Source organism: Monodelphis domestica, chromosome 2, assembly GCF_027887165.1.
Source record: "Monodelphis domestica isolate mMonDom1 chromosome 2, mMonDom1.pri, whole genome shotgun sequence".
NCBI classification, from domain to species: Eukaryota; Metazoa; Chordata; class Mammalia; order Didelphimorphia; family Didelphidae; genus Monodelphis; species Monodelphis domestica.
In genome coordinates, this window is record NC_077228.1 from 229,501,523 (window position 1) to 229,745,315 (window position 243,793).

The 243,793-nt window shown below is 37.9% G+C and overlaps 2 protein-coding genes and 1 long non-coding RNA gene across 15 annotated transcripts; 1 reads left to right on the plus strand and 2 right to left on the minus strand.

Moving 5' to 3' along the window:
• Positions 1-76,249: 76,249 nt before the first annotated feature.
• LOC130457263 (uncharacterized) lies at positions 76,250-100,758 on the minus strand. The gene is made up of 2 exons (XR_008916437.1): positions 100,640-100,758; positions 76,250-76,734 (listed from the first exon to the last, which is right to left on the minus strand). It is a non-coding gene; the product is annotated as an uncharacterized LOC130457263 (long non-coding RNA).
• Positions 100,065-182,911, plus strand: CSNK1D (casein kinase 1 delta). Of its 10 annotated transcripts, XR_008916435.1 has the most exons (12): positions 100,262-100,482; positions 110,124-110,234; positions 122,309-122,457; positions 134,180-134,408; positions 135,200-135,370; positions 136,085-136,233; positions 140,224-140,395; positions 145,260-145,399; positions 162,802-162,867; positions 163,737-163,910; positions 178,228-178,436; positions 182,713-182,911. XR_008916435.1 is itself a non-coding variant. In XM_007482812.3 (10 exons), the coding sequence occupies exons 1-9, from the start codon at positions 100,407-100,409 to the stop codon at positions 150,198-150,200; spliced, it is 1,230 nt and encodes a 409-aa protein (XP_007482874.1). In that variant the 5' UTR covers positions 100,079-100,406; the 3' UTR covers positions 150,201-150,232; positions 151,694-151,760. The 10 variants fall into 10 exon arrangements, 4 of the variants coding, with proteins under 4 accessions (XP_007482873.1, XP_007482871.1, XP_007482874.1 ...); XR_008916434.1 differs by lacking the exon at positions 182,713-182,911 and having other exon boundaries at positions 178,228-178,520; XR_008916433.1 differs by lacking the exons at positions 178,228-178,436; positions 182,713-182,911 and adding an exon at positions 167,564-170,621.
• SLC16A3 (solute carrier family 16 member 3) lies at positions 164,086-243,024 on the minus strand. 4 transcript variants are annotated; one of them, XM_007482803.3, is made up of 7 exons: positions 242,866-243,024; positions 198,112-198,151; positions 187,956-188,040; positions 172,603-172,851; positions 170,361-170,504; positions 168,551-169,315; positions 164,086-165,500 (listed from the first exon to the last, which is right to left on the minus strand). In XM_007482803.3, exons 4-7 carry the CDS (start codon positions 172,820-172,822, stop codon positions 165,217-165,219), a joined length of 1,413 nt encoding a protein of 470 aa, XP_007482865.1. In that variant the 5' UTR covers positions 172,823-172,851; positions 187,956-188,040; positions 198,112-198,151; positions 242,866-243,024; the 3' UTR covers positions 164,086-165,216. The 4 variants fall into 4 exon arrangements, with proteins under 4 accessions (XP_007482865.1, XP_007482863.1, XP_056673265.1 ...); XM_007482801.2 differs by lacking the exons at positions 198,112-198,151; positions 242,866-243,024 and adding an exon at positions 192,302-192,456; XM_056817287.1 differs by lacking the exons at positions 198,112-198,151; positions 242,866-243,024 and adding an exon at positions 189,537-190,477.
• Between the last annotated feature and the right edge of the window lie 769 nt (positions 243,025-243,793).

Genomic DNA, 243,793 nt, shown 5'->3' on the forward strand with positions numbered 1-243,793 from the left:
AACCCTGGACAAGTCACTTTTTAATCCATTGGAGAAGGAAATGACAAACTACTCCAGGGTCTGTTAAGAAAACTTCAAGGGGTAGCTAGTTAGCACAATGGATAGAGTCAGGAGGACCTGGGTTTAAATCTAGATTTATTCTTCCTAGCTGTGTGACCCTGGGCAAGTTACTTAACCCCAGTTGCCTAGCCCTTACTGTTCTTTTTAGTGTCAATTCTAAGCCACAAGGTAAGGATTTAAAGAAAGGAAAAGAAAAGAAAGAAAACCTCATGGACAATATAGTCCACAGGGTCACAAAGCAGACAAATGAACAAAAAGTCCTTCCTATGTGCCAGACATTGTGCTAAGCACTTTATAATTATTATTACCTTTGATCCTCCAAACAACCCTGGGAGATAGGGCTATTATTATTATTCCCATTTTAGAGCTGAGGAAACTGAGATAAACAGAGTTAAGAGATTAACCCAGATTTACATAGGTACTAGATGTCTAAGGTCACATCTGAACTCATATTTGCCTAATTCCAGGCAGTGCTCTAGCTACCTGTGCCAACTAGCTGTCCTGATGGAAATTCTATCCATCAAAAGGCATATGATTTATCACTTGCTTTTTGGGGTATATATTTTGGGATTGGGGTTTTATAAGATTATTCACTTACAAAAATGAACAACATGGAAATATATTTTGCGTGTTAATACACGTACAACCCAGAATGAATTGCTTGTCCACTCCATGAGGGAGGAGGGAAGAAAGGAGGGAGACAACATGAATCATATAACTTTGGAAAACTTATATGGAAATTTTCATTAAAATTAAAAATCTAAATTTTAAAAATGCAAATGGATGAGGTTAAATGAGTTGACCACTGAGGAAAATTGAGGAAATTGAGGGGATTAGGACAGCAGGTGATTAATTGTGAGAATTGCATGAACCACTCTGACTCTGTCTTATGACTCATTCTGAAGCTAGCTCAGGTCTCTTTCTATTTAATTATGAGTCTAGTCCAAATTCTGTCTTGTGAGAACAGTTTATTCAATTGAGGAAATTGGGAGAAAACCTTATTGTGTTGTTTGAACCTAGCCCTATGTGCCTGGGACACTTGACCACCTACACCCCCTGTTTAGAGACCCTTAACCAAGGACCAGGGTTATGTTAACCAAAAACACAGTCGGATTCTAACACTGATGCAAAGAATTTTCTCATAATTGTACATCTCAAGCATCCCATATGTCTTATCTGAAAACTGGACCCATACTGATCAACCAGCTATTGTTTCTATATTCCTTTGATTACTTACAGACACTTGAGAAAGAATGAGACATCTCCTGTTCTGAATTCAAGGAATTGTACCTGTTCGCTCTCCCTCTCCCAACTTGGAAAATCTCTAATATTTCCTTCAATTAGAAATCAGATTATCTAAAATTATATTGTTTCCTTTTAATAATTGGTTTGGATTAATTGTTTTTAAAGTGCAAAATTCTGTCTTCCCAAGAGTTTGGGATCCAGCCCTAAGCTGAGGAGGGGGCTTGGTCTCAATTTGTTGGGCAATTGCCACGCTTGTTTAATAGCAAATATTCCCCCTTTTGCCTCAGTTATTTCATCTTTTACCCATCACATCATGGACACACTGTGGATCAAAGGCAATACTCTTCAGTCAAGTCATTTAGACAGTTGGTCAATAAACATTTATTAAATGCCTACTGTGTGCCAGATTTGGTGCTTAGCCCCTTCCCTTGAAGAACTCACATTCGACAAACAGAAACAAGCAATTAACTGTGCTAAGCTACAGAGGGAGGCAAAACTAGTTCCTGCCCTTAAAATGCTTACAGTCTAAAAGAAAAGACAATATGTAAATCAAGATATATAAAGTAGATGGAAGAGATGAAAGGCAATGGTGGGGCAATGAGATGGGGTGCATTAGCAGCCAGGGAGAATGTGAAATGCTACCTGAAGAAGGATTACTTTGAATTGAGTCTTCAAAGAACTCATAGAACTCTTTAAAGAACCCTGAGAAAGAAAGAAGTGAAGGTGAGGGGAAAGGCATGACAACTGAAAAAGTAGGAAGAGGACAGTTGTGAAGAGTTTTAAATACCAGTTTATATTTGATCTAAGAGGTAACCTGTAGTCACTGGAGCTAATTGTAGGGTGATATGATGAGATCTCCATTTCAGGAAAATCACCATGGCAGCTAATTGGAGGATGGATAGGATTCTGGAAAGACTTGAGGCAGAGAAACCAATTATTGCAATAGTACAGGTGAGAGCTAATGAGAACTCCAGCAACTATTATGTCACTTCCCCAAAGTAGCGTTAGGATAAATGTTTAAAAATTGGCTCTGAAAAACTATGTACCCAACACACTTAAATATTAAGAAAAAAAAATCCCAGGCTTTGGGATTTGGTTTCAGGTCTTTTGATTCCAAATCCATCTTCTTTTTTCATGCACCATCTATGAAAACAGAGAGAAGATAACTGCTTGCGTTATTGAGGCTATCCTAAAATGTATTTGTATTTTGGGGACTATGTTTTTGGAGGCTTGTGAAAGAGAGGAGCCAGCATTTAGGATGAACTGAACACTCTTTAAAAAAAAAATAGGGGGCAGAGTCAAGATGGCAGCTTAGAAGCAGCAAAAGTTCAGACCTCTGAATACCCTTCCTTACCGATCACAAACTGAATGCTCCTCGGGGACTGAAAATCAAACCTAACAACAAGACAGAGCCAAGGAACCCTCCTGCTGGACTCAATCCAAAAAGTACGCCCCCTGTAAAAATGGAGATTTGAACCCCAGACTTCAATTCCCAGAAGTCCTTGATAGTTCCCAGAATTCCCTAAAATCTCACCTGAGTACTCACCTGGGCCAAGAACACAATTGGTATTTCAACTGACTCTCCGCCTACTTCGAGTCTCTCTGCTTCCGCTTCTAAGGACATGCAAGCAAGATGTGAGTGGCTGTGAATGGGCTCTGTGCCCTAAGCATGTGCTTTCTTATTTTGTATTTTCTTTAATTCTTAATTCTAATAATCTTTAATAAACCTCGAAAAATATAATACTTTTAGTAGAGAAACTAATTTAATCTTTAAACCCCCAAAAGCCGGAATTCGAGAACACTCAGGTTTAAGGGGAAGGAAGAAGGAAGTTCTGAGATAAACTAGAAGCCTTCCCAATAAGATCAGGAGTAAAACAAGGATGCCCATTATCCCCTCTATTATTTAACATTGTACTAGAAACATTAGCAGTAGCAATTAGAGAAGAAAAAAAATTGAAGGTATTAAAACTGGCAATGAGGAGACCACGCTATCACTCTTTGTGGATGATATGATGGTCTATTTAAAGAATTCTAGAGAATCAACCAAAAAGCTAGTTGAAATAATCAACAACATTAGCAAAGTTGCAGGATACAAAATAAACCCTCTTAAGTCATCAGCATTTCTATATATCTCCAACCCATTTCAACAGCAAGAATTAGAAAGAAAAATTTCAGTTAAAATCACCCTAGACAATATAAAATACTTAGGAATCTATCTGCCGAGACAAACACAGGAACTATATGAACACAACTACAAAACATTCTCCACACAATTAAAACTAGATCTAAACAATTAGAAAAACATTGATTACTCATGGGTAGGACGAGATAACATAATAAAAATGACAAGCCTGCCCAAATTAACTTACTTATTTAGTGCCATACACATTGAACTACCAAAAAACTTTTTTGCTGAATTAGAAAAACCATAACTAAGTTCATTTGGAAGAACAAAAAATCAAGGATATCCAGGGAAATCATGAAAAAAATGAAAAGGAAGGAGGACTTGCAGTCCCAGATCTCAAACTATACTATAAATCAGTGGCCATCAAAACAATTAGGTACTGGCTAAGAGACAGAAAGGAGAATCAGTAGAATAGACTTGGGGTAAATCACCTTGCTGAGGTCAGTCTATGACAAGCCCAAAGATCCCAGTTTGGAGGACCAAAACCCACTATTTGATAAAAACTGCTGGGAAAATTGGAAGACAGTATGGGAGAGATTAGGTTTGGGTCAACATCTCATACCCTACATCAAGATAAACTCAGAATGGGTGAATGACCTGAATATAAAGAAAGAAACTATAAGCAAATTAGGTGAACACAGAATAGTATACTTTTCAGATCTTTTGGGAAAGGAAAGACTTTAAAACCAAGCAAGAGCTAGAAAAAATCACAAAATGTAAAATCAATAATTTTGATTACATCAAATTAAAGTTTTTGTACAAACAAAACTAATGAATCCAAAATTAGAAGGGAAGCAACAAATTAGGAAACAATCTTCATTATAAAAATCTCTGACAACGGTCTAATTACTCAAATTTATAAAGAGCTAAACCAACTGTACAAAAAGTCACGCCATTCTCCAATTGATAAATAGGCGAGGGACATGAATAGGCAATTTTCAGTCAAAGAAATCAAAACTATTAATAAGCACATGAAAAAGTGTTCTAAATCTCTTATAATCAGAGAGATGCAAATCAAAACACCTCTGAGGTATCACCTCACACCTAGCAGATTGGCTAACATGATAGCAAAGGAAAGTAATGAATGCTGGAAGGGATGTGGCAAAGTTGGGACATTAATGCATTGCTGGTGGAGTTGAGAATTGATCCAACCATTCTGGAGGGTAATTTGGAACTATGCCCAAAGGGCAATAAAAGATTGTCTGCCCTTTGATCCAGCCATACTGCTGGGTTTGTACCCCAAAGAGTTAATAAGGAAAAAGACATGTATAAGAATATTCATAGCTGCGCTCTTTGTGGAGGCAAAAAACTGGAAAATGAGGGGATGCCCTTCAATTGGGAAATGGCTAAACAAATTGTGGTATGTGTTGGTGATGGAATACTATTGTGCTCAAAGGAATAATAAAGTGGAGGAATTCCATGTGAACTAGAATAACCTCCAGGAAGTGATGCAGAGTGAGAGGAGCAGAACCGAGGAAACATTGTACACAGAGACTGATACACTGTGGTACAATCGAATGTAATGGACTTCTCCATTTGTAGCAATGCAGTGCTCCTGAACAACTTGGAGGAATCTATGAGAAAAAACACTATCCACATTGAGGAAACACTGTGGAAGTAAAAACACCAAAGGAGATGTAGACTCTAAATGAACATCCTAATGTAAACAACAACAACATGGACTAATTAGGTCCATGTTTACATCCTAATGTAAACAACAAACAACATGGTTCTGATCAAGGACACAAGTAATACCCAATGAAATTGCATATCGGCTGCGGAAAGGGTAGGTGGTGGGGAGGGAGGGAAATAAAGTGATTACTGTAACCCAAAAAATAAATAATTAATTAAATAAATGAATGAATAAATAAAATTCTTACTCATGTCCTTTGTTTTATATGACCTATATTTCCCAATTTTTCCCTCCCTCTCTCTGTTCCAGAGAAGTATTCCTTCATAATAAGAATTTTTTAAATGAAGAAAAAAAAATCAAAAACTATCCAACAGTATGGCTAATGTAAAAATAAGTTTTGTATGCCTTCATAGGTATAATGGGGATCGTATTTCTTGACATCTCAATAGGTGAGAGAGGGGAAGAGAAGAGAGGAAGAGAAAATAAAACTTAAATTCGATTTTTAAAATTAAACCAAATTATTGAAAAAAAGTATATGAAATGTTCCATACTCTTGAACTCCAGCTTTTGAAAAGGAAAGGGGAGAGGTATCTTCTCATCTCCTCTTTGGGACCAATCTTTAGCATCATAATCTCAAAACATTGTTTTTATACTTTCATAGTTCTTTCCATTTATATTATTGTAGTTTGGCTGAGGTAAACAACAGGCCTCAAATCTGTCAGTGTCTAGGGGGATGTCTGCTCCAAGCATGTGAAGTCTTCCCCCAATAGAATGGGCAGATGAGAACAATTTGTTCCAATGGCCATGAAGGCTCCTGAAGCAGGCTCTATGGAGCATTTAGAGCTTGGTCAGACAATGAAGATGCCAAAGTCACCCAGTATATCCCAGGCCATCACCAGTCATCCTAACTTTTTTTTTTTTGCCACTGGACTTGGATTACTGGAGAAGAAAGAAAGAGGCCAACAATTTTGTTCAACTCTGCCTCACTTAAATCTAATTCATGAGCAAGTCTTCACCCTATGATATCATTGATCTTCTTCAAAATGAAAGAAGAACAATAAATGTTTATAAATATTTTGTTGTGTTACTGACCATCTTAGGATATATGTCAAGTAGCAAAATCTTTATGTTAAAGATATGGACATCTTAATCCCTGTCTTCATATGATTCCAAAATTCTTTCCAGAAAGGATGTCAATTCACCTCTCCACCAATAAAATATCAGCATGCCTATCCTATCACAATTCTTCTATCATTAATTGTTCCCATTTCTTAGTCATTTTTGAAAATTTGTTCAGTAGGAGGTTAAATTTATTTCCATTTGTATTTCTTTAAATTGTTTTTGATATTTTTTCCTATGTTTGTTAGTACAGGTATTTCTTCCACATCATGGGGATTAGGAGTAGCATCCCCATGATCTGGAAAATCTGCATAAAATGTCTTGGCCCTCCCTTCATGCCAGAGAAGTCTGAATTTTTTTTCTTTTTCTTTTATGGGGTGTTTACAGTACCCTATTGTAAAATTTGGGTTAAGTATTTGGTCATAGGCTACATGTAGGCTGATGTTAAGATATCTCTGCCTTTTTAGTCTTTTGTGTCATCCACATTCTTTTCACAAACTTTAGTTTTTTATTTATTTTAACTTTAAAAAAGAAATTGTGCATACTTATGGTATTAAATGATAACATATGTTGATATTATATAACACCATACATATTTTATGCATTTCTGAGTTCTGTAACATCTGCTGGCCTTCGCCTTGTCATCCATAGCTTCTGCTAACTCCCAAAATTTAATTTCTTATGCAGACCCACAATATAGCAAAACCATGATAGGGAAAGGAGATGTGGAAGGACTACTTGTAGGTTGCAATTCTTTTTTTTTTTAACCCTTACCTTCTGATTTAGAATTATATTATTTCCAAGGCAGAGGAGCGGTAAGGGTTAGGTAATTGACATTGTGAATTTCCCAGGGTTGTAGAGCTAGGAAGTCTCTGGGGATAGATTTGAACCCAGGACCTCCCATACACAGCCTTGGCTCTCTATTCTCTGAGCCACTTTTTGCTGCTTCTAATTTGCAATTCTTTTGAGAACTGTACATTCATATCTTCTGATGAACAACAGCCATTCTTGTTCCTGACCACAAAGAAGTGCGTGGGTAGGATTAAATGTGGTGCCCAGTCTCTGAAGGCCAGGCCTGCTGACCCTTCCTCTACCTCATGATCTCTCATTGCAGACAGTGGAAACCAGAAGCTGAGGAGCAACTCTTCTCCCTATAGAAAAGAACTGATGGGCTGTACTGATTGACAGCATACTGACCATCAATAACAGATGGACTAGAGTATAAGAGAAGAGAACTTTGTATTTACCCTCATTTATTTGTTAAAGAGGGATTCAGTTCAAAGCTCATATCTCTATAAGCTGGTAGATGATATTTTTTTCTCCCTCAGGAAAAAGCTGAGCTCAGAAGAAGAATCTGATCCAATTCCCCATTGCCCACAATGAAGGCAGCTGCAATGTACGCTTCACCAGCAAAATAGAAGAGTATAGAAAAATGGATTAGAAAACAGCCACTGACAATATGTTATTTACAAAAGATGCACTTGAAACATAAAGATTCACATAGAATTAAAATGTGAAACCAGAGCGAAAATCTATTATGCTTCAGCTGAACTTTAAAAAACAAAAGAGAGGTAGAAATCATGATTTTAGATAATGATGCAGTAAATATAGACTTCATACAAAGCAGATAAACACGGAAATTACATTATGCTTAAAAGCACCAATGTAACTAATAAACATCATTATTTAATATATACATTAATTACTAAGACGTCTAAATACTTTAAAATTATTTAAATATAAGAAGAAATATGCAAAAATTACTAAAACATCTAAATACTTAAAAGTGAATTGAAATATAGGAAGAAATAAAAATTTTAAGAATATATAAATAAAACTATAATATAGGGAGACCTCACTATCCTACTTTCATACATAATAAACATAATAAGCACATCAGTTATTAATCACAATAATAAGCATTATATTAAATAAAATGTCCTTTAAAGTAATTTGACTAATTTGAGACTAAATACAATTCTAAAATAATAGATCAAAGAACAAATAATAGAAATAATAGAAAATTAAGAAGACATACCAAAAATGTATGCAAAACAGCTCAAACAGTTCATTTAAAATTTCTATCATAAAATATTTTCACCAACAAAAAGAGAAAAAGAACAAAGTAAGACTTGAATAATAACATATCAAACTAAGCAATGTAGGAGTTAAAATTAAGATTGGACTAAATATAAGAGAATGTGGTCACCAAAATGAATATATCTCAAGTCAAAATGACTTTTTATCAGTTTTATTTACAAAATAGAGGGAAAGAATGAAAGGAGAGGAATGTCAAAGATGGTAGAGAAAGTAGTTAACCTAATAAGCTAAATATTTACTCTGATGCCTGGCTCTACCCTGGCAGGGCTCCAGAAGCCCCAGCTAGAAGACCCAGAGGTAAATTAAGCAAGGGTCTCACTCATGTGGCCTCCTTGGAGAGGGAGGCCTATCTGATGTTAATCTCTCTGAAAGTCAGGAAAGGAGGGTCAGCTTTTTCCATTCACCAATCCAAATTCCAAGGGGAGAAGATCCCAAAGCAATCTTACTAAATGTTAGAGTCCCAGGTCCATGCTGAGGAAGAAAGTCCTCCACCAGCCTCCAAAATCTCAAAAGAACTAGAAGACCACACCACAGGAAGTTACAGCCACTTTTAAAGACCCTTCTTTGCGTCACTTCCTGTTCCTTCCTCCACTTACTCCACAGGGACCAATTATAGTTTTTAAGTATGCTTAGGACTGCTCAGGAGAGAGTCAGTTGTTTCTGAGTTGTCACCTACTTTAGCAAGTGAGTTGCAGACCTCCCCTACTTAGGCCTTAAGTAGGAATGTATTCAGTTCTATTGATTAAATTTAAAAGCAGACAAGGGGAGAATTAATCCCATCTTCACAGCAACAAAACAAAAAATCTATAATTTAAATAAAGACATTAATAAAAGTGACTTTTGCTCAATCACATGTTAATAAAACCAATAAAATAAGAAATGTAGGAATACTTAAAAAATAAAAGATTTGAACTGACCAAAAAGATTATTTAAATAACTCAATATCATAAAAATAAATTGAACAATCCATAACTCAACTCCCAAAGTGAAAACTCTAGATCCAAATGGATTTGCAAGTGAATTCTATAGAATATTAGACTAATAAATTTCAATGTTAAATAAACTTTGCAAAAATAAGAAAAGATAGTATCCTTTCAATCTCTTTCTGTTATACAAGTGTATTATTTTTTTTTAAAAACAATCCTTACTTTCTGTCTTAGAATTGATAGTATCACTTCCAAGGCAGAAGAGTAGTAATAACTAGGCAATTTGTGTTAAGGGATTTGCCCAGGATTACACAGCTAGGAAGTGTCTTAGGTCAGATGAAAACCCAGAACCTCCTGGCACTCTATCCATTGAGCCACCCTGCTGTCCCCAAATGTTTTCTTGATGTTTTCACACTGTGAGAGACAAAGCAGAGAAAGAAAACTACAGAATAGTTTCCTTAATGAATACTGATACATTGATTTTTTTTGTGATATATTTAGCAAACAGACTACAACAACATATTCGAAGAATTATAGACCATGGTTAGGTTGAAGTAATAGCAGGAATATAGTCTTGGTTCGACATAAGGAAGACTATACAGTAAATCATATTAATAATATAAATAATAAAAAACATGATTTTGACAACAGATACAGAAAGGTATTTGACAAAATCTCAAGCCTGTTTCCATTCCATTTCATTCTAAAAATCATAGAAATAAATTGATCTTTCCTTAATATAGTAAATAGAATGATCTAAAAGCTAGAGGTCTTTCCAAAAAGATAAGCAGGAAAGCAAGGAAATCCATTACAACTACATTTTAATATAATCATAGAAATGCTAGCTATAGTATTGACATGAAAGAAAAATTAAAAGAATATGTATGTGGAAAGAGAAAATGATATATCATTTTTATAGCTGATATGAAGATTTACTTAGAAGACCCTTAAGAATCAAGTAAAAAAATTACTTAAAATATTAAATTTGGCAAAGTTGCAGGATATAAAAAAATTTACATCATTATCATTTCTTTATATTACCAATAAAACCCAGTAGGAAGAGCTAGAAAAGGAAATTCCACTCAAGATAACTACAAAAGGTATAGAATATTTAGGAACATATTGTCAAAAATGAAAAAAAGAGAATTCATGAAAAGTGAAGAGGAAATAAAAAGAAACCATTTTGTTCAATTATATGCTAACAAAACTGATAACTTAGAAGAAATGTAAGAATGTTTACAAAATATAAAATACTCATATTAAACAAAAAAGGCTATTTAAATAACTCATTGTCAGAAAAATAAATTGAACAAGCCATCATTCAATTCCCAAGGGAAAACTTGAGTTTCAAATGAATTTACAAGCGAATTAATTCTATAGGACAGGTTGCTTAGAGGATAGAAAGTCAGACCCAGAGATAGGATCAAATCTGTCTTCAGACACTCCCTTCCTTTGGGCAAATCATTTAATATAAAATAAAATTCTGCTTTGAACTCAACATTTAATACCAATTGTGAGATATAAAGTATGCGTTTTTGGTTTTTTGTTGTTGTTGTTTTTTGAGTCAATTCTATGCAACGTTCAAAAAAGCAACAAATTTAATTTTACATAAACAATTTACAATAAGAAAAGAAAACATCCACCACCCAGTTCTGGGACACACATATGGTATGGATTGACAAAACTATGGGACACCACTAAGTAGTCCTGAAAAAGGAACAAGTTCAGAAACAAATAACAACGGTAGGTCTCAGACCCTTGGAGCAAAACGTATATCATTTTTAGCCTTTACCCCAATCTGAAACATGGGGAGGTATATAACCAGTAAGGAGTCCTAGACCAAAGAGGAGCCTGCAGTTCTATAATTCTGAATTAGTAGTTTCCAAACTGGCTAATAGTGGCTAAGTCCAGCAGACATATGCTGTTGCTCAGGCACAAACCCAGGTCAGGAACTTTTAGATCTCAAAGCAGGGATCACCAATGATAGTTTACCCCAGATCAGACAACCTTGGAAATATTGAAAGTCTTAAGCCTGAGCTGTCCCTGAGATCCTAGAACAATACAATACTCAATATTCCAAGAAAGCAACAACAGAATTGGCCCACATCTTCCCTACATAAGTACACAGAGCAAGAAGTGGATTGAAAGAAGAAAATAAGAAAGAATTTCTCCCAAAAAATGATGGTGATAGGGACCAACTCCTCCACTCCCTCCCCCCAAGGCTATATAGAAACACAAATGTTCAAATACAAAAAAGTTAAGAGAAACTTCCTTCCCCCTCTCCAGGTAGTTTGCAGTTTGGGCACTCAGCCTCTAAAAGTTTATCACTTCTGTATACACTATTCTCCTGTTTCTGCTCACTTCATTTTGCATCAGTTCATTTAAGCCTTTCTAGGTTTTTCTGAACTCATCCTGTTTGTCATTTCTTATGGTACAATAGTGTTCCGTTACTACCATATACCACAACTTATTCAGACATTCCTCAATTGATGGACACTCCCTCAGTTTACAGTTCTTTACCACCACAAAGAGAGTTGCTAAAAGTTATTTTTCTGCAAGTAGGCTCTTTTCCCCTACTAAAATCATATTTCAAAAAATATTAAAGAAAATTGCCCAGATCTCGCTGCACTAGAGGACAAATTAGAATTAAAAGGAATCTACCAGTCACCTCTAGAAAGAAATTTTAAAATGTAAACTTCCAGAAGCATTATAGCCAAAATCCAGAGCGTCCAGGTCAAAGAAAAAATAACCAAAGCAGCCAAAAAGAAAGAATTCAAGAATTCAGGAGCTATTGTCAAGATTATACATGATCACCATAAAGAAACAGAGAGCTTGGAATACCATATTCCAGAAGGCAAAGAATAAAGGCTTACAGCCAAGAATTACCCAACAAAATTGAGTATAGTGCTAGGGGAGAAGAGGGGAGAGTGAAATGGACCTTTAAGGAAATAGAGCCTTTCTGGGAATTCCTTATTAAAAGACCAGAGCTATATAGAAACTTAGATGTTCAAATACAAAAAAGCTAAGAGAAACTTAAACTGGTAAACATGAACAAAAATAAAAATGGATTAAACATAGATGAACTGCTTGTTTTCAAAGGTGAGAGATGATACATATTCCCCTTTGAACTCTATCATCAGGTATTATAAGATTCTGATTAAAAAGAAAACCTGAGAGTAGTTCTATTACATTTTTTTAATCTTAGGAGAAGAATGGAAAGAGAGAGGAAGAATACATAGGGGTAGGTAGAAGATAAAAGAAAATTAAAGAAAATTATTTCATATAATCAGGGTATACAAGTAAACATCTTTACAAACAAGGAAAGGGTTGAGAAGAACAGCTGACATTTGATCCTCACTCTTGTCTGAAATGATCAAAGGAGGGAATAACAGATACACAGCAGATGGGTACAAAAATACATTTCACTCAACAGGGAAACAGGAGAGAAAGGGGGAAGGGGAATTAGAAGGAGAATAGTTTAAGGGATGGATTTAGTCCTAAGCAAAACAAACCATAAGGATATGTGGAAATATTCATAGCTCTTTCTGAGAAAAATGAGTCCTGGATGTGTTTAGTTATTTTCCTAAGGCTATCCAAATGAAACAGAGAAAGTATATGAACCCAATTACTCTCCTAATAAGTTAAGATCCCTTTTAGATCTAGATAATCCAAGGGATGGTACTTTTCTAAATCCAAATCTTCCCCAATGACTTCAAGAAATGTTAACAATTTAATCATGTCAATCATCCCTCAATTCCTGGTATTTCTATTTATCATATCATAAAGAACATATAGAACCCAAGATCCTTCAGTCCCAAAGATTGTTGGCTAATGAATCAATCAAACAACAATAATTTATCAATCACCTATTATATGCCAGAAACAGTTCTGGATAATGGATATAAACACAGATAAAAATCTGAAGCCAGGCCCTATCTTCAAGGAGGTTACATTCCATCCTTTAATGTCAGCAGGACTTTGTCCTTGAACTCTGCTCAGTTCAACATTTTAATTTATTTCATTTGAAGAAAAGATTTTGAACCCCACAGTTCTCAGTAATTCCTTTAGTACTTTAGTCCTCAATAGACAACTGTAAACCTCAAAATTTCTTAGACTTATAAATGTTGGGAATTTCACCATTGGGAAATTTCATACTTGAAAAATTTCCTATTGATAGTGGGTCTTGACTATTGGAATGTGAATCCCATTGGCATGGGAGGTTCCTTCTCCTTCCCTTCTTAAGATTACTTTAGGACAGAAACCCTTTGCTGAACAATGGAAAGGACTTTGACCTATGCTTAAGCATAGAACAGGAATTTCTTTGAGTCATGATTGATTTTAGAATTGATACAATGGAGATACTTGGAATCAATCTCCACCCTATTCAGTCCTAACAGGATTGAGTAAGGGCTGCAGCCTAGATCAAAATTTAATTATTTCAATCTCTACCCTACTCAGGTTAACAGGATTTAGAAAGGGCTGTAGCAAAGGATCAAAGATTTAATTATTTGAAAATATGACCTTCAACAGACATGTGCAAAGCCAGACCTCTGGGCGGTCCTGGGTTAAGCTAGAGCCTCCATTGGCACAGGGAAATTGATGGACACGTGATTGGTAGATGTGAGGACTGAGGGGAGGGAACTTGGATGGTTTCCTTAAGGATAGGGGGGTCTGAAGACTCGAGGTGGTGGTTGAGGAGTTTGCGGAGTAGTTGCGGTGTGCTCTGAGAAGCTTGCGCTGAAGGAAGCTGAAGGTGGGGGCCCCTGAGACTGTTTCTCCATTTTTGGTCACGTGAGTAATAGGGACTGATCTCCTTTCATTGCCCCAGCTATCTAAGGGCTTGGGCCTTTTGGCCCAGCCTAAACAGAAGGGGTATTTAAGCCCTATTCCCTTCTCTCCCTTTTCTCTCTCTCTATCTCTAATTCCTTTCTTCCTCCTATTGTAATTAAACTCCATAAAAGATTGACTGCAGACTTGAGTTTTCATTAAGGAATTACATAGCTGAATTCCTTGGCAACCTTAAATTAATATATATCAGTCTTTTAAAGTGATTTCCTTGTCACACAACTATGTCATTGTGGTCTCTTCTCAAAGTCCAAATTTTGAGCAGATTGACTAGTTCCAGTGAAGTTTTGTTAAAAAGGATAATCAAACATTTAAGATACTAACTTAATATTCCCCACATTTTCTGCTTAGTTCATCAGTTAGATGGAAATAAAGGGTACTAAAGTTAATGTCAACCTGATTAGTTAGAGAATATATTTCTGATAAGGGCAGCTAGGTGGTCCAATGGATAGAGTACCAGGCCTGGAGTCAGGAAGACTCATCTTCCTGAGTTCAAATTTGGTCTCATATACTTATCAGCTGTGCGACTCTAGGCAGTCACCTAACCCTGTTTACCTCAGTTTCTTCATCTTTAAAGTGAGCTAAAGAAAGAAATGGCAAATTGCTCCAGTATCTTTGCCAAGGAAACCCTAGATGTATTCATAAAGAGTCTTGACTGAACAACAATAATTTCCTATAATCTCACCCCAACTCATCTTGGTCATTTGCTGCCTCTCCTCTTCCTCCATTGACCTTAACTGGTGTGCTAAATTGTCACCTAGGTTGGGTGGAAGTTACCTGGATCACATAAATAGATCATTAAAGTTTATAAAGCACTTTATGTGTTATCATTTTATCCTCACCAAAACCCTGTGAAGTAAATGCAATTATTATCTCTGTTTTGTGGAGGAGGAAACTGGGGTTGAGAAAGGCAATTTGACTTTCCCAGAGTCACATAGCTAAGTGTAAGAAGACTGGAAAGGGAGGAAGGGACCAAGCTCTGAAGGTATCTCACCCCCATTGTACATGTAAAAGACTTGTATGTGCATGCATGCCAGACCACCTAACACGGAGGCATTCTACATCCTGCCTTTTCCTGACAATTAAGTGTGAGTAGAGAACAGGTTACATCTTCAAAATGAACCAGACTGAGTCTCTCTCAGTTCTGTTACTTCTAGAGGGTGAAGATCATAGCTTACCCACAGCCTGAGCACCATGACCTGGGATAGGAGATGTCTTCACACATCCCCTCTCCTTTACCTCCTTTCTCTCTGAAAAATAGACCAGGGTGGGGTGAGAGTCAGGGGAGTCTCTGTTCTATGTTCTTGGGCCTTCTTCTCAGTTTCAAGTGTAGGTTGTGATCTCCCACCAAACCCAAGAATTTGAGCCATGGTGACCTTAGGGCCAAGATAGAAGATGGGATGATGCACTCAGCCAGCCTGTCAAGGAAGCTATGGGATTTGGAACTTTAAACTACACTTTATAAGAATTGAGTTAAGTAAATGAATTTAAATTGGAAACACTCTTCACTCATTCAGGGCAGGATTTTATAAAGGGTCTCAGCCTATTTCAGGTAGCCAGCTATTCTCTAAGCAAATGATTTCTTTTTAAAAAAACTCCTTCCTGTTCTAATATCATTCATGTCTTTCATCAATTCATTATACCCTAATTGTGATAGGAAGTTGTTAACCTGAATGCTGATGAACTAAGTGAAAGTGTCTTATAGAGGCAGAGAAGAATTAGAATTTATTGGTATTCACATCAGCAACCATTTTTTTCTGTTTTGGGGTGGAATGGCAGAGGGGGGAAGGGAATGGTCTCTGGGCACCTGTCCTCCTAGGATCGCTGGGGGAATGAATGAAATGTCATTCCCTTTCAGTGGAGCCCCATAGCCTGAATGTTCTTAAGCAGGAAACAAATTCAATATGATCCCCATGTGCCCTCTGAGTTTCCCTGTCTAAGCTAAAGGAATCTTACTATATATAGGGATCCAAGTACATATAACAGACACGAGCATATATCCCATGTCTCTAGTTTCCCCAGGACCCTTTGTCTCTTCCCATGTACTAAGGACACGCTCTTCTAGAGGCCCCTTTGTTTCCGCCTCCTCACTCACTCATGCTCTTCCTGGGTTGCTTCCAGTCTCTTCTTTTAACTAGGAACCACCTATATTCTCTTCACCTCTTTCCTCTCCCTGACACTCTCCCCACCAGCACAAGAGGTTGATTTGTCTCCTCAGAGACACAGCTTTGGAACCAAATCATTCTCATACTGTGACCTGGAAACCTGCAGTCACTTGCAAGTCCACATGATAGAAAGTATCATGGAATCGAGAAAGAATAGACTTTGGAGTTAGTGGAACTGTCCTTGAATCCCAGCTCTGCTAATTGTGAGACCTTAGGCAAGTCACTTAGGACTCAGTTTTCTTAAGTGTAAAAATAAATAAGTTAATTCTGGAGAGCAATTTGGAACTATTCCCAAAGGGCTTTAAAACTGTGTATGCCCTTTGACCCAGTGATACCACCCCTAGGTCTGTATCCCAAGATATTTTTTTAAAGGGGGGCATCGACCTATTTGTACAAAAATAGGTATTCAGCTCATTTTGTGGTAGCAAAGAACTGGAAAATGAAGAGTTGTCCATCAAGCAGGGAAGATGAGCTGAGCAAGTTGCAGTATATGATTATAATGGGATACTATAATACTATGAGAAATAATGAGCAGAAGGATTTTGGGAAAAATCTGGAAAATCTTATATGAACTGATGAAAATACACTGAACAGAAACAGAAGAACATTATACATAGTAACAGCAATATTTTTTGATGAACAACTGCGAATGACCCAGTTATTCTCAGCAATGCAGTGAGCCAAGACAGTCGATCGTAAAGACTCGTGATGAAAAATGTCATCTGCTTCCAGAAAAAGTACTGATAGGGTCTGAATGCAGAAAAAAACATACTATGTTTCACTTTCTTTTTTTGTTTGTTTTATGGCCTTTCTATAAAAACAATTAATATGGAAATATTTTATATGATTTAATATATAAAATCTATGTCAGATAATCCAGGAGGCAGGGAGAGGGGAAAAGAGGTGGAAAGGAGGGAGAGAATTTGGAACTTGAAATTTTTTAATAAATATTCAAAACAATTATTTTTAAAAGTAACAGGGATAAATTAAATATGACCAAAAATACAAAAATGAAATAAACAGGTTAGAGGAGATGATCTCTAAGCTCTATTCCAACTCTACATCTGTAATCCTATGACATGACTCAGAACAGAGCTAGTATTGCCTTCATCCCAGTCCACCCCACTTCCCCCCCCAAAAAATCATTGACATTTATATAGTATTTTAAAGTCTATTAGATACTTTCCTCACAACAACCCTCCGAGGTAAATAATACAGATTTCTTCTAGAGTAAACCCTCCACCATAACAAAAACTAAGCAGAAGTTTCCACTTCGGAGACTGTCTGACAATGTCTATACAGCTTTATGTCCTTGTGGTCAGTTGTAAGTTCTTGAGGAGAGGGACTGGGTTTTTTCCCCCCTTTTCTGATCCTCAGCTCTGTGTCTGGCATAAAGTAAGTCCTTAATATTTTTATATTAATAAAATATTTTATATTAATGATCACCTTTATTTCTGGTTTAGTCAAGAATTTCTTCTCTATCCATAGTTGTGAACTATAGTTCTTCCTGTTCTCCTTTCATTTAATTATATGCCTTTTATATCTAGGACACATATCCATTTTAAGTTTATCATGGATATATAATGTGAGATATTGATCTAGACCTAATTTCTATAAGATTACATTTTAATTTTCCCAATAGTTGCTGTCCTTGGGTTAATTGAACACTATGCCACTATGTTCAATTGCTTCTGGTATCTTCCACAGATGTATTTTTCTGTTTCTTTTAAACCCCTATTTTCTGCCTTAGTGACAACTTTAGGACAGAAAGGCATGGGCTAGGCAGACAGGGTTAAGGTCACAGAGCTAGGAAGAGTCTGAAGTTAGATTTGAATCCATGTTCTTTAAACTCCAGACCTAGTGCTCATCCACTGCACCACCTAGTTGCCCCTAATATTTCTATTTTTTAATCTGTGCCAAATAATTTTGATAATTTTTTTTTATAGTTTAGTTTGAGATCTGGTACAACTTGGACACCATCCTGCTTTATCCATTATTTTTCCTTCCTATTCTTGAACCTTTGTTCCTCCAGGTAAATTTTGTTACTATTTTGCAATTTCTATGAAGTAACTTTTCAATAGATTGATTGGCACTGGATCTGCGAATTAATTTGTATGGTATTTTTATTACATTAGCATGACCCAATCGCAATGAATAGTCTCCAATTGTCTTTTTTTTTTTTTAATCCTAACCCTCCGTCTTAGAATCAATACTGTATATTGGTTGTAAGGCAGAAGAGTGGTAAGGGCTAGGCAATGGGGGCTAAGTGACTTGCCCAGGGTCACACAGCTGGGAAGTATCTAAGGACAAATTTGAACACAGGACCTCCCATCTCTGGACCTGGCTCTCAATCTACTGAGGCACCTAGCTGCCCCCCAAATATTTGTCTTTATTCCCACAGAGTAATTTGTAGTTATAATCTTTCAAATTTTTATTATCTTAGCTTTTTAAATTTACAGGTATTTTATATATTCTGTAGTCATTTTGGAATTTTTTTCTATTTTTTCATATTTTTTAATAATGTAGAGAAAACTGATGATTTTTAAAAAATCCTTACCCTCCATCTTGGAATCAATAGTGTGCATTGGTTCCAAGGCAGAAGAGTGGTAAGGACTAGGCAATGGGGGTTAAGTGACTTGCCCAGGGTAACATAGCTGGGAAGTGTCTAAGGCCAGATTTTAACCTAGGACCTCCCATCTCTAGGCCTGGCTCTCAATCCACTGAACTCCCAGCTGCCCCCAAAACTGATGATTTTTAGTGGGAATTTTACATCCTACTATTTTGTTGAAGTTATTAATCATTTTACTTAATTTTTAGTAGAATCTCAAGAGATCTCTAAATAGGCCATCATATTATCCTCAAAGATATTTTATTTTCTCTTTGCTTATGCTTATTTTCCCCATTTTTTTCTTGTATTATTGCTATAAAAGGCACCATGGCAAGGTGAATAGAGAACCAGGTAGTGTGAGGAAGAATCAAGTTCAAGTCTAGTCTCTAACAAATATTAGTAGATATGACACATTGTAAATTATGTAACTTCTCAGTGCTTTCAGCAACTCTTTAAGACAATAAGTTGCATAGAAGTTGCTGACCTACTTTCATAGAAAGCTTTATCATCTGGAAGTTCCTATGCCAATGAAATCATAGGTCCCATGCCTATTCTTATCTTATTGATATAATTAGCATTTCTGCATATCAAATAATGCCAGTGACACTAAGCATCCTTGTTTCACTCCTTATCTTATAGGAAAGACCTTGAGCATTTTGCCACTACAGATAAAGTTTGGTCTTAGATAGATACTATTTATCATATTAAAGAAAGGTCCATTTATTCCTATGCTTTCTAGTGGAGGTTTTAGGGTGTTTTTTTTTATTCTTAGGCCAAACTATTTTATTTATTTATTTAAGTGTTTTCCCGTGGTTACATGATTCATGTTCTTTTTTTTTATTGAAAATTTGTATTTAATTAATTAATTTAGAATATTTTTCCATAGTTACATGAATCATGTTCTCTAGCCAACAAGAAATTCCACTGGGTTTTACATATATCATTGATCAAGACCTATTTCCATATTACTGATATTTGCACTAGTGTGATCACTTAGAGTCTACATCCCCAATCATATCCCATCAACCCGTGTGATCAAGCAGTTTTTTTCTTCTGTGTTTCTACTCCTACAGTTCTTTCTCTGGATGTGAATAGCATTCTTTCTCATAAGACCTAGTGGAGGGTTTAAAAACATAAATGGATATTATATTTTGTCAAAAGCTTTTTCTCCATATACTGATATAATCATATTATTTATACTATTTTTGTCATTTATGTCTATTAGGTGTATAGTTTGCCTAATATTGAATCAACTCTACATTTCTAGTATAAAACCATTGAGTGTAATTTTTTTTTAAACTCTTACCTTCTGTCTTAGCATCAGTTCTAAGACAGAATAGCAAGAGCTAAGCAATGGGGATTAAGTTACTTGCTTAGTCACACAGCTAGGCAATGTCTGAGGTCCTCGACTCCAAGGCTCTGGAACTCTAGCCATTGTGCTACTTAGCCACCCCAAGTAATCTTTTGGATATGTAGTTAACAGTTCTTTCAAATTCTTAATTCAATATTTTGCATCAATATTCATTAGAAATATTGGCTTATAGTTTTTTCTTTGCTTTTTCTCTCATTTAGATATTGGGACCTGATTTTTTTCATACAAGAAATTTGATCAGTTGCCTTTTGCATTTTTGCAAACAATTTCTGTGATATTGGAGTGAGTTCTCTTAACGTTTGAGAGAATTCACTTGTAAATTCTGGTGGTTCCAGGACTTTTTTCTTTGGCAGTTCATTCAGTTTGTTCCAATTTTTTTCCTTACTATTGGTTCATTTAAAACCTCAATGTCTTGTTTTGTTACTCCAGATATTTTATTTTGTAAACATTCATTTTATTTGTTATCAGTTTTATTGGGATAAAGTTAAACAAAATGGTTTCAAATAAGTTCCTTTTTCATGTATTGTGAGTTCTTTTACATTTCTGAGTATGATAATCTAGTTTTAGTTTCTCTTTTGAAATCAAATTATCTATTTTTCTCCAGAAAACTAGCCCTTAGTTGTGTTTATCCATTTAATGGGGGTTTTGTTTGTTCTGAATTCTGTTTATCTTTTCTTTGTTTTTTCAAGACTTTACTGTTTATATTTAATTGGAGTTTTAATTTTTTTTGCTTTTCTAATTGTCAGACTTTTTAAAAATTTCACAGAAAACTCATTTATCTCTTCTTTCTCTTTTTTGTAGATATACAAATTTCCCCCTGAGACTTGCTTTGGCTACATCACAAAAGTTTCAGTAGGTTTTCTATTTGTTGTGATTAACTTGACCAAAAATACGTAGTATTCCTATGATTTATTGCTTAACTTGGTTTATATATTTATTTATATCTTCTCTCAAAATTTGTTTTACTGATTATAATATTTATTACATTATAGGCAATAAAGTCCAATAATTCTAACTTTCTGTACTTCTTTATCAGATTTTTGTGCTGTAGCACATGGTCAATTTTTTTTATAAAGTATCATGTACAGTTGAGAAATAAATATACTGTTTTCTATTTCCATTTATTAAGTGTTAGATATTAATCATATCAAACCTTTCTAAAATTATTTTCAGGGAGAGACAGAGTCAAGATGGAGGCATAGATTCAGCAAAAGTTCAGACCTCTGAAAACCCTTCCTTACCAATCACAAATTGAATGCTCCTAGAGGACTGAAAATCAAACCTAACAACAAGACAGAGCCAAGGAACCCTCCTACTGGACTCAATCCAAAAGTTATGTCCCCCAAAAGCCTGAATTCAAGAACACTTGGGTTTAAGGGGAAGGCAGAAGGAAGGTCCCAGGACCCCTTCCCCCCCCCCACCTAGAGCACTAAGCCTCCAGGGCAGCAGGAACCTCTGGGCAGGCAAAGGCGCTTGTCTGGAGGGTGTACCTTGTGGGCAAGGCTCTGCCAAGCTCACAGGGTGGGTAAGGAGCTGGAGAGGGAGCTCAGAGTGGTCAGCCTGGTCACAGGAGCAGAAACCCTGCATATTACTCCAGCCTTCCAGGATGTCTTGGCCTCGGAGCACATCCAGACTAACCCAGCTGAACTTAATCCCATCAAAAGTCTTCAGAGGTCAGGGAAGCCCAAGCTCGAACACCCCTACCCGACAGACTGCTGGACTTTAATCCAATCAAAAGCCTCCAGAGGACAGGGAAGCTCAAACTCCTACACCCCTCCCCCCACAGACTAAACAGAGAGATCTCCTGGCAAATCTCAAAGAGGGGAGACTGTCAGAAAACCCCAAAACCAAAAAATGAGAGGAGCAAGAGCACAGACAAATACAGGGAGTAAAGAAGGGGTAGAAATGAGCAAACAACAGGAAAAAAAATTACAATCGACAGCTTCTATACAGGCAATGAACAAAGAGCAAATGGAACAGAGGAGGAGGGATTATCAAATGATAAATTAGCAATCCCAGCGAATTGGATACAGGCTTTGGAAGAACTCAAAATATAATTCAAAACACAATTAAGAGAGGCTGAAGACAAGAGGGAAAAGAACTTAAAAACTAAGATAAGTCATCTGGAAACAGAAAATAGTGTCTTGAAAGCCAAAATCAACCAGCTTGAAAATAAGGCAAAGGAGATGAAATATGAGGCAAAGGAGATGAGACATGAGGTAAAGAGAATGAAAGATGACCTCCAAAGAAAATCAGACCAGAAGGAGAAGGATGACCAAAAAGCCAAGGATGAAATCAAGTCTTTAAGAACCAGAATACAACAACTAGTATTAATTGACCTCACAAGGCAGCAGGACACTATAAAACAAAACCAAAAGAATGAAAAAATTGAGGAAAATATGAAGCATCTCATTCACAAAACAGAAGATTTAGAAAATCATTCGAGGAGAGACAATTTAAGAATCATTGGTCTACCAGAAAACCATGACAAAAGAAAAAGCCTGGACATCATACTACAGGAAATTATCCAAGAAAACTTCCCTGATATTCTAGAACAAGAGGGAAAAGTGGAGATTAAAAGAATCCACAGATCACCACCTGTACTCAATCCCCATCTGACAACACCCACAAAAGTTATAGCCAAATTCAAGAACTATTAGACAAAAGAGAAAATATTACAAGCTGCCAAGAAGTCATTCCGATCCCATGGAACCACAAGGAGGATAACACAGGATCTGGCTGCATCTACAATGAAGGACTGAAAGGCATGGAATATGATATTCCAGAAAGCAAGGGAAGTAGGTCTACAACCAAGAATCAACTACCCAGAAAAATTGACTATATTCTTACAGGAGAAAGTATGGCCATTCAACAAAATAGAAGAATTCCAAGAATTTATAAAGAAAAGACCAGACCTGAACAGAAAATTTGATTTCCAAGCACAGAACTCAAAGAAATCATCAAAAGGGGGAAAAAAATAAAACAAAACAAACAAAAAAACTTTTTTTAAGAGACCCAATAAGCTAAAATGATATATATCCCTATAAGAAAAAGAGGTCATTGGTAACTCTAAAAAAATTGTTATTATCACCTGGGCAGCCAGAAGAATTATACTTAGAGGGAACAGTAACAAACTGTATAGGATGAAATAACAAGACATAAATAGGTATATAGATATATGTATGCATAAATACATATACATGTATATATATATATATACATATACATATATATATATACAACTAGAGCTGAAAAAAGAGGTTAATACTAAAAAGAAATGAGAAAAAGGGGGGTAAATTTATATGTCACAAAGAAGCACATGGCAGGAGGGGGGAGATCATCAATACACTGGAAGGGGAAAGAGGTTGGAAATAGGAAATACTCAACCCTTACGTGCATTGAAATTGACTCAAAGAGGGAAGAACAATCCAATCCATTGGGGCAGAGAATAGATTCACCCCCTATAGGGGAGTAGAAGGGTAACAAATGGACTGGTGGGGAGGGAAACAGTATAAGGGAAGTAGAGGGTGAGGGGGGTAGTTTTAAAAAGACTGCAAAGAAAATAAGGGGGTATAAATATGGAGGGGGTAGAAAGGGAAGTGAAATAAGGGTGGGAACTGGGGAGACTGATTAAAAACAAACATTGGTGTAGAAGAAAATAGTGAAAGAAGAAAAGAGGACTAGGACTAGAAATCAAAATGCTGGGAAATACACAGCTGGTAATCATAATTCTGAATGTGAATGGAATGAACTCGCCCATAAAATGCAAGTGAATAGCAGAGTTGATTAGAATCCAAAACCCTGCCATATGCTGTCTGAAACACACATGAGGAAGGTAGATACGCATAGGGTGAAAGTAAGAGGATGGAGCCAAATCTATTGAGCATCAACTGATAAAAAGAAGACAGGAGTCATGATCATGATATCTGACAAAGTAAAAATAAATCTAGTTAAAAGTGATAGGGAAAGTAATTACATCCTGATAAAAGTCAGTATAGACAATGAGGAAATATCAGTACTCAACATGTATGCACCAAATGGCATAGCATCCAAATTTCTAAAGGAGAAAATAGTGGAGCTCAAGGATGAAATACATAGAAAAACTATACTAGTGGGAGACCTGAACCTTCCTCTATCAGAACTAGATAAATCAAATAAAAAAGAAATAAGAAGTAAGAAAAGTGAATGAAATCTTAGAAAAATTAGAGTTAGAAGATATGTGGAAACTACAAAACACTCTCCACCCAATTAAAACTAGACTTGAGCAATTGGAAAAATATTAACTGCTCTTAGCTAGGATGAGCCAATATAAGAAAAATGAACATCCTACCCAAGCTTATCTATTTAGTGCCATACCCATTGAACTTCCAAAAAATTTTTTTACTGAATTAGAAAAAACCATAACAAAGTTCATTTGGAAGGACAAAGGATCAAGGATACCCACAGAAATAATGAAAAGAATACAAAGGAAGGTGGCCTTGCAGTCTCAGATCTCAAACTATACTATAAAACAGTGGTCATCAAAATAATTCGGTACTGGCTAAGAGACAGAAAGGAGGATCAGTGCAATAGACTTGAGGTAAGTGACCTCAGGAAGACAGTCTATGACAAACCCAAAGACCCCAGATTTTGGGACAAAAATCCACTATTTGACAAAAACTGCTGGGAAAATTGGAAGACAGTGTGGGAGAGATTAGGTTTGGATCAACACCTCACACCCTACACCAAGATGAACTCAGAATGGGTGAATGATTTGAACATAAAGAATCTATAAGTAAATTAGGTGAACACAGAATAGTATACATGTCAGACCTTTGGGAAGGGAAAGACTTTAAAACCAAGCAAGACATAGAAAGAGTCACAAAATGTAAAATAAATAATTTTGATTACATCAAATTTAAAGGTTTTTGTACAAACAAAACCAATGCAACCATCGACATAATTGACCATATCAATAAACAAACCAACAAAAATCACATGATTATCTCAATAGATGCAGAAAAAGCCTTTGATAAAATACAATAACCATTCCTATTGAAAACACTAGAAAGTATAGGAATAGAAGGATCTTTCCTAAAAATAATAAACAGTATCTATCTAAAACCATCACCAAACATCATCTGCAATGGGTATAAACTAGAAGCCTTCCCAATAAGATCAGGAGTGAAACAAGGATTCCACTTATCACCTCTATTATTTAACATTGTACTAGAAACATTAGCAATAGCAATTAGAGAAGAAAAAGAAATTGAAGGTATTAAAATTGGCAATGAGAAGACCAAGCTATCACTTTGTGCAGATGATATGATGGTCTACTTAAAGAAACCTAGGAAATCAACCAAAAAGCTAGTTGAAATAATCAACAATGTTAGCAAAGTTGCAGGATACAAAATAAACTCGCATAAGTCATCAGCATTTCTATATATTTCCAATACAGCTCAGCAGCAAAAACTAGAAAGAGAAATCCCATTCAAAATCACCCTAGACAATATAAAATACTTAGGAATCTATCTGCCAAGACAAACACAAGAACTATATGAACACAACTACAAAATACTTTCAACACAATTAAAACTACATTTAAACAATTGGAAAAACATTGATTGCTCATGGGTGGGACAAGCTAACATAATAAAAATGACAATCTTATCCAAATTAATTTATGTAAACCTCAAAATTTCTCAGACTTATGAGGGTTTCCCCCATTGGGGAATCTTCTACTTAAAAAAATTCCCTAGCAGATGGTGAGAACTCTACTTGAGTGTGGGGGCTCCTAGCTATGGGAGTGTCCCTGCTCCACCCTACTTAAGACTGCTTTAGGACAGAAAACTGCTTGCTAAACAGTGAAAGTCCTTTGATCCATGCTTATGGAAGGGACAGGAAGTTCTTTGAGTCATGACTGTTTTAGAATTGATACAATGGGATACTAAGTACCTATAAAGGTGGGGCAACTTGTAAACTACTTAAACCTAAAAGGGTGATAACTTATTCAGAGGTTTTTTCTTAATGAAATTTGTCGACACAGCAGCATTTTTTTCTGACTTACTAAAGAGATTAAAACTACTCAGCTGTGAATTCAAAATGGGCAGTCCTTTAGAAACATCTACAGTGATTGGTAGATGTAAGGACTTAGGGGAGGTGACAGAGGAAATTTTGCCCTTAAAAATAAGAGCTTGGATCTCATTCAGGAATCTCGATTTCTGACTCTAATTCTGAAGGAGAGTTCTTTGAGGAGCTCCTCTGAGGGACTCTGTCCCTCTGGGGTAGGAGCTCTGGAGGCTCTTGAGAGAGGCCCTTTGAAACAATCTCTGGCTGGAAGACTCTTTGAGGAAGGATGCTGGCCTGGTGTCACTAGTATCCTTGTTTAGTCAGACCTTGTGGTGAGTGTTAAAAAACTGACTGATTTCTCTTTTAAGACTCAGGTCTAGGCCATATTGGCTTGAGGCCCTTCATACTTATTCCTTTCTTACTCTCTCTCTCTTTCTTTGATTACTCATTGTATTGTTAATTAAAATCTCTATAAAACCCAATTGACTTGGGTATTTGAATAATTGGGAATATTTCCCTGGCGACCACCTTATATTTGATTTTAAAACCCAAGACACTGTAGTGAAACATATTTCTGTGGTCAAATTTACTCACCCTCTCTTATACCTATCACGATTTATATCTTCCACTATTTTAATCACTACAGTTTAAGACCTCAACCATTTTAAATCTCACATTTACTTATTTAAGTGCATACCCATTAAAATACCAAAAAACTTTTTTACTGAATTAGAAAAAAAAAACATAACAAAGTTCATTTGGAAGAACAAAAAATCAAGGATATCCAGGGAAATCATGAAAAAAAAATGCAAAGGAAGGAGGACTTGCAGTCCCAGATCTCAAACTATACTATAAAGCAGTAGTTATCAAAACAATTTGGTACTGGCTATGAGACAGAAAGGAGGATCAGTGGAATAGACTTGAGGTAAATAACCTCAGCAAGACAGTCTATGATAAGCACAAAGATCCCAGCTTTTGGGATAAAAATCCACTATTTGATAAAAACTGCTGGGAAAATTGGAAGACAGCATGGGAGAGATTAGGTTTGGATCAACATCTCATACCCTACACCAAGATAAACTCATAATGGGTGAATGACCTGAATATAAAGAAGGAAACTATAAGCAAATTAGGTGAATACAGAATGGTATACTTGTCAGATATATGGGAAAGGAAAGACTTTAAAACCAAGCAAGGGCTAGAAAAAAATCACAAAATGTAATATAAATAATTTTGATTACATCAAATTAAAAAGTTTTTGTACAAACAAAACTAATGCATCCAAAATTAGAAGGGAAGCAACAAATTGGGAAGCAATCTTCATTACAAAAATCTCTGACAAAGGTGTAATCTATAAAGAGCTAAACTAATTGTACAAAAAATCAAGCCATTCTCCAATTGAAAAATGGGCAAGGGGCATGAATAGGCAATTTTCAGTTAAAGAAATAAAAACTATTAAAAAGCACATGAAAAAAGTGTTCTAAATCTCTTATAATCAGAGAGGTACAAATCAAAACAACTCTGAGGTATCACCTTACACCTAGCAGATTGGCTAACATGACAGCAAAAGAAAGTAAAGAATGTACAAAAAGATTCATAGCTGTGCTCTTTGTGGTGGCAAAAAATTGGAAAATGAGGGGATGCCCTTCAATTGGGGAATGGCTGAACAAATTGTGGTATATGTTTGTGATGGAATACTATTGCGCTCAAAGGAATAATAAAGTGGAGGAATTCCATGGAGACTGAAACAACCTCCAGGAATTGATGCAGAGTAAGAGGAACAGAACCAGGAACACATTATACACAGAGGCTGATACACTGTGGTACAATCAAATGTAATGGACTTCTCCATTAGTGACAATGCAATGATCCTGAACAACTAGGAGGAATCTACGAGAAAAACCACTTTCCACATTCAAAGGAAAAACTGTGGGAGTAAAAACACCAAAGAAAAACAAGTGCTTGAATACATGGATAGAAGGGATATGGTTGGGTATGTAGACTAAATGAACATCCTAGTGCAAATATCAACAACATGGAAATAGGTTCTGATCAAGGACATAAGTAATACCCAATGAAATTGAGTGTTGGCTGTGGGAAGGGTTGATGGAGGGGAGGGAGGGAAATAATGTGATTATTGTAACCAAGGAATAATGTTATAAATTGACTAAATAAACTAATTCAAATGAAAAATAAATAATTTTTTTTAAAAAGACTGCCCTTTGATCCAGCCATAGCACTGCTGGATTTGTACCCAAAAGAGATATTCATAGCTGTGCTCTTTGTAGTGGCAAAAAACTGGAAAATGAAGGGATGCCCTTCAATTGGGGAATGGCTGAACAAATTGTGTATATGTTGGTGATGGAATACTATTGTGCTCAAAGGAATAATGAACTGGAGGAATTCCATGGGAACTGGAACAACCTTCAGGAAGTGATGCAGAGTGAAAGGAGCAGAACCAGGAGAACATTGTACACAGAGACCGATAAACTGTGGTACAATCAAATGTAATGGACTTCTCCATTAGTGGCAATGTCCCTGAACAACCCGGAGGAATCTACGAAAAAGAGCACTATCCACATTCAGAGGAAAACCTGTGGGATTAAAAACACCAAAGAAAAGCAACTGCTTGACTACAGGGATCGAGGGAATATGATTAGGAATGTAGACTCTAAATGAGAATCCTAGTACAAATACCAACAACATGGAAATGGGTTCAGATCAAGGACACATGCAATACCCAGTGGAATTGTGAGTCGGCTATGGGAGGGGTAGTGGGAGGGGAGGGAGGAAAAGAAATTTATTTTTGTATCCACAGAATAATGTTAGAAATTGACCAAATAAAAATAATATTTTTAAAAAATGTAGTTTCCCTATCATTTTCCTTTTTAAAATGTCTATTTTGGGGGGCAGCTGGGTAGCTCAGTGGATTGAGAGCTAGCCCTAGAGATGGGAGGTCCTAGGTTCAAATCTGGCCTCAGACACTTACCAGCTGTGTGACCCTGGGCAAGTCACTTAACCCCCATTGCCTAGCCCTTACCACTCACAGTATTGATTCCAAGACAGAAGGTAAGGGTTTAAAAAAAAAAAAAGAATATAAGCACTTGATAATCATTCAGTCTTTTCCAGTTGCTCACATGTATCTATATTTATTTTCTAGTTTTCTCTTGGTCTTGCATGAGTATTTCAAAGATTCTCTGACTTTTATCAGGAAATCTTGAAATTGCTCTAATATTTTAACAGCCATTTTCCTCCTGTAATATTTTACTCAGTTTTGCAAGCTATTCTTCTTAGTTGTAATTTTCTTCTTTAGTCTTTTGCAATATTATATTCCAAAAATTCCTCTCCATTAAATAGTTACAGTATAGTCTTATATGATCAGTTGTGGACTTAGTACTTTTTTTGTTTTTGTCTGCTACCTATACTTTTTTTTAATTCTAGAAACTCTCAAATCAGGCTATGATTTCTCTAGTTATTTTCATTTTTTCCCCAGAAGGACACAGTGGTTTTACTTTGTTCTCTGTTTCTTATAAATCAAAGCATTTTAAAATTTTCACTTATCATTTATCGAGATATGGCATATAGATTTTTGTTTGGTCATGATTTATAGGAAATATGATGATTCTTAAATTATATCTCTTCAATCTGTTTCCTTGGTCAATTTTGTGTTTTTTTAATAGTAGTTCCTTATATTTCCTTTTAGTTTTTTAGTTTTTTTTACTTTGTTTTAATACATATTTTCTCTTACTCTAATCTCTTTTTCAGTGAGCTTTCTACTTGAACAAGATTTTTCACCTTCTTTTCTAAGTTATTTATTATTCTTTCAATTTTGTCTTGAGTTCATTTTTATATCTTTTATCTCTTGCATCATTTCTTCATTCAATATTGGAGTCCTTGCTGCCAAGTCATTCTTTTCTCTGAGGAATTACTTGTGTTTCTTTCTTTTTTTCCTTGAGCTTCTCTTACATCATAATTAACTCACAGTATGTTTTTCTTAGATTTGGAATTTTCTTCCATTTATTCAAATCTTCCTGGGTTTTTTATTTTAATTTACCTTTTTTCTTTTTTTAATTAATTAATTAATTTAGGCAATTTAGAATATTATTCCTTCATTACAAGAATCATCTTCTTTTCCCTCCCTTCCCTCCCCCCACCTTTCCTGTAGCTGACACTCAATTCCACTGGGTATTACTTGTGTCCTTGATCAAAACCTATTTCCATGCTGTTGATGTTTGCACTAGGATATTCATTTAGAGTCTATATCCCCAATCATATCCCCTCGACCCATGTAATCAAGCTGTTGTTTTTCTTCTGTGTTTCTACTACAATTTTTCCTCTGAATGTGGATAGTGTTCCTTCCCATAGATCCCTCCAAGTTGTTTAGGATCACTGCATTACCACTAATGAAGTATTTCAAAGATTCTCTGACTTTTATCAGGCAATCTTTAAATTGCTCTAATATTTTAACAACCATTTTTGCCAAATTTGCCAAATCTAATGAGTATGAAATGGAATCTTGGCACTGTTTTAATTTGATTCCATTACATTCGATTGTACCACAGTGTCAGTCTCTGTGTACAATGTTCTCCTGGTTCTACTCCTTTCACTCTGCATCAATTCCTGGAGGTCATTCCAATTCCCATAGAATTCCTCCACTTTATTACACTTTATTATTCCTTTGAGCACAATAGTATTCTATCACCAACATATACCACAATTTGTTTAGCCATTCCCCAATCAAAGGGCATCCCCTCATTTTCCAATTTTTTGCCACCACAGAGTGCAGCTATGAATATTCTTGTACAAGTCTTTTTACTTATTGTCTCTTTGGGGTACAAACCCAGCAGTTACTATGGCTGGATCAAAGGGCAGACAGTCTTTTTTTTTTAAACCCTTACCTTCCATCTTGGAGTCAATACTGTGTATTGGCTCCAAGGCAGAAGAGTGGTATGGTCTAGACAATGAGGGTCAAGTGACTTGCCCAGGGTCACACAGCTGAGAAGTGTCTGAGGCCAGATTTGAACCTAGGACCTCCCATCTCTAGGCCTGGCTCTCAATCCACTGAGCTACCCAGCTACAAAGGGCAGACAGTCTTTTAGCACCTTTTTGGCATAGTTCCAAATTGCCCTCCAGAATGGTTGGATCAATTCACAACTCCACCAGCAATGAATTAATGTCCCCACTTTGCCACATCCCCTCCAACATTCACTACTTTCCTTCACTGTCATGTTAGCCAATCTGCTAGGTGTGAGGTGATACCTCAGAGTTGTTTTGATTTGCATCTCTCTGATTATAAGAGATTTAGAACCCTTTTCCATGTGCTTTTTAATAGTTTTTATTTCTTTAACTGAAAATTGCCTATTTATGTCCCTTGCTCATTGTATCAATTGGAGAATGGCTTGATTTTTTGTACAATTGGTTTAGCTCTTTATAAATTTAAGTAATTAGACCTTTGTCAGAGGTTTTTGTTATGAAGATTGTTTCCCAATTTATTGTTTCTCTTCTAATTTTGGTTGCATTGGCTTTGTTTGTACAAAACCTTTTTAATTTGATGTAATCAAAATTATTTATATTACATTTTGTGATTTTTTTCTAGCTCTTGCTTGGTTTTAATATCTTTCCTTTTCCAAAGATCTAACATGTATACTATTCTGTGTTCACCTAATTTACTTATAGTTTCCTTCTTTATATTCAAGTCATTCACTCATTCTGAGTTTATCTTGGTGTAGGGTATGAGATGTCAATCCAAACCTAATCTCTCCCATACTGTCTTCTAATTTTCCCAGCAGTTTTTTTTTATCAAATAGTGGATTTTTATCCCAAAAGCTGGGATCTTTGTGCTTATCATAGACTGTCTTGCTGAGGTTATTTACCTTAAGTCTATTCCACTGATTCTCCTTTCTGTCTCTTAGCCAGTACCAAATTGTTTTGATAACTACTGCTTTGAGTTTGAGATCTGGGACTGCAAGTCCTCCTTCCTTTGCATTTTTTTTTCATGATTTCCCTGGATATCCTTGATTTTTTGTTCTTCCAAATGAACTTTGTTCTGGTTTTTTTCTAATTCAGCAAAAAAGTTTTTTGGTATTTTAATGGGTATGGCATTAATTAAGTAAATTATTTGGGTAGGATTGTCATTTTTATTATGTTAGCTCATCCTACCCATGAGCAATCAATGTTTTTCCAATTGTTTAGATCTAGTTTTAATTGTGTGGAGAGTGTTTTGTAGTTGTGTTCATATAGTTCCTGTGTCTGTCTCAGCAGATAGATTCCTAAGTATTTTACATTGTAATTTACCTTTTTTAATCAATGAAAACCTACATTTTCTCCATCTTGCCTCCTCACCTTCTCCCTCTTCTATCCCAATGAGAAAGAAAGAAAAAGGAAACCCCTGTCTCAAATATATTTAATGAAAAAAATTCACATTGGTCATGTCAAAAAAAATGTTTCATTTTGCACCACGAATCCATCACCTCTCTATCAGGAGGTGGGAAACATGTTTCATCAGGAGTTTATATTGATCAGAATTGTTTGATTTCAAAGGTTTTTGTCTCAACAATAATATCATTATGAAATTTGCATTCCTGGTTCTGCTCAATTCACAGTGCATCAGTTCATAAAGCCTTCTTGTGTTTTGCTGAAACCATCCTCTTCATTATTTCTTAGTGGGACAGTATTCCATCCCATTTATATACCATAATTTGTTCAGTCATCCCCCAGTTGAAGAATACTCCCTCAGTTTCTAGTTCCTGGACACCACATAAAGAGCTACTACCGATATTTTTTAATACACATAGGTCCTTTTCCCTTTTCAAAAAAAACTCTTTGGAGTATAGATGTATTAATTGTATTTCTTAGTCAAGGGATATACACAATTTAATTAATTTAGGGATATAGTTCCAAATTACTTTTCATTATTGCTAGACCAATAATCAGTTCCACCAACCAATTAATGCATCTGTTTTAACACTTGGTTATCATCTCACATCTATTAGATTGGACAATTTAACAGTAAAGGAAAGTGACAAATATTGGAGGGGATGCAGCAAAGTTGAGATACCAATGCATTATTGATAAAGTTGTGAACTAATCCAACCATTCTGAAGGACAATTTGGAACTATCACCAAAGGACTATAAAATTGTGCATACCTATCTTGGATCCTGTAATATCACCACTGGGTCTGTATCCCAAAAAGATAATAAAAAATGTGAAAGGACCTACCTGTACAAAAATATTTAGAGTGACTCTTTCTGTTGTGGCAAAGAACTGGAAATTGAGGGGATGTCCATCAGTTAGGGAATGGCTAAACAAATTGTGGTATATGTTGGTGATGGAATACTATCACACTATCAGAAATGGTAAGCAAATGCAGAGCAAGAGGAGCAGAACCAGGAAAACATAGTACACAGAGACTGACACACTGTGGTACAAGAGAACATAATGGACTTCTCCATTAGTGTCAATACAACGTCCCTGAGCATTCTGCAGGGATCCAGTAGAAAAAAACACTATCCACAAGCAAAGTACAAATGGTGGGAGTAAAAACACCGAAGATAAGCAACTGCTTGACTACAGGGGTGGAAGGGACAGGAATGAGGAGAGACTCTAAATGAACACCCTAATACAAATACCAACAACATGGAAATGAGTTTGAAGCAAGGACACATGTGATACCCAGTGGAATCATGCATTGGCTAGGGGAGGGCGGTGGGAAGGAGGGAGGATAAGAAAAGGATCTTTGTTTCCAAGGAATATTGTTTGAAAATAGCCAAATAAAATAATTTTTAAATTAGAAAGAAAAAAAAAGAAATGGTAAGCAAGATGACTTCAGAAAAAACTGGAAAGATCTGAATGAACTGATGCAAAGTGAAATAAGCAGAATCCGGAGAACATTGTACACAGTAACAGCAATATTGTATGATGATCAGCTGTGAAAACTTGACTACCCTCATCAATGCAATGATCTGGTACAATCCTGAAAGACTTATAATGGAGAATACTATCTAACTCCAGAGAAAGAACCATTGGAACTGTCTTTCACATCAGTGTATTTATGGTTTTATTTGGGGCTTTGGTTTTATATCAGTGTGCTCTTACAACAATGACCAATATGGAAGTGTGTTTTGCATAATATGTGCATGTCCCTGTAAATCTTGAAATCTCTCAGACTTGTGAATGTTAAAAATTTCCCCATCAGGGAATTCTTAATTGGAACAAATTCCCTACTGAGAAAAACACTCCCCATTTTGATGTGAGAACTCGCCAGGATCAGAAATGGGAGGACCTCTACTCCACCCCTACTTAAGACTGCTTTGGGGGAGAAAACCCCTTGCTAAACAAAAGAAAGTACTTGGATCCATGCTTATGGTGGGGCAAGGAGTTCTTTCAGCCAGGCCTGTTTTTAGAATTGATACAATGGGATGCTAGGTACCTAAAAGGGTCAGGCAAGTTTTGTCTTAATGAGATTAGTTGACTCAGCTGTGTTTTCACTGGTTCAGACTTACTGAGATTTGTCGACTTAGCAGGAATTCAGATGGGCAGTCCTTTGGAAAGTGTCTACAGTGATTGGTAGATGTAGGGACTTAAGGGAGGTGACATGGGAGAAAAGCCCCTATATAAGAAAAAGCAGAATATCTTGAAGATATCCTTTTGGAGAAATCCTTTTGGAGGATCTCTGATGAGGATGGCTTGGGAAGAATCTCTTGAGAGAGGCTCTGGAGAAGGGAAGCTCTTGGAGGACAATCTCTAAGGAGGTCTCCCTGGAGCTCCTCTAAGGGGACTCTGTCCCTCTGGAGGCTCTGGAGAGAGGCCCTTTGGAACAGTCTTTGGCTGGAAGGCTCTCTGGTAAAGTCAGCTGAGATGGAGCTGGCCTGGTGTCACTAGAATCCTTGTTTAGGCAGACCTTGTGGTGAGTGTTAAAAGACTGACTGACTGATTCTCTCTCTTAAGACTCAGGTCTAGGCCATATTGGCTTGAGGCCCTTCATAATTATTCCTTTCCTACTCTTTCTCTCTTTCTCTAATTCCTCATTATATTATTAATTAAACATCTCTATAAAACCCAGTTGACTTGGGTATTTGAATAATTGGGAATATGTCCCTGGCAACCACCTTATATTTGATTTAAAACCAAGACACTGTAGTGAAACATATTTTCTGCGGTCAAATTTACTCACCCTCTCTTATATCTATCACAATTTATATCTTCCACTATTTTAATCACTACAGTTTAAGACCTCAACCATTTTAAATCTCACAAAACCCCCATCAAACTGGTTACCATTTCCAAGATGGGGAATGAAGAGAAAAAGGGAAGGAAACAGTTTGTATCTTATAATTTTAGAAAACCTATGTTGAAAATTATTATTACATGTAATTGGGGAAATAAAATATCTTTGAATTTTTTAAATGTATCTTTTTGACAGGCCCTTCAACATTTGTCATTTTCTTGGTCAAATTTTCCAAATCTAATGAGTATGAAATGGAATCTTGGCATTGTTTTAATTTGATTTTCTTAATTATTAGTGAATTATGTTATATTGATTATTTTACTTTCTTCTTCTGGAAAGTGGTTGTTCTTCTTTGACAGTTTATAAATTCTAACTGAAATTTGCTCTTTATATCTTGGAAATGAGGCCTTTATTACAGAAACTTGCTGCAAGGATCTTTCCCACAACCACCATTTACTGGCTTCTTTTGAATGAATGAAAAGAAAAAGCAAGCAATTAGTATGTGAAATACCCTGTGCTAAGCACAGAAGATACAAGAAATATCTTTTTAGTTGTATTGGTTTTATTTGTGGAAATATTTTTAAATTTTGTGTAATTATAATTGTCTATTTTACCTCATGTGAGTTTCCTCATAAATCTCATAATCTTCATAAATCCAAATCCTCATTAAAAAAGATCTGACAGATAATTTCTTCATTGCTACTCTAATTTGTTTATGATAGTTTCTGTCTCTCTTACCCCTTATATCTTTTCCTAAGATCAGGATCAGGGGTTCTCTGGGAAGTTGATTTATAAGTAGACAAGTTAACTTTTTGCCAGGTGTTATGTTAAGCACTGGGGTTACAAAGAAAGTGAAAAAAAAATTTATTTTTATCCTCAGAAAGTTCTCAATTCAGTGGGAAAGAAGACTTGCATAACAAATATATACAAGTAAGATATATACAAAAATAAAGGCTGAAATCCCCTCAGAGGTAAGAGAGCATCAGAGCCTGTCTGCCACCAGGCTCCTCACCTTATTTCACCTCACTCCTGGTCCGAGCTTTTTGATTGAGCTTTAAAAACTAGTTTACATTAGAGGTGAGCTGGAAACAACTCTGAGAGTCTCTGGAAAGTCATTGTTAAATTCTCCTTGGAAATCCACAAACTATAAATTGGGATGTGATTAATCTTTTTGTTCTTGTTGATTGTCTAAATGTAATAAAATGACAGTGAAAATGTTTTATAAAATGCATTCTAAAGTGTGCCCTGTATATATAGATATTTTTTGAGAGTCAGTTAAACATTTTACCAGCACACTCCTGGATATTGAAAATTCTGCCAAGATCAGTTTCAGTTGAGTGATGAATTTGGAAACCAGTTAACAAGGGTTTGAGAAGTAAGTAGGTAGTGATAGTGCAAGTCATGAGCAATGATAGCTATTTCTAATAGTTTATGGAAAAGAAGAAAGCTATAGGATAGTACTTTGAGCAGATGGTTGGTCAAGTGAAGATTTGGGGGGGGGGGTTAGTATAACTGCCTCAGAGACAAGCTGATGGAACATAGGAGAGCCAAATGGCTTTGCAGAGGTGTAGAGCACTCCTAAAAACTTCAGATAGGATCAAGCTGGATTTGAAATTAACTTCCTGAGAAAATAAATCTATGCAGTCAGGTGGAAAGAGTGGGGATAAAAATGGAATAAATCAGTAGAGGTCTCAATCACTCATTACATCTAGCCTCACAATCTTGTCAGACTTCATCCCACCCCCTACCCCCACCTGGACACTCCACCAATCACTATTCCACCATAAGTGTATCCACTTATCCCAGTCCCCAGTCTTTCTGCTTTCTAGTTCTGGAATCATAATCAAATTGACTCTATAATTGTTCCTAAAAAGAGTATGTCAGTATTTGCCTTTAAGGCTCCACTCACCATCTCTGTAACTTTTCTTCCCTGGCTATCACTTTCTTTTATGTGTTGTCTCCCTTACTAAAAAGTATGGCCCTTGAGGGCAAGGATTATCTTTGATTTCATATTTGTATCCCTAGCATTCAACACAAGTGTGGCACATACTAAGTGTTTAATAAAAGCTTCTTCATTCATTTATTCATTCATTCACTCATTCATGCCCTCTTTCCCAGTAGCATAACTTGGAAGCTTTCTGCCCTCCCTCAGCCCCAAGCAGGAATTTGCTTTCCGTTTACCAGACTATCATTCATTGCTTTTTCCTCTGATCCAGTTTCCGGGAGTGGGAGCAGTGAGTAGGGAGAAAGCCATTTGTGCTCCTTTCAGCTGCTGGATAAAGCAGCTGGCATTTGGAAACAGGAATTTTACTTGCTTTAGTTTCTTTTAACTGCAATCGCTAGTAAAACACAAACACAATAGCCATTTACCATGAGTTTGTTGGTACTGAAGGACACTGCTAAGATTAAAAGAAAATTCACTCAGAGGAAGAGAATTATTTTTTTCCCAGCCCAGCTGGGATAAGGTGGAGTCAATGAGGGAGAATGTTTGCTATTTTAAGTCATTTTCCAGAATGCATATGCATACATACATCATTAGGTCATACTTTCGAGACAACTTTTTTGCATGCAATGTGAGAAAAGCTAGTGAGGGAGTAAGTTGGACAATGGCTTTCTTCCCTCTCTCCCCAACTGGGAATGTATAGAAAAAGCAGGAAGTAACAGAATTGTAAATGTTAAGTGGTTCTCCACTGTAGGGACAGTTGTGGGATAGAAAGCTTTTTCTGGTTTATACTCCCAAGAAAGAGGGGGGAAATCCAGGAAAATCATGGACTGGGTCCAAGCATCCTACTGATCATGGTCTGCTGATTTTGCCATTTTCATTCCAAGCTTCATCTGGTCACTGCCTAACTCCACTTCCAGTCACCATCTTTTTGCCTCTGCTCCTTAGATAGCTATCATCAGTATCACAGCTCCAGTTCTATCCTGTGATCTTCCCTGACAAACTTGAAGGAGTCTAGTTAAGGCATATGCCATCCTGTGGACTCCCAGAGTGATTCTTCTCTTTCCTTAGTTCACCTGGCTCTTTGTGCTTGTCTTAGGAAATTCCATGTTAAGTAAACAGAAATCAGAAATATGTGCAGCTTCTAGAGTTAGCCTGTGCCCCTCTCTAACGTTTGGAGGCTTTTCTCTAGGGCAAGACTACATAAGGTTGAAAGGTTTGGATATGTTTATAAGCAGTGGGAAAGGAGAAAGTGGATAGAGGAGAATTAGAGAAGAAATAATTGAAAGGTGAAACTCTTGGAGGATATAGAAAACAGAATCAAAGTACTAAGTAGGGAGATGGTGTTTGTAAGGAGAAGGGATACTTTTTCCTCTAAGACTGAAGCAAAGGAGGAGAGAAGGGCAAATGATGCAAAAAATACGTAAAGTATAAAATTGAAAAGAGGAAGTTCAAAAAGAAAGATCTCAATTTTTTTCAGTAAAGTATTTGACAAAGTTCTTTGCAGACAGGACTCTACCCTAAGACCAAACCCCTACTAATGTTGATAACTCACCTATCAATGATTGAAAATCTCCCTCCCACCCAATCATATCCATTCCATTCCAATGATGCTGAAGAATTATCATTATTCACACTCTGTTCTTTATCCTGTACTGACTGTTTCTTTATTTCTATCCTTTTTAACCTAACCTCCTTCCACTCTAAGGCTACTCACCCTATCCATTGTGCTCTCCATAGGTAACTGCTCCATAGGTAACAAATTTGCTTTCATCTTAAATCCTTCCTTTTTAAAAAATATAATTATTAAATTTCTATATAAGTTTTCCAAAATCATACAATCCATATTGTCACCCTCCTCTTCCCCCCACCCCTCCTGGAGCTGACAAGCAATTCAATCTGGGTTATATATCATGTATATCACACAAAACATATTTCCATATTATTCATTTTCGTAAGTGAATAATATTATAGAACCAAAACCCAAAAACACATATACAAATAAGCAAGTGATAAGTTATATGTTTTCATCTGCATTTCTATTCCAACAGTTCTTAAATCCTTTTATACTTGCTGGCTCTCAGTGAGGCCTGGCTCCATTCTGATGACATAACTTCCCTAAACATCCTTTCCAGCCCTGCTTGCATTTTCACTCATTTCCCCTGACTCATTGGATGAAGTGAAGGTGTTAGAATAGAATTTGCTTCCCAGGCCCACTTGGAAATGCTCCTCCACCACTATCACTCAGTAACCTCTTCTCCTTTAAGGTTCACTCAGTCCATATCTACCAACCAATCAAAATTCTAAAAGTTGTTACTACTATCCTTCTTTCCTCAAAAGTTCAATGCCTAGCTCATATCTTTCTCTCTAGTTCCTGCCCTCATACTAAGGAAGTTCATAATAAATATATATGCATATATATGTATATGTGTATATACATATATTGATAAATACTCCCTCAAATACCATAACTACTTAGTTTCTTAATTTACTTATTTTCCATAACCTAGTCTTCCATCCATCCTCACTGAGACTAAAAATTCTTTAATCCCTTAGTTCCTTCCTAGGCTCCCACCTTTGCACTCGCTACACTTTTCTCTCTTCCCCATCTTGACCCATGGTGAATTGGTTCAATTCCACACTATTCCTTGAATCTCTGCCTCCAGATCCCATAATCAATCTTGCCCTGACAACCGACAGCCCTAGATTACTCCAATCATTCACTACCTTCACTCCTATTCAGGTGCTGCCAAAACAAAACTGGAAAAAAAAATAATGACATTTTTGTTGGGTGGATCCATTACAAATTTATGCTACATAATCTCAACTAGGTCCTATCATATTCACTTTGGCTGCTTTTCCAAACTTTTCATGACTCCTCAAACCTCCCATAGTTCCTCCTCTCTCTACACCCTTAGCTTGTCTCATAGTATTATTGGGAAAAAAAAATTGAGACTCTTTGCCAAGAGCTCCTTCTTCTTCCTTCCTTTTGTTATAAGTATTTTGGGGAAAGGGTTTTAGGAAAGGGAGAGCACGTTAAATAAAATAAATATATTAACAAATAGGGAATGATGAGGAAGGGAAGAGGATAATGGGCCAATTTACTAATAAACCTCAGATACTTAACCCACTATAGTTATTATTTCTAAGCTTAACCTTGTCTAAACTAACCTAAATTAAATATAATTAAAGATAAATCCACACAGAAAGCCCAGATTCCTCACACAGAGTCCTTAGTGGGTCAGGCAGCAGAGATTCAGCTGTGCAGTCCTTAGAAGCTTCAGGGAATGGAGAAATCCTCTTCAATTCACTCGGTCCACCAGAATGAATGAGGAAACTTCCTCTTCACCTTTGCTTGATAAGACAGGCAGCTTGATAGATGGGTTTGTCCAGGAAGAGTCCAGACTCCAGACTCACAGTTGAAAACTATTTCTTCAGCAGGTTGGAATTCTGACACAGCCAGCTCTCAGAATCCAGGCTTCTCAATCATCTCTGCAACTTCTTTGCACTTTGTACCTTTCCTTGCTACAGTCCTCCCTTTGCACAAAGCCGAAATTGTGTTGAAAACACCATTTTAGCATTTGTGCACTAACTTACTTATATATTACTTAAACTAAAATATCTACCCAAAATAATAATCTACACTCAACTATCTTAACCTATCTAATGCTATCCTATTCTAGGGATTTAATCAAGGAAAGGAAAAAAGGGAATTAAGTATTGAAAATTACAAATTTCCAAATTTAGATCAAACATATGCAAAAGCACAAGCAAATAATATCAAAATCAAAAGATAAACACAACTTTCATGCAGAAACATTAAACTCATAAATACTACTCTTCTTAACTAATACAGAACATTCTACTACTATTGTAATGTATTAACATCAAACTTAGAGAAAATTTTTTCGAAAAATACACTAAACACAACATTGCATAAGTTTTACAAAGAAAAATTAAACCAAAACAACAAACTCACTTATGCAAAATACATGTAATAATAGATAAAATTAAACATAAATGATCTCTTTACATAAAATTTATATACATGCATATAATACATATAATATATACATGTATGTGATACATATATACTTCCTATTTACATATATTACATGTATAAATATACATACACTATAATATAATTAATTTATAATCCTGAACTATTGTATACACTATTTACATATATTTACATATATGTTTACACTTTTGTGTAATATGTGATGTTATATGTCATTTGTACTATGTAATGTATTTTGTTATGTATTTTGTAATGCGTTTTTGTAATGTAATTCAACATCTTACCTTATATTATCTATCTTAAATTTTAATCTTATCTAACTAAAGCCCTATGTTAATAAAATTTCCTATGTACCTATATTCCTATACTAATTATCTGACCATTTTTTGTTAGTAACCAACTAATTTATAGCTAATTATAACATTCTTAATACCCCAGCTATACATTGTTTCACTCATTAAAATAGTGAATCAATGTAATCTAATCCTGTTTATGTATTTGTGTCTATGTTTTGTTATGTTGTTATTTTTGTTATGTTATATTGTTTTGATAGTGTTATGTCAACGTTACTGTTGTGTTAGTGTTATATTACTGTTGTATGTAATATATTTACCACTTCTTCAAATTTTCCTTCTCTTCTCATCTCATCTTGATTGAAGAATTCTTCTCCTCCAAATCCATGGTAGTAAATGTATTTATGAATTTTTGTGTGAATATATGTTATGCTGTTATAATACATTACCCAAAATTTTAATCCATCAGTCCATTAATTTTTTGATCCTCATTACAAATTTCCTCAATATCATTGTCTAAATATTTATAAATTTTCAGTCTTTTACAATGTCCATTAATTTCCTGAATTCTCCTCTTCATCTGCATTGTCCTCTCCCACTGGAATGGTCCTCTCCTTACTGATCTTTCTGACTACAGACTCAATTTGACTGATGATTCTATCTTTCTGCAATCTCTTCTTCATTTTCTTCTTCTTCGATGATTTGCATATTTTCATTATTAATACCATGTGCTAATTTTATATGTGAACAATGATACCACGAATCTCTACCTAAAACTTTTACTGAAGATGGAGAAACTAACACAATTGTGTAAGGCGTAAAAATTAAATTAGTCTCTACTGATAAAAATATGATATTTTTATGAGGCTTATTAAGATTATTGGAAATCAAGGAAATAAGAAAATACAAAATAAGAAAAGCACATGCCTATGGCTGATTAGCCCATTCACAATTCACTTACTACATCTTGCATGTCGAGTAGAGAGATACATGTGCTTAGAAGCAGAAGAAGAGAGCTTGGGACGCAGAGAGCCCTTTAAATGCTAAATTTTGTTCTCACACTCAGGTGAGGACTCAGGTGAGATTATAGGGAATTCTGGGAAGTACCAAGGATTTCTGGGGATTGAAGTCCAGGGTTCAAATCTCCATTTTACAATTCCCCCCCTGTGATCATATTAGAAAACCAGTTTCCCCAAAAGGATCATGGAAACATAATCAACTTAAAGATTACTATAGTCTGAGGATAAGAGGAAAAGAGAACAAAACCAATGATTGCTAGGCGCATTGACAAAAAGCTAGTTGGGGGCAGTCCCCTTTGGCATAAGAGTATACATACAAATTAAATGTTCAAGATCTTTCTCATGCAGCTTGTGGTCTGTGGAGGCATCTTCATGGTGTCTCCTCCAAACAGTTCAGTTTCTGGATTCAGAGAGGTAGCATGTTTCTTAACCTAAAATTTTTCTCTCAAGGAATTTAAACTTTGCAATTTAAAATAATAATAACTATACATTCCCCCCCCTGAGGAGGGTGATTGAAAAACACAGGGATCATTTGAGGATGCATGGCTGAGTTATGAGGTATATGAATCAATTGCTAAGAGAGATCAAAAAACATTTAAAAAATCCAAATAAAAAAAGATAATTTCTGGATGAAATATAGACTATCAAAGTCTTATGTGTGAAAATTCCAAGTAAAGGAAAAATAAATCTATAACAGGTCCTTGAATCAGGGCCCAATTAAAATGATATAAGCAAGTAAGCATTTGCCTAGTCAGTAGCCAGGACTACAGAAAATTGCCACACTATGAAAAAAAGAAAAGGGACTAGATTATAGGAGCCAGTTATTTGAGATACTTGTCTGTAAGTATTTTCAAGAAGAGTGTGTAAACAAGGAAGGCGTACAACTTAACATATGTCAAGCGTCGCAACCTCGAGTCCACATTAATATTTCCTGTGTGCTCTTTTTGGCACTATTCAGGTTTAGCTTTGTGCTTCTTTGGCCCTGTGCAATGGCTCTTTTGTATATTTTATCCTGGAATCATACAGAATCATTAAGCAAAGTCCCATAATTTTTAAAAAACAATTAGTGGCATTTTTTATAGTCTCAAGCTTTTTGGGAATGCATTGACAATATAGCAAATATATTTTAAACTTATATTACTGCTAAATCAAAAAAGTTAAAGAAAATCTTAATACTGGTGACATGTGCTTCAAATATAAAAAAGAGAGAAAAATAAAATAGTATATTGCACATGCAAGAAAATATAATAATAAAAGAGTTTTAAAAATTAAAAAATATAGCTTATAATCATTGACACACTGTGTCAGCTAAGAAAATATAGAATACAAGGCTTTCTCACCAAAAATGAGATCCATTTCCTTTTCATATCTGACCATGATCCACTGTGAGTACAAGCAAATGAATTTTACATGGTAACAGGTTTGGTTTTTTTTAATATAAAGGACAGTAGTACAAATATGTAGGTATCAATATCCCCAAAATTCTCAATAGCCCAGTTAATTACAATAGCAAAAAAAAAACACTATCATTTTTACATGAGTCTGCTGTATGACATTTAGAGAAAATGGATACTTGTCACAAGTTTTTACAGACAAAGCAAATCTTTCAACCTTGGTAAAATAGTTAAACAAAGTAAAACTCATTTGGGTCTAGAACATCATCAAGAAATCTAGATATCATTACAAAAATGTGGCAGGGAGTCTAGGAAAAACCCAAACCCCTGTACTGTTGATGTTGGGTAAAGTGAGCTGAAGAGTTATAAATGAGAGATGCTCCTCTTTGGGGAGTCTTCTAGCGGTACCATGCACTGGGATTAACGTCCCAGCTCCTTTGGTATGAGACTGTGATGTCCCATCCATTCACATTTTTATAAATGTGGGAGGTGGGGTTAAATTTGTATTTCACTTCAGCTACTAAAATGGACCTTACCTCCTGTTAGGGGCTGGCAAAATGGCCAGAGATTGTTTAAAAAAAATTCTAAAACTCATATCTAAAGACCCCTTAAAATCAATTTGAGATATTTAGCTCATTAAATTTTCCAAAGGTTGTTATACAATTGTAAACAGTTCTGATGAAGTCCATCTATCCTTTAGGTGATAATTTACAAATTCGAAAATGGAAAAAAGCTGTTTTTATATGTGGGCTTATTCAGTAATATTTGTTCAATATAATTATAGGGGAAAAGCAACAGAATATAACAGTAGTTAAAACCCAGTACATTAAAATGATTCAGTGTAACAGAATAGTATTGAATACATTGATATATGAATTTAAAACCAACAAAATTAAATCTTAAACAAAACAATCAGCAAAATGCAATAGAATACAGAGATTTTTATAAACCATTGGAGTCTAAAATGCCTTAAAAAATATAACCTCCAGTCTCTTTAAAGTTTGTTGTTTTGTTTTGGGTTTTTTTTTTATCCATTTAGATGCCTATTGTCAGAAGGCAGAAGATTAGTAAGGGATAGGCAATGGGGGTCAAGTGGCTTGCTCAGAAGTGTCCAAGGCCAGATTCGAACCCAGGACCTCCCGTCTCTAGGCCTGGCTCTCAATCCACTGAGCCACTGAGCTGCTCCCCCATAGTGAGGGTGGGTTTTTGGAATCTCAAATTGGGCCAAAGAATTGCAGGGACTTGAAATTCTCTCCTGAATCTCAAGTGAGATAAATAAAAGAACCAATGCACTCAAAAGATACCCTTTGAAATAAGCCATGCTTGTAACTTCCTGTTTGGAAAAAGTCTCTTCCTTCTCCTCTTTCTCCCCCCTTGTGGTCCCCTGTTCCCACATGGAGGCTAATTGTAGCCTAAGGAAAGAACACTCCCATTTTTACCCGCTGGTGTTTGATTCAGAAGACAGAAAAAGAGCAGCTTCCAGCAGCCTAGGGCGATAAGCGATCTTGGTCGGAGGCCAGAGTTACTGGGCCAGATGAGTGAGAGAGACGCCAGGATCAGGAGCCGGAACCGGAGCCGGAGCTGGAGCCGGGGTGGGCAGGGCTGGGACCATGTGAGCTATCTTGGTCAAGAAGGTGCGGAGAGGCAATCAGGGATAGCAGGGAGAAAGAGCAGGCAACAGGAGCAGAGCTGATCAAGAGGCTTTTCTGAAAATCCTTGGAGAAACATGGATTTAAAAAATCTAGGCAGTAGTTGTTAAAAGCTGAACTTAGTCACAGTAGAGAAAAGATTTAGGAAAGTTAAGAAGATTGAGGGTATTTAGTCACAACTGACATGGTCAGCCAAACTGTAAAAATTAAATTAGTCTCTACTGATAAAAATATGATATTTTTATGAGGCTTATTAAGATTATTAGAAATCAAGGAAATAAGAAAATATAAAATAAGAAAAGCACATGCCTATGGCTGATTAGCCCATTCACAATTCATTTACTACATCTTGCATGCCAAGTAGAGAGACACGTGTGCTTAGAAGAGGAAGAAGAGAGCTTGGGAGGCAGAGAGGCCCTTTAAATACTAAATTTTGTTCTCACACTCAGGTGAGGACTCAGGTGAGATTATAGGGAATTCTGGGAAGTACCAAGGATTTCTGGGGATTGAAGTCCAGGGTTCAGATCTTCATTTTACAAAGGTCCTACCCAACTCTCTTGTGTTGCTAATGTTTTAGCAAAATTTTTCACATATACCATATCTCCTAATTTGAAATTATGGAGAGAATAATATAATTGACCAGATTGAATCAACACTCCCATATCATGTAGTTCTTTAAGACATTGTTGTAAAGTACTTAAGTATGAAAAAAGTTGATAATCTCCTCCAAAGAGAGATGTATACACTATCTTACAAGTTTTTGCCTGCAGTGGAGCATGTCCAAAAAGCATTTCATAAGATGATATATGTAAATATGCTCTTGGTCTTGTATGTAGTGTGAATTTTAAAAGTCTCCATCTTGGTATAGCACCCAAAAATTGTGCACACCCACACTACACTGGCATGTGCTAGTCAATGACAAATCAGAAATAACTAACTGCCCACCTGGGCTGTCCTAAGCCAAGCTAGAGCCAACCATTGGCACTTGTGAGACACAGGAAGTGAGGTAGGGAACAGCCTCTGGAATTCGCTCACTTCCTGTGGAGAGAGCTAGACGTGAATTGGTGTTAGGAGCTTGGACAAGGAGGATGCCCACAGACAGCTTTCCTTCAGATCACTCACATGAGTTAAGGACTGATTCTTTCCACCTTGGCCCTTTGGGCCTAAAACTCCCTCTGCCTTGGTCAGAGGTTGAGTAGCCCCTTTCCCTTTTCTCTTCTCTCCTTCTCTCCCTCTCCTTTTCCCTACTCCCAGTGTGATTAAACCTCCATAAACTCCATTCTGACTTGAGAGTTTCATTTTAGGAATTTCATAAGTAAATTCCTTGGCGGCCATTGTTCAATATTACATCAACCTTAAAAAGGTGAAATTTTCACCATTACAGTTGGGGACCACGAAGGGATAAAGAACTATATCAATCTTCTGATCTTCCTTTCTGATCTCCTTACTAATCACCTGGGAGAGGTCCCACCCCGGCTACCCCCTCCAGCTCTTGGTCCTGCTTTAGTGCTTCGAAGGTTTCTAGAACCTCAATAAATTTCCTGAATTTTCTTGCCCTTTTACCCCACTTATTACTCACTCCGTCAGCCCTTTTACCAAATACCTTGGCTTAAAGACACAGCTGCCAGAACAGGTGAGTATAAAACACCTTTTCTCTCTTCCCTTTTCTCCTTAAGTTAAATTGGGGTCAACAGGATTTTTTTTCCTTCTCCCTTTTGTCTCTCATTTCCGTCTCCTTTTACTTTAAGGAGGTGGCTCAGTGGATTGAGAGGCAGGCCAGGCTTACCTAATCAACTGATTAGCAAAGAGGAACCTCAGGAGAAGGAGCTCTTAGGAGCTCCTAGCCAGCAAAAAAAAAAAAAAAAAAAACAGCTGAATACAGCTAGGGAGCTAACTTAAAACCCATTTTCCTGTTTCCTGGCCTTTCTAGTCTTAAAAATTTAAGTGAGCTTTGCTCAAGGAAGATAGCACATGGTCCTAGCAGTTTTAGCCTGAGGGCTAAAGAAGATTGCTGGTACCCTCCCATATACACACTTTGTAAAAAAAGGAGTTTTAGCTCTACCTTTTGTTTACGGTCTATTCACTCCTAATCAGCCTTTTCATAGCTTCTACCTTCCTGCATAAGGCTTTTGTAACCCCTCCCAGAAGCTTAATAAGGAGAATTTACAACAGAATAGGCCCTTAGCCTGTATAGGGTTGTAGACTAGGGAGCCACCTACTGTAAAAAAAAAAAAGGTTACAGGCAACTTAGTAATTGACTTAAAGAAGAAAAATGTGGCTACAACCAATGTCTGCTTTGCTTTGAAATTGGCTTATAAGTTCAATGACCAAGTACATTGGATTTTTAGTAGGTGTTCCTCTAGGATGGTATTTTTCAGAAACTATAAACCTCTTCGTGACCCTTACATTCATCTTCCTTGGAATTGTAATTGTTGTACTTACAATAATATACCTAACCTCTAAGAGAGAACACTCCCTGGTTCCTTCTATTACTAAACAAATTAAGGAACTACACACTTTTATTGATCAGCAAATTAAAGAGCAAAATACTGTTACTCAACGAATTAAGGAACAAAATATTGTTCCTGATCAGCGAATTAAGGAACTACACACTTTTATTGATCAGCAACATAAAGAACAAAATACTGTTACTGATCAAAGAATTAGGGACTAAAATACTTTTATTGAACAAATTACAAAAAAAAATACTTTTATTTATCAACAATTGGTGGAATGGGATGAAGTTAGGGAGAAAAAATGGGGAGAGATAAAAACTTCCCTGGATGAAATTAGGGAGGAAAAATGGGGAGAGATAAAAACTTCCCTGGATGAAATTAGGGAGGAAAAATGGGGAGAGATAAAAACCTTCCTGCAAAACATTGAAAGGGAGTTAAAAACATCCTACAATAGGAGTGATTTAACTCTCCATCCCCCATCATTATCAGGTTACCTGACCCACTCTGCCCAAAACGATTTGGCTCAAATAGCAGCCCCTTCACACCAACCAACTCCTCCCCATCCTGACCACCCAGCCCCTCCCCCTGCCATTCTTGCCCCTCCCACCCTGATTCCTCCTTCTATTCATGCATCTTACCCTGCCTCCTCAGTCCTGGCCCCTCCCCCTGCCCTCCTCCCCCCATGCTCATGCTCTAGCCCCGCCCCCTGTTCCTGTTCCAGCCCTTCCCCTTGCCCTCCCCCCCCACTCATGCTCTGATCTCCAACCCCCATGCTCCAACAGCCAATAATCCTAACCTTTCCTCTTCTCTTACCTACCCCATTGAAAATGGAGCAAATAGCCTAGAAACAGTAACACCAGATAATTTAGACAGAAGTTTATTTCCATTGAGGGAAGTACCCACCTTTAATAAAGAAGGGAACTTGGTGTCTGTAAGACACTATACACCTTTTAAACCTGATGATTTAGAAAAATTCAAGCACAATGTTCAATCATTTGAGGCAGAATCAATGTTGGTTATAAAAAAATTAGAAAATATATTCAGAAACTTTGACCCTTCTTGGTTGGATGTGGAGAATTTGTTAGATACATTTCTGACAAAGAGAGAGAAAAATAATGTCATCTCTCTAGCTAATAAGAAAAGTGGTAGAGGAGCTCACCACTGGCCAACTGTAGATCCACACTGGAACCCCAATATTATACAGGATCACACAAAACTAGTCCTGGCCAGAGAAGCATTATTAAAAGCCATGAGAGACTGCTCTGATAGCCCTGATGCATGGGAAAAATTTGAACAATCCCAACAGGAAATTGATGAGACTCCCTCCCACTTTATGGACAGACTTATTGACATAGGAATTAAATATATGGACCTTGATTTGTCCAGAGAAAAAGACATTAAACATATACGCAGACAATTCGTTAGGAATTGTTGTTCAGCAGTAAAAGACTACTTTGAAACCAGCTGTCCCAACTGGGAGTCTATGGACCTCAACGAACTGAGGAAAGTAGCAGCATATGCCTATAAGAATTGTACAAAAAAACCTGAGACACACAATAAATCAGTGACAGACTTAGAAAAAGAAATTGAAATTTTAAAGGAACAATTGAAAAGTAAGGGAGAGACCATGCCCCCTTTGCAGGAATCCACAGATAGATCATTAACAAACCCCTTAATATGCCTCTTCTGTGGGAAGAGAGGCCATGCAATGATAGTAGGAGCAGGCTACGGGAAACAAGAAATAATAACACCTTTAGGAATAATAACTATAGGAATCACAATGCCAATCAAAATGACAGCGCTCAAAATACAGAAAATGATACTACCCCAAAAAATGCCCAACAACAATATATAAGAAATGGAGCTCGACCACGCTACACTCAGGGTGAACACCCCCAACAGCGTGGAGGGTCCCAAAAAACTGCCCAAGCATCTTTATGAAGGTGTGAAGGGGGGTTGAGGGCCTTGAAATCAAAGAATGAAACCTTTGATTTTCCAGACCCTGATATTTTAATGCCAATAATCCCTATATATTCCCCCCCAAACAGTAAGGAATCTCATGTCACTTTAAAAGTAGGAAATTCATACTATGACTGTCTTTTAGACACCGGAGCATCTAGGTCAGTTCTAGTAAGCAAACCAGATGAGAAATGTGATTCTATTGGCTCCTTAAATGTAGTAGGTGTTTCAGGAAAGCCATTAAAGGTCCCAAAACTTTCTCCTCGCATGGTACGCGTGGGACCCCTACCTGTTGAACATTCTTTTCTTTTAATGCCTGGATCCCCCACAAATTTGCTGGGGAGAGATTTACTATGCAAACTACGAGCCACAATAATGTGTGCTCCAGATGGCTCCCTCTCTTTAGAAGTGCCCGAGGAAACCTTAAATTTACTCCTTGTATTTCTCTCAGAGAGCCAGGAGGCAAAGGAGCCTCCCACCTTTGAAATACCTACAGATATACCAGAGTCTCTTTGGGCCACATCTTCTACTGATGTAGGCTTACTTAAATCAGCTGCTCCCGTGCAAATAAAAACTAAATCCAGCTCACCTCCTTGCATTCCTCAGTATCCTCTCTCCAAGGAGGCAATGGAGGGCATTACCCCAATAATAAATTCTTTAATTGACCAAGGAATAATTTTCCCTTGTAAATCTGAATACAACACGCCCATCCTCCCCATTAAAAAACCAAAAAGGGGGCCCGATGGCAAACACCTCTATAGTTTCGTACAGGATTTGAGGGCTGTGAACAATCACGTTATAAAGAGACACTCCATAGTTCCCAATATCAATACTATTATTTCTTCTATTCCTAGCACAGCTACATACTTTACAGTAGTAGACTTGTGCTCAGCCTTCTTTTCTATACCCATACATGAGAACTCGAGGCATATTTTTGCTTTCACCTGGAATGGCATACAATATTCCTGGAGTCGTCTGCCCCAGGATTATGTAGAAAGTCTGACCTTATTTGCACAAATTTTGGGACAAGATACAGATAATATAAAATTTTTAAAAAGCAAATTAATAAAATATGTAGATGACCTACTCTTGGCTTCCATGGATGCAGAAGCATGTCAGGAAGATAGTAAACACCTTCTTTTGGAATTGAACAAAAGAGGTCATAAGATCTCAAAGGATAAAGTTCAGTGGTGTCTCCCCAAAGTAGAATATTTGGGGTTCATTCTGACAGCTGGTGCCCGCTCTATTTCTCCCAAGCGAATTGAGAATATTCAAAAATTGAGTGCTCCTACCACTAAAAAACAGTTAAGAGCAATTCTGGGAGCAACAGGGTTTTGCAGACAATGGATTCCTTGCTATGGGGAAATTACTAAACCTCTTACAGCACTAACAAGGGATGCAGTCCCTGAACCCCTCAAATTAGAGCCTGAACACCTGTCAGCTCTATCAGAGCTAAAAAAGGCTATCCTATCTGCCCCTGCTCTAGGCATCCCAAATTACAATAAGCCATTTACTTTGTATGGACATGAGCGAAGAGGAGTAGCCTCAGGCGTTTTAACTCAGACTCTGGGGCTTTCTCAGCGTCCAGTTGCTTATTATTCAGCCCAGCTGGACCCAATAGCTTCAGGAGCACCACCATGCCTTAGAGGAGTGGCTGCTACTGCTTTACTAGTGACAAAAACCGTTGATCTAGTATTAGGATGCCCATTGACAATTATGTGTCCACATGAGGTAGAAGCATTATTGCTAAGACAGAGAACACAGGCATTTTCTGATCAGCTAATTACAAGGTATGAAATAACCTTGCTAAATAATGAAAAATATTACTCTGAAACACTGTACAACCCTTAATCCTGCCACCTTGCTTCCATACTTACCAACTTCAGGAGAACCATTACACAGTTGTGAAACACTAGTGTCCATGGCAGAAAAGCCTCGAGATGATCTCTTGGACACTCCCTTAAAGAACTCAGACCTGATCTTATTTACTGATGGTTCTTCTTTCATGGGGGATGGCATACGCTACAGTGGAGCTGCTGTAGTCACAAAATTTGCCACTGAGTGGTCATCTTCACTGCCCTCTAACATTAGCGCTCAAGGGGCAGAGCTCATAGCTCTGAAACATGCCTGTATAATTGCCAAGGGTAAAAAGGCAACAATTTATACGGATTCTAGATATGCTTTTGGCATTTGTCACTCAGTCGGGATGCTATGGCTCCAGAGAGGATTTTTAACCTCAGCTGGAAAATCCATAGCTAATGCTGAAATTATTAATGAAGTCCTTTCTGCTCTTCAGCTGCCTGAAGCCCTAGCTGTAGTTCATTGCTCAGCCCATACAGGTGGCACCGACCCTGTCTCTAGGGGAAATGACCGAGCAGATGCTGCTGCAAAGCTAGCAGCCATAGAAGGGCCTGAATTACTTCTAACATTAACAACTACTGATGACTCAAATTTATCACTTTCCTATAATGAGAAGGAAGTGGAAAAATGGAAACAGAAATTCAAAGCAAAACAGATCAATGGAGTCTGGGTGTCATCTGAAGGAAAACCCCTGCTCCCTAGAAGTTTCTATCACCAAATTTGCCAATCTGTTCATAATAATGGCCACTTTGGTACCCAGGTCATCGTGGACTCTGTTAAGAGAGTATGGATAGCCCCTGGTATAACTACCATAGCCTCAAAAGTGTGTTCATCCTGCCCTACCTGCCAGGCATATAACCAACATGCCTTTCGTGGCAAAGCCTTTGGTGGGCGTCCTCTGGCTTACACACCTTTTGAGCACCTGCAGATAGATTTCATAACGATGCCAAAGGCTGGACAATATAAATTTTGTTTGGTCATAGTAGACCAACTGACCAGATGGCCGGAAGCATTTCCTATAGCCCGAGCCACCGCAGCTTTTGTTGCTAAGGTGCTTTTAAAAGAAATTATTCCTCGCTTTGGCCTACCAGCACGTATTGATTCTGATAGGGTGAGTCATTTTACTGATTCTGTTCTAAACCAGATATATTCTTGCTTAGGGATAACTCCAAAATTCCATGTTCCATATCATCCCCAGAGTTCAGGCCAAGTTGAGAGGATGAACAAAGAACTTAAAACTATGGTTGGAAAATTATGCACTGAGACCCATTTAAAATGGCCTGAAATTCTCCCTTTGGCCCTATTTTATCTTAGAAGCAGGCCTAGAGGAGACCTACACATCTCACCATTTGAGATGCTTTTTGGACATCCGCCTATACAGGCTAAGCCTTTCTCCCCGGCTTATACATTGCTATTAGGGGGAGATATTACTATTGCTTCCTATATACAGGAATTACAGCACAAATTGCGTGAGCTACATGAATCCGGAGCTGCAGTACAAGCCGGAACACTAGACTTCTCACTTCATGACCTGAACCCAGGAGACAACGTGTATATAAAGAACTTCCAGCGTACAGGAGCAACCCAGCCTTCCTGGGAAGGACCATTCCAAATATTGTTAACTACTCCAACATCTATAAAGGTTGGAGAAAAGGACTCTTGGATTCACTGTTCTCATGTAAAGAGAGCATTTTCTGTTGAGACTGATTGACTGTATCCTATACATGCATTGGAGATGCATTGAGATCTCCAACCCATTGACAAGTGGAACTGTTTTATTCTGCTTTTGACACATTGAATTCCTAAATTTAAATTTTTTTCTTTTTTTCTTTTTTCTCTTTTCCTTATTTTATTATTATTATTTTTTACATTATTTTATTTTTTCCCTTTTTCTCATTTCTATGTACTTAAGGTACATATGATCAATATTAATTTTATTCTACAATATTAGTTTAAATATATATACTTGCTATTGTTATTAATACGCACCCAAACAGCTTTAGACTATGGGAACCTGCCATTTATTGATAATTGTTGTGGGACTATGATTAATGTTTGTGTCTGATTCTAGGAACGGGGAAAAAAAAAAGGAGCACAGAGATAACCTGGATAATGCCAAAAGAACTCACAGGTCTAAAAATCAAAGACCAATCCAGGTAGGATTAATGCATTTCTAAGGCAATACTAAGGACTTGAACCTAGTGTGAGACTCGGGGTTGCGACACTTGACAGACGTTAAGATGTAGGCCTTCCCTGTATCCACACTCTTCATGAAAGTACCTACAGACAAGTACCAAAGGTTGGCTACCATCCTGGCTCCCTCCATTCCTGAGAATGAAGGTAAAATCAGACGAGGGAATGACACTTCCCTAGATATAAAATAAAAATCTGGTCCTCTTTTTTTCTCTCCTATAGTATGGCAACTTCCTGTAGCCTTGGCTGCAAATGGGGAAGTAAAATATGCTGCAGTCTGTCCTACAGACTTGTGGGATTAGAAATTACTTAACTGGACCCTAATAATAATAAAAAATTTTTTTTTTATTCTTGCCTTCTCAAATTTTGTATACATAGATTTTTTTGATACTGATTTTGAATTCTTCTTTAATATAAACATATGGTATATAAAGGGTCTATATTTTTCCCTTAATTTTTTCCCTTTTTTCTTCTTTTGATTTTTTTAATTTTATTTTAATTTTGTTTTGTTTTTCTTTTGGATTAACTCACACACCCCCACAACTAAAACTTGAATCCTCAGCTGGACTCAGTGTTTTTTCAACACTTTCTTCAGGGGGGATTGTATTTAATCAAATCCAAGATTTAAATTTTGTTCGAGATAAATCTTCAGAGAAGAAGCTTGCTAACTAACTGAATCCAGAGAATGAACTGTTTGCAGAAAGATATCTAAACCTTTTCACTACAGGAAGATCCAGAATGAACCTTGGGGTGTGGTTGATTGAACATTTTTTGAATGAACACTCTTATGCCAAAGGGGACTGTCCCCTAATTGGCTTTTGTCAATGCACCCAGAAAAACATTGGTTTGCTGTCTTTCTCTCTCCTCTATTTCCCCATATTTACAACTATTATAATTTTCCTCTTAGTGGGTAAAAATTTTTGTATACACTTACAGTTAGAAATTTTGGGGGTGCAGTATGCTTATGTTTAGTGATCAGTTGGGGAGACTAGTCCCCCAATCATCATCAGAGGGGATTGTGAATTTTAAAAGTCTCCATCTTGGTATAGCACCCAAAAATTGTGCACACCCACACTACACTGGCATGTGCTAGTCAATGACAAATCAGAAATAACTAACTGCCCACCTGGGCTGTCCTAAGCCAAGCTAGAGCCAACCATTGGCACTTGTGAGACACAGGAAGTGAGGTAGGGAACAGCCTCTGGAATTTGCTCACTTCCTGTGGAGAGAGCTAGACGCGAAAGGAGGACGCCCGCAGACAGCTTTCCTTCAGATCACTCACATGAGTTAAGGACTGATTCTTTCCACCTTGGCCCTTTGGGCCTAAAACTCCCTCTGCCTTGGTCAGAGGTTGAGTAGCCCCTTTCCCTTTTCTCTTCTCTCCTTCTCTCCCTCTCCTTTTCCCTACTCCCAGTGTGATTAAACCTCCATAAACTCCATTCTGACTTGAGAGTTTCATTTTAGGAATTTCATAAGTAAATTCCTTGGCGGCCATTGTTCAATATTACATCAACCTTAAAAAGGTGAAATTTTCACCATTACAGTAGGTAAAACAAAGCTATGGGAAGAATATCTGGCTTTTTTAGATGAGTTTTAGCACAGATTTTCCCCACCATAGTTTTGAGTTCCCTATTCATACACTCCACTTGACCTGAACTTTGTGGGTGATAAGGAACATGATATTTAGGTATTATTCCTAGATTCTCATAGACTCTTTTTAGGATATCTTGGGTGAAATAAGGTCCTTTATCAGAGTCTATGGTAAGTGGTACACCAAATCTAGGAATAATTTCCTTAATCAACACTTTTACCACAAAGATAGCTGTATTTGTATGTGATGGGAACACTTCAGGTCATTTTGTTAACCATTCCACAATTACCAGACAAAACTTGTATCTTCCAGCTTTTGGCATGCTGATGTAATTAATTTCCAGACTCTCAAATGGACAATATGCTAAAGGTCTACCACTTAAACCTTTCTGTCTGAATGCCCCTTGGTTGAATTTTTGGCAAATGGAACAACTTGTACAGATTTATTTGCTACAGTACTTATTTCCAGTGCTACCCATTGTCTCTTTACAGAGTCTACAGCTTGAGTACCAAAATGACCTTTTTTGTGGATGGCTTGACACAAATAGGCATATAAATCTTTTGGTAACAGCAGTTTTCCAGTGCCTGCAACTCATATTCCATGTTCTTTTCTTGTTCCAAATTTCTCCTTCCACTTTTGAATCTCTGAGTGTACATAAGCTTTTTCTAGATCATCAGAGTCAATAGTTGACAAATTCATTACATACAATGGAGCATTCCTGCCTGCAAATTTTGCAATTATATCAGCAATATGATTTCCTTTAGAGACTGAATCTCTGCCACTAGTATGACTTCTACAATGGATCACCACTAGTTGTTTAGGTTTTTGGATAGCATTCAACAACTCAGTTATTATTTCTACATGAGCAATTGATTTTCCCAATGCAGTAATAAAACCTCATTATTTCCAGAACTTTCCTGTAGCATGACATACAGAAAATGCATTACAAGAATCTGCATAAATATTTGCACTTTTACCCTCAGCTAGAAGACATCTTTGCTTCAAAGCAACCAACTCTGCCCCTTGAGCACTAAAGTTATTAAGTAATGAGCCATACCACAGTGTCACAAATTCTGTGACTACTGCAGCACCAGTACATCTAATTCCATTGCACAAATATGAAGATCCATCAGTGAATAACACCAAGTCTGGATTTTCAATTGGAGTGTCTTTTAAATCCATCCTAGACATATACACTAGATCTACTACTTCTATACATTCATGTAATGGTTCACCATTCTTTGGCAAATCAGGAAGAAGTATAGCTGAATTCCATACACTACACCTCCTCAACTGGATATTCTCACTCCCTAGGAGAATAATTTCATACTTAGAAATTTATTGATCTGAATAAGCTTGAGTACAAAATTTCCTCATTAGTGCTTCCATTTGATATGAACAATATACAGCCAATGGACATCCCAAAACTAATTCTGCTGACTTCTGGACTAACACAACTGCAGCTGCTATACCCCTTAGACTAGGAACTGTACCAGCAGCTATTGGATCAAGCTCACAACTATAATATCCAATTGGATGATAACTTTGTCCTAAAGTCTGTGTCAGTACACCAGAAACAATACCTTTAGTTTCATTTACAAATAGTTGAAATGGTTTTGTATAGTCCAAGATACCCAAAGCAAGAGCTGATAAAATGGCTTCTTTAAGCTTACTTAAGGCTTGCAGATGTTCAGGCTTTAGTTTCAGAGATTCTGGTTCTGTATTCCTGGTTAAATCTATTAAATGTTTTGTTAACTCAGTGTACCCAGGTATCCATTGCATACAGAAACCAGTTGTTCCAAGATCAGCTCTGAGTTGCTTTTTGGTCTTAGGAGCACTCCGTTTCTGGATATCTGCTATTCTTTTCTGTGTGATACTTCTGGAACCCTCTGATAACACAAATCCAAGATATTGCACTCAAGGCAAAATCCACTATAATTTTGCCTTGGAGATTATATAAGCTCATGCTTATATAATTCTAACAAAATAATATTACTATCTCTGAGACACAGTTTAGCATTCGGGGATGCAAGGAGCATCCACAAAATTCACTACTTTACTTTCTTTGAATGTTATAGTTTTTGGATATCTAAAATTTGTGAAAATTGGCTGGGTGAGTCTGTGAAACCTTGTGGAAGATGACTCCACATCTATGAGTTTTTTCCCAGGCAAAAGCAAAGATCTTTTGAGAATCCTCATGAATTGGAATTGAGAAAAATGCTGAGCATAAATCAACCATGATGAAATATCTTGCCTGACTTGGAATAGAAGAAATTATAGCAGCTGTACTTGGTACAATTGGGTGTGTCTTTATCACATAATCATTTACAGCTCTTAAATCCTGTATGAATCTATATACCACTTTGCCATTTTTATCTAGCTTTGGCTTTTTGATTGGAAGAATAGGTGTATTATATTTTGAGAAGCAAGGTATTATGAGCCCTTGTTGGATTAAGGATTCAATTATTGGTCTTATACCCTCAAATGCTTCTTTAGTTACAGGATATTGAGGTACACAAGGAATCGGTCCTTCCTTAGTCCTCACCCTTACTGGAGTAGTTGATTTCAATAGACCTTCATCTGTGGAAGACTTTGACCATAAACCTTCAAGGATAACCTCAGGTATTGAATAGATTGAATCCAAGTCATCCTCTGTACTGAATGAATTTAAGAACAGCAATGGAAAACTTTCAGAGACTCCTCTGGTAGATGTAATGAAATATCACCAGTATCAGTACATTGCATTGTTGCTCATAATTTACATAATAAATCCCTACCTAGAAGGTTCATGGACAGCCTGGCATACAAAGAAATGCATGCTCCACAGATAAAGGACCTAAAGTAATAATTTTAGGTTGTAATTTAGCTACTCTCTTTGGTTTTCCAGGAGCTCCTATAACTTCCATTGTACCAACAGCTCTACAATTCTTAGGAAGACTTTGCAAAACTGATTTACTGGCTCCAGTATCAACCAGAAGATCATAAATCTAATCTCTAATAGTTACAGATACATATGGTTCTGTACTATTAAGTAGTTGGAATGTTTCCAACACTGGTGCAAGCACAGTAACATCAGTACAAAGCTCAGTCATTTCCTGTCCATCCAAATTTACATCTGCTTGAATTATATGATATTCCCCGCATTTCACATCTTTAACACCATCATCAGCTTTTTCACTACTCTAATTGGTCCTTATAATCTCTACCTTGGTATCACTGCTCTCATTCACAATCACATTATCATTATTCAATTTACATTCTTCATTATTTTCCATTATTTCACAATCACTAGAATTTTCCACTAATTTTGCATTACAATTTTCTTTTTCATCACAATTATTAACATTAATTACATTATCCTTTGTTTCAATCACATTATTTATAACTTCATTAACCTCATCTCCATTTTCCCTTGATTGTTCAAATACAGAAGAACTCTGGGTACACCTTGATAATGAACATGCCGCTTTGTTCTGGTCACCCTTAACAACTTGACTATATTTAGGCCTTGCTCCAGACTTAACCCAGTCCTGCATAGTGCTCAAATACGGTGCTTGAGCTTCCTGACAACAAGCATTCAGACATGTATTTCCATTATTCCTTCTTTGATAGTTATTTCAGCTATTATTGTTATTATTTTTCCAATTATTATTGTTGTAATTATTCTGTCTAATAAATCCTCCATTTCTGTTCAATTATCTGGAAAACTGACCTCTATATCTTCATTCTCTGACAAAATGGCCAACCCTATTGCATAAAAAGCACCTTTGGGGACCAGATCTTCTGCCCCTAGGTTTGTAATAGTTGTTATTAGGTTGCATGGAACTTAATGCTTCCACTGCCTTAATTTCTTTAATTTCATTGTCTCTTGCTTTTCCTTCTACTTCCTTCAATTTTCTTTTTAGATCTTCTATAACTTTACCCCTTTCCTCACATTTGTCCTCATTATCTATACATAATTATGTTGTCTTCCATTTCAGATCCTTTAATTCCATTTCCTCCCAATCTGGGCAATTATTTTTTTTAAATAATTGGATCTTAGGGATAGCATTCTTGACAAAAATTCTTTTTATATGTGCAATTGTTCCCTCTTCCAGAACATCCATGTTTAAATATGTTTCAGCAGCTTCAGTAATGCAATCAAGGAATGTAGTAGGTGTTTCATTAGCCTTTTGTTTAATACCTTCAAACTTAGACCAAGCATTTGGCCTTTTTGTGTATCTACCCATAACATCTAGTGTTGCTTATCTAGCTTCTTTCATTATATCTTATTGAGTTTTGTTGTTCATATCTGTGTCATGATAATCCTGTAGCCATGGTATTAATAAGGGATCCTGCCTTATTTCATCTATTAATTTATTCCTTTCCCTTTTGGTTAAAAGTTCCTTCATTAATAAGGCAAAATCATTATAGTATAGATCAAACAGTTCAATGGCTCTCTGCATTTATTTGATCACCTTATTTGATTTGTCCAAAAAGGCAGGAGTTCTCTTTTTTATTGACTTTAAATCTTCAGGTGTAAATCTCTTATGCATTTTTACTTGAAAGATCTCATCCCTAGAAACCACAGGGAGATCTCTCAGAGGAAATAAGATAACTATATTCATTAATTGTAAACCTTTTGTCTTTCATGTATATTTCCATTTGATCCAGTTGTTGTTTCATCATTATTAGCATTTGTTTTGGTTCTAAATCCTTAGAAACCCATACAATTGTATCCTTAAACCCATTTCCAATAATAAACAACACAACTCTACACCTATAGAAAATACACACAAACAAATACACAGTAAAGGAGCATATGACAAGATAGTTTGCACAGTGACATACATGGTTTCATCCATTGGTAATATAATAATATGTAACATACTTTAGGGAATTATGTGAAAACAGTGTAAGGGATGTGTAAAAGACACTCCCAAAACACATACAATAAATCCTTTGACATGTTTACATTTAACATGAATCTAGTATATACAATAGAATTAGTATTATTGTACTCCACTGTGATCACTTTCTGTCTACACAAAATTAAAGAGTAAAAAAAATTTCAAATTACATCTAATACTATTTTGCCGAGAGCTCCTTCTTCTTCCTTCCTCTTCAGCTATCTTCTGGATATCTTCTGGAACCTGATGCCCTGATTTAAGCCTATCTCACATGAAGAGGTGGCCCTTCTCCTTACAAAGGTGCATATCTCCATACATACAAGTTATTCCATTCTATCATATTTATCCAGTAGATTAAATCCTCTATCATCTCCACTCTCTCACTTATGTGAACCTTGAAAATTCTCAGACCCTACTTCATAAGGTTAGGATTGTAAACCTTAAAAAAATTCCCCATTGGGACCATTCCCCATTTGGGCAGTGAAAGTAACTTAGATCAGGAATGTGAGAACTCTACTTCACCATACTTAAGCATGCCTTAGGGGAAGATAAAGTTGTAAACTCCTTTCTGAACAATGAAAAGTACTTAAACCCATACTTATTGTGGGACAAAAAGTTCTTAGGCCATGCCTATTTTAGGACTAATACAAAAGGGTGATAAGTACCTATAAAGGTCAAGCAACTTGTGAATTTACAAGGAATAAAGAGGTGAGAAACTTACTCAGAGCTTTCCTGGTGTGAATTACTCAAAAATTTACAGCTTCTTAGGTGTGAACTAAGAATGGTCTGTCCTTTGAAAACCGTCTACTGTGATTGGTAGATGTAAGAATTTAGGGGAGGTGACATAGGAGAAAATTCCCTATATAAGGAGATGACAGTCTCCTAAAGAAAAACAGTCTCTTGAATACAGTCTTTAAGGAGGCTGTTGGGAGAGAGCTCTGGAAACAGGCTCTTGGGTCAGTCTCTTGAGAACAGTCAGAAGAATCTCTCTCTGGAGAAGGATGGCTGGCTGAACTGGTGTCTATATTCTTGCTTGGACAGATCTTGTGGTGAGTGATTAAGGACTGACTGATCTCCCTCTTAAGACTCAGGTCTGGGCCATATTGGCTTAAGGCCCTTTATACTTATTCCTTTCTTACTTTTTTCTCTTTCTTTAATTCCTTGTTGTATTATTAATTAAATTCTCTATAAAACCCAGTTGACTTGGGTATATTCATAATTGGGAATATTTCCCCCCCCCAAAAAAACATATTTTCTGCGGTCACAATTTACTCATCCACTCTTTTAATCACTACAGTTTACTCCAAGTATTTTACTTATTACACTTATCATCAGTCTCTTCCTGTCTCTGTCTACTATAAGCATGCCTATGTCTCCACAAAAACCCTCACTTGATCTGCCCATCCCCATTAGCTATCATTCCATATATAGTTGAACTCCTTGAGAAAGCTATGAAATCTATAATTGAGAACTTTTCCTTTCATTCTCTTCTTAGCTCTCTAGTCTGACATCTTTCAAATGAAACTACTTACTCTCTTTAGAAATGCAAATCAAAACAACTCTGAGGTATCACCTCACACCTAGCAGATTGGCTAACATGACAGCAAAGGAAAGTAATAAATGTTGGAGGGGATGTGGCAAAATTGGGACATTAATGTACTGCTGGTGGAGTTGTGAATTGATCCAACCATTCTGGATAGCAATTTGGAACTATGCCCAAAGGGCACTGAAAGACTGCCTGCCCTTTGATCCAGCCATAGTACTGCTGGGTTTATACCCCAAAGAGATAATTAGGAAAAAGACTTGTACAAAAATATTCATAGCTGCGCTCTTTGTGGTGGCAAAAAATTGGAAAATGAGGGGATGCCCTTCAATTGGGGAATGGCTGAACATACTGTGGTATATGTTGGTGATGGAATACTATATTGTGCTCAAAGGAATAATGAACTGGAGAAACTCCATGTGAACTAGAACGACTTCCAGGAATTGATGCAGAGTGAAAGGAGCAGAACCAGTAGAACATTATACAAAGGGATTGATACACTATGGTACAATAAAATGTAAAGGACTTCTCTATTAGTAGCAATGCAATGATCCAGGACAATTCAAAGGGGCTTATGAGAAAGAATGCTATCCACATTCAGAGAAAGAACTGTGGGAGTAGAAACACAGAAGAAAAACAACTGCTTGATCACATGGGACGATGGGGATATGATTGGGGATGTAGACTCTAAATGATCACCCTAATGTAAATACTAATAATATGGAAATAGGTTTTGATCAGTAACACATATAAAACCCAGTGGAATTGCACATCAGCTATGGGAGGTGGTTGGGGGAGGGGAGGGAAAGAACATGAATCTTATAACCATGGAAAAATATTCTAAATTAACTAATTAAATAAAAATTTCTCAAGATAAAAAAGAAACTACTCTCTTTAGAATTACTGATAACTTCTCACTTGCCAAATCTCATGGCCTTTTCTCCATCTTCATCTTTCTTGACCTCTTGGAAACCTTTGACATTGTCAATCATCCTCCTCCTAAACCTTCTTATCTCTAGATTTTTATGATACTGCTCTATCCTGGTTTTTTTCTTACCTGTATAATCATTCTTTCTTAGCCTCCTTTGCTGGATCTTCACCCAGGTCACTCAAAGTAACTATGAGTGTCCCCCAGGGCTCTGCTCAACTTCCTTTTCTCTTCCCCCCCCCCACTCCCGCACCATTTCACTTGTTAATATCATCAGCTCCTGTGGATTCAATTATTATCCTTAAAGTAATGATTCTCCTATATGTTTATCCAACCCTAACCTCTCTTTTGACCTCCAACTTTCAGCTCTATTGCCCTATTGGACATGTAGAAGTAGATGTCCTGTAAACATAATAAACTCGACATGTCCAAAACTAGATTCGTTATCTTTTCCACAAAAACCACCCCACTTCTTAACTTCCCTGTTACTATAGAGGATTTCACCACCTATCCATTCACCCAGATACCCAAGCTTGGTGTTAGCCTTGACTTTTCATTCTCTCTCACATCCACCATACTTCCATATGCAATATGATGCTAGTCTTGTCTTTTATAGCATCTCTTGTACATGCTCCATTTTCTCTTCTAACAATTTCAGTACTTTGGTGCAGGCCCTAATCACTTCACACCTAGATTACTCCAAAAGATAGTCTGCTGGTTTGTCTGCCACAATTTTCTTCCCACTATAATCCGTCCTGCACTCAGCTGTCAAAGTGATCTTCCTAAAGTACAGGGCAGACCATGTCAACCTCCTACTCAGTGCATTTCAGTGGTTCCCTATCACCTCCAAGATCAAATATAAAATCCTTTGGTGTTCAAAGCCCTTCATTATCTTCCTCCCTCAGCCTTTCCAATCTTCTTATGCCTTAATCAGTCTATGTACTCTGGGATCCGGTGGCACTGACTTCCTTATTGTCCTTCAAATAAGATATACCATCTCCTGATTCTGCATTTTCACTCCCTGCCTTCCCCCTGACCCTGACCATGCCTGGAATTCTCTCCTCATCTCTGCCTCTTAACTTCCCTAACTTCCTTTAAAGAAAGCAATAACCTTCTATAAGAAAACTTTCCTGATTCCCCTTTAGTGCTATTTTTCCTCTGTTGAGAATCTCCAGATCATTATATATGTGTGTGTGCATGTATAAATAATATTATGATATGTGTAATAACATATTATAGATATCAATAACAGATATATGCTACATATAACATAATTATAATATATGATCTGTATCATTATATATCATATATTAACATCAATTCAGCTCTGAACAACTTTGTGTTATTGTTGATCTTACTATGAGAAACCTTAGGGAGGAGCCAAAGTTACTGATACTCTGACCCTTTTGTATTCAGCCGTAAAGAAGCCATATCAATGGCCATGGACCTTGATTCTCCTAAACCATTTAATTCTTTCATTTTTAAAGTCTTTACCTTCTGTCTTGGAACTTGGTTCTATGGCAGAAGAGTGGTAGGGACTAGGCAATGTGGGTTAAGTGACTTGCCCAGGGACACATAGCTAGGAAGTGCTGAGGAGAGATTTGAAGCCAGGATCTTCCATCTCTATGCCTGGCTCTCTATCTACTGAGTGACCCAGCTAGCCCACCAATTAATTCTTTTTTTAAAAACCCCTTACCTTCTGTCTTGGAATCAATACTGTATATTGGTTCCAAGGGAGAAGAGTGGCAAGGAATAGGCAATGGGGGTCAAGTGACTTGCCCAGGGTCACACAACTAGGAAGTGGCTGAGGCCGGATTTGAACCTAAGACCACCTGTCTCTAGGCCTAGCTCTTAATCCACTGAGCCACCCAGCTGCCCTCCCCTACCAATTAATTCTTTAAAAAACCCAGAGACTGAAGATCCTGCATTCAAATATATATTATATACACTATCTATTATATACAATGAAATATAATATACAATAATATATAAGATAAGATATTGTTAGTTGGTACATAATTGTTTTAATGTCTCCCACAGTGGGCTTTGAGATCCTTGAGAGCCCAAACTGTTTTTTGCCGTTCTTTGTATTTTTTTGTGATTACCACATTGCTTGGTATTTAATAAATATTTGTTACTTTACAGACTGAAAGAAAGGGGACAGGGTATGTGACATAAGAAGATAAGAGAAAAATTGGAATAAATTCATATGAAAATGAGATAGAAATCAAGGAAGAGTAAATAGATTGGTGAAATATGGCCCTACTCTCTCAGGGCTAGGCTGTTAGCTTTTACTTCTCCCAGGATTCTCAGGTACCTGAAGAGGTTTGGAGGAATTTCTTTTCTCTACTATAGGATCAAGCCTCCATCAGATTAGTTATCCTCGTTTCTAGGGGATCCATGACTTCTAGTTCCATTTAATATAAGATTATCTTTCACAAAGAGTTATTTATTTAAAAGATATAACAAAAACAAATACCTTGATGATCCACTTTACACCACCTGGGGATGGAGTCAGACGGGAGGGATTAGGTTTACAATTTAGCTCAGTCCTGACATGGAATTTGTCTGAACAAGTTCACTTGAAGAAGAAGAAGTCCCAAAGAGAGGCAGAGTTAGAATTCATGGTTCCAAAGTGAGTATAGAAGCTTTCTTTTTAAAAATTATACAGCACCCCTTCTCCTCACTATGATTATGCATTTTTATATATCTCTAGTTCCAAAAAGGTCTCCAGCCTCCTATAGAGGATCAAACATTGTTCTTATTAGTACCTTATACTAAATAATACTAACCAAGTTCACATGATACAGTTCCCAAAGGTCTTCTAAATGCATGCACAGAGAACCTCAGATTCTATCTCAATGTGAAAGATGCAAGGGAGCTAATTTCTGAAGAACTGTGATGACATGTAAGATAAATACCTTGGAGAGAATATAGAACATGCATGGAAATGTTGTAACTGGTTCCAATTGGCTAACCAATTGGTTGGGAAGAGTCTTCTTTTAGCTGGACCAGAAGAGACTGTGGTGGTAGAGACCCTAAATCAGATGGTAGCCCATATGAGCAATAAGAGGTAAGAAATCAACCTAAGAAAATTCAGGATCCAGCCTGTTTAATCAAGGTTTAGGGGATACAATGGAAGAGGAAAGTCCAAAGAATTCCAGGCATAGTCCAGAATAAGCAATGGACCCTTGCTTCCTCATGTTCTAAGAAAGAAGTCCAAAGATTCATTGGACTCTAAATTTTGGAAAACCCACATTCCCCACCTGGATATCCTGGTGGTCCATATTTATTTGAGTCACCCACACAAGTCAGTGTCTTTCAAGAAGGGACCAGGACAGGCTACAACCCTGGAACATGTAAGGCAAGTTATCCAGAAGTCTCTCCCTTTGGACCCTTATGACCCTGCAAGGCCCATGTTCCTGGAAATCTCTTTCCATAAAGACCAGGCTAAGTAGAGCCTTTGGCTGGCATCAAGCGGTGCCCAAAATAAGTATCTGGAGCTTTAAACTTTTGAAAAACAGTTGTTTGCCTCTCACTGTTCTACTGAACAGATGACATGGGGTCGTACAATCATACTTTGCCCAGAGTTACCTATCATGTTGAGTGATGCAAGACTGAACCTTTAACAAGACAGAAAGAGAATAGGAGACTTCTACTGCTAAATGGAAATTATATATTTGAAATGATGCTTTAAAAAATTGTGCTTACCTGGACCCCTTTAGTGTTAGTGCTCTTCACAAACAGGTGATATCTATGCCAGAGATTGAGATTCTTTAGTCCACATCCTAGAACTCTGCTTCCTTCACTGGCTACTAGGCTCTAATCTATAAAGACCTGGATCTTGAGGACACCATTTTGCCTGGTCAACTAGTGGTTCCATTCACTAAAAGAAAACCTATTACAATTGGATTTCAACAACCTAATCTGGCAATAGGAGATACCCTGTAGAGTATGGCTACTGGTAAGTCTCTTAGTTGGCTGAATTCCTGACTATATGGCTTCCATGTAAGATAGCTTTGAGAAATGGGACAGAAAATATTTTCATCTATATTAATTCCTGGGCTGTGGCCATGGTTCTGGACATGTGATATGGGGTTTAGAGAGCAAAGCACTTGATAATCAAAAACTTTCCCCTTTGGGGTCAGGACCAGTGTAGGAATATTGCTGTCTCCCACTATATGTAGTTGTTTTAGGGGCATGCCAACACCTATCAGAAACATATGCTAAACAACCAGGTCAGAGCTATTACAAGAATAGCAGAAGTAGGGGAATGGGTTAAGATTTAATTTGGCAATTTATGTGGTGATGCTATGCTGTAATGGGAATAGGACCATAAAATCACTCTTACTAAAAGGACAAAGCAATTATTCCTAACCCAAGTGGCCTTTAACCTGTCCCCCGCAGGTAAAATTGAATTATCCCATCTCGGGGCCAGAGGCTTGCCTCTCTGATGACTAGATGCCTCATTATGCTTTTGACTGTTCACATCAGCTCTCTCAGAAGCCATGTCTATAACAAATCAATGCTACCATGGAAAAAAGAAAGGCTTCCTGGTCCGGTGGTTTCTTGGATCCATTCTCCAGGAAGATTTACCTAATAAGAATATATTGTTTTTGGACATAGTTTCTGAATGATTCTCTCTAACCTGTCTTTATTTCTTCCCCTGCGAAGTTGCCTTAGATTCAAGGTCTTTACCCCTGCAGGGGGCTCCATACACTCTAGAGAAGCAACTCAGGTTCCCCTTGTTGGGCAAACTTCTTTTCATTTGGGGTAGTTCAGGAATTCCTTCCCAAAAAGAACTTGGAGGATCAAAGAGTTTGGTATTGTTGAGAGGCATCCTTCTCTCTAATAACAGGGGAAGTGAAATTGTTTCTATATAACTGGTGAGTGTGTATTTACCTGGAAGAAAGGGAATCCTTTAATTGACATTATGGTGAATCACTGAGAGTCCTTATTTAGTCACTATGAAAGAAGGGATCAGCCTCCCCAGAGACTTCTAATGAGGACAAGACGTTGTATCATTTGCCTAAAGTAGTGCTCAAAAAGTTTCACAGTTTGTCTATGTGATGGGTAATGCCACATATTTGAGGTTCACAATGAATCTACTAAAGCAAAATGGTAACAAAGAACCAGAACAACACCTAGAACATCAGAGCCCCAGCACAGATGATGTAATCTTCAGTATAATTGCAGATTTCTCTTAATGGGAGGTGGTGTTGATTAGCAAGAACAGTTTCAGGAACATCAGGGCCTCTGCACAAACACTTATAGAAGTCAACAAGTCTTTATCCTGAATCAAGATCGTCTGTAGTAAAGTGACCTACCCTGGGAGCTAGCTGATACCAAGGCTCTCCCTGTACTGCTGTTTTCCCTGACCACCCGCCCCACCCCCTGACAAAACCTCCCACTTCTTGAGCACTAGTTTAGAGGAATAACTTTGAGACTTAGTCTGTCTGAAGGAGGAAAGAAAGGTTTAGGGCTGCTGGCTTTTGAATTCCTTCATATTTTTGTTTTGTTTTAATTTGTTTCTATCCCCCTTTTCTCTCCCTTATTACTACCCATGACAAAAAAAAAACTGTCTGGTCATTTAAATGGTGGAAAGTCCTCTAGAAAATTATTAGGACTTTGCCACCAAGGAGTGGTATGTGATAGAACCAACAGTTTCCTGATGCAGTTTCCTTCCTTGTTCCCCAACATACAATCTGATTGGACCCAGCTTTTCTAATGCAGCTTCCTGGTATGAGGGCATAAAAGGTCTTCATCTCAAACTCTATGGATGTTCAAGATTACATGAGTTGTTATACCTTCATAACTGACTGACCGAAGCATTTCCAGATAGATATAGGGTGTGCCAAATCCAGAGAAACTAAGTCACTTTGTCTGTGTTTCATGTCCTTGGTGTGTTAGGCCAAAGTAAAGCTCCTTCTTTGTTAAGTTTTCTGTGACTTTCAAGTGCCTTATTTCATCCAAACCTTGAATGTGAACTAACAGTGCACTGTTACAGCTTTACAACAATAATCATCTTAATTTTTTGTTGGAGAAAAGATTTTAAGGCAGAATTTTATCAAAAAAATTTATAGTCAATACATATTAAACTAAGCAGGATCTCTGTTGCATTTTAAGGCTATTTTGTGCCCATAAAAATGTGGTCTGCTGAAGAACAGTTTGGGAAAGTCTGCCTATTCTTTTCACACATTTTCATTAAGAATGTCTTTAATATATGCATAGACCTTTCTCAAGTACTTAGCTCAGTAAAGGTGCTTAAGAAACGTTTGTTGATTGATTGACAAAGATTTTGTAGAGATGAGAAAGTAGTCATATGGATCAGGACTCACAAACACCAGCTGGTAAAAACGGGGGTGATCTTTCATTAGGCTACAATTAGCCTCCACATGGGGGCAGGGGACCACATAGGGGTACAATGAGGAGAAGGAAGAGACTTTTCCAAACAGGAAGTTATAAGCATGGCATATTTCACAGGATATCTTTTGAGTGCACTGATTCTGTTACTTATCTCACCTGAGATTCAGAGGAGAAATTCATCTCCCTGCAACTATTTGGCCCAATTTGAGATTCCTAAAACCCGCCTTCACTATGGGGGGAAGCTCGGTGGCTCAGTGGATTGAGAGCCAGATCTAGAGATGGGAGGTACTGGGTTCTAATGCGGCCTTGGACACTTCCTGGCTGTGTGACCCTGGGCAAGTCACTTGAACCCCATTGCCTACCCTTTACCAATCTTCTGCCTTCTGCCAATAGGCATCTAAATGTATAAAAACAAACCAAAAAAAACAACAAACTTTAAAGAAACTGGAGGTTATATTTTTAAGGCATTTCAGACTCCAATGTTTTATAAAAACCTCTGTATTTTATTGCATTTTACTGATTGTTTTGGTTAAGATTTAATTTCTTTGGTTTTAAGTTCATATATCAATGTATTCAATACTGTTCTGTTACACTGTTCTTTATAAAAAAGTACTGGGTTTTAACTACTGTTATATTCTGTTGCTTTTCCCCTATAACTATACTGAACAAATATTATTGAATAAGCCTATATAAAAACAGCCATTTTTCCATTTTTGAATTTCTAAATTGTCACCTAAAGAATGGATAGACTTCATAAAAACTGATTACAATTGTATAACAAGCTTTGGAAAATTTAATTTAGCTAAATATCTCAAATTTATTTTAAGGGGTCTTTTAGACATTATTTTTAAATTATTTTTAATAATCTCTGGTCATTTTTCCTGTTTCTAACAGGAGGTAAGGTCCATTTTAGTAGCTGAAGTGAAATACAATTTTAATCTCCACCTCCCACATTTATAAAAATGTAAATGGATGGGACATCACAGTCTCATACCAAAGGAGCTGGGAAGTTAATTCCAGGGCATGGTACCCATGGATGACTCCCTAAAGAGGAGCATCTCTCATTTATAACTCTTCAGATCTTTTTTTCCATCAGAATTTTCCATCAGAACTTTACTTCCATCAGAATGATATCTAGATTCCTTGTTGATGTTCTAGACTGAAATAAGTTTTACTTTGTTTAAAAATATGTTTGCCAAAGTTGAAACATTGCTACACCTGAAAAACTTGTGACAAGTAGCCATTTTCTTTAAATGTCATACAGCAGACATGTAAAAAATGATAGTGGTTTTTGTTTGCTATTGTAATTAATTGGGCTATTGAGAATTTTGGGGATTTTGAACTACTGTTCTTTATAAAAAAAAACTGTTACCTTGGGGGCAGCTGGGTAGCTCAGTGGATTGAGAGCCAGGCCTAGAGATGGGAGGTCCTAGGTTCAAATTTGGCCTCAGACACTTCCCAGCTGTGTGACCCTGGGCAAGTCACTTGACCCTCATTGCCTAGCCCTTACCACTCTTCTGCCTTGGAGCCAATACACAATATTGACTCTAAAACAGAAGGTAAGGGTTTAAAAAAAACTGTTACCTTGTGAAATTCATTTGCTTGTACTCACAGTGGATCATGGCCGGGTATGAAGAGGAAAGGGATCTCATTTGTGGTGAAAAAGCCTTGTATTCTGTATTCCCTTAGCTGACACAGTGTATCAATGATTATAAGCTACATTTTTGAATTTTAAAACTCTTTTATTATGTTTTTCTTGCACGTGCAATATACTATTTCAGTCTTTTATTTTTTTCTCCTTTTTATATTTGAAGCACATGTCACCAGTATTAAGATTTTCTTTAACTTTTTGATTTAGCATTAATATAAGTTTAAAATATATTTGCTATAATGTCAATGCATGACCAAAAAGCTTGAGACTATAAAAAATGCCACTAATTGTTTAAAAAAAATTATGGGACTTTGCTTAATGATTCTATCTGATTCCAGGACAAGATATACAAAAGAGCCATTGCATAGGGCCAAAGAAGCACAAAGCTAAACCATAATTGTGCCAAAAGAGCACACAGGTCAAAAAAGAAGAAACCAATCCAGGTAGGATTGATGCATTTCTAAGTCAATACAAAGGACTTGAACCAAGTGTAAGATTCGAGGTTGCAACGCTTAACATACATTAAGACATAGACCTTCCTTGTATCCACACTCTTCATGAAAATACTTACAGACAAGTACCAAAATTTGGCTCCTACCTGGCTCCTATAATCTGGTCCCTATTCTGACTTTCATAATGTGGCAGCTTTCTGTAGTCCTGGCTACTGATTGGGTAAATGCTTAATTGCTTATATCATCTTAATTGGGTCCTGATTCAAGGACCTGTTATAGATTTATTTTTCCTTTACTTGGAATTTTTACATATAAGACTTTGATAGTCTATATTTCATCCAGAAATTATCTTTTTTATTTGGATTTTTTAAATGTTTTTTATTTCTTTTGGCAATTGATTCATATACCTCATAACTCAGCCATGCATCCCTAAGTGATCCTTGTGTTTTTCAATCACCCTCTTCATGGAGGGAATGTAAAATTATTATTATTTTAAATTGAAAAGTTAAAATTTCTTGAGAGAGTAATTTTAGGTTAAGAAACATGATACCTCTCCAAATCCAGAAACTGAACTATTTGGAGAAGATCAAGAATGAACTTTGGGTGTGGTTGATTGAACATTTATTTGTATGTATACTTTCATGCCAAAGGGGACTGCCCCCTAACTGGCTTTTTGTCAATGTGCCTAACAATCTTTGGTTTTGTTCTCTTTTCCTCTTATCCTCAAATTATTGTAATTTCAAAGTTGGTATGTTTACAAGACCCAGCGGAGAGACTAGTCTTCCTCAGGTCTCAGGGGGTAATGTAAAATGGAGATTTGAACCCTAGACTTCAATCCCCAGAAGTCCTTGGTATTTCCCAAAATTCCCTATAATTTCACCTGAATCTCCACCTGGGCGAGATCACAATGAGTATTTAAACTGGCTGTAATGCCGACCTCGGCCTCTCTCTCTACTCGGCCATTGCAAGATGTAGTAAGTAGGCTGTGAATGGACTAATCAGCCCTAGCCACCTAAGAAAACCTAGTGGTTTTCTTATTTTTGTATTTCTTTATTCCTTGATTTCTAATAATCTTTAATAAACCTCATAAAATATAATATTTCTATTACTAGAGACTAAGTTTAATTTTTACAACAGAGACACAGTTAGATACTCATTTGAATCTCCCAACAACCCCATGAGGTAGGTGCTATTTTGATCCCCATTTTAATGATAAGGAAACTGAAGATATTCCTCATTTTGTCACTTGCTACCTACATGACTCAACTATTTGAAATTGAGGCTTAAAAAGGTTATACAACCTAACTAGGCTCATAAAACTAGCAAGTGATTGAAACAAGTTTCAATATTCTTTCTACCAAATCACATTGTTTCTACATGGTATTATATAATAAATTTAATAGGAAGAATGCAAACTAAATGACATTTGGAAAATTGCATAGAAATTCTAATAATCTCAAAATTCTACCTGCTTCCAAAAGCCCATCTTTTATCAAGTCCAAAACTTTCCATGTGAAGTTAAAAGATAAAAAATTATGAAACAGCAGTCTCTCAGAAGGAACAAAAATTCATGTGGGGCATAGGACAATGGAGAAACCCATGGTAGAAGACAGCTACAAAAATCTAACAGGGACCAAGCACATGCACAGAACTTCCTTTCATGCTAATTCTCATGTGGAAGAGTCTAGGGAATCTGCTTCCAGTTATAATTAAATGTAATGTAAGCTCCTGGAGAGACTTCAAAGTATGCATAGACATTCTCTAACTGCTTCTGATCTACTAACCACCCAGTAAATGGCTACCTTTTCAACTTTTTAATAGTCATAAATAAGGGTACTTTCAAAAGGGGGTAGTTGCCAGAATCTTGACCATTCTTTGCTATTCTCTCTTGAAGGATTACAAGAACACAGTGTTCTTAGTTTGACTCTTTGTTGTGAGAAAAAAATTCTGTAAGGGGAAAAAAAAGGCTGTGGGCGTTATTCAGAGGCTGACATGTCACCCCATGAAGAAGGGCCTTGGTACTTTACCTTAGCATTTTTCTTTCATTTTGAGTAAAAGAGATTTATCTGGAAGCTTTGACCTGTGTGAGTTTTGAAAGGTCAGGAATCTAAGCCTCTAGGAGTCTAGAAATCCAGGAGTTGGATTTCATACTGTATTTCACAACCAACCCAGCAATAATTCCCTGAGGAAAGAGAACTGAAGGATCAAGCCTACTAGGAGCTAAAAGTGGACTCATCAGGGAGTGATGCCACAGTTGAAAGGAAACTTGGTGGGACCAATGCTCTGTAGAAACTCTGCTATTTCTGAGCCCACTCTCCTCAGAGACGGGATAAGAGAAAGTGTGCCCCTGAGATGTTGGGAGGAAATGTTGGTACTTTGTTATTGCTTTATCTTTGAAGCAAGTATTCCTTTCCAAAATTTAATTGATATTAAGTTGTTAAATGGTTAAGTACAGCTCTATTGGACTATATAGTTAATAGTAAGAATACAATTTGCAAGGGCAAGTTAATAGCAATAGAGAAAAGACATTTCGACCAGTCAAGAATATGCCTATCACCCTGAGGGGGAGATGTAACAACATAATTCTGGAATAGTAAGCTCAGAGTTACTAGGCTCACTATAAAATATTACCAATTATAACTTGTGGAAAAGAATTTAAGTAAAAGATAATAACAATAATGATAGCTTGTATTTATATGATGTTTTAGGTTTAAAAAGTGATTTACAAATATATTCTCATTAGATCTTCAAAGAGTAATCCTGTGATTATGTGCTATTATTATCCCAAATTTACAGATCATATAATTAAAGTTGAAAAAGGTTGTGTCTTACCCAAAATCACGTAACTAATACAAGGCATGATTTAAATTTAGGTCTTCCTATTCTAACATTCTGTGTTAAAAAAAAATTATTAAGGATATATTAGTACTTTCCTAGCACAATCAGGTTCCTAGAACCTGTTCAGGTTTGCCATCTAGCCAACTACTACTCACAAGATACCATTTTCTCCTTTTAACCTTCTCTCAATCAGCCAGAAGTAATCCCTCAATAATATAGCCACAGAAAATGGAATTTACTTAATAGAACGCAAGAGATACAAGAGAAACAAATCAAGCTACAAACACTCTCACCTACCAATTTCCTAATCTACACCCTCCCAAATTTCCAGGAATACAGGCAATGAATCTTCTTATCTCAGTTCCATTCACCAGTTTATCCTACCAACACTTATGCTGTTCTATTGATATGCCATAGTTACTTGGTAACTTGCTGAGTTGGAACCCTGGAAGTTCAGATTCTAAAAGATGCTGCATCTCAGGGAAGGCTTGAAGTTTTGCAACCATAGTTTCTTTGAATGAGAAAAATGACTGGGAAGATGTCTGCACTTGATACTTCCTGGCATAGAAGGAGAAAAGCCTTGTCTGAGAAGCCACAGGAGTTAGCATCCGGGCAATTTCCTGGCTCCACATCTATTTTCCTTCTTCTTTCCTTCTTCTCTCTCTTTTGCAATCTTGTTCCAAAACTTCCTGCATCCTATTTCTCTCTTAAACTAGTGTTCAGCCTTCTACTAGGCATGCTACAAATGTTGCCTCAAATCAGAGGCTGTTCACGGTTGTGAGAGATATGATTCATGAAGAGAACATATTCTCCCTAGATATGTATAATTAGAAAAGGAGGTGATCTGGTCATGTTTTAAGAGTTAATTATAACAAAGGGGCACACCAAATAATAAAATACCTATGATAAAGATTTCCATTGCATTTAAGAAGATTTTCTATGAAGAATTTTTGGAAGGATATGAACAAGAAGGATTATAATCAGTGTTAGTGTAAGGAATACCCACAATAAAAAAATGGATCCATCAAAAATCATAGATTTATTAAATATAAAGTTGTTTTTCTATAGCTGCTGCTGTTGTTGCTGATTCAGGTCTTACTCTTTGTGACTCCATTTGGAGTTTTCTTGGCAAAGATAATCATTTGCCATTTCCTTCCCCAGCTCATTTTACATATTGAGGAAGATTTGAGGCAAAAAGGATTAAGTGACTTGCCCAGCATCACATAACTAGTAAGTGTCTGAGGTTATATTTGAATTGAGGTCTTCCTGACTCTAGGTCCAGTGCTCTATACATTTTGCCACCTCGCTCCCTATAAAAATACAATTCAAGGATAAATATAAAATGCATTATCCTTTATAATTATTGACATGGATCTTGAAGGTGGATTTCTGATTTTCTCCTTATTTTGCACAAATCTCTTGATTTACTGAGCTGAATAAAGAGAACTATATGACCTGCTTTTGATGATAAAGAGAGATGGTAAAATTGAACAATAGACTGTGATTCCATTCTCTCAGAAGAGTTCCAGATACTTTACCTTAAACAGTATTTTTTAAAATTCTAAAAAGATTTTTACCAAAAATTTAATAAATATTTATGAAGAATCTACTGTATGCCAGGCACTATGTTAAGCACTGGGGCTACAAATAAAAAAGAGATTATTCCTTGCCTTCATGGAGCTTGCAATTTAATAGGGCATCCAACACACAAAAGTTGACAAGAAGTGGGAGGGGAGGATGCTGTTCTGTGGAATGGAAGCCAAACACCTGCTGATGGAGTTACCAGGAAGGTTGTAAGCCCTCTACAAAGGCAGATTTGGGAAGGAGTTTAGTGTTTCACCCTTCAGCCCTCCAATCAGAGGGGAAAGACAACTGAGGGTGAAATGAAAAAGGGTAGTGTCCCCAAACCTGAACCATTCTTCATGCTGATGATATTTCAAGTGATCAGCTTATCAGCTTGGGTGAGAAGACAAGGTGTAGTTCCATGAAGTGGGTTGTTGATAAAGAAAACCTAGCAACAACAAAACACTCCCCTGGGAAACATAATAGGAAGGCACATTCCCCACTCTAGTCTTCCCATCATTCAGGTCCTTCTCAAAGTTGTCCTCCCTCACAGAGGAAGTCTGGGAACTCCTTGGTGAAGAGTGGTGCTTTTCCTATGCAAACATGAGTTAAAAAAAAAGTAAATAAGTCTGTAGTCCACATTAACTCTTTCACATTTGGTAGTTTCCCACTCTAATTATGTTATTAGCTATTGGGTTCCAAAGGCTTAGGTGCTCTTGGAATGACCCTTCTGATTCATTGTGTCATCATTAAGAGGATAGAGAACTTTCTATTAATTAATTAGAAAGTCTATTAATCAATAAACATTTATTAAGCACCCATTGCATGCCAGACGCTGTACTGAATACTGGGAATTAAATAGGAAAAAAATAAGCCAGTCCCTACCTAATGGAACTCACAATCTAATGGGGAAAGACAATACACAAAAAGATGAAAAGTGGGTTGGGGAAGAGGAAGAAAAGGTATTTGTGGGCATCATGGAGAAGTTAGTCAGAGATGACCCAAATGAGTGCAGTCATGTGAGAAATGTGAAGCACTAAATGCCAGGCACTATGCTAAGTATTGGGATTAAAAATTTTAAATGAGAGACAGTACCTGTCCTAAAAAAGCTTACATTCTAAATGGGAGATAACTACACATAAAGGGGAATGGTGGCCAGAGAAGGGAGTTTTGGCCTGAAGGTGAGTTGATTTGGAGAACACTCAGTTGACCTGACGTTTCCAAAGGATTATGCTATGGATTTGATTGATATGTTCAGAAAACAAGGTAGAAAAGCACTGTGGAAAGGGGAATGGGAGGGAAGAGTTATTCAAGCAGCAGCAGAAAACAGCAAAATGGTTTGGATAAATGACTGAATGGGATGTAAAGATGAAGCATCTCTAGAGTCTGGAATCTATGCCAACTAGAAAAGTGGGCTAAGTTTCCTCGCAGTCAACAATCAGAATGGCTGAGCTATATCCAAGACTGGAGTTTCAAAGATTCCTAAAATAAATGAGCTAACATCAGCTGAGACCAGGGACACGGAGGTCCCATGCAGAGGCTATTAGTCCAGGTAGAAAGAATAAGGTCAGTGGCAGGAGGAATAGATAGATGTGAAGTTGGAACTAATCAATTAGATTCTAGACAGATGTCGTTTTTCAACTTTTGGAGTTAGGCAGGTACCATTTCTTATTCATCTTTGTATATCTAGCTTCCACTAAAATGCCCAACACATAGTAGGTACTTGGTAGTAATATCTTGGTTGAAGACAAATATCATCTATCTGCCTGTTATTTAGCTTTACTTTCATTAAGTTAGAAGGTGGTGCTAATTAGGCCAAAACATGAAATTTGATCCTAAGTGAGGTCCACAGTGATCTCCCAGTCAGCTACTTGCTTGTGTACCTTTGAGGTCATTAAGGAAATGGGACAAGACAGAATTTAGATGAACCAATGCAAATTAGTCACAACTACTGGAAAAACAATTCCAGTTGCATGCTCTATTGATAGTAGTTCGATAATGTCATCTTTGTATACAAAAAGCACTATATTAAATATATATTTATTAATAGTTTTATAAATACTTATAAAAATAAATAACATTTGCCTATATGTCAGGAACACAGAAACTCAAATTAAAATATGCACAAGGTAATTTTCAAATGGATAGCACTAGGACCTGGAGAAATCAAATATATATATTTCCTGTAGAAGGTGGTGCTTGAGTTGCACACTGATGAAAATTAGAGATTCTATAAGGTAAGAGATGAGGAAGCAATGTACTCTAGGCAAGAGTTGTGTAGATAGGAAAAGTAAGATGGAATGTCATATATAGGATACAGCAAGTAAGCCATGCTACCTTACTAACTTATTAGGAAATAAACCTCAGTAGGGATAAGTAAAAGCACAAATAGCTGAGTATATTTTATTACATTTTATATCATATTTATTTTATCAAATACTATCAAGTTCTCTGTGCTTCTCAAGTATTTAGGAATAATGTATTTGTAATTGATAAGAAGCATTCACTGAAGCACAACAAAATTGTTTCCTTTTGGACTAAATGCTTCAACGTTAGAGTTGGAGGGGCCAACTAATGGGGGTAATATAAGATCCCACTATGTTAGTTGTTGTTGATTGGGGAAAAGCATTTGATTCAGTAGAGCAAAATTCTGACTTAAACCTCTCTTCCAGCAAGGTATTTCCTACCCATATGTCAAAAATTGAAGATTCCTTGAAAGAAAGAAATACATTTATTCAAGGATCCCTCTCAACTTCAACACCAGAAACAACACAGAGCAGAGAGACATATGTTCATTAAAGGTGCGTGCCACTTGGAGAAAATCCAGAGTTCACTATCTGTGGATAGCAAGATCTTTAAGATGTTCCTTTTTGAGGATGACATTGTTCTGGTTTCATCAAGCCTTAGAACAATAAAGAGCTTCCTCAAAGAGTTCTGCAGCCACTTAAAAGAATTTAGCTAGAGGGGTAGCTAGACAGATAGAGTGCTTAGGCCTGGAATTTGGAGGACCTGGGTTCAAATGTGACCTCAGATGCTTCTTAGCTGTGTGACCATGGGTAAATCATTTAACCCCAGTTGCCTCCTCTGATCTCTCTTTTGATACTAATTGATACTAAGACAGAAGATAAGTATTAAAAAAAAGAAAAGAAAAAGAATTTAGCTTGATTATCCACACATTTAATATCAAATAAATAAAGAATTTCTATTGCACAGATTATGAGAAGGTCCTTAGTAGTCAGCCTATAGATCTTGTCCATCAGTATGTATATATAGAAGTTAGTAAATACAAATAGCCTAGAAATTTGTTCTAGGTACATAGGCTAATTCCAAGAGTTAGAGAGAATCAGGCCTTCATGACCATTCTCCAGCAATTAGCAATTAATGGTATCTAAATGAAGAATTATATAGCAAGTGGGCAGCTAACTGGCTCAATGGGTAGAGAGCCCGGCCTAGAGAAGGGAGGTCTTAGATTCAAATTTGGCCTCAGATGCTTCCTAGCTACATGACCCTGAGCAAATCACTTAACCCCCATTGCCCAGTCCTTACCTTTCCTTGCCTTAGAACAAATACTTAGTATTGATTTTAAGAAAGAAGGTAAGGGATTTTTAAAAAACTATTTTTTAAAAATTTTAAAGAATTATGTGGCAAATATTATCTCACATGCTATTAAAAAGTTAAAGCAAAGCCCAACCCCCAACTCACATATATTCCAGTGAGATGTGTTAAAGAATACAATGAATGAGAACCAGATGGATTTCTAATAGACAGCAAATACTAGGACTGCAAAAGCTGCCCATGATCCTCTTAGGTGCTTCCAGATAAAGGGCATGGCCCTCAACATCTATAGTGCTTCTTTTAGTCCTGTGCCTTCTTCATTTAATGCAGGTAAAAGGATCTATGAAAGAATCTTGGCATAGATTTTCTTCAGCAGCAGTGTGACTTAAGGCTCTATCATTCTTATTTGTCTAGTTAAAAAGCTCAGCTTTTTTCATTCCTTATCTGTGAGGTCTTTACTCTTCAAACATCCTTGAAGGCTTAAGAGCACTAATTAGTCAAGTAATCCATGCCTCAACTTATGGACAGTTTTTCCTGGCTGCTAATTGGCCATGGCACATGAGCCTAGTCCATGGACATTTCCACACTTATGATTGGTGGTTGAGCTAATTTGCTCTTGGCATGTATTCAAGATACTAATAATAGTCCTTAAGTGTAGGTGCCAGTTGTCTTAGGGAGAGGTCAAGGAAGGGGAAACCTACAAAGAGCTGGTTCTCATAATTAACCTAAAGATGCTATATATTCAGTGCCATTGGTAGATGCCAATTATCTCTGGAGAAACAGCTTTTTTTCCCTGTTTGAATACTAATAATAAATATCCTGAGAATGACTTTGACAGAAGTTACTGTTATCTTGGGGTAGAAGACTGGGGAAAGGAGTGTGGGACCTTTTGAAAAGAAAAAACTATTGCCTTTTGATCAGCAAATTTATGAGGTTACTTTTGATTATGCTTTCAAGAAAATAATTACATGTTTCCCAACATACAGGAAAAATGGATTATAATAAATCATATTGGGAGCAGCTAAGTGGCTCAGTGCATTGAGAGACATCGAGAGATGGGAGGTCCTGGGTTCAAATCGGACCTGGGACACTTCCTAGCTGTGTGATCCTGGGCAAGTCACTTAAACTTCATTTGGAACCAATCCACAGTATTGATTCTAAGACAGAGGGTAAGGGTTTTTAATGATAATAAATCAGATTTTATTATTTTTTAGGCTTCGTTGCCTCTTCATTCCTTGGCATTCTTGTCTTCTCTGCAGTGTGTGACCCTCACAATCACCCTCTCTGTTCTCTGAGTTTTCGTGACTCAATTCTTTTGCCTTTCTGGCTGCTCTCTCTCATTCTCCTTTGCTAGATCATCAAACTCCCTACTAAGGACATATTGCATGTCTTTCTCCTGAGCCTGCTTCTTTTTTCATTTCACAACCACTCTCTCAATGACTTTGTCAGCTCCTATGGAATTAATAATCACCTCAAAGCAAATGATTCTCAGAGTTCTATATGTGACCCCAGTTTCTCTTGAGCACCAGTCCTATATTATGAGCTGCCTACTGAATATTTCCAACTGAATGTTTCATAGAAATGTCTAACTTCACATGCTTCAAAACACAGTACAAAATGTAGTAGATAGAATGTTGGGCAGGGGACTTCTGGGTAAGGATGGTGGCAGTCTAGATGCGAGATGCTTCCACTCCTCAGATCCACCAATATGGACTACCTCAAAAGACCCAAAAAACTATTTTCATAAGAACAAAGGGACTCTACAGTAGGGCACAGCATTGAAGGTACATGAGATCCGGACATTTCAACATTATAAGGGGGTGAAAAAGTTCCCACCCAAACATGACTGATCTACCCTCCCCCACCCCACCTACAGAGCCAGAGTCAGAGTCAGCGAGTGCTAGAATCAGCAAGTGAGTGAGGGATACCTCTGGAGTGGGCAAGGGGAACCTCTGGGTCCTTGAAAGCTGTCTAAAAATGAGGACCTACCCCTTAGAGCAGCTACACCTGAAACCCCAGCGGGCTGGGGAGTGCAGACCGTGGGCACTCTCAGCAAGGAGGTGCAGAGAAGAGCAGCAGACAGCAGAAGCTGCTGAGACTTGAGAGCTTGCCTCAGGCAAAATCCTTGCTCCTTGAATCCATACACAGAGAGCCTGCCCATCTCACTCAGATCTCTGACTAAAAAGGGAAGGAAAGCCCCCCACAGTGATGGCAAATTGCACCCAGGAGTTACAACCTCCATCCACCTCCGCCAAAAAAAGGCATTGACCCTCGAAAATTTTTATGAAGGAAAACCCCAGGCTACAGAGGAAATACAGGAGGAAATTCAAACAATGCCAAAACCTTCCCAAAAAAATGAAAATTGTCCACAAGCTCTTGAAGAATTTAAATTGGAGCTTATCCAAAAGACAGAAGCCTTCTGACAAGAAAAGTGTGAAATAGTTCAAAGAGAAAATAACAGTTCGAGGGACAAGAACTCCCAAATGGAGAAACACCTGGAAGCTACGAAAAGCAGGATAGGCCAAACTGAAAAGGAAATTCAAAAGATTAAAGCAGAAAACCAAAAGATTATAACAGAAAACCAGGCTTTAAGGACCAGATTTGGGTCAGCAAGAATTAATTAAGCAAAGTCAAAAGACTGACAAAATAGAAGAAAACATAAAATATCTCACTGACAAGAAGACAGATCAAGAAAACAGATCACAATGAGACAATTTGAGAATCATTGGTCTACCTGAAAAGCCAGAAATAAGCAGAAATCTTGACATCATACTACAAGAAATCCTCCAAGAAAAATGCCCTGACATTCTTAAACAAGGGGGAAAATACACATTGAAAGAGTTCATTGAAAATACCCTAAGACAACTCCCAGGAATATGATTGCCAAATTCCAAAGCTTTCAAGTTAAGGAGAAAATTCTACAAGAAGTCAAAAAGAGACAATTCAGATACCCAGGACCACCAGTCAGGATCACACAAGACCTGGCAGCTTCCACACTAAAGGACCGCAAGGCCTGAAACATGATTTTCAGAAAGGCAAGAGAACTGGGTCTTCAACCAAGGATCACCTATCCATCAAAACTGACTATATACATCCAGGGGAAAGTATGGGCATTCAATAAAATAGAAGATTTCCAAGTATTTGTAAAGAAAAGACCAGAACTAAGGGGAAAGTTTGATATCCAAACACAAAGATCAAGAGAAACATGAAAATGTAAATAAAAAAGAGAGGGAAAGGGGGAAAATGTGTTGGTTTTTTTTTTAATTCAACCTCTCTTCTTTAAGGGCTACAATTATATCAAATTATATATATATATATTAATATATGGGGAAAATGTTATTTGTAAATCTAAAAAATTGTATTCATTATTATAGTCATTAGAAGAATCACTAATAGGAAAAGATTGGGGCATTAAGGGCTGATATGCAAAAAAAAGAAAAAGGGTTGGGGGGAATTGAAGATGGTACCAAGAGATACTTGAAGAAATAAAATAAATAGGATAATCTTTATCATACAAAGATACACATGGGAAGGGGAGGGAAAGAATACTTTTATAAGAAGGAGAGGAAGAGAGTGCTAATAGGTAATACTTAAACCTTACTCTCAGTGAAATCAATTCTGAGAGGGAAGAGCATCTAGATCCATTGGGATCTTGAATTATATCCTATCCTACAGGGTAAGTGAGAAGGGAAAACTAAGGGGGTAGGGGAGAGGGAGTACAAAAAGGAAGGGAAGGAGAACGGGGAGGGAACTTAACAGACTCTAAAAAAACAAGAAGGGAACAAAAACAGAGGGACCAGAAAGAGAAGCATATTAAGGGAGGGGATTAGGGAGATTGATTAAAAGTAAACCACTGGTTTAAAAGGATATAGCAAAAGAAGAAAGGACAGAACTAGGAGAGGATATCAAAATGCTAGGGAATTCACAAGTGACAATCATAACTTTGAAGAGGTGAATGGAATGAACTCACCCATCAAACATAAGCGAATAGGAGAGTAGATTAGAATCCAAAATGTTACCATATGTTGTCTAGAAACATACCTGAGGTGGGTAGATACTCACAAGGTCAGAATTAAAGGTTGGAGCAAGACCTATTGGGCCTCAGCTGATAGAAAGAAGGCAGGAGTTGCAATCATGATATCTGACAAAGCCAAAGTAAAAATAGACCTGATTAAAAGGGATAGGGAAGGTAAATACATCCTGATAAAAGGGAGAATAGACAATGATGAATTATCATTAATCAACATGTATGCACCAAATGGTATAGCATCCAAACTTCTAAAGGAGAAACTAGTAGAATTGAAGGAGGAAATAGATAGTAAAACTATACTAGTGGGAGACCTGAACTTACCACTATCAAATTTAGATGAATCAAATCAAAAAATATATAAGAAAGAGGTAAAAGATGTGGATGAACTCTTAGAAAAATTAGAGTTAATAGATATATGAAGAAAAATAAATAGGGACAAAAAGGAATACACCTTCTTTTCAGCAGCACATGGTACATTCACAAAGATTGACCATGTACTAAGTCATAAAAACATGGCAAACAAATGAAGAAAAGCAGAAATAATAAATGCAACCTTTTCAGATGATAATAAGGCAAAAAAAATTATCAGTAAGGGCACATGGAGAGCCAAATAAAAATTATTTGGAAATTAAATAATACGATTCTCCAAAATCAGTTAGAGAACAAATTATAGAAACAATTAATAATTTCATTGAAGAAAATGACAATGATGAGACATCCTTTCAAACTCTATGGGATGCAGCCAAAGTAGTACTCAGGGGAAAATTTATATCCTTGAGCTCATATATTAACAAATTAGGGAGGGCAGAGGTCAATGAATTGGACATGAAAATAAAAAAACTTGAAAGTGAACAAATTAAAACCCCCCAGAAGAAAACTAAATTAGAGATCCTAAAAATTAAGGGAGAAATTAATAAAATTGAAAGTGATAGAACTATTGAACTAATAAATAAGACTAGAAGCTGGTATTTTGGGGAAAAAACAAGCAAAATAGACAAAGTATGGTCAATTGAATTAAAAAAAGGAAAGAAGAAAATCAAATTAACAGTATCATAGATGAAAAAGGAGAGCTCACCTCCAATGAAGAGGAAATTAAGGCAATTGTTAAAAACTCTTTTGCCCAATTATATGGCAATAAATATGCCAATCTGGGTGATATGGATGAATATTTACAAAATATAAATTGCCTAGATTAACAGAAGAGGAAATAGAATTCTTGAACAATCCCATATCAGAAAAAGAAATTGAACAGGCCATCAAAGAACTCCCTAAGAAAAAAATCCCCAGGGTCTGATGGATTCACAAGTGAATTCTATCAAATATTCAAAGAACAACTAATCCCAATACTACACAAACTATTTGACATAATAAGCAAAGAGGGAGTTCTACCAAATTCCTTTTATGGCACAAATATGGCATTGATTCCAAAGCCAGGCAGGTCAAAAATGGAGAAAGAAAACTACAGACCAATCTCCCTAATGAACATAGATGCAAAAATCTTAAATAGGCTACTAGCAAAAAGACTCCGGCAAGTGATCAGGAGGGTTATTCACTATGATCAGGTAGGATTTATACCAGGAATGCAAGAATGGTTCAATATCAGAAAACCATCCACATAATTGATCATATGAACAACCAACAAAAATCACATGATTATCTCAATATATGCAAAAAAAGCCTTTGACAAAATACAACACTCATTCCTATTGAAAACACTAGAATATATAGGAATAGAAGAGTCTTTTCTAAAAGTAATAAACAGTATCTATCTAAAACCATCACCAAACATCATTTGCAATGGGTATAAACTAGAAGCCTTCCCAATAAAATCAGGAGTGAAGCAAGGATGCCCATTATCACCTGTATTATTTAACATTGTACTAGAAACATTAGCAATAGCAATTAGAGAAGAAAAAGAAATTGATGGTATTAAAATTGGCAATGAAGAGAGACCAAGCTATCACTCTTTGCGGATGATATGATGAGTCTACTTAAAGAATCCTAGAGAATCAACTAAAAAGATAGTGGAGATAATCAACAACTTTAGCAAAGTTGCAGGATACAAAAAACCCACGTAAGTCATCAGCATTTCTATATAGTATAGTATAGTAGTAGTATCTCGGTAACCGAGGATGACGATTGTCTTTCTGCATTTTCATCTATGGTGTATAGATGAGTGTGCACAAAGACACTTGTGCGTGAAGGAGATTTAAGTGGAAAAGTCGTTGCACAGAGACAGTCGCACTCTCTCGGCGTTGGAATCCTGGGTCCAGTGGCACGAAAAGTTGTTACACCTGGAGATTTTCTCAGCTGCATTGGATGGCTGTGTTGTCTTTTGTGCTCCAATACGCCCTAAGCACTCCACAGTGCTTTGCTGCGACGCCATCTCAGCCTTTGAACCTTCTTATTGGTTTCTTCTGCCTGTTCAGCCAAAGCAGTCTTCACATGCTGGGTGAGCAAACCAAAGCAGTCTTCACATGCTGGGTGAGCAAACCCCTGGTTCACCAGGGGTCTACGACCAGATGGCTACTCTCACAAGGTTTAATCAGCCTGTCAAAGCCGTTGCCCGGAGTGTGGCCGCTGCCGCATGCTAACAGCTACTAGGAGCCGAGCCACAAGTGAGAGCTGGGTGTCAGGTGAGGGTCAGAGGCTGGTGAGCTGCCCTAAGAGGGCACGACAAGCCTTCCATACCAGAGATACTACCCCTCCCTAAGCACCCCATACACCCCGCATTTCTATATATCTCCAACACATCTCAGCAGCAAGAATTAGAAAGAGAAATTCCATTTAAAATCACCCTAGACAATATAAAATACTTAGGAATCTATTTGCCGAGACAAACACAAGAACTATATGAACACAACTACAAAACACTTTCCACACAACTAAAACTAGATCTGAGCAATTGGAAAAACATTAAGTGCTCATGGGCAGGACGAGCTAACATAATAAAAATGACCATCCTACCCAAACTTATCTTTTATTTAGTGCCATACCCATCGAACTTCAAAAAAACTTTTTTACTGAATTAGAAAAAAACATAACAAAGTTCGTTTGGAATAACAAAAAATCAAGGATATCCAGGGAAATAATGGGGAAAAAAATGTGAAAGAAGGAAGCCTTGCAGTCCCAGATCTCAAACTATACTATAAAGTAGTGGTCATCAAAACAATTTTGTACTGGCTAAGAGACAGAAAGGAGGATCAGTTTAATAGACTTGGGGTAAGTGAATTCAGCAAGACAAGCCCAAAGATCCCAGCTTTTGGGACCAAAATCCAGTATTTGATAAAAACTGCTCAGAAAATTGGAAGACAGTGTGGGAGAGATTAGGCTTGGATCAACACCTCACACCCTACACCAAGATAAACTCAGAATGGGTGAATGACTTGAACATAAAGAAGGAAACTATAATTAAACTATATGAACACAGAATAGTATACTTGTCATACCTTTGGCAAGGGCAAGATTTTAAAACCAAGCAAGACTTAGAAAGAGTCACAAAATGTAAAATAAATAATTTTGACTACATCAAATTAAAAAGATTTTGTACAAAAACAATGTAACCAAAATCAGAAGGGAAATAACAAATTGGGAAACAATCTTCATAACAAAAACCTCTGACAAAGGTCTAATTACTCAAATTTACAAAGAGCTAAATCAATTGTACAAAAAAATCAAACCATTCTCCAATTGATAAATGGGCAAGGGACATGAATAGGCAATTTTCAGTCAAAGAAATCAAAACCATTAATAAGCACATGAAAAAGTGCTCTACATCTCTTATAATTAGAGAGATGCAAATCAAAACAACTCTGAGGTACCACCTCACACTTAGCAGATTGGCTAACATGACAACTATGGAAAGTAATGAAGGCTGGAGGGGATGTGGCAAAGTCAGGACATTAATTCATCACTGGTGGAGTTGTGAATTGATCCAACCATTCTGGAGGGCAATTTGGAACTATGCCCAAAGGGCACTAAAAGACCATCTGCCCTTTGATCCAGCCATAGCACTGCTGGGTTTGTACCCCAAAGAGATAATAAGGAAAAATACATGTACAAGAATATTCATAACTGCTCTCTTTGTGGTGGCAAATAATTGGAAAATGAGGGGATGCCCTTCAATTGGGGAATGGCTGAACAAATTGTGGTATATGTTGGTGATGGAATACTATTGTGCTCAATGGAATAATAAAGTGGAAGAATTCCATGGGAACTGGAACAATGTCCAGGAAGTGATGCAGAGCAAAAGGAGCAGAATCAGGAGAACAATGTACACAGAGACAGATATACTGTGGTACAATCAAATGTAATGGACGTCTCCATTAGTGGCAATGCAGTGTTCCCGAACAACCCAGAGGGATCTATGAGAAAGAATACTATCCACTCAGAGGAAAAACTGTGGGAGTAGAAACACCAAAGAAAAACAACTGCTTGATCACATGGGTTGATGGGGATATAACTGGGGACGTAGACTCTAAATGAACATCTTAGTGCAAACATCAACAACATGGAAATGGGTTCTGATCCAGGACCCATGTAATACCCAGTGGAATTACACATTCACTATGGCAGAGGTGGTGGGAGGGGAGGAAGAAATAGAAAGTGATTTTTGTAACCAAGGAATAATGTTTGAAATTGACCAAATTTAAAAAAAAAAAAAGAATGTTGGGCAGGAAGTCAGGAAGACATAGGTTCAAATTCTACCTCTGAAACTTACTAAGCTATACAGTCCTTAGCAAGTCATTTAACCTCTCTCAGGCTCATTTTTTTCATCTGCAAGATGAAGGCATTAGTCTTTATGGCCTCTAAGATTCCATTCAGCTCTTAGTTAATGATCCTATGATTTCCTCAAATCTATCCTTCTTCTCAACTTCCCAGTTTCTGCCAAAGACACTCACTAGTCTTCCAGTAACTCAGGTTTACAATTGATTATCTCTCAATCCACATATTCAATGAATTGCCAAGTCTTGATGATTTTACCTCCACAATACCTCTCAATTCTGGTCCCTTTTCTCCATTTACACAACCTTCATTAGTTCAGTCCCTCATTATCTCTGGCCTGGACTCTTGAAATATACTCCTAATCCATCTTCCTGCCTCTAGTTTCTCCCCTATTCAGTCTATCTTCCACACAGATGCCAAAATGATTTTCCCAAAGCTCATATCTGACTACATCATTGTTCTACTTAAAAAAAAAAAAAGCTCCAGTGGTTTCCTATTGATGTTGGGATAAAATATAAATTCTTCTGTTCGACATTTAAAACTCAACAATCTAGCTCCAATCTTGTTTTCTAAGATTATTGATACTCTCCCTTCATACATTCTATATTCTGGCCAAACTGGCCTATTATTCCTTGAATATGACTTCCCATCTCCTATTTCACTATGTGTGCACAGACTGATCTCCAATGTATTGCCTCTTCTGCTCCATCTCTTAGAATTTTAAGCTTCCTTTGGAACTCAACTCAAGTAGTCACTTCCCACATAAAGCCTTTGCTGAACTTAACTCCCCCAGGGACTAGTGCTTCCCAGGAACAGATTAATTTTGGAAAAACATAGACATGAATTTATGAAGAGAAGAACCAAGAGAATATCATATACAATAACAGAAATATTGTTTGAAGAATGAATTGTGTATGTCTACCTCTAGAAAAAGAACTGATAAATAGAAGACATAGTATGTATATGTATACATTTTTATATAGAGAGAGATAGATAGATATATTTTTGTCAAATTATATCTTCTCTAATGAAGGAAGGGGAGGAAGAGAGGAATGGAGAGAATAAATTGGGTATTTTAATGTAATGAACAAAATTTTTAAAAATTTTATTATGAATGTAATCATCAGGAAACAAATGTTTCAAAAAACAAAAACAAAAATGAGTGTGGTATAAGAAATTGCATTTCCATTTTTTTTTAAGAAATAGGTGTTTATATAGAACACGCACAGCTATAATAATATATGGGCACACACATATATGTATAGATAGACACATACATATAGATGTGCATTAGCCATGCCTGAGAATGCATATCTCAAGAGACTGGTGATGACACATAGTTTTATGGATTTTGACAACCTTGAAAAATTTAGGTTCTTGACTTGGCCTGGACTTTGGTTTATATTTACTTGGCTCTCCATTTTTACTTCTCTCCTGTTTACCCATCTGCATCCCTATCCTTCTTTATCCCTCATGGTTTAATTTCCTCATCTGTAAAATAAGGAGGTTAGATTAAATTATCTTTTAGGTCCCATTCAGCTTTAAATCCTATGGGCTAATGATTCTATGACTGTCTGAACAATATATTCTTTCTTTCCAGCTGCAACCAGTAGAGACGGTTAAATTTTTAGTGAATGTAGATCAGCACACGGGCTCTGAGTGATGGGGAAAGGGGTCTATTGCCTTTACTCACAAGTCAGTTTGGAAAGCCCTGAGATAGTCATTGACTGTAGGTACTACAATGTATGGATAAGAAAAAGCCAAGTTCATTCATTGACTTAGAGGATAATTTTGCAGTGAGCAATATATGGTTGACTAGCTATCTAGATAGTAGGAGGCATAACAATACTGAATTTTGGGCATTTTGTCTGTCCATTGACCTTCAGTGATAAGTCATGGAAAAATTAATCTTTTTTCTATAAGGTTGTGAACAATATGATCCAGATAAATGAAAAAAATATTTGGGGACCCCAATTAAAGATGACAAGAAAAAAAAAGACTATGGAATCAGAAAACTTTCAGGAAAATGGGTAGTCTTGGCCAGGAGAAAGTGAACTACCTTGTTTAGGATAACTAGCATTACCAAGGTGACACCCTGGGATGAGGGTAGGCCTGTGACATCTAATGTTTCTGCCATCTCAGAGATGAAAAAAAGTCATTGGGTCTTTGGCAAGACATATATGTTAAACAACTACACTGTTTGGAAGATTTCAGTTCATAATTGTGGCCAAAAAAATTTCATGTGAAATTCTTAAAAGAATCCCAATGTCTACCCTTGTGCTGTTAAAAATGGAAAAGAGCTGTCCATTGAAGCTCTCCATGAAAGACTCCTCACCCAATTATTTTCTTTTTACTTTGTTTGTATTTTGCATTTATTCCATGTGCAACTGTTGTTTCTTGTGATAAATTGTAAACTTCTTGAGGTCTGAGACTATTTCATTTTTGCCTTTGTATTCCTATAATCTGACACACTGCCTGACACATAACAACTATCTTAATTGATTAATTTTTGCTATTTTTTTGGTCATTTACAATGGTCATGACAGTGAAACATTGATATATAGATTTATTACTCCAAGACTGAAGAAGAGCAAATGTCCTGATTTTCAAAAAAAGGAAGAGAATGGAGCCTTAAGCCCTTAACTTTTATTTTTGGGGAAATCCAATCCCATTATTAAAGGGATGGTTAGTGAAAACCTAGAAAAGGAAACAATGATCATAATCATCTAGCATGGATTCATGAAGAATAGGTTATAAAGGCAAGTAGGGGCTTAGTTTGATGTCAGAATTGATGAGGAACTGAATTAGGATGAAAGTTACATGACTGGAAAGGTAGATAATGTGGAGATAGAACAAGACTTGGCATATGAGCAGATACAAGAAGAGTTGAAGGAAAGAAAATTCAGGGATGACACTAAGTTTGTGAATCTGGATGACTAAAAAGCATGGTCATACTTTCAATAGAAACTGGGAAGAATGGGTGAGGGATGGCATTTCAGGAAAAATATGGTGAGTTCTACTTTGTATAAACTGAGTTTCAGATATCTAAAGGAGACCCAGGTAGAATTATCCAGCAGGCATTTGGTAACATAAAATGGGTTTTCAGGAGAAAAGTAACAGGATGGTACAAGACTGAATCCAATAAAATTAAATTAAATTGGTATAAATGGAGTCTTACAGTTGAGTTCACAAAATCAGTTTCATAAGCATAAGATGAAGGTGGCCTGGCTAAAGAATAATTCATCTGAAAAAGATCTGGGTTTTTTAGTGAAGCATAAACTCAGTATGAGTCAATATTGTGATATGGTGACCAAAAAAGGTGATACAGTGTTAAGTTTCAGTAAGAAATGCAAAGCTTCAAGGAATAAAATTATAATTGCAATATACTTTGCTCTGGGCAACTATGAGGCACAATGGATAGAGTGCTAGTCTTGAAGTCAAGACTCATCTGCCTAAATTCAAATCCAGCCTCAGATACTTACTAGCTGTGAGACCCTGAGCAAGTTATTTAACCCTGTTTACTTCAGTTCCTCATCTGTAAAATGAGTTGGAGAAGGAAATTGCAAACCCATTCTGGTGCCAAAAAATCCCCAAATGGGATCAGATACAACTAAACAACAAAATACTTTACTCTGTGAAAACTACAGTTGGGATATTGTGTTCTCAGAACCTCATTTTAGGGAAGTTATTGATAAAGAAAGTGTCCAGAGGAGAGCAATCAAGAAGGTGAAAGAAGTACAGTTAGTACCATATAAGTATGGGCTGAAAGAAGAAGGGATGTTTATCCTGGAGGAGAGAGATAAAGAGGAAGAAGGGGTATTGAAGTGACAGGGGAGAGGAAGCATCAGAAATTGGTCTTTGAGTATTCAAAGATCTGTCACCTGGAAGAAAGGTAAGACTTCTTTTTGGTCAAGAATGCAGAAGTGGGGGGCGGGGTATCTGGGTGGCTCAGTAGATTGAGAGCCAGACCTAGACATGGGAGGTCCTAGGTTTAAATCTGGCCTCAGACACTTCCCAGCTATGTGACCCTGGGCAAGTCACTTAACCTCCATTGTCTAGCCCTTACCACTCTTCTGCCTTGGAGCCAATACACAGTATTGACTCCAAGATGGAAGGTAAGGGTTTAAAAAAAAAAGAATGAAGAAGTAAGAATGGGTGCCAAATTGCAAAAATTTAGACTTGCTAGAGGGAAGAAATTTTTGAAGGGAAGGAGGTTGGATTCTTCTCATTGAAAGTCATTAAGCAAAGGTTGGATGATCATTTGTCAGCAATGTTGTAGATCTAATCTTTTCCCACGTCTGGACTGGTCTAAATACTCCCTTCCAATTCTGAAATTCTATTATTCTATCATACCATGATTTTTCAGTGAGGTGTGAATGGATCAACAATTTTCTAATAGTACTTCTCAGTCCAGTTACTAGAAAGAGATCAACAAGAAGACAATTAAAGTCCCAAAGGTTTTGTACTTTTTAAAATTAGATTTTAGTTTTCAATTAATAACAATTAATTAACAACAAAAAATGTGTGACAATTATGAATAATCAAGCAAAAATATTCCTGCATTGGCCATGGCCAAATAATGTGAAACTTATTTTATAACCTGAGTCCATCACCTCCCTGTGGGAGAATGACAAAGTGGGTAACACGTTTTATCATCGGTATTCTGGAGTAGTGGCTGGTCATTGCATTGACCAGAGTTCTTAAGACTTTTAAAATTGTTTTTACAATGCAGTTGTTATATAAATTGTTCTTTTTATTTCACTCTGAATCAATTAATATAAATCTTCCTAGGTTTCATTGAAATTGTCTCATTCATCATTTCTTACAACACATTTCATACAAAGTATTCCATGTCATCCATATACCATACTTTGCTTAGCTTTTCTCTAATTGATAGATATCCCTTTTGTTTCTAGTTGTTTGCTAATACAAAAGAGCAGCTATGAATACCTTTGCACACAGGGATTCTTTTCCTCTTGCTTTGATATCTTTGGAGTATAAGCCTAGGAGGGGGTATTGCTGGGTCAAAGAATATGCACAGTTGGGTCACTTTTTAGGCATAGTTCCAAATTGTTTTCCAGATTGGTTACCCCAAATCACAATTTCCATAGTTAATGTGCCTGTTTCCCTCATAGTCCCTCCAACATTCGTCATTTTCCCTTTTTTTGTCAGCTTTCCCAATATGATGGGTATTAGGTAAAACCTGAATTGTTTTTCATTTGTATTTCTCTAATTATTAGTGATTCAAAACATTTTTTAATATGGCTATTGCTAACTTGGATTCTTCCATTGAAAACTACTTATTCATATCAAAGTCTTCATCCTTTAATTTTGTCAGTCTTACTCGTGGGTACACTTTCTACATTTGTACTGTTATTTAGTTTTTTATACTCCCAGTCAAATTTCAAAAATTTTGAGCACAGTCTAATGTAATAGAAAATGCATAGTTCTACTAACAGTCTCTCAGGGATAGTTTCCTCATTTTTAAAGTGAAAGAATTAAATAATAATAATAATAATAGCTAGAATTTATATAGTACTTGCAGTTTTATAAAATGTTTTACAAATATCGTCTTATTTTATCCCCACAACAACCCTGGGAGAGAGATACTATTATTATCTCCATTTTTTTAATAGATGGTTAAGCTGAGGTGGTCAAAGGTTAAATGACTTTTCCAGGGTCACACAACTGGCATGTGTCAGAGAATAGAAGATTTATAATTTTCCTTCCATCTTTCATTGTTGATGGCCTTATATAAAATTTTACAAAATCTCTGCACATGAAAATAGATTGAGAACCTGTATATGTAAATAACTCCAGAGTCTGCCTCACTTAGGGAAACCTGCCCTTTATTTGGGAAATAATTGAACAATAAAGCTCACTACCTATTCTTATGGAGAGGAAGGGAGGTGTCTTCTTATGGAATTACAGAGAATTTAAGTTACTGGGGTCTAGAAAAATCTAACTTGTCTTCCTTATATTCCTATGAGGATAAAGGAAGGATGTATATTTCTAGTGTTCAGAGCCTGAAATTTCAAATGCATTTGCCCAAGGGATGCTGAATGTGGCAAGTAGGAAGAGTTGAAATAATATTATTTAGTACCTGTAGGTTTTTTTTTTTCCCCAAGGCAAACAAAACAAAACAAAAGAAGGGGAGGTTTGGTAGGCTGACTTGGGAACAAATTTGCTACTTATGACATTGTTCTTAATAGGAAAACATGTTTGAAATTCCAGAGGAGAAACTTTATAACTTTCAGAACAGAACTCATTTACATACTAGAGGCTCCCTGTACTTCTTTGTACCATGTTCAGCCTGGTAGGCACAAGGATCATTGGTCTTGCAATAATGAAGACCTAACTTTGAATTCTGCTTACTGACTGTGTAAGCTGGGGAAAGCCACATTTTATGTCTGATCCTCAGTTTACTCACTTATAAAATGGAGATAATAATAGTACCTACCTCAGAGGCCTCATTATCAAGAGATGATATATAAATTTTGAATGAATCAATCAAAAAGCATTTGTTAAGTGTGTGCTATGTATCAGGCTTTGGGACAAGCTTTGGAAATACAAATGAGACAGTCCCCAACTTCAAGAAACTTGCATTCTAATAAAGGGAAGTGACTACATACAGAAGAATGAAGGCCGAGAAAAATGGTTCTGGCTGGGAAGTCACAGGAATGGGTTATAATGAGTGTAAAAAGAAGTTTTACAACTACAAAATGTAAAGTGTTGTTTTTCTGAATTTATGAATATTTATTAATAGGTTTAGTATTCTTCTGATTTCTCTGGGGAGAAGGATCCAGAATAGTAGGAAACATGAAAAGCTAGTATTTGCTTGATTTGTCCTTCTAGAAAAAAATATATTATATTTGTGTTTTTATGGATTTTAGAACCTCACTTTACTTTTTTTCTCAAACTAAATATAATTGAGTCAATTTCCTCCTTTCATCCAGATAGAAATGATGTTCAAAGTCTTTGGAAGGCCAGCTATCAGTCTAAACTTCAGTATCTCCTTTCCCTGATTCCCAAAGTATCTTACAGTTAACTATTTTGTAGTTATGTTTGTTCGGCATATAAAAATATATGTATATATATATATATGTATCCCCACTTATGTTTTTTTCCTTCATTAGAAAGCAAGTTCTTGAAGGTAGAGATTTTTTTCAATTATTATATTTGTTTTCCCAATACTTAGCATGCAGGAATATTAAAATGGAATACAGGTTTATATAAATGTACTTATTTTTCAGATTTGTAGACAGGATTCAAGAAATTATATATTAAAGTCCTTTAAAAAGTCCTAGAGTCTTGAATGTGAGTTTCTTGAGAGGAAGTACTCTTATTTTTGTTTTTGTATTGCCAGCTCTAAAGGGCAGTTAGTTGGTTCAGTGGATAGGGTACTGGGCCAGAAGTCAGGAAGAATAATTTTTCTATTTTCAAATCTGGCCTCAGACATTATTAGCTATGCTACTGAGAGCAAGTCAGTTAACCCTGTTTGCCTCAATTTCCCAATCTGTTAAATCAACTGGAGAAGGAAATAGCAAATCAAAAGTAATATCTTTGCCCAGACAACAAGAAATTTAATCAAAAATCACCAAGCATTGAGGATAATCCCTGCCTTCAAGGACTATTTTCTGTGTGCTAGACATAGTGCTTGAAAAAAATGGTCCCTGCCCTCATGGAGTTTATATTCTAATGGGGGAGACAACATATATGTGTATATTTACATACATACATATATATATATATATATACAAATTTAATAAGAAAGTATTTGAAGGGAGAGAATTCACATCTAGGGGATCAGAAAAGACCAGAAAGTGCTACTAGAGGAGGAAACCAAGAATTCCAACATTGAGAGGCAATGGAGGAAGTTGAAGGGGGAATGCATTTATTGAATTGGATTCAGCATTGAAACAGCTGATGAAATGGTACAAAGATGAGAGATGGAGTATGAGGTCTGCAATGAGGCCAGTATAGCTGGGCAGTAGAGAGTGTGTTGTGGAGTAATGGGTAAGATGACTAGAATGGACTAGATTGCAATTCACTGATTATGTGCTTTCCTTATACAGGAGGCAATCTTTCTTGACATTAATTTTCCAAGTGGGCTTATTTGAGAAGAAAAAAATGTCATGGATAATAGTTGGAAACTGCTATCAATTTTCAACTTACTGGAATATCTTAGCACTAACCAACCATAGGACAAATGTAATAGTCAAGTTAATAAGCATTTAAGTGTTTATTCTGTGCTGGGCACCATGCTAAGTGAGGGAAATGCAAACATAATCAGAAAGAAAAACAGTTCTTGCTCTCAAGAAGCTTATTTTCTAGGAAAAAAAATTTATGTGGAAGAACAAAAGGCCAAGAATCTCAAGGGAATTAATGAAAAAAAAAAAAGAAAAGAAATACAGTGGTTCAGCTATACTGGATCTCATAGTGTGTTATAAAGCAGCAACCATCAAAACAATCTGGTACTGCTTAAGAAATAGAGCAGTGAATTATTAGAATAGATTAGGCACTCAATATGTGGTGGTAAATGACCATAGTAACCTATTGTTGATGAATCCAAAGACTCAAGTTTTTGGAAGAACTCACTATTCCACAAAAACTATTGGAAAAACTGTTTAACAGTATGGCAGAAATGAGGCACAGACCAACACCTCACAATCCAAAGTAAAGTCAACATGAATACATGATTAATTTAGAGATAAAGGGTGAAACCATAAAGAAATAAACATAAAAAAACCAAACCAAACAAAAAGTTTACTTGTCAGATCTATGGATAAGGGAAGAATTATGTCCAAATAAGGCACACAGAACATCATGAGATTTAAAAATAACTTTGACAACAGCAAATTTTAAAAGGATTAGAAGGGACAGACCAGAAAAAAAATTTTATAGCAAGTGTTTCTGACAAAGGCCAAATTTCTCAAAACATATAGAGAACTGTCAAATTTATAAAAATACATTGCATTCTCCAATTGATAAGTGGTCAAAGGATATAAATAGGCAATTCTCAGATGCAGAAATTAAAACTGTCTTTAGTCATATGAAAAAAAGTACTCCAAATTACTATTAATTAGTGATTATATTAAAACAACTCTGAGGTATCACCTTTTTCATCTATCAGACTAGCTAGTATGACAAAAAAAGAAAACGATAAAAATGTTGGAGAGGGTGTGGAAAAATTAAGACATTAATACACTTGTCAGTAAAGCTGTGAAATGATACAACTATTTTGGAGAGTAATTTGGAACCATAACCAAAGGGTCATAAAACTACCTATCCTTTGACCCAGCCATACCACTTCTAGGTCTGTATCAAAAAGAGATCAAAGATGGGGAAAAGGACTTTTTTTTTTTAAACCTTTACCTTCCATATTAGAATCATTACTGTGTATTGGTTCTAAATCAGAAGAGTAGTAAGGGCTAGGCAATGGGGATTAAATGATTTACCCAGGATCACTGTATAGCTAGAAGAATCTGAGGTCAAATTTGAACCTAGAGCCTCCTGTCTCTAGGTCTGGCTCTCAATCCACTGAGCCACCCCACTGCTCCAAAAAAGAACTTACTTGTAGAAAAATATTTATAGTAGCTCTTTTTGTGGCATTAAAGAACTGGAAACTGAAGGGATATCCATCAATTGAGGAATGGCTGAAAAAGTTGCATATGATTATAATGGAATATTACTATGCCATAAGAATAACAAACAAGATGATCACAAAAAGTCTTGGAAAGTCTTATATGAAATGATACAAAATGAAGTGAGTAGACTGTTTTACACAGTAACAGCAATAAAGTATGATGATCAACTGTGAATGACTTAACTATTATCAGCCAGGCAAGAATCCAGGACAACTCTGAGACTCATAATAAAAAAGGCTATCTACTGCTAAAGACGGAACTGACAGTCTGAATGAAGATTAAAACATACTTTTCTTCATTTTATTTTCTCCACAAATTTTTCTTCAGTATATGTGATGTGTCTTCTTTCATAACATGCTGAACATGAAAACATAGTTTGTATAGTAAGACATATATAACCATGATATAGGTTATATGTCTTATTAAACAAAACATGTTTTATATGATATATGATATAATTGCCTGCCTTCTTGGAGAAAGGGAAAGGTTGAGAGGGTGAAAGAGAACATGGATTGCAAAATGTCAGAAAAACAATTACTAAAAATTTTACCAATATGTAATCTGAAAAAAAAAAGTTTACATTCTAACATGGAGCTGAAAAGGAGGAGCAGGGGAGACATGGTACCAGAGGAGATGGGGAATGGTAGAGAAAATTTGGGGAGAGTCAAAAGTACAACCTAGAAAGAAATAAGATTTGAATGGCTGGAGTATTCTTTTTAAAATGGAATTTTGGGGAGGAATCAGCCAGGCCCAGGGAGAGGCCCAAGGAAGCAGAGGTCAATTCCAGGATGAGAAGTCCAGGAGTGATATAAGCATCCATTGGACAGAAAATATGAAATTGTACAAAAATCTAGAAAAGGCAGAAATAAGACCTGGAGTATAAGTAGTGATTCAGGAGAAAGACTGGACATTAATCTGCCTCTGAATAATACCACATTTTGAATCCCTTGTGATAAGGAACTGCAGTTGTAGAGGTTGTGTCAACTCTAATCCTACTCCTTCCTCCCTTTCACCCCCTCTCTCCCTTGTTTGTTTTGTTGGGTTTGGTTTTTTTTTTTCTTTTCTGTCAGGTGTGGTTATGTTATTTTTCACCCTACAGGTCTGGCTGAGGTGAAAGAGTTCTCTCTACTGTGGATTTTAAAGATTTCTGTGCTACTTTCATCTCCCCCCTGGGACTTCAAGAGGCCCAAAGTATTTACTTTCTTTAGCCTCTTAAAAGATACTCCCTGGGTTGGGCCTCTCTCTCTATCCCAAGAAACAGACAGGTTTCCCTTTCAGCTGCTGGAAGAAACAGGACACAAAATGAACATTCTAACATTCCTTTACCCAAAAGAGAAGTTACCAACTTCCTTGCCACTAGAATTGCCCCAGACTCCATATGGAGGCAGGCCAAGGAAGTCAGTGAAGCCCACCTTCAGGAGAAGGGCCTATTTGGCCCCAGCATTGGGAGGGGAAACTGCTGCAAAATCTGTGAATCTTCCCACGCACCGTTGTTTTCCGTGTGGTGATTAGGTAGATAACAAGAATTGATTAAAAGGTGTTTGGGACTCCCACAATCCCTCTCCTCATTTCAGGGGCTTGCCTTAAAGGGTCTGAGGAACAGAAAAGAATCGATAGAAGAATTGGTTTAGAAAGAATTAGTGTAAGGTGGTGGGATCTATATGGGTTAATGCTGGGGGGTTGCGGGGGGGGGGCGGGAGTGGTGTGAATCAGGGGTACAGTGGTGCCTAATTAATAGATAATGCTCAGTATTTCCCAATGAATCACCGTGGCCTGTTCTTCAAGAGAGCAAAGCCAATTGATCAGGCCAAGCTGAGCCTGATCTCAGGCTGAAAAACCAGAGAAGCTCTCCCGCCCCACCCCTGGCTCTAGCTGCCTTAGCCCCCAACACTCCTCTCTCCCCACCCCCGCTCCGCTGGTGTCCCCAGAGCAGCGCGGGCCCCGCCCCGCCGGGTTGCTAGGGGAAGTGACGTCACAGCGCGATGGCGGCGGCTCCTTTAGGCGGCTGAAGGGGGATTTAGGCCCGGAAGATCCGAGTCCATCCGTGGTGGGGAGAGGGCGAACGGGGCCGGCGGGGGCCGGAGCAGGGGCGGCGGCGCTCGGACTGTCCCATCCGCCCCATATTGAGGCGCTGGGAGCGGCGGGGCGGCCGGAAAGCGATGGTGAAAGCGGGGCCGTGAGGGGGGCGGAGCCGGGAGCCGGACCCGCATTAGCGGCAGCAGCGGCGCCGCCTCCCCCGGAGCGCAGACCCAGGAAGCGGTCGGGAGGGGAGGGAGCGAACCAGGCCGGAGCCGAAGCCACCGCCGTCATGGAGCTGAGAGTTGGAAACAGGTACCGGCTGGGCCGAAAGATCGGCAGCGGCTCCTTTGGAGACATCTATCTCGGTGAGGATTGAAACCCTGTCCCCTCCCCCACCTCCTCCCCTTCTGCAGCTACCCCCCCCCCCACGTTTCTCTTCTTTTCCTCCCCCCCTTCCGTTTTCCTTCTTCCCCCACCCCCAGCCCCGCATTGACACCCCCTCCCCCGGCCCCGGCCTCTTACCCTCTTGTCGCTTCTGCTAGTCTTCCTGGACCTCTATAGCCCCTTATCATTCGGGGATGCTCTCCCCCTATAACCTCCTATAACCCTGTTTTCTCAAACTACTGTTGTATATCTTAGCTTCTCTTCCCTTGCCCGGACAAAACACCCCACCCCACCCCAGGACTTTTGTTGGGCCACCGCCTGAACGTTAGTCACAATTAGACACTCTTAGATGTCCATGTCTAACTCTTTGGGTAAGATCAAACTCGAGTATAGAGCACCTTGAGTTACTGACACCTGCTTGGGAAAACCTGGTTTGGGCTGGACTTTTGTTTTGGCAAAGCCATTAATAATGGCTGAGTGGTGAGAGAAGGGGCGGCTGTTCGTCTCTAAACTTAGAGATTATGGGGCATTTTCTGTATCCTGTTCTGAGATGCTGTTTATTGCTTTATCCCTTTTCCAAGAGTGACTGAGGGGTGAATTATCTGCTTATCTGGTGACTTCTTAGATAGACTGAGCCCCACGGTTGTTGCTTTAGGTTCTAACCACTTAGACTATCCATCCTGCCTCTCTTCTCAACTCCATCTCCTCGCCTGATTCTGGCCCTGCCCTTGGAGACCAGATCGAGCTTGGAGTATCAAGAACCCAAACTGATTTGGGGTAAGAGCAGTGGAGGGCTGATAGTAAGTTTTTCCTGATTGTAGGTCTGATTTTTGAGTCCCAAATTTATATATCTATTTTTGTATTTATGTATTGGAAAGATCTTAACGTCTAGGGGAAGGGTTAATTCACACTGCATCAGCGAAACTTCAGCCCTTGGGAAGAGGGGGAGGCAACTAGGTTTTGTTAGAGGTGGAAGTTACATTAAGGAGACCAGACCCCTCGTTTTTAATAGCTTAAAAAACTGAGGCCCTGGAGAGAGTAATCTACCTGACCAAGGTCATACAGCTAGCTTGTTCATGATAGAGCTTGAACTAGAACTCAGTTCTCACTCCCAAACTAGTATCTCTTTCATATATACCAGATTATTTCCTTTGGCCTTGAAGTTAAGGGATAATAGCAGTAGTAGCTCTCAAAAGTTAGAACAGTTAGAAATATATTGCTTCCTGAAATTAATATGGTTAAGCCACTGAACAAAGAAATACATTTTTGTGTCAACAGTACAGTGAATTTGAGTTCAAATAACAATTCTGTTTTATCTTCTTTGTTTTTTAGATATGGTATTAAGAGTGGTATTTATTGTACTGGATGGCTCTATTTGCTATAAGGCAATTGCCAGTAACTAAATATCTGAGAGAACTGTCTTCTTAGTTACCTGGTATGGTGTAACACAGTGCACTAAATGAAATCTTTGCATTTCCAGTGGAAGATCTGAGAGACTAGTGATCAGATTACTGTAATTGTGTCTCTGCTTTTTAGAGAGGAAAGGGCAGGGCTTTTGCTACCTCTCTACTGTGTTGTCCAAAAATAAACAAAAGCCATGTCTCTTTCAGAAGACTCTACAGCCCCATCTTACAGCTCTCACTAGGATCCCCATGTGTTCCCTAATCCATGTGTTTTGTACTCATGGGGGGAAATGTCAAAACAACGCCAATGCAGTGGAGGTGGAGAACTACACTAGTCAAAAATCCGGAAATTCCACAGTTGCAGTTCCTACAGCAACCTTGTTACAGATATGTTCTTGCTTTGGTTCCTATTTTTCCTACTAAACATAAACATTACAATAGTAGTAGCCATGATTAGAGTCATAAGTGGAGAAAGTAGAAGGCCCAGGGTGCTGTATCGTTTCTCTGTGACCTTGGGTAAGTAACTGAAAAACCTTCCCTGGTCCCAATTTCCTCAACATAAATGGCTATGGATGGATAACTTTTGCCACCAGTTAATTTTTTTTCCTGACACTTGGATAACAAATTCTTTAGTAATATTAAGAATGATCACAAATGGATTTATCTAGTACTAAAAAGATTTTACCATAAGCTGAAAGGCTTATGGTATCAGTATCATTGTTTTTAGAAACTTTAATCAACAAATTCTCTCTCTCTCTCTCTCTCTCTCTCTCTCTCTCTCTCTCTCTCTCTCTCTCTCTCTCTCTCTCTCTCTCCCTCTCCCTCTCTCCCTCTCTCTCCCTCTCTCTCCCTCTCTCTCCCTCTCTCCCTCTCTCTCTCTCTCTCTCCCTCTCCCTTTCCCTCTCCCTCTCTCTCCCTCTCCCCTCCATGCAGTGCTAATCAGTATTACTGTTAGTTAACTGGTATGGTGTAACACAGTGCACCAAATGAAACCTTTGCATTACCCAGAAAGACTAAATAACTGGTGGCAAGTTGATATAGAATTAGTCCTGAGTAAAACCAGAGACTAATACCCCCAAAATTCTCTACTCTGGAAACCATCCTTTGACCATTTAAATTTGTAATTTGATCATTCCTCTGGAAACCTCCCTCTTGGATAAATGTTCTATTTTGTTTCGGCCTAAGTATGAATGGAATCGATATCATCAATACATAACACTTGGGTCTGACTTAAAGCAGAAAGTGTGGAACTTAAAATATATATAACTTTCTCCTTCAGTTTTTCTCTAAGGAATTCTATTTTTCACAAATACCTCCTTTCTGGAATGTCACTTGTTCTGGAGGAAATTGTGTATAAATTTAAAAAGTGAAGTGATTTCTGTATTGAGTAGTTCAGGATTTTGCTTAGCTATATGTGGAAAATTATTTTGAATTTCAGTAATAGCTGTACTTTTATACTCACTGTTACAGATAAAGCCTTTTTTTCCCCCCTCTACTTTTCTGGTTTTTTCCCTCCAACCCAGGAAAAAAGAATTGAGGATCTTACAAACATTAATAGCATTACAAAGTAATGTGAAGTAGTTTATAAGATGAAGAAAAACAGAAGATGGTATTTTTTGTTCCTGGTAAGCCTAGAGAATGACACCCCCTATCCACACTATCCCTCCTTATTTAGCCTCTGTTGATCTTTGAACAAAACTTTTGCATTACTTGAAGGTGGAGCAAGTTTTGTAATCATAAAGCTGCATTATAGTCGGGTGGTAGTATTTAAATATTTATATCTAAGTAGTCAGTCAGTGCATTCTCACTTTGGAAGCAGAACGTGCTGGATAAATGCAAGCTGTTTGGCGTATTTATAGAAAAATGGATTTTGGCAACTAATTTAACCTTGGCTTTTGGGTTCTAGTCCAGCAATAGACTAGCTATTAGCCACTGTAGCCCCTTTACCCAAAAGCAGGGTCTTTTCACAACCTTCTCTTGGGGTCAGAGGCCTGATTCATTATATTAGAGGTTCATTTTCCTGTGAGAACCTGGGTTCTAAGAATCTGTTTGGATTGGGATTTATAGTGCTTATAGACAAAACCTTATCCTTGTGGGACTTGATTTAATTTTAGCAGCAATTTTTGGTGTCATGTAAGTATGTGATAGTCTCTAGCCTTTTTCAATTTAAATGTTTAGATGTCCTTTTCCTTAATATAAACTTTAGATTAATGATGTGTGTATTATTCACAGCAGTTGCTTCCCTACTCCTATATTGCTTTCTTCCAGAAAACCCCATCCCCACAACAGAGTGAAAACTCATTTAAGCAATAATTTGAAGAAAACATGGGTGGAAGGATAAATCTACCATAATGCTACCCCCAAATGGATCTAATGAGAAGCAGTACAAACCTTGAGGAATTTTGAGACTTCAGTGCTGACATACATAGTCTGTGTGATCCCTAGGCTAGTTACTTCATACAATTTTCTAAAAATCATAATTTGCAGAACAAGTTGTTAATCTGCATTAATTAGTAGGACTTTCCCCTTGGTGAGTTCCTTACATAAAAATGAAACCATTATTGAAATTATTGGTTTGCATAAAAAAAAAACTCTTAACTTGAATATGAGTAACCTTAAGCATTATCTATTGTTCTGTATTAATAAATAAATACAAAAAATATTGAAGCACTTCTCTTTGGCAAGTATTAGTGATAGAAATAGAACTAACTGGAATGGTCCCTAAATTTCTGTTCCATTGCATTAGTACAGGTAATTGAGAAGAAAATGGATTATTATTATTATTATTATTACTATTGTTATCTAGCATTTTTAAGATTTTCAAAGCTCTTTACTAATATCATCTCATTTTATCCTCTCAGTCATCTGAGAGATGCTATTCTTATTTCTATTTTACAGATGATATAATTGAGGCAGACAGGTTAAATAACTTGTCCAGGGCTATACATCTGGTGTGCCTGAGGCTGAATTTGAACTCTTGTCTTCCTGACTCCTGGGTTTGTTGCTCTTACCTATTTCACCACTGTACTGGACTAGATCAGAGCATAGTTTAATAGTCACTGTGTTCATAATTAAGATAATTTATAACAATTACAGTAGTATAGAGAAGGCTATATTGCAAATTGCCTGGGACTACCTAAGAAGGGACTATTGCAGTTATACAGGTGTTATGTATGACAATTGTTTCTTTTGGGTTGGTGGTGGGTAGGTGGTTTCTGCTTCATGTCTCTTTCAGATGTTTGGTAGTTTTGTTGAAGGAAGAATCTGGCTTCTAGTTTGCTGAGCTTCATTCTCAGAACATGATAGTGGAACTACATGAACAAGTACAATCTTGCCTTATTGATGCAGCCAACTGTGCTGGTTCAGTCATATGAAAGGACTGCAAACTACTCATTCTCTGTCCTAATAATGAAGATGAGCCAAGAAATGTGATTGAGAGGACATTAATATGCTTCTCAGACCTATGATTTGCTTTTTCCCGTACCAAGACAATATGACATCCTGAATTTTGAAGAATGTATAGTTTTCAACAGTACCTCAAGGCATGCCAGAGGGTATTTAAATTACATTTATTAGCACCAACTCAGAAGTATCATATCAAAAAGTTGTCCTCCACTATTTTAACTACATTTACCCTAGTCAGAATTCCTAGGTCTTTTGTTAATCTGGGCTAAGGAGTGTTCCTGTTGTTTTCCTGCTGGACCTAAGAGGTCTGTCCTGATGGTTCAGGTCTAAAACCAGGGTCTATTTCATTATAAAACTTCATAAAAGTACAGGCTGGAAATACTTCATAGTTGTTATACATCTTGTGGAGTAGGATCAGGCCAAAATGTAACACAACCCTTTTGTCATGACTAAGTGGTATGGGCATGGTTTTATATGTCTGGTGCCCTGTCTTGAGGCTGAAACATTTGTGGCATTTTGGTCTAGTTGCTGGGGTAGTGCGTGTTAGAAAATTGAAGCAAGAAAAACTTTCACTTCATTGGAGGCTTATTTTTCATTTTTCCTTTAAAGAATAGTCCATATCTCCTCTGGTAAGATCCATCATCTATATCTATAGCAATTTAGTAATTGCCATTATACTTGAGAATTTGTCCAAGGATCTTCTTATCAGTATTTCTGCCAGCTGTTGGCATCTTGGTTAGTATGATGTGATGTCATCACAAAAATTAGTAGAACCTTTGGTAATGTCACTAGTTAAAAGTGCTGAGTTTTTTAGGGGCAGGGTATGATCTGGTATGGTCTTGTAACTTGATGTTAGAGTTAGTAGCTATGACCAACTGTTTCTTTTAATATATTAAATATATGTAAAGGATTTTTGTTAGTGAAGATATTTTTCTCCCAACATAGATTGTGAAACTATTGTCCCATCCCTTAGTAGGTAGTCTTCTTAAGTTATTGTCAGTGAAAAATTTATCACAGATCAACTGAAGAGGCTCTCCAAATTTATCTAGGCTGGTCCTCAAGCAGCAGAACCTAAAGTTTTTGACCATCCATACTTGAAACTGTTTTAGCTTGACAGGTAAGGTCTTGTCATAATTTATACTTTGCTAGCATAACCTTCTAGAATCCAAGGTCACATCAGTGCAATAAATGACAATGCACTAGAGTGGAATATTAGGGGAAGCTAGATAATCATCAAGCATAATTAAACATCTACTATTACCATCCACTGAGGATACTTTGAGACTTTGAGAGTTGACATTTGTTTTCCTCAGTACCTCAGTGTTTTTGTCAGATTTCCCTTTCAGCACAGTAATCAATCATTTTAGCTTTCTGGATTATTTCTTTTATGTTGGCCTTCTGGTAAATAATATCCTGTTTACATTGGAATTTAAAACAATGGTTTGAGAAAAAGCTGAAGTTATTTGTCATATAAACCTGTGTTCTACATATTGTCGACATACATAGCATTTTGGGAAAGACATGAATTGATGCAGAGTGAAATAAGCAGAACCAGAAGAACATTGTACATAGTAATAGCAATATTGTGAAGTGATCAACTGTAATAGACTTAGCTACTTTCAGCAATACAATGATCCAGGAGAATTGGGGGATTTATGACAAACAAAGCTATCTACTTCCAGAAAAAGAACTGTTGAAGTTGGATTATAGATTAAAGCCTATGATTTTTCACTTTAATTTATTCTGTTTTTATTTAGGGGGGTTGGTTTTATATAATAATTCTCTTACAAAAATGAACAATATTACAAAAACAATGGAAATATGTTTTGCATAATAATACATGTATAACTCAGCTGGAATTGTTTGCCAGTTCCAGGAGAGGGGAGGAAAGGGAAGGGAGGAAAAGAGAATTTGAATCATATAACTTCAAAAATCTTATGTGGAAATTTGTTATTATATGTAATTCATAAAAAATAAAATATTTATTAAAAAGTGTATATAAGGTTAGCTATTAAAAAAATAAAAAGGTGAGGGGAAACCATAAATAGCATTTGTTGGTCCTATATAAAAAATATATTTAATGTTCATATGTTAGTGAATTGGCCCTGTTTAGAACTTAGTTTTATTTTTAAAATGTCTAGCCCTGTTAGAATATTGTTAGAATTCTACTGTAGAAGGGATTTACTAACTACAAATGTGTTTATCTGACTTTTGAGACCCAAATAATTCATTGAACTATAGCTACTGAACTTGACATGCCTGTCCCATAGGAGATAAGCTACCCAGAGGGAATAAACAGCAGAGTACATACAGCACCTGCTCTTACATCTGTTTGGCAGATAGTTCTTGTCTTACTACATCCCTTTAGTCAGTCGTGAGAGCAGGATATCCTTCCCATCTATAGGTCAAGCATTATAGAACTGGCTCTCAAGCTGTGTGTTTGACTAGTTGGGCCTGGCTCTGTTTACTCTTCAATCATGTGGTTCCTGGGACTCTGCAAAACTGCTATTGCTAAAGATGACTGTCAAATGTTTCAGCAGAAATAGTCTTAAAGAATGTTGTTTTGTGTCCATCAAATGAGCATCTTCAGGAATAACATCTGGTCATTCTTCTGTACCACTGTCCTGTTGTGGAGTTCCTTCCAGCTACTTAGTGATGTACTGACAAGTTTGTCATAGATTTTATCTCTGCTTCTTAGAAAAGTTTAAAAGACTGGACATAATATCATACAGTTACTACTAGTACTAATATTCCTTAACTGAATCTGTTTTCAGCACAGTTTTGGGAGAAACATTGAGTCCATGTATTCTACCTATTTTTACTATTTTTTCATTTCAGTTGTGTCTAGGTATATTTTACAAATTGCTTTAGTATTTAATACACCATGGTGTTATGTTGTTGTTTTTTTATGAGAATGTTCAAAATGGTCAATGTTGAATGGTAAATTAATCTTTTGAGCAAGAAATAGTCATTAATAATGATAAAATTATTGTAATTCTTAAGAGGACAGTGATTCATTTTTCATAAGTGACCAATTGTCCTGTTTTGCTAGAAGTAAACGCAACAGTTCAGGCAGACTAAGCATGACTCAGATTCTTTTAAGTGTTTCTCTGACATGACTAAGTTATAAAACATGTGAATTGTCAGAGAGGTAGCTTTTTCTGCAAACCAAATTATTGTTAGCAGGCACCTTTCCTTCTAGAATTTCAAAATACTTTGAAAATAGAAAATAATAACATCCCCACTATATCCTTTTAAAACTGATAGAAGATAGCATATTTTCTCACAGGTTTTAAATGGAGAGGGAAATTGAGTCGAGGGGAGGGGTGTTTTGTTCAAAGCCATTTGAATAATGAGGCAGTCAATAGTAGGTATTCCAGTACTGTTCTCATTTCAGGGAGGGCTGTTTTGGCATTGACTATTCTGTGGTTTTTTTAGATTTAGTGACCTTTGAGGGAAAGAAATTGAGCGTTATGTTCTACTCCCTCTTCCATTCCTATTCGCTATTCTTTAAAGCTTGGTTGAGTGTAAAACTTTGGATTATGGACTAATTTACCCTTGTTTTGTGAGTAATTGTAAATTTGGGTGTTAGTACCTTGTGGTAGAGAAAATAAGAGAGATGTGGGCATTCTCTGTTTTAAAATGGAACAGATTTCAATTTTTAAATTCCCATACCTGATGATAGTCATATTGATTAATAATAATGCGACATTGACAAAAGTGGGCAAAAGATGGTGGTCATTGTTTTGACTCTTCATGATTCCATTTGGGGTTTTCTTGGCAAAGACATTAGAATAGTTTGCCATTTTCTTCTCCAGCTCATTTTTCAGATGAAAAAACTTGAGGTAAACAGGGTTAAGTGACCTTTCCAGGGTCACATAGTAAGTAAGGCTAGGTTTGAATTCATGAAAATGAGTCTTCCTGACTCCAGGCCCCATATTCTATCCCCTTGGGCTAGCTAGCTGCCCCCTCAGACAAAAGCTGCTTTTGCCTTATCTAAGAGAACAAAGGGGACTTTCTTTTATATACAGATTATATGCTAGGGATGGCTGTACTGACAGTTGGAATTTTTTTCCCATAAAAGTTCAAGGTTTATACTAGCTTTGAATCTTTTATTCTTGCCTAGTCTTCCTTGTGACCAGCAACACATGTTTTCAGAGTTCCTGGTAGAGGCAGGATGTTGTCTTTGTTTCCAAACAGACTTGTTTGGAAATTAACCTTGTTTGGAAATTAACCTTTGATTTCATTAGCATTATGATTAGACCTACACATTTTGACATTTGGTGTGTGCTGTTAGATTCCAGGGTGATCAATTTAAGTTATTTGAGTGGCAGTGAAAACCCTCACTACTAGAAAATTATGTTTTAAAAAGGGCAGCACTGGTAAATGAAGCATGTTACAAAGACCCAAACAGTCACAATTGCCATGTAACTACTAGATAGAATACCTTGGATGGTTGAATATAAGAGCCAACTAATTGAGGCTGGCTAAAGAATAGCCAAAAATGAAAGATAGCAGTTTTTTTTTTATCTTTTATGATAAAACCACTTGGCTTAGTGTCTCATAAATACTGATCTTGAATGGGATATATTGGGAAGGAGATTTTTTACTGTATGTTGAAAACTGTCTTTTAAGCCAGATCTGAAACAGTTATCATAAAAGTAGTAGTACTTAGAAAGTAGAAAAATAATAAAAAAGACTGTAATTAAAAAATTTTTTTTTAACTTTAGTTGACCAAAAATTAGCAAGAAATGCCCTCTCCTAGTGTGTTGAAGCCAGGCAACTAATATTTATAACTTTTTTTTTTTCATTAGGTACTGACATTGCTGCAGGAGAAGAAGTTGCCATCAAGCTCGAATGTGTCAAAACCAAACACCCTCAGCTCCATATTGAGAGCAAAATCTACAAAATGATGCAGGGAGGAGGTATGACCTAAGGAAAATTTAACTTATGTCAGGGCATTTTCCCATAGGCTCTAAAGTTAAACTTTGGAATGAGGGAGAAGAATGTCTCAAAATTACATTTTTTCCCTACTCTGTATTTTTGGGGAATGATCCCAAGATATAATGTAAAGAACATTGTTTTGATAGGCAACTGCCACTAAGAAGCTATGTGATTGACCTTGTAAAAATCATTTAATCTTTCATGAGTTTGTTTCCTTATTCTAAAATGAGAGGTTTGAGAGCTCTAACATTCTCTGAAATTGCCAAGTTGCTTCAGTTTCCTTTGCACCTGTATTATTGTGAAAAACTGGCACATCAGTTCATCAGAAGTATTTATTAAGTGCCTGCTGTATGCCAAACACTGGCTTCTAGAGCAAAAATAAAATAATCCTTGCCTTTAAGGAGCTTACATTTTGTTTGTCAAGATGATATAATAAAAAAGAAAAATTTGGAGCAAAAGAAGCAATAATTGAGGGCATCAGGAAAGACCTCATAGGAAGTAGCATTTGAGCAGAGTTTTGAAGGAAACAAAGGATGCTGAGAATGAGAAAGTGTATTGAACTACATTGCAGCCATCAGAGAAGGTAGGATGTTGAATCTAGTGGGCTAGTTTGGCTATACTGAAGAGTGTATAGAAGAGAGTAATATATATACCTGGAAGATAAGTTCAAGCCAAATCATTGATGAATTTAGTTGCCAAACAGGGTAGTTTATATTTTATTCCAGATATAATAAGGAGCTGCTGGAGTTTTTGTGCAATATAATGACATTTAGACCTCTGCTTTGGGAATATCACTTTGGTAGTGATTTGGAGAATGAATTTGGGGAATAGGTGAGACTTGAGTCAAGAAGGCCAATTAAGAGGCTATTGAACTAGTTGAAATGAAAGATAATGGGAGCCTAAATTAGAATAGTGGCATGTGAATGGAGAGAAGGAATTCCTCATTGGCATTTGCAATGAAAAGAAAATATGGGATGAGAAGGGAAAAGAGGGAGCTCTTAATTTTTTTGGCAAAAGTTTGAGGTAAGGTTTTCAGAGGGTCAGAATCTAGGCTGATAAGAAAAACTTGAGAAAAGAAAGTTTAGAATAGCCTCTTTTGGTAATGTGATAGACCATCTGTTAGGCAAGAATAAAAGCTTTGCTGTAAGGACCCAGTTGAAAGTAGATAACAAATTTGTAGAAAGCTCAGTCAATATGATTGCTTCCTCTAGTGACACTCAAGCAGGAGTATATGATTAGGAACTGAGGAAGTAGATAGTGAGTGCCTTGGATCTTGTCAAGGCATGTTCAGTATTAGGACAAAGGACAAGGGATAGGGGAGTAGAGGACAGCATAGAAGACCACAGAAAATGGCTTTAAAATCAGGAAGGGAGGAAAGTCAATCCAGGACAGGAGTGTTGCCCTAATAGAATACCAAAGGGTGGTGAGACTGGAGGTCACAGGCATAGTAAACTTGAACATTAGAAACTGAAAAGTGAACATTGTTTCTCTTAGGAGAAATCCTAAAAGAGTAACCACCATTCAAATGACTTTTGTACTTTTCATTGACCATCCAGGTTTTGGGGGTGGGGAGCCAGACATTCCCATAATTCACCAAAGGTGAGATTGGATTATTCTAAACCTATAATATAGTCTATATTATAATGTAACATAGTTTTCTAATCAAATGAGAAGTTAGGATTGATGTTTCATCTTTTTGATCTTAGAAATTTTGTCTTGTAAATCCTTGAGCATTTTCAGGTTTCTATTGAAGTTTATATTTTGAATCGTAGATTTGTGTGGAATATTTTAACATAAATTTTAATCTACTTACACTATCTTTTACATAAAATGTGATAGCTGTACAATAAAAATAACAAAATAATGCTCCTGTGCCATTTGATACCCCATGTCTCTTAGCATGATTTTTTTGCTTATAAACCTTTACCTTCAATTAATTCCAGTTCATCCCATTGATTTCTTTTTAGAGAATTTTCCTTACTCTTAACTTAAGTTTGTAGGTATATTCATTTCTTCTCCCCTGTAATTTTACCCAGCTGGTCCAAAGGCAAGGGATTAAGGAATGTGAGACCCAAATTCTCTCTAGTTAGTGGTAGTTTGATAGCTTTGAGTTTCTACCTGAATTCTGAGCACATTCCTTTGTCCTTTGCTGCGGATGGAGAATTCCTTCTGAGACCTGGAGCCTATCAGAATTGCTGGTGTTGTAGCATCAAGTAATTTGGAAAAACATTCTTCTTGACCTTGACATAGGAAAATATAACCGCCCAAGAGTGGGGAACTCAGTTCCAGCATCATCATTTGTATAACATCATCTGCTAGAATTGAGAACAAAAAGCTTCTGGCTCCAAGCTTGAGATAGATTAGTATTCTTTATTATGGAACAGCAATCAAAATGACCTGAACGCTTGGTGTGTTCAGATACAAAGAGAGGGAATGGGCAGGGAGCTCTTCTGATGCCTAGGAGATGCATAGAGAGCTAAGTGACTACTGTTCTAAACATGGGATTCTTAATCTTTTTTGTGCAATAAAATGTGTTTCATCATCTGGTAAAGCACCTCTCTAAAAAATGATTTTAAGTACATAAAATACTTAGGATTACAAAGAAAACCAATTATATTAAAATAGAGTTTTATGCACATACAAATTTTTTTAAGTTCTCATATCGCCTAACAATCTTATCTTTAGACTCCAGGCTAAGAACTTCTGTCCTAAGCAGTTATTTAGCCAAAAAAGACAAAGGATAACTTGACTTTGGGGAAGCTTTAGAATTCAATTGAATTTTCTCCTTCTCTCTCTCTCTCTCTCTCTCTCTCTCTCTCTCTCTCTGCTTCTCTTTCTTTTTTCTTTCTTCTTTTTTTTCTGGCTCTTCTTTTTTCTTGACCCAGAACCACTGATTTGTTCTTTTAGTTGATAACAAAAGCATTTGGGTCCACTATAAATTTGTTATTTGGTCTCAATTGGGCTCTCCTCTCAGCAGTACATTCCTTTTACTCATCTATAATTGATTCTCCATCCCACTCCCTAGAGTTTCTCCTAAACCTTTTCTTCTTAAGTTTCTTACACTATTCCTCCCTGCTTCTAGTTGAGCATCTTACGGAGACTCTTTTCTACCATTGGCTTCCCCTTCTCTTCAAAATCCTTTTACATCCTCAGTTTTCTTCTCCCTTACACTAGTCTCAGTTTTCTTCCTTATTCCAGTATCCAATTAAAAAAAGGTGGGTTTTCTTACCAAGGCCAATCCTACTACTTATATTCTTAATCTCATCTCTTCCAGTTTCAGCAGATTACACCCCACATCATCTTCTCTCTAATCATTAATCTCTCCCTTATCCACTGGGTCCATCTGTGCTTCCTGCAAATACTCCCATTTCTCTCACCCATCCTGAAAAGCTTCACTAGGGTCTAGAATCAATCCCCTCAGGCTGTCACCATTGTACTCATCTCTCCTTTCAAGACCAAACTTCTAGAAAAAGCTGTTTAGAAACATTGTCTCCACTTTCTTTCCAAAATTATAAGTACTCTCTTGCCATCCAGTGGCCTTTTCTTAGTCCTCCATCTCAGCCTCTCTGCAGCTTTTTTCCTCTGGATTTTCATGATACCGCTCTTACTTAGTTCTCCTTCAGCCTACTTAATTGCTTTACTTTTAGTCTCCTTTGCTGACTTATCCATTTCATGCCAGTAACTAAGAGTATATCCCAAAGCTCTGCCTGAGTGCCCTTTTATTTTTTCTGTAGTCTCTCATTTGGTGACCTCATTAACTCTCATAGACTTAATTATCATCTCTATACTTATGACTCCCAAGTGTATATATATATATATCTCCCTAACCTCTCTCCAGAACTTAAACTTCTAATTGTCTAGTAGATGTATCAAACTGGATGTTCCATAAGTACCTACATGTCCAAAACAGAATTCATTATCTTCTTTAACCTCTCCTCTTCCTAATTTCCCCACATTGGTCTTGGTACTGCCATCCTTCCAGTAACTCTGGTTTACAGTCTTACACATCATCCTTTATTCTTTACCCTACATGTCTTGTCAATTGCTAGATATTATCTCTACCTCCAAAATATCTCACATTTGATCCCTTTTTATTCATATAGACACTATCCTTAGTTTAAAGACCTTATTGTTTCTCACTCTTGATAGTTTTTCCTGCCTGGAGTCTCTTCCTTTCCATTCTGTTCTTGACATAACCACTAAAGTGATTTTTCTAAATTACAAGTCTGACCATGTCACTCCCATATTCCATAAATCCTAATGCTTCCTCATTGCCTTCATTTAACTTTTAAAGCTTTTGATATTGCTTTGCTTCAGCTTTTTGTTTCCATCCTCATTATACCTTAACACCACACATAACCCTTCCCAACACACATTTTCTCCAAAATAGGCAAACAGACCTGCTCTCTTGATACTCTATCGCCTCTCTCTTTGCCTGTCCTATATTGCTAGAATGCTTTACTTGACCTCCTCCTTTAAGAACTATTTTTTCTTAAACTTTTCTCAATAACTTCTACATTAAACTTTTCCTGAATTATACACCATAAAATTTACATTTTTCATTCTGTATATACTTTTATATGTATAGTCTCCCCTAATAGGATATAAGTTGCTTGAGGCAGAGCCTTTTATTTTTGTCTTTTTCTCTCCAGTAGCTAATTGAGTAGTGCTTAACAAATGTCTTACATAGTAGGAGCTTAATAAATACTTGTTGATTAAGAGCCCATTCAAGAGTAATACCTACTGCAACATCAAGGGTGACTTAAGTTATATTACCCATAAAGATAACATAATTTTTGAAAATTATTTTCTGACTTTTTGCAATTCAGATTCTCTACTTCCCCAACTCCCTTCCCCAGGATGGTAAATGGTCTGTTATAGATTATATCAGTGCTTTCATGCAATATATGTATTTTTTCATATTCCCCATTGCCATGACAGAAGATACACATCATACATAGAATAAAAAATAAGTCATGAAGGAAACAAATTGAAAGATGGCATGCTTTTCCATGAAAGAAGATGCACACTTTGATCTTCAATCTGATTCCAACAGTTCCTTCTTTGGCTTTAGATAGCATTTTTTATCTTTTGAGGTTATCTTGGGACCTTGTTTTGCTGATAATAGTTTAGTCCTTCCCAGCTGATCAGTATATATTTCTTCTGTCACTGTATTCACACTGCTCATTTCACTTTACAGTAGTTCATTTAAGTCTTACTAGGGTTTTTTAACTCACCATGTTTGTCACTACTTATGGTGCAATACAGAACCATGTAGCCATTCCCCAAGTGATGGACACCCCCTCAGTTTCCAGTTCTTTGCCACTACAAAGAGAGCTGCTAAAAAATAGTAAAAGTGGGTCCTTTTCCCCAAGTCACATGCATTTTTAATATTACTCTACATTCTTGTTGCAATGTTGAGCTAAAACTCTTGAGTAAAAAGCATATTGCATTGAACTTGGGCTTTTATTTACCATTATAAACTATTAGAATCTGCCCATCTTTGCTACCTAAGTAATCTAGTCTATTGTGGATCCAACTGATCCAGAAATATCACTGTTGAAATGCCTTGTGAAAGAGACAACTCTGGCTCTTAGTTTTTCTCTCTTTTCATGGGAGCTAGACCAAGGAACTTAGTTATGTAGTGTGGTCCCTTTGTCTAAGTATCCCAAATGTTGATTTCTGATCTCCTTTATATATATATATTACATATCTCCTAATATATATTATATATTCTGATCTCCTATATTTATATATATAAAAAATATATACACACATTTATATACCCAATCCCCTTCAGGTCTAACCTGAGGATAGGAGGAAACTCAAAGCTGAATATTCTGTGTGGTTAGAGATGTATATATACATTTTTTTTTTTATTCAAGACCTTACTCTAAGATTTCATTATGGTAATGGTAGGGGTCAGTGTTAATCTTGTTCCCATTAACACCATGGAATCTATTGTGGTATCCATATAGCAATATTAGAATTACCAAACTGAGTCAGAACAATGGTTCCTCTATCCAGCATTTAATTTCTGATAGGATTGCTAGGAGATGTATTACATAAGAACAGGGTAGTGTGACATCATCCCTTACTTTCCTGTAATGGCCTAAAATGTAAGTTCATGAAACAGCATAAGTAAATGAAAATGAAATATTGATGGAGTACCTAGGTGGTATGTGGGTTGGAGTCCTGGCCTGGAGTCAAGAAAGACTTGAGTTTAAATCTAGTCCCACATATTTCTGTTACTTACCTCATGGTGTTCTATATTTTAAAGCACTTATTATAGTGCCTAGAACATAGTAGGCACTCAGTAAATGCTTATTCCCTTCCCTAATGGAGGGCTCTTAAATAGATACTACTAACCAAGTTTTAAATAGAACTGTGGCATATTCCCAGATCCAAAGGCATGGAGGTTTATTTCTAAGCATCTTTTAAATTTCAGTTATCTCTAAAGAATGTTCAACTGTTCCTTTTAATCCAGGATGGTTTCAACCTGGAATCTGCTAGCTTATTTTTTAAAAAATATTTTGATTACTATTTTTCAATATAATTAGCTTCTATTGAAATTCTATAGGTTTTATGCATTATTTTGAGAAGGGGTCCACATATAAACTCTTGCCAGTTTTTATCTAAGGACCTCATAATCCAAAATACAAAAATACAAAGAAGATTTAGAATCTCCTTTAGTCTAGCATATTCTCTCAATAGAAAAAGTTAATTTTTCCACTGCTTCTTTCTTAGAAACTTCAGGTGACTTGTTTTTAAAGACAAAGGCATTCATTTAATTAAATCTCTGCTTTTTCTAAGGCAGTATTGCCTTAGATAAGGATCTAGACTGATTTTTGTACAAAGTAAAATGTTGTATAAGTTTTCTTATATCCAGCTTTATGACCCTGCCACCATCTAAACAAATTGTCTTTTACTTGGTCTCAATGACTTTAGTACTCTTTCTAGCATAGCTTATATTACTGCCAGGTAAATTTTTCTAGAAACCACTTTCATTATGTCATTCCTGTTTGAAAACCTACATATATTCACCATTGAATTATGTGAATCTTTTTTGCCTATATTCCTAGACTTTCTATAACTCAGCTCCATTCTTCCTGTTCACCCTTAACTCTTGTAACTCTTGTTTCTGATGGGTCTCCTCCCTACATTATTACTTTAACCTAGAATGAACTCCAATCACGAAAGTAAAAGTTTAGATTTTTCTTTCAACACTTTTTGGCTATGTTACCATGGGCAAAATTATATAGCCTCATCATTAAATAAGAATAATAATACTTTTGGTACCTAATTCAGAGTTGTTAATGGGCAGTGCAAGTGAGATATGAATGTATTTCTACAAACTTAAGCGTGCTATATATTATCATTATGATTATACAAACACTAAGTTTATTTAGTTACATAATGGTTATATAGCCATATAATGACTTTTGTGTTTTTTGATCCTTGTAGCCATTCTTCATGAAATAGGTAAGACATTATTATCCCTAGTTTTTCAGAAGGGGGAACACGGAGATTTTATGTCTTAACAAAGGCAACATAAGTATTCAGAGGAGTACCAGAGCCAGAATTACGTTTGGATTTTCAGTCTACAGCTGTACCTTGATACTGGCCCAGCTGAAGTTTTCCTCCTTTCAGGAAGCCTTTTTGTATTTTCTCTGTCTATGTTAATTTCTTATTTGAATTTTTTAAATACTTTTATTATCTATACCATGCACCCGAGAAATAAATCATATACTATCTTGTGTTTTTTTTTCCAGTTTTCTTGTCTTAGTTTTGTCTACTCGGCCATATTAGAAGCTCCATGAGGAAAGACCATGACTTTATACTACTTTGTATCCTCCATAGAACTTAGCATAGGACATGACATTAGCTGCTTCATAAATTAGAATTGAATTGTCTGTAAATGCTTCATAGATAGAGCCAATGTATAGATATTTATAGGAGACTGATTTGGGTTCTGTATAAGGAAAAACCTTCAAGCTGGCCAACAAAAAAATCTAGCAGTACTTCATTATGATTCTTTCATTCCTTCATTAGGAAATTCAACTTAGATGAATTCTAAGGCTCCTTTCCTATCTGATTCTATATTTTTATCTGCCCACAGGATATTTCCATTTTTATGCCCTATCATCACCTATCCACAATTAATCAAAAACTGAACAAAGCCTTTCCTATTCCCTTCTCGCTGGCTGACTTTTGTAACCACTTTCCTTCTCCCCCAGATTTGAAACCTTGATGTCATCTTTTGCTCTTCCCTTACTTTTATCTTTATTTTTCTTCCTTTAAATATCTATCATTTGGCCTGTCCTTTAAATTTACACTGATCACCATCCAATGCTAAGTCCTTGTCTCTTGAGATGTGTGGACTATTGAGAGACTTATCTCCAATTTTTTCTCTGCTTTTACCATGGCCAAATTAGTCATCTGATCTCATCCCTCCATAACATATGGTGGGTCTAACCTTTTCCTATTAAATCATACTACATCATTTCTACATTTTTCTATCTGGTTATTTAAATCCTTTTCTCTACTTCACAGTATGAACTTCTTTCATTCATATCAACTTCTTCTCTTCCCCTCACATCCTCCCTTCCCAATATACATATTATTCATTCTCATCCTTTCTTTCTGACTAACCAAACCACTTTAATTCTTCAAGACCCAAGTCAAATCTCACATTTTTTTATGAAGCTTTCCTTAGCTCAGTGGTCATACTTCTTTCCCCCTAAATTCCTGTGACATTTATTGTTTATGCTTAAGATCACAGGACGTTAAAAGTCTTTGAATCTAACTTCATTTTACACTTGAGGAAACTGAGGCTCAACAAGTTTAAGTGTTTTGCCCAGGGTTGCATAGGAAGTATCTGAACAGCAATTGAACTCAGGTCTTCCCCAGCTCCAAAGCCAGTACTCTCCACTACATGGTGATGCCACTTCACTTAAATCTCTACAGTATTTCAAGGAATTATGAAGTGTCCTAGGCAACAAACTTGAAGGCCTCAAGGGTCAGCATACTTAGGATTTTTCTGCCTTCTTTGTGACTTTGGAAAAGAAAAGAGTATTTGGGAAATAAACAACTACTAGGAGTGAATAAGATTCAAGACCTATAGTTTAAAATAAATGCAATATATCCCATAAAAACTAGGAAGAGAGGTAGAGACTTCCCACTTAGGTCAGGGAACTCAACCTGAAAATGGAAGGGAAAGGGAAAAAAATGTCTAAATTAAACTCTAGAAGATATTAAATAGAAAACAGAAAGATTAATAATGGTAGAAGTGGTGCCTATTAATTTATAGGAATAATTAACTGGGAGAGGGAGTGGATTGATGCTTTAGATGTATTTCAGTTTACAGAATTTCAAGTCATAAACAAAATGTACTTGAGATTTTCATTCCAGATTCAACTCAATAGTGGGACCAAGACTTGGGTAGACAAGTGCTTATAAAAATACAGTGTCAGTGGAAGGGTCTCTTGTTCAAAAGAATGCTGATATATTATTGTCAAGAAAACCTATACCTTTTGTGTAAATCTTCTAAGTGGGGAGCATGGTGGAATATGTATGGGTGAGCATAGAAGGAGAGAGAAATAGAAGTTATATCATTGTGGAGAATATAACATCAACCACCCAACCAGAAGATAGTTTCTCATACAAGATTACAAAACTGGTTCATATACATGATGAGAGATCATCTGCTGAAAATCTTACTCTCCTAAAGGCAGAACTAATGGTAAATACTTGTCAATGGTTTTACCTTTTAGAAGCTAGAAGCAGCAGCAAGAGAAGCTTCACTGGGAGCCTGGAATCAATGGTAGCCATGATATAAAATGACAGTTACTATTAGCCAAAGAAAGGACTTATTTAGTAAAAGCAGATTTCAAAATCTACAGAAGCATGACTTATAAAATAAAAGAGAATAAAGAATATAAAAGAGAAGCTAGCTTCAGACAGATGAGAGCCTCTCAAAATCATATTCTGGATAAAAGTCAGAAATGATACCCAATGTAATAAAGAAATGGAGGAGACATAAAAAAAAACTGATAAATTCTAATGGTTTCAGGCTCAAAAAGAAAATGTACAGAAAGCAGTGGAATATAATCAAAGAAGACAACAAAAGAGATGGCTTTGTAGCTCTGAGAGTAATGTTTCAAAAGTACCATAATAATCTGAAACTTTAAAAAGTATTTTCTTTTCTTTTTAAAGGTAAGTCTAAGAGAGACTCATTACTTTGTGCCAAATGGAGGTCAAGTTAGGAAATGACAGAAAAAGGAAAATAATCTTCATATTTGGAAAGGGCAGAATATTAAGGGGGAATTGAATCTTTTAAGATTTTAGGTAAAGATTAGTATTTGGCAACTCTTGAGTTTTAGTCTCCTATGGGATAATTTATATGCATGTTTTGAAAAGGCTTGTGGATGGAATAGCCGAACTATCAAATAATCTTTAGAGAATTTTGAAAAACAAAACTTGACATTGATAGGTTTACTAGACTAGTAGATCAGGAGAGAAACAAGCATTTATAAAGTACATACTATGTGCCAGACAGTTTGTGCCAAACACTTATTGTCTTGAGAATGTTATAAGTACAGTTAAATTGGATTTCAGCATGGCATTTAAAAACATTTTAAGATAATCTTCTAGGCATTCTGAGTTAGAGTTGGGTATTGTTGTAAGATACTACAGTTAGGCAGACTCATAATTAATAGAATGCCTGTACCCAAAGAATGTTAATCAATAGATCCAAGTCTTCCTGGAAGGCTATTACTGGTAATATGTTCCATTGATCTTGCTTAAGTTCTTATCTCACTTTTATTATTAGTCACTTTTTATTAGTGAAGATCTTGATGATGGCATATGCTTATCATACCTAAAGATGATACAACACTGACTAGAAAAGTTATTTAGTTGAGTGATAATCAGGAGCTAAAAAACTCTAGTCATCTCTAGTAAGCTGAAAAATTCAATAAATGTGAGATCCTTCCCATAATTCGGAATTTTCAGAAACAAAATAGGGGAGATGACTAAATGGCATTTCATTTGGAAGGAAAAGTACTTGGACTTGGAAGTTTTAGTCAACTTCAAACTCACTTTGAATCATCAGTGTTTGGGAGCTACCAAAAAATTTTTAATTAATAGAAATATTTAATAGAGGTCCAGGTTGTAATCCCTGCTGTAATCTTTGTACTGATCACAACTCTTCTGGGATAAAAGAGACAAACTAGAAAAAATTTATAGAGAAGTCACAAAAATGTCAAGAGTTAATTATGTAATTAGAGAATTAGTTCATGAAACCATTGTGGTATTTAGCATGGAGAAAGGGGAGAGGGTTAAAATGAAGAGGAGAAAGAGGAAGAGAAAGCACTAATTGTCTTCAAATACTTGTCACATGGGAAAAGATTATGTTTATTTTGTGAGTAACATTAGGACTAGTGGATGGAAGTTAGAAGATAATAGTTAAAACACAAGGAAGAACTTTATAATTAAAAGATCTATACATATAAAATGCTATTATGGATTTCTTATGCTCAATCAGAGACTTGACTACTTGCTATAGATAATGTCTCAACATTGACATTGGACTAACTGACTTCTGAAGTCCCCTATAATTTTAGGAGCCTGTAATTTTGATATACACTTGATATTAGCTTAAAAGGTTTAGCTTTTGAGGGCAGCTAGGTGGCTCAGTGGATTGAGAGCCAGATCTAGAGATGGGAGATCCTAGGTTCAAATTTGGCATCAAATACTTCCTAGCTGTATGACCCTGGGCAAGTCACTTAACCCCTAATGCCTCTTCTGCCTTAGAACCAATACACAATATTGATTCTAAGACAGGAAGTAAAGGTTAAAAAAAAAAGTTTAACTTTTACACACTTAAGCTCCTTGAGGACAATGACATACATTTTTTTCTGTTGTAAAATTCTTCTCTCTACTTTCCTATCCTCCCCCCTTAATATAAAAAGTGCATTTATTGAATTGAAGCAAACTAAGCTTAGTGATGACAAGTCAGATTATCCATATCTAATGGAATTTATATTTCTTTCAGTGGGCATTCCTACAATTAAATGGTGTGGGGCAGAAGGGGACTATAATGTCATGGTGATGGAGCTATTGGGACCAAGCCTTGAAGATCTCTTCAATTTCTGCTCAAGAAAATTCAGTCTGAAAACTGTCCTGCTACTTGCTGACCAGATGGTAAGGAATTATTTTTCATGGAAGTAATTAGGTACAAGGCATATAGTATACATTTAATAAATGTTATTGGTTGGTTGTTGATTTTAGAACATAGATTTTTTTTTTGTTTTTATCATTGCAAGGAACATTTAGGGAAAAGTAATACTTTCGGATTATTGATAATGAGCAAAATACTCAATAAATAAATCCTATAGGTCTATCCAGCTAATAGTTTTAACACCAGCAAAATTTACTCAAATTGATTAGGATCTCCTATCCCATTGTGATCAAATTTTTCATTCAAATTAATCTTTACTGAAACTTCAGTATTAATTCTTATGTTAAGGTCATGTTATTACATGATTTACATTAAAATCCTCTCATGCCCCAGCATTCATGGAGATAACATCAAGGTCATGCCAGGAAAATGCAAGCTCTGGCAGGCTTTATCAAAATGGAAGGACTTCAAATGTGGGCATGCTGACAGGCTTGTATATTTGTTGACTGAGGACTAGTTTAGTAAAGTTCAGAGAGACTCATCACTAGAAGGTTGGCCACCAGATGACTCTTTTGGCCATAGCCAACAGTCAGTCAAGATGGGAAAGAATTGGAATCTGCATTGGTGAAAGAAAATACCCAAACTGAGAACAAAGCATGAGAGAGTAAAATTAACATAGGTATTATTTTAGAATGCAGCTTTCTTTCAGAATTTTTTATGTAATACCAAGTTTGCGTGATGCAAGTTTATATAAAGTAAGAACTTTGCAAGATCCTCTCATATCAAAAGACTGCTGTGTGTGCAGTGTTAGGCCATGGTACACAAGAAACTGAATATAGTTGCAGTTCAGGTCCCACCTAATTTATTTTTCATGACCTCTTACTTTATGATTTGATCATCTTTTAAAAATCAGTTTTTATTAGTGTCTTTTGTTTCTTATATCATCATATTATTCCTTTCCCTCACATCCCATAGAGTTTTCCTATATGACAGTAATTTTTTGAAAGAAAAAAAAAATCAGCACAGCTGATTGATACATTGAAAAAGTCTTAAAACAAGTGCAGTATGCAACACTTCTGAACTTACTACTCCATGAAAGAGCAGGTTGGGGATATTCTTTTATGTCCTAGATTTTTATTATTTTGTTGAATTCATTTTTTTCCCTTCGATTTGGTGTTATTCTTTCCGTTAACATTTTTGTGCTGCCTATGTTATTTTCTTGGCTCTGAACTGTGGGTAAGTTCACCGAGTTCTGTATTAATCACATATCCTTACAGAATAACAATATTCCATCACATTCATGTACCATAGTTCTCCAATTGATGGTCATCTGCTTTGTTTCCAGCTGTTTGCTGTTACTAAAATTGCTGCTGGTGTACATGGGGATTTCTCTTCTGACTTCCTTGGGGCATAAGCCTAATAACTGGAGTCTCTGGTTCAAAGATATGAACTTCAGTTGTATGGTTCCAAATTGCTTTCCAAAATGGTTGTACCATTCACAGCTCCAATGCACAATCCTTCCATCATTGATCTTTGCTATTTGTTGCTAATTTGCAATGTATCAGGTAGAACTTCAGGGATGCTTCGATTGGTATTTTTTATTAGTAACGTGAAGTATTCTTTCATGTGGTTGTGAATTCTTTGGGGGGGGATTTTTATTAAAAAAATTTTATTCATATGTTTTTTAACACATCTCTTAAAAAATGACTATCAATCTAGAATATGTGTAGTCAAAGCCCTTATTAGAAAAATTGATATAAATTTTTTTAAACCATTCAGCCACTTCCTTTCTTACTCTAAGTGAGTTGATTTTATATCAACTTTTCAGTTTCATGTAATCAAAATTAATCAATTTTATCTTTGGTAATTTCTTTTTTAGTTAAGAATACACATAGCTATGAGAATTCTCTATTTCTCTTCCCATTTTTTAATAGTAAGATCTTTAATATTAAGTTCATGTGTCCATTTAGAATTTATGGTAGACAAGAAACATTTTTACTGAATTGGAAAAAAAACCATGATAAAGTTCATTTGGAAGAATAAAAGATAAGGATATACAGGAAAATAATGAAAAAAATGTGAAGGAAGGTGGCCTAGCAGTACCAGATCTCTCAAACTATACTATAAAGCAGTGGTCATCAAAACAGTATGGTACTGGCTAAGAGACAGAAAGGAGGATCAATGGAATAGACTTTTAGGGTAAGTGTCTATGATAAACTCTAAGATCCCAGCTTTCGGGACAAAAATCCACTGTTTGACAAAAAACTGCTGGGAAAATTGGAAGACGCTATAGGAGCGATTGGGTTTGGATCAACATCTTACACCCTACACCAAGTTAAATTCAGAATGGGTGAATGACTTGAATATAAAGAAGGAAACTATAAGTAAATTAGGTGAACACAGAATAGTATACTTGTCAGATCTTTGGGAAAGGAAAGATATTTTAAGACCAAGCAAGAGTTAGACAAAAATTACAAAATGTAAAATAAATCATTTTGATTACATTAAATTAAAAAGGTTTTGTACAAACAAAACCAATGCAATCAAAATTAGAAGGGAAGCAACAAATTGGGAAAAAATCTTCGTAGCAAAACCCCCTGACAAAGATCTAATTACTCAAAGTTATAAAAAGCTAAATCAATTGTACAAAAAATCAAGACATCCCCCAATTGATAAATGGGCAAGGGACATGAATAGGCAATTTTCAGTTAAAGAAATCAAAACTATTAATAAGCACATGAAAAAGTATCCTACATCTCTTATAATCAGAGAAATGAAAATCAAAACAACCTCATACCCAGCAGATTGACTAACATGACTGCAAAGGAAAGTAATGAATGCTGGAGGGGATGTGGCAAAATTGGGACATTAATGCATTGCTAGTGGAATTGTGAATTGCTAGTGTGAATTGATCCAACCTTTCTGGAGGGCAATTTGGAACTATGCCCAAGGGGTACTAAAAGTCTGTCTGCCCTTTGATCCAGCCATTGTACTGCTGGGTTTATATCCCAAAAAGATAATATAAGGAAAAAGAAGAATGCAAAAATATTCATAGCCTGTGTTCTTTGTGATAGCAAAAAAATGGAAAATGACAGGGTGTGTCTGTTGATTGGGGAATGGCTGAACAAATTGTGGTACCTGTTGGTGATGGAATACTATTGTGCTCAAAGGAATAATGAACTAGAGGAATTCATGTGAACTGGAACCAGGAATTGATGCAGAGTGAGAGGAGCACTCATTGTACACAGAGACTGATATACTGTGGTACAATCAAATGTAATGGACTTCTCTACTAGCAGCAATGCAATGATCCAGAACAATTCTGAGGGACTTATGAGAAAGAACTCTATCCACATCCAGAGAAAGAATTATGGGAATAGAAACACAGAAGAAAAACCAACTGCTTGATCACTTGGGACAATGGGGATATGATTGGGGATATAAACTCTAAATGATCACCCTAGTGTAAACATCAACAACATGGAAATAGGTTTTGATCAAGAACACATGTAAAACCCAGTGGAATTGCATGTTGACCACGGGAGGGGTTGATGAGGGTAGGGAAAGAACATGACTCTTGTAACTTAAGGAAAAACATTCTAAATTGAGTAAATAAAATGTTCAAAAAATAAAATAAAAATAGAAGTTATGGTAGAATGTGATATAAGCTCCTAGTCTAAACCCAGTTTCTGCCAGATTGCTTTTCAGTTTTTCCAGCAATTTTTATCACATAAAGAATTTTTTTCAAGGTAATTTGTTTTCCATTTTATCAAACATTAGATTGTTTCTCTTGTACCTGATTCTCCCTTGTCTAGTCTATTCCACTGACCAATCTCCCTCTTTCTTCATTCTTTTTTCATCATTTCTCTTGATACTCTGGGTCTTTTTTCTGAATGAATTTTGTAATTTTACTAAATTCTATATCATTCCCTTGATTTGATTGGTATAGTATTAAAATGTAAACTAGTTTGGATAATGTAATTTTTTATTATGTTGATACAGTTTAACCATGAGCATTGAATATTCCTTTAGATGTTTAAATTATTTGTTCTTTCTTTAATGAATGCTTTGTAACTGTACTAATCTTTTACCTGTTTATAAATTGAAGGGTGGCTCTTAGTCCCATAAATTTGATGAAAGATCTATATTTTAGTATTTTAGATATGTGATATCTGAGAGACAGTGACTTTTTTGTTTTACCTCTACATTAATTTTATTTGTACAAAACCGTTTAAATTTAATGCACTCAAAATTGTTTTATAATCTCACAATGCTTTTCATCTCATTTTTACTCATAAATTCCTCTCCTATCCATAAGTCTCCCAGCTAATATATTCCCCATTCTTCTAATTTTCTTATGTCTCATTTTGTGTCTAGATTGTATATCCATTTTGATCTTATCTTAATGAATGGTGCAAGATAATGGTCTTACCAAGTGTTTGATAGAATCCATCTAGTCAATGCTGTTGATTTTTCTTTTTAACCCTTACCTTTCTTCTTAGAATCAATACTGCTTATTGGTTCCAAGGCAGAAGAGTGCTAGGCAATGGGGGTCAAGTGACTTGCCCAGGGTCACACAGCTGGGAAGTGTCTGAGGCCAAATTTGAACCCAGGACCTCTTGTCTCGGGGCCTGGCTCTCAATCCACTGAGCCATCTAGCTGCCCCAAACCCATTGATTTTTGAGGATTTCTTTTGTAGCCTGCCATTTCATCAAAGCTAATAATTATCTCAGTATCTTTGCTGATTACCAGGGATTTTCCAACTAAAACATCATATCATCAGTAAGTAGGAATACTTCTATCTCCTCTTTATCTGTCTTTATACCTTTAATTTTCTTCTCTTGACTTAGAACTGTTACTAGTATTTTAAGAACTGTTTCAGATAATAGTCCGGAGAATGAACATCCTTGCTTCATCTTTTATTGGAAAAGTTTCTAATATTTGCCTATTGTGTATGATCCTTGTCTAGTTTAGATAAATGCTTTTTATGATATTAAAGAAAGGTCCCTCTGTGCTTATACTTTGTAAGGTTTTTAGCATAAGAGTGATATACATTATTAGAGGCTTTTTCTGCATCTATTGAGATGATCCTGTGATTTGAGATGTTTTGGTTTTTAATATGATTAATCATTTTTATTTTATTTTTTTTAACATTGAACCATCATTAACATTCCTGCTATATAAATCCTGCTTGGTCTAATGAATACTTATTGGGCAGATTTTTGTTTAAAATTTTCATGTCATTGTTCATTAAAGGTATTGTCTCTTCCTGGTTTACATATTAGAGCTATCTTGTTTCATAAAAGAATTCTAGTGAAGTGCCTTGTTTCTTTTCTTTTCTTTTTTTTAGAATAATTTGTGAAATATGGGTTCTAATTGTTCTTTAAAAGTTTGAATGGATTATAAGGCAGTAATCATCAAAATAATCTGGTACTAACTAAGATATAGAAGGATGGATCAGTGGAATAGAGTAGGGGTAAATGACCTCAGCAATTTTGTGTTTAATAAACTCAAAAGATCAAGAACTCATTATTTGACAAAAACTGCTGGGAAAATTGGAAAACAGTATGGCAAAAATTAGTTGTAGATCAATATCTCACAGCCTATGCCAAGATGAGGTCAAAATGGTATATGATTTAGACATAAAGGGTGATATTTATTATAAGTAAATTAGAGGGATATAGGATAGTTTACCTGTCAGAACTATGGAGAAAGGAGGAATTTATGACCAAACAAGGGACAACATTACTAGATATAAAATAATTTTGATTATATTAAATTAAAAGACTTGTACAAATAAAACCAATGCAACCAAGATTAGAAAGGAAACAAACTGGAGAAATTTTTTATAACAAATTTCTCTGATAAAAGTCTCATTCTTTCTCAAATATATAAAGAACTAAATCAAATTTATAAGTATACAAGTCATTCCTCATTTGACAAATGGTCAAAGGATATTAATAGGTAGTTTCCAGATGAAGAAATCAAAGTTTATATGAAAAAATGTTCTAAATTCCTCTTGATTAGAGAAATGCAAATTAAAACAACTCTGAGGTACCACCTCACACCTATCAGATTGGCCAACATGACAATAAAGGAAAATAATAAATGTTGGGGGGGGGGTTGTGACAAAATTGGGACACTAAGGCATGCTGTTGGAACTGTGAACTTATCAGTCATTCTTGTGAACAATTTGGAATTATATCCAAAGGACTATAAAGCAATGTATACCCTTTGATTCAGCATTACCATTACCCCAGGGTGTATCCTAGACAGATAAAATGAAAGGAGAAAGACTTACTTGAACAAAAATATTTATAGCAGCTCTTTTTGTGGTGGCAAAGAATTTAAAATTAAAGGGATGTCCATCAATTGGGAAATGGCTGAACAAATTATTGTATATGATGGTGATAGAATATTACTGTGCTATAAGGAATGATTAACAAGATGATTTCAGAAAGTGCTGGAAAGACCTTCATGAACTGATGCAGAACCAGGAAAGCATTGTATATATAGTAATAGCAATATTGTAGAATGATCAACTATGATAGATTTAGCTATTATCAGCAATACAATGATCCAGGACAATTATGAGCCACTTAATGACAAAGAATGTTATCTACTTCCCGAGAAAGAACTGTTGGAATCAGAATGCAAATGAAAGTATATGATTTTCCACTTGTTTATCTGGATTTATGTTTTGGAGTTTTGGTTTTATAAGATTACTCATTTGTGGGGGCAGCTGGGTAGCTCAGTGGATTGAAAGCCAGGCCTAGAGATGGGAAGTCCTAGGTTCAAATGTGGCCTCAAACACTTCCTAGCTGTGTGACCCTGGGCAAATCACTTGACCCCCATTGCCTAGCCCTTACCACTCTTCTGCCTTGGAGCCAATACACAGTATTGACATCAAGATGGAAGGTAAGGGTTAAAAAAAAGAGAGATTACTCATTTGCAAAAATGAACAATAAGGAAATGTTTGCATAACAATACATGTATAATCCAGATTGAGTTGCCTACCAGCCCCTGGAGGGGTGTAAGAGGAGGAAGGGAGACATGTTCAGTCATATAACTTTGGAAAACTTTTGTGTGGAAATTTGTTAATAAATCCATCAGGTCCCTGCATTTTTCCCTTTGGTAATTTATAGCTAAATCTATTTCCTTTTCTGATACCAGGTTATTTAAGATTTTATATATTTTTAAAGATATTCCTCTATTTTGTGTTCTGAGTTTTGTTAGCATATATGAATTATATGTTCTGATTTTGTTGGGATTTCATTTTTCTCGTTTACTATTTTACTGGTTTGATTTTTCTACTCATTAATCAAAGAACCAGTTTTATCATTTCTATATTTTTTTGGCTTCAAATTTATTTCCCTTCTAATTTTTAATATCTCCTTTTGTTTGTTTTAGATTTGTTTCCTTTCAGGCTTTATACGTTGGTTTTTTTTTTTATATTTTATTTGATCATTTCCAAGCATTATTCATTAAAGACATAGATACGTTTTCTTTTCCTCCCCCCCACCCCCCATAGCCGACCCGTAAATCCACTGGGCATTACATGTTTTCTTGATTTGAACCCATTGCTTTGTTGATAATATTTGCATTAGAGTGTTCATTTAGAGTCTCTCCTCTGTCATGTCCCCTCAACCGCTATATTCAGGCAGTTGCTTTTCCTTGGTGTTTCCACTCCCATAGTTTATCCTTTGCTTATGAATAGTGTTTTTTTCTCCTAGATCCCTGCAAATTGTTCAGGGACATTACACCGCCGCTAATGGAGAAGTCCATTACGTTCGATTATACCACAGTGTATTAGTCTCTGTGTACAATGTTCTCCTGGTTCTGCTCCTCTCGCTCTGCATCACTTCCTGGAGGTTGTTCCAGTCTCCATGGAACTCCTCCACTTTATTATTCCTTTTAGCACAATAGTATTCCATCACCAACATATACCACAATTTGCTCAGCCATTCCCCAATTGATGGGCATCCCCTTGTTTTCCAGTTTTTGGCCACCACAAAGAGCGCAGCTATGAATATTTTTGTACAAGTCTTTGTGTCCATTATCTCTTTGGGGTACAGACCCAGCAGTGCTATGGTTGGGTCAAAGGGTAGATATTCTTTTAGCACCCTTTGGGCATAGTTCCAAATTGCCCTCCAGAATGGTTGGATCAGTTCACAACTCCACCAGCAATGAATTAATGTCCCTACTTTGCCACATCCCCTCCAGCATTCATTACTTTCCTTTGCTGTTATGTTAGCCAATCTGCTAGGTGTGAAGTGATACCTCAGAGTTGTTTTGATTTGCATCTCTCTGATTATAAGAGATTTAGAACACTTCTTCATGTGCTTGTTAATAGTTTTGATTTCTTTATCTGAGAACTGCCTATCCATGTCCCTTGCCCATTTATCAATTGGAGAATGGCTTGATTTTTTGTACAATTGATTTAGCTCTTTATAAATATGAGTAATTAAACCTTTGTCAGAGGTTTCTATAAAGATTTTTTCCCAATTTGTTGTTTCCCTTCTGATTTTAGTTACATTGGTTTTGTTTGTACAAAAGCTTTTTAGTTTGATGTAGTCAAAATTATTTATTTTACATTTTGTGATTCTTTCTATGTCTTGCTTGGTTTTAAAGTCTTTCACTTCCCAAAGGTCTGACATGTATACTATTCTGTGTTTACCCAATTTACTTATGGTTTCCTTCTTTATGTTTAAGTCACTCACCCATTTTGAATTTATCTTGGTGTAGGGTGTGAGGTGTTGATCTATTCCTAGTCTCTCCCACACTGTCTTCCAATTTTCCCAGCAGTTTTTATCGAATAGTGGATTTTTGTCCCAAAAGCTGGGATCTTTGGGTTTATCGTATACTGTCTTGCTGAGGTCGCTTTCCCCCAGTCTATTCCACTGATCTTCCTTTGTTTCTTAGCCAGTACCAAATTGTTTTGATGACTGCTGCTTTGTAATATAGTTTAAGGTCAGGAACTGCAAGGCCCCCATCATATGTATTTTTTTTCATTATTTCCCTCAGGCTTTATACGTTTTAAAAATGTATATTTAGATCATTAATCCCCTCCTTTTCTATTTTGTTATTTTTGAGAATATGATTTTTTTCCCTTGAATACTACCCCACCCCACCCATTTGCTTCAACTCCTCTCCCCTTCAGGTAGGATAAGTAGATTTTTAAAGCACTAATTCCCCTAGACCACACCCAGCATTCCTTAGTGGAACCCCCTTTCACCACCAAAGCAAAGCCTTTCTTCCCTACCTCCCTTTTTATCCCTTTCCCCCTTTTCTCCACCTATACCCTTGCAGGCTTTTCTCATTCTGAGGCCAAAGTTACCTTCCCCTCATTGCTAGCCCTTGATTTGACCCTTGACCACATATTCCTCTCTGTTTCCCACTTCCTCCTCCTCATATAAGCTCTCATGTTGTAATATAGTTCTACAAAAAACATTGATTCAACTGTAGGTAGGCAGGGTGTCACCAAGTGCTCTCCATAATGCCTCAGACCTACCTACCTCTTCACTATTAACCTCCACCTGACTTCCTACCCTCACCTCCATCTCCTTGTGTAGATTTAGGAAAAATTCTCTTACTGATCTTTTTGCCCGTTATTCTGTTACCATTTATTTACTACGTCTGCATTTCTGTTGTTTGGAGTGTTAAAGAAGCAAATAATACTGCAAGTTCTGGTTCTCTTTCTAAAGTTTGAAAGACCTCTCCATTATTGAATGCCCATCTTTTTTCATTTATAGTTAAGCTCAGATCTGTAGAGTAGACCACCTTGGCCTACATTCTGTGCTCTATTGCTCTTCAAAATCCAGTATTCTATTCCCTTTTAGTGTTCTGATAGCTGCAGAAGAGTCTTTCATTATTAGAATTTATTTTCCTTTTTTATGTGAAAATTCTTTAAATACAAATAGCATATAGGATTTGATTTTTAATTGGATTGTTCAATTTAGTCATTGTGTGTCTTAAAGTTTATAAAAGGCTTAGGTTTTTTAGTTTTTGTTTTCTGAGGTAATCTACAAATTCTTTCAATGGATATTTCATTTTCTACATCTAGAAGTTCTGGGTAATTTTTTTGGTTTTGGTTTTTGTCATGTTCTTCTGGGGTGTTGACTAGGAAAGAAAAACACAGAACTATTAAATAGAAAAAGCTACTCTTTAATTAAGGAAAGGAGTTTAGCTCTAAAATTAGGCCTCCTCACAGAGCTGTGCGCTATCAACCCACACAGAGTCCCAGACTCTGGCAGCTCTGGTCACCAAACTCCTGGGAGTGACACCATGCTATATGACAACTCCAAAGAGCCATTAAAGTGAGAAGCTTAAATAAATCTTTCTAGGGGAACATGGGGACTGAGGATGAGAGGGATAGTTGATTGGCTTCCCCTCAGGGAGAAACTCATGTGACAAGGTAAAACTAGGGGCATTTCGCCTTTAAGCTAACTAAACTGGGTTTATCGAATCTTACTAGGCTACAAGTTTGGGGACTTCTGGATTCCGCATTGATGTGTACTACCCATAATCCTTAGGGTTGTCTCTACACATCCTGGCTTCAAGATCACTTTGTTTTGTTTATATAGTGAACATATTTTCTTTTACTCCTAGATGATTTTTCTGTATATTTGTATTCCCCTTCTATTGTTCTATCATTTTGTGGGGGAGATTTGCCATCACAGATTCTATTTTATCTATTTTGCCCATTATTTTTGCTATGCAGGCCATAAATTCTGTTTCTCATTTCTCTTTTGAACCTCTCAGAAACGGTGTATTATAATTCTTTTTTTTCCTCACATTCTGCATTGTCTTCTGTCTCATATTGGATCATTCTTTGTTTTGCAGTATAATTCATAGATGACTGAACTCACTAGATCTGGAGGCCCTGTTTCCTTCTGTTGTTAAGTGATTTCCTTGTTGATGTATCTGCTTATGCTCAAGACTTGAGATTTCTTCTTCCCAAGATCTTTGGAAATTTTAGGCCTCCTCCACTCTGATTTTTCCCTACTGCACATTTTCTGTCTTTATCTTGAGGGCTGGATCTCCAAGTTTCATCAGCTCAGAATTCTGTCTTAAGAAACTTGGCTAAGTAGAACATGCTTCAAATGGATGTTGAGGTCTTTCCTCAGGCTTAATGGAATGCTGCATATTGCCTCACCTGGTATCCTGCCTACTCTTTGTTCTTCAGTTCTCTGGCCCAACACCAGCAATTCAGGAATTGCTGTGCTGGTGCTATGGAATTGTCCACCCTGGCACTGGCAGTCCCAGCAGGTCAGAGCTTTGCAGTGCTGGTGCTGCAGAGTTGTCTGCTTTTGATGCAAAGGTGGTGGCATCCAGCACACCTTTGCTCCGAAAGGGTTGCTGTAGCACTTCCTATGGAGGAGTGAACTTTGGCATCCAGGAGCCAGAATCTCCAAGGCAACAGAGAAGGAGGGGTGGGGCCCTAGAGTATGGAAGTAGATTTTATTGCAAGCTCTTGGATCTGCTAAATGCTGCCTTGCTACTAATAGTGTGGGAAGTAGGGGAGGAGTGAGTACTAAGTAAACTAAGTGTCAATGACTATCATGAGTTGTTTTCATTTTTTACTTTCTTTTGGATTCTATGTGTCCTGGACCATGGAGACAGCTGGAGTTTTGTTTTTGGCACATAACTTCTGTTTTGGAGAGGTTGTAGGGATGAGAGAAAAATGTCTAGTCCTCCATCTTGTTGCTCACATCTTGATCATCTCTTTTTACTTCTTGCTTATAGATTAGTCGGATTGAATACATTCATTCAAAGAACTTCATCCACCGAGATGTGAAGCCGGATAATTTTCTTATGGGACTGGGAAAAAAGGGTAACCTGGTCTACATCATAGACTTTGGGTTGGCCAAGAAGTACCGGGATGCTAGGACCCATCAGCACATACCCTATCGTGAGAATAAAAACCTCACGGGAACTGCTCGCTATGCCTCCATCAACACTCATCTTGGAATTGGTGAGCCTGTGTGTAGTATGTTCCTCTACCTAGAAAACTAGGAGTCAGTGACCCAAGAGAGCCTTCTAGACTACTTATCTCAAATCCAGAAGTGTAATAGCTACTAATGTTTGTTCTTGGGAATCATCTGAATGTGCAGCCTTCAAAGTTTATGGATCCAGTGACCATTATTAAATCCCTGTGATATACAGGTTTTAGCTTCTGAGTGATTGAATTGAAAACATTTTATAGGGCTGGTAAATGGTTTCTTTTTATTTGCAATCAGTTATGGTGCTATTTGTCCAAGGGTTAGTTTAATTAATTTATGAGAAGAGTGGTAATTTATGTTGCTCCAGCCTTTGAACCTTAACCTGTGTGTGTCCACCTGCCTTATGTGTGTTACTTATAGACAACATATGGTAGGATTTTGATTTCTAATCCAAAGAGTGGTAATTTATTATAAATCCAAAGCATCTAAGAAGTTCCCTTGGAATTTTTAATGGATTTTTCTTTTCTCCACAATGACTTGGTTATTTTGTGAATTTTTAACTTTTTAAAAAATACAGTGAATGGTGACAGCTAGGTAGCACAATGAATAAACAGCCAGGCCTGACTTGAGAAGATTTGGGCTCAAATTTGACCTCAGACATGACCTAGCTTTGTGATCCTAGGCAAATCATTTAACCCCATTTGCATAGCCCTTGCCCTTCTCTCTTAGAATTGTTACTAAGGTGCAAAGTAAGGATTTAAGAAAAAAAAATACAGTGAATGAATACCTATTGCCATCTTGTCATGTTTTCCTTTCTCTTCAGAACAATCTCGAAGGGATGACTTGGAGTCCCTGGGCTATGTGCTGATGTACTTCAATTTGGGCTCCCTCCCTTGGCAGGGGCTGAAAGCTGCTACCAAGAGACAAAAATATGAAAGAATTAGTGAAAAGAAAATGTCCACTCCCATTGAAGTGTTATGTAAAGGCTACCCTTGTAAGTCTCTCTTTCATCTTTCCTTTTGCTTGGAAATGAACAAGTTTGAGTCTTTAGGACAGTACCATTTCCACACTGTTAATTTCACTTGTCAAATTATGAGAATGTTCTATCACTATATTCTACAGAAGAAATGTAATCTAATAAAAAAAAATGGTAATAGGCCTGCTTCTCAGCACTTCCATTTTTAATAATCCTTATAAGAAGGATTGTGGAAGGAAAACTTTTTTAATCTCCACAGACCAGTAAAGTGGCAGACAGATAATCCTTTGTACACCCTTTCCTTATCCTCTTTGCCCCATAAGGTTTTTACCTAGTATTTTGGCCTTATCTGTTATATGGTTAGCATTCTACTCATACTAGCCTTGCCTCTTATTTCACTTGCCACTGAAATAATTCTTCTTTCAGCTACTTGATGTTATTGTTCAATTAACTTTTCTTTGTCTTCTTCATCTGGGCATTCCCAGAATACATATCTTAGTCTTTTGTAGTAGCAAAGCTTCTCAAAGTAAATTTCCTTCTGGAGTCTTTTGTTCCAGAACAGTGATCAATACCTCTGATTTCATCTGTGCATTAGATCATAGTTCTTTTTTTCTGTTTAGAACAGTGGAAAATAAATAAATGCAAGCAAACTTTAGGGGGGGAAATTGTACTAAAACTTAAACCAGGTTTCCATACCATGAATACAGCTTTGAGTTTCTCATTGTTTTGCAGCTGAATTTGCCACATACCTGAATTTCTGTCGTTCGTTGCGTTTTGATGACAAACCTGACTATTCCTACCTGAGACAGCTCTTCAGGAACCTGTTCCATCGCCAGGGTTTTTCCTATGACTATGTGTTTGACTGGAACATGCTCAAGTTTGTAAGTATCATTGTCATTCCTTTTAAACCCTCAGTTCATGAATAGGATTTTAGTTGTGAGACTAAGATATTTTTCTATTTTCTATCTTGTAAAGTCATCTGGATGATTATGATCCTAGTAATATTGAAATGCTAGAGTAAAAGGGGAAAGACATTGGGGTCTTTCAAGTAGTTAGGCTGCACATGCAGTTTCCTGACAACCTGGATACATGCTATAGGTTACCATGACAACTTAGTCCCAGTAAATAGAGTAAATGGGTCTTGAGAATTGTATTCTTGTCTCAGTTCAAGCCTACCTATCCAAGTATTGCCTTACATCTTTCAATGGAGTTTTTGCTCCTTTTGGCCACTGTTTATTACTTTAAAAAAAAACAAAAACCCTACCTACTGTGTATTGGTTCCAAGACAGAAGACTGGCAAGGGCAAGGCAATTGGAGGTAAGTGACTTGCCCTGGGTTACATAGCTAAGAAGTGTCTGAGGCCAGATTGAACCTAGGACCTCCCATCTCTATGCCGGGTTCTTAGTCCACTGAGCCACCCAGTTGCCCCCTTATTTATTTATTCCTTTTGTAAATCTCAGTGCCACACTACTGTCTTGCTTATCCACTCTGACTTTCTCTCCCTCTGACTGTACTGGGTCAGTGACACTTAGTACAGAACTAGAATTCAGGCTTAAGATGATTTCCTACTTTCTCTTTCATTAAAAATTAATTCCACTCAATTATCAACTCAGAACAGAAATTGAAACCTTTCTAGAGTGATGAAATCTAAAGCCTACAGAGTCAAACCTCTTCCTCAAAGACTACACAAAAACAGGAAGCCTTAGAAGTGACTTTGCAGAATGAAAAAGTGTGAACTAATAATGTGAAGAGTATTTTGCCTCGGATTTTGAGATTAATTTAATTTTTATCCAATTTAAGCAATTTGGAGAGAGTCAGAAACTATTACAGTGATCCTTGAAAGAGAATAAAGAATGGAAGAGATACCTTGGGCCTGAAAAGGGCCAAATGTACTCTTTTTTTTTTTTTTGGTTGGTTGTTTGTTTTTGAGGAGGAATAGGGTTGGAATCTGTAGTGTTAGCAATTTCAGTTCCTGGAAAATTTGGATATTATTATTAAAGAAATGCTTTGTGAACATATTGAAAGGTGGGTTGTAATTACCAAGAGCCAACATAGCTTCATCAAAAAAAAATTCCAATAAATTAAAATTTTTCTAACAATAACTGAACTGGAAGATGAAAAGGATGCTATAGAAATAGTAGGTGCATTTGACAAAGCTGTTCCTGTTGTGCCTGTGAAGATGGAGAGATCTGATGTACCTATATTTCGTGCGTGTGCGTGTGTGTGCGTGTGTGTGTGTGTTTTCTCAGGTGGAGATGAGATTGTTGAATACCCATTAATGGCTTTCTTGTCAGTCTGGAAGAAGATCTTTATTGAAGTGCATTAGGGATCTGTCTTGTGCCCTGGTCTACTCATCCTTTTTTTTTTTTAATCAGTGACCTATAAATGAAGGTACATTTAATTTAATTTTCAGATGCTATTAGGGTAGAGGGGATAGATAACAAATTGGATGCAAGAATCAGCATTCAGAAAGATCTTCTCAGACTAGAATAGTAATAGGTTGAACCAAATAATATAATTTAGGATAAATAGATAGACCTATATTTTCTTTTTTTAAAAATCAACTTCATAAAAAATAGGGAAGGCATGGCAATATTCATTTGAAAAGGAATCCAAAGATTTTTATGACCTGTATGTACAATATAAGTTAATATATGAAAGCCAAGAAATCAAAAGCTATCTGGGGATACATTATGAGTGGCCTAGAGTCCCAGATGGAGAAATTGCTTCCTCTCTGTTCTTCTCTATGGTAAAAAGTGATCTATATTGAGTATCCCATCTTAAGACAGAGATAGGAGAGATGAAGGCAATCAAGTAGTTGTTGGGTATTAAAATCTTGCTAAATGAGAATCACTTAGAGGAGAATTACCTGGTTAAAATACTTAACAAAGAGAAAAGCAGATACTTTAGAAAAACCATAGGAGATATCTTCAGATATCCAAAAGAGTGCTGGGTAGAAGAAAAGTTCATTTTGTTCTCTATTCTTGGTCTCATGGGCAAAATTAGGGTCCGTGGGTAGAATTTGCAGAGAAATATATTTCAATTTATTATAAGGGCTTGCTTTCCAACAATTAGAAAATAAAAAGTCATGTTCCAAATACTCCCAACTTGAGCTTCCCTCTTAGGCATTTCAGGTTAAAACTATTGAATACTTGGGGGGTGAGGGGTGGAGACATACTATAGAGAGAATTCTTGGCCAGATTGGATCACTCTGTCCTGTGGAGTCTGTGTTTAGGAGAGTATATCTCAAGGGGGATGGTGGAACTTCATAGGCTGCCTGGAGACAAACTGGCTTTCTTTTTTTCCTATGAAGTACTAGATAGTATTAGATATTTTTTAACAAATATCTAAATTTAAAATAAAATTTAAATAGTTAAAAAAATTTTTCTATGTGAATTCTTCCTAATAACTTCAGTTGTATAATAAATGACTAATTAGATTTCCATGGAAGAAGGTGCATTGGGAATTTTGTGGTTTCTTTTTGGTGCTATTGAAGAAAAAGATACTACTATAGGTACGGTTCCCATTATTTTACTTCATTTTTCAAGGAAATGGCCTTGGGGATTTAGAAACCTGGAGGAAGCTTCAGGACCAAGAAGATGGAAATCTTCCTTGTGTGCTTGAATATACTTGTTGATTCTTCTGCTCTACTCAGAATTCAGATTCCCAGGATTTTCTCTTGTCTATGAAGTCATCTGTAACTTTTTTCCCTGTGTTTTGTTTTTTTTTTCCTATCAAGGAAATTTATTAGTCCTCAATAGTTGGTTGACCAAGGGTATCACAGCTTAAGTATCTAAAAATGAAATATGTACAAAAATATTTGATAAAACTAGAACACACTTATCTGTGGTGATGGTGATGGTGGTGCCCTGGTGGTAAAAAATAACAGAAATGTACTCATGGCTTTGAGATTTGGTTCATTTTTTTAATTGTGTGTAGCAAAAACAGCTAAGCAATGAATGGAGCCACATCCATCCTCACCTGGTATAATCTCTTTTAGTGATAGCACTTTACCTTTTCTATTCTACTTACCCTCTGAACACACACACACACTCACACACACACACACCCCACAAATGTAATTCACCTAATACATATCTCTTACCCTGTGACCTGACGTTACCAACTGAAATATTCTGTAATTTAGCAACATTTAGTTTCATACCTATTTTGCCTTTCTAACCCCCCCAACCCTCCCCCCTCCTCCCGGTACCTCTTCTTTTGAGTATATCTTGGCTTTTGGCTATTAATAGCTAGTCTTCCTTTCCTATCTTGCTTCTACCTCCCCAAAAAGATCACATCACACTACATGAACATTTTGTCTCATTTGTAAGCACAGGTGGAAATAAAAGGGGACATATATATAATCAATGGTTATATAGGGCTTGAGTGAGCTTTTATAGTTTTGACCTTGTCTACATGATTGCTAGATAGAGCTTCTCTTTGTTAGGAAGGAAAAAAAATAAGCATTTATTACGCACTTGGTTTATGTGGGCTGTGTTTTATAAATATATAACCTTGGGAGGTAGGTGCTATTATCCCCATTTTTCAGTTGAGGAAATGGAGGCAAAGAGAAGACTTCAGATGGGATCCCACAACTCCTAAGTGTCTGAGTCTGAATTTAAACTCAAGTCTTCCTGACTTCCAGCTCAGCAAGTGTTTTGTATACTGAGCCATACAGCTGCCTGTAGGCAATTTAGCAGGATTCTGCCCTTTTGATGACACTAATAAGTCTCCTAACCTTTCTGTTTTATTGTCACAGTCTTTGCCCCCAAATGTAGCTGAATGTTTTCTCAAGTTGCCAAATAATTATAAAGGGATCTTGATAAAGTTGGTACTAAGCCAGGTCTGATAATGTTGATTTTCCTCAGGGTGCCAGCCGAGCAGCTGATGATGCTGAAAGGGAACGCCGGGATCGAGAGGAGCGATTAAGACACTCCAGAAATCCAACTACTCGGGGTCTCCCTTCCACTGCATCAGGCCGCCTAAGGGGAACACAAGATGTAGCTCCTCCCACTCCCCTCACCCCTACCTCACATACTGGTAAGTAAGCCTATAAAAACTGCTTTTCATAGGCCTTTTTCATCTGGTAGTTTTGGGAGTTTTGTTTGTTTGTTTGTTTCTATTTAACTCTTTGTGGGACTAGATGGTTTAAGAACCATCCCTTAGATTTAGAACTTTTGAGATCTTTTTTCTAGCTCAAGCTCCAGACCATAATATAACCCTTCTTTACCCAAGTATGTAACTTAGTTTGTACAACAGCTCCAGTGACAGCATGCTTGCATGGGTTCTGGATAATGCCAATGTTCCGGCACTTTCCCAGGCACTAGTGGAGCAAAGCAGGGCTGTGTGCTTGCTCTCATGCTTTTTAGCATGATATTTTCAGTGATGTTGTCAGATGGCTTCAATGAGGATTAAATGGCATCAAGTTACCTACCATAACAGATGGTAAATTATTTTACTTGAAAAGGCTAGGGTACAGCTAGATGCCATAGTGGATATAGTGCCAGCCCTAGAGACCGAAGATCCTGGGTTCAAATGTGGCTTCAGACACTTCCCTTGTGACCTTGGACAAGTCATTTAATCCTGTTTGCCTAGCCTTTGCCCTTCTGTCTTAGAATTGTTACTAAGACGGTAATAAAGGTGGCATTTTTTGTTGTTTGTTTTTAAAGAAAAGCCAAAACTAAATTGGGGGGGGGGCAGAGTTGCATGACTCTTTGAAGATGATTGTGCACTCAGCAGTCCTTGAGACTGAGATGCAATAGAGAGTGGATTGATTGTTACTTGTGCTAATTTTGGCCTGACAGTTAACACCAAGAAAACAATTTTCCATCAGCCAGCAGTGTACCATCTATACTTGGAACCATTAGTTATAGCAAATAAAGACTTTTTTTACATGTGTCATTGATCAAGACCCATTTCCATATTATTAATATTTGCCCCTATCGTATCCCCATCAAACCCATTTGGTCAAGCAGTTGTTTTTCTTCAGTGTTTCTACTGCCACAGTTCTTTCTCTGGACATGGAGAGTGTTCTTTCTCTAAGTCCCTTAGAATTGTCCAGGATCATTGCATTGCTGCTAGTAGGGAAGTCAAATAAAGACTTTTTGAATGTTGTGGATAAGTTCATTTACCTTGGCAGCAATATAGTTTCCAGAGATGTCCACATAGATGTTGAAGTTGAGAGACAGATATATGCAGAGCTAACTCAGTGATTGGGGGGCTCCAAAAGAATGTGTGGGAGAGAAGATGTATTAACCTGCTACTAAACTAAAGGTCTATGGAGCTATTGGGCTCTGCTGTATGTCTATGAAACCTGAACAACTCTTTATCAGCTCCATGTCAGAAAACTGAAATCATTTCCATTTAAATTGTCTCAGGAAAATTCTGGAAATTACCTGGCAAGATAAGATACTAGACACCAACTTTAGAATCAATTGTGAGACATGGGTGACACTGGTACAGGACCATTGAGCATGGTGTACCTGCATCAAAGAAGGCATTGTGCTATATGAGCAAAGCCAGATTGTAGTAGCTCAAAGGATATATGAGATATGCAAATTTAGAGAAATCTCCATCACAGATACTTATACAGGCTATTTGTGCCCAACCTGTGGTAGAATCTTCTGAGCTCATATTGGTCTGATTGGCCACAGTTGATGCATTGACCCTGACATAGTGTTATCATTTTGGTCCTCTTTGAGGACAAAGGACAACAATTAACTAACTAGCAATCATGATTTAATTGTTAATAGGTTTTAAGTCAATATGGAATACTGTTTATCAACAAGGTTTACTCTGTTCATTCACACACACACACACACACACATACACACACACAGTAGATGACCATTGTCTCTGAAAAAAATAGGGAAACATTTCACAAAACCACAAAATCTAACAGTTAGAAGGGAGTTCAAAAGCCATCTCATATAACCCATACCTGTATACAAAAGGAATCCCACTTTGGGAATACCCAAAGTGGTCATCCAACCTCTGCTCAAAGAACCCCTCAGGGTCAGGCCAGACCAATTTTTGGCCAGCTCTAAATTTAAAGAAGTTTTTCCAACATCAAGCCTAAATTGACCTCTGCAACTTCTATCCATTCACTGCTCCTGGTTCATTCAGCCCCCTAGAGCCAAAAAGAACAAATTTAATCCCTTTTCCATTTCCGTTATTGTGTCCCCTAAGAGTCTTCTTTTCTCCAAGCTAAATATGCCAGTTTCTGCAGTAAGCTTACACATATCATTGAGTCCAGGCCCTCTACCCTCCTCAGGACAGTCTATAGTTCATCATCTTTTCTTTCCTTTTTTAAAATATATATTTAAGCCCTTACCCTCTGTCTTAGAATCAATTACTGTGTATTGGTTCTATGGCAGAAGAGTAGTAAGGGCTAGGCAAATGGGCGTCGAGTGACTTGTCCAGGGTCACACAACTAGGAAGTGTCTGAGGCTTTATTTGAACCCAGGACCTCCCATCTCTGGGCCTGGCTCTCAATTACCCAGCTGCCCCCTCATCATTGTCTTGAAATAATATTTGAAGTCCTTCCTTTGAGGAATAGCTTTGAGTCATCTTCACATTTAATGAGCACAATTAATTTATGTCTCTATCAAGTCATTAGGCCAAACAAATCTTTGGGGTACTTCACTGGAAAGTTAGGTAATAGAGTCAATGAACTGCTGGGCTTAGAGTCAGAAAGACCTGAGTTCAGATTTGGCCTCATTTTCCTCAACACTAAAATAGGGATAATAATATCTACCCAACAGGGTTGGTTATGAGGGTCAAATGAGATAATATTTGTAAAGTACAGTGCTGATTCCATAGTAAGTACTTATAAACAATTACTCTTGAGGCCAGCCATCCAACTAGTTTTGATTCCATCTGATATTTTATTATCTGTCTAACCCACTTCTCTCCATTTTCTCCACAAGAATAGTATTAAATACTTCATCAAAAGTTGCTCAAGTCTATAAAGTATATCTATAGCATCTCTCTCATCTACTGTTTTAGTAATCCTATTAAAAGGGAAATTAGGTCATGCTGGCATGACCTGTTTTCATTGAACCCACACTGGCTTTTTGGAATCATTGCTTCCCTTTCTAGATATGTACCAGCCATCTCTTTAATGATCCGTTCTAGAATTTTCCCAGAAAGCGAGGTCAAACTCTGAACTTATAGTCTGCAAGGCACTTCTATGTTTTCCCAGTCCTTCAAATACAAGTTATAACAGAAAGAAACAGTCACATCAACCAGTTCTTTCAGGGCCTAAAGATATCATCTGGTCTGGATTATCTTAATCTTACTTACTTTGGATATCAACTCCATATTAGTGATTTTTATTCTTTCATTTCCAATGTAAAGACCATTCTCTTGTAGAGAAAACGAGAAAAGTTGAGAAATTCTGCTTTCTCTCTTATCAGTTATTAACATTCTATCCACCCTATAGATCCTATACCTTCTTTGGTTTTCCTTTTGCCTTTCAGGTACAACTAAAAATAAATTTTTTTGTTTTTCTTAACTTCTCTCATAAGCTCATTCAGAAGATTCCTAATGCTATTTTTACAGGACTGTATCACAGTTATATTTAATGTTCCTTGACCTTTTTTCCATCTTCTGTACATTTCTTTTGAAAATCTAATTTGGTTGCTGAACTCCTATATTTCCACATCTATCTCTTCAAAACAAAGGCTATTTTCTTCCTCAGCAGAATTGTTTGCCTTTGTGTCTTTAGAATTTCTTTCCTGAGCATCTGTTATCCCTCCTGGACTTGCATCCCATGAAACATTTCATTAGTTCATGGGATCCTACCTGTCCTTTAAAATTACTTTCCTAGACAAGAGTGGGAGTGCAGTCCTGTAATCCTAACTACAGGGGCTGATAAATCTCATGATCTCTGTGGTTCTGAGCTATAGAAGGTTATGCCAAGGTCAGAAAATGGAGCAAATTGAAATTCCCACACTGATGAATAGTGAGATTGGGCCCATGAGAAGACTTTTTTTAAAAAAGAAGAAAAGAATTCTGTGTTCCCAAAATCTAGTGAATGATCAGTTTTTCTCCCGTTCTGTATCATAAACTTTAAGATGGAATAATTGTTTGCCCACAAGGTTCTCATCATTTTCATTCCTAATCCACTTTTCTCTGTTAGTGAGAATCTTAACCAAAATAGAATTTCTCCTTGTTGATTCCTTCTTTGTTTTGAAGGATGAAATTATCACTAAACCTTGCTACCTTTTTTCCCCCTCACATTGCTCATATTTAAAATGTACTTTTCCTCTCCAAAATTTTTTTTGTTCATTTGATAATTGATAGCTAGGTAGGGGGAAAAAAAAAGAATACTGATCTTAGAATCAGGAAGACCTGGTTCTAGTTCTGCCTCAAGAACTTGATAACCATTTGGGGCAAGTAACTGAACCTTTTTTGAATCTCAGTTTCTTCCTCTGTAAAGTCAGAGGGTTTAACTTGAGATTGATAATCTCTACAATTCCTGCCAGTCCTAAATCCATGATTTTTAATAGGTCCCTAGTCTTCTTTCCTTTGCTTCAAGATATTTTCTGGTTTGGGAATCGAGATTTTGCTCCCAAGCAATTCAGTATCAATAAAGGCCTCAGGACTTAATTGGTGCTAAGGTAACATAGATTTCAATGATAGCTATCATCTGATTTTAATCATTTGAATAAACAGGTGGTCTGATGCATTGTGACATCTTGCTAATGGACCAGCTTTGTCCATAGTTATCTCATCCAACTTGTCTGTGGTTTGAACTCTGATATAAAAGACATCAAAGGAACTTGTTGAACCTGATTTTAAAAGCAAAATATGGTCAATAAAAGAATTTGAAGCCAGATTCTAAGATAAGTGAATAGAGAGAGACCTTATAGTTTTACTCCGTTGGTGTCTTTTCACCCAGCTAACACCTCTCCTCGGCCTGTCTCTGGAATGGAAAGAGAGCGGAAAGTGAGTATGAGACTGCATCGTGGTGCCCCAGTCAATATCTCTTCGTCTGATTTAACAGGCCGACAAGATACCTCTCGCATGTCAACCTCACAGGTACGAGATTTGGGCACACCTTACCTGGGGGAAGAGCTAGGGACCAAACCATGGTAATGTGTGTAAATGTGACTCCTCATTTTTAATCTGCTGCTTTCCCTACACTTATTAGACAAAATGAATCCCTGTATTGTGTATGATTTGAGGTTTTGTTTTTTGTTCCCTTTACCTCAAAGATATGAATGAAGTAAAGCCTATTTAGAATCCTTAAAGTCTTCCCAGTTTCCTGGGACTCAGATTTGCAATTGCTGTTTTCCTTCCAAGGTGGAGAATCTCAAAAGAAGTTGAGCCATGCCTTAAAAAGACCCCTTTCTTTAAAGGATGGGGGGGGGGGGGGCTTTTCTTATTTAATCCCTCTTGTGTTTGCTGCCCATTGAGTACTCTTATCATGGCCCTGGTCTTCTGTCTTTCATAGACATACTCTAAACACAGACTTGCCTGTACTTCTTGTCCATATGACATTATTACAAGCACATCTAGCCCTGCCTAGAAAAGTTTTCCTCATTCTTTTTAATTGGAGAACTGGTAAAGAGCAAGACAAGTCATGGTATTGATAACAAAAAGAGTTAATGGCTTGTAGTATGAGTCACTATGTAATAAACAGGTGTCCCTTTGCCCTTTGGACACATATCAAGTCCTGGGTGCACATATTCCACAACAGATAACATGAACTTTCTTTACCAGTATAGTATTATAGAATTGGGTTTAATTTGATTTTGTGCCTTCACTGTATCACATTTGTTCCCTTCACTATTGAGAACTTACCTATTGAAATAAATATAACCTTTCTGCATGGTGGAAGCAGTAGAACCATGGTGAAGAATCCTCAGCTCCAAACCAGGCCTCAGATTTCTCCCTCTTAACCTTTATTCCATGCACATTCTTTCTCTCTCCTCACTCTGATTTGATGCATACAATGACATACTTGCCTCAACAAACAAGGACAAATCTTTATAGGTGTTAACCAATTTTTTCTCCCCAAACAGCCTTTTTGACTTTTTCCCCTTGTTCCTGTATATTTGTTAGTGCCCTTTGAGTAATTAGAAGAGATCAAAGCAAAATCTCTTTTTTGGTTCTTGGTTACTTGACTCCTTGCTTATTCACAACTTGATTATTGGCAAATGTCCTTATGTATTTGTGTGTACATAAGTACAAGATGAGTTACCCTGGTCATTACTGGAATTCTAGACTTGACATGCCAGTTTTAAAGATTAGCTTGTAGATTTGTTCTTTTGGTGGCTCTTGAAATGACATCCTTTTTAAAATTGTGGTGTCTTTTGGTTTCTGATTTAGGAAAGCCTTTTACCCTTCTTGCTTAATTGAAATTACTATAGTTTGGTTAGTAATTTAAATGTATTGGGTGACAACATAGAATGACCAAGGATAAGCCCTGCATTTATCCAAAATTGTAGCTATATATAGTTTTGTCTTGTGGAGATATAAAAATTGCTTTACAAGTTCTTTTTGTGGCTTTTTCCATTTTTTAAATGGTCTTTGATTTAGTGAAGGGGAGGGATGCATATAACCATGTTTGACCATTCCTGGAAATGGCAAACAATATTGATGAAGTAGCCAGTTTTCCCATTAGGATAGTAAGATCTGGAGCAAACTAACCTTATGGATGGTACTTAGATGAACTAAATTTTAGACTTTGAAGGTATTTTCTTATATAATTGCTCATATACCACTTTCCTGACCCTAGTACATACAATTGGCCTAGTATGACTTTTCCCCCACAAAACTATGAGATGGCATAATGTGGAGTGTAATATACATGCTAATACATAGATCATTTCCATTTTGTAACTCTAGACTTCATATCAAAGACCACTTACTCCCCTGGTACTTTTGGAGAGCTCTCAAAAATTAAGAGTAAAGAGTGGTAAGGGAGGGGATCTAGTTCTTCTTCCTGAGAACTTCTGCCTTAGATAGGTCCTGATTAGAGTAGTGTTCTGACATTGTTTTAGGACTCTAAAAGTTGTGTGTGACATGTAGAATTGCTTCATATTGTCTGGCAACCTGGTCAAGTAACATTTGACTAGCAGGATTGGAATACCGAGTTTTTTGAAAATAAAGCAAAATAAGTCTAAGAATTTGAATCTAAAAGAAAATTATCAGTATTCAGTCTGTCAAAGGTGTTGGACCAGTTCTTAGGTCAAAGTTCATTAACCTCTCCTGCTACCTTTGATGTTGACATAGTTTAAGGCCCTGATTTTTAGGGAGTGCCCTGTACCTCTTGCAAGGTTCCTGAATGTTATCCAGGAAAACTGTACAATATTTGATTGGAAAAGAGTCTCTGTTTCTTTTTCTTCCTTCAGAATGGTTCAGTTGACTGAATGTTAGGATAGCTTTCAGCTCTCATCCATTGTACTTTTCCTTTACCTGACCAAGAAGGGCCGTGTTGATTGGAAGCCCGGGACTTTGGATATAGGAAAGATGCTTGAAAGATTGTGATACTGAGTAGCAGCAAGTCCTCTTTAAGAGGATAGCCTCAGCATTTGTCAGTTGACTTCATCTGGGAATATTCCTTGAAGGCACCAGTGATAGATAGCTAGGTCAGAAACATTTCTTCCTCCTACATACCTTTCTTTCAGCATTTTCCATCTTCTGAGGTAAGGCTAAAGATACTTTCTGAAAAGACCTCTTGCTTCTGCAAATGCAAACCTGTGCTATCAGCACTTTCGTGTTCTTTCCCTCAAAACTCTGCTGGGTTCCTCCTATAGAGAACATTTCTAGATTAGCCTCTCTTTTTTTTTAATGGTCCCAAAATTTCAGTTCTATGGACCTAAAACAAAAGGTTGTTTTTTGGGTTCTTTGTACTATAGCACTTATTTCCCTATCATTTTATTCATGATAATTTCTACTAGTTGGTTATAAACTAAGTTAAAAGATTTGACTAATCATTATTTGACTAATCTGCTTTTGGTATTTTTGCCAAACTCTGAAAAGGCTAACCAGGATTGACACACAGATATGTTTCATTCCAAAGTCTGACAAACCACAAAATAAATAGCCATAATATTTGCAAAGAATATTGCCAAGTAGACAGGTATAAATCCAGTGACTTAAGTCACACATAGGTTGCCTTAGTTCTCAGACCACAACCATGGATTGCCCAAGAGCTAACGGAACCTCCTTCCTGCTAAACTGCCTTCCAAGGGGCAAAAAAAAAAAAAATCTTGGTTTTGATTTTCCTTTCTAGCATCTTGTGGCCCAGGAAACAGCCCATGGTGGGGCAGGGAGGATCTTCCCTAATTAATAACCCTCTTGATGCCTAGAAAACCATCTATTTGGTCAGCTATAAAGTTCTAATGGCAGCAGGTGAATTTCAAATGTATTAAAGCATCGTCTTAGTGTTTCAAGTTTGGAGATTTCAGTTATTTCTGAATGTATAAACTACCATTGTAAATACACACAACCTTTTAAGAGACTTAGGTCTCATTTGTTTCTCAAAGATCTAATGTGTAATTTAGTATGAAAAATGTGTAAATTCCAGAATAGAAAGAGGGAAGAGATGGGCTACATCTCAGTAACAGCTATCCTTTTGTAAGTCTTTATTTTAACCGGTTGCTTGTCATTAAAGAAGGTTGTATGCTGCCTTAAGAAGACGTTATTTAAGAGGAAAAAGGGAAAAATTCAGCCTGTTTCACTCCTGGAGCTCGGCTTCTTCCTCTTTCACCCTTCCCAGCATGGCATCTCTGAAGAGTACCTTTTCTCTGAGGTTACAAAGATGAGCTCAAGGTTTCAAATTCTAGTGACTCTGAGATTCTGGTTATTCCTACCCTTGTTCCCTCTCCCACAAATCTCATTTAAGTCCTTCAAGTAAATAGCAATCAACATCTAGTTCATTCATTTTTAACTTGTGACCATTACATCCTAAGGAAAAGAAAAATACTACCGATGTAGAAAAATTGTCTTCTTTCTGAAATTAGCCTACCTTAACCTGCTGGTCATCAAAAAAGTCCTCCTGTTCAGAAGATACCCGAGTCCTGGAATTCCTGCCCTTTGGATCGATGCTGATTTTGCCAATTATTCTTCAGAGCTGGCATTCTTTTCTATGCTACCAAGAATTTGACAGTAATCCAGCTTCTCTGCTGGAATCAGTTTGGAAAGGACTTCTTTGCCAAACTCTAGGGACTGTTTTCTAGACTCTTAGTCAAGGGGGCATATGTAATAGGACTTGTTAATCAAGATACTACCGCCTTTGCATCTAAAGGATACAAACAGCTTGATCTGGGAATTTACTGAAATCTAGAAATTTATCCTCTTTCACTTATTCTTCTACAATCATCATCCAGCCCTCTTAACTTAGTATTTAAGGGTGAAGTTAAAGTCACCCAGGATTTGGAAACAAAACTGAGGAAGTTCATACAGGATCTGTTCTCTTGCCTGCCTTCTCATGGAATAATTAAGTAGTATTTGGTGGGTGAAGGAATGTTTGGAGGCAATACACATTCTCTTAGGTCAGAAATCTGGCTAATACTTGCTAGGCAACATACTTGGAACCAAAATAATTTGCATGTCATCACCTGGGATTCCCCTCTCCCCAATATTTTCTTTTTAAAACATAGCATATAGCAAGCTTTTGCAGAGCTGGTTATAAAGAGGTTTCTGCATGTGTATGTTATGGATCTGGTTTGAGATTAGGAGAACTGAAGATCTTGGAAATAGGGGCTTCACTTAGAAGTCAGGTGGGACGATGACCTCGTGATGCTGTGTTTGGCCAGCAGAACTCTTACCAACAGCTGTCTTTTCCCCCCCAACTCAGAATAGCATTCCTTTCGAACACCACGGCAAGTAGCTGCTCGTCTACCCGTTGGAAGGCAGCACTGGGTGAGTGTGTTGATGTTCAGTTCCGTCTCATTAGCCCAGCAAGACTCGGGCTGGGGTGGGAACTGGCCACCCTTCCCCTGTCCCTCCCACCTTTAGGAGCCTCCAGGTGGGACTGGGCTTGCATGCCAGGTACTTGAGTTAGTTTGAGGGTTTTTGGTGTGCCTTTCAAAGCAGCTGGTTACTTTGCATGGGAGAGAGCAATCTCTGCACTGAGATGTGGATCTGAAAAAATCCAAGAGTTGGAATCTAGTTGTACCTTTGACAGTGACCTCCATATTGTCTCATCAAAGCAAAGGGCTTTCTTACGAATGAAACCCGTTTAATGTTGTAGATTCTTCCCATTTTCCTCTCCCCCACTCCATGCTTCTCCCTGCCAAAGACTTTTTCAAATCTGCTGTTTGCTGCCTGCCCTTTCCAAGAGTTTTCAGATGGGCTTATGTTTGAAGCAGAAACTCAAGCATCCTGTACCACCACCACTACCACATTTGCACCTGGCCCTTCTGAGGCTGGTATCTTAAGCAGGCATGATGGCATCGATCTACCTATCTATTTGGAAGCAGACATGGCTGGGCTGTTCTTTGTTTTATAGTGTTTAGCTGAGAAGTTCCATGCTTGAGGTTGGGGTTTAAATTTTTAGTTCTTGCTGAACTGAAAGACCCATACTGGTCTCTGCGCCTCCTAGCTTCTTCTGTCATCTCTTTTCTGCCCTTCATTTCTTTTTGTGCTCTCATGTTTTTCTTTTCAAATTCAATCACTGCCAACCTCATCCATACAGCTACTGTCTGTATTAACCCATCTAGCTGTAGCCACCTGCTCTCTTTATTCTTCCCACACCCCCTTTCCCTTGCTGCAGTTGGTGCATGGCTGGAAGCTCCTGCTTACTTCTCATTGGCAACTCAACATTCTGCATTCCTTATGAACGGCAACCGCCTTGCAGCTTTGGTCAGGTCTAGTTACACTGCTGTTTAACACCTGTAGTTATAGTCATGGAAGTATCTTGATGGGAGCTGCTTCTCAGATCTTCTCCCAAAGGGGAGTGTCTTAGCACTCAAACTGGAGCTTGTGTAGCCATTTCCGAAAGGGCAAGGCACTTGTTAGGAGGGAGGAATTGGGACAGGTTTATCTCTAGCTCTCTTGAATTCTCATCAGGTCAATTTCAAGAGCTCAGCTAAGTCAGAACCTGAAATTTTCCTTGTTTGCATGCCCTTTCTTCCTTCCCTAATTTCTGTCACTTGTTCTGCTGAGCACCTTTTCCTGGTGGCAGAGGTGCTTTCCGTCTGCAATTCCCTTCCAGCAATCTGTGGGAGGAGGCAACCTAGAGTGGGTGCTGGTTGGCATTTGTGAATCTAGAGCTCCTGATCTTCCCAGGACTTTTAGCACCTTGGTATTTTACACCCACACGACTGGTCCTGCATTTCTCTGGCTACACGCTGACATTCTCCTGTGCTTTGGCTCCGACAGATTCCCGGTCGGGTGACTTCCAGTGGTCTTCAGTCTGTCGTGCACCGATGAGAAATCTCCTTTTTGCCGTGGAGGGGCAGACAATGCATGGCTGATCTACTATGTTACCTACCAATGGCTTTACTAGTGAAACGTCCCCCGATCTAGAACAGAAAACGTTAACACCAGGAGCTCTCCAGGCCTTTTTACCCAGCGATGCTCATGGGGGAAACAAAAAATACCCTAAACAGAACAAACTCCAAGTGCTGCCATCGCCAGGGGCTGAAACCTGATGCCCCTCACAAAGAACTCAGTTATAATGGGGCTGGGAAGAAAAACCAGAGTGTGAGAGAGACAATTTGCAAAGAGAATCAAACTCCCATTCGAGAGTCTTTTCATTTTTCCCTCCACTGGTGGTAAACTTATGCTACCCCTTATTATTATTCTACTGTAACTATAAATCTTTTACTTGGTTTAAGACAGTTTTGTATCATTTTGCTAAAAATTATTGGCTTAAATCTATGTAAAGAATTCTGTCTTTTTATTGTTGCGTTTTTTTGTCTGTTTTTTTTTTCGGTCTGACTTTAAAGATGTTGACTTTGAACAATCCTGCATCAAAGACACTGGCTTGGAGTTTCAGGCAGGGAGTGTGTATGTGAATTAAAATGATAGAATTTTTTTGTGTTTTTTTTTTGTTGTCTTTGTACAATCCAGTTTGGAGGGGTTTTCTCATCAAAGTTTTATATACATAATGTACACATATATGAGTAATATATGTGTGGCTTGCAGTTTCATTAACTTGCTTTATGGCTGTCTTGTTCATTCTTCCCTATGTAAAACTGAAATGCCCCTACAACGCAAAACAGTTGAATTTCTTGCCAGTCTTCAGTGCAGTCAGAGAGCTAAGACTGCTGCTTGAAGGGTGTGGGAATACTTTCAAACAATGCAAGACACTGCTCTTTCCAAAGGAGAATGGGAAGGGAAACAAGAAGTCTGAAGAATATTGAAGGCCAAGGCTCTTGAGACCCAAATTGAACAGTTGGGAGTTCTTAGGATTAAAAACTGAGTATGTGTTTCTGGTTTTCTTGTGAGAAGATTGTAATTTGAGAGACTTGGGGGTTGTATATGGTTATCTCGATGTTGATTGCCTGAATGCCTTTGAATTGGGGAAAATTTAAAGTGGACTATAAATGCTACCAATACAGATGGGCACTTCATTTGTAGTAACACCTGTGTGCTCAAAAGAAAGTAACTGGTCTGCCATCATTTGATGCCAAGGTTTACCCACGTTGGCTGAACGGATGAAGGGGAATCCCCAGAAGTGCCAAGAAATAGATGCTTCCAACCTGCGTTCAAAATTTTAACATCCCAACAGGTTATGGTCATGCATTTATGGGGCAAGGTTTTTTGTAGCCCTGAGTTACATGTGTGAACCGAAGAGAAACAAATGCAGGGTTGATTCAAAACCTACTAGAACGCAAATGGCCTCCATATACAGCGTCTTTTTTCCTCTGGAGGCTCTCGGGGACTTCTGCTCTTGGTAGCTTTTCATAAAATGATGTTTCTTATTGTTAATCTTGCAGCACTCACAGAAACACCGAACCGTAGTGATACCAAATCTTTACTCAAGCAAAGTAGATGTGAGCTTTTTCTGTCTTGGGAATCAAGGTGCAATATATATATAAATATATATACATAGGTATTTTTATATTTCTTTCTATCAGCCCATTGGAGAGTCTGTCCTGTTTGGAAGCTAAGCTATACCCACCCTTTATCCTACAGTCTCCCTCCCCCTGCACCCCCAGTTTCCTAGAACCGAAACATTTGTTCACAGAGACACCTGATTTTTTAAATTGATGTTGCGGTGTTCGGCCAGTCGCTTTCATTTTCATCGCCTCTAGTTGTTCTGTTTAATCCTGACGTTTGGTTTTTCAGAGCCCTGATTTGGTTGCTTTAATGAGCTTTTAGAGAGTGTTTACTTGACAGGGTTGGGGAACCTGAGTTTTGGGAGTGCAATAGGAAGATTTAAAAAGTGTTGATTAGTGGAGGGATTTTTTTGGGTAGCTGAATGTCTTACTGAGTTTGGTTTTAATCCTTTAGGCATGTCATTATCAGCTACAGTCCTATACTAAAGTGTGTTTTCTTTGTAAATCTCTGTGGTTTCTGATGTAATGCCAGAAAGACATATCAAAGGCAGCCTTTCTTCCTCCCTGTGCCCAGGACCTGAAATTGACAGAGTATAATTTGAAAAGTGAATTCCGATGCAGATTTCTAGGATTGTGTTTGCTTGTGGACAGTTCTTGCCCTTCCGTGATATTTAACTCCCCACCATTACCTGCAGCAAATGTAGTTAGAATGTCTGTATCAACCTGTGTATTGGTAACCAATATCTCTGAACAGCTCATTTGTATTACCACTGTATTTGTGTACTTTAACAATTGTGTAAATAATAAATTCATAATGACTTCTACATTTCTCCCTCTCCCCTTTCATGTCGTCTTTATTTCACCAATTCGAGAACAGTTCACTATGTGTAGGTAAACCATGAGAGAATGAAAATGATTTTTCAAAACTGGTTCCCATTGTTTTGAAAATGAGATTTGGATTCATCTATATTAATTCTTTGAGAATCTACTGATTATCATTGTATGCTAATTGGGAGAATTAGCACCCTTACTTTTGGACTTCTGAAAGTCACACAGTTAACCATACTGTTTGAAGGATTTAGGCACATAGTGGTTTTCTCACAAGGTTTTCAGAGTACTTTTCTAAAAAAGGAATGCCCTAATCTCCCCATCTGGCAACAGTTGCCTAGGATACTCATCAATTTAACATTCCCCATGTTTTGGTGTTTGCCAATGCATTTAAATAGTAGGAAGATGTGAAATTTCCAAAGAACCCTCATAGAACTAAGCATTTTTGGTTTGCCAGTTTCAGTGACTTAAAACACTTAATTCCTGTCACTTTCTGTACTGTGCCATTTCACATATTGAAAGGCAAAGGAATGAAATGGCCTATCCAGTCTCTAGCGGCATATATTGTTTCTTGGAAGGGAACTGACTGACTTGAGTATCCCTTTTGAGAGGAATTGTTCCAGCTTATATTTAGTGTGGTTGAGGAGACTCCCTGGAAAGATTAAAAATATAAGGATGGGCAAGCTGCTTGAAATAATCATTCTGCTTGCCTATGGTGTAGGAGAGCACTGCAACACCCTGTCCAACTGAGTGTCCCAGGGATCAACTTCCTCGTGGTCTAGCTCTGTTAATACAAGAGTTCTCAGAGCTGAGCTGCTGCTGTTTATACAGTACTGATCCCTCATTGATAAGCTGCTTCATATTTAAAATAGGAAGTCAGAGCTTGTCAACATATATGTTCAAGCAAGATCCTCTAGATCCGACCGTATATGGTGTTTTTTCACTTCATCTCTGACTTCCTGAGCTGTTTTGTCTGAAAATCAGGGGCTACTTATAGGAGAAACAAGAAGTTTAACGATCAATTTATTGTGCTGGAAACCTGATTGCCTCCCTTTCCATTGTCTCCCATAGCTCTGGGAATACTGGAGTCAAGGCAGAGTTATCAGCCCACATACGGATTTGAAAAACAATAAACTACTCATATTTGAGAAGTATCCCTTGTGTTTGCATTGTAGCTTTCTCAGAGCCACTCACCAAACTTTTAGACAATGCCTTGTGCCTAGAGGGCATAAATCTGGTCGGCTGCCTTGTGAAGAAGGTGGTGAGTATTCATCTCTCCCACTTTATAAGGACAAAAACAAGTTCAGGGGCCCCAGAATGGGGACCTTGACCCAACTTCACAGCAAATCCTTGGCGGAGGTAATGACTTCACGCTCTTAGTGCTTTGCTTACCAAACCATATTTTAAAAGCTCACTTGTTTAATTTGCTTTTGAATTTGGGGGTAGCTTCCTCTTCCCACCTTCACTCTCTGTTGGGGAAGTGGGACACATAGGATTTCTGCTGCAGGTCCTTGTCCCCTAGGCTTAAGGAGCCTGCCTAGGGTGAACAAAAGCCCAGGTGCTCACTCTGCTTTTTTAATGCTACCTCTCCAAAGAAACATGTTACACACCCTTCCTCCCATGTGCTAAAGCAGCTTTGGAAGAGACTGGCAAAATGACTCCACTAGCAATTGCCTTTGTGCCATAACAGTGCTTTATGGGATGTGCCAGGGAGTTGAAGAATTTAGGTGTGCCATGACTTCCTCATGTGGGACTTTAATTTGTAGTTGCAATTCACACCTAAGTCTCTGAACTCCCCTGTACTATCCCTAGATTGGGCGTGCAGCCAAACAAATCGGGATAACTCACGAATTACACAAGGAAGCCACTAGCAGTGCCCTCACTCCCTCACATCTAACAGGTATGAATCACAGGCCTTTGCTTTAAGGTGACTGGACTCTGGTCTTGTCAGTCAGTACCTTACATTTGGAATGAGGCTCACATCCCAAGTTAACTTTCTCTTTAACCAAACAAAGAGCTATGTTAAGCAAGCGATTAGGAATGCATCCAGCATCCCAGGAGCTATATGATACTCAATTAATACTTGTACAAGAGGGACCTGGCTCCATTTTATTTGTACTACATCTGCATGGAAGGCCCCACTGAGTCTAAATGTTCTTCCTTTGGGGGGTTTTCCTATTAATTCTTTTCTGTATCCCATCCACTTTACTAGATCAGTCCTGATATTGTCATTTATTGATGGTTTATTATATATATTTTTGTGTTCTCCCACCCCATCACCTTCTATGCTTGCTCCAATCACTCCTTTCCCTTCCCTTGCTTCATATTCTTCTCTCCAGCTTTGTCTAAAATTCTTTTGGCTTCCAAATGGGACATTCAGAGCTCTCCATTCTGTCCATAGTTCTCAAATTAGCCCTATCCATTATGCTGCCACCCCAGAATGAAGTCAAAGTTCGTAATAGTACTGATATCTTCAAGAGAGCCCTTTGACCCTTGTACTTTTATCCTTGTTAGTGTTTTATGAAGGATTTGGTGGTGGTTGGCTGTTTCTCCCTACTTCAACCAGACCTGTGATTTCATTGGCATAGGAAGAATTTTGCTCCACCAGATGGCACCAGCTTTTCCTTGCCTGGCACACTGAACCCAAGCTCTCCTGACTCTATCCAATATTTTCTGTCCATTTATTCCCTCATTCATTCATTTTGCCTCTGGATGCTCTCCTGAGCACTTCCCTAACTATCACCTGGAGTTTAAACACATGGGAGTTCAAGATTCACTCACAATTTTTTCCACCCTTCTTGGCCAGTTTAGTTTAGGACCCCAGAATCTCACTCCATCCCTATTACACATTGTAAACATTAGATCATCATCTGGATCTTAAAAGAACCATCAACTGTATTGGTGTATACTTTCCCCCCACAAGAGGGCATGTGAAGGCAAGGCATGTTCTGTCACAAAGATAAAACAGTTCCGAGGGGGTTTAAATAGCAAGTTGTGCTTGTATTGAGATTTGCTTGACAGTCACTAGACCATTCAATAGGAAACAGATTGGCACTCTGAAATACTGCCTTGGTATAATGGTAAAGAGAAAGCTTATGTTCTGATTTGTGGGTTTTTTTAAATGTGTCCACTATCTTCTGATCATGTATTCCATATTCAGGTCACCATTTTCCTATAATTTTGTACTTAGAAGGGAGCTTAGGAGGTCATCTAGACCATCTGCTTGGGAATAACAAGAAAAGTAATAGCAAAGTTACAAAGTGCTTTAAGGTTTGTAAAGTGCTTTTCATATATTATTTAATTTGACCCTCAAAACACTGAGGTAGATGTTATTCCCATTTTTATATATGAAAAGACAGGCTTACAGGTTAAGTGACTTGCCTGGGGTCACGCAGCCAGCAAATATCTACAGATCTTCCCAACTTCAAGTCCAACATGTTATCTATCATGCTATCCAGCTGCCTATAACATCCCATCTTTATAGCATCCTTGACCAATTCTAAGTCCAAATGCCAATTTATTTTATTAAGGGAAAAAAATCTGGAGAGAAATGCTGAGAATCTGAAGGTCAGCAGCAGTTGAATTTGATAAGGTGCTTTAATATTTGTAAGATAAAAGAAAATTCCTCATTTGCGCACATGATATGCCTACCTTGCTTCCCTAAGAGATGATTCAAAGCAATGGAAAATGAATGAGGCGAGAACCCAGGATTCTTTGCTTTATATAGGTCAGTGAATTGATTTTTTATCAGTTTTTATCTCACCTGGTAGTACAACCATAGCTTGGCTCACAGCTAGCTTCCTACATACTTCATCTGGAGGCAGCTGTTTTGTGGGAGGAAGGGAGGGGAACCATGGAATTAGGCTGAAAAGACCAAAGTGTGACCCTACTTGAGTGATTTATTTCTGGATTTCAGTTTCCTTCTAAAATGGAAAGGTAAAATTAATAATTCTATAACCCATTGAAGGCCCAGTCTTCCTTGGCAGGTTCAGAACATTATTAACTTAAAAAAAAAAAAGCTATCCTGGATCTGATACCATTTCCTTTTCTAAGGTATCCAAAGAATTTGACCTTGCCATCTAGCATCTGATTTTGGTTCTGCTAGCTTTACTAAGCCTCAAAAACTCCTCTATTGTGCCCACATTTGCTTTGTCCTCATTTGGATCTGGTCATGTAGTCAGTAACATTGAATCCTGAAAGTACATCACCTGCAGTCAAGCTTGAGAATTTCCCAGAAGTGCATGCATCAGCTCATCATTAATCTAGCTATTAAAGGGTCAAGTTATTAAGTCATTTTGCAACCCAGGAACTCACCATTTTTCTGGCTAGGGAGAAGCCCTTACCCATCTCTAAATTCAAGGTTGTCACTTTGAAATAATAAAAGTGTGTGAGCTGTGGAATATCCTATTACCTTAGAGATATATCTTTTATAGAAAGAGATTGTATGAGGGGTGCTATAGGGTTATTGGCCTGACAGTAAAAATCCAAGTTCTACTTCTGCCTCTGCTTCTAACTACTACTAACTACTGTAAATCTTGGGTAAGCCACCTAACATCCCAGGAGCTCAGTTCCCTCAGGGGTTAAGTAATGATGTTGCACTAAATTAAAGTCTCTTCAGCTTTACCATTCTACTTTGTTAATGGATCTTATTCAGTTATCAAATTCAACTGGTCAACATCGTCTCAGTAAAATCCTTCTATATAGTTGGGTTAGTAATTTTAAAACAGAAAGAACCCAACGACCCCTTTATCAATATGAAGCAGGCCACTTGAGGTGTTGTAGGATCCAATCCCTGTTGGTCTAGACAAAAGTCTAATGCAAACCAAGGAGAAACCTAAATGCTTCAAGGAAAGAATCCTCTCACCTACATGGCTTGTCTGCAAAGGCAGAGGCTGAACCAGCTTATCTCTCCAGATCCGTTTTCAGATCTGTTATTCCATTATTCTAATTTTCTTTTTCAAATGGTTGAGTTAGCCAAGCAATCCCACTCACTTTACAGGTCTCTTTTTCCTGAGGAATCCACATTCCTTATTCAAAGAAATTAAAGGCAGAGTTTGGCAGTCATTTCCCCTCTGTTTCAAGAGTGGATAGGAAAATTAATTGAAAAAGATTGGATCCTACTACTTGAACTAGTAGCAGAGTATTTTTAGGAAGGTAATTTTCCTCTAAATGTTTGACAAAATCTACTTTGGAGCATTCTGTTGTTACTGGTATTACTGCTGTAACAGAATCAACATTCTGGAAATAACCTTAGAAGCCATAACCATGCAAATCTTTACACAACCTTTTTTTTTTTTTAATAAAATTGTGAATTGTCAATCCACCTGAAAACCTCCAGTGAAAGGAAGCCTACTACTTCCTAAGCAATGCATTCCACTTTTGGACAACACCAGTTGTTAGGAAGTTTTTCCTTATTATCAAACCAAATTCTAACACTACAACTCATCTCCAGGAACCCTAATGTAGTCCTTCCCAGCCAGCTTGCCTGAGATACACTCAACCAACTTACTGCTCTGTTCTAAATTTAGTGCATCATGCCTACACCAGGAAACTGGAGGCCTTAAGTGTGAACACTCACATTAGAAATAAAAAGGTTCTGATTTTATTGAAAGAATCTGAGGTCTGCTGTAAAGCTAAAGAACTTAGAAGCATGAGAGACCCCTTCTAACTATCTCTTTTCATGAGGAGAAATGGGATTCTGAAAAATAAAATGCAATTACAGTGACAGTACCAAAGCAACACTATCTTGTTATTGTAAATTGTCCCATTTCTAAGTCAGTTTGTGTTTTTCAACTTAAGTCTTTATGATGGCATAAATATTTATTCACCAGGTGTGCTGTAGTTTGCCAGAAAAGCAGGTGACAAAGTCACAGTAAGATCCACATGCCACTTTACAGTGCATTTTACACAGAAGCCAGGGACAGGGAAGCAAAAGCTCCTTTGATCCCATCCCTTCACTCATTCTCTTTCCTCAAACCCACCTACTTACTGTCCCGATGCAATAAAGTTGAAACAAAATTTGGTCTTAGGAAAAGTTTGAGGCACACTTGGGTTTTTAGGTTTAGCTTCCTTTGCATAGGACTCCAGCAGGGGCAAGGAAAAAACTCTTCCCATAATTCCCCAATGACTAACTAAGAGAAAACAGTGGATTGTCTTCCCACTGACCTTCCTTCCCTCCCACCCCATCTATAAAGGACATTTCTAAGGAAGGAAATAGTAAAACATTTCTTACCATGGATTTTGGTTGTTTAGCAACCAACTCCTTGACCAGAGAATTTTTTAAAGGTTTTCCCTAGCAAAAGAATAAATGTAATATGCCAGCAACCATCTGTGATGAATGGAAATCCATTCATATAGCATATCTCCTGGCCCGATTCCTGCTTGTAGTTTTTTTTTTCCCTACGTACCACACAGAGCTTTGTTTTAAAAATAATTAGGTCCCTTATTCAGTACATTTTCCTTTATAGATCACTGAAGATCCACAATGATAGGGGAGAATTTACAAGGGGAAAAAAAAGCACTTTTAGGTATCCTAGTGCCTAGGGGCTAGAGAAAGCTATGCTTAGGAAGTTTATTTCCTGAAGAAACCACAATCAGTCAAATTCATGGCCCCCTAACTTTGAGGATTAGTTTAAGTATAAAGGGTTTTTCTACTGTCTCGTGATAGCTTGAAAAATTATTCCTATGGAATAAGATTTAGAACAAGAATAGGAGGATGAACAATTTTCTTAACACCTTTATTCACATTTCTGAAATTTGGGCACTATTCAGATATTTTTTGTATCTAATCAGTATTAAGTTTAATTTTAAAAGTGTAATACTTTTACTAGGTTCCAGTTAATTTTGTCCTTATATTTGCATTCTTACTCATTGGGGAAGGGGGAAGTACAGGGAGAGTAGTTACCATTTTATCTCCTACATCTTTGGTGATTGCCAACTCCTAAATTTGAAACTGGTTTTAGGAACACAAGAAGATTGGAATCACTTTAGAGTGTAAGCCACAGGGAAGGGAATTAAACACCAGACCCAGAGGACCAAGTCTGGGAACCATCTGACCTATGGAAGGATCAGGCATTCCTTATCCCTGGTAGAGTTCATCCACAATAAGAGGTTCCACAGACCTTAGAGACTAAGCTCTTCACTTGCAAGATCTGTTAGAAGAGCTGAGAACCACAGGCCTTTCTAGCCAATCTTTGGCATATTATCTGAGTATGGTGCCTACCACTCACCTTCCCCATTCCTACCCCCAGAATATTCAAGTATCTTGATCTCAGAATTATTTAACCTTTCCCCAAAAAAAACAGACTGCTATAGGAAAACTGGAGAAAGTTGCTTTAAGTTTTCTGGTTCTTAGTATGACCAAGTACAGCTGTTAATTATGGTGTTGCCAGATTGACTGACTGACTCCCCTGGTCTCCTTTCCTCACTCCTTCTGACTCTGCTCTCTTCTGGAGAATGAGAATGGAGAAAGAGTAGGGACAGTCATACCTTACACCAGTGTAAGTGGGTATAGGAACTGGGGGGGAACTGGGCAAGAAGAGCTATGGGGAAAGTCTACTTAGTTTTACATGATTACAGTTTAAAGTTGAGCTGAAAAGGAAGGGGAAATTGGGTATGGGTGAGGCAAGAAGAGAGGGTTAAGGAGCCTGAGCCAGACTCAACTACAGCCCTTGGGGAGATTTGACAAAAACTCAAGTCAGGATAGAACCAGAGAACTTTTGTTCAGAACTAACTACTTTAAAACAGTATTCTTCCCCTAAAATTAAAGGCAAAAGGATTGGGTTGGAGGCAGCTAGGTGACTCAGTAGATTCGGAGCCAGGCCTAGAGATGGGTTCAAATGTGACCTCAGATAATTTCCAGCTGTGTGACCCTGGGCAAGTCACTTCATCCCCATTGCTTAGCCCTTATGGCTCTTCTGCCTTGGAACCAATACAAAAAAAGTATTAGGTTAAGCCAAAGTCAAGAGGAGTAAAGGACAATGTCAGCTGCATCTGTGGCCATCTGCACCATTTTGCATACAGAGAAATCTTAAGGCAGTCTTAACAGAGTTGCCTCCTGAATTTAGGAATAAGTTACTGGACCCTTGGACATTTCTAGTTTAAGTAGTAGGACTTCCACAGGTCCCTAGGTCCACAGGTCCACAGGAACACAAAAGGGTCTTGGGCTGCTGTCATCTCCCCAGATCTGGCCTAACAAAATAATCAAGATTTGGGGGACAAGAGCCATGTGAAGTTCTGGACCCACTTTCGCCCAGCAGTAGTGGGAGAACGAGGGGACATACATAATACCTGCTGTTTCCTCCCCTGCAAATGAGACAGCAGCTCCTCTTTTAAGTTTTTTCAGCAACTTGTTTCTGGTACAGTACAATCGTAGCTGCCTGGGGAGATACTCAAGTGCAAGGAAGAGAAGGAACACAGGGCATGAGCTAATAAATAGGAAGAGTTCACCAGAATAAACCCTGTTGGAAGTTGGGAGGGTGCCAGCCATTAACGTTAGCCCTATAGGAAAGAGATTAAAAGGGAAATAACTCAAGTTTTGTCTGTAGCTCTCTCTTAGCTGACCACTTTTTTTGCCCCATTATTTTTTTTATACTAATAAAAGGAAAAGGAAATAAAGTTTGGGCCCTTTCCCTCTTTCCTTCTTCCTTCCCCTAGACTCCAAGGTCAAAGAAGGTCCTTTTCCCCCTTCCAGTTGGACATATGGACAAGCCAACAAGCAAGGTTGGCCATCTATTTTCTATGCCTGCCTCTTCCTCTCCCTCCTAAGAGCTCATTCTTATCACTTCCTACCTAGACTCTAGAGACAGAGCACTGAGATAGCTTTACTGACAGAACCGGAAAGTGAGATGCTTGCATTTCTTCATTTCTAGCAAGAGGACTGAGCATCAAGAGGCTGGATTCTCTACCCTGTTCCACATCTCTAATGGCAGGAACAGCTTTCTCAGGCTGGACTTTTCCCTAAATCACAGTGGAGCTGCTTTGGCAAGTCTTGGAAGTCACTTAGATCTATGCCAGATCAAATTGCAAGGATGCTTAATACAACTTTTGGCCCAAGAGCCACCAGCAGAGCTCTCTACCTGGGCCTCAGGGCAGCCATTTGCAGACTTAAGGCATTGACAAGAGGGAGGTGGGGGGAAAAAAAGGAAAGGTGAGGAGAGGAGAGGAGAGGAGAGAAGAGGAGAGGAGAGGAGAGGAGAGGAGAGGAGAGGGAAAAAAAAAAGATTAGCAGGAAGGGAGAAAAGGGAGATGTATTTGTCCAGGAGGCATTTTTAACAGTCGCCTCCAAAAATTGCTCGGTGGTGCCAAAGCCTTAGATTATCCATCCAGTGGAACAGGGTAGTCTTCATCCAAAGCTAAATTCTGGGGAAGCTGGCCTCTTTTCAGTGGCAGGCCACAACCAAGAATCTAGGTCTTAAGGTCCACAGTGGGATGAGTGAAAGAGGAATTCTTGGGCATTTCAAAGATAGTCTGGGAGGTTGCAGGGTGGCATGTGCAAGGGAGAGTGGGAGGGGAAAATTGCCTCTTCTGTGGAGTTTATTTCAGTGGCTGTAAACCAGATTTATTGCTCTTTATTGCTTTTCATTTTACAGAGGAGCAGGGAGATGTCATCTCGCCGGCTGCATGCAGCCCGCCAGGGGGCCCGCTGCTGTCCTCAGCGCCTCCGCCGCACCACGTACTGAGGCGGCCTGCACCCGGCCTTCTCTCACGGGCCGGGCTCCGCCAGCCATGCAGGGCCCCAGGCAGTCCACCAGCCAGGAGGGCAGGTGGGTGTGTGTCAATCTAGGGCACCACTGCAGGAAGGTTGGTGGGGTTGGTCTGGACAATAGGGGAGGGTCTGTTCTAAATGAGCCGGGAGACTGGGAGGCTAGAGGAAGCTGTTACCGAGAGGACTGGGCCAAAATGAGGTGTAGCTCACAGTCAACCAGAGGGAGACACGAATGGAAGGCAGCAGAGACGGTGATTGTATTTTTTTAAGACACAGGGAACAAAAACACATGTTCTGATTAAAAAAAAAAATCCAGTACCCTAAGTGGTGCTCTCGGGAAGCCTGTGTATGCTGGCCATCCATGAACGAATGCCCCATTCAGTTCTGTAAGGTGCTAGAATGAATGACTGGAAAGTAGAAGTCCTCAACCTAACCCCTCTCCCATAGATATGCATATATGCTGGCCCACAGCCTCTGTACCAGGTAATACTGTTTTGGTTTCTTCTTCTTGAAGTTCTTCTGATTTTTTCTTAATACCAAAGACGTTGCCCAGAATGAACTCTTTTGTCACTTGTGCAATTCACATTAAGAACACCACTTTAAAAGGCGACCCACGTAGACAAGAAAATGAAACCATTTGGTAGAAATAACTCTTTCCTTAACAAAAGTAATCTATTTTTAAAAAATGGATATTTGGGTTGAGTCAAGTAATGCCATTATGTCTCCCAAATGAAAGAGATTTGATGGACGTCCCAGAAAAGGACTGAGTTCCTTACTCTTTCAATCCCAGTGCACATTTACCTCAACTATCCCAGTGTTGAGATCCTTTGTTCTTAACCCAAAAAAGTTGAGAGGAAAATTACACATTAGCATAACATCACAAATGAAAGAGAGCCACAACTTGAGCATCATTAAGAGATAACTGTAGGGAAAATCTCCTATACCCCTCCCCTTGTTCCCACCCTTTCCTACCTCCCCTCCCCAAACCCTGATTAAAATCATTTTTTCTTTAAAGTGTGAGTTTCTAGGTACTTCAAGTGATGGGTAGCAGAACTGCTAAAGTGGATCGACACAGGCTAGTTCCCTGGCATAAATATGTTGTAACCATGCGGCTTGGCTTCTCCACCACAGATCCGATTTGGAATGAGATGTTTCCAACCCACTCATCTCCTCCCCTCCCTGCCCCCCTCCCTCCCCCCGCCAAAAATGATCATGTGATGATCCGCCGAGCAGGCAACCAGAGTCAAGCCGATGGCCCCCCCCAAGCTAGTCCTATTTCTAAAATAAATAAGAGTGTTGAAATTCTTTGTACCTTTTCCCTCAACCCTCTCTCCCTCCCCTTAACTCAGAATCCAGGTTCCCATTCAGACGGAGGTCTCTGGGCTGGTCACAATCTCCCCGTTTTTCTCAGGTTCTGCTTTCAAGAAGCATTCCACTTCTACTGAGTCTATTCTAGCCTCCTCAGAAGATCTGTCTTCCAATCTGTCGAGCTCCTTCTCCGCGACCTCCTTTTTGGTCTGAGGGTCTTCTGGTTTTTTCTTAATACAGAAGATGTTGCCCAGAGCCAGCACCAGGGCAGCGGTGACCACCTCAGCTCCCGCCAGGATAAACACGTACTTGTAGATGTGAGTCGCATCCAGGAGTTTGCCTGAAAAAGGACAAGAGTCACACCTCAGGACTAGGGGACCCTGCTCATGCAAGTTGAAAATATTGTTAACACATAGGCTGCAACCTGATGAAAGATAACCTGGAATGAGTTTTCCCACTAAAATCTATCAATTGTGCCTAGTTAGTGTCTGTTTCTGACATTTGTGAGGACTCTCAGGAACAGTGCACGGCCCCTCCCCTCCATGGCTTCTTTCCCCGTCCTCCCCACCCCTGTCCCCCTCCCCCCCAGTCATCTGATTTTCTCTGCCTCTTGCCTTTCCTCCTTTCTTTTCCTCAGTAAACATATGGAACTTATTCATCTGAGTGATGACACAGGATGAAAATTGTTAATAGGTTTGAGAACTGTTTAAATAAATTCATGAATTTATTCTGCATAATGCATAATTAAAGGAAGTTAGAATGTCCCTAACCTTTTGAGACAAACACCAGGAAGAACCATTATGCTCTTATAGAATATAGCTCTTTGGTGCCAAATACCAAAGACAGAACAGTGGGTTGGCTCATTGCCCTGACCAAAACCTTAGCCCTGCACTGGCACCCATCAGAATGGCTTAACTCCGATAGAAAACCCTTGGATTAGGTAGGTTGCTTCCTTTTGTCTCAGATGGCATTAGAAGTCACCAGAAAGTTATACTTGCTTTGGTTCTCTGTGCAAAGATAGATGTCAGAACCTACTTGTTGTGAAGCCAAATATTTTCCCCATCCTACTCTCACACACCTGAGGCCCAGTCCTGTGCCATCACCCTCAGGCATAGCCAGTCAGGAAACATTAGTTAACTCCACACTACATGATAGGCACTGTGCTGAGCACCAAGGATACAAGAGGGGCAGAAGACCTGCTGCCCTCAGCGAGCTCACAATAATAATAGCAGGAAGAAGAGCCATGAATGCACCACCTCTTCTCATAAAACCCCTCTCCATATACTCCTGCCCTGGGCAGTTAGGGTTTAAATTTTAAAACAGACTTGTCGGCTTGATTCTTCAATCTTATGTCACTGTCTACTACTTTCCTCCAAATAAAAATTAGGAGGAGCAAAAACAAGACTCTAGGATAAATTCTTTTTTTTCCACTTTTTTTAAATCAAAGCAGAATATAGTCAGAGAGAATATTTTTTTTTAATTTCTTCAGTTTCTCTAAAGGGAATCTAATGATGATAAAAAGAGATCTAGAGTTATTAAGGTCACAGTCATCTGGCTGACCTTCTCTGCAGTGCAGGAACTCCCTTGGATGCCATCTCCAAAAATGGCAGTCCTGTCTATGCTTGAACACCTCCAGTGGCAAGGAATTACCTCATTTCCAAATCTCCATTATTAGCAAATTAAACATGGAGATACTTGAGCACTGATCAAATGAGTCATCCAATATTATATAGTAGGAATAAGGGTCCTGGAAGGATCAGGCTCTCTGATCCAAACTACTTTAAATTCTCATTTTAAAATTATCTTTCCAACTGATTTTTCTAAGTAACAGTGCTCAAGATGTATTTTACCCATCTTCTTCTCCCACTGTCCTTTTAAGAACGCTTGCTTCAATCTCAAGTTTTTAAAAAGTGTAACTTTCTCCCTCTGAAAGGGAAAATAAAAAATGAGGTTATTCCTCACTCCATTTTTTTCTTACAATGGAACTAAGCAATGTCAAAAATCATTGAAAACAGGAGCAAGTAGGCAGCTCAGTAGAGAGCGAGCCTGGCCTAGAGAGGGAATGTCCTGGGTTCAAATCAACCTCAAATACTTCCTAGCTGTGTGGTGCTAGGCAAATCATTTAACCCTAATTGCCCAGCCCTTACCACTCTTCTGCCTCAGAACCGATACTCTGTATTGATTCTAAGACAGAAGGGTTTAAAAAAAAAAGTTACTGAAAACTGAGAACAGAATCTCAGTTATACAATTATTCTTGCTTCTCTTTGTGGGGATCTTAATTAATTGCTTTTCTGAAAGGAGATGAAGAACGAGTTTTAACCACTTGGAATCCTACTTGCCGATCCAGAAGCATTGAGATATTTGATTGATGTCACAAGGTGATATCTTGTATTACCTTCACAGGTGTAAATCTTCTCTCTCCCTGGACTCACTGAGGCACAAACAAGCAAGTTCCTCCCCATCCCCCAGAACAAAGCTGGACTCAAGCCTCAGACACCAAAGGACAAGCTAATTTTCTTGGGGTTGGAAACTGCAGCCCCAATAGATCCAACTGGCTGTTGAAGAGCAGATTGTAGTAACTTGACACTGAAGACCACCTGAAGGAAAGTGATCACAGGAGACCTGGGTGTTGTCCCTATTTACTACCACTAACTAGCTGCAGGACCCTGAGAAAACCACTTCACTCCACTAAGTCATCATCTCTGTAAAGTGAAGGAGTTGGGACAAGGTCATCTCTATTCTAAAATTCTGTAAGCTCTCTACCATTACCTGATCTGGATTTGAGAAGGAGGGACAACAGTGCTGCATTGCTAGCCACAAAATATTAAAAGAACCAGAGGCAGTCCTTCCAACATACTGGGTAGAACCACTCTGTGAAAAGCCATTGACAAGAATTATGGAAGTCAAGATCTGCATGGGTGAAGGGAGTTAGCCACAATGAGGTCTTGGAACCACTGAGGTATTCCCTATCACTCCTAATACATTCCTTTCCCCAGAAGTGGAGACCAAAAATCAGGTCCTTGGGACAGTGAATTTACAAGGCAGGAGAATGCCATGGACATATGCTGTAGTTACTAAACCTAGTCTTAGGTAGTAATATGCCTAGATGAATTCTCACCTCCTGGAAACAAAGCCCACAGTGCTAAAGAGTAATATGTGATAATCTAATGAAAGCTCACAAGGGTCTGGCTTGGGCTTCTCCAATTAGGCAAAAAACTGGCCTCATTAATTAGATGAATAAATATTTTTTGAGCATCTCATAGACATGACAGCATCTTCTACCTCTTGCCAAATGTCCTATGACCTATCTATACTTCTGGGAAGCTCAACAGTCATTTCTGAAAAGGAGAATAACAGGAATGAAATTAATATAAGAGAGAAGACACTCACCTGCACCAGGAGGTCCGATTAACACAGCAATTGCCTCCATTAATAGTACAAGGCCAATGGCACTAGAGAACTTTTGGGTGCCAACGATGGCCATGAGCACTTCAAACTGCAAGGCTCCCACCATGCCATAAGATATGCCAAAAAAAACACAGAAGACTGCCAAGCCCGCGTAGGACTCTGCCAGGAAACCACCTAGGAGATCAGTCAAACCATTGAAGATCATGGAAAAACTGAAGAGGTAGACACAGCGGGGTCTGACCCACTTGGTTCCAGCCACAAGTCCACAGAGGGGCCGGGCAAAAATGTCAATGAAGCCAAGAACAGTCAGCAGGAAGGCAGCCTTTGTGTCTGGTACTCCCATATCTTTGGCATAGCTTACCACAAAAACAGGTGGCACAAAGAGTCCAAATACCATAATAGAAGCTGCCAGAGTATAGATGACAAAACCACAATCCTTGAAAACACTCAAGTCCAAAAGCTTTTTTTTCTTCTGTGACTGTAGCTTAGCTTCTCCACCCTTCTTGGGAGCCTTCAGAGGCCTCATCAGGGCCCCACAGACACAGCAGTTCAGTAGCAAGGCTCCCAGAATGAGGAAGCCGCCTCGCCATCCATAATAGTCCTGTAAGAACTGTCCCAATGGAGAGAGTATACAGAGGAACACAGGGCTACCTGCGGCTGAGAGACCATTGGCTAACGGGCGCCTCTTGTCAAAGTAGCAGTTGAGCATGATGAGGGAGGGCTGGAAGTTGAGTGCCAAGCCCAGGCCTTAAAAGAAAAAAGGAGCAAGAACAGGCTTAGCACTTAAGATGTGCCCTTCTTCCCAAGATCAAAACACTCATCGGACTCGGGATCAACCGTCACTGATTCTGCCCATGCTTATCCCTCTTATTCCATTTAATAATTACAAATCAGCCTTCTAGACAGATCTATCGGTAAAATTACAGAGGGCAGAGTTTTTGTGGCATGCGGCACAGCTCACCCGTGTGCTTCATCTTCCCATTAAGTCAGGGTAGATGGAGGGAATCACAAAATATCTTTATCATATCAGCGAAAGAAAAGCATACACCTCCAAGGTGAACCTGCTGTCCCCCCAAATTTTGTAATGCTATTAGAAGGCTATTTGTAAACGACTTTCATTTAGTCTACTTGATTATATTATTATATTCCCCCAGAAGACTTTCTCGTCACAAATACGAAGCCTCCGTCACTGCATTTGTATGGGATCAAGATTAAGAGACAAGTCAACTGGCTTCCCTATGGAGTTGATACTAACTGCCTGAATCTGGGCTCTTTACCCTGGGTCCAGTGATCTGTCCTCTGATGGAATCCTCCTTGTCTTTTAGACAGGCTCTCTTTAAGTGTAATATGCCATTATCCCTCACGAAGTGACCTCTCCTCACTAGCAATGGCCAAAAGCAAGAGGACCCCCAGAGAGGCCATGAAACCCCAAACATACCTGGCAAAGTCAGGTTGAATCGATGCTAATAAATCAGTGGCCTTTCCATTGGAATCTTTTAGTCTGAGCTGATCTCAGCTCGGGAGGATTCACTGGAAAACACTAGACAAGAAGGAAATGACTGCTGGCCTGGCTGCCCTGTACACCCATCCATCTCCCAGGATTGTGATTCCATGGTATCTAGGTCACTGAGCTCCCTTGGTCACTGTGGTGGGGAGCGGGGAGGGGGTCACTTCGTAGGTGCTGCACTCTCCATTGACAGGGGCTCAAATGATGTCTTGAGGGGCTTTCAGATCATTGGGAGCTTAATACCTACCTGAGATTTACACCCCTCCTCTGGACTCCCGTACTTACCAGTGATGACTCCAGCTGTGAAGTAGAGCTGAATAATATTGGTGCAGAAGGAGGCAGCCACCATCCCGATCGAGGCAAAGAGGCCGCCCACCAACATGACAGGTCGGCAGCCAAATCGATTCACACATATACTGCACAATGGACCTGGGAAGCAGCAACATGGATTATTGGTGGCCCAAGTCCGAAGTCTGTCCTTTTGTCCACCTTTCCCCAACATTCGAAACCACCTACCACTGAACTAAAGCAGGGATCTTTAATTGCCATGAGTTTGGTTTTATTTTCTCCCCCATTTCTGAGCCACATGCAACAGTCATCAGCCCTAACAAGTTGCAATAATTAATAATGATGGAAGCCTTTTGTACATGAAAAGGACACATCACGGAATGTGTACTTTGGAGTTTTTCCAGCAGGGGCAGTGGGTTTGTGCTTAATCCGTACACACACACACACAAACACACACACACAATTGTGAGGTGATTTTTATATCAAAAGCAACTGCAGCTTTTGTTACTATGGAATGGAGTCATGCTTTCTGTTTATCTAACCCATGGATGTGTGATGGAACCCATTACCCTGACCCTCTGAGTTTAAAAACCATAGACCTTCTCTGGTTTAACTGCTCGGGCAAGGTCTTATTTGTGCAAGAACCTGTACTTTGAGTCTCCTTAGAAATAGTTACCATCAGATAGTCTTAACCATTCTTTTTATGGTACCTCATAATAGTGAGTTTCCATAGTGAAGGTTTCGTGGCAAGCATTTTACCCCAGACTAATTTACCTTCAATACATAGGCAAATATTTGTTCAGCATGTGTCTGAGTACCTGCTCGGTATCCATAGATGCCACTGTGGCTGGAGGGTTGTTTTCCCCTGCTGTTTTTGATAACCAGCCAATGTACCTTTGTACCAATAGGACACAAAGTCTTTGGAATAAAGAGTTCAGAAAATGCAAACATGGCTTAATGTATTCCTAAGCAAAATTTAATTTTCATGAAGTAAACTTCATAGAATCCTTGAGTTTTAGAACAAGAAAAGTACCTTGGAAATCATTTCATCCAAACCTCTCATTTGATGGAGGAGAAATCTAATCTCCAGAGGGGAAAAGGGGAAAAGATCAGGGCCCTACAGGTAAGTCCTACAGTTCAGATTTGAATCCCTATTGTCTAGATTCCATGAATCCAAGGTCCTTCCATTGGATCATTTAGCCATCTCATGATGCCCATGATGTGTGGCCCAGTAGAATTTTTTTTATTATCTATCTAGATATCTAGACTTTTAAAAATTATTATTATTGACACTTCTCCCCTTCAATAGTTCAGATGATCAAGAATTATTTGTATTTCAATGACAGAAGCCTTGCTACCCTGTTCCTCAGTATCTATGCCATAGACCTTCCATACTTATATAACTAATCCATTTGCTGGGTTTCTGCTCTTAAATTATTACAGAGTTCTAATCAGCATACTTAGTACTTGGGAAGCTAGCAATATTTTTAGGTGCTCCCCCAATAGTACATGTGAAGGTAACAACTTAAGAGCTAAAAAGGGACTTTAGAGATAATCTAGTACAAATCCCTTATTTTACAGAGGAAGTAAACCACAGAAGTTAAGATTACATAGGTAGCAGTTCTCTGGAATTCAAACTTGGGGGTTCTCTAGACTCTCCAGTGCTGTAGAAGGTCCATTTTACTGGGGAAAAATTTGAGGCATAAAGTTCAGCGACCAAGATCAAGTCAGAGACAGCACAGACCCAGAATCAGATTCAGGAACTCTTGAAACCTAGTCCTCTCTCAAGAAAAAAACAAAGGGGTGTGCAAGGGGCTTAAATACACTCTCCCAATGTTTTAATCACACAAATTAAGTTCTACAAGTTGTGATTAGGAAGAATAGCACTCGACCTGCTTCCTACATGAATTTAATTAACTGGACTCAACAAGGATGTACAGTAATTAATATAATGGAAATGGGACAAATTTCAAGAATGGGTCATCCCCAGTCTAAGCCAGTCTAATGCCCCTATGTGAACTGGGCTTGCTTCTTCAACCCCCTATTTTTCCTCTGCTCACAGCACTTTCTTCACAGAGCTGGGAGTGATTAGGGATGTTTTGATTCAGAGGTACACTATGCCTCCGGGGTCCCACTTGCCACATCCCAGTTAAACTGCTGTCTCTCTAGCACTCCTGCTTCTTCTAGTGGGTTCTTTTCTGAGATAATGCCATCTGTATTCAAGCTGGCCTCTTCTCACCTGTCCCATAGAGCATGGCCAGCAGGATAGAGGAGATCCAAGCCGTGTCACTGTAGCCAATGCCAAACTCCCGGATGAGCTCCTTAAAGAAGACGCTGACCGCTTTGGGGAAGGCATAAGAGAAGCCCGTGATGACGAAACAGCCAAAGAGGATGGCCCAGCCCCATCCACCATCTGGAGCCTTGACACCAGAGGCATCGCTAACCACTACCATGCCCATCTTGTCACGGGATGGTTCTTCCAAGCTTTCTGAAAAAAAGGAAACAGAAGATGGCACTCCGTCACCAAGAGGATAATCCCATCTAAGACAGCAGGTTTAGGGAAGAAACACCTTAGAAATAAGAATGATACACTTTACAGTTACCTACCTGGGACTGGGAAACAGGTTTCCAAACAATTTAATACGAAGATGTTGCCTCTACTACAAGATTTTTTTTTAAACCCTTTCCTTCCATCTTAGAATTAATACTGCATATTGATTCCAGGGCAGAAGAGTGTTATGGGCTAGACAATGGAGGTTAAGTGACTTGCCCAAAGTCACACAGATAGGAAGTGTCTGAGGCCATTTTTGAACCCAGGACCTCCCGTCTCTGAGACTGGCTCTTAATTCACTGAGCCACCCAGCTGTCCCTTATTCTGAAATATTTTTAAAAGACATGGCAGAGATACCAAATAAGACACAAAACTTTTAGTCCCAGGGCCACTGGGATCTTATTCATGCAATATCCTTCTCCACCCTTCCAAAGGGCTGGCTGGGATTAACACAGCCTCAATTTATGGCCAGTCAAATAGGGGCCCACAATATCTAGCAACAGTTTTTTCATTTATTATGAGTGAAGTCACTAGATTTTTGTTCTATCAGTTCCCACACACACATACTCTTAATCTCCTTAAAAATCTGTTAGTCAGGGATATAAAAACTAAGGTGTCTGTGATTGAGATTCCTAAAAGTCCTATCTTTTACACCTGCTGCTCTCCTTCCTAAACCTCCCATAGCTTTTAGGGTAGAAATCTTTTTTTTTTTTTAGGATTCATCTATAGAAAACTGCCTGAATTATTCCCTTAAAGAAAAGGGGCTTAATATAGTGCCTGCGATTAGAAACTATGATGAATTTTTTTTTTATGTCCACTTCACTTCAATTTGTTTCTCTGCCCTCTGCCAGTTTGCCAGCAGCATCTTACTCCAAAGCCAACAAAGGTTGATTTTTATGAGTTGTCAAAAGGGAACATGTCTTGCCCATTAGTGCAATGAAACACTGAAATGGAATGCGAAGGAAGCATTCTTCCTCTGAAGCTCTTTAAAAGAACAGAAAAACATTTGCCCTGGACAGTTCAGTCATTAAAGTACTAGAATCAATTGATAACAGATATTTATTGTCTATTATGTGCCCAGCCTGAAGTTTGAGTCTTGGAACAAATGATATGCCACCTATGATTTTATAACTAAATATAGAGCAACTAGGTGGCTCAGTGGATAGAGCACCAGGTCTAGAGACAGAAAATCCTGGGTTCAAATCTGGCCTTGCTTTATGACCCTGGGCAAGTCACTTAACCCTGATTGCCTAGCTCTTATTGTTTTCCTGTCTTGAACTGATATTTAGTATTGATTCTAAATCAGCAGGTAAGAGTTTTTTAAAACTAAAAACTAAATGCATATCATCTCTGCATTACACACATCCAAGAAAAGAACATAAGGCTCGCCATTTCTAACAACTACACTTGAACCAGGGCTCCTTACTGGGAAGCTCTCCCAAAAGTCACTAAGATATAATTGGAATCACTGCCCTAGAGGTCCTCTCATAGAACATTAGGCATTACTTCCTATATGACCCTGAACAAAGTCACTTAATTCTATTTGCCTATCCTTTCTTGCTCTTCTGCCCTTGAAACCAATACTTAGTATTGGTTCTATGACAGAAGGTAAGTTATTTTTTTTTTAAATGGCAGTGTTAGAGCTAGAAGGAAGACTTCAAAGATCTAGTCTCTTGTTTGGGCCTAGCATTGGTAATATTCAGGATCCTTTAAGCTAAAACAAAACAGACCAAAAAACCTTTAAGGAAAAGGATCGTTTTTGTTGTGGTATCCTCAGCAGTGTAGCAGAATCCCCAGCACATTACCTAAAGCATTAATAACAGAGCAGGAGGAGTGGAGAACCACCACAAAATATCCTAGACAATTTGGCCCCATCTTTCAAGGCATTCTTTTCAGAAGTTCAGGTCGCTGTGGCTTTCTTCCCCCAAAGAAATGCAAAAACTGCAGTCTGCCAGCTGCTGCTGGACTAGATTTGGCTGATCACTTACTGACAAGTCATCAGTGTCCCTATTAAACAGAGCAGCAGTCCCTAACTTCTTGCTCTGGAGAACAGAGGCAGAGACAAAGCAGACACCTTGGACGCCCCTTCTGGAAACCTCAAAAGGACCACGCAGAAAACTTTCTATTCCTGGCACACCTATCTCCCGACACCTTCTACTCTACTGGCTGAGTCTGAGATGGCACGATGGGAACAAAGTTTGAATGCGTGGGAAATTTCTTAAAATTCAGAAAGAAGGAATTAAATTAAATTAAATTAGATTAAATTAAATTAAATTAAAGGTCTGTAAACGAGATGATGCATGTCATAGACCCTGTCTGGGAAGATCCAGGTGAACTGGTTCATGCAAATGGAGAAAACCTCTCAGTCCCTGAAATTCTGCTTTCCAGCAGCCATGACAATTGATGGGAACTAGATAGAAGAAGAATATAAGGCATTTTGTTTTTGTTTTCAGATTTGTCCTAAAATTTTTTGATGATGGGCCCCTTGCCTGGCCACCAAACTACTTCAAGTCTCACTAAGTAACCACTTTTCCAGCTGGAAGTCTACCTGGGTCTTTGGTCTCTGTGGGGTAGACGTCTGGCTTTTGTCTGCTACTCCTACGCTTCTCCCTCCCACAGTAAATGGCAAACCAAGTCAAAAACCCAGCATCCCAGAACCAAGCTGCATTTCAGACCAAGTCATCATCCTCCAGACTAACTCAGGATGTAGGCATTGGCAGGTGACTGGCAGGGACGGAGAGGAGGACGACACTGATCTCTCCCCAAAGGCTGGGAAGGGGCACGCTGAAAAACAAAATAAGAGATGGCAAGATCCTGAGGAGGAAGGTGACAAAGGATTAGGAATCCAAGAGAGAAACCTAAGAACCAAAGCCTGCCTCTGGGGAACTGATCTAGCATGCTCCGACAATTCCGGAGTCAATTTAGCAGAAAAAGGGGATTTTCTAAAAACATATAAACACCAGAGCCTGCGGACTAAGTTAGGCAAGAGAAGATGAGGAAAGTTTAAAGCAGGATTAGGCCATCCTTTATTCTGCACTGGCTTCCCATGGAGAGAGGCTCAAAGGCAGAACATGTTGTGCTACGATTCAACAGGGCTAAGAGGCTTGTTGAGGTAACTCATGTTTGGGCCAGCAAAGCATGATTCCTCATAGAGCACTGTAATAAGAGCAGAGGAAAGCCGGGAAGAAGAAGCTCCAGGCCCCTGAGTGCTGGGCACATGTGCGCAAATGCCCAGCTGAGTGGCCTTTTGGTGACATTTATAACCGCCCTATCTATAGGAAAGCCACATACCCAAGCCAGAAATAACCCAAGCAAGCCTTCCCTTGGGGCCTCGGGGAGAATCGGGTCACTTCCCCTCCTTCCCAAGTGGGTGACGTGGAGTTGAGTGGCGACAGACACCTGAACTCCCAAGGCAGGACAGCCACCATGTTCTTTGTTTCGCAGGTTTCAGACCTGAAAGGGTCCTTAGAAATCAATGCGTCCAAACACTCCTCCCTCAATCCCCCAACCAAAAGGCGTTTTACTACCCATAAGGAAACAGGCCCAGAGAAAAGGTCAGGGATGTTCCTGAGGTCACTCAAGTAAAAAGCAGAAACCAAAATTTAAATCTAGATCTGATCCCAGAGCGAGCCAATGTTCTTTCTTCTGTACCCACACTTGCCTCTCTCCTTTCCTGAGAAGTATTCAGGAGCCAGATATGCAAAATGGTCAGCATACAAGCAGCTGGGTACTTTTAATGGATAGAGCTCCAGTGCCGGAGTCAAGAGGACCTGGATTCATATCAGGCCTCAGACACTCCCTAGCTGTGTGTGACCCTGGGCAAGTCACTTACCTCCTCCCTTCCCACAATGCCTAGCCCTTACTTGCTCTTCTGTCTTAGAATTGATACTAAGATAGAAGATAAGAGTCTTTTTTTAAAGTGGTCAACATGCCAAAACTCACCCCTTACCCCCCCAAGACCCTGAAGCTACTGGATTGAACCAAATCTTGTCAATCTCTCTGCTGAAACCAAAAATGACAAGGTAAAAGGAAATGCTGCCAGATGCTCAAGGTAAGGTGAAGGGTTCAAAGGAAGCCACATCTGATGCCATTTCCAACTACCTTTGGATCATTTCAGTATATAAGATTTTATGAGTCTTTTAGATCACAACCACAACAGACATATCCAGAATACTTACTGGAGTTTGAGAGGGGATGGTGTCGTCTTTTTAGAGAGCTAAGGAGATTCGTGTAGCATTTGTCTCTCCAGCATCTCACAAATAAAGATGGGATAGCTGCTATTTTTATTTTTATTTTATTCTTAGGACTGCTCTTTTGGTGCCTTCCAAAAAAAGTGGCTGACAGGGACAAGGAAGATGGCATTTAGTTGTGCTTCTCTTGGGTCCTTCCATCCTAGCTTCCCTTAAAGGCTTATACTCTTCAATTCTTAGGAAAATAGCCCTATTCTAGACAAATGGGTTTCGTTGCTGATTTCTGGTGTCAAAGATTGACAAATACCCAATAATCTTTTTTAGAACCCTTAACTTTCTGTCCTACCAACAACTCTCAAAGACAGAAGGGCAAAGGCCAGGCAAGTGTCCGAGGCCAGATTTCTATTCTCTGAGCCACCTAGCTGCCACTAAATACTTAAGTTTTCAAAGCAAAATGAGAAGTCTTTTTTTTCCTTTTTTTTTTTAAGACCAGTTAGGGGCCCTTTCCCTTTTGTAATCTTCCTGTTTACAAAAGATAAGCCGGAGAATTCTGCAGTCTCACACACTTCCTACTCTTTCCCTTACTCCACAAAACCTGCCTTCTCAGCCCCAGGCTTGGGGGCCAAAAGAATTACCATCAAGTTAAATATTTAAAAAATAAGTTGCCCTTCCACTATCTATAGAGAAGAAAGGAAGAGCTCTATAACCACTATATCCCACTGATTTTCTGGGACCACCAGGCCAAATCAAACTTTACCCAATTTCCAATATGCTGTGGTAGAAAGACTAGTGGACTGGGAACCAGGAATCCTGGGTTCCAGTCCTAGCTCATCTTACTACTTAGCCACATGATCTTGGGCAAGTCTCTTCACAGCTTTGGACTTTGGGTTGTTTTTGGTTTTTTTGTGGGTTTTCCCCCTGTAAAATGATCTTCAAGATCCACTAGAGTCTTGGGTTCAAATGTGACCTCAAACATTTCCTAGCTGTGTGACCCTGGGCAAGTCACTTAACCCCTGTTGCCTAGCCTTTGCCCTTATATCTTAAGAGTTAGTAGGACAGAAAGTAAGGATTAAAAACAACAACATTCTAGTCTTAACTGTTACTGTATTACTCTTGCCCACAGACTTAGGCATCTTTCCCTCTCCCTGCTCTGACCCTATTCCCTGGCTACATGGTTTCCTACTTGCTTGAGCCTCACTACCCAAAGCCAAGAGTGGGTCCCGAGGATCCAGAAGACTTGGAACACCAGCTAGGAGAGCATCCACCATTCAGCTAAGGACTTGGACCAAAGCAGACAGAATAATGAGCATCAGCCCCTCAGGCAGTTTCAAAGTAAGGGAAAGAACCATGTAAGCTGCTAGCCTTTCATGCACATGTATGTGCCCTTACACATAAAGAGATTTAGCTATAAGTTCACTTTGTCTTCGCCTCTACTTCTTTCTCTCTTAGGACCTTTGGCTCTTTCACTGGTGAATGCTCAGGACTGACTCCTGGCGGTCAATCAGCATTTACCAGATGCTGACTGATGTGCTAAACATTGGGATACCCCCCCAAAACCCGAAAAAGTAAAACCTCCCCTGCCCTCAAGGCGAGACAATAAAGCTATAAATCTGTACTTCCGAGATATAAAGAGAATAGACAGAAGCAGCCGTCCTCACATCAGGGAGGGGACAAAGGCCACGGGTAGCAGAAGGGATCCACGAGGGACAGCATCCCAGGCACGTGAACAGTCAAGGCAAAGGCATTCAATTTCTCCCCAAAGAAAAATTCATACCTCTGGATGACACACTTCTCACTAAGAGATTTTTTTTTACGCTTTCTCTTCTGTCTTAGAATTGATAGTAAGTATGGATTCTAAGGCAAAAGAGCAGTAAGAGACTTGCCCAGAGCCACCCAGCTAGGAAGTGTTTGAGGCCAAAATGGAACCCACGTCCTCCCCTCTCCAGAGCTGGCTTTCCATCCAAAGAGCCTCTTTCACTGAGAGATCTTGACTAAGCTCCTGGCTATTGCTACCACTCTGAGATCTACATCCTTGGCCACAGTCTATTTGGCCTACAAGAAAATGACCCCACAGTAGGTAAGCTGGTGACCCAGTAACACCCCAACTGCCCGACAGGGGTGAGCCAAGGAGAGTTCTGCCATTTCCTCTGTGCTAGGATCTTCCACTGGGAAGATCCCTCCAATTTCTTAGAAGCAGACTAAGATATAGAAAGTTGTTTAGCGAGTCTCTCAGGGTTACACGGCCCACAGTAACAACTCACATACATATAGTGCCAAGCTTTCTCCACAACAACAAACACTGGATTTGAAGACTACACAACTCAGTTCAAATCCCACCTTTGCCATTTCCTACCAATGTGACTTTGGATAAATCAACCTCTCCATTCCTTGGTTTCTCATTGGGTAAAATGAAGTGGTTGGATCAGATACATTCTAAGGAGCTTTTCAACTCTTAACCCTTTTTTTTTTTTTAAACCCTTACCTTCCGTCTTGGAGTCAATACTGTGGTAAGGGCTAGGCAATGGGGGTCAAGTGACTTGCCCAGGGTCACACAGCTAGGAAGTGGCTGAGGCCAGATTTGAACCTAGGACCTCCCATCTCTAGGCCTGGCTCTTAATCCACTGAGCTACCCAGCTGCCCCCTCTTAACCCTTTTTTAAATGGGAAACTGAGGCTTTGAAGTTAGTCATATTGCCCACAGACATACAGCTGAAGTAGGAATTCAAACCTTTCTCCCACCCTACCACTCCATCTACAATCCCAAAGCAGCCTTTTCTTTCTCCATCCTCCCATCTTTGTTTAGAGTCCAGAAGTATGTCCTTGCTACTGCGCCATATATAGTTCACTCAGACTGGATCACCCCCTCCCCACCCCTAAAGCATAATCTTGACCCTGCTGTCAGACCTTGGATGAGTCATCTGAAGTCCCTTATTGATATAGGTCAGCTGGGTGCTACTCCAATGATGCAGTCTCCTAGCCTTGCCTTTCCATTGTTTTTCTCATGTCCCCAAAGTGTCAGCTGACCCCAATACTCTTGCCTTCTAACCAAGAGAACTGGGGCAACAGTGGGTCTTTCATTGGGGGAAGGATACCCCACCCTTTGTATGCTGAAGGAATATGGTATTGAGGCCATTCCCCAGGGGTCCTTGCACAGCCCCTAGAACATAATAAGCATTCAATAAATGTTCAGGGCACCTAGTTTGGGCTCAGTGGATTGAGAGCCAGGCCTCCAGATGGGAGATCCTGGGTTAAAATCTGGACTCAAGACACTTCCTAGCTGTCACACAGTCACACGGTGACTCTGGGCAAGTCACTTAACCCCCATTGCCTACCTTAGTCTTTTGCCTTGGAACCAATACTTAGTATTAATTCCAAGACAGAATGTACGGGTATTAAAAAATAAATAAATGTTCAACTTAACAATTTTTTATTAAGGTGCTAGAGACACAAAATAATTCCTGCACTTGTAGATTTTAAAATTAATATCCAAATACTCCAAGTATTATATTTAATAAGATGTGTTAATAATACCTTGAAGCAAAAAGGCTAGAGAAACAGAGAGAGCTCACCTAGCCTCGCATATGGGGAAAAAAAAGAGAGCGAGAAGAGGGAGGAGCCACACAATTATATACACACATAACAAACACAAACATGAGCGAAGGGAAAAGGATTCTTGGGACAAGAAAAGAATTCTGGGAGATGGTGTCCAAGGGTTCAAGATTTTCTAATTACACACACTCAAGTAACGTTCTGCTGGGAGGAAAATAGGTTCATGGAGAGACAAATACACACTATATATAAAGAGCAAATATATAGAGAGTTCTTAATGTTTTCCTGCCTTCCCTCTGCCTACCACTGCTGAAGAAGGAGCAAGTCCCCTGGGAGAAGGAGGAGGGAGCAAGTGCATGGCATAAAAGAGTTAGATGAGGTCAGGCCAGACGTGCCAACACAGACAGGGGACTGGGAAAGGGTTTACGAAAGGGCTCCCACAGGTATGCCAGATTCACTGTGTATCCAAATACTACCCATGCCTATAGCTGACACCTTATGCACAGGCAAGTTTCTACAGTAATACAATGATAGTCCTCCTTACGTTCCAATTGGGAAAAGGAGAGTAGATGGTGCGGGAGTGGTCTGCATCCACCAGTTACATTTGTGCAAGGCCCTTTTCTCTCTGGGTCAGACCCAAACATCCTTTTGACTCTATCATATATGGAGCTGAGGGCCCACAGAACCAAAGTCCATGTTCTCAATACTATACAAATGATGTAATACCAAATTCTGGTAAGCCTCCAGTTTAGGGAAGGGGCCTGCAGTAGGGCCAACATAAAGATGATTCCACCCTCTCCTCACTCTTAGGTTATGCAAATACTTCAGACCATCCCCCCCCCAACTAGCTCTGGGGCTACCGCCCCTATTCCAGCACCCAGCTAATTCCATATTGTCAGCCGGCTAAGTCAGGGAGTTCCCATCAACTGAGTTGTAAATGGAATGGTAGGGTGGAAGACAGGCTTGAATTCTTACTCCAACTGTATGATTTGGGGCAATATAATTAACTTCAAATGTGGCATATGGTTGTAATGGGAAACTATTGCACTTTAAGAAATGAACGGGATGAATTCAGAAAAACCTGGAAAGACTTAGAGGAACTGATACAAAGTAAAATGAGCAGAACCAGGAAGACAGTGTATACAGTCATAGAAATATTGTACCAAGGATCAATTGTGAAGGATTAAACCATTATCAGCAAAACAAGGTTCCAAGATAACCCCAAGGGACTCATGATAAAAAAAAAAACAGTCAAAGAAGAAACTGTTGGAATCTGATTATAGATCAAAGCACACCTTCCTTCGTGAGATTTGGGTGTTCTAATATCATATATATGATATGTGTCCTCAGCCAAAACATGGGAAATATGGAAATGTGTGGAAATTTTGCATGGAATTTTTGCATGGAAAAAATTTGCATGGAAAGCACTGATATAACCTAATCAAACTATTTACTACCTTGGGGAGGGAGGAAGGGAAAGAATCCGTCTTGCAAAATGTCAGAAAACAGTTGTTAAAATTGTTTCTGCACGTAATTGAAAAAAAGACAATTCAATTAAAAAAAAGAAAAGAAATTCGGGCACCTCTTCCAGAAAATACTTCTTTGCCCATTCTCCTTCTGAGCTGACTAGCTAGATGGAGTGCACCTGTAACTAGAGTCTACTTGTCCAGAAGCAAGTCAGAACCACTCCTACCTAAAGCTGGCAGAGTCCTAGGTGCTCAGTCCTGGAGACTAAGAAATCAGTTTTAAGTAGCCCCACCCATTCTAGGAACCCTTGGGGAGTCTTTGCAAGAGCCAAAAGGTAAATTAAACCAGTGTGGTACTGTAATTAAAAGAATGATGAGCTTAAGAGTCCTAAAGCTTGGGGTGATATGTGTGATAAGTCATTTTATCTCTCCAAGGCTCAATTTCTCCATTTTTTTATTTAAAACTACTATTCAAAAAATTATGATTGTTCAGGCATTTTTCAGTTCTGTCTGACTCTTCATATGCCCTTCTAGGGTTTTCTTAGCAAAGATACTTGAGTGGTTTGTCATTGCCTTCTCCGATTCATTTTACAGATAAGGAAACTGAGGCAAACAGTGAAGTGACTTGCCCAGGATCACTGGGCTAGTATCTGAAGCTGAAGCTGAACTCTGGTCTTCCTGACTCCAGCCCTGGGGCTCTTATCTGTTGCTGAACTACCCTAGCTCTTGAACTACCCTAGCTCCCAGTGTTCCTAAATTAGGAATAGTAAAATAAGGATGCTAAACTACAAAACCTTTCTTAGTCTCTTTATCTGGTGATTGTGTAGATAAAATGAGATGACTATAAAGAATGCTGAAAGAACTCATTTTCTAAAATGCAAATTATTCAAATCTGTAAGCATTTAAGCACCTTGCTAATTACTTGCTAGGCTACACAAAACAGAAACAAAAAAGCCCTGCAACTCTTCTTTTCTCACCCCCTCCATCTTCTGTCTCTCACCCAGACAGACCTGGCTCCCTCCGGACATAGCTTCCAGGATTGGTTGCACTTTCACTCAAATTTCCCCCACACTTGGGGGTTCTGATAGGGGAGGCTGAATACTCCCTGTTTCCTGTTGCTACTCTCCCACACCATCATACAGTAACCATTATTATTCCTTTGAGGTTTCCCCTTTTCAAAATTATCATTAAATACAGATCCAGGCAACAATTAGCTATCTACTTCCAGGATATTCTCCTTTCTTTCTTAATGAGTTCAAGTGTCTTTCTCAATCTCTCTCCATCCCAACTGCTACCACCCTCATATAATATGTTGCTTCCTCAAATACCCTAATTTCCCCGTTTCTCATTCTGTTTACTTCCCAGGCTCTACTCCCTCCACTTCACCTCAACTATACATACCCTGTATCTTGAGGCAGCCAAATGGTTTTCAAAACTGACCTCAAGATAGGTACAAGCAGTGTGTCTTTGGGCGATTCACTTAACTCTATTTACCTCCATTTCCTTGTCTGTAAAATGAGCTGGAGAGAGAAAATGGCAAATGGCAACTCTTTAAAAAAATAAACAAAAAGCAACAGCCATAACTTTATTTTCGTTGAAGAGAGAATTAAGGCTCATGCCTGGAGCCTGGAATCAGTCTAGAGGAAAGAACTAAGCAACAAAGTTTTATAGTATTTCAAAAGTGAGGGAATTTGTTTGTAACAAAGAAGTAAATTTCTACTCAGTAGGGGTGATAGTTAAACAGCTTAAGTTACAGGAAACAGGGTCTTCCTTTGATATGTGAGAAAGAGGCAGCCTCCTTTAAAATGGGAAAGCTAAGATGTAGAAGAGGGATCCTCAGGGCTGGTTTGATTGACATTTCCTGGCAATTCTGGCAACCTGTAAAATCTAGAAAATAAGGCAATTCTAACAACATAGAACTTATTAAAAAATAGTTTACTTGCAACAAGCGACTCCAGTATCTTTGCCAAGAAAATCCCAAATGAGGTCCCAAAAGAGTTGGACACAACTGGACAAGACAGAAGAGACTGAACAATACCCCTGAAGTTGCTGTCAACATGGAATCTAGGAATCCCAAACTTGTGGCCTAGTGGGACCTAATGAACCCCAAGTTTCAGGACTAGCTTATAGTTAGACCCCAAAGTTTGTACTTATTCCCTGTTCCCATGTAAATCTACCCTGAAGGGAATTCCAGGCTGGCAGTTTCAGATTGAGTGGGAGACCCTCTGGAGAATGACAATCCTAGTTGACTGGGACTAAGCATAGGCTAAGGATCCTTTAGTGTCCATGGTAAATAGCCTCTTCTCTTACACAAATGGTATATAGGTTCCCCAAATTCTTTTGTTCCTCAGAGTTGTCATCTAGTGTTGTGGCACTCCCAGGGATAATATCCCCAGAGTCCAGGGTTTGCACCCTGAAAAGGTTGTGGCGCCGGACTCTGAGTAAAGAATTAAATACTGAACTTATCCCTATCCTGATTAAAGACTTGGTTTTTTTTGACTATTTAATAGTTCTGTGTTATTTCCAAGTTAACATTGCCATCCTCTAGCTAAGTGGATGAAGCACTAAAGTAGCCACTATCCAAATTCTTATTCCCATCTCTTTCCCAATATTTCATCCTCCTAGTTAACTATTCTGCTCCAACCAAAAGGATCAAGCTTCAATGACCCACAACGCTCAGCTCAGCGCCTGCATCTTTCCTTGGGGCCATGCTTATGATCTTCATGTTCTTGGATGGATCTCTGGGTCTGGCAGTGCCAGACTGGCTCGATTGTACTTTTCACAGGGGTGAGGGATGTAGGGGAAACAGTAAATCCTTGGGAGCTGCCCAGTGGCTTGGCCATCTGCAGATCTGCTTGGTCTTTCATGAGTCTTGCCCTGAGGACTCAGGCTTAATTCTGCCAACAACCAACCCTTCTCTCTTTCTATGCATCTTAGCTTTCCTAGTTGCTCTTGGAGAATGGTAACATAAATCTTCTTTGGCTTCAGAAGCCTAGCTCAATATTTCCGTCCCCAACAAACATATGTTAAATGAGTGAATTAGGCACAAATCCCAACCAGACTGGCCCAGAACTCTCTATAATAGGTCAATGAGCACAAAGGCAAAATGGAGAGGGAATGGGATTTACCTGTAAATCCCACCTTGGGGAACACAAACTAGAATAGGTATAGGGTGAAACGAAAGGCCCCAAGGTACTAACTTACCATCCTAACCAGATTCCTTCCCTGCCCCCTCCTTCTTATCATCCTGGCTTCTAAAATGGGGATGCAAATCTTGGAGCCTGCCACTCCCTGGAGTTCCCAGAAACCACCATCATTTAACTATCTGAAGTCCCTTCAGGGAGTGGCCTGGTCACTTTTTCACCAGGGGCACCTCTTATCTCCCAACTCGGCCCCCTGAGGCAAGAGCAGGGTTCCTGCTATAATTCAACTCCCTCCAGGTTCCCTTCAAACTTCCTCACTACATTTGAGGCCCGGGCAATAGCAGATTTCCCAATTACTGAGTAACTGGACCTCATCCAGCTCCAGCTCTTATCAACTCCATTTCTTCTACCTCATCATTTTCTCAATTGCAAAGAGAAGACTATCTGCATCTGGCTTTTCTTGACCTCCATCTCACCCTCCTTTGTCCCGTCCTGGGGTCCCCCGAGCTGTGGATGCCCCACGCCCGCGGGCACGTTCTGACCAGGAACTCTCCGGGACATTCCCAGATCCTATCATTTCACTGAATACCCCATTGACGGTGGGAAATCTGGACTCTGGTCCATGTGGGGACTGTCGCTACAGAAGAAGGAAGAGGAGGGGGACGCTTTGCACTGCTTTGTGCCCCCCCCCTCCCCCATGTTCCCTGCACCCCTCAGAAGACCTGGCCAAGTCGGAATGGCTCAAAGGAAAGCCGGCTGCCAGAGGACGTGGGGAACGTGAGGAGCAGAGAGGAGAAGCTACCGTATTGTCTCCAGTACTCAGCTCTAAGTGCCCACAGCACCGCTGTATTCACCAGAGTATACACTCCATCAAATTGCAGAAATAGACAACTTCTGTTGTAGCCTGGGCACCCCAGCGACAGTGTTTGGGTGAAGTGGCCACTCGGAACAGGGCCAGCTGCCGCCAGCCTCACCTCCTGGCTCCAACAGGCAGCGACCTCTCAACTAAACAACTTAGAAGAATTCCCTTCCTCTCTGCCCTGCCAGATCTTCGGACCCCCTTACTTCAATGGAATTTCCCTCCTCCCAAGGTATGTCAGCCAAAGTCCCAACAGTACAGCTGCTGTGTGTTTTGAGGTATTGGCACCACAGAACCCCATTCATCTTTCACACCCACAGCTTCCTCCTCCTCCCACAACCCTTTCCAGGCATCACCCTCTGAGACAGCAGTGCTTGCAGCCCAAGGCTGTCCCACCCGTGTTTTGGAGCCAGTTCATCCTCCTGGCACCCTGGGCACAAAATCCTTCTGAACCACGCCATAAGAAACCCCCTCACCCTGCCCCCCAGACAAGTCTTTTTCTTCAGCAGTCTCACATCTGTCCAGGATCTCAGAAGTTTGTGACTAATTCAGAAGACACTCACAAGCCTGGCTCCCCGAACACTTCTCTCTCCTTCCTTAAAAGTGACTAGGATCTTGGGGATATGACTGTTGCCTGCTGCTGAATACAGTCTCCCCAGTTTCCGTTTTGAGTAATAACAACCGTTCTCTTAAATACCTGAGTGACTGATTGACAGTAATCCCCTTACCAATCCCGGCCCCTACTGCTCACCTAGGAATGGCCAGTCCCAGAAACATTAAAGGAATTATCTAGGAGCTTTCTTTGACATCCACAGATTCACAGAACCTTTAGAGATACAAGCGACTGAAGAGATGAAATACAATCCCTTCATTTTGCAGAGGAAAGGACTGAAAAAATAATATTATGTGCAATAAACTGAGGATCTGTTCATGGTGCTGCAGAACCAAAGATCACTGATTATAGATTGGCATAACAAATATAACAAAAATGATGTAAAAGTTTGAAATATTGTGAGAATTATCCAAATGTGACACAGACATGATTACTAAAGAAGTAAAAGGAACTCAGCAAAGTTTTATGTAGCCAGTTAGGAGCACAGCCAGGGCTCCTGACTCCCATCACCAGAGTCTTAAGACAATGGAGGGGATGGGGGATCACCAAGTTATATAGTGTAGATTCAGTATAAGGAAGGCCCACGTTCAGATTCCATCACTGACACATTCTAGCTGTAATGTATGACCACTTTCATCTCTCTGGGACTTGGTTTATACACTTTAAAAGGCTGAAGTTGAACTAAGTGGTCTCCAAGGTTCCTTTTAGCTTTAAACCCCTAATCCTTGGATAGTCTCCTAATTTCCTAAAATGGTCCCCCTTTTCCAGGCATTGATAAAAGCTATGATCTACAGAGAGCTAGAATAGTACAGGCATACCTCAGAGATACTGCTTGCTAGTTCAGTTCCAGAGCACTCATAAAGTCACACAAATGTTCTTGGTTTCTCAATGAATGTAAAAGTTATACTGACACTATGCTAGAGTCTATTAAGTATGCAATAATATCATGTCTTTAAATTTTAGTTTTTTATTTTTTTATATTAGTTTTTTTACAATTTAAAGTTAGTTTAAATTACTAAAAAAATAAAGCTAGCCAATCATTGGAGCCTTCAGCAAGTTGTAATCTTGATGGATTGTCTTGGCTCTATGTCAGCAGCTGCTCACTGATCAGAATGGAAGCTGCTGAAGGTTGGATAGGCTGCAGCAACTTATGAAAATAAGACAGTGAAGTTTGCCACATCGATTGACACTTCACTTGAACACTTAGATTTCTAATACTTACGTATCAGTCCCCTTAGAAAGCAGCAATGAAGCTATGCCATTTGTTGATTGTCAGCTAGGATATCAGTGCTTCCTGGGTTGATAATCTAAGATTAAAAAAGAGCAAGACCAAACCATGCATGTCACATGCCAGTGTTACTCTCAATGACATCACTACTTCCCAGTAATTCCAAATAGTTCTCCTTCCTGGACACAGTTCCAGAACAGGAGGAGCCCACCCCCACTCTGAGTTTCCATAGGCGTGACATGGAAGGACTCTGGAAGAAGGTTGGGATCTCTCCATCTAGAAACTTGGCCTGTGCCTTCCAAACTGATAAGACTGCAGTTCAGGAGACATACCAACTTTGAAAAACCTTCCTTGCCACCATTAAAGTGTGGGAGCCTGCTCCTAGCCGACTGCTGCACAGTCCATACTATCTTTGTTTGGACACTAACTGCTGGCCTCGTGGATGGAAGGGGAGGAGGGTAAAATGATTAATCATGTGGTTCCCAATTTCCTCATCTGTAAAAAAGAAAAATGTAGGTGGAGGGGATTGTACAAGGTGACCCCCAAGGTCCCTTCCAGTCCTAGATCCTACAGAAAATCTTAGGGCTTTGGTTCCCAACTAGCCAAGTGCCTTACTTAGTTTGGCAAAGAGATGCATCCCTCAACTTTCTCCTCAGTTCTAGGAGTCTCCCTTCTGCTCTCAACCTGATCTGAAGCCAAACCCTTGGGACCCTTTCTGACTGTTCAGTTCTTTCATCAACCCTCTTGGCTGTTCACCCAAGCAATATCATCTTCAAATTCCCTCATAGGGCCCTTTTTCTTTAGGTCAGAAGATTTAGGACTCTCCAAAAAGTACCATATCTTGTACTCTATACAACACATGGTACAACACATGTGGAATTTGAACCCCAGGCCTCAACTCTAAATCTAGTGCTCACACATTCACTGGCTCCAGCTTTACACCTTTTTCAAAACAAAAACCAATCAGGCAATATGTTCTAATAGAAAGAAAGGCTATTAGATTTAGAAGTCAAAAGACTTGGGTTTGATTTTCAAACCTACCACTTACTTGACATTAGTCCTTGGATAAATTATCTGAATTTGTTTTTCTGTAAAATTATCTCCATCCTGCCCATCTCAAAAAATTATTGTGCTTCATATATATAAACTATACATTTTTTTCCCTCCAGCCTTTTCCAGATCCTCTTGATCAATAGAAAGCAGCTAGGTGTGAGGTTCTCATATTCTGATTTTTAAAAATCCTTCAAAATCAACTTAAATTCCACATGCATTTTCTCCTTACTATCTTCCAATCTTCTCTTACTGAAGCTTTTCTTGGTTTCTTCCATCCTTTCTTTCTCCATACCTTCTGTCTTAGTATCAATTCTAATACAGAAGGGCAAAAAGTGTTAGGTAATCAGAGTTAAGTGACTTGCCCTGGGTCATGCAGCCAGAAAGTATCTGAGGTCAAATTTGAACCCAGATCCTTTCAATTCCAGGCCTGGTGCTTTATTTGTTGTGCCAGCTAGCTGCTCCTTATTGATGCCTTTCTAAAAGCCAACTTTGGCATTTCTCAGATGAGATAAGTCATTTTACCTGCAGATACCCTTTCCTTTTAGGTCAACACATAGAGGGTAAGGCTAGCTTTTCATTTTGTCTTTGTGTCTTCAATCCAAAGTATAGTGTCTTCAATATGGTAGGTGCTGAATGTTCCTTAGAGTGGACTGGATCTGGTGCTGAAAAAGGGAAAAGGAACCCTGGACTCTGGATGGGACTTTGAAAATCTCAGTGCCTGGCTCCCAGACCATCCTTACTCACCCTTCTCACTATCACATTACCCCCTTAGCTCAAATGCCATGCAACTGAGACATTGGCTCTGATAAACAGTAGACACACATGGCGGAGGAGGAGGAGCACAGAACTAATAGTGTAGACAGCTGGGTTAGTGAGTCTACTACTACTATGCAGCAATGTGACCTTGAAGGAGACCCTTGGGTCCTCTGGGTTTGTTTCCTCCTATATTAAGTAATCATCGCTAAGGTTCTTTTCTGTTCTAATTAAGATCTATAACTAGGTGGACTGGCACATGGGGCAAACTCATATGGGGAGGTGATGGATCACAAAGGAGCAGAGGAGAATTCTGTGTCTGAACAGTCATGCCTGAAGGTGGCATGGTCCCAGAGAAGAGACCCTACCACGATCAACAAGGAGACATTTTGTCACCAACCACAAAAGGACCTAAACATTCTCCTCCATGTCAACACTCAAGGGCAAAGCCCCCTTCATCCAGTTCTAATAACTACTCTGGCTATGGTTCTATGATTCATTTCTGTGACTTTTTGGAACAAGGAACAGTTTTAAATTGGGAACTCCCAAGTTTCACAGAGTTAAACTGTTAGGAATGGTAAGGATAATGAATTCAGTTGCTATTGATTTTATCCCAGCATACCCAAAGACAGAGGATCTGAGGCTGGAAAATTTAAGATTAGACGCTCAGCCAGCCAATTTCACCTACTATTGTATTTGTGGAATAATCTGCTATTCCTACATCTAGCTGAAAGAAGCATTTAACAGTTCTTAATTTTATAATTCAAGGTAGAGGAAATTGGCAAACTGTAACCTTTCTCAATACCAATAAAAGCACTAATGCAACATCAGTTATGGGACAGTAAAGACAAATACAAAGAATAGCTTCTCCACATGCACATTTTGTACAAGAATACGGAGGGGCATCTATGCAGCCTTGTGTTTAAAACAAACAACAAAAAAGCTGCCTTGCTCCATCTACCATTACCACCCCCAACGCACATACCAGAACTCCAGCTCTCTAACCTTAACACCAGAAAAATCCAAAGTCACATCGAGCAGGAAAAATCTCCCTATGGAAACTCTTTTTCAGACAATAAGAACAGATTCTGGGAATACACTGGGAAAACTGAAGTCACTAAAAATCCTTTCACAGTGTGACTTTGCAGTTAGTTATTGTGAAGCTTTTCAAATCCAAAAGAACGGAAAAAGAGGACAAAAGAGGAGTAGAGCCCTAGTCCCTCCAGTCTTCCCTCGGAAGAAGTTAACCAATGCACGTGTGCATTTCTTCCCCTCTGGCAGGGGATCTAAGGAAAAGATTAGACTCTGGTGGTCATCTAAAGTCACTTTTAGAAACCCAGAACCATGTTGTGAAAACCTGATGTGACCTCCGGAGAGCTGAGTACATAGATCAAGAGGCAAGAACAAAATCCAGAACCCACGCGGTCCTCTGGTGAGAATTGCCCACTCAAGACTCGGGCGCCTTCTGGGCCTGGTCTCTTTCAAACCTGGGGTTGGGGTGGACAAGGGGAGTCAGTATGAGAGCCATGAACAGATGAGGATGATACCCCGGACAGCAGAACCATTTATAGCACCTCACCAGGTCATAGGGCCGGCTATAGCCACACCTCAGACTGGTGTGGGACTGGAGGGTGGAGGGGCTCCGAGTGAGTGAAGGAAGAGTTTTCTTGCCCCTAAGCCCAGCCCATGCGAGCCACAGGCGAGAGCTATTTATATACTCTCTCTCTGAGTAACGCGAGCCTGATCACTGCTACTGTCCGGCCACCTCCTGGCCCAGAGCCCAAAGCCAGCCAACCAGGACCCCGACGTAAAGGTCCCCAAGAGGAGGCCGCGCCAGGGCTGTAAGCCAAGGTCCCTAGCCGTAAAAGGGAAAGGGAAGACTGAGCCCCACGCCCGGCCAGTGCTCTAGGTTAAGAGGAGGCAAGGGAGTACCACGTTGGGGGAAGGGCCCCGAACCAGAGGCTAGGCTGGTCTGAGCAGGGATGGGGACGGAGACTCTCTGGACTGGAAAGATGAATGGGTTGGAGATGGGATCAACGTGGAGGGATGAGGTGTTGTCCCGGGACAGTGTGAGGGACTTGGGACGCGGGAGTCTCTGAACCTCGAGAAAGGAAGCCGGCAGCTCCCTTACAAAGGGTGTCCCCCTGATTCCCATACTGGTTATGGGAAGAGGGACGTTTAGCAACGCAGCCACATGGTGAGGCAAGGAGAGGGGAGTGGGAAAAGGAGATATCGGGGCAAGAGGGGGCTGAGCACCTTCTGTGCTCCCCACCCCGCCCCAGTTCCTCCGAAGCCGGCCTAGAACTGTCCGCTCAACCCCACAAAAAAAGGAACTGTGCCCGGTTGCCTCGGCTCCAGGGCCTGGGTGCGCCCCGCCGGCTATGAAACTGGACCGCTCCGCCCGGGGCGAGTCGGCCACCTGCTCTTCCTAGATCGTCTGGAAAGAGAGGAAAGAAGGGGTTTTCTCGCCGCTGCCTGAGCCGAGCAGAACCCAGAGCAGAAGCATCCCCAGCAGTCAGCTCCACCCGCGGTACCTGCGCTCCTGGTCCCAGGGCTCTCGACCCTCCCGCCGGCTTAGGCTCCGGCTCCGATTCCCGGCTCCGCCCCCGCCACACCAAAAGGTTCCAGGTCCTGCTTTCTCCAGCTGCAGGAGCAGCAGCTTTGAGAGCGATTTTTAAAGCCTTTCGCTCGGCAGAGCACGTACCCCGCGCACGTCACCATCTCGGTCCTGGCTGGGCGCCTCGTAGCGCCGCCCCCAGCACCCCGCCCGCCGCGCCCTGACCCCAGCCCAGGAGCTGGAGCCATTTAGCCCTCTTGGGGCTGGGGCTCCGACGTTCTCAATAGGGGATCCCGCCAGCCTGAGGGACTTGGAGCCACCCAGGAGTGCCCAGATCCAGGTCTCCGCACTTTGGCGGTCTGAACTCGGGGGACGTGCGGGGTACATCCTGCACTTCTCCCCGGCGCCGCGCCCTAGGGCAGACTTGAACAGCTGCTAGATCCCAATGCTTCCTACCTTGAGTAGTTTCCGGATAGCCTGCGGCGACTTGTGGAGGGTTGTGGCAAAGATCTGGAAATGTGCACAGGTCCCCCAAAACTCGTTTGACTGGGCTGGTGGGAAATCCTCCGAAGTTCCTTATCTATCCCCCTAAACATCGATCTGAGCTCTTTTTACCAGTGACACTATCCAGCCACTCATTTGCACAATCGTGGGTCCTGTAGAGCTCTCCTCTTACTTCACATATTCAATCTCCTACTACATCTTGTCCCTTCCACGTCTACATTATTCCCTACTATAATCCCACCTTTTTCAGGATAAGAGTACTTGGACTTTATTCTATAAAGCCAATAGGAGTGAAATTCAAATGTTTTCTAGTCCCCATCTCTACCTAAACCTCCCATGTTCCTCTCACCACCTTTTAAAGTTCTTCCTACCCTTTGAAGATCCAAATTAATCTCTAGGCTGAACTTCTATATGTATGTGCATTGTGTGTAGAGAGATATCTCTCTACCTAGGAAGATGATAGGCAGATGCATATTTGTATCTAAGTATATATTGATAAGATATTATCATGCTACTCCTCTATTCAAAGCCCTTCCCTGTTTCCCTTTTGTGCACTGAATACGATTCAAATGCATGATACTTAAGGTCTTCCACAACATGGAGTTCAAGTCAAAATGGACTACCTCATGATTGCTTTCACATTGCACCCTTTTTTACCCCTGTGCCTCAGCTTCTCTAGACACAGAATATCCTCCCTCATATCTTCCATTTTCATACTCCCTATGCTTGGAATTGAATCTTTGCCTTCCTCTTCTCTTTGCCACAGCTGAATTCCTTCCTTCACCCTAAAAAAAACAATTTGAATGCCACTTCCTTCATAAAGTTACCTTCCACCCTCACTCCAACTTGGCATAGAAGGCTGATGTGGTAGAAAGAGTACTAGACTTGATTAGAAGAGATCTGAGTTCAAAACTTATCCCTGATACTAACCAGCTAAGTGACTATAGCTATGTCCTGTAATCTCAATTTCTTCATCCTTAAATTATCAGTAAAAAGCCTATTTTTGCCAGGTCATTGTGAAATAATGAGATAATAAATGTATAAGAGCATGACTTCAAAAAGAGCTGAAGGCATGATAGGGCAAAGGCAAAGATTAAATATAAGGGGGAATCTCAGAAATGAAGGAGAGGGAGGCTAGGTGGCTCAGTGGGTTGAGAGCCAGGTCTAGGGTAGGTCCTGGGATAAAATCTGGCCTCGGATACTCTTGGATATGTCACTTAATCCCCAATACCTATATTGGTCTTCTGCAGAGAGAGACAGAAACAGAGACAGAGAGACAGAGACAGAGACAGAGACAGAGACAGAAATAGAGACAAAAGACAGACAGAGACAGAGGGGGAGAGAGAGAGAGACAGAGACAGAGAGAAAGGGAGAGACAGAGGGGGAAGATAGACAGAAACACACAGAGAGAGAAATGGAGAGAAAGACAAAGAGGGGGAGAGAGAGACAGACACACAGAGAGAGGGGGGAGAGAGAGGGACAGAGAGAGGGGGGAGAGACAGAGATGGAGGGAGGGAGGGAGAGAGAGAGAGAGAGAGAGAGAGAGAGAGAGAGAGAGAGAGAGAGAGAGAGAGAGAGAGAGAGAGAGAGAGAGAGAGAGAGAGAGAGAGAGAGAGAGAGAGATTGCTTTGGAAGGGATCTGAAAATTGAATAGCTCAATTGCACATGAAAAGGCCAGACAATGAAGAGGATGTATGTAGCCACTACACCTTTGTCTCCAACCACTTACCCACATAAGAACACAGTAGGAATCTAGAAATGAACTGGCTGGTCACTCTAAATATAGGTAGGGTTCTTCACTGGAGGAACCAAGAATTCTTGAATTAGGAGAGACTAGATTTCTCTCACCTTCTGGCTGGAGATGACAAATGTCAGAACTGAAGCTCTGAGGGAGTCAAAGGAAAAGGAGTTCTACCAATCATAGACTAAGGGTCACTGCCATCACTGAAAGGGCACATGCCCATTCCAGCTGCAAAGAACATTCCAAAGTATCATAAAACCCAGCTGAGTCAGAGGCTAGAGTTGATAGAGACTACAATCATTTATTGAGTAGAGTCCAAGTGACCCAGAAGATCAACCAGTTCAGCAGAAATGCCATACCCATGGAAGAGCCCTGAAGCCAAGTGACCAGCTTGGCCCAGGATGGTAGCAGCTGTCTAGTAATCCAGCTACCTGCCTAGCTCTGGCCAGAATCTACCCGGAAGCTCTAAAAGACTTGTTTGGCCCTTAGGGCAGCAATTGGGACCCCACAGCCTCCTAAAATCTTGCCCAGTCCAGCCCAGCAACAGCAGAGTCCAGTGAGGGGATAACTTAACAGCTGAATGATCTGTCCAGCTGATACTCTATCCAGTGCCTGGCAGTGAACTTCATGAAGACTCCAGAGAAAGAAAGGACATCAAGGACATGTAGTTCTCTAGTCAGGAGCTGTCATGACCACTTGCACCTAGAACATATTTCTCACTACTATTGTACTTTAAGTTTGTTTTCCACTCGCAATAGGAGAATTTATAGGACAGCACATTCCAGTTTTGGGCAGGGGCTAAGGACCATATTTAATGTTATAGAACAGTTATATAATGCTTTACAACTATTATTCTTACTAAAGAATTTGAGTAAATGTCTTTCTTTAAAGAACCACCAATATCTACTGAATGATTATTAATGGGAAGGGCACTGATAGGGTCTAATGAGCTAAGTTTTAGGAGAAGGTACACATGAGGGCCAAGACTAGAACCTAAGGTAGCAATTGGACATACTATGTAAAACACTTTTTATTATTTTTTAAATTTTTTATTTAATTGATTAATTAAGAAAAATTTTCCATGGTAAAGTGATTCATGTTCTTTCCCTCCCCTCCTCCCACCCCCTCCCATAGCCAACACGCAATTCCACTGGGTTTTGCATGAAACACTTTTTATTATATGTTATTATATTTTTATAACATAGTCATTTGTAGAGGATAGTCTACTAGATGGTAAGCTCTCATATGAGGGGAGAGATTGTGTCATATGTAAGCTTTGTATCTCTGCTAGCCTTGTGCTCAGTACATGGTAAGAATTTAATCAATATTTAATTAACTAAATTGGACCTAGAGCTATTAGGAGTCTTGGAGACTCCAAAGAGTTAAATTCTGACTCCTTTAAAGTTCTCATTAAGCTCTTGTCTCCCTTTGGAGCCAAGGAGCTATAACTTTATGCCTGCTACTAGAAATCCAAGCACTCTGCAAACACACACACAGAAACTGACCCACACAAAGATGGACCCTACCCTGGCAGACACATACATACAAACCAACTCTTGCATGTATATACAACAAATGGCGCCTTGCTGTTGAGCCATTTCAATCTTATCCAACTCTTTGTGACCCCATTTGGGGTTTTCTTGGCAAAGATATTGGAGTACCATTTCCTTCTCTAGTTCATTTAACAGATGAGCCAACAAGCATAAGTGACTTGCCTAGGGTTACACAGCTAGTAAGTGTTTGAGTCTAGATTTAAACTCAGGAAGATGAATCTCCCTGACTATCAAGGCATGTCACTCTATCCACTGTGCTATCTAGCTGTCCTTTACCCATACACAAATACCCAGAAACCAAAATTAATGATCTTTCTTCAATCCTCCTCTTCCTTGCCTTCTCTGCAGCCTTTGACACTTTCTTTGACATTATCTTGGTTTTCCTTCTACCTGTCTGATTGCTCTTTATTAGTCTTTGCTGGATCTTTATTTAGATCATAGTCACTAACTATAGCTCCCCAAAACTTTGTCGTGGACCCTCTTTTCTTTTCTTTCTGTGATTTCAACAGTTCTCATGGATTCAATTTCCATCTCTATGCTGAATTCTCAGATCTTCTTATCCAGCCCTGACCTCTCTCCTAATTCTAGACTCACATCTCCAATTGTTTATTAGACATCTCAAACTATGTCTCACACACATCTTTAAAAAAAATGTTCTATTTTATTTTTACTCTTATACACATCTTAAATTCATCATGTACATAAGTAACTGAGCTCATCATCTTTCCCTTTAAGCCTTACCCTTTTCCTAACTTTCCTAAGAATTTTACTCCCCCAGGCTTGGAAGCTAAGTGTCATACTTTTCTTCACTCTCACCATCCCCCTTATCTAATCTGTTGCCAAGTCCTGTCAATTCCACCTTCATTACATCTCTTGCATTTGCCCCCTTCTCTCCTGTGACACTGTCACCACTTTGGTATAGACCCTCATCACCTCATACCTCAGCTATTGCAAACAACCTTTTGTTTGGTCTCCCCACTCCAATTCATCCTGTACCAAGTTATCAAATTGAGTCTCTTAAAGCACAGGTTAGATCATGTCACACATTGTTGTTCTGGCTGGTTTGTTTTTTTTAAACCCATACCTTCTACCTTGGAATCAATATTGTATATTGGTTCCAGGGCAGAAGAGTAGTAAGGGCTAGGCAATGGGGTTCAAGTGACTTGCCCAGGGTCACACAGCTAGGAAGTAGCTGAGGTCAGATTTGAACCCAGGACCTCCTGTTAGGCCTGGCTTTCAATCCATGGCATGTCTAACTCTTCATGACCCTATTTGGGGTTTTCTTGGCAAAGATACTGGAGTGGTTTATCATTTCTTTTTCTAGCTCATTTTATAGATGAGGAAATTGAGGTAAAGGTGAGGTAAATTACTTGTCCAGGGTCACACAGCTAGTATCTGAAATTCCTCTAACTCACCAATGCATTCAAGACCTGTTAATTAACCTCAACCTGGTTTAGCCTTTCTTTTTTAAACCTTTACCTTCCATCTTGGAGTCAATACTGTGTTTTGGCTCCAAGGCAGAAGAGTGGTAAAGAGCTAGGCAATGGGGGTCAAGTGACTTGCCCAGAGTCACACAGCTGGGAAGTGTCTGAGGTCAGATTTGAACCTAGGACCTCCCATCTCTAGGCCTGGCTCTCAATCTTACCCAGTTGCCTCCCCCCCAAGGACATTTGGGGGAAACTTCAGTAAGCATTTTTATTCATCCCAGAAATTAAAGGCTTAAATTAAGTTAAATATTAAAGGTCTCCCAGAACAACACAAGTCAAAAAATGTGAACTCTGTCATGCAAAAAATAATACAGGAAACTTTTATGCCCAGAAAATGAGGGGCCTTCAAAGAATCCACAGCTCTCCAACAGGAAACAAACTATTCTGCAAACTCCAAATTAAATATAATAGTTACATTGAATAATTCCAGTGGCATATATCTGGGGACAAGACACATTTATTCATAGATTCATATTACCTTTTAGCTCCTGGCCATACATACCTGCCACATTCTTCTTATTTCTTTTTATCAGTTGATTCATCTGCAAAAGGACCAGAGATAAGGGTGAAAAGAGTTAATTAAAGTTTAAAAACTCTACTAGAGCCCCAGGATACTAGGGAGAAACCTAACTTCTTCTAGTTTCAGCTCAGTCAAGTCACTGGCCAGTTTTCAGACTCTGAGTAAATCCAGTTCTTTGTCTGGCCTCATTGGCCCATTGTAAAATGACTGGGTTGCCCTTGCCAGCTCTTACTTTTTATTATTCTCTGAAATATAAAGGATGATAACAATGCTGCTACTGCTGCTGAGATTTCTGCCAGGTCTTTCCCGCTCTGTTCCTACCATAAAAGCATTTCAAGTCTAAGAGGTTTCAAGGAAGTACTGTAGTAACTTTCTGTCTATTGAGTAACATAAAGAAGGGAAAGTTACCTAACTCTATCCCTTTACCCTGCAAAGCTCCTTGTGCTAAAATTGTTGGAACACACTTTCACTGGGTTATGGCTATTACCTGGCAGCAAGTCTCAGGGATCTAGACTAGGGTCAGTCAGAATGGGTTCCATCCCTAGAAAGATCCATGGAATTCCAAAGCCCACTGAATCCCAAACCTCCTAATTAAAGACGTAAAAAAAACCCCAATAAAGTTAATAAATAATAAAGCCTTTTTATTATTGGCAATAATAATAAAAATGGAACTTTCTTTTTGAAAATTTTAAAAATGTATGTAAAAATAATGACACATTTTATTTATTCAAAGGAATAAAAGCAAAACTCCACTCAATATAAACAGTCTTGGAGATTTGTAATTCTTATGGATGATAACTGGAGATTAATAGTAACTGACACTTATTTAGCAATTTAAATTTTGCAAAGCACTTTTACATATATTATCACCTCACAACAACTTTATGAGACACATAGCATTGAGATATTTCCCCCCTGTTTTACAGATGAAGAAACTGAGTCACAGAAAATTTTAGTCTTCCTGGACTAAACAAAAACCTGTCCTCTCCCATCATCTCTCCATCAGATCCCATATTTCTACTCCTTTTCCTCCCTCCCCAGTTTATAGACTCATCTCAATATTTATATGTTTTCTATGTTTCTAGGTATGAATTTAGTATTCAAGATTTATTGTCCATATACAGGGGAGCTGTGGAATATGCTTGAGGATTAATTATTGTTGATTGTCTAGACAAGTGATGAGAAATTGTTAATAGTGTGTATTAAATTTAAAAGTATACTGTAGGTATATCCTGCCAACCCTCCACTCAGTGATCTGGTCCCAAATATGTTTTGTCTTTTATACTTGTCATGGTTTGTGGTGTCTGTGATGCTCATGTTTTGTTCACAGTCATTGTACATACATACCTTTTTCTGATATGGCATCAAGGCTTGGAAAGGAAGAAATTTTGGAATGGCAACCCAAATTCCACTATCACCACAGTTTCCTCTTCTCATTCCTTCTTCCAGAAGATACCTGTCCAGAGTTCATGCCTGTGCCCTCTCTTATGGCGTTTTGGGAATGCCATAATCTGCCAAACTCTTCTACCCATCTCCTAGATTTGTTTCTAAAACCAATCCTCTTTTTAAAAAACTCTTACCTTCTCTTAAAATCCATACAAGTATCTGTTCTAAGAGAAAAGAGCAGTTAGGGTTAGGCCAGTGATGGTGAACCTTTTAGAGACTGAGTGCCCAAACTGCAACCCTGACACCATATTTAAGTCCCCCACCTTACCCCAGAGAGAGGAGGGAGGAAGCACTCCTATTAGGCTGCTGGGCAGAGGGGTGGGTCATGGGAGAAATGTCCTCAGGGACAACAGAGAGGGGGAAGGGAGCATGCCATAGGTTGGCCCAAAATAGGGCTAGGCAATGGGGATTAAATACTTGTGCAAGGTCACAGGGCTGGGGAGTATCTGAACACAGATTTGAACCCAGGACCTCCTATCTCTATGCCTGTCTCTCTATCCACTAAGCCAACTAGCTGTCTAGACCTCCCCTCATTATCTATTAACAAAAATCTAGTACCACCCCCCCACGCATTCACAAACATGTGCCCTTTTGTTCTTGTCATCTATATTCGGGTGACTATCTACAATAAGGAAAATATTGAGCTACCCAGCTGCCCCTCTAAGACCTGTCCTCTTGTTAAGGGTAGTATGAAGAGAAGGAAGTAGAGAAGGTAACTGCCCTGAGTAGTAGAGCTTTCTGGAAGAAGAGGAAGTTTTGGCTCAAAAAAAAGAGAAGAATTTTCTAAAATTCAGTACTCTGTAACACATGGAAATGTTTAAACTACAAAATGGCTACAAAGATCTTATGGAGGATAGTCTTCCACTGGGCCAGAGATTTGACTGGGTAAGATAACCTCCAGGGTTACACAGCTGAGAAGGCTCTGAATTCTAGGGGCATTCAGAGACTTCTCATCTGTGTAACCCTGGACAAGTCACTTAACCCCAAATGTCTAGCCCTTACTGCTCTTCTGCTTTACATAGTATTACATAGAATCGACACATAGTATTGATTCTAAATTGCTCTTCTGCTTTACATAGTATTACACAGAATGGATATATTTAGTGTTATTCTAAGATAGAAGGCAATGTTTGTTTGTTTTTGTTAATTCTATGTGCAAGAGTGCTAGAAGAAAGAGGATCTGGAGAATGCTAACTAGCTAAAGGCAGAAAACCAGGACAGAACAGTGAATTGAACATCCCTGGGGAGCCAACGCTAAAGTCCTCACTAAGACATCCTGATGAGAGGAGGGTATAGAAGCAGCCTGGGTATCACATGAATGTTGGAATATAAGCACCTTGACTATAGGAATTGCTTCACTCTTCTGCATCCCCAGCACTCAGTTCAGTGCCTCGGACATAGCAGGTTATTGATAAATGCTTGTTGATTGAGTGATCGATTGAATGCGTAGGCTTACTAACCATGGCATTTCTTTTCTCAAAGGCTAAAATACCTCTCTATGGTCTAAAGGATAAAATACAAACTTCTGACCCTGGAATTTAAGCCTTCCACAATCTAGCTCCAAAATACTTTTCTAGCCTTTTTTTGTATTACAGTCCATGCACTGACTGTTTCCTATCCAAACTAGATTACTAATAATTTCTTGAACTCATCTCTTGCCTTTTTACATTTTCATCTTATCTCTAAAATCTGTTCTGTCTGAATCTCTGCCTTTCAAGGCTTTTCTTCCTTCAACATCTCAGTGTAGGAGATATTGATTTTCATTAAATCTTCCCTGATTTTCCACAACTGAATTCACTCTCTCCATTCTTGTTTTTTTTTCCCCCTAGCTTAATGTCTGGATTTCTTCTTTGTCTTCTTCAATACCCTATCTTATTTCATATTAATCTATGCATGTGTGCTTTTATACCAGTAGAATGTAAGCTTCTCAAACATAGGGGAAATATTTATATTTCTTTTATCTCCACCACTTAAGAGAATTACAGTATTTTTGTACATGGTAGGATCTTCATTTTTAGAAAACCCTTGCCTTCTACCCTAGTATCAATTCTAAGAGAGAAGAAGATCAAGGGCTAGGCAATCAGGGTTGTGGCTTGCCCAGGGTCACATAGGAAATATCTGAGGTCAGATTTGAATCCAGGTCCTCCCAGTTCTGGGCCTATTAGCTCTAGCTGCCCCACATAGTAGGACCTTAATCAATGATTGCTAAATGAATGTGTTAATTCTCTTAATTTGTTGAATTTTTAAAAGGCTTTATCTCAGTTAAATATATTTCAAATGGTAGGTAATTGTTTAAATCTTTAACCTTTATTTTAGTGGGGCTGGTAGACTGGTCAAATGAGAATAGTTGGGGGGGGGCAGCTAGGTACCTCTGGACTGAGAACCAGGCCTAGAGATGGGAGGTCCTGGGTTCAAATATGACCTTGGATACTTCCTAGTTGTATAACCTTGGGCAAATCACTTAGCCCTTGCCCTTCTGTCTTAGATTTGTTACTAAGACAGTAAGTAAGGGTTTAAAAAAATGAATATGGCAAAAAAATTAAAAAAAAAACAAGCATGCTTGAAAGAAGAGGTATGAGAAGATAATAGCTACCACTTTGCAAAGGTGGGAAGTCCACAAGATCACATATTGAATATATTTTTAGGCTTTTTTAGTGGATTGATCAATTAGGCTGATTTTATTTCCTCTTCTTTTTCTTTCTCATCTTAAAAGAATTCTTTTGGGACATCTAGATGGCATAGTAGATAGAGTACCTGGTCTGGAGTCAAGAAGTCTCATCTTCCTGAGTCCAAACCTGGCCTCAGGCACTTCCTTGCTGTGTGACCCTTAGCAAGTCACTTCACCCTGTTTGCCTAACAAAAAAACACTATTGGTTAGATAGGATGATTCTCTAGGAAGGGGGATAGGAAGGATACTGGAAGAAACTATAATGATAAAAAAGACAAAATATATCCACAAAAAGTTATTTTTAAAAAATAAAGTACATAGCTTTGGGGGAGATTCAAAAATTTAGTTAATACACAGTCCCTCCCCTAATTGTACCAAAATATTTATATCGGCACTTTTTGTATTTGCAAAGAATTGTCAACAAAACAGATGTGCATTAATTGGAAATTGACTAAACAAATTGTGGTATGAGAATAGAATGGAATATTGCTGTGCTATAAGAAATGATGAATATGAGGACTACAAAGAAGCATAGAAAATTACATGGATTGAGTCAGAGTAAGGTAAGTAGAGCTAAGAAAACCATTTACACAATGGCATCAACAATGTAAATAGAAAAAAAAAACCCAAAAACTATCCAAAGTGAATGCTGCAAATTTACAAAAAATAAAGTCCTTAAAGAAGGGATAAAAAGATGCTCCCTTTCCTATCTCTTTTCAGAGGTGGTCCATGGATATGTTGCATTGCATATATTGTATTTTCAGATTTTTTTCATGATACATTGATTAGTTTTGCTGGTTTTTTCCCCACTACCTCCTCTTTTTCTTTAAAAACATTATTATATGGTATGGCTCTCTAGGAGGAGTATACTGGGAGAAAGTCTAGTGATATAAAAACCAAAATATAGCAAAAAATTTTTTATTTAAAAAAAAGGGATATGGGGGCAGCTGGGTGGCTCAGTAGATTGAGAGCCAGGCTTAGAGATGGTAGGTTCTGGTTTCAAATATGAACTCATATACTTCCTAGGTGTGTGACCCTGGGCAAGTCACTTAACTTAGTTATTGCTGAGCCCTTATCATTCTTCTGCCTTGGGACCAATACACAATATTTATTCTAAGGTGGAAGGTAAGGGTTTAAAAAAAAAAAAGAGCCAGTCCCTGACCATGCAGAATTTATAATCTGGAAGCAAATAGAATTATGCATGATACCACAGCACAAAATATTGTGTAAATATGTAAGGAAAATTAAAACAAAGGATTATGTAAGTTATAAACAGATATAGTCATTACTATGAGTTAAGGGGGCAGTAGGGAAGAGGTAGCATTTGAGTTGGGCTTTAAAAAAATGAATGGAAATTCAACTAGAATAGAGAGGAAAGGGGCAGGGACTTGTAGGTTTCAAAATACCATGAGAAAAAGCAGAGACCAGAAAGGGTAGAGATGGCTAGTAGTCTAATTTGGCTGAATTGTGGAGATTAATCTAAGGACGAAAAGTCTGAATGACACTAGGCTGTCACCTAAGACTCTAGACACAGACTCTAAGCAGTCTGAACTTTATTGAGGAGGCAATCAGGAACCAAGGAAGAATCTTGATCAGAAGACTGGCATGAACTCTCTGTTCATAAGAAATATTCCTGGCAGCTGTGTAAAGGATTACTGGGGGTTTAAGAAGAAAGTGATGTCAGGAAGTCCTATTAAGAAGCTATTAAGGGGGGAGCAACTGGGTGGCTTGGTGAATTGAGAGCTAGGCCTAGAGACGGGAAGTCCTGGGTTCAAATTTGGCCTCAGACATTTCCTAGCTGTATGAGCCTGGGCAAGTCACTTAATCTTCATTGCTTTAGAACCAATAATGATATTGATTTAAAGATGGAAGGTAGGGTTTAAAATTTTTTTTTAAATTTTTTTAAGATTATGAGGGCAGCTAGGTGACACAGTAGATAGACCTGAATTCAGGAGGACTCATCTTTGTGAATTCAAATTTGACTTCAGACACTTACTAGTTATATGACCATGGACAAGGCACTTAACCCTGTTTGCTTCAGTTGCCTCATCTGTAAAACGAGCTGAAGAAGGAAATGACAAACCACTACAGTATCTTTGCCAAATTTTTTTTAAAAGAGGCTATTGTAATAATACAGATGTATGGAAATGAGAGTCTATATTAAGGTTGTGGCAATGACAAAAAAATGATGAAGGGGTGGATGTGATAACTACTGGAGTGAGAGAATAAACAGGGCTTAGAAACAAGGTAAGAAGAGGTGAGAAGAGTCCAATATAGCCCTAGGGTATCCAACATGGGAGTAAGAGTAAATGACAGTGCCACTGGTAGAAATAATAGATTCAGATCAGCAAGTTTTATGGAAAGGATGATAAGTTCATTTTTAGATATGTTGAGGCCATCATAAGTGGATGTAAGTGGTCATCTAAGTAGAGATGCCCTACAGGCAATTGGAGCTATTTGTCTGGAGTCTGAAAAAGAAGTCAGGGCCAGAAATAAGAATTTAAGTCACATTTATAGATGTGATATCTGGGAGTAAATGAGATTTGCTAAGGGAGAAAGTACAGAAAGAAGAGAAGAGAGATAAGGATAGAACTTCAGGAAATACTAATTTTAAAAGTCCAATAAGAAGAGATATATAAATCAGAGAATGTTGAGTAGTCAATAGCTCCAAAGTCAAATATCCAGAAAGAAAGCAGGTGGTGTAGGGTTGGGTTAGGAACATTATCAAATGCTTTAAGAAAGGTCAATGAAATGAAGTTTAGAAAAAAAATACCATTGGGCTTAGTGAGTAGGAGGTTGATGATGACCTTTACCTTTGAGAAAAGTTTCAATGGAATATTTTGGATAGAAGCCAGATTACTGAAATTTGAAGAGAATGGGAAGGGAAGAAGTAAACAGCAGCTGATATAGGCAGCTTTTTTAATAGGCAGTTTTCAAAAAGAGTTTTAATATTGAACCTCTACAAAATCCTACTTTGAAGCTTAGTTATGGTGTATAAGTGATCCTAGTTTCTAAAAGGTTATGCCTGAGGAGGGTAAACTGGCAAAATTCTATCATGTTGGAAAGTCTTCAAATAAGGCTCCCAACATCCCATTCAAAAGCTGTTCACCTTTTCCACTTAACTCTATGGAATGCCTGATGCAAAGGTAATACATTTATTTGTAACCTATGAATGTGAATAAAGGAGCAATCAGTAGGGGAAAAAGGAGAACAGGGTGTATAAATAATGATATCAAAGGGTTCAGAATCACTGACTTGGGGAGAGTATGATGGTATGAAAGTTTATTAATCATTGAGGGTTCAGCTTCAAGGTGGAGTCATCACAGACCATAGGGCAACATTATGTGGCTAGAAGGTGGGGAGTCCTGGGGGGGCGGGGAATAGAAGTAGTGTAAGTAGATGCCCAACAACTGGGTAATGGCTAAATAAGCTGAGATACATTAATGTAATGGAATATTATGATGTAAGAAATTATGGAGGATAATAAGTATAGAGAAGCATGGAAATCTTGTGTGAAGAGATACAAAGGAAAGTAAGTAAGGAGAAAAACCAATATATAAAATAACTCTAAATGGTAAGAACAGCAACCACAAATTAATCAAAACTGAATGTTTTTCATATAGAAATTGACTAAAAGAGTTTAAAGTTTAGAAGCTTTAATGCTGTGAGGATGTAATGGAGGGAGAAAAATGGAGTCTCCCCCACTGAATTCAGGACTAGAATGTGGTAGAGAAGGAATAGAGCCAAGACATAGAGTGTGGAAAGGAAACTAAAACAAGTTCTGGACTTTCTGCCACTGTGTTGGAACAAGCAACAGTGGGAATATTAGAGAGAGAAAAAATTGACAAGACTGACAGTTGGTGGGGGAAGAGGCAACTGGGAGTGGCAGTTGGTCTTGTGACTACCACTTCCTTCCTGGTCTGGGAAGTGGGAGGAGTTTTTTCTTCGTTGTCTCTGGATAGAAGTGCCTCTACGTTCTTCAGCCCGAAGAGACAGGTCCAACCAGCTCTGAAGGTCAGAACTTTTCTTGTTGCTTGCTGTCTACTGCTAAGATTTTGAAATTAAGAAAACTAACACAGATATAGCAAAGACAGGAATAAGAGAAACCCTCCACCAGCCTGTGAGGCCTGGCCTCAGCTCCAAAGCTGAGAAAGACTCCAATCTTATTTAGGGACATCCTTCTTCCCTTTTCTCTGATACCTCTCCAATCTGAACTGGTTATTAAAATTTATATTATTTGAATATCGCAGTCAGATAAGTGGACTATTTTTTCTGGGGCATAGAGGGAGCTGAACCTCAGTTCAGTCATCCAACTACAAACGGTCCTTATCGGACCCCTGCTGGGTGACCAAAGTCTGGGGAATTTTGGCTTGTCCTTCAGGAGGGTCCGTGTTTACCTGCTCTGGGGCATCTTCAGCATCAATCCATAGAGAAGACATCCCTGCAGGCTATCATAAGTGGCTCATTTCTTGGACACCCCCTTTGCCTCACAAGCAGCCATATTCCTTCTCTCCCTTCAACTCCTCCATTCCCTGCTACAAACCTTCTGTATCCTCTATTCTTCATATCTACCCATTCTTTCCCTATAAATATTACAGGAGAGAGGGGATAGATTGGTTTCCCTCTCTCTTTCCCTGGTAACCCTCACTCTGGTTGCCTTCAGAATCACAGGTTACTGTTCCCTCAGAGACTTGGTTGAAATAAAATACAGGACAGACAGCTTCTTCCTCTCTGTGGAGAGAAGTGTAACTTTCCTCCCTCCAAACTCCAAATCTCCCTTCTTGGATACTATGAATCAGGCACTTGATCTAGTAAACAGCTATTTATTCTAAAAGGAACAAATGAAAGGTAGGGTAAATGATTTGTAGGATAAGATAATTGGAAGATGGGAAATAGGAAATCCCTAAATAACAATTGAACCCCTTTCCCCCCAAGTCCTGCAGGGTCAGGTTTTGTATGCCTGATCTTCTGGGGTCAATTGTGAGACCTGTCCTGATTCCTAGATGTCCTAGCTATGCTATCAAGTTCAAGGCTGTCTAGAGGGATTGAGAAGAAATCTTCTTGTGGTGAATAGCTTTCTGACAAAGTCCTATTCACTCTGGTTGTCTTCACTGGATACTGGGGTCAGGCTTCACAGAAGGACGCTCCAGGCTCAAAGGTTCACTCAGATCAACCTCCCTGGTGGGCTTCCCAAAGAGAAGTGAGTTCAACTATTTGGATCTTCTCAGCTCCTCTGTTCCTTCTCTGGAATTCTCTCTCCTTCCCCTGCTCAAGTTGGTCTTTCAGCATGATGAGTCTGCTTTCCTCTCTTACAAGGAGTACAAATAAGCTGAAGAAGGAATGCATAAATATATATACCATGAATCTAAAAATGAAGTTTATAATAAGCAAAAAGAGAAAAGAAAAGAATTAATGAAGAGAGAAAGATCTACATGAACTGATGCAAAGAAAAATAAGTGGAACTGGAAGAACATTGTACACAATAATGAAAACTTGGCTACTCTCAGCAATGCAATGATCTGGGACAATCCTGAAAGTATTATGACAGGAAATGCTATCCACCTCCACAGAACTTATTGGAGTCAGATACAGATCAAAGCATACTATCTTTCACATCAGTTTATTTATGGTTTTATTTTGGGGTTCTGGTTTTGTGCGACAATGGCCAATATGGAAGTGTGTTTTACATGATAATACATGTCTGACCCAGAAAACAATGGCGAATATGGAAGTGTGTTTTACATGATAATACATGTATGACCCAGAAAAAATTGCTTACCATCTCCAAGTCTGGGGAGGGAAGAGAAGAAAGAATAAGAGTTGTTGGATCTTATAATTTTGGAAACTGTATGTTGAAAATTATTATTACATGTAATTGGGAAAATAAATTATCTTTGAATTAAAAAAAGAACTAATGAAGAGAACAAAGCAAAGATATCCTTTTTTAGATAAAGGATCAGAGAAAGAAAAAAGTAATAAATAAAAGAAGTCATGAAAGAAAATAGTGAATTTTGAATTATCTATTTTATGGGGAAGGAACTAAGAAAAGGTAAAAAAAGAGGGAAATAATTAGAGAAATAAAAGGAACAAGAAATAAAAGGAATTAGTAAATTAAATAAAACTCTAAAAGTGGATTAATACTTAATAAGCAGAAGGAAGAGGGGTCAAAAGTGAGAGTATAGTTAGAATACAGTAATAATAAAAAAATATTCATAGAACAAAGTACTTTAAAAAAAGAAAGGGAGGGCAGAGCCAAGATAGCCATTTAGGGGCAGCCACCTAGCTGAACTTTTCCAACAGTCTTTAAAATACTTCCAAACCAATTTAAGATAATGCCTCAAATAAAATTTTGGAGTGGCAGAGTCAATTAAAAGAGTTTTCTGCCCTAAAAAATCTTAATAGGTAGACAGGAGAAGTCTGTAATACCAGAATGGAGGTCTAGTGGAGGTCTTTCTAAGGGAGAAGCAGAAGAAACAGCAGCTATAGCTGTTTGGGGAGCTCAGTCCAGGGATAGTGAAAGGACTGGATAACTGATCAGAAAGATTACAGGGGACTTTTTGCTGACACTGGGTACCCTTAGCACTGTTTGGCAACTCTATTGACCATATGCTATTCTGAGTCACAATTCCAGGTTAGAGAGGAAAACTGGGAGTGGGTCACAAGGGAACAGGGGTCCTGGTCACAGTACCAAAGCAGAAGGGAGTCCTAGCTTGTGCAGATGCAGGAGACCTGAAGCCAATCCTGGGTGAAGACCAGAGTGCAGACCAGAAAATCGGTGACTACACCTCTCCCAGGATCACACTGCCTTGGAAGCACCAAGAACTTGCATAACCACAGACCTACCTCTGAAAACAGCAGCATGGAAAAGCCTGAAGCTTGGGATGGTACCTCCCCCACCTCTTTTGAATAGAACACAACTTTAACATAAAGTTAAAAATCAAAAAACATACATTATTATTGTTACTGTGTACGCTGTTCTCCTGCTTCTGCTCACTTCACCTTGCATCACTTTATATAAGTCTTTTCAGGGTTGGGGTTTTTTACGTGTGTAATCATCTTGTTTGTAATTTCTTATGGCATAATAGTATTCCATTACAATCATATACCACAACTTGGTTAGTCATTCCCCAATAACTCTTTGAGTATAATTTGAGATTGTTCTCCAAAATGGTTAGATTAGTTAAAAGTTCCAACAATGCATTAGTGTGCTTATTTTTCCATATTCTCTCCAACATTTATCATTTTTCCCTTTTATCATTTTAACCAATCAGATAGTTATAAGATGATATCTCAAAGCTGTTTTGATTTGCATTTCTCTAATCAATAATTATTTAGAGTATTTTTCATATAGGTATAAATAGCTTTGATTTCTTTATCTAAAAATTGTCTACATCTTTTAACTGTTTCTCAACTGGGGAATGGCTCATATTCTTATATATTTGGCAAAGTTCTCTAATTATTTTAAATATGATACCTCTCTCCAAGAAACTGTCTATATAAATTATTTCCCAACTTATATCTTTCCTTCTAATCTTAATTATTAATTATTCAAATATAATTATCAACCAGGTAAGGATCCAGGACAGCTCTAAGGGACTCATGATGAAAAAGGATATCCATCTTCACAGAAGGAACAAATAGAATGCAAATTGAAACATACCACTGTTGACTTTATTTCCTCCATGAATTTTCTCCAATTTAAGCAATATGTGTCTTGATACACAACATGATGAACAGGGAAATATGCATTATATAATAATAATATATATGTATATATATACATGTACATGTATACACACACACACACACACACACACATATATATATATAAACTTAACCATATTACCTGCCTTCTTTGGGAAGAAGAGGGGTGGGAATAGGGGGATAAAAAGAACAAGACACAGATTTTTGGACATAATTAATGTGAGAATTTGTTTCTCTTAGATAAGGATAATTATTGTAATTTATTACATCTTTATAATAAATTATATGGATTATATTATTGCTATGTTACATATTATAATACATATATTTAAAAATAAAAATAAAAAGTAACAACAACAACAACAACAAAAGAAACAGGCTGGGAAAATGAGCAAACAAAACCAAAACAATTTGACTATAAAAAGCTACTATAGTGCCTGGGAATATAAAAAAACTCAGAAAAATACAACAAATGTGAAAACAGCTATAAAAAAAAGACTCAAGAAAGTGCTAATTGGACCTAAGTCCAGGAAAAAGGAGAGTTAAAGAAAGGGATAACAATGATAGAGGAAAAACTAGGAAAAGATGCAAAAAAATTATGAAAAAGAATTAATAAGTAAAAGAGGCACAAAAATTCACTGAAGAAAAAACTTTTTAAAAGAAAAATTGGTTACATGGGAATAGAGGCATAAAAATTCACTAAAGGAAGAATTTAAAAAAAAATCATAATCAGACAAGATAAAGATAATGACTCCATGCAGTATTATAAAAGAGAATAACAAAATTGAAAGAATGAAAAAAAATTGAAGAAAAGATGAAATATTTCATCAGAAAAATAAAATGACCTGGAAAATAGATTGAGAAGAGATAATTGAAGAATTATTGGGCTATTCAAAAGCTATGATCAAAGAAAGAGCCTAGACATGATAATTCAAGGAATTATCAAGGAAACCTGCCCTGATATCAGCTCCAGAAGGTAAAATAGAAATGGAAAGAATCTAGCAACCACCTCCTAAAAGAAGTAAAATGAAAACTCAGGAATATTATAGTAAAATTCCAGAGCTTCCAGGTCATAAAGAAAGTATTTCAAGCAGTCAAAAAGAAGAAATTCAAATAGCATGGAACCACCTTCAGGATCTTATAAGATATAGCACCTTCCACATTAAAGGATCTTGGAATATATTCCAGAAGGCAAAGAGCTAGGGTTACAACCAAAAACCATCTGCTCAGCAAAACTGAGTATAATACTTCAGGATAAAAAAAGTATATTTAATGAAATAGAGGACTTTCAAGCATTCCTGAAGAAAAGACCAGAGTGACTAGAAAATGACTTTCAAATATAAGGCTCAGGTGAAACATAAGAAGGTAAACTTGAAAGAGAAATTATAAATTTGATCTTAGCCAAAGATCAAGAAGTAATTGAAAGAGAAATTATAAAGGATTCAATTAGATTAAATTATTTATGTTCCTATATGGGAAGATGATCATTGTACTAAGAACTTTATCATTATTATAATAATGGTACTTATTATTATTATTTATCATTAGGACAATTATAAGGAGTATTTATAGAAGGCACAGGTGTGAGTTGACTATAATGGGATAATTTCAAAAAAACAAAAGTATGAGATGAAAAAGAGGGATGCAGTGGGAGAAGGGGGAAGAGGAAAAGAAAAATGAGGAAATTTTCTCACATAAAAGAGACATAGAAGGAAGGACTTTTACAATGAAGGGGTAAGCAAAAGGGGTAGCAGGTAATGCTTTCACCTCACTCTCATCAGAACTGCTTCAAAGGAACACTCAGTTATATATGTAGAAATGTAGTTTACTTAATAGAGAAATAGGAGGAGACAGGGATAAGAAAAATGGAGCACAGATTACAAAGAAAGGATGGATTAAGGGAGGTAATGGTTAGAAGCAAAATGGACTTTTGAAGAGGGGAAGGGAGAGAGAGAGAGAGAGAGAGAGAGAGAGAGAGAGAGAGAGAGAGAGACAGAGAGAGAGACAGAGACAGAGAGAGACAGAGAGAGACAGAGAGAGAGAAGAAAATAGGATGGAAGGAAATATACAGTAATCCTAACTGTGAAGGAGAATGGGATGAGTTTACCAATAAAATGGAAGCAAATAGCAGAATGGATTAGAAACCAGAATCCAACAATATGTTGTTTACAAAAGACATACTTGAAACAGAAAGATACAGAGTTAAAATAAAGGGTTGGAACAGAATCTTTCATACTTCAAAAGAAGTAAAAAAGATAAGGGTAGCAGTCATGAACTCTGACAAGTAAAAGCAAAAATAGACATTATTAAAAATATTAATTGAAATGACATTTTGCTAAAAGGTATAAAGACAATGAGGTGATACAAAAAATTTGCTGCAAGTTTTTCTTATAGGCCTCATTTCTCAAATATGAGAATAAAAATGAGTCAAATTTATAAAAATTAGTCATTCCCAATTGATAAATGGTCAAAAGAAAAGAACAGACAATTTTCAGAAGAAGAAATCAAAGCTATCTATAGTTATATTAAAAATGCTATCACTATTGATTAGAAAAATATAAATGAAAACAGCTGAGGTACCACCTCATATTTATCAGAAATAATGAAAGTTGGAAGGGATGAGAGAAAATAGGCACACTAATGAACTGTTGTAGGAGTAGTGAACTGCTCCAACCATTCTGAAAAAACAATTTGGATATGTGCCCAAACAGTTAAAAAACCTTTTTTTTAAACCTAGCAATACTAGATATCAAAGACGTCAAAGACAAAGGAAAAGGGCCTGTATGTATGAAAATGTTTATAACAGCTCTTTTTGGGATGGCAAACAGTTGAAAATCAAAGGGGGTGCTCATCAGTTGGGGAATGGTTGAATCAGTTGTGGCATATAATTTGATGGAATACCATTATGCTATAAAAAATGATGAAGGCAGTGGTTTCAGAAAAACACAAGAAGACCTGTATGAACTGATACAAAGTGAAGTGAGATGGTTCTTCTGGATATTATTGTGAACAGTGACAGCAATATTGTAAGGATGATCAACTGTGAAAAACTTTGATCAATGCTATGTTCCAAGACAATTCCAAAGGATTTATGATGAAAAATTGCTATCCACTTCCAGAGAGAGAGAACTAATTAACTGAGTGTGTATTGGGTATGCTTTTCTCACTTTATTTCTCTTGCTTTTTTCTCTCCTCTGACTAATTTGAAAATATGTTTTTATAATTTCACATGTGTAATTGATATCATAATTGCTTGCTTTCTCCTGGGTAGGAAAAGGAAGGAGAAAATTTCAAATTCAAAATTTTAAAAGAAAGGAATATAAAAAATAATAAATGTTTAAAGGGAAAATAAATACATTTTAAATAGTTTACTGAAAATTTGAAAAAAAAGGAAAAATTCTAATTCAGAAAAAAATGCAAAAGGAAAAATAAACCTGACTAATAACTTTAATTTCAAATGGATTAAATAATCCAATAAAATGAAAGAAAATGACAGCTTGGATATAAGAAAATAAGACCCCATAATATGTTGCTTAAAAGAAGCTGACTGTTACAAAATTATAAAGAATAAATTTAGCCCCAAAGAAGAAATATGAGAAGATACTTTCTTTGTTCACTGTTATTTTGCAGAGGTTGGAATTCATGTGGAATAGTGCCTACATTATCAGTTCCCCCCCCCTTTTGCTGATCATTTTACTGAATATTTTCTCTTTTTCTTTGCACTTTTGCTTCTTTTTATGAAGGATCATTCTCTGGAAGGCAGGGAGGACATAAGAGAAAATCTAGATGAGGTACAAATAAAATATTCATGAAATCTATTTTAAAATTTAAAGTTCAAAAAATTCCAAGAATACAATAGACTCAACTAAAAGCAAAATCATTCCAAAGGCATTGAGAGATAGAAATGGCAGTTTGATAATTAAGTGAAGAAAATGAAGAAACTCCACAAAGATTACTATAATAGTTTTCACTAGCAAGAACATAGGAGGACTTCTGGGTAAGCATGGTGGCAGTCTAAACACAGGATGCTTCCTCTCCTCAGCACCCACCAATATAGACTACCTCAAAAGACCAAAAATCCCAAATTCATGAGAACAAAGGAACTCTACAGTAGGGCTCAGCATTGAAGGTACATGGGATTTGGGCATTTCCACAATATAAGGGGGTGAAAAAGCTCCCACCAAAACGTGAGGTGATCCACCCTTCCCTACCGCACCTACAGAGCCAGAGGCAGAGGCAGCACACGCCAGAATCAGAGAGTGAGCGAGGGGCACCTCTAGAATGAGCAAGGGGCATCTCTAGTTCCTTGGGAGCTGACTAAGACCACCAAAGACCTACCCCCAAGAGCAGCTACACCAGAAACCCTGGCAGACTGGGGAGCACAGACTGTGGGCTCTCATGGGAAGGTAGTGCAGAGAAGGGCAATGAACAAAGGAGGCTGTGAAGATTCGAGAGCTTGCCTCAGGCAAAATCCTTGCTCCTGCCCATCTCACTCAGATTTCTGAATAAAAAGGGAAGGGAAAACCTCCACAGTGATGGCAAATTGTTTACAGGAACAACAAATACCCTCAAAGAAAAAAAAAGGCATTGATTTTTTATTTATTATAGAAATTTTTATGGAAGAAAAACCCAAGCTACAGAGGAAGTAGAGGAGGAAATTCAAACAAAACCAAAACCTTCCCAAAAAAATGGAAATTGTCCACAAGCTCTGGAAGAATTTAAATTGGAGCTTATCAAAAAGATGGAAGCGTTTTGTCAAGAAAAGTGGGAAATAGTTCAAAGAGAAAATAAAAAAAAAATTATAGCAGAAAATAAAAAAAATTAAAGTAGAAAACCAGGCCTTAAGCACCAGAATTGGGCAACTGGAAGCCAATGATCTTGTAAAACAGCAAGAATTAAAGCAAAGTCAAAAGACTGACAAAATAGAATAAAACAAAAAATACCTCACTGACAAGATGACAGAACAGGAAAACAGATCATGACGGGACAATTTGAGAATCACTGGTCTACCTGAAAACTCAGAAATAAACAGAAATCTTGACACCATACTACAAGAAATCATCCAAGAAAACTGCCCTCATGTTCTTGAACAAGGGGGCAAAATACACATTGAAAGAGTTCATAGAACACCCTCTACACTAAATCCTCAAAAGACAACTCCCAGGAATGTGATTGTCAAATTCCAGAGCTTTCAAGCTAAGGAGAAAATTCTACAAAAAGCCAAAAAGAGACAATTCAGATACCAAGGAGCACTAATCAGGATCACGCAAGACCTGACAGCTTCCACACTAAAGGATCACAGGACCTGGAACATGATATTCAGAAATGCAAGAGAACTGGGTTTTCAACCAAGAATCACCTATCCATCAAAACTGACTATATACTTCCAGGGGAAAGTATGGGCATTCAACAAAATAGAAGATTTCCAAGTATTTGTAAAGAAAAGACGAGAACTAAGTGGAAAGTTTGGTATCCAAACACAAAGATCAAGAGAAACATGAAAAGGTAAATAAGAAAGAGAGGGAAAGGGGGACATTTTTTTTTAATTCAACCTCTCTTCTTTAAGGGCTACAATTATATCAAATTATATATATTAACATATGGGGAAAATGTTATTTGTAAATCTCAAAAATTGTGTTCATTATTATAGTAATTAGAACACTCATAGGAAAAGATTGGGGCATTAAGGGCTATAAGATGATATGCAAAAAAATAAAAATAAAAAGGGTGGTTGGGAACCGAAGATGGCACCAAGAGATACTTGAAGAAATAAAATAAATAGGATAATCTTTATCACACAAAGATACACATGGGAAGGGGTGGGGGGAAGAATACTCTTATAAGAAGGAGAGGAAGAGAGTGCTAATAGGTAATACTTAAACCTTACTCTCAGTGAAATCAGTTCTGAGAAGGAAGAGCATCTAGATCCATTGGTGTTTTGAATTCTATCTTATCCTACAGGGTAACTGAGAAGGGAAAGGGGTGAGGGGGAGGGAGTACAAAAAGGGACGGAAAGAGAGGGGGGAGGGAACTTAACAGACCCTAAAAAAACAAGAAGGGAACAAAAAGGGAGGGGCCAGAAAGGGAAACACATTAAGGGAGGGGATTAGGGGGATTGATTAAAAGTAAACCACTGGTTTAAAAGGATATAACAAAAAGAAGAAAGGACAGAACTAGGAGAGGATATCGAAATGCTAGGAAATTCACAAGTGACAATCATAACTTTGAACGTGAATGGGATGAACTCACCCATAAAACGTAAATGAATAGGAGAGTGGATTAGAATCCCAAATCCTACCATATGTTGTTTACAAGAAATGCACCTGAGGTGGGTAGATACTCACAAGGTCAGAATTAAATGTTGGAGGAAGACCTATTGGGCCACAACTGATAGAAAGAATGCAGGAGTTGCAATCATGATATCTGACAAAGACAAAGTAAAAATAAACCTGATTAAAAGGGATAGGGAAGGTAAATACATCCTGATAAAAGGGAATATAGACAATGAGGAAATATCAGTAATCAACATGTATGCACTAAATGGTATAGCATCCAAATTTCTAAAGAATTTCTCCTTTAGATCCCTAGTGGAATTGAAGGAGGAAATAGATAGGAAAACTATACTAGTGGGAGACCTGAAACTACCACTATCAAATTTAGATAAATCAAATAAATAAATAAATAAGAAAGAGGTAAAAGAAGTGGATGAAATCTTAGAAAAATTATAGTTAATAGATATATGGAGAAAAATAAATAGGGACAAAAAGGAATACACCTTTTCCACAGCACATGGTACATTCACAAAGATTGACCATGTACTAGGTCATAAAAACATGGAAAACAAGTGAATAAAAGCAGAAATAATAAATGCAACCTTTTCAGATCATAAGGCAAAAAAATAATAATCAGTAAGGGTACATGGAGAACCAAATCAAAAATTAATTGGAAATTAAATACTATGATTCTCCAAAATCAGTTAGTTAGAGAACAAATCATAGAATTAATTAATAATTTCTTTGAAGAAAATGACAATGATGAGACATCCTTTCAAACTCTATGGGATGCAGCCAAAGCAGTACTCAGGGGAAAATTTATATCCTTGGGTTTATATATTAACAAATTAGGGAGGACAAAGGTCAATGAATTGGACATGGAAATCAAAAAACTTGAAAGAGAACAAATTAAAAATCCCCAGAAGAAAACTAAATTAGAGATCCTAAAAATTAAGGATGAAATTAATAAAATCATAAGTGAAAGAACTATTTTACTAATCAATAAGATTAGAAGCTGGTATTTTGAAAAAAAAAATAGACAAAGTACTGGTCAATCTAATAAAAAAAAAAGTAAAGAAGAAAACCAAATTAACAATAACATAGATGAAAAGGGAGAGCTCACCTCCAATGAAGAGGAAATTAAGTCAATCACTAAAAACTATTTTGCCCAATTGTATGGTAATAAATATGCAAATCTATGTGATATGGATGGATATCTACAGAAATATAAATTGCCTAAATTAACAGAAGAAGAAATAGAATTATTAAATAATCTCATATCAGAAAAAGAAATTGAACAGGCTATCAAAGAACTCCCTAAGAAAAAATCCCCAGGACCTGATGGATTCACAAGTGAATTCTATCAAACATTCAAAGAATAGCTAATCCCCAAACTATACAAACTATTTGACATAATAAGCAAAGAGGGAGTTGTACCAAATTCCTTTTATGACACAAATATGGTACTGATTCCAAAGCCAGGCAGGTCAAAAATGGAGAAAGAAAACTACAGACCAATCTCCTTAATGAACATAGATGCAAAAATCTTAAATAGGATACTAGCAAAAACACTCCAGCAAGTCATCACAAGGGTTATTCATTATGATCAGGTGGGATTTCGACCAGGAATACAAGGATGTTCAATATTAGGAAAACTATCCACATAATTGACCATATTAACAAGCAAGCCAACAAAAATTACATAATTTTCTCAATAGACACAGAAAAAGCCTTTGACAAAATACAACACTCATTCATATTAAAAACACTAGAAAGTATAGGAATAGATGGGTCTTTCTTAGAAATAATAAACAGTATTTATCTAAAACCATCAACCGATATCATCTGCAATGGGGATAAACTAGATGCATTTCCTAATAAAATCAAGAGTGAAACAAGAATGCCCATTATCACCTTTATTATTTAACATTGTACTAGAAACACTAGCAGTAGCAATTAGAGAAGAAAAAGACATTGAATCAACAACTTTAGCAAAGTTACAGGATACAAAATAAATCCACATAAGTCATCAGCATTTCTATATATCTCCAACACATCTCAGTAGCAAGAATTAGAAAGAGAAATTTCATTCAAAATCACCCTAGACAGTATAAAATACTTAGGAATCTATCTGCTGAGACAAACACAGGAACTACATGAACACAACTACAAAACACTTTCCACACAACTAAAACTAGATCTGAACAATTGGAAAAACATTAACTGCTCATGCGTAGGATGAGCTAACATAATAAAAATGACCATCCTACACAAACTTATTTACTTATTTAGTGCCATACCCATCAAACTTCCAAAAAAACTTTTTTACTGACTTAGAAAAAAACATAACTAAGTTCATTTGGAAGAATAAAAGATCAAGGATATCCAGGAAAAAAATGAAAAAAAAATGCAAAGGAAGGTGGCCTTGCAGTACCAGATCTCAAACTATACTATAAAGCAGTGGTCATCAAAACAATTTGGTACTGGCTAATAGACAGAAAGGAGGATCAGTGGAATAGACTTAGGGTAAGTGAACTCAACAAGACAGTCTATGACAAGCTGGAAGATCCCAACTTTTGGAATGAAAATCCACTATTTGATAAAAAAAAAAACTGCTGGGAAAATTAGAAGACAGTATGGGAGAGATTAGGTTTGGATCAACATCTCACATCCTAAACCAAGATGGGTGAATGACTTGAACATAAAGAAGGATACTATAATTAAACTATATGAACATAGAGCACTATACATGTCAGACCTTTCGGAAAGGAAAGATTTTAAAACCAAGCAAGACTTAGAGTCACAAAAAGTAAAATAAATAATTTTGATTACATCAAATTAAAAAGGTTTTGTACAAACAAAACCAATGTAACCAAAATTAGAAGGGAAACAACAAATTGGGAAACAATCTTCATAATAAAAACCTCTGACAGGTCTAATTACTCAAATTTATAAAGAGCTAAATCAATTGAACAAAAAATCAAGCCATTTTCCAATTGATAAACGGGCAAGCGACATGCGTAGGTAATTTTCAGTCAAAGAAATCAAAACTATTAATAAGCACATGAAAAACTGTTCTAAATCTATTATAATCAGAGAGATGCAAATCAAAACAACTCTGAGGTACTACCTCACACTTAGCAGATTGGCTAACATGACAGCAAGGGAAATTAATGAATGTTGGAGGGAATGTGGCAAAGTTGGGACACAAATTCATTGCTGGTGGAGTTGTGAATTGATCCAACCATTCTGGAGGGCAATTTGGAACTATGCCCAAAGGGCGCTAAAAGACTGTCTGCCTTTTGACCCAGTCATAGCAATGCTGGGTTTGTACCCCAAAGAGATAATAAGGGAAAAGACTTGTAAAAGAATATACATAGCTGTGCTCTTTGTGGTGGCAAAAAATTGGAAAATGAGGTGATGCTCTTCAATGGGGAATTGGCTGAACAAATTGTGGTATATGTTGGTGATGGAATACTATTGTGCTCAAAGGAATAATAAAGTGGGGGAATTCCATGGGAACTGAATTGATGCAGAGCAAAAGGAGCAGAGCCAGGAGAACATTGTACAGAGACTGATACACTGTGGTACAATTGAATGTAATGCACTTCTCCATTAATGGCAATGCAATGATCCTGAACAACTCGGAGAGATCTATGAGAAAGAACACTATCCACATTCAGAGGAAAAACAATGGGAGTAGAAACACAGAAGAAAACAATTGCTTGAATGCATGGGATATGATTGGGGATGTAGATTCTAAATGAACATCCTAATACAAACACCAACAATATGCAAATGGGTTCTGATCAAGGATACATGTAATACCCAGTGGAATCACGTTATGGGAGGGGGGGGAGGAGAAAGAGGAATAGAATTTGATTTTTGTAACCAAGTTATAATGTTTGAAATTGGAAAATAAATAAATAAAATGCTTTTCAAAAAGAACATAGAAGCCTCCACACTTGGACGCTAACATCAAATTTCCAAATGTGCTTATCATTGAGATAGAATAAAATAAAATCCACCTATCTGTAAACCTATTAATCAACAAGCATTTACCAAGTATTTATCAAAGCCAGGCACTATGTTAAGTGCTAAATATACAAATAAAAAGCAAAAAGAGCCCTTGTCTTCAAGAAGCTTATATAGACAAAGAATATAGAAGCTCGTGTCTAAGGAGGGATATTTTGGTCCAGAAAGTAACTGAGAAGATGAATGGAGCCATAGGCAAATATTGACACACTTTTTCCATGAACAATTTTAGAATGATTTCATTATGATTCCAGAGCTGGATATTGGGCATGGGGACAAGATGGAGGTCCAAATATGAAAGGATTAAGACCTTAAGCCTGGTTTTTGGTCTGGGAAGCTGTGTAGTTAAAGAGATAGGCAAAGATCAAAGAGAAGCATAATTAGAACCCAGTTCCAAATGATGGCCCTGAAGAGAATTAAAATTGGGAAAGCACTCAGATTGGACTAAGTGTATGTAGAAAAATGCCCTGCTGGAAGAGACACAGTTATGAAGGCATTGGGATTGATATGCAAGGTATTTAAAGGAAAGCAAGATACAAGTCATGGGAAAAATCTCAGACAGTATTAATATGAATGTTAACTATATTATAATATATAGTTTATTTATTGTTGTTATTACTTATTGCTTGTTATTTGTGTTATCTTCCCCATTTAAATGAATGTGAGCTCTTTGAGAAAAGAAATTGTCTTTCCTTTCTACTTGCATCCCTAAAAGCTATCATAGTATTTCCATGTAGTAACTACTTAATAAATGCTTTTTCATTCCTCTAGTATGTAACTCTGATAAGCATTTGAGTGAGTATAGTGAAAGGTACCTACAATGACTCTTTTGCAAGATGATATCTGCCATTCACAAACCAAAATCATTCAAGATTCATTAAAAGATTTAACATCAGAAATAACCTCATTGGATGATCTTCTAATCATAAATATCAGGTTTAATCATAAACAATACCTTTGAATCATCAAATAGGAAGATGTAAACTTTCTAGAGGTGTTTAACCACTGTGATAGAGGAAATACAATGTAAAGTCTAAGTAGAAGGAGAATGATCTGTAGAAGATGAGGTGGTCCACATGTTCTCATTTACTGTGCTGATTTCACTCTATTTCAGAAGTTTCTGGAAAATATCTATAAACACTTAAAAGAATTTTAGCCCGACTATCCTCAGAGAAGGCCAAGTGGAAGAAGAATGTGTATTGCCTGATTATGATGTACTTTTGGATGGACAACTGATAGCACTTGATTCTTGACTACATATGTGCATGTGTGTGTATAATCAGTCAAACAGTGCATCTAGACAAACTCCAAAGAGTTGGACTCAACATTGAACAGGAAGAGAAGAATGGTATGAATTACCTTTGGGAAGTATTGAGGTTTTTTTAATGACTTTAATTTTATCCTAGATACAAAGGTCCACCTTTTTTTATATACTAATATTCTACCGATATTGCTGTACAGAATTGAGTCATAGTAGTAGTAGTAGTAGTAGTCTCTCAGTAACCGAGGATGATGATTGTCTTTGTGCGCTTTCATCTGTGATGAAGATGAGTGTGCACAAAGACACTTGTGCGTGAAGGAGATTTAAGTGGAAAAGTCGATGCACAGAGACAGTCCCACTCTCTCGGTGGTGGAAGCCTGGGTCCAGTGGCACGAAAAGTTGTTACACCTGGAGACTTCCTCAGCTGCATTGGATGGCCATGTTGTCTTTTGTGCTCCAACATGCCTTAAGCACTCCACAGTGCTTTGCTGCATCGCCCTCTCAGCCATTGAACCTTCTTATTGGTTTCTTCTGTCTGTTCAGCCGAAGCCGAATCTCTGAATAAATGACTCAGCAATCTAACATTTTATTTTTTTAATTGAAATTCAATTATTTAATTAATTAATTTTGAATATTTTTCCATGTTTCCATGATTCATATTATTTCCCTCCCCTCCTCCCCCCACCCTCACCCTATAGTCAAAGAGCAATTCCACTGGGTTTTACATGTGTCAAGCAATCTAACATTTTAGAAGAGGAGGTTATTTTCAATTATTTTTTGGTTTCATTTCAGTCATATCTACTCTTCATGATCCCATTGGGGTTTTCTTGGCAGAGATACTTGAGTGGTTTGCCATTTCCTTCTGTAACTTTTTTTCCAGATAAAAAACTGAGGAAGACAGGGTGAAATGACTTACCCAGGGCCACACAGCTAATATTGGAGGCCAGAGCTGAACTCAGGAAAATGAGTCTTCCTGATCCCAGGCCCAGAACTCTATCCACTGTGCCACTTATTGTTCAGTCATTTTCCATTGGTTCAGCGTCTTCTTAACCATATTTGGGGTTTTCTTGGCAAAGATACTAGAATGGTTTACCATTTTCTTCTTCAGCTCATTTTATAATGAGGAAATTGAAGCAAATGGGGATAAGTGACTTGCCAAGGATCACACAGCCAGTAAGAATCTGGACTCAGATTTTAACTCAGAAAGATGAAGGTTCCTCATTTCTGGCCCAACACTCTACCCCCTGCATCTCATGTAATGCAGTAATCAACATAAAATAACAATTTAATATCAAACAGAAGGCAAAAGCACATGGTAAGTGTGAATAGGTGGTAACATATAACCAATGAGGAACTTCAAAAAAGGCAGAAGTAAAAATGTCATCAAAGAAATGAATGCTAAGAATTTCCAGCCAAGGTAACTGCTTTTATGAAGGCAGACAACTTCACTTTCATAGATATACTCCAAACAGAAACTCAAATATCACACCAAACCAAATAATGATAAAAAAAATCAAATGGGGATTTATAATAAATTGTTCCTTCCAACCCAGAACTTCCCCAAAAGTTAGGCAGAAGCCCAGGGGCAACAAGCCAAGAACTTTCAGAAAATCCAGCACCAGCCCAGGCAAATAAACTGGAAGTTTCAGGAAAGTCTAATCCTGAAAAGTTTGCAATTCACAGTGGCCAGACACCTTGATCACCAGAACAAGAACATGCAGGACTAACCAACTAAACCAGAAGTTCATTAGGAAGAGAACCTAGTCCTGACACAAAGCCCCACTTCAGGAACTAATGCTGGAGAGATAAGTAATCACAAGAAGAAAAAATCACCATAAAGAATTATAATAGATTCAGAGATACCTAAAAATTCATGGAGAATAATTCCATGACGACTACAAATAGAGATTACAGAGATTAAAAGGAAAAAAAAAAGAATTTTCCAGTTAGGATTACATGAATGCCTAGAAGAAATGAGCACTAGATTTTTAAAATTAAATTAAAACTCTGTTCTTAAGGAACTTACTTTCTGAAGGGAACCCTTTCCAGGAACAATGATAGAGATGACTTGATCATGCTCCATGGTTCCAGAACTAGAAGGAGGAAAGTGTTTATGCAGATGTTAGGCAGTTGGTTAAAAGACAATAAAAGAGAAAGTGAAGTGAAGCATGGCTATGTTTTTTTGTTTGTTTTTTTTTGTTTGTTTTTTTGGGGGGTTTTGGAAGCTAGGTTGCAGAGGGTTTAGAATCCAGGTAGAGAAGGAAAAGTGTAAGTATAAGTGTAAGTGGCTTTCTAAAGGACTTTAACCAAGAAGGGAAAAAAAAGATAGAGAACAGGTAGTTAGCATGGCTGACCAAATCAAGTGAGGTGTTTTTTGTTTGTTTAGGATGGAGGACAGATGAATATATTTGTAAGCAGTAGGAAAAGAGTCAGGGGATAGGGAGAGATTGAAAATTGGTGAGAGAATGACAATCATAAAATGACAATATGTTGGTGAAAAAAGCACTAACATGTGATGAAGGTTGAAAAAAAAAAGGTTTAGAATAGCCACTGTAATAATTTGGGATGGAAAATTAACTGGGAATATGTAAAAGGATTGCTTTGTTGCAGTGAGGGTTCAGTTAAGATTATTTAACATAAATTTATAGTAAACTCAGTAGCACCATTTTGTGACTTTCTCCAGTTTCATTCAATAATATACAAATAAAAGTGGAGACAGAAGATAATGATAATAATCCAAGGTTTAGGTTTTCCAGCCATGATCAGTGATAGCATAAAGAGCCAAGAGACTCAAATATAGGGAATTGTATAGAACTGATTCACAAAGTGGTCAAAGTTAGGGAAGGAAAGAGAGTGCAGACAGTGCAGAATGATGACTGGGAACTGAGGGGAAAGGATTGGAAGTTATAGTGAAAACAAAGGATACAGTTAAGGGTTACAAGGCAGAAGAAAACAAAAGTTAGTGTTAAGGGTTTCAAAGCAGAAGAAAAGCTGAATTGACAAAAGATTTTTTTGTAAAAGAATTTTGTAATTCATGAAAAGGGGAGTGTAACATTTGTCATTGGTGGAAAGATCAAGGAAAAAAGCTAGAAGAATAAGAAGATGAAAAAATAATTTAACCATAAGAAGTTATTATGTGACAGGGCTACTCAAGACACAAGTCCAGAAGAAGAAAATGATTCTAAAATATTTACAAGCAAAGCCTAAAAGGAAAACACAGCTTGGGCACAAATTCAACTAGAATTTTTGGAAGAAATAAAACAAGAGTATTTAAAAGAGTTATAAATATTTTATAAATAAAATGAGGATGCCAGAGGAAAGTGTTGGAAAGAAGTGAAAAAATATGGAAGGAAGAACTGAAAAGAGAACTAAAAACTTGGCACAAGAGGTACAAAACTTCAGTCAAGCAATAAATTTGAAAAATAAAATAGATCAAATAGAAACCATGAGGCAATAAGAAATATTAAAACAAAATCAAAAGACTGAAAAAGTATAAGTAAAATAATCTCATATTATATGTTATATACATTATTTTATTTCTTTATATATTTAGTATATATACTATATTGTATTATATATATACTATAATAACAAAAACATCTGACCTGGAAAATAGATCAAGGAAAGAAAAATTTAAGGATCAGTGGACTACTTGAAACCCATGAACACATACACACACAAAAAGCCTAGACTTAAGAAATCATAAAAAAAAATCTCCCTGGACCTTTTAGAAATAGAAGGTGTGGGAGAAAAAGAAATAATCTACAATTTACCTCATGAAAGAAATCTCTAAATGAAAACTCCCAAGAACATTATACTCAAAATCTAGCTTCCAGATCAAAAGAAAAAATACTTGGAGCAGTCAAAAAGAAAGAATTCAAATACCAAGGTTCATGCATGATTTAGTAGCCATCACTATAAAGGAGTGAAGAACTTGAAATACAAAATTCCAGAAGGCAAAGCAAGAAGCTTAAAACAAAAAATAACTTATCTAGTAAAATTGAGTATAATCTTACAGAGGGGAAATAGTTCTTTAATAAAATAGAGCACTTTTCTAAGCATTTTTTTTTAAATTTTAAACATTATTTTATTTGGTCATTTCCAAACATTATTCACTGGAAACAAAGATCATTTTCTTTTCCTCCCCTCCCCCCCTTCCACCACCTTTCCCTCTCCCATAGCCGATACACGATTCCACTGGTTATCACATGTGTTCTTGACTCGAACCCATTTCCCTGTTGTTGGAATTTGCATTAGAGTGTTCATTTAGAGTCTCTCCTCAGTCATATCCCCTCCAACCCTGTAGTCAAGCAGTTGCTTTTCGTCAGTGTTTTTACTCCCACAGTTTGTCCTCTGCTTGTGGATAGTATTTTTTAGATCCCTGTGGATTGTTCAGGGACATTGCATTGACACTAATGGAGAAGTCCATCACCTTCGATTGTACCACAATGTATAAGTCTCTGTGTACAATGTTTTCCTGGTTCTGCTCCTTTCGCTCTGCATCACTTCCTGGAGGTTGTTCCAGTCTCCATGGAATGCCTCTACTTTATTATTCCTTTTAGCACAATAGTATTCCATCACCAACATATACCACAATTTGTTCAGACATTCCCCAATTGATGGGCATCCCCTCGTTTTCCAATTTTTGGCCACCACAAAGAGTGCAGCTATGAATATTCTTGTACAAGTCTTTTTCCTTATTATCTCTTTGGGGTACAAACCCAGCAGTGCTATTGCTGGATCAAAGGGCAGACAGTTTTTTTTATCACCCCTTGGGCATAGTTCCAAATTGCCCTCCAGAATGGTTGGATCAATTCACAACTCCACAAGCAATGAATTAATGTCCCCACTTTGCCACATCCCCTCCAGCATTTATTACTTTCCATAGCTGTCATGTTAGCCAATCTGCTAGGTGTGAGGTGATACCTCAGAGTTGTTTTGATTTGCATCTCTCTGATTATAAGAGATGTAGAGCACTTTTTCATGTGCTTATTCATAGTTTTGATTTCTTTGGCTGAGAACTGCCTGTTCATGTCCCTTGCCCATTTGTCAATTGGAGAATGGCTTGATTTTTTGTACAATTGATTTAGTTCTTTATAAAATTGTCAGAGGTTTTTATGAAGATTGTTTCCCAATTTGTTGCTACCCTTCTGATTTTGGTTACATTGGTTTTGTTTGTACAAAAACTTTTTAATTTGATGTAATCCAGATTATTTATTTTGCATTTTGTAACTCTAATTCTTGCTTGGTTTTGAAGTCTTTCCCTTCCCAAAGGTCTGACATGTATACTATTCTGTGTTCGCCTAATTTTCTTATAGTTTCCTTCTTTATGTTCAAGTCATTCACCCATTTTGAATTTATCTTGGTGTAGGGTGTGAGGTGTTGATCTAAACCTAATCTTTCCCACACTGTCCTCCAATTTTCCCAGCAGTTTTTATGAAATAGTGGATTTTTGTCCCAAAAGCTGGGATCTTTGGGTTTGTCATATACTGTCTTGCTGAGGTTGCTTGCCCGCAGTCTATTCCACTGATCCTCCTTTCTGTCTCTTAGCCAGTACCAAATTGTTTTGATGACCGCTGCTTTATAATATAGTCTGAGATCTGGGACTGCAAGACCCCCTTCCTTTGTATTTTTTTTTCATTATTTCCCTGGATATCCTTGATCTTTTGTTCTTCCAAATGAACTTTGTTATGGTTTTTTCTAAATCAATAAAAAAATTTTTTGGAAGTTCCATGGGTATGGCACTAAATAGATAGATGAGTTTGGGTAGGATGGTCATTTTTATTATATTGGCTCATCCTACCCATGAGCAGTTAATGTTCTTCCAATTGTTCAAGTCTAGTTTTAGTTGTGTGGAAAGTGTTTTGTAGTTGTGTTCATATAGATCCTGTGTTTGTCTCGGGAGATAGATTCCTAAGTATTTTATTTTGTCTAAGGTAATTTTGAATGGGATTTCTCTTTCTGGTTCTTGCTGCTGAGCTGTGTTGGAAATATATAGAAATGCTGATGACTTATGTGGGTTTATTTTGTATCCTGCAACTTTGCTAAAGTTGTTGATTATTTCTATTAGCTTTTTGGTTGAATCTCTAGGATTCTTTAAGTAGACCATCATGTCATCCGCAAAGAGCGATAATTTGGTCTCCTCCTTGCCTATTTTAATGCCTTAAATTTCTTTTTCTTCTCTAATTGCTACTGCTAGTGTTTCTAATACAATGTCAAATAATAGAGGTGATAATGGGCATCCTTATTTCACTCCTGATCTTAATGGGAATGGGTTTAGTTTATCCCCGTTGCAGATGATATTAGTTGATGGTTTTAGATATATGCTGTTTATTATTTTTAGGAATGACCCTTCTATTCCTATGCTTTCTAGTGTTTTTACAAGGAAATGGGTGTTGTATTTTATCAAAGGCTTTTTCTGCATCTATTGAGATAATCATGTGGTTCTTGTTGGTTTGCTTGTTGATGTGGTCAATTATGTGGATAGTTTTCCTAATATTGAACCAGCCCTGCATCCCTGGTATAAATCCTACTTGATCATGGTGGATGACCCTTCTGATCACTTGCTGGAGTCTTTTTGCTAGTATCCTATTTAAGATTTTTGCATCTATATTCATTAGGGAGATTGGTCTATAATTTTCTTTCTCTGTTTTTGGCCTGCCTGGCTTTGGAATTAGTACCATGTTTGTGTCATAAAAGGAGTTTGGTAGAACTCCCTCTAGAATTCACTGGTGAATCCGTCAGGCCCTGGGGATTTTTTCTTAGGAAGTTCTTTGATGGCCTGTTGGATTTCTTTTTCTGATATGGGATTATTTAAGAAATCTATTTCTTCTTCTGTTAGACTAGGCAATTTATATTTTTGTAAATATTCATCCATATCACCTAGGTTGGTATGTTTATTGCCATATAGTTGGGCAAAGTAGTTTTTAATGATTGCCTTAATTTCCTCTTCATTGGAGGTGAGATCCCCCTTTTCATCCTTGATGCTATTAATTTTCCTTTCTTCTTTCCTTTTTTTAATTAGATTGACCAGTACTTTGTCTATTTTGTCTGTTTTTTCAAAGTACCAGCTTCTAGTCTTGTTTATTAGCTCAATAGGTCTGTCACTTTCGATTTTATTAATTTCTCCCTTAATTTTTAGGATCTCTAGTTTGGTTTTCTTCAGGGGGTTTTTAATTTGTTTGTTCTCAAGTTTTTTGATTTGCATTTCCAATTCCTTGATCTCTGTCCTCCCTAATTTGTTAATATATGCCCTCAGGTATATGAATTTTCCTCTAAGTACTGCCTTGGCTGCATCCCATAAGGTTTGAAAGGATGTCTAGCCGTTGTCATTTTCTTCAATGAAATTATTAATTGTTTCTATGACTTCTTCTCTAACTATCCGATTCTAAGCATTCTTAATGAAAAATCCAGAGTTATGTAGAAACTTTGAAGTGCAAACACAGGAGCCAAGATAAACATAAATAAGTAATGAATAAATAATCACAAAAGAACTAAATTGGAACAAATCACTTCCATTGTAATATAGAGAAATTATATATGTATTCTCTCTGAATCCAATTGTCAATCAGAGGGAGTCTTATTAGAGAGGAGCCTGGATTTGGGATTCTGTTATATCCTGATGAGTTTAAAAGAAGAATGGAGAGGAAAAAAAGGGAAAAGAATATACTAGGAGGAAGAGCAATACACTAGAAGGAAGGTAAGAAGAGGGAGAAGAAGGTTTTAGGTAAAACTATCTCACATAATTAGAGTGCTGAAGTAGAAAACAATACAAGCAAGGAGGAAAGGTTGAGAATAGGCTGACACAAACCTTACTCTCATCTGAATTGGTCAAAGGAAGAAAAAGTACACTCATACTCAGAGTTGAGTACATAAATACATTTCACTCAGGAGGTAAATAGGAGAAGGGAGAAAGGGGAATTCAGGAGAAGTAGATTAGGGGAAATATTAATCCTAAGCAAAACAAACTCTAAATATGTACAAACACATTTATAGTTGTTTTGTGTATGTAGGGTGGCAAAGTATTGGAAACTGAAGTGTAGCCCATCAATTGGAGAATGGTTGAACAAATTATGATCTATAAATGTGAGAAAATACTTTTGTATTAAAGGAAATGATGAAGGGAATGGTTTCAGAGAAATCTGGGAAGACTTGTATGAGCTGATGTAGTGAATAGAACTAGAAGAGCAATTTATATAATAATATTCTAAAGTCAAACAACATGGAAAGACTTAGGAACTCTGATCATAATGACCAATCATGATTCCATAGAACTAATGATGAACTGTTTACCTCCTGATAGGTACAAGATTCAAGATTTGCAACCATTGGGATGCAGGAGGGTATATGACTATCATAGGCTTTTAGGAAAGAGTCCAGGTAGAGATCAGTGGCTGGAGAGAGGTTGAGTCAGGTGGCAGGACTTATTAAGGCCTTCCCTTGAGATAAGCTTGGACCAAATGATGATTTTGCATCCTGTAAGGTCCCAGGAAGTTTGCTAAATACTAATTAGGACCAGAAGTTATTCCCCAGGGAAGTCCAGATAGGAGGCAGATGTTAGTAGTTCAAGGTTCCAGGGAGGCTCCAAGGCAAAGTCATAGATGAGCGGTCTGGATCTGAATCTTGCCAGAAAGTCTCTTGAGCAAAGTGGCCAAAGGTGTCTGGGTTCTTTGGCTGATGCAAGGTGTCCTGACAAATATCTGGCATAAAGAGGTCAAAATTGGGTGGCCTGGATATAGGGACACTAGAATCACTCCACTGAGCTTCCTAGGAAGACCTTAGGATAAAGACAATTGTCAGAGATAGATGACCTAGATTCAAGGAAGGATTTCTTAGGAAGCTCAGAAGAGAGCCAGAGGTAGTTGTTCTAGAAGAGGCTGTCACTAATCAAGAGAATAGAACCCCTAGTCCAAAGCTGGTCCAAAGCATGATCTCTGGTACGGGTGACTAGATGGTTAATAAAAAGGCTGTTAAAGGGGTGATCAGAGAGGAGAGAGTAAAATTATGGGAGGACATAGATAAGAATCCCACATATGGAAGTATTCCCTTTTTAGTTAATAAAACTATTAAGAAATATATTTATTCAGTACTTAACCATAGTAATGATGTCCTCTATTAAATCTTTCCTCTCCTTTCTTCCTAAATCTAATCATTTTCTTTTAGATGAACTGTACAAAAGGTTAAGAATGAACTCTAAGGTCCTGGAAAATGAATGAAGGGTGGTAACTATACTTACAATGGAAAATATCTTAACCTAGTAAAAGTTATTGCCATTTCCACCCTTGACCAAATTTAATGGTTTAGTGACTATTCTGTTTGATGAAGTAAATAAGTGAACTGTTACCTAAGCTTTGCACTTTTGCTCGACTTTCAGTGTAAACGTTTGTTCAAGAATCATATAAATTAGGAAATCTCTTTTTCCTACACGATTGAATCAGCCTTGGCACTCACATCTCTTCAGGATCCTCTGGTCTATTGATTGAATCCTCTAACCAGGAGTAGAATCATAAACTCCAAAGCCTTAATTGGAGGAGGGGAGCCCAGTCTTTTCTCCCTTCTCTACCAGATGCCCTGCTTTTGGACTTTGTTGAACTTCTCCATCATGTTCCTGTCCTGGGTACCTGCCTTCTTTCCCTTTTCAGCTTTTTCTATGTGTGTTATCGTTCCTCATTATCTGGTAAGCTCCTTGCAAGCAGGGATTTTCTTTCTTTTTATTGATCTTTGTGTTCCCAGGGCTTACATAATGCCTAGCCTATAGAAGATGCTTAATAAATCTGTATTGACTATTAATTACTAAATTGTGTCTTGAAATTTATTTATGCTAAAAAGAAATGTCTGAGTGCATAGTTATTCTGTTGGAACACTTTTTCTAAGCAGAAAAATGCTTAGAAAATGCAGGAAAATGTGTAATTCGTGTGCTTCTCAAATAAGATATATAAATTGTCTAAGGGTTTTTGAGGGAAAGCACTGATACGTCAGAAATCTTACCCTGCCCCTCTTCTCCTAGGGACATTTTTATTTCTTCCTGGACAATAGAAGAAGCAGCATGAAGCTGTCCTTTCAGGTCTTTCCTGGGAGAAGATACCAGATTAAAATTATATCTGTTTGGCCATGTCCCTGCCCCCAATATGGCTGATTTAAGGGCATGCTTTTTTTAGGTTCAAAAACAACAAAGTTCACTAACTTTCCTGCTTGTTGATATTTTTAAATTTTGTTTTATTTTTTCTCAATTATATATAAAATTTTTTAAACATTTTTTAATAATGAGTTCCAAATTCTCTCTCCTTCCCCTGCCTCCTCCTTGAGAAGACAAGCAATTCAGTATAGATTATACTTGTGCAGTCATGCAAAACATTTCCATATTCAAAAAAAATAAAGTAAAAAAAGTATTCTTCAATCTGCACTCAGATTCCATCAGTTCTTTCACTGGAAATAGGTAGCATTTTTCATCACAAGTCCTTTGGGGACAACTAAATAACTCAGAGAACCAGACCTGGATATGGGAGGTGTTGGATTCAAATATGGCCCCAGACACATCTGGGCTGTGTGACCCTAGTTGCCTAGCCCTTAGCATTCTTCTTCCTTGGAACCAATACCTTTAGAACCAATAGTATTGGTTCTAAAACAGAAGGTAAGAGTTTAAAAATAAAAAGTTGTTTGGAATTGTCTTGGATCATCATTATTGCTGAGAGTAGTTAAATCATTGACAGTTAGTTGATCATAATACAATATTGCTGTTACTTTGTACTGTGTTCTGGTTGGGCATTTTGCATCAGATCATCTAAGCCTTCTTAGTTTCTTCTGAAATCACCCTGCTCTTCTTTTCTTATAGCATAATAATATTCCATCACTATCATATATCACAACTTGTTCAGCCAATTCTTTGCCACCATAAAAGGAGCTATTATAAATATTTTCCTATAGATAGATTCCTTTTCCTTTTTAAAAATCTCTTTGGGATACAAACCCAGTAGTGGCGTTGCTGGACCAATGGGTATGCACAGTTTTATAACCCTTTGGGCATCTTTCCAAATTGCCTTCCATAATGATTGGATCAGTTCACAACTCAATAGTGCTTTAGTGTCCCAATTTCACCAAATCCCCTCCAACATTTGTCATTTTCCTTTTCTGTCATATTAGCCAATCTGATAGGTGTGAGGGAGTAACTGAGTTGTTTTAATTTGCATTTCTTTAAGCAATAGTGATTTGGAACACCTTTTCATATTGACTATTAATAGCTTTGATTTCTTTTTCTGAAAATTACCTATTCATATCCTTTGACCAGTTATCAGTTGAGAAATGACTTGTATTCTTACAAATTTGACTCAGTTTATATATTTGAGAAATGAGACCTTTTTTAGAGACACTAGCTATAAAAAATTTTTCACAACTTTCCATTTTCCTTCTAAACTTGGCTATATTGGTTTTGTTTTTGCAAAAGAACTCTTAATTCAATATAATCAAAATTGTCCTTTTTACATCTTGTAATGTTCTCCACCTCTTGTTTGGTCATAAATTCTTCCCTTATTCATAGATCTGACAGGTGAAATTTTCCATGTGCCTCAATTTGCTTATGATATCACCCTTTATGTCTGAATCACAATTATTTTGACCTTATTTTGGTATATGGTTTGAGATACTGGTCTATAACTAATTTCTGCCAAACTGCTTTCCAATTTTCCTAGCAATTTTTTATCAAATAATGAGTTTTTGCCCCAAAAGTATATCTTGGGTTTGTCAAACACTAGATTACTATGCTTATTTACTACTATGCATGGTGTACTTGATCTATTCCATTGATTTACCACTCTATTTCTTAACCAATGCCAGATTGCTTTGATGAGCAGTATAGGAACATTAACTATAATGGGGTAAGGCAAAGGAGGGCAATGTAATTTCAATTGCTGTGGAGTTAGATCAGTGTTTGCATGTGTGTAATGCTGATTAAATGGAATGCTAGAAGAGAAAAAACTTTTGGGGCTAATTATAGATATTAGAGGAAGAATTAAAAAAGTGAAAAAAGCAAAGCTAAAAATGTGTGTTCATATAGATTACAGGGGTTCTTAGTTTGGAGTCTGTGAACTTCTTGTTTTTCTAAAAATATACTCTGATAACTGTATTTATGTATAATTGGTTTTCCTTTATGATCTTATATATTTCATTTTGTGCATTTAAACTCCCTCTGAAAAGTGGTCTATAGACTTTACCAGACTGACAAAGGGATCCAGGATTCAGAAAAGGTTAACAGTCCTTGATATAAATTATTATTATTAGTCAATTAGTGGTGTCTGACTGTTCCAGATGACATTTAGGGTTTGTTTGTAATGATTAATAAAACTCTGGATTTCAGATTTGTTTACAAGAGAAAGCACTCAGAATGGATGTAGAAAGGTGTCCCTATGAGGTTTCTCTAGATATCTGTCTTTCTGCTTCTAGGAAATGAAGTAGGAAACGTTCCAGTGAAGAAGGCTTAATTTAAATGTATCTATGCACATGTGTGTTATTGTATGTGCATGTGTGTATATGTTTATGTGTGTGTGAGTCTGAGCATGTAATAAAAAGATTAGACAATAAGGGAAGAGTCCTGGGAGCATATGCAATAGAATTTGCCTGGGGCCAACTCATATGGAAATATGGAGAATCTGTTTTCAGGCATGTGTAATGAAGGGCATTGCTCTCCATTCTGTGTTCTCTGGTGCCTATTTCCGGGCCTGTTTTCTGTTCCCTTGTTGCTTTGATAATGAAAAACCCTCTAATTGGAAGTGGAATTGAAAATGAATATTCATATAAAAGGTAGCTAAGATAGAAACTTGCCTCTTTTTTTCTACTGGTGATGGAGGGAAGATATACTGTAAGTCTTTAGGTTAGAGTGAAAACATGGAATTTGTTTCTTTTTAACTTTGTGCTTGGTCTTTCTGCTCTACATGATCAAACGTCAAATCAAATTGGAGGCCAATTCCCCAATAGACAAATGGTCAAAGGACATGAACAAGCAATTTTCAGATGAAGAAATCAAAGCCATCAATAATCATATAAAAATGTTCTAAATCACTCTTGATTAGAAAAATGCAAATTAAAACAATGCTGAAGTACCACCTCACACTTTTTTTCCTGTTAAAAACAGTTTAATTTTTTCTCCTCTAAGACTCTAAAAGAAAATGGAAGCATGAAGACCTGCCACAAAATAAATCCAACAATAACTACACAAAACCCCAAACAACAATCATGTTTAAAAGAAACCCCTAAAACTAAATTTGCCAGGTTAGCTGTTGTGGTTCCAGGGGCATAACATAAAAGACAGTGGTAGTTCTACCTGGCAAAAGAGACAGCTCACATGTGAAAACACGACCTTGACAATGAAAAATGACAGTCTGAATGGAAGTTTTTCTTGGGAGGCTAAAGAGCACCACTCTTTTTGGTGGAGAAGAGAACAGTTCTTTTGATTAAACATTGTCCAATATGGCAGTAAAGGAAAGTGGTGAATGTTGGAGGGGATGTTGCAAAATTGGGACACTAATGCATTGTTGGTGAAATTGTGAACTAATCCAGTCATTCTGGAGGGTAATTTGGAGCTATACCTTTTGATATGGTAGTACCACTACTGGGTCTATATCCCAATGAGATAATAAAAAAGGGGAAAGGACCTACTCATACTGTGAGATTTAAAATTGGTTGAGGTCTTAAACTGTAGTGATTAAAATAGTGGAAGATATAAATTGTGATAGATATAAGAGAGGGTGAGTAAATTTGACCACAGAAAATATGTTTCACTACAGTGTCTTGGTTTTTAAATCAAATATAAGGTGGTCGCCAGGGAAATATTCCCAATTATTCAAATACCCAAGTCAACTGGGTTTTATAGAGATTTTTAATTAATAATATAATGAGGAATTAGAGAAAGAGTAAGAAAGGAATAATTATGAAGGGCCTCAAGCCAATATGGCCTAGACCTGAGTCTTAAGAGAGAGAATCAGTCAGTCAGTCTTTTAACACTCACCACAGGGTCTGCCTAAACAAGGATTCTAGTGACACCAGGCCAGCTCCATCTCAGCTGACTTCACCAGAGAGCCTTCCAGTCAGAGACTGTTCCAAAAGGCCTCTCTCCAGAGCCTCCAGAGGGACAGAGTCCCCTTAGAGGAGCTCCAGCGAGACCTCCTTAGAGATTGTACTCCAAGAGCTTCCCTTCTCCAGAGTCTCTCTCAAGAGATTCTTCCCAAGTGGTCCTCATCAGAGATCCTCCAAAAGGAATTCCTCCCAAAAGGATATATCTCCTCAAGAGATTCTGCTTTTTCTTATATAGGGGTTTTTCTCCCATGTCACCTCCCCTAAGTCCCTACATCTACCAATCACTGTAGACGCTTTCCAGAGGACTGCCCATCTAAATTCCTGCTAAATCGACCAATCTCCTCAGTAAGTCTGAATCAGAAAAAAATGCTGCTGTGTTGACCAAGATCCTCAGTAAGTCTGAACCAGTGAAAACACAGCTGAGTCAACTAATCTCATCAAGAGAAAACTTGCCCGACCCTTTTAGGTACCTAGCATCCCATTGTATCAATTCTAAAAACAGGCCTGGCTCAAAGAACTCCTTGCCCCACCATAAGCATGGATCCAAGTACTTTCTTTGTTTAGCAAGGAGTTTTCTCTCCTAAAGCAGTCTTAAGTACGGGTGGAGTAGAGGTCCTCCCATTTCTGATCCTGGCGAGTTCTCACATCAAAATGGGCAATGTTTCTCAGGAGGGAATTTGTTCCAATTAAGAATTCCCCAGTGGGGAAATTTTTAACATTCGCAAGTCTGAGAGATTTCAAGATTTACAATACAAAAATATTAATAGCAACTCTTTTTGTAGAGGCAAGGAATTGGAAATTATGGGAATGTTCATTGACTGGGGAATGATTGAATAAATTGTGGTACATGTTGTTGATGGAATACTATTGTGCTATAAAATGATAAGCAGGATGATTTCAGAAAAAAACTGGAAAGAACTGATGCAGAGTGAAATAAACAGAACTGGGAGAACATTGTACACAATAACAGCAATATTGGACAATTATTATCTGTGAAAACTTGGCTACTCTCAGCAATGCAATAGTCTGGAACAATTCTGAAAGACTTATGATGAAGAATGCTATCCACCTCCAGAGGAAGAATTATTGGAGTCCTCTTTCACATCAGTGTATTTATGGTTTTATTTGGGGGTTTTGGTTAGGTATGAGGTTGCTCTTACAACAATGACCAATATGGATGTGTGTTTTGCATAACAATAAAAATTTTAAATTAAAAATAAACAAATAAATGACAACAACAAAAGAAGTTTGAGGCCAACCAGATGAGGCTATGACTTAATGAGCTTTAAAAGTTTGGAAGAGTAGCCAGAGGTCAAGGAACTGAAATCCATACCAGAGTTTGCCTGTAGCTGACCCGAATGAGATATGCAGCCTGAAGAAACAACCTATAAAAAAATCCAGTCTAGCAATGGCTTTACCTAGCTACTGAGATACCATTTTTGGCAACAGAGGAGCACCCTGTCCATTGGCTATGCTGTTCTTAGGTCAGTAGGACTTAGTGAGTGAGTTTTAGTAGTAACCATTTTAAGTGTAAGTTCTTTGTCTCCAGTAGTCAAAATGGTAAAGGAGAGACATTACTCAGGTTTGAGGGAAATACTTTTGTACTGTGTTTCTTGCTATATCTTTTCTTTTTTTATTTCAAGGCATATTATTTTTCACTTTATTTTCTTTGTGGGTTTTTTTTTTGTGGATATGTGCCTTCTTCTACAACATGACAATATAGAAATAAATTTGTAGGCTATAACATGTATAAACTATATCAAACTGCTTACCATTTCACAGAAGGGGGAGAATAAGGAGGGAGTAAGTGAAGAATTTGAACATTTTAGAAAACTAATGTTAAAATTGTTTTTACATGTAATTGGAAAAAATAAAATATGTTAAGATAAATAAAATAAATACATAACAAAAAGGGCAATATGGAAATTAAGTTTATATGTAATTATTAAGTTAGACATCTAAGTTGTAACTTAAGCATTAAAATATTAATATCCTCAATAAAATTTGTAAAATAAAGATATTTAATATGAAATCTTACAGATAATAGTAAACATATGAAGTCTTACTGGATTATTTCCCTTAATTCTTACAATAGAATTTAAAATCTGATTTATAGATTTTTAGGGGGGCGAAAATTATTGTAACTGTAAGCAATTAATGAATACATCTAAAAAGATATTCTGAGTGATAAAATAAATTACTCTGTGTGTTCACAATGCATTTTTTGTTGCTATTGAAAGGGATTCACAGGACAAAATTGATGAGAACTACTGGCTAAGGATATCATAAAATCCAAGAACCCTTATTCTTTTATAGAGCAGCAAGAGGTAATAAGCAGCAAAATGCTCAGGCTACCCATGGGGTCTAGTGGTTTCTTTGTCAACCACCAGCTCACTCACTTAACTTGATGTAGTTTAGTACATTAAAAGATTGTTCCCTAGTACCATCACTGATGTCAGACACCAACTGAAACCACTTCAGAAAATCATTGCCTGTAGCCAGTTCAAAAGGTGAACACCTGGAAACTGACAATGCTAGAAAAACAGAATAAATCATGCTTCCTTTTCTACCTCTAAGAAATTGTCTGTCCTTTTTTGTCATGTAGAATGTAGCCATTTTATTAACAAACTTTAAACTACCTTCAACCTATATTATAAAGCAATTGTACAACAATAATAATTTTTTAAAGAACACAATGTAGAGTGCCTTCTCAAAGAAGATTTATTTGGTATTCTCTCATTCCTTTTTTAAAGATTACCTACCTAGTCATGAGAAGTTAGTATAAAGGAAAAGAACCCAATAAAAGAATAGCTGCCAAGCTTGTCTTTAATAATTGCTTTATATTTGAAATGGATAACTCTTATGAAACCTAAATGCTTTAAAGAAGTCTTTAACAAAATAAGATTGTTGCTTTTAATAATTGCTTTAAGAGTGCTGGAACATGTTGGTCGATTGGATCAAAAAATTCAGCCTTTTTTTCCTATTTCATATGAAAGAGAGAATAAAAATAAATTCTATCTCCCCCTTTAACCCTATTCTCTCTCTCTCTCTCTCTCTCTCTCTCTCTCTCTCTCTCTCTCTCTCTCTCTCTCTCTCTCTCTCTCTCTCTCTCTCTGTCTCTCTCACTCCCCCCCTTTTTCCTTCCCTAGAACTATACTTGAAAATCATAGAATTGTAATCTAGAAAGGATCTTACAAATTTATTAAACTAACCCCTACTTGCACATTGCTATATCTTATCAATAAACATCTTTTGGTAAAAACTAATTGATGTTAATTGGCCAAACTGATGCTGGGATATTGCGTAATACATGTAGATCAAATGAACACACATATCCATAGCACATAGCAATTAATCATAAACAATAAAGCAAAACATGGCTAACAATGCTAGCTAGATGTAACAGTAACTCAAGAAGTCTTTATTTTAAAAAACATAACCATAACAATTAGCATATGTATAAATTAAAATGAGCAAAATAATTGACAATCATTGGTATCCTGTGAACAAAACACAAAAATAATGAAATAGGCATAAGATCAAAATAATAAAGAAGCATATCAAACATGGGATAATTAAGAGAAAGAAATATTCAATTATCTTAAAAACATATTTCAAATAGTACCTGGAATGTTCCCTGGAACACATGTCTTTCTTTTATTAGGATGACCTGTAAACTAGGTCATCATCAATCTAAAATTAGGATCATAAATTAAGGGGGCAGCTAGGTGATTCAGTGGATAGAGAGTCAGTCCTGGAGACAGGAGGTCCCAGGTCCAAATTGGGCCTAAGGGCTGTGTGACTAGCCAAGTCACTTAACTCCCATTGCCTAGCCCTTATTGCTCTTTTGCCTTGGAACCAATATATTGATTCTAAAATGGAAGTTAAGGTTTGTTTGTTTTTTTTTAAGTTATAAATTAGTCTTTGTGGTCTAATGGATCCAGTTCCTTCGTGAATGGCAAATTTTTCTGTTCCTTTCCTGCACTGGTAGATAGGATAAGCTGACCATTAGGATCACTACAGACTTTTTCACTTAGATCTGGGCTAAGAGCAAGGGCAAGCTGGCTCTCAACAAATCTGTTCTGTGGGTTACATCTGTACCCTGAGAGTCACCTACCCTGCCATTTTCTCTTTAGAGGTATTAACTGATTTTTCCATCTGCCATGAACTAAACATAAACATGAACCCTTTATGTAATATCTCTACCAGGTAGAAGGTAAACTCCTTGAAAGTTTTTTTAAAATTCTATTTGTATCCTTAGCACTTCGCACAGTGCTTCTACAGAGTAAGCACTTAATGTTTTTATATTCTATTCCATTGGTGAACTAATTTATGCATCCCTCAGCTGCCAAGATTTCTCAACAAAACTCTGTCTCCTTTGTAAAAAATCTCGACAATATATCCCAATATATTATTTTCAGTTTCTATTTCAGCTTTGCTGAACTAAAGCTGTGGCTAACTGGAAGATTTCTTTCAACTTTTCTCTCAAATGAGAAATTTACTGGTGGTGAGTAACTGCATCCCTACCTTCAGGGATTCTGCTTTTCCAAAAGACAAACTGACAGGTAGGCACTGTTCTGCCCAAGTATAAGCAGGTGGAGTGTAAGAAATTGTTAGATTCCTGGTAGAACTACCTATGTGTTCTAGAAATGACACACGTTGATTCTACTGAGATTTTTGTTCCCATCTCGGAGCTCCCAAAATGTTCAACAGTTCATGGTTAAACGTTAAAACATTCAGACCATGAGTCTTATTATGGAAAGTACAGAGTAGTTCTAGACTCCTCAATACCTGCCAATGTCAACATTTCCTTGAATAGGTTAATCTCAGAGTCTTTATCTTGATCAGAGTGAATCCTAAAGAATCTGTACAATAGAAAATGTTTTTCCCAGGAACACTCTGGTGACAGGAGATGCTTTTTGGTTCCTGGCTTTATTATATACTTAAATTTATTTTATACTTTTATATTATTTACTTATTATTTATTATATACTTATTTTATATTACTTGTAATATCCTTAAATATGTTTATTAATGAAATATTTGTATATACATTTAAACATCAAATATATGTATGTGCTTATTGTTGTTGCTGTTGTTTGTCCTGTTTTCTAAGAGGACCAATGGCATCATGGGGGTGCTATCTTGACTTATGCCTAAATTGGATAAAAGTGAGGCAGATTTGTACAAAGTCATCAGCCTCACTCTGACTTCAAGGCATCCATGTCCAGTGACAAGCCAAAAGTCAGGATGCCTGGTGATGGCCTGGGATGCAGTGGATGACTTTGGCATCTTCTATGTCTGACCCAGTTGTAAGCTCTCTACTCAGCCACCTTCATGGCCATTGGAACAAATTGTTCTCATCTGCCCATTCTGACTTGGAAGCCTATCAGTTACCCTCAACCTAGCTTAGCCTGTCTGCCAAGTCAGTTTTACCCAGGATGTAGCTGCTGTGCATGCCATGACTGTATGTATTTATACATACTTTGTGAAATAGTGAGTCACCATTAAGATATGATATATTTTTACTATCTCCTTCCAGAGTCAGAAAGGACATACAGCCAAATTCCAAAGACCTTCAACATAGCCTCCAAATATACTTCTTAATGACATCAGCATTCAGCTTAAGACAAAAAGTCTGTTTCTTGCCAATTCTAAGGTCTTTTCTTTCTTTTTTATGTCTTTTATTTTAATAACAAATTTCAACATGTTTTCCAAAATTATATGATTCATGTCATCCCTCTCCCTTCTTTTCTCCCCCTCGACAAGCAATTCCTCTGTGTTACACATGTATTATTGTGCAACACATATTTCCATAGTATTCACTTTTGTAAATGAATAATCTTGTAAAACCAAAGCCTCTAGTGCCCTTTCTTGATCCATATGTCCAAAGGTATGAGGCATTCCATACTAGTGTTACGTATGCTCAGGGAAGCACTTGCTGCTTCTTTTTCCCATGTATTGGAGCAGTCACAGACTACCTGTACACGTTCTGAAGTGAAGAATTGGACAGGATTTTTTTTTTCTTAAATGGCACATGAGGTAGCTTGGTGGCTCAGTGAATCAGAGTGCCAAATCAGGAATCCAGAGGACCTGGGTTCAAATTTATTCTCAAAAACTTTCTAGCTGTGTGACCTTGGGCAAGTCACTTCACCTCCATTGCATAGCCCTTACCATTCTTCTGCCCTGGAATTGATACTTATATCGATTCTAAGACAGAAGGCAATAATAGGCTCAAACTGTTTAAAAGCTTATCATTTAATCAGGTTGAGGAGTGGGGCAGAGGAACAAATACAATGCTTTGATATATACACATATATGTAATAAAGGGTGAAAACTTGTATTACTATTACCAGGTACAATAGATATCTTTAACACTGGTATCTAGGTCAGAAAAGAAGGCATTGCCTCCTCAACTCCTTTGGGCTTAGGTCACACAGGCTATTGTAGGGAAAGTTTAATAAACTAAGTCACAACTTTAATAAGCCACACATGCTGACACAGTGCTTACGCTTCACCATCTAATATCTCCAAATGAGAGCTGGACAATTTTAAGGATTTAGGGTTAGGGATAGAGCTGATATATTCCTCTTTCTTTCTCTCACCATCCATTGACACTTTGCACTTTGATAACCAGGTTGTCCAGTGGATAGAGCCCTGGACTTATTGTCAAGAAGTTTATTGTTGTTCAGTTGTGTCCAACTCTTCCTAAACCTATTTGGGATTTTCTTGGTACTGGAGTGACTTGCCATTTCCTTCTCCAGCTCATTTAAGAGATGAGGAAACTAAAGCAAATAGGACCAAATGACTTGTTCAGGGTCACACAGCTAGGAAGTATCTGAGGCTGATTTTAAAGTAAGGTCCTTCTGACACCAGATTTGGTCCAGACTCTATCCATCACTCTACCTAGCTGCCATTGCTATTCAAGAAGACCTGAGTGCTAACCTTGCCTCAGACACTTATTAGCTATGTGCTCCTGGGCAACTCACTTAGCCTCTGTTTACCTCAGTTTCCTCAACTGTAAAATGGGAGTGATGCTAGCATCCTGCTTCCCAAGGTTGTTGGGAAGATTAAATTAAATAATATTTGTAAAGTGCTTAGCACAATGCCTGGCACATGACAGGCATTTAATGGGTGTTTCTTGTCTCTTCCCTTCTCCTGTTGTCTAGCCAAAAGTAGCCACTGCTTTTATGCCCCTTGAGCCACTGCCAGGGCAGCAGCTTGGTAGTGACTGTGCCCTCCATCTTCAAATCTTACAGACATATTTAAGGAGTAAAAGAAAGTACCTTGGATTAAAATTGGGCTTTTATAGAAGTAGTTTCTTTTGGATTCTTGGTTTGGCTTCACTTCTCCTTCAGTTTTTCTTGGTCTTGTTAGAAGGACTATGAACTTACTGCTTCTACGTTTGAGCTCCAACAGGGTGATCCCTTCCAAGAGTCTAAGGGCTGACTGTTGTCATAGCAATGCTGCAGATTCTTTTTGCTATGGTTCTTGGCCATCAGATCCAGATTCCATTGGTAGAAAACGGGTTGATGTACACTTATACAAATAAATTATTCACTGTAATATCTAAGCCATGTCATCCCAACCACAGCAAATTCTCAATTTCTCTACCTCATCATCACCTTCCATTCTGCCTGCCACAAACTACACCACAATGATATGGACAAGGGGCCTCGTGGATGGAGTTAGGAATCTGCACTGGAAGCAGCATGGAAGGAAAAACAAAGCTCAGGGGTAGTGGTTCTGGGTTCTGGGACCATCAACCTAGCAATGGGCTTTGTGGAGCAGTTAGGTAGTATAGTGGATAGAGCAATCAGGTCTGGATGGGGAAGATCTGGGGTCAAATCTGACCTCAGATACTTCCTAGTTGTGCGTGACCCTGGACAAGTCATTTAACCCCAATTGCCAAGGCTTTACCACTTTTTTGCCTTGGAACCAATACTTAATATATAAGGCAAAAGGTAATGGTTTAAGATAAATTAAAAAAAAAAGAAATGTGTCTTGTGATAATCTCTATTGCTGATTGTTTTAAGGACCATGGTTTCAATGATCAGATTTATATACATAATTCCAAAATTTCAATTATCTTTCCCCTGAGTTCTGGTCCCATATCCAGCTGCCACTTGGAGATCCTACCTACATCTTAAATATGACATGTCTAAAACTGAACACCTAAACTCATTCTTCCTCCAAACTTCATATAGATATGCC

Coding starts and splice junctions, on each gene's coding strand:
- CSNK1D (XM_007482809.3), top strand. CDS start 100,407: ATGGAGCTGAGAGTTGGAAACAGGTACCGGCTGGGCCGAAAGATCGGC. Junction 100,483..110,123: donor CTTTGGAGACATCTATCTCG/GTGAGGATTGAA, acceptor TTTTTTCATTAG/GTACTGACATTGCTGCAGGA. Junction 136,234..140,223: donor ACTGGAACATGCTCAAGTTT/GTAAGTATCATT, acceptor GATTTTCCTCAG/GGTGCCAGCCGAGCAGCTGA.
- SLC16A3 (XM_007482803.3), bottom strand. CDS start 172,822: ATGGGCATGGTAGTGGTTAGCGATGCCTCTGGTGTCAAGGCTCCAGAT. Junction 169,316..170,360: donor CACAGCTGGAGTCATCACTG/GTAAGTACGGGA, acceptor TTTTCTTTTAAG/GCCTGGGCTTGGCACTCAAC. Junction 165,501..168,550: donor AATCGGACCTCCTGGTGCAG/GTGAGTGTCTTC, acceptor GTCCTTTTTCAG/GCAAACTCCTGGATGCGACT.